At 45.2% G+C, this 242162-nt stretch overlaps 21 protein-coding genes and 1 long non-coding RNA gene across 51 annotated transcripts; 13 read left to right on the top strand and 9 right to left on the bottom strand.

Annotated features, from left to right (window-relative positions):
* The first annotated feature begins 7253 nt into the window (after positions 1–7253).
* Positions 7254–9979, top strand: LOC124480561 (replication initiator 1-like). Its single transcript, XM_047040011.1, has 2 exons — positions 7254–7375; positions 8056–9979. Exon 2 carries the CDS (start codon positions 8081–8083, stop codon positions 9011–9013), a length of 933 nt encoding a protein of 310 aa, XP_046895967.1. The 5' UTR covers positions 7254–7375; positions 8056–8080; the 3' UTR covers positions 9014–9979.
* Positions 9980–10233: 254 nt separating this feature from the next.
* LOC124481124 (protein-serine O-palmitoleoyltransferase porcupine-like) lies at positions 10234–14751 on the top strand. The gene is made up of 15 exons (XM_047040912.1): positions 10234–10486; positions 11055–11210; positions 11351–11543; positions 11672–11715; positions 11824–12005; positions 12123–12253; positions 12347–12367; positions 12674–12688; positions 12805–12930; positions 13037–13137; positions 13327–13403; positions 13488–13551; positions 13736–13821; positions 13924–14034; positions 14147–14751. The coding sequence occupies exons 2-15, from the start codon at positions 11075–11077 to the stop codon at positions 14246–14248; spliced, it is 1389 nt and encodes a 462-aa protein (XP_046896868.1). The 5' UTR covers positions 10234–10486; positions 11055–11074; the 3' UTR covers positions 14249–14751.
* Positions 14752–14755: 4 nt separating this feature from the next.
* LOC124481125 lies at positions 14756–16781 on the bottom strand. The gene is made up of 4 exons (XR_006957620.1): positions 16706–16781; positions 16402–16433; positions 16042–16114; positions 14756–15820 (listed from the first exon to the last, which is right to left on the bottom strand). It is a non-coding gene; the product is annotated as an uncharacterized LOC124481125 (long non-coding RNA).
* Positions 16782–17334: 553 nt separating this feature from the next.
* Positions 17335–22734, top strand: wdr13 (WD repeat domain 13). Its single transcript, XM_047039828.1, has 10 exons — positions 17335–17405; positions 17925–18018; positions 18127–18358; positions 18690–18799; positions 18947–19077; positions 19165–19472; positions 19660–19840; positions 19962–20103; positions 20241–20359; positions 21793–22734. The coding sequence occupies exons 2-10, from the start codon at positions 17978–17980 to the stop codon at positions 21975–21977; spliced, it is 1449 nt and encodes a 482-aa protein (XP_046895784.1). The 5' UTR covers positions 17335–17405; positions 17925–17977; the 3' UTR covers positions 21978–22734.
* LOC124480474 (probable G-protein coupled receptor 173) lies at positions 22280–28158 on the bottom strand. Of its 2 annotated transcripts, XM_047039830.1 has the most exons (3): positions 27020–28158; positions 26737–26884; positions 22280–26020 (listed from the first exon to the last, which is right to left on the bottom strand). In XM_047039830.1, exon 3 carries the CDS (start codon positions 25814–25816, stop codon positions 24635–24637), a length of 1182 nt encoding a protein of 393 aa, XP_046895786.1. In that variant the 5' UTR covers positions 25817–26020; positions 26737–26884; positions 27020–28158; the 3' UTR covers positions 22280–24634. The 2 variants fall into 2 exon arrangements, with proteins under 2 accessions (XP_046895786.1, XP_046895785.1); XM_047039829.1 differs by having other exon boundaries at positions 26737–28158.
* A 220-nt stretch (positions 28159–28378) lies between these two features.
* On the bottom strand, positions 28379–34863 carry si:ch211-167b20.8 (protein phosphatase 1 regulatory subunit 3A). 3 transcript variants are annotated; one of them, XM_047039826.1, is made up of 5 exons: positions 33725–34863; positions 32192–32232; positions 31967–32043; positions 31576–31602; positions 28379–30984 (listed from the first exon to the last, which is right to left on the bottom strand). In XM_047039826.1, the coding sequence occupies exon 5, from the start codon at positions 30982–30984 to the stop codon at positions 29506–29508; it is 1479 nt and encodes a 492-aa protein (XP_046895782.1). In that variant the 5' UTR covers positions 31576–31602; positions 31967–32043; positions 32192–32232; positions 33725–34863; the 3' UTR covers positions 28379–29505. The 3 variants fall into 3 exon arrangements, with proteins under 3 accessions (XP_046895782.1, XP_046895781.1, XP_046895783.1); XM_047039827.1 differs by having other exon boundaries at positions 30324–30984; positions 33725–34847; XM_047039825.1 differs by lacking the exon at positions 31576–31602 and having other exon boundaries at positions 33725–34862.
* A 765-nt stretch (positions 34864–35628) lies between these two features.
* Positions 35629–40351, top strand: tspy (testis specific protein Y-linked). 2 transcript variants are annotated; one of them, XR_006957585.1, is made up of 8 exons: positions 35629–37095; positions 37189–37266; positions 37376–37487; positions 37698–37852; positions 37963–38039; positions 38185–38357; positions 38629–38706; positions 38887–38941. XR_006957585.1 is itself a non-coding variant. In XM_047040508.1 (8 exons), the coding sequence occupies exons 1-8, from the start codon at positions 36154–36156 to the stop codon at positions 39042–39044; spliced, it is 1740 nt and encodes a 579-aa protein (XP_046896464.1). In that variant the 5' UTR covers positions 35631–36153; the 3' UTR covers positions 39045–40351. The 2 variants fall into 2 exon arrangements, 1 of the variants encoding a protein (XP_046896464.1); XM_047040508.1 differs by having other exon boundaries at positions 35631–37095; positions 38662–38706; positions 38887–40351.
* A 4168-nt stretch (positions 40352–44519) lies between these two features.
* Positions 44520–53828, top strand: LOC124480152 (semaphorin-3F-like). Its single transcript, XM_047039226.1, has 18 exons — positions 44520–44817; positions 45855–45985; positions 49180–49340; positions 49454–49516; positions 49640–49759; positions 49841–49934; positions 50023–50142; positions 50378–50523; positions 50600–50714; positions 50808–50877; positions 51029–51173; positions 51271–51493; positions 51598–51686; positions 51789–51830; positions 51921–52078; positions 52204–52271; positions 52377–52504; positions 52734–53828. Exons 2-18 carry the CDS (start codon positions 45874–45876, stop codon positions 53139–53141), a joined length of 2262 nt encoding a protein of 753 aa, XP_046895182.1. The 5' UTR covers positions 44520–44817; positions 45855–45873; the 3' UTR covers positions 53142–53828.
* Positions 53603–57869, bottom strand: LOC124480153 (wiskott-Aldrich syndrome protein-like). 2 transcript variants are annotated; one of them, XM_047039227.1, is made up of 11 exons: positions 57515–57869; positions 56821–56961; positions 56488–56574; positions 56273–56366; positions 56082–56117; positions 55937–55972; positions 55579–55762; positions 55155–55330; positions 54493–55031; positions 54274–54385; positions 53603–54144 (listed from the first exon to the last, which is right to left on the bottom strand). In XM_047039227.1, exons 1-11 carry the CDS (start codon positions 57620–57622, stop codon positions 54086–54088), a joined length of 1572 nt encoding a protein of 523 aa, XP_046895183.1. In that variant the 5' UTR covers positions 57623–57869; the 3' UTR covers positions 53603–54085. The 2 variants fall into 2 exon arrangements, with proteins under 2 accessions (XP_046895183.1, XP_046895184.1); XM_047039228.1 differs by lacking the exon at positions 56082–56117.
* Positions 57870–58005: 136 nt separating this feature from the next.
* LOC124480154 (sodium-coupled neutral amino acid transporter 3-like) lies at positions 58006–66015 on the bottom strand. Its single transcript, XM_047039230.1, has 16 exons — positions 65843–66015; positions 63964–64103; positions 63744–63828; positions 63384–63499; positions 62233–62306; positions 61859–61951; positions 61651–61732; positions 61410–61492; positions 61063–61121; positions 60725–60871; positions 60560–60639; positions 60266–60366; positions 59962–60086; positions 59674–59818; positions 59440–59543; positions 58006–59320 (listed from the first exon to the last, which is right to left on the bottom strand). Exons 2-16 carry the CDS (start codon positions 64002–64004, stop codon positions 59216–59218), a joined length of 1440 nt encoding a protein of 479 aa, XP_046895186.1. The 5' UTR covers positions 64005–64103; positions 65843–66015; the 3' UTR covers positions 58006–59215.
* Positions 66016–68434: 2419 nt separating this feature from the next.
* Positions 68435–70011, bottom strand: LOC124480222 (DNA-(apurinic or apyrimidinic site) endonuclease 2-like). The gene is made up of 3 exons (XM_047039328.1): positions 69842–70011; positions 69682–69751; positions 68435–69571 (listed from the first exon to the last, which is right to left on the bottom strand). The coding sequence occupies exons 1-3, from the start codon at positions 70009–70011 to the stop codon at positions 68435–68437; spliced, it is 1377 nt and encodes a 458-aa protein (XP_046895284.1).
* On the bottom strand, positions 69992–71078 carry LOC124480155 (DNA-(apurinic or apyrimidinic site) endonuclease 2-like). Its single transcript, XM_047039231.1, has 3 exons — positions 70709–71078; positions 70499–70582; positions 69992–70288 (listed from the first exon to the last, which is right to left on the bottom strand). Exons 1-3 carry the CDS (start codon positions 70821–70823, stop codon positions 70029–70031), a joined length of 459 nt encoding a protein of 152 aa, XP_046895187.1. The 5' UTR covers positions 70824–71078; the 3' UTR covers positions 69992–70028.
* A 160-nt stretch (positions 71079–71238) lies between these two features.
* On the top strand, positions 71239–84849 carry zgc:162200 (uncharacterized protein LOC558638 homolog). Its single transcript, XM_047039958.1, has 10 exons — positions 71239–71620; positions 72207–72514; positions 73911–74123; positions 74217–74369; positions 75203–75685; positions 77177–78043; positions 78360–78539; positions 79816–79967; positions 81496–81838; positions 82951–84849. Exons 2-10 carry the CDS (start codon positions 72269–72271, stop codon positions 82954–82956), a joined length of 2643 nt encoding a protein of 880 aa, XP_046895914.1. The 5' UTR covers positions 71239–71620; positions 72207–72268; the 3' UTR covers positions 82957–84849.
* A 206-nt stretch (positions 84850–85055) lies between these two features.
* On the top strand, positions 85056–90925 carry LOC124480777 (5'-nucleotidase domain-containing protein 2-like). Its single transcript, XM_047040367.1, has 14 exons — positions 85056–85507; positions 86536–86720; positions 86802–86876; positions 86980–87035; positions 87114–87207; positions 88070–88198; positions 88600–88660; positions 88773–88875; positions 89130–89231; positions 89397–89478; positions 89628–89714; positions 89815–89955; positions 90153–90217; positions 90320–90925. Exons 1-14 carry the CDS (start codon positions 85153–85155, stop codon positions 90579–90581), a joined length of 1797 nt encoding a protein of 598 aa, XP_046896323.1. The 5' UTR covers positions 85056–85152; the 3' UTR covers positions 90582–90925.
* Positions 90926–101209: 10284 nt separating this feature from the next.
* Positions 101210–138003, top strand: rap1gapa (RAP1 GTPase activating protein a). Of its 17 annotated transcripts, none has more exons than XM_047039975.1 (26): positions 101211–101353; positions 107093–107128; positions 119282–119375; positions 123655–123690; positions 125009–125056; positions 125730–125768; positions 125883–126074; positions 126508–126611; positions 127285–127363; positions 127527–127580; positions 127706–127789; positions 128900–129000; positions 129160–129289; positions 129949–130104; positions 130197–130268; positions 130366–130452; positions 130668–130808; positions 131716–131847; positions 133117–133194; positions 134264–134373; positions 134534–134653; positions 134757–134892; positions 134979–135090; positions 135922–136001; positions 136292–136335; positions 136576–138003. In XM_047039975.1, the coding sequence occupies exons 1-25, from the start codon at positions 101310–101312 to the stop codon at positions 136298–136300; spliced, it is 2274 nt and encodes a 757-aa protein (XP_046895931.1). In that variant the 5' UTR covers positions 101211–101309; the 3' UTR covers positions 136301–136335; positions 136576–138003. The 17 variants fall into 17 exon arrangements, with proteins under 17 accessions (XP_046895946.1, XP_046895931.1, XP_046895929.1 ...); XM_047039977.1 differs by having other exon boundaries at positions 101212–101353; positions 134537–134653; positions 134775–134892; XM_047039987.1 differs by lacking the exons at positions 136292–136335; positions 136576–138003 and adding an exon at positions 101597–101650 and having other exon boundaries at positions 101254–101353; positions 135922–136277.
* A 1386-nt stretch (positions 138004–139389) lies between these two features.
* On the top strand, positions 139390–141097 carry aurkaip1 (aurora kinase A interacting protein 1). The gene is made up of 4 exons (XM_047039991.1): positions 139390–139477; positions 139809–139911; positions 139998–140458; positions 140714–141097. Exons 2-4 carry the CDS (start codon positions 139860–139862, stop codon positions 140828–140830), a joined length of 630 nt encoding a protein of 209 aa, XP_046895947.1. The 5' UTR covers positions 139390–139477; positions 139809–139859; the 3' UTR covers positions 140831–141097.
* A 390-nt stretch (positions 141098–141487) lies between these two features.
* On the top strand, positions 141488–148333 carry LOC124480953 (matrix remodeling-associated protein 8-like). Of its 2 annotated transcripts, none has more exons than XM_047040634.1 (10): positions 141488–141653; positions 142965–142991; positions 143106–143414; positions 143518–143619; positions 143747–144223; positions 146836–146994; positions 147158–147188; positions 147318–147397; positions 147536–147592; positions 147734–148333. In XM_047040634.1, exons 1-10 carry the CDS (start codon positions 141635–141637, stop codon positions 147757–147759), a joined length of 1287 nt encoding a protein of 428 aa, XP_046896590.1. In that variant the 5' UTR covers positions 141488–141634; the 3' UTR covers positions 147760–148333. The 2 variants fall into 2 exon arrangements, with proteins under 2 accessions (XP_046896590.1, XP_046896589.1); XM_047040633.1 differs by having other exon boundaries at positions 146836–147003.
* Positions 148334–148985: 652 nt separating this feature from the next.
* Positions 148986–173465, top strand: dvl1a (dishevelled segment polarity protein 1a). 5 transcript variants are annotated; one of them, XR_006957558.1, is made up of 17 exons: positions 148986–149391; positions 154824–154893; positions 156603–156724; positions 159416–159534; positions 163659–163797; positions 163888–163981; positions 164154–164223; positions 164379–164518; positions 164969–165045; positions 165392–165459; positions 165719–165796; positions 165933–166067; positions 167649–167816; positions 167964–168182; positions 168418–168471; positions 170888–170951; positions 171221–171310. XR_006957558.1 is itself a non-coding variant. In XM_047040126.1 (16 exons), exons 1-15 carry the CDS (start codon positions 149222–149224, stop codon positions 168426–168428), a joined length of 1680 nt encoding a protein of 559 aa, XP_046896082.1. In that variant the 5' UTR covers positions 148986–149221; the 3' UTR covers positions 168429–168471; positions 171221–171308. The 5 variants fall into 5 exon arrangements, 4 of the variants coding, with proteins under 4 accessions (XP_046896082.1, XP_046896083.1, XP_046896080.1 ...); XM_047040126.1 differs by lacking the exon at positions 170888–170951 and having other exon boundaries at positions 171221–171308; XM_047040127.1 differs by lacking the exons at positions 168418–168471; positions 170888–170951 and adding an exon at positions 169540–169578 and having other exon boundaries at positions 171221–171297.
* A 271-nt stretch (positions 173466–173736) lies between these two features.
* LOC124480629 (tumor necrosis factor receptor superfamily member 9-like) lies at positions 173737–180995 on the top strand. Its single transcript, XM_047040128.1, has 8 exons — positions 173737–175768; positions 176202–176409; positions 177013–177132; positions 177638–177775; positions 178123–178195; positions 178292–178440; positions 178538–178693; positions 178992–180995. Exons 2-8 carry the CDS (start codon positions 176229–176231, stop codon positions 179123–179125), a joined length of 951 nt encoding a protein of 316 aa, XP_046896084.1. The 5' UTR covers positions 173737–175768; positions 176202–176228; the 3' UTR covers positions 179126–180995.
* A 483-nt stretch (positions 180996–181478) lies between these two features.
* On the bottom strand, positions 181479–196458 carry ccdc187 (coiled-coil domain containing 187). Of its 2 annotated transcripts, none has more exons than XM_047040122.1 (13): positions 195921–196458; positions 195359–195480; positions 190129–190191; positions 189887–190025; positions 189474–189567; positions 186553–186631; positions 184326–185792; positions 183627–183742; positions 183368–183445; positions 183139–183273; positions 182714–182802; positions 182492–182595; positions 181479–182409 (listed from the first exon to the last, which is right to left on the bottom strand). In XM_047040122.1, the coding sequence occupies exons 2-13, from the start codon at positions 195405–195407 to the stop codon at positions 182261–182263; spliced, it is 2562 nt and encodes an 853-aa protein (XP_046896078.1). In that variant the 5' UTR covers positions 195408–195480; positions 195921–196458; the 3' UTR covers positions 181479–182260. The 2 variants fall into 2 exon arrangements, with proteins under 2 accessions (XP_046896078.1, XP_046896079.1); XM_047040123.1 differs by having other exon boundaries at positions 182495–182595; positions 195921–196456.
* Positions 196459–198911: 2453 nt separating this feature from the next.
* LOC124480923 (urotensin-2-like) lies at positions 198912–200079 on the top strand. Its single transcript, XM_047040599.1, has 4 exons — positions 198912–199105; positions 199385–199510; positions 199645–199688; positions 199776–200079. Exons 1-4 carry the CDS (start codon positions 199000–199002, stop codon positions 199887–199889), a joined length of 390 nt encoding a protein of 129 aa, XP_046896555.1. The 5' UTR covers positions 198912–198999; the 3' UTR covers positions 199890–200079.
* A 5576-nt stretch (positions 200080–205655) lies between these two features.
* Positions 205656–225778, bottom strand: camta1a (calmodulin binding transcription activator 1a). Of its 3 annotated transcripts, none has more exons than XM_047040157.1 (15): positions 225175–225778; positions 224580–224706; positions 224068–224202; positions 213049–213227; positions 212471–212661; positions 212284–212362; positions 211795–212140; positions 211220–211671; positions 210355–210533; positions 209930–210173; positions 208891–208962; positions 208676–208696; positions 208303–208499; positions 207972–208046; positions 205656–205775 (listed from the first exon to the last, which is right to left on the bottom strand). In XM_047040157.1, exons 1-15 carry the CDS (start codon positions 225691–225693, stop codon positions 205712–205714), a joined length of 2880 nt encoding a protein of 959 aa, XP_046896113.1. In that variant the 5' UTR covers positions 225694–225778; the 3' UTR covers positions 205656–205711. The 3 variants fall into 3 exon arrangements, with proteins under 3 accessions (XP_046896113.1, XP_046896115.1, XP_046896114.1); XM_047040159.1 differs by lacking the exon at positions 208676–208696 and adding an exon at positions 207590–207620; XM_047040158.1 differs by lacking the exon at positions 208676–208696.
* Between the last annotated feature and the right edge of the window lie 16384 nt (positions 225779–242162).

Genomic DNA, 242162 nt, shown 5'->3' with positions numbered 1-242162 from the left:
AAAAAGTGTGCTTGCTTATTTGGGCTACACATAAGGACAGTGGGTCATATTAGCACAGCTATGCACGTCCTCTATTTTGCCTTTAGTATTTTTCTTTCCGATTTGCTCTCCCAGCACGTATGTCTCCCCTCTGAATAGTAAGCTACATTTCCAAACTCCTCACTTACTAATTTTCTATTTAAAAGAGCTTGGATGGCACATTTGTAGCCCTCTCACTGCCAAGTACTGCCAGCATTACGAGACAGTCTTGGGGACTGGGGATTAGTTCAGTCAGGCCAGACACAAAGCATGGTGGTGTTAACATCAGAAAAAACAATAAAAATAGCAGTTCTATGCTCTTGTTGGGTTGGGCTTCTGTTTGGTCATTTTATAAAATAAAGGTTCTGCTATCTTTCTCCTTCCTCCTTCCTTTCTCCCTATCATTATCTGTCTTTCATCATCATTAGCTGTCATCACTCTCACCCTCCCATTTACCTCAAAGTCATTTATCAGTTGACCAAGGTGCAGAGAACATGCCATTGCTTTGTCAGCATGCTGCCAGTCAACTCTTTCCCCCCAACTCTCTCTCTCTCTTTCCCTCTTTTTCTCACTCAGACACACACTTCCCTCCTTGTGTAGATAACTCCACTTGTAGTCACACACACACTGTCTGGCTCCACTCTGTGTGGTGTATTGAGCTTTAGACCCTCTCAGAGAGCCAGTTTGAAACAGGATTTCACGGTGTCTGTGTCTGACTCAACAGGCTTACCATCAGTTCACCATTTTGGACCACATTGTAGAGTTCATTTTCTACTGAACACACACACGTACATACACACATACACACACACAATTACAGACAGACACAAACATGCACACACACACACACAGTCACATCCTGCCCTAATAAACTTGGCTGTAGTGGATCTCTATCTCCACAGAAAAGGTCAGACCAGCAAAGAGAAATAGTGGAAAATATCAGCTGTCTCCTCTTCATGACGTGTTGTAGTCTGAGGCAGCAGTACTGACACAGTCTATAGGCAAGTCTAAATATCAGGGGCTGCCATCTCACCATCCCTTTCACTCTTGCATCTTTACAAAGGGCAGATGTTGTCACTAGGGCTCCAGCTGTGCTACAGAGATGACCTTAACACACATTTGATCAGTAATTGAATTCTGCACCTGCTTGTCTCTCGTTATGTATTTGTAAATCTAGACCAAAACTAGCGTATATGTTGAATAAATAACATAAACAGACAATGATATACTAGGCTAGGGAACTGTGAATGTCTGGAATCTGGAGTCTGATATGGAGAGAACCAATCATGTCTTGTCAACATTTATTGAAAATGCCATGCATGTATACGTGACAAAGGAAATGAGCAGAATGAGCTGCATTTGACTAAATAGAATTGAGAGAAGGCAGGATAGATTAAAGAAAAGGTGGGATAGGCACATGTAAAAGTGGTTTCCATCCCTTTCTGAAGATTATCTTTGCTTTGGAGGGAGCAAGGAAGAGAAGGGCTGGCAGAGAAAGAGGGAGCGATGGAATACCCGAAGAATTTTAACAATGTTCTCATTATTTATTTACTGCTTCGAGGGATAGGCTGTCGGTAAATAATACACTTCAATGAGACTAGCAGGCTATCTACCGACCATGTATACCTGTGTGTGAGGGCTCACCTGTCATTTGAAGAATATATACTGTCACTGAATAGGTGAGTGGTGTGAGAGAGTGGGGGGAGGGGGGCAGGGAGGCAGGGGGAACTGGGAGGACCAGAGGAGGTTTTCCTTGAAGCTGCATCATCTACATTCCAAAGGCGCAGAGCAGGGAGAGCTGGTTTCACAGAGGAGGGGATGACATGAGCGGCGATAGCCCCAGGAGACAGCCAATGACGGAGGGTGTGAGGTGGGGACAAAGATTGAGGGAGCGGGACAAAGGATGAGGATGAAAGGGAGATACTGAGTGGAATGATGAGAGGGAGGATGGCTATGAGAACGATTGTGTGGCTTTAATCCAATATATTGAGGGAGACTTAGTTGGAAGATGAGAGAGACATTACTTAATTGGCAGAAAGTGGAATGGATCAAAGTTGACCAAAGATGCTATAAACCAAGGTCTATCAGTGTAATATTATTGGAGGGACGATTAGGGAAAGAGGGTGGACTAGGCTAAATCTAGTATTCATCATACACAAGGCACTGCTTGCTTTCATAAATGGCTCTTTGTGGCAATCAGATAGAGGAGGGGCCTGTGGCTCTATTCCCTACTGTCAGCCCATCAGTCTCTGGTCCACCCATCACCACTCCCTCTCCTCCACTCCTAATTCCCAGCTCATTCCATTATCATGTCACAACAGACTTAACATGGAGGAGGTGGAGTAGGAGCAGAGGAGCACACAAGGGAGGGACGAGTGAGGGGATGGATTAGCACTGACTGTGTGTGTGTGCATGTGAATGCATGTGAGTGCAAGAGAGAGGTAGAGATGGAGAGAGAGACAGAGAGAGAGGCTTTATTTTCATTGAAGAAGAAAGCTTCTCCAATATCCAATATACTACTGGACTACATTTCCTTAATTAGGATCCAGCAGAGAGAACACCGTGTTTGTGGCATTACAGGGAGCAGAGAGAGCAACGGAGGATGGAGCTGTGGGAATGTGTGGGTGATGGAGGGCCAACAGAGCATGAGAAGAGGGATAGGTGGATATTTTGGGAGAAATATGGTTGAAACTGAGAGGGTGGCATGAAAGACAGATCATAAAGGTCATAAGGAATAAAAAGATAACTTGTGTATGTATTTGTGTGTGGACTTGTCAGACAGGGTTATATGTTACCACAGTAGCAGGAAGGAGGATGAAGTGCTGGATATTCAATATTCTATTGGCAATCGGCAAACCTTTTACTGGTTTATGCACATGCACATACGCCTACACTACACAAACATATACACACAGTTATGCACATTCACACACACACACACACACATCCTAGATCAGAATCAGAATTTGGTTTATTCGCCTTGTATTTTACACAAACACAGAATTTTCTGTGGCAGGAAGGTGCAAACAGTAAACATATACGGATCTTATATTAAGTAAAAGTACAATAGTTTAACTCATTCTAAGAACTAAACTATCTAAAAAAATATAAGATAAAAAAATAAATAAGAGTAAGAATATGAGTGAGCAGCATGAGTGGGCAACATAGTGCAAATGAGATACTGAGATAAAGGTGGCTTGTGCATAGTGCAATAGGTGTCAGAAGGACTTATAATAGTTGAATAAATGTCAGTGGGAGTCCTTGGCCTTGTTGAAGGGGCCAGTAGCAGATGGAAAGAAACTGTTCTTATGGCATGAGGTTTTGGTCCTGATTGACCGCAGCCTTCTAGATACACCTAGACACAGAATAAAACAGTAAATAAGTACATCTCTTTCTTTCTCCCTATCACTCGATCCTCAGTGATGTTACATGGCCTTTCTGCTCTTGACCAGGCAATATTACTGATCATACTGACACTGTTCTCAGGCATTAGCTCTTCCTCAAGGAACCAATCGACTGGTAAATAAAACAGTTTACTGTATGATCCAGACAGTGACAGCTGTGTATCTAATGACGGTGGAGGATAGTTAATCTAAGAGGTGAAGTGTAGTATGAATATGCATGACATACCATCGCAATTCCAATGCTGAAACGATATGAAAGCCTGAGGGATTATTCTGACCCAGGTACAGAGTGAATGATGCATGGAAGAGGTGTGACAGTTGACCTTTCAGCATTGCTGTAGCACAGGCCTCTGTATTGTCCCGGACGCAAAGTGGATCCCTAAAAATACAATAAGGCACAAAGTATCCAACTCAGGTACAGTAAAACCCTTTGATCTTGCATTTCTTTTCTCAATCTCTTTCTCAATCTCTCTTCTACACCCACACACACACACAATTAGAGTTATGTGGCCCCAGGCTGAACCAGATCAATACATCATTAGCCAGTCTTTCCTTCACTCTCTATTCCTCGGTGAGAGGACCCCAGTTAGTTGAGCTATACCCACCCCACTGTCTTCCTCTCTCCTCACCACATTACTTCATGTTCTTTTCTCTCTTTCGTCTCTCTCCAACCCTTTTAGTTCAGTGCCTCTTTCATTCTTCTCCTCTGCCACTGCACTATACAGAGAGAGAGAAGGGAGAAGAGAGGATGAGAGGCAGAAAATGAAAGGGCGGGAAAGAAGGAAAGACAGAGGGAAGGACAGAGTAAGACTTGATAGGAGGAATTTGAACCGTGTCAAGAGGTGATGGAAGGGAATGAAGGAAAGGAGGGAGAGACTATAGAGAGGGAGAGACTATACAGAGGAATTGTGTGTGCAGCAGGGTATGACAGGGCAGAGAAAGAGAGGCAGAGTGAAAGAGAGAGGGAGGGAGGTGTGGTGTGGGGGAGAGATGATGTGGGGGAGGGGAGACTAGCAGAAATAAATGTGTAATTGTGTTGTAGTGGCTCAACCCTTCACCACACGGCTGAGTGATGGCGTTGCAGACAGCTCCGACTTTCCAAGCCTGGACAAGCTTGAGCCCCGTGGGCAGAGTGGCTCTATGTAAACAGAGGAGGCAGGCTGACAACAATAATACAACACAGGTAACAACACGCCATGTCTGAGCCGCAGAGGAGTCAAACATGGGACTGTGGGACTAAGAACGGAAAAGCCCTCATTCACAGCTAATGGGCACAAGTGATAAATGAATAGGGGTCAATTTAGCCATTGAGAGGACAATTATGCTTTTAACTGTAACACACCAGAGAGGCAGGGTATTGAGACTGTACACGTCCTAGATAAGCAGTGAGTGTATCAGCAGACTGTGGACACTGATAGGACCATTCTTAACCTGTCTCTCTCCCCTCTTCTTCCCTGCCTTCACCCCAACACAACCAACCAACCACACATACCACCTCTGTCAGTTCCTCCTCTCCCCGGTCTCTCTCTTCTACCCCTTAGACAAGGGACTGATGCAAGAAGGAGTGAAGTTAAGGGTAATTACACTGGGGATGTTGAGTGGGTAGATGAAGGAGATAGATCAACAGATAAACGACTACATTGCTAGATCTGTCCTAGAGAGTAAAAAAAGTCACCTTGGCAGTGGCTTAGATGATGCTAACATTAAATAACAGATTGAGTGTACTGTCTGGTCAGAGTAAGAGAGATGGAATTGGTTATTTCAAATAACTTTTACACCACTCTATTGCGGTGCTAGGTCTCTTTTCTCTCACACACACTCACAGCCCTCTCACTCACTCTCTCTCTCTCTCTCTCTCTCTCTCTCTCTCTCTCTCTCTCTCACACACACACACACACACACACACACACAACCCGATTGTTTCAACATTAAAGTGCCTTGTTACACTTTCCAAACACAAGACACGAGACAAGCATGTAAGATACTGACAGATATCGGTGTTGACAAAGGAGTCACAATCTGAAAGGTATCCCAGAATTGTTGTTGTAGTGAGGACTTTTAAAGGGGGATTGGCAAGAGAAAGAAAGGGGCAGATGGAGTAGAGTCACCTTGAGGGAAGGAGTGAGGAAGAGGGGGGAGGAAAACAGCTAATGCCAAATATTTGAGACACAAGCCAAACAAAGAACCATTTACAGGCTAGTACACTCCACAGGTAACCCATCCGCTGCCAGGGCTCACAAGTTCAATCAGATAACAAATGTTAAAGCAGCATAGTCCAAGACAGGTCAGCAAGAGTCTGAGTGGTGTTGAAGTCTGTTTCTCTCAGTGGAGTAAAACAATTATTTGATACAATATTGATCGACTCCAGAAATGTCCACGATTGTGTCTGGACTGCAGTCTATGATCAGTCTCTTACCACTTCTCACTCATAGGCTGAAAACAAGCGTCAACATGTCTGAATTAATTAAATTTAGGCTACAGCGACACCTAGCTACATTTTCTTCGTAATGCAACAACAACGATTATGTGAATGTGAAATGCCAATCATTTTCGTATGTTACTGATTCATAGTGGGATACAAAGTTCTAATTTCAAATAAGCTATATCTACAATCGGATAGTCTGTGTCGTCGGCTGTTGTAACCTATTTTGGACAGTAAATTAAGGACAGTAGTACCTAGACTAATTGTATTTACACGCGTGCTTTTTTTCTGTCGGTGTCAACAGATACAAATAAAATCAATGTCAACGATTGCACGGCAGAACAATTGTTTGTATTTCTGCTTTTCTATTAACCCTCCTGTTGTGTTCCGGTCAAAAGTGACCGATTTACTTGTTTTCTCCCTGAAAAAATGTAGTTAATTTATTCTGATTGCCATAAGGGTCAATGACTTTGTCCACACAGGGTATCTAAACAGCCCCCAAAAATATTTAGGAATTTCATAAAAATTTGGGTGTTTTATTTAACTTTTGTACACCTGTGGTGTTCCCGGTCAAAAATGACCGGTCATTAAAAAAAAATGGGTAAAACTAAGATTTTTTAAATAAAATTTTGTTCAGGCACACACCCATACAACAAATGGACACACATAACCTCCCAGACCCAACATGCACATGTGTTTGAGTACACATATGCACACACATACACACACACACAGAATATGATCCAGACGAAGAGACAACCGATGTTGAACAATCTAGTGATGAGGAAGAGGGCCCTGCTGAGGTTGTTGTGACATTCCTGTTCAAGAATGGGAGTTTGTGGTTTGTTCTTCATCACCACTTGAGTGGAGAAGTCGACTGTCGACTGAAAATGAGATAAGGATGACCCCAGGGCCAACCAGATATGCCATCTCCCGGGTTGGTGACATAAAATCCTGCTTTAAACTGTTCCTGACAGAGTCCATTGAAACCATAGTCATAAACATGACTAACTTGGAGGGTAGATGTGTTTACAAAGACAACTGGAAGGAGATAGACCCGACCAACATCCAAGCGTACATATTCAAAATAATCCATATATTATGCTTCTTTCACTCAAAAATGAGTTGCATACAATTGTGTCAAAGAGGCCTACAGGCCATAAATGGCAAACAGAAGTTTAAAACTTGTAATGTTTGCAAGAACTTAAGTTGCTAAAAAGATGTAATACAACATTAGTTGATAATATATGTATTTTTATGGAATTATAGTCAGCTATAATGAGGCGGTCACTTTTGACCGGGAACACAAAAGTAGTAACAATAAACGAACACAACAGGAGGGTTCAGTGAGATTAGTTTCAACAGGAACTATTTTACATAGGAACCTACATTGCATCTTGGTTTCAAGCGGATTGTGTAGTTGCACCAGAAATATGCAACAGAGCCTGTATGCAAGTAGCCTGCAGCCGTCTCACCGAAAACAAAGCCACCTCAAGTTTCCAGCTGTTGCTTTTGGGTCGTCGATATAGCGGTAAGACAAATGTGGCTATAGTTTAAAATCACTTCTGCACGTTTTTTCCTTTTCTTAACTACTATATCCTCTAAAACACCCGTCACCCTCGCTGTTTGCTTTGCATTATTCACATGGTAAGCTAGGTTGAGTTTGGCCTCGTGGTAAGAGCGCTGCCCCTCAGTGTAGCTAAGATTGTGAGATCAAAGCCGTTGACCTCGTTTTAGTGGAAGTATATGCAAATTGAAGGTTTAGGACATGCTTTTGCAACTGGGAAAGGGATGGCCACATATGAAGACAGGCAAAACTAGAGAAAGGTGTATGTGCTTGTGTACACCTACTCTCTCACATCTGTATCTATCTCTGTCCATCTAGCTCTGGCAATATATCTGTATCTCTGGCTCTGTCAATGAATGTATTCTATAGCGTCCGAAAATATGTCTCCTCTATAACCTACTAATATTAGTGATTTCTGATGTATTTTAAGCGTTTGAATAAAACGCTGTTTGTCTCGGAACCTATAGACCGTAGCACGACACTGTCAGCTGCTTGTGTGACGTCCGAAGTTTCGACGGGTGATCACGTGTTATTTGCTCGACACTTTTGTATCGGTACCCATTCCTTCGAAAGGTCGATACAGCTTCATGAACACGCGTAACATCACTAATGTATATCATTTATTTCGTTTCCCCCCCCCCCAGAGTTTGAGGACACAGGGCGGAGGAGATGGCGGCAACAGTGAAAGTGAACGATACTTTGCTTTCTGTTACTGAAACAGAGCAGTACAAACTGCCAGTGATTACAAAAGTGCAGTCAACACCAACATTCAAAATACCAGCACTGCTGCCTCAAGTATTCAAGCGCCCCCTGCCGGTGCTGATACCACCCACAATGGACGCTCCTGGGAGCTACTATCACTGTGACAAATGCCAACAGAACTTCTTTACTTTCCCTCAACTTGTGAGACACAAGCAGTTTCATGATGAAGAGAGGCCTTTTCCCTGTGGTGTGTGTGGTAAACGCTTCTTGAGCCGCAGCCACTACAACGAGCACCAGCGTGTCCACACAGGTGAGCGCCCTTACCCTTGTGACCAGTGCGAGCGCTCCTTTACCACACACCACAACCTAAAGCGCCATCAGTCTATCCATTGTAAGGAAGAGATGTACCGCTGCAAGACCTGCGGTGTGCTGTTCTGCCAGAAGCATGTGCTCCCATTTGGGGAAGGCCCAACTCTACTTCCTCCAGACTTGGAGCATGACTCTGACTCTGACCCAGAGCCTATTCCTTCACAGGAGGCTGAGACTCCGACTTTGGTTTTGGCTTTAAACCAAACACCTGCCTTGCCTAATCACATAGCTCATAAGTCTGATGTCCTGCGTCAGTATAGGCTTCAGGACAAACTGCAACAGCAACTTGAACAAAAACTCAGTCAAATGCCTAGGTTGACTAATCAGACATCATTCAACTCAAACTGCTTTTTGCCAGTAAATTTGAATGTGTCCAAAAAGAAGAAGAAGAAGAAAGAAAAGAAAGAGATGAAAAGGCATCTTTCTGTTCCTATGACTTCAGCCTTGGGGAAGGAAGAGGAGTTATGGTCTGTGCACAAGAAACCACCCAAAATGCATCGAATAGCTTATGACATAGAGGTTGTGCTGTGATGACACATGATCATTATGATCATTTCAAAGTTATAGATTATAATACTGTATCTTCACACATACTTTGTCAATGCATCCACAGATTTATGTAATATTGTATTATCACGCAAATATTTTCATGCAAAAATGTTTGCATGAGTTATTTTGATAACATTTTAATGGAAGTCTACTAGAGACCATGATATGAAAACATTCTGAGCTGCACTTTAGTATTCCATTTTTCGAATTCCATATTTTTTCTTTTAGGTGGCGTCTCTTCTTTTTTGGGGGGCATTGGCAGTTGAGGGCTACTCATTGTTTAAAATAACTTGTCTTCTGTTCTTCATCACAACATAGCCTAAATGAAACTGCCCGTCATTGAAACATTCCTAGTGCCTGTATCGATTCTAACCTCCATTCTATACAAAGAATGTAACCATGATAACCTTGTAAATGTAGCCAACCTCTAAAGCATAACGTAAATATGCTGTATAGATGCATATTAATAGCCTATTTGTACAGCCACATGGTAATGCAGTGGGCTAGTAGACTACTGACCTTGACACCTCTACCTGATGTGTGCGCCTGTTCACCACCTCCAAGGATTAGAATCTTGTTGTTTTGTAATGCATGTTAAGGAGGAAACCAATAAATTCACTCAGTAACACATGATGTTGATTAAATTGAATTACCCACTGCCCTAGACTATAGGTTGCATCAGTATAACATATTTCAGTGGCTTTATTAACCTCCATGTTCAGTCAAGTCAATTACTGTCAAGCAATTGTAGTAGGAAACTCCTCTATGTAAATGTAAGTATGGTTTGTTGAATAATTACTGGATTGAAGTTTTTCCTTATGTCCTCGATGTTAGACCGTATACAATAGAAGAGACATGCAACTTGTTTCAAAGATTCAAATTGGACAGTTACATTTCAAAACAAATAAAAATGCCACCCACGTGTAAAAATGTGTTATGTTGACTCACAGATAGTAAACTTTTTCACCCAATGTTATTCACAGAGGTAATCGTTCTTTAAAGAGTGCATAGTTAATAAATCAGAAATAAATCAGTTTAGTTAAATTATATTCTACTATGGCACACTATGCACCACCACTCCTCGAAACTAGTCCCGGATCGGTTTGGGTTAGAGGGCGGAACATGTTATTTGGTGTACATATCTCATTGGTTCAAACCAACTATCGTTGATTAATATTGTTTATGATTCGCTCAGTGGGTGCACTTGGTGCCAAGGACAGCGAAGATTGGTTAAATTTCTCGAGCGAAGAAAATGATTGGACCATATATATCCCAGGGCAGCTCTGAATGAGTAGGATCATGAGTGACAGAAGCTGCTGATGCTGTTGACCATTGGTGTTCTTCAGATTACCAGCATCTGGATCTAGTGTTAATGAAACAGATGTGACAAGTTATGTTTTAAGAGACGGGCTGAATTACACGTTTTACGGAACAACTTGCTGCAGATTCATTGGGGTAAGAAGCATTTTCACTGAAAGCTCAGCAATGAGTGTCTGTGACAGTGATGTGCTGGGGGAGAGCAGCCTCACATGATGAGGGGTCACGTAGACTATTTGAACTGCTTGCTTTTATGAGACCGGTTGTCTGGGTTCACGGTTGACCATTGTCACCAGTAATAGTCAATAACCGTTATAAAGCCAAAAGGTCTAGTTATGGGTAAACAGATATGAAGACAACTGCACTGCGCATAATACAGGGAAGCTAGCTCATGATCTTTACTGTGAGCAATGTGTCTCCCCTGCAATATCGTCAATTTATAGCTCTTTTTTAATGGATTCACTTACATAAGTAGGTAAAAACACAACAATAGCTTTTAGTAGTATGAGATCGTTGACATCGTTAAACCCCACAGTGGATGGTTAGTGCACAGCACGGATGTGGGGGGGATGTCTGGTGTCAGTCGCGGTGCATGGTGGGATATGTCGTTTCTCGTCTGGCTGCCGGCATATTTCACATTGAGATGGTGACAACTGAAGGGTTGGTTGGTACCATATGAGTAACACTGATTTGTTTGTCCTGTCAGGTGTGTGAGTACATGGTGTGATGGCAGCCTTTAGCAGACAGGAGTTCTTCCAAGAGCTTGCAGAGGGCTGCCTGCTGCCCACAGCTCAGCAGGGCCTGGAACAGGTGTGGCAGCTTTTGGTCATCTGTCTGCTCTGTCGACTCCTCTGGATGTTGGGTGAGATTCCTCTTTATTCATTTACAAAGTAGCAGGTTTTTGGTGTTTGACCCAGCTCCTTTTAACTTTCATGAAATAAGGACTTGTAAGATGCCTAAGAATGACAGAAAGTATACTCCTTTGTTTTTGCCTGTGACCAGGTCTCCCATCCTATGTAAAGCACCTAAGCACAGTTGTAGGAGGTTTTTACACCCTCTACTTGTTCTTTGAGCTCCACATGGTGTGGGTGGTGCTGCTCAGCCTTCTCTGCTACCTCATCCTCTTCCTGTGCCGACACTCCAGCTGTCGAGGCTCCTTCATATCAATCACTGTGCTCATATACCTGCTGCTGGGGTAAGTGAGCCCTGGGCTCAGCCCTCTCTGGCACTAAGTTACCTGTCAAAGCAGTGTTTGTTTTCATATTTGTTTAACTGTTAATTCGAATCCGGACTGAAAAGATGTGTTCCACTTCCTTTCTCCAGAGAGTTGCATATGATGGACACCACCACCTGGCACAAAATGAGAGGCAGGTCACATGCCTTAAGTCTTATGTTGTTGTGTCTGATGTCTTTGGTGGGTGAACAAGACATTTGGTATTCAGTGAATGTTTTATAACTGTAATCTGTTGGTCCAGGTTCCCAGATGGTTGTTGCGATGAAGGCCATATCTCTGGCCTTTGACCTGGACAGGGGCGTTGTGACCAATGTGCCATCACCTATAGAGTTCATGGGCTATATCTATTTTGTGGGAACTGTCATCTTTGGTCCCTGGATCAGCTTCAATAGCTACAGAGAGGCCTTAGAAGGGCACAAGCTGGTAAGATCCTAACTGTAATGAGGGGCGTTAGGATAGATCAATGAGGTAGTGGAAACAAATTGGAAAACAGAAAAGAAGAAAAGATTCTGGTGTCTGTGTTTCTCTCCTCGTTGACAGAGTTTCTCCTGGACATTCAAAGTGTGCATCAGCTGGGTGAAAAGCCAGCTCTGTCTGGTCATCTCGAACTGTGTCGCCCCCTACCTTTTTCCTTACTTCATCCCCATCTATGGGGATAAGCTGCTACGCAGGTTGGTTGACTTCCTAACTCCATAGTACTTGCTTACTGCCTCATTAGTGTTGCACTAATGCTTCCACATTCTCTCCCTGTTTCTGGGCTCCAGCAAAAAGAGAAGAAAGATCAGGTAATTATGTATTTTATTAATAATATACTATATATACTCTCATTGCATTTTTGTTTTGTGTGTCCTGTTTCATCTGTTTCTGTACTGCATGTGCATTCCCAAATTACCAGCCGGGACACCTCCCCCATCACCTGCACGTCTGTACCCCCATCAAACCCACCCCAGAATTTCCACATCCTACTTACCCTTGCCCACACTCACCATGATGCACACAAACATGGTAAGATTTTCAAATGTGTGTTAGTTAGAGAAGTGTTGATAAGTGATTAATCGCTCAACATTCTCTTTTAATGATGTGGATCTCAGAGGCTTTGGGTCAAGGTATGTTTTTCATTCCTCACTAATTAACAACAAAGTTTATTTTACACATGGTGATGAGTAACCTTTGTGTTTACGTTGTAACAGAATGGTATGCCCTTCTTCTGAACTTTGTTTAGGTGGCTGCTAGCCTATGAAAATGCAGTCTCCTTTCACTTCAGCAACTATTTTGTCAGTTACCTAAGTGAAACGACCACTACTCTGGCAGGAGCAGGCTTCACTGAGGAGAAGGACAACCTCAAATGGTCAGTGCCATGAAAGCAGCTTAATGCCACACTAATCAGTACACATTCATTCAATTCAGCTGCCTGTCAGATTTCCCAGTATACATGTCTGCCCTTTGTTCTTCAGGGATATGACTGTGGCCAAGCCCCTGAATGTTGAGTTCCCAAGGTCTATGGTAGAAGTGGTAACTTCCTGGAATCTGCCCATGTCCAGCTGGCTTAACACCTGTAAGTTTTAATGTGAACATGGGGCTGAGCGTTTCAAAAATGTTCTTCTTCATTTGAACACTGTGCAACTGTACTACATATATGTAGCTAAAGTTTTTATTTTAATGGTTTTGAATGTATAGTTTCTTCATAAAAATAACAGCATGTCCTGGCTTGAGAACTGAAAAAAAATTGTTTCGGATTGAACAGATGTTTTCACAAGTGCTCTCAGTCTTGGAACGTTTCCTGCCATCCTAGTGACATACACAGCCAGTGCACTGTTGCATGTGAGTATGTTGTTGTACCCTATTCCAGCCAAGTATGACTTAACCTCCTGAGTGTTCCTGACTCTTGAAACTTTTGATGTGAAGGGTCTGAGCTTCCATCTGGGTGCAGTCCTGCTGTCTCTGGGCTTCATTACATACATCGAGCACGGTAAGATGGCACACATGATCACACAGATCTCCTCGGTTTTCTGCACTTGGCACAAGAGAGATGTTATAGTAACAATTTAATTGACCTCACTTGGTCCCTTATATAATTTTGTAAAGACCTGTGCTGGTGGGATATTGAAAGCGTTGCTCTGTCTCTCTGTCTCATTGTATTTCTGTCTTTTCAGTTTTGCGGAAGAGACTAGCAACAATTTTCAACGCATGTATTCTGTCAAAGAAATGTGGGGCAAACTGCAATCACCAGAACAAAAAGGTATTGCAATAATTTAATCTATGTCGATCTTACCGATCTGAAAATATCTTTGCCTCTCTGTCCATGGCTTTCTCCATGATGTTTCCCCCTCCCTCTGAACAGGCCCTGTGGGTATACATCATTAATATTGCCTTCAGTGCCCTGACAGTGCTCCACCTGGCCTACCTGGGCTCTGTCTTTAACTCCAGTGTGGACTATATGGATGATGATGAGGTAGGTACAATTTCAAGACTACACAGTATGTGACTGTGCAGATCACACGCAGAACTGCTTGCCTTTACTTCTAGCCCTTCATAGAGGTTCCTCCCTCCGTCTCCCTCCACAGGGCGATGTGGCCAACCACACGATTCAGAAGTGGACTGACCTGAGCTGGATGTCTCACTGGCTGACTTTTGGTTGCTGGGTGGTCTACCGCATCATCCTTTAATAGAGCTGTGGACTGAGGGAGAAAGAAGGCGAGCAATAATGAGAGGGGCTTGATGGAACAGGGGCGTCCCTCCTGCACTGTGCCATCCTTGTGCACGGGACACATAGAGCTCATGTCTAGGCTTTAAACTTTCTCCTCCAAACCAAAAGTGCTCAGGACATGGCCTATCTACTCTACATCCTGCTGGGGAGTATTTTTGATACACTTGAAATAATGCCCTTCTCCGTCCTCAGAACATTGTTCTACCTGAACTGGATTTGTGACAGACGTGGCATATGACTCTGCGATTCGCAATCAGTAACTGTCAGTATGGAGGTGATCAGCCTCTCACGCCATCCTATGTACTTGTTATCTTGCTACCCAGTTTACAGCTGACTGGAAAAGGACGCTCTTCCTCTATGGTTTTTCCTTTGTTTGTATATAAAGAAATATTTGCTATGTGTATTACGCACTTATTTCTTTAGCATGCAATCCCTAGTTTCAAATAAGAGACAGTTTATCATTGTGTAGATAAAGCACAGATAAGAGGTTTAAAGAAGAATTCAATTTCATTGTTACTTACAATCCAGAATGTTTTTGCAAATGACAGGCTGTTATTATTTTATCATATTCAATAATAGAATAATTTATTGTGGTATGTTATTTTACGTTTAGTATGTGTCATTTGATCCTTTCAATGTGGTTGCCTGATCAGTAATTGTACATCAGAACATTTTCAAGATGTGTTCCCATTTTATTGTTGTAACATTAAATGTAGGACTCTCCTGTATCTCCATGGTTATAAAGTGACAAGTATTCAGTATGGTGTGGACTATAGGCATGTTTCATTATTCATGTTACAAATGATAAAATGCACAAGTGTACAGCCTTACCACACATCCTCTTTCCACTCTTCTAAAATATTGATAACATTTAGTTTCTTTGTTGTGGAACTTTTACTTTAGATATTAAGTTACTGACAGGAGCTTTTAATAAAATTTGGTAAGATATTTAAATTGCCATTCTTGTTTTTTTTGCGGCCACATGACATAACATATTTATCAAGCAACTGCTGGATTGCTTTATGAGATAGTCATTTATTATCTTATGTATTTATACAAATGGATTGGACCATTAGACAGTTAGTCAAATAATGGAGTTTGGGGGAGAGGTGGGTTAAGATAGGGAAAGACAGTTTGGTTAAAGGGTTGAGTTTAAAGCTCAGATCCTGAGCATGACATGACGTTGTGTGTTTTCCCAAGCTTCAGTCTGGCCAGAGCAGAGCGTTGGAGGGAAGGAAACAGGATGGAAGGTGAGGGGACTGGCATTGGGTAGGTGAACAACAGTGATGGATGGAGATCAAGTTCATGTTCTGCCTCAGAGTGAGGAGACCAGATGAGTGCTGATGTTAGACTAGACAAGATAGAAGCCTTGTCTGCAGGTCCAGGGAAAAAGAGGGGAAGGGAGGAGAGCTTGTTCTCATCCTTGCCTGCCCGGAGGACCCCCATGCTTGCGGTGGCAGGATCCCAGCAGTGTCTCCAAAGCCATCTTTACAAATGCCTGGAAGTTATTGCTTCTCTCCCTTCGGCTCTCCTGCGAGGGGATGAAACACAGACAGATACCTTCACTGGAAACACACAGCAAACACCTACAAGCTCTGCAAACATATGACCGGTACTGAGAATAAGTGGCTTGTATAGTTTAAATTACTTAACCCATATATTTTTAAAGGCTATATAGCTTATAACTGAACCCCAACCAGATGCAGTTATTCCTCAACTAGTTTAGGAATAATACATCATGTAAATACTTACCTCCTTGCTTTTGTTTGTTATCATCTCCTTTCTGATCACCTTTCTTTGGCTGTTCCTTAGGACTCTGAGGTTGCTTTACAGGAAATATTAAACTGTTTACTCAGAGTAAAATTGGAACATTCTCAAATACAAATTTACCAGAGGTTGATGACAGAAATAATAAACATAAAGACTGATCGGTAACACTTTAGATGAGCTCACCAAATTCATTATTAATAACCAATTTGTTACCTATTAGTTAACGGTTTGTTCACCATAGTTATTTATTGTTTATACAAAATGTATCATTAGTAATAAATTATGAATTTGGTGAGATCATCTAAAGTGTTACCGACTGATCTTTTGTGTAGATTTTCTTACCTTGGTAGCTGATTTCTTGTCCGATTTATTACCTAAGAATGTCAATTTGAGAGAAACTAGAATTGAAACAGCTCAATAATGTCTTCCTTAATTCCAATATTTGATCCATTATTGAAAAAAAAGCCAATGGCAATGGTTCCAATCGATACAGGTTTGTAACAAAGTCTAGAGGCCATTTTTCTAAATTGGCCAGAATAAAATTATCTTTCTTGATAATGCAATGCAATCAATTAAGGAAAAACAAGTTTGGCAATAAGATGCAATGCAAATTAAATGAATTATGTTTAATTAAGTGTATTCTCACCTTTTCCGGGCATCTTGGCTGCGTTCCAAAGTCCTTGCTTCTATTAGAAAATGTAGGCGAGTGCTTATGTGGCGCTCAACTCGTTCATTTATGGCTCTGGGTGCTGAATGCTCCTGTCACCGGGGCCCCTTCCAGAAAGACCATCCGGAACAAGCAAAGAGCCCCGTCAGCTGCGCGTGAGGACCGTTCTGAGGGCCTTTGCTGAGCTCAGGCGAAACCTCTGAGCACGCGACCATATTTTCTAATCCCACTATTGTGTGACTGTGAGGACCAACAATGACTTGTTATCAACAACAAGGAAGACATTTCATTATATTGTAATCAATAAAAAAAAACTAGTATTTCTAAGTATTTCTTAGTGAGTATGGTAAGTTTGTCCTCAGTGTGTCTGTGATGTGGGGTAGGCTATTGGAGAACAATTTCGTATAATTTGATACTAGTAATTGAATTGAACTAATTGAACATCGTTTTCCTTCATCGAGTCTTGCTATTGGTTTCCAGTATCATAAAATATTTAAGAAAGTTTGCCACCAGTGGTCATATTTGACTGCTAAATCATGGGGATTTGTTTTTACAGTGCAACGTAGCAGTTTACTGGTGTACATGTTAGTGTATCCGGCAACTGGGCAGGATCTACATGTGTCACATGACTAAATTTGACAGATACCGACCAACGATGGAGCGAAGCTAAGGAAGGAAGGTAGGTATGATGTGAGCTAACATTGGTGTACTTCATTATAGTGTCAACGCAAGAGAAATCATAAGAAGTACTCTATGTAAAATTAGATAGTAGCAATTAAGTTCAAAAGACAATCTCATTTTCAGTTCAGTTTTCTTTTCTTTTCCTTGTACAGACAGTATCGAGCTAGGCTAACGCCAGCCAGCTGTAGCTAGCTGGTTAGCAAATCATTCTGTCGCGATGAGACAAGCTATCTGTTCGCAAAAGTCTAATTGTAAGATCGAGGCAAGATAATTTAATGATGTCCATATGCACACCAGCTTTCTATGTGTCTTCCTTGTGTTGCTAGCTACGTTTTAGCTGATGGGGTTCAGAATTTCTACGTAGCCATGTAGAACAGACAGACAGACACTCACACACATATGCACGCACGCACGCACGCACGCAACGATTCCTGGGTCCCACTCTACACACACATTAAATTCTTATGATCAGATTGTCTTTGGATATAAGGTAGTCATGTCTTGTGTATGTCTCTAGAATCTGACATCTGCTAAGGCAGTGGCTTTCCCTCAACCCTAAGTGTTTGTGGAATGGCTGCAGTTTGGCAGCAAGTGTTGGCCGTGGACGCAAGGTAAACTTTAACGGATATTTATACAATTTAAGGTGAAAATGCACACAATGTTTGCTTATATATTTGTTTACAAATACGCCTTTCTCCCCATTTCTCTCCATCCCACAGGTACAATGCTTACCGCACGCCTACGTTTCCACAGTTCCGCACGCAATACATCCGTCGGCGCAGCCAGCTTCTCAGAGAAAACGCCAAGTGTGGCTTTGAGCCTGGTGTGCGCAGGCAGTACCTGAAGCTGCGCAGCCAGCTGCTGGGCCTACGCTACGGGCCCCTGTCTGAGCAGAGCAGCTTCAGAGCCAGCAGTGTGCGCAGCTCCCGCACCACACTGGACCGTATGGAGGTCAGACTCAGACACAGAGAACAGGACAGAGCGGGAGGGTCAGCTACAGGGAGAGACAGCTGCACTACTGAAGCGTTTGGAGAGAGTTTGGAAGACTATCTCACATAATCATATGGCCACTTAGGTTGTGTAGGTGCACCGAGTATGAGTGGGAGGGATGGTGTTACCATCTTCTATAAGGGAGTGAAGGAGATTTACCGATCACAGAGAAAGACAACAGTGTGAATTTGGTAATTTCAGGTTGATTTAAAGAAATGTGAGCTGCGGTGCTTTGTTGAACGACACTCATTTCCAGAGATTGTCTTTTTCTCTCTTTCACTTCCTCTCTCAGGACTTTGAGGAGGACCCTCGTGCACAGGGGGCTCGTGGCCACAGGCGTTCCGTCAGCAGAGGCTCCTACCAGCTCCAGGCCCAGATGAACAGGGCAGTCTATGATGAGAGGTACCAAGGAACCTTCCTCACTCTCCACTCCAATTCACATAGAGCCAGAGAGCTACAGACACTTTCTTCAATCACATCTGTTTCCTAGTTCAGTTACGATTCATGACATGCCATTGAAATTGTGCTTGCGTTGGTTTGTGCTTACAGGCCTCCAGGCAGCTTGGTTCCCACCTCGGTGGCAGAGGCCAGCCGGGCCATGGCTGGAGACACCACTCTGAGTGAAAATTATGCGTTTGCTGGCATGCATCACATATTTGACCAACATGTGGATTCTGCTGGTAAGGAGAAGGGAGAATATGGGTTTAAAAAAAGAAAAAAAGAGTGAAATAGAAACATCCTGTGATTTATCTGGTTGTTTTCTCTAGTTCCTCGGCTGCAGTTTGCCAACGATGACAAGCACCTGCTGGCCTGCTGCTCACTGGACGGCACGCTTTCCATCATGACCTTGTCCCCGTCTCCTCCCAGCGTGAAGGTCACTTTGAAAGGCCATGGCGGCCCCGTCACTGACTTTGCCTGGTCCCTCAGTAATGACATAATAGTGTCCACATCTCTGGACGGGACTCTGCGTATCTGGAACACAGAGGACGGCCGGTGCATCAGAGAGGTCCGAGACCCCGAGGCCAGCGAGCTGCTCTGCTGCACCTTCCAGCCCATGAACAACAACCTGACTGTTGTGAGTAACATCTACAGCTGGAGCCCCTGTTCTCGAGTTTCAAGTTTTTATTGTCAGGTGCACAGAACAACACAAGGTCAGACTGGGCACTGAAATTCTTGGGACGACAACTTTTGAGTTCTCTCTATGCTGCTCTGACCACAGTCTGTAACTACCATCTATGGTCGGTCTGTGTTGTGTTGTGCAGGTGGGAAGCAGTAAGCACCTGCTGCAGGTGGTCAACATCTCCACTGGAAAGAAGGTTAAGGGCGGGTCCAGTAAACTGACAGGTCGGGTGCTGTCTATGTCCTTTGATGCCCCAGGGAAAATCCTTTGGGCTGGAGATGACCGAGGCAGTATCTTCTCTTTCCTGTTCGACATGGCCACAGGTACATTGACCAAACATCCCAACCACTGTGTATCAAATCATACTCTTGATAAGGTGTTACATAAGTAACCTGTCAGTATGCTAGCATCTATGAAACAGATGGGACCCTTCTACCCACGCAGGGAAGCTGACCAAGGCCAAGCGTCTGGTGGTGAGTGAGGGCAGCTCCATCTGCAGTATATCAGCCCGCTCATGGATCAGTCGCGAGGCGCGGGACCCCTCTCTGCTCGTGAACGCCTGTGTCAACAAGCTGTTACTCTACAGGTCAGTGTCTAAGAGGTCAATGTTGGCCCTTTGTTAAAGAATGCATACAATAGGAATTCTTGAATCAGTCATATTTCCCAGGTCGGGTAGTGCTACTTTTAATTAGAATGAATTGGGTGTTGTGCTGCTATCTACAGAGTGGTGGACAACGAAGGCACTCTGCAGCTGAAGAGAAGTTTCCCCATCCAGCATGGCTCCCAGCCCCTCCACAGCATCTTCTGCCCTCTCATGTCCTTCAGACAGGGGGCCTGTGTCGGTAGGAGGTTTAATCATGCTGTCCTAAGGAGGTTTAATCATGCTGTCCTAAGGAGGTTTAATCATGCTGTCCTAAGGAGGTTTAATCATGCTGTCCTAAGGAGGTTTAATCATGCTGTCCTAAGGAGGTTTAATCATGCTGTCCTAAGGAGGTTTAATCATGCTGTCCTAAGGAGGTTTAATCATGCTGTCCTAAGGAGGTTTAATCATGCTGTCCTAAGGAGGTTTAATCATGCTGTCCTAAGGAGGTTTAATCATGCTGTCCTAAGGAGGTTTAATCATGCTGTCCTAAGGAGGTTTAATCATGCTGTCCTAAGGAGGTTTAATCATGCTGTCCTAAGGAGGTTTAATCATGCTGTCCTAAGGAGGTTTAATCATGCTGTCCTAAGGAGGTTTAATCATGCTGTCCTAAGGAGGTTTAATCATGCTGTCCTAAGGAGGTTTAATCATGCTGTCCTAAGGAGGTTTAATCATGCTGTCCTAAGGAGGTTTAATCATGCTGTCCTAAGGAGGTTTAATCATGCTGTCCTAAGGAGGTTTAATCATGCTGTCCTAAGGAGGTTTAATCATGCTGTCCTAAGGAGGTTTAATCATGCTGTCCTAAGGAGGGTTAATCATGCTGTCCTAAGGAGGTTTAATCATGCTGTCCTAAGGAGGTTTAATCATGCTGTCCTAAGGAGGGTTAATCATGCTGTCCTAAGGAGGGTTAATCATGCTGTCCTAAGGAGGTTTAATCATGCTGTCCTAAGGAGGTTTAATCATGCTGTCCTAAGGAGGGTTAATCATGCTGTCCTAAGGAGGTTTAATCATGCTGTCCTAAGGAGGTTTAATCATGCTGTCCTAAGGAGGTTTAATCATGCTGTCCTAAGGAGGTTTAATCATGCTGTCCTAAGGAGGTTTAATCATGCTGTCCTAAGGAGGTTTAATCATGCTGTCCTAAGGAGGTTTAATCATGCTGTCCTAAGGAGGTTTAATCATGCTGTCCTAAGGAGGGTTAATCATGCTGTCCTAAGGAGGGTTAATCATGCTGTCCTAAGGAGGTTTAATCATGCTGTCCTAAGGAGGTTTAATCATGCTGTCCTAAGGAGGGTTAATCATGCTGTCCTAAGGAGGTTTAATCATGCTGTCCTAAGGAGGTTTAATCATGCTGTCCTAAGGAGGTTTAATCATGCTGTCCTAAGGAGGTTTAATCATGCTGTCCTATGCTAAGATTGATTCTTCATCAATAGCTTCATTCTTTGAGATCCTTATTGCTACAGTCAGCACATTCTGTCACAGTCACATAGTCATCTTTATGTGAACATAAAACCATCTGTACAAATAACCTTTTTCCATGTTTTTGTCAGGTTTTAGTCTGCTTATATCCTTACTCTTTTTTTTCTCTTTGTCACTCCCCTCTACCTTTTCTTCTCTTGAACTCCATCTCGGTCTCAGTGACTGGCAGTGAGGATGCCTGTGTGTACTTCTTTGATGTGGAACGCAACACCAAGGCCATAGTGAACAAGCTGCAGGGCCATGGAGGGCCGGTGCTAGATGTCAGCTTCAACTGTGATGAGAGTCTACTGGCCTCCGCTGACTCCACAGGCATGGTCATCATTTGGAGGCGTGAACAGAAGTAGTCCACCAACCAAATGCTTCCATGCTCTGGGAAAAAACTACTGAAAAAGCTCTTGTCCGTCCAATAATTAGTTTTTACAACTGTACTAGACTGCTGAGGCAGCATTGATGGACAGTTACAACCTGAAATTGTTATTGGCTTTGTTGGCTTATTGTCAAGGGTGTTGGTAATATTAGGACTTCTGCGTAGGTAAACACTTCTACATGCAACAGCTGTGTCTTTGCAAACTGAAGAACACTAACCTGGAGAAACATGCATGTGCCAGGGCTTGTACTATTAGGATGTCAACTTAACCTGGTGTGCACATATGTGCAGCATGAAATGTTATCTTTCAAAGGCAATTCCTTCACTATTTGTATTGCATAACCTGTTCTGTCAGACTGTTTGGAGCGCTAGCTAACCTGTTATGTAACAGTTAAGAAGCAGTAATGAGTGACCTGACAGCCTTATTTCCTTAAATCTTACCAGTCCCTTAATCTTTGCCTATTAAGCATTCCTCAGTGTCATGGGTTGGTATGATGTGCATGGCACTAAATCACAGATCAAACTAAATTAGTACTGACAAATTCACTTTAAAACAACACAGAAAAATACTTTGAAAAGTGATGTTACTGTAATGAAACATTGTGCGTGTCTTAAGTGTGTGTATTTTGTGTGTTCTATATGCTAGTTTGTGTTTCATTCTAGATTAAAAGACTCCAGATTAATATATTTATTATACGCATACATTGAATAAACCCTAGCCTACTGTAATGTTATAAAGGTTGTGTAGTTTGGTCTTGTTTACATGTTCTGATATAAAACATTTTACAACCAGGGCACCCCTGGTGTGCAGAGCTTGAACTTTTTGACCAACATTTTTTTAACTCCACAAGATACCCTATAAGTTATTGTAACTCCAAGTCTATTTTGATTATATCCGAAGGAATCATTCTAAATCCTCAATCCAGCAGTTGGTTGCCAATGCATTTATAATGTCAACAGCTAGTTTGTACTGTTCAGTGTTATGAACCCATACTTAATTTGGTTTTCTGAATATTTTTCAATACCTTAATCTCCAAAGGTAGAATACCCCAGCAGAGTGAAAATACACTCTTTTTGTGAAGACATTTAAGTAGCAATAAAGGTTTATATATAACTATAACTGCCTTTCCAGACTAACAGATCTTCAAAATATTATAATTTGTGTATTCCAACATAATTGTACAATGTTTTCTTTATCTCAAATGTAATATTTTACATGTAACATATATTATTGCCAGTGTTGTCAAATGTAGGCCAGAAATGAAAGTGCATTGACAGTGGAATCCAAATGCAGCAAAAGTAGACTCTTTATTGATGTGTGGACAAAATAACCACTTCAATTATACTGTACAGAAACAAGACTATAGAAAATAACGCCATATCTGAAATAATTAACCATGTTTCACTTTTTAGTTTGAAATATGCACTCTAGTATGTTAAGGGGGCATCCGTTGGAATGGTTGACTTATTTAGGTTCTGGAGTGCCGAATATTAAGAAAGGTTTAATGAAACACCAAAATACTTGGGATGCATTCCCTAGAGAGTAATTTTTCAAACAAATGTATTGGGTTGTTTACCAACTTCATCTAATTCAGCTCTATCAAATACATCATCATTGGGGCCAAAATTAATCTCATGGGACCTCCTACAATGCACAAGATATGGTTTTCAGGTAATTTTTCACTCTCAATCATTGTCTGTAGTCTACCTGAACCTGCCCATCAGTTGCAGTCCCTTGCATTCATAGGACATCTCACTACATATTTTATCATCATTCCAAGGCATACAATGACACCATTCTTTTGAAATATTCTTCTATATTGTAATCTGTCATCATTTTCTCTTGTTCGCTCCCATACTTTAAACAAACAAGCACACACACGCTAACTCACTGACACACACATTAATAAAAAAAAACATGAGTAGGAATATATTTTCCTTTCTTGACATAAGATCACACACTGTACATTATGAATCCAATTCACAATTCCTTTGTAAAAATAGTGGCATCTGCAACATGTGTTTTGTTTATAAAGAAAGTAAAACAGGCATTCGTGTTTTATACAAACAGGAAGATGTCCACTTGATTTCTTTCAGTCTTCTCTGAGCCACATGAAGAAGGCGTCCACGGTTTAAGAATCCTCTGAGAAGTTTTAGCTGTATCATTTTTTTCAAATCAGAAACAAGCCCGCAATTATATCAATAGTCCAGTGCATGTCTCTCCAGTTGTTCAAGTCCTGTGTACAGTATGTAGGATTATCGTTCCATGTACAGCTTTGTGAGTAATACTTCCATAGGGCAGGTTTATCCATCTTAAGTGTAAGGCAATCAAATCTTGAAGTGGCATTTGATTATCAGGCCTATTACTGACTTGGTAGCCTACAATGTCCTTTTTGCTCAAATGCAACTAGTTCATGCATCATTACAGTACATGTGAAGACATACACCCTACTCTAATCATGTACAGTACAAGTGTTCCTCTAATGCGTAGCTCATTTCAGTATGACCTTCAGAGTAGACTTATACATTGTATCTGCCTTAACACCTTCCTGGAGCATCCTGTTTGTCACAGCCCACTATAAGCTCTCTGAACGCACAAACAACTCCTCCACACACACTTGAATCCCCCTCCCATTACATGATGCAGTATGCCTCGTCTTGTGGCAGGTGTTGTTTGGTCCTCCAGTAAGCGGGCAGGTGGGCCCTCAGAACTTTCCTCAGGTCTTCGTTGAGTAGGAGACAGAAGATGGGGTTGACCCCAGCCTGGACGAAACTCATCCACACTGTGATGGTGAGGTACCTGTGAGGGATAGAGCAGGACTTCACGAACACCCTCCAGAAGCAGGCCACTATGTAGGGCGCCCAGAGGACCAGGAAGAGCAGAGTGATGGTGTAGAACATCCTCCCCAGCCTCCTCTCTGACCTCACCTCCTCCATGCCTAGCAGGCGCCGGTGTTGGGTGTGTAGATTCTGCCGGATGCCCAGGAGGGTGGGTGGCATGGGACCCCGACCAAACCCTGCAATCCAGTTGGCTGCAGCCTGACCTGTCGCCCCAGGCCCGTGAAAGGTCCAGTTTTGGCTGATGGCCGGCACCAGTTGAACAGGCTTCATCTTGCGATGCCGATATTCAAAGAGAAGGAGCTTGGCATAGAAGCCGTGAGTGGCCAGTACCACAACAGCCAACATCAGCATGAAGCCCAGAGTGTCATTGGTCTTCAGGTAGCGGTGCTCAAAGATGCACTGGTCTTCATCGTGGATGAACTTGTAGGTCCCCACATCAAATACAGGCGGGAATGCCATAGCAACAGCCAGAGTCCAGACCATGCAGATGATGGCGGCGCAGGTCCAGACCGTCATGCGCTTGGCATAGAAGCGGTGGTGAGCGATGGCCAGGTAGCGAGTGACAGCCACACAGAATAACATGAAGGCAGCATGAAAACAGAAGAGCACAGCCAAAAAGGCTACCACCTTACAACTCAGGGTACTGTAGGTCCAGGCCGAGCTGTTGTGAACAGACACCAAGACGAAGGGAAAGCAGGCGGCAGAGCGAACAGCATCGGCCAGGCACAGATCAAGGAGGAAGAAATAGGGGGCTTGGTGGAGGGTCCTGTCACGGAGGATAAGTAGGGACACCAACAAGTTGCCTGCCAGGCTGATACAGATGATTAGCCCCAAGAAGATTAGCTTGAAGTAGGCTGACACATCTGAGGCTGTGATTCCTCCACTACTGGTGCTGCCCCTTGCCAGTCCACTCTGTGAGGCCAGTACAGCTAGTAGACTCCCAGGGCCATCAATGCCAAAGCTCTGGTTAGCCATATTCTCCCACTACCTAGATCTATGGATTCACACCTCCCTCTCTCTTTACTGTGCACACAGCTCAACTATTCCACCTCCTGCAGCCCCCCTCTTCCTCGTCCTGGGGATTCTCTGTCTCCTCCTCTCCTCTTACAGGGAGGAACAGGGAGGATCCATTCTACATGACAGACTTGAAAAATGTCCTTCTTCTCTGACGTTTACCACCTGTAAATTAGAGACAGACAGCATGAGATCATTCTGGCAGTCATTGCAACATCCTTGTCTTGAAATGATCACCCACATAATGTTATTTAGAAAATAAAAGCCTGGCTTTCAATGGCTTCTGTTGGGCAACAATCTGTGCCTTGCTGTCTCTATGTCTGGGATCAGATCAGCAGCTCTACAACATGCCAGCTCCTTGGCTCTCTCAGTAATTACCTTGCCCGTTGCTAAGATACAACAGCTCACATACTTTGTGCAAGTGTGGGTGTTTGAGTGCATGCATGGGGGTGTATGGATGGAGCAGACAGAGCACATCTAAGTAGATATCGGGAGGCAGAGACAGTCTGATAAACTAGCATTATGTTTCATGCTGCCATGTTTGTGGGTTTGTCTGTGTGTAGTTGCTCGAGAGACAGAGAAATGTATCACCTGTTGTCACACTATTCAAAATATTTAATCTATGCCAATACTTATAAAGTGATTTACATTTTATTACATAACAGTGAGTTAGTTGGCCCTAAGGATTGTAGGTCCCAACATATCTCATTTTTATTTTAAACAATACATGACGAAAACATTGCAATAATGTGAATAATAGCTAGATGTTGATTATGATAACAATAATAAACAGTCGGCCTAGTCTGCTTTATACTTCCATCAGTCTGACCAGGCCTGTAGAGTAGGAATAATCATCTAGTGGCCATCCAAAAATAACTTACCTTTCATTTATGCACTGCTCTATAATTGACCGTTTTAGTTTGGTATTACAGTTCATTAAAATGAGAGGAAAAATATTGAAGAGCTGCATTCTCCTTTGTTGCCTGGCCCAACACCTGTTATATGCAAGCCATTCTCCTCGGGTAGGCACTGTGACACAAGAATAAATGATCATGTATAATCCAAAATGTCTAATAAATGAACTATTGATCCAACCATTGAGTGCGATCTCTGTTCAGTTGAGTCTCTGGTTATGCTTTATTATCATTTTGTAGTTTCACAGACCAAAGGTTGTTGTTTGTGTTCGTGTCCATGTCCATGTCCATGTCCATGTCATGTCATCCATCCATTTTCATAAAACTCCCGACTTCCACGTCGCATCATCAGGTCGAAAAGGGTGTAAGGAAAATTCGGATGTGGAAAAACAGAATCTTGTTCTCTATCCCTCTATCCAAATGATGTCAGATTGTCAACGGTTACCCACCCATAAACGTTTATAAAATTAATATATTTCCCACTGCGAAAATTATCTTGACAATCATACTGCTCGTCCAATAATCGTTTCACACGGTCTTGAGGACTGAAAATAGCCATGATAAATTTCTGTTTGCATTATTTAGCTATGCACGCTCTCTATTTATCACGAACAATTATTTGCAGTCTTTGTTATGACGTCCAGCGAAGGCTTGTCCAACGAGACATTAGATTATTTCAACAAATGCATAATTGACAACAAAACATCGTAAAATTCGGATTGAAGAGATGCATAACACACTAAAACGCAAAGATAGATTTGTAAAAATATAGCCTATATTTTTCATAATAATCCCAATCAAATGGCTGCTTGCTCGAAAGCGGTTCGCCTCTTCGCGGAGTCCATTCGGTTCGATTCGGGACGGAGAAAAAGAGAGAGAGAGCTATGGCTCAGCTATAGACAGAGAGAGATATGAATGGCCGTAGCCTATACAAGTCAAAATCTGTCACCAAAAAGTAAACAAGTTTTAGAATGAAATTATTAATTTACATCAAACGTATCGGTCATTATCCATGTTGTGGACTGTTTGCGTTTTGTATGTTCTCTTTTTGGACGGCAAAAAAACAACAGCATACTTACAATAGCTGGACAACAAAAGTATACACTAATATTGCATAAGTAAAACTTTGATTACACAATAGATAACCCTATATAAAAAAATCCATGAACTGTCACCAGTCAACCATAAGCCTATATTTTAAAGGGGCTTCACGGGGGAATTGTCGGCCTCTAAACACTGTTCTAAGTTTACAATGACGGCTCTGCCCTCTGTACTGAAGTATGACACCATGACTTCAATGCAATGCCTGACCTTTTAGCTAATATCAGCGGCTCATGTTGCCTCTGGTTATTTCCATTTATTCCAAGCTAGTACACAGACTGCGGCCTGCCTTAAGTCTCAAACACGAAAACTCTGCAGATATAATTCAGTAGTTAATTCATGTATCATAAAGATTTTAATCCCATGATTGTACATATAAACTAGTTTTTCTTATGATTCTGAATGACAATGAGATGTAGTGATTGATAGAGCAGGATACTGATACTAATGTTTTGCATAAAAACTGTAGAACATAAACATAGGGAAATAAGACATAGGGAAATAAGAGTTAAAGACCTAATTTTATGGTCCACTTACATTCACAAATACACACACTGCAAACATACATATCTATCACTTCAAATTTATATTAATTCATTATCTCAATCTAAATGGTCATGACTGTGCTATAGAAGTTTGGGAAAACGTTTTTTTTCTTGAACATGCAGGTACAGACTTTTGACTGCTACAACAGAGTTTAAGCAACATGTAGATATGGGAACCGTGACATCAAAGTGTTTCACGTCAAAATGTTATAGGTCTGTACTGAACATTAATTTGAAAGATTATCTTACATGGTCTATTAGCCAAAGATGGCCAAGATGTCATTCCGACTCAAATGGTGGATAAATCGTTTTAGAATGACACATTTTACCGCAGAACCTTTGATTCTGTAATGGACCTTATCTGTTATACAGATATGTCCTTGATATCCTGCTACATATTAGGGAGAGACTACAAAGACTTACAGGGGGGGGAACATAATTACCCATGCTCTAAAGAAGATTTCCAAAAATCTAAAAACAAGTAAACTAACATATTAATACTAATGATATCAAAAACTGAAACTTAATGTTGTCAGTAACATGTTCTCCCACCACAAATTGTAATGCCATGTCATTTAGAAAGTAAAGAGTAGAAGATACAGTAGGTGCTCCAGTCTCAAACTACCGAGACTTTAAAAAAAGGACTAAAAACTTTTCTTTTTAGCAGAGCTTATGAGTTTTAATTAACCCCATTATCTAATTGTATTTTATATTGATGTTCTTACCTTGTTTTATAATCTTAACTGTAGCACTTTGAGATTTGTTTCAAATGTAAAGTGTGTTATAAATAAAATCTGTTATTATTATTATTATATCCATATGTTTTAATTACCACTTTTGGAAAACCGTTTTTACAATTGAAATCCTTAAGTAAAAAGCTAATAATTAACTATCATATTGACCTCATATGGGATATCATGACAAAATATAACAGCAACTTTTTTTGGTGCGAGAAATCATACACACATTTACACCCTCACACAAGCACAAATAAAAAAAACAACAAGATCCACTTGTGCACATAATAATCAATGTGTTTGTTTGGAATCATGAAAAGGCACCTGGCAGGGGGAACATGGCTCTTGAGTGATTAGAAACAGAGTGTGATGAAGAAAAGTCCCATGAAGAGGAAAACACTGGGTTGATGGAGCACCAGTGTCATGCAGATCACTACACTCAGGAAGATGATTGATGAGATCAGAATCCTTTCCATGGTAGGCTCAGACTCAGGAATCAGAGGATTGTGTTTCTCTGATAGGTTGCTTGACTGATCTCCCACTGTAACAGAGAAAAACGGGTAAGACTCTTCTTTTTCAGCTGCCTCACAACGACTAACTTTATGTGGGTCTTGTGTGGTCTTCTGTGAGTATTGGGGCATGGAGGGCCTAATCTCTGTGAAACCTTCTGACATTGAATGGTTGTTTGTGCATCCAGGTGAAAGTGCAGTTGTGTGCCCATCTTCCACAGGTGTCTGGCTTGTTACAGTGGGAGCACTGTCTGTGGAATCAACAGGTGGCAACCACATGCAGGAGGATATCTCTACTCCAGGTATATACTCTCCTGAGGCCTGCTGGCTCTGTGACCAGCACTCTGCTCGCAACACCAGATTCCCATACTTTCTCTGTAGGCCCCCCTCTAACCACATCAGTTTATCAGCCTCCTCAGGGGAAGTTGGGGATGACTCTGGAGAAACTCCGGTCTCAATGTCACTCTCAGTCCCAAGCTCACCATGGTCAGGGTCTGAGGACTGCTCTGAAAGCTCGATGGAGCTGGTGGGTAGCTTCTTGTTTCTGCTTACCAACCATTTGTCCTCTTTCAGCCTCAAATGTTCTTCTTCTTTTTTCATTTCTGATCCACCCTCCATCTCCTGTTCTGGGATTGTAAGAAGATTGCTCTGATTTCTTTTATAGTTCAGTAAAGGCACATTAGCTTGGATCTCAATGTGTGGCGCGGGAGTAAAAGTATGAGTGGGGTCTGTCCCAGTATCAGTATCACTCGGGTCAATCACGGTGTCAATACGGTCGGTAACAGCTTCTCTAAAGTTCATCACAGTGTCACTAGGGTCAGTAATAGCATCAGTAGGGTCAGTTACATATTCATGAATGTCAGTAACAGTATCACTAAGATCAGTAACAATGTCACTGGGGTCAATGTTAAGGAGCTCATTAACATTATAAAGGGGGTCACATACTGTGTCTTTGAGGTTAGTGACAGTGTCATCCAGGTTGGTATGAGGCAGATCTATATTCAAGTTTGTGACAGAATGAATCAAGTCTAAGCAAGTTGAGTCAGTAGCAGTGAGTGTCGGTTCAGTATCAGTCACAGTTAGGTCAAGGTTTCGGTTGTCTGATTCATTTTCCAGTTTTAGTTCAGGCTCGGATTCAGAGAGCTGTAGAGGTTGGTTTTCTTGAGAGGCTTCCAATGGGTCTTCAGGGGTTGGAGTTGTGGCAGTGGAAGACACGTCAGGTGATTGTTCACCCAGAGACATAGAGACACTGGACAGCGTTCCATCAGCTGATGGAAGGTCTGGGTTGTGTAGGACAGGAGAACTGGCTGTGTCATATACCATCTGCAGGAGAATGACAGAGATAGAAACAGCCATGGTAACTTCAAGTCAAGGGAATCAGTCAGATAGAGATCTGTATCATAGCCATTCAGAGAAAGCATACCAATACATACAGTAGGGTGCTTTTCTTTTAGTAGATTACATGCTGTAAGCATTGTTTGAGTTCCCTTTAAACAAATGTAATGATGTACTTCGGGATATTCACTATCAAACATACAATAACATATAAGACTAAATATATGTGGTATTCAGATACAGATATAATTGTTTTGTGAATATCTAGTTAAAGATGGCACAAATCCAATTTCTAAAACGTCTTAAGTTTATACTTAAACATTGATGTTTACATGTTAGTGCATTTACAGTTTATAAAATAAAAATATCAATACCTCATAACTTGGCTGTGCTAGTTTCACGATGCAAGCATGACTTATAGAATTTAAAACAACAATAATGGACAGATGAAGTCAAGCCAGAACTAAACTACTAGAAACAAACCAAAACACCATGAGCAAAACGATGGAGATATGCATGAGATGGTTGGTGCAAGTAACATAACAGAATCATGCATTTACTCGGACAATTAGATATTACCTAAGTTCTTGCTGAAGCTTCAATGAGCTGTGAACAACAGACAACCAGCCATTGAAAGATAAACAAAATAATGTAAGTATATTGTGGGAAAAATCTATTTTAAAATCTCTTGGTTTACTTTTATTTATTTTTTCTTGGTCTTCATTTCGTTAGAATAAAAATGCCTGCTTATACCCTTAAACATTTTACAAAAGGACAAAGGCCTGGCCACTTGTTGCTCATTGTGTCATGTTCATATCAGTTCCACACATTGTGTACTTATTTTAATTTCACTGGGAGATGTGTTGACCACTGCCAATCAACACACTTGCACAGAGTGAGCAGATTTTAACAAAGGGACTATAAATTGAATACAACATTTCAATATATCTTCATGACCATACAGCATTACCTCCACATCGATCTCTGGTTGGATAATGGCTGGGCAGATGGGAATAGGCCTCACTGTCACAAAGCACTCTGGTTCACCTGCAACAAGAACCATTAAAATAGTTTGTTCATGATCATTTCAAGCACATTGACACAAAAAAGGACAAGCACTAATTTGTCAAAACACATTTTGAACTATAGCAATAGTACTGCTAATGTGAAATTTACAACAGCGGCCATATTGTACCTTCTTCCAGGTCTGGATCATCATAAAAGTCATCCTCCATACTGAAAGAAAAAAACAGAGTTAGTATTTAATAAAACAGCATTATCTTAGATGCAGCCTGACTGATTAACAAACTGTTACTGAGACAGAAATAATACAAAGATAAAGGTAATGTTACTATTACAGATCACACATTAATTGAAGACATGACTTAATAAGGGCAGGACAACTCTAAAATGTGACATAAACCTTGTCAAAAGATGGGCAAAGTCATAGGATCAATACCCATTTATTAGCATTAGTCTGCCAAGTAGGTGCTAAATACTCGTCTCATGTTTAGTTTTTTTTTTTTTTTTTTACTAATGGGGCCACTGACAAGGGTTGTTTTGACACTGCAATAATTGACTAAAAAATAATTGATTACTGGACAAGCCTAAGGGACAGAAAGGCCAAGCCTCGATTGGACGTTACCTCAACATTTCCTCACTCTGCCCAACCATTACCTGCCAAAATTAGATCATTGCTATAACCAGCCACATTAACTAGATTAGTTTGTACCCTAAACCCTGAAACAACCACAACAAACTCCTTAAGAAGTGGGAGGGCTGTGTGATTACTTCTGGTCACAGGACAAACATCATGCATCATATCTCATGTTTACTTGATGTAAGTCACACAATAAATCATTTATTGACATTTATATCCACACCAATGTGTCCTAGCTCACCCAGTCTCAAATATTAATTGTGGAAATAGTCACAAACTGTTTAAATGAGAAACAATGAGGCAAAACGAATGCATTCCCAATCACCCAGGTTCAGTTATGACAGTGTGTGGTTGGGTTGGCCAGGTGACAGTTTATGTACAGGCTTGTCTGTAGGTCTTGTCTACACAACAAGCAGACAACACCTCTTGAGGAAGTGTGGTAACATGTCATGTGAGTGCCACTCAATAGGAAAGAGCCATTAGGGCACATTCTGTGCTCCTATCAAAATGTCATCACCATCCTGCCAATCAAGAAAGGCAGGATCAAGGAAAGTGATCCAGTTGATCTTTATGAAGAGCTAAAGAAGAGGTGTTTGTCTGGGCTTCTACACAAGGTCATGACCTTTACCATTGAAACAAGCTTGGTCTGATTGAAAGGTCAGGGGTAAAGTCTTGGTCCTTGAAACGGCAAGGCTGAAAGTGACACCTGCCCTGTCCTATTTAGAACCCCACTTACACCCCTGGATGACTGGCATTCTGAGAGGGGTGTGTTCTCTCTTTCCAAACATGTCTCCTTTCAAAATGCCTGGAGACACTAGGACCTGGCTGTCTCATGCTCATTAAAGCTACTAGCCCCACATAATAGGCCTTCTGTAAGTAGGGTACAATTAGCATATTCTTCAGTGTTTGAACTGCTTATGCTTTTGTATTGGCTAATAAAAAGTCAGCCTTAGCTAATTCCTTACAGTGGTGTATAATTGTGCAAAAGGACTACTCTCATATTTTGGTTGGCTTAATTTCCTTGCATGCTCTGGGAAATGGATGCTTGGACGCCTTATTTGGGCCTACCTGTAGATTTTTCCAGGTTTCAGGATACCTTTTATGTCTTGCATATCATATCTGCTGGCTTGAGCCAATTCTTCTTCATAGGACAAGAGAAGGGTCACGACATAATTCCTACCATTGTTATTCGCCCAGTAATCTCCATCAGGCGTTTTAAACTGAACCACAAACTCAATTCGAGAGCCATGAGTAACATAAGGTGGGGCAAAGGACAGTCTAAAAGAAAACTTATCAGTCTCTCCATCGTGTGATCCCTGGACATATTCGGCAGGATAATCATAATAAGTGCCCCAACTGTCCATAGTTGAACGAATATAGACTGCTTTATTGAAGCTGATGTTTAAGACTCTGATAATCCCCTTGAATGTCAGTGGATCGTCTTCAACAGTAGACACCATTTCCACTTCTATCTTATTAGTGTGAACGGCGTGCGTCAATGTAGAGGGGGTGGGCATGTCGAACTCAGGCCTCACACGGTAAATTGGGTGACGATCTGGCCCCCGGTACTTTGCTTCTTCTGCTTCATACGTTGCATCTTCCTCGTCTGAATCAAATGCGACAAATTCCTTCACATCCACTAGGTCTCCACCTGTTGTATCGGCGAATGATACTCTCCTTGCGGGTAGCACCAACCCCAATCGGATTCGTAAATATTCGGCGTCCTCGTCGTAAATTGATTGTCCACGCTTTCTGGGTATCGGAGAACACCTTGGGATGAGATGCACATTCTGTGTATCGTCATCATCGTCCTCATCCACGGAAGAGTGACCCTCTTCAGTTACCTTGCCAGTCTTCACCGAGGTGAAAAGACCCTCTGGTTCTGGTATGGTTAAGAAAGACATTTTGATGCTGCTAATTTTTTTTGCGAAAATACCATGCACTGTACAGAGGACATCAGAGTCTCCAATACTACGATTTAAACCCACTGTCAAATGTTACGCAAGAAAACTCCAGAGTTTAGGAACGTGTTGTACAGCTGGGCACAAATGGAGTTCCCAACAGAAAGTGCGATCACTGTCTCACAGCCCATGTGACTCGCAGAGTTGTGCTGGTTCAAAAGATAAGGTGAAAGAGCTGTGGTGTGTTATGGTTCCGAAAGCAACCGTCTAAATTTAGCAATACGTTTAGTTCTAGTGACACCCGTGATCAACCCACATCATATGCGCCCTCTCCAATAGGCTAGGCTTACAAATATAGCAGGCTTACAAATATAGCAAGCAAAATGCCAAGCAATTACGTTTTGATCAATCTATTGTTATTAATATATTATCCGTTATTGTCATTTGGGTGATTGTTTGCTATTGGTGTTTTTTTGCAAAGCTATTCATTTTCTATTTTGCACATTATATTAGGTCTCCGTCTAAGTAGCTTGTATAATATAATTCAAATAATCTAGAATGTGTTTATTCAATGTCACCCAACTGATCATTACTATCGTAATAATAAGTGCATATATATGAGTGTCCCTTACTGATTAATCTAATCTCTACTTGTCAAAAAAACACGTCTATAATTTAGCCAAGTTCAACTGTGTCCTTCTCTGCTGCACCACTCTTTAGTTTCTGGATTGAAGATTATCAAATTGAAGAATCACTGAAACTAGTAACAATTTGGCAACAAAAAAGCACAGCTTGCCCAGCGCATTTTGGCAAAAAGACGCTCAAGATGACCAACGACGTCTCAAATTGTCCTGTCTGCCAGTCTCCTAGTGCAAAACCACGAGAACTTATCTATTTTCTCTCCTGTTGTAAATTTTCAATATAGCTTAAATAAATACTACATGTTGGCATTATAAAAATAATGTAAATCAAATCTGATATGAATTGTTTTGCGCAGCAACCCGTGTGAGTAGTTCATTTGATTCATGTAAACAAGTCCGTTCATATGATTGGTTTCGGCGCGACGTACTGTAGCCAATCAGGGAATTGTTTTCCTGTCATCCTTGTAGCGCAGAAAGAATAGTGAAGGAAAGGACATATACAATAATTACAGGACTACAAGGAAGAGCGTAATAATAGAACCATCGATTTTAATGTAATACATTTTAATTATTACTATATATTTATATTTAGCAGAGCTGTAGTAGTTAAAGAAAATGGAGCACAGCCCAAACAATACACGCAAGGTTGGAAGCTAAGCTACTCGGTAGCCTGCTATTTAGTCTGCCCCGGTTATTTTCGCGCTAAGCTAGGCTAGTACAGTAGCTAGGCCTCGGAAAAGCAAAACAAGACGACCATTGCCTAGCTAGCTAAGAAGATAGCAAGTTAACAAGTAAGCTCACAAACGAATGTTTGTTTATTATATGTGCAGCCCACTGTTGTGTGGTTTTATGGTAAATAACTCTTTAGCAGATAGTTTGCTAGCTATTTTCCATATCGAATTATTTCCGCGGGAGAGATAATTAGCACACCTGCTAAGTTTGCTAGCTTGCTAACATGAGCGAGTCGTCGGACTGCAAGCAGTCCGTAGACTCCGCGCCCAGGAAACGATGTCCGTCTCCTGAACAGTGCAGCGAGTCTCCTGCTCCAAGTAAGTTAACCAAACTGGACGAAACATCGTGTGAAGTGCGTGTAAATAATCAGGGTAACAACAAACAGCAAGACAACGGTACGGTGTCTGCTGATCTAGAAAAGCAGAACGGGAAAGAGGAGAGTGGACTTTCTTTACAAACGGAACAGGGGGAAGAGAGAAGCGCGGCTGTCAATGTCAGTAATACAGTGGATGCAAATATTCCTGAGATTACACATGAATCTGGCGATGCAAAGGTTGATGCCAAGGACGGTACAGCTGCTGTTTGCCGACCGTCAACTTCACTGGATCAGTCTGATTCGGCTGCAATAGCAGCCGCTGAAGCACTTGCTAGTCTCACAGGGGGAGATGGTGATCTCAAAAGAAAAGAGACTCCCTGTTCATCCAAAAGAGTTGATGTTGAGAAACAAGGAAACAAAATTAAGCGTAGTGATCGCGATTCATCCAAGGGAAGTTCTAAACTCGAGAGGTCGTTTCAAACACAGGCAGCTGCTGCAGACAGTTCTACATCAGCCCATGTTGACAGAGAAGGTACAGAGGACATGCCAGATGCGGACGAGGAGGACGATTCGATACTTGAATCCTCCTCCACACCAAGTTCCTCCTTCCCTTCAGACAATGAGGACAACGACGACGGGGAGTGCGCTATTGTGTCAGTGAAGATGGCCCCGGAGATTCGACAGTCAGTGTCCCTTTTGGCACAGGTACAAATGAGGTTAGACGCTCTTGAGAAGAAGAGTGCGCGACTTCACCAACGACTGGAATTGAAAATGAGTCGGCAGCGACGCCCTCACCTGGACCAACGCAGCACCATTGCAAAATCCATCCCTGGCTTCTGGGTCACAGCAGTATCCTTGTCTGCGCTAGTTGTGTTTGTGTGTGTGTGTGTGTGTACAAGAAAATTGCTGTGTCTCCTTTTCCCTTAACTCAAGGCGTCATAGTTGTTGAACCACCCTCATCTCTCAGCCCACATTGACGAGACCGATGAGGATGCTCTCAGCTACATGACCGATCTCGAGGTCAGTACTGAATACTCTGTAATGTGTGACAAGTTTACATAGTTCTTCCTAATCCAGCAAGTTCCATTGCCGGCAATTGATGTAAATGTTTTTTTAACCATCTTTCCAGATTGAGTCATTCAAGAACAACAAACTTGGCTACAGAATTGGGTTCCACTTTAGACGGAACCCTTATTTCCAAAACAATATCATAGTAAAGGAGCTTCACCTTGGAATGGGAGGTGAGAAAGAGAGATACTGGCTAGCCATCTGATTGAACTGTTTTGCTGCCTGGTTTCTACAAACCACCAGCTTTTTTGTTGTTGTGAGACTGAAACAAAATATTTATTATTAACATGAACCATGTTACATTTTAAAAGATATGTTTGGGAAGCAAAGCAAACCTGTTTAGCATATTTTAACAGCATTCGTATGGTTGGCTGTGTTCTCAGGCTCTCCTGTGTCGTTCTCCAACCCCATCCTGTGGCATCGTGGCCAGAACCTGACGGCCAACAGTGAGCCCCGGCGATTGGCTCGGGGGGTCTATCAGACCTTCTTCTGCTGGTTCAGTGACCACAGCAGCCCAGGCAGAGACGACATTGCACAGGTAGGGATGAGCAGGACTGCTTGAGCTCGGAGACTGTGCCTGACTCATATGCTGACTCGGCCTGGCCTCGCAGGACATGGCTTACCTGACGTGTGTGTGTGAATATTCAGATACTGAAGGAGGACCTCTTCAGAAACCCTCTGAGGTACTACCTGACTCCGCTGTGGGAACCCAGGGAGAATGGAAGGTAAGCTTAGCCATATGCCACGTTTCTGTGGTGTGGTCCCTTATAATGAAGTACCGCAACTCCTCCCATTAGGACAGTTCATGGGGTTGATTTAACGGAAGGAAGTATTGCTGTGTAACCTACAGTCCTATGTGTTGTTCTGCAGTGGTGCCAGTGGTACCAGGGCAGCGGATAACAGCAACGGGGATGAGTGTGTGGTTATCTCTGACTCGGATGATGACCAGGAGGAATCTGGACGAGGCCAAAGCCGGAAGGAGGAGGAGGAGGATGTGGATGAAGAGGAGGAGGAGGAAGAGGAACAGAGGGGGAGTGCTGGAGGTTGGTGAAGACAGGGTCAAAGAGAAGCATTCACATATACCCTAGCTGACAGATAGTTGTGGATAGCTCAAATCCAAAAAGGATGAAATGGCCTGCTGGATGACCAACTCAACAACTGGAACTGATGATATTACAAAAACTACTTAGTAGTTTTAGCACAAACTTAATACAATGTCTTGTCTACAGTAAAAATTGTAGCAATACATTCTTTTTTTAATTGGTAGGGAAGACCATCAGTGCACAGTGAGATGTGAATGTTTTAATGATCCAGGTTAACCTGAACAGACAGCCAATATTTCCCCAGATGAGAGCCCAGTGGAGGTTGATGACGGAGAGGTGGTGATTGACGGTAAGACTTAATCCTCAGGCAGAAAGGTTGCAAACTTCTATCCACAATGGCCGCCAGTTCAGAATGCAGGTTGTGCAGTCCAGTGACTAAGCCAAGCTTATCACACCACTGGTCTCCTAGTCAGTCCCTCAGTTACCTCCTCCCAGAAAAGGCTCTAATGGTCGTCTCCTTGTCTCCCAGGGTCTGATAGTGACGAGGAGGCCAGAGAGGAGGAAGAGGTTTCCTATGGGGAGAAGGATGAAGAGGTGGATGTTGAAGATGTAGACGAGTTCTCAAGGGCTCAGGAGGCCAGAGACCAGGAAGAGGAAAATATCGATGTGGATGAGGACCAGAGCTAAAATCATGTCCTTCACAATGTTCCTGTTATTATGCACAACAACTAAATTGTTTCCATTTGATTCTAAATGTATTTTTATTCAGGGTGAAATTACAGAAAAAAAGTCAGGGCACCACATTGATGCCACTGTTTTATACAGAAGTACATTACCTACATATTTTGGTGCAGTCTTGTATCATGTTTCCAAAATAAGATTCCCAAGACCTTAGGTCTCAAACAACTAGGGAGCCAATAATATAATAGCTACCTGGAGGTGTAAATTGTCTCACACCTTACCTGATTTAACTGCCAGTGTGTGGGTATGTTTGCAAGTGGTCCAGTCAGAAACTTTTATCAATAGTTATCATCTCTAACATCAACACTGTCTTGGACCTTTTTTAGCGTCTTGACGAGGTAAAAGACAGGTTTCTTGAGGATGTAATATTCCCAGTAAGTCTCAGATGCACTCCGTACTGAACCAAATCTTGTTCTCAGGGATGACATTATGGGTTTTTCTTTCATATAAGGAAACAATAATTTGGAGACCATACTCTTTTTCCTCATCAGTTTTTGTTGGCTATATTTATGTAGGATGTGTTCACTGTAGTTTTGTTGGCTATAAAGAGGTAAATATTGGATGATGCCCATTTGCCTTCCCTACTATTAGCTTTTTGTTTATCTGTGCACCAACACTGATACAAATGCACACATTATGTAGCCTATTTAAAGTGATAGTGTATATAAACAAGTCATTGATTGAATTGTGACGAAGACCTATATTTTGTAACAAGAGCCTGTTTAGCTGATTAAAGATTTAGACAAAATTGTTAATCTTAAGCGTGTTGAATCTGAAGTGTGTTTGTGTTCATGTATCTTTTAGGATGGACGGCATCACATTTTATTTGTATTTTTGGTCATGTTTATTGATCACATAAGTGTATGCAATTAAAAGTCAGATGGATTACTATAGGTTTATGGTTGTGCATTTTACAGCAAATGCGTGACAGTATGTGGTATAAGTAATAGGACAGTAGCCACAGTTGATGAATTCTTACCCTTGTGTAACAGTCGCAAGTTTATATGTTCTTCCTTTTCTCATGAATGGAATGTAAATATTTCAACCTAATTTTAGGGGCTAAAGATCTGTTAAGAGTAAACTATACATCAAGTAATCTAGTGTTTGACTTTAGGATACATAATCAGAAAGCTCTATTTTGCGTGCTGAATTTTATAGGACACTGTAGTTTTGAAACCCTTAGTTTTTTTTGCTTTGTTTTTTAAATAATGTCCACCTTTTGAATCAGACTAAATAAAAGTTATTTAACTGTGCTCCCTGTGTATGATGTTTGTCTTGCTGAAGGTCACATAGCAGTAACGTTACTTTACATTTTCTAAACAGGAGACGAAGTGAAGCAGACCAATCAGTAATGTTTCAAGTTTCATGAGAGTGCACAAGAATGCCACAAGATGGCAGCATACATCATACAGCATCAATTCTAAATGTACTTTTAATGTACAAATACATTGATTGGATGAAACAAGTCACGTCATAAGGTACAATGTTTTTAGTTGTGTAGGTGTCATACATTTCAAATTCATGTACACCCCATTCATGACATTATTGCATGCAGTACTAAGTATGACAAGATTGATGTTTCAACATCAAACACTAATCCTACTTGAATGTGTAGGCTACTGTGTTTGTGTTGGGCAAATCTTAAACTGGCAACACACCAACACTATCAATCTATATGGAGAGTGTTAACCTGTTTCCTATTCTTGATATGACAGAGTGAATGTGTGATACCACTTAAACATTTGCGTATACTCTTGCCTCCACAAATAGCCCAGGGCAAGACATTTTTGGACAGGCCCAGACAAAAGAACAGCAGTCATGTTGCAATGGTACAGTTAAACCCTTGATTCCACTTTTAATGCACAGCTATAAATATTCCACTAGCAAAAACCTGTCCTACAGTCAGCTTCAGTACAAAGAAGTATGCAATTTATGCAGGACTATGCTATATTGTGAGCTCTACTTTGAATAATGTAACTGGTATACACTGTAATGTAAAAAGCATACTTAAAGAATCATGCCAAAACTCACCCTCTCATGCTTGTCTCTCCATAGTGGGATTCAGCTGTCATGTTATTGCAATACCTGCTGTTTTCTGTTTAAACCACAGATGCTTTTCTGTTTATGAATTAATAATGAATGTGGTTTCTAAGTTATTGATCACAGCTAAATACGCACACCACTGGTTTCTAAGGTATTGATCACAGCAAACAAAGTGCTATTTGTTAAAGAAAATAAAGTCACTGGTAACCCAGACAGATCTTCAGCTTGTTGTTGGTTGGAAAGATGGAAAGAATGATGTCCCTGGGGGAGTAACCGGAATGGATTCCTAATGTTAGTAGCAAAAGTAACAAGTATCAACTACTATCTTTTGAGTTCCTTTTGCTTCTTTAGTTGTACCTTAGCTATCTATGATGTCATTCTGTTTCCCTGCTCTCTCACAGCCTTTCTGCAACTAAAATATGATGACAGAACAAAATCATTTCAAGCCTCTTCATCTTTGCTCTTTTGTCTTTGTTTGTTTGATGTGTGGTTAGCTACTGTTATTGAAATTGAAGCGTTTACTTAATGGACAATGTGGTTTGGTGTTAGGGAACGTGTACACATCCCAGTAGACAGGTGATCTGACAAGTTAATGCAGGGACCTTGAAATACCAGCTACTTGTGTGTGTGTGTGTCAGTGTGCTCGGTGTCGGTCTGTGTGCGAGTGGGTGCGAGTGGGTGCAGGAAGGCATTCCTTTGGGGTTTTGCTGCACTGTGAAACTATGGAAATAAGAAGTTGTTGAAGCTGAACTGGTGTTGACGAGAGTGAAGAAGGGAGAGAGAGAAAAAGTAGGGACTGATTGAGAATAGAGTGCAGGCAGGAGCGTTGGAGACACTGGGGGAGAGAGAGATAGATGACTGGAGTGATTAGCCCAGCCTCCCAGCTCCTAGTGCCTGACAGATATGCACAGCAGATGGATGACTCTTATCTGAGAGATCACAGAGGGCATGGTGACTGGTTGCTCTGCATAGTCAACCAGACGCAGGATCTCACCAGGCAGATGAAGAGGCCCACCCCCCACCATACATATGCATGGAAAACCCACCCTTGCATGCTGTGCACTCCCCAGACCAACCAACATCGTCTACTGTGTGTGTGTGTGTGTGTGTGTGTGTGTGTGTGTGTGCGTGTGCATGTGTGAGAGTGTGTGTCCAAGTGTCAAGCCTGTGTTAGTGATACTGCAAATTTGCACAGCCTGACTGACTTCTAATTGAGGTTTCTCATGGAGGACAGAGAAGTAAACATGGAGATTGATGATCATAACACATAAAGGAGATGGAGATGAAGTGGTGTCCTGATGTACTCTCAAAAAAATACAAAAATAAATCCAAAACCTTTTGGACTATTATTGTCCCAAAATCACATCAGGAGAAATCCATCTTTAATGAGCAAGCGCATTAGCACACTCATCCATTCTGCTATATCCTAAAGCTAATGCTAAAGTGGTGACAGATTTATCTTTCCAGAACCATACTTTTACTTATCCCTGGAGTGTTTTCACTATCGTTCATTTTCTACCCTTCTGTTATTTTGTGGAAATTATTCTTCAACAGCTGTCGATTCACCCAGCTGCATTTTATAGTGAGACAGAGTGCCAGCCTTGTCTCCTCTGCAGATGGTGACTGGCTGGCTGGCTGGCCTGGTGGACACGTGGCATGCTGTACTTATGCAGACAGAGCTTTCTGGTTTTCAGTGAAGAAGCTGCCGCTTTCACTATAAAACCTGCTGTAACCTCTATTCCACTACAGAACAAGCAAGTTCCAACTGGAATGGGCGCCACGTATGCTCTGCTTTTCATGTTGAAGATGTTTTCATAACTTGTTCTCCTTTGATATTCAATGGTGTGTGAAGTTCATGCATGTCAGATAAAGCACCTGTTTTCCTTTCTTAAACTAAGATTTTCCTTTTTTCCCTTTATGATGACAAATTCTGTGCTAACGAGATCATTTCTCTTTTATACTGATCTTTTACGGTGCAGCATTATTATAATGATTTTACAACCACTAGATCCAATGACAGGTTATTCTTATTCCCCTGGGGCCAGGCCCTTGTTTTAGGAGATGCTGCTGTGATTGATGTGTCTGCAGGTCAGGGATTCTGCTAAAGGCTTTCAGTTGTCTTACAGGGATTCCTACTGCACCAACTAAAGATGAGAGCAGGAGGTCCAGACATAGACCAGCCTTGGCTTTCAGGCTTTACTGGCTCTAGACAAGACATCAACACAATGACACATAGCCTACATGTTAACATGTGTGCAAGACTACCATCCTTCCTGTGGAGAACATGTGTTTCAGTGGGGCAAAACCTCTGTTCCAGTGTGAACTGTGGTGACGCTACACTATCTCATCTGTGAGTTTAGGTCATAGTGGGTGGGTCGGCAGATAAGGCCATTGAAAGTCCTATCAGAGGTCTCAGTGACGTTGGTGGTACTTCTAAAACAGTGGGAGCTGGTCAGTGTTATGATGTCCATGGCCACTCTGAGCGGCTCACGGAAACCTAACCTCAGCACTGACTCATGACTCACTTCCTAAGTTGGAAAAGGGAAGGACGTCTCCCACAGGGCAAGAAAACAAAGACTATGTCCACTCTCAACCTGGATGTCCTCTCAACACTGCAGAAGAGCTGCTGAACCCCCCAATCAATGTAAGCGGTCAATGTCGTATGCCCATGTTGTCCATATACCTCTGAGGATATCTTACTATACCACATTGGGATAAGACTCCATCTTTGTAAGAGTATAACAATAATGTAAGCGCTAATGATTTGCTTGGCTCTAACAAACCTCCTCTGACATTTCACCTTCCTGGCAGTGACTGACTCAGTCTGTTCACTGTGTTTGTTTTAGTTTTATGGTGTACAAGAGCCATTCCCATGCCTTTTTTGTTCTTTAAGTGCCTACTGCGTCAGCGCTTACCACAAAGCCAGTGATGAAGTGAGGGGAATGCAGTTGATTTCAAAGTCGAATAAAAGAATGGATGTCTTCTCCATGAGGTCCCCCCTCCTGGTTACTTTGTGGTCGTTGTCGTGAGCCCAAGAGTCGTCTGAGGAGGAATCTGAGGAATCTTTTACGCTTTTCTCACTCTCCTGTGGAGGTATCTCAATAGAGACATCTGTCAGGACACAATACTGGGTCCCCATTTGGTTTGACATCTGAATTTACTTTATTTTTTACATGAGAATCTACTGTCATGTAGGAAAAAAGTATGTTTGCCTATCTTTTTATTTTACGAAACCAGGCAAGATATTTTTATTTTGTAAATGTACTTCTCAATAATAATTTACTTTTGTGTCACCTGCTATAATCAGACACACCAGCATCAAGTGGGTTAATCAGCTGATGATGAGAGGGAGGAGAGGAAGCCAGGGGCAGATAGCCAACCCAACACCTGCACTCACTTCATCCGTAGACGTTTACTGAACCAGACCCACATGAAAGGACATATGGACCTACATTTTTGTCTGTACATCAGATGGTTTGGGGCAATGAGATCAGAAGATCAAGTTTAAAATGCAACTGCAATTCAATTTCTTTGAATTCGAGATGGCGGTATAGAACTTGACAAGCTGCTTTTCAATTGACACGTATTCCAAGGGATTGTATTGTTTTCTTGAGGAACTTGAGTATTAACATCCAACCTTGGAACTCCGAGGAATGTACCGATAACATCTTATTATGTGAGTTTCGTGTCTCTTTCAGTGGGTTCCAAAAAAAGATAAAGGTAGGCACTCGCCTGTCTTTAGAAACAGTTCAGCATTAGGCTACGTGCTCCGTATTCACCGAACGCGGGCGAAGTAATTATATTTTGCAACCCGGAATCATCTCGCGCTGTTTTATAAAGTTGCTTTCACCGATCACTAAACTTGATGTTTGTGAAAGATCTAGACCGCAGATTTCTCCTAATGCACTGAAACGAAACCTCAACGACAATATAATTTTCATCTTAATCTTGTTGTTTGCCTCTTGTTCAGATGATTTGAGGTTCACAACATGTATTAGTTCACGAATATAAATTTAACATTTTCGTTATGGATTTACAGCAAACTCGGAAAATAAAGTGCAATTTTGGGCACGTGGGATAAGCGCACCTTTGGGAAGACAATTTAATGGACGTTATGGACTCAGCTTTTAGTATTCATAATTCATGCAATATCCTCTACAGCAAAGTGCAGTATACATAATGAATGCTTGGGTTAAAGTATAACAGTTTGCTACCTGCCAACACTCCTAAACCGTCAGAAATAGTTTAGGTACCCAAAGAAACAGTTTCTAGTGGCCGCCCTATACATTTCAATGATGCATGAAGAGTACATTTAGTCCATTGTGTCTCAGTTACTTTCTATTCAAATCCAGTGTGCAAACCTAGGTCCCAAATGGGTAACCACAGTGGGGTTTTGTATAACTGGCTTTTATACAGGTGCCCATGGTCTTGGTCAGGCTGCCAGGTTTAGAAACAATTTATTTCAAAATCAGGCTCTTGAGTAGATGTTGTCTTGGCCACAATGGCTGATATTTTCTCTCCACTAGTCAGTACTTATCTAGATAGATCATCTGGAGATCTGAGTCTCCTCTGTCTGCCTGCTCTTTATAAACAGCATGTGCTCTCTGTTTTCTATTAGTTCTGTGGGCCTCATTCTCATTACACATGCAATGTCGTTTGCAGGTTTATCTTTATCAATGTCTAATTTATATTTACCCTTTCCTTTCTACCTAGATCTCCGTGGGCTACCTGAATGGATGTTGCCATGACAGCACCTGGGACCCTACTCCTCCTGTTGGGTTTGTGTGTTTGCAGTACCACAGGCCTCCAGCACTCTGCTCCACGGGTCCGCCTGGCCTTCAAAGGTAAGCCACTGACACATGTGGCTCATCTGTCAGCTGGAATCGTCTTAACAGCCCAGTGTGGTTCTATTGTTATCCTTTTAGTCAGTGTTTTTTGCTGTAGCTAAGTAGTGAGCACACATAAGCACACTAGGAAGCTAGTGTGACTAGAAATAAATACATGCACGCACACACACATACACACACAGCTTATGTTTCCTCTTTATATGTATCTAAAGAGTGTAGTTCCTGCCCACTGTTAAACAGCAAACAAAAGGTGGATGTGTTGGGTAGGGGTGCTTCACAATGCCCTCCACGAGGGACTTGACCCCCACAACTGTTGCTCTACAGTAACACTTTATTTAATTGCTTTACATGTTTATATGATAAGAACATTTTTGTCAACTAAAAAAGAGTAAAGAAAATACAGGTTAATCAGAAAAAAAAGATTCTATAAAGGAACAATTTAGAAATGTGAAGGCAGGCAGGAACAAAAACAACACTAAAGACAATTATTTCAATGTGGGATCTTCCCATTCTGCCTCCTCCTAGTGTCATTAGCTGTAATTGTTCTGGATCCTCTTGCAAATACCTGGATGATGGCTTAGATCAAAACGCTACTGAATGATTATAGTTATTCTCCGTGTACTAGTCACTCCCCCAGTCTCAGATGTGTGAACACCTCAGCATGCACGCATGCACACTCCCATGACTCAATGTAATACCTGTGGTAATGGAAGATTGGAACTTAAGGTATCAATCAGGCATTTTGGAATGTCTTCCATATTTAAACATGAGACCTGAAGACAGGTACAGGTCCTTTTCTGTCATCCCAGATGAAGATTTTTAATGTCTCAATTTAGTCACACACATTATTTGATACACAACGTGAACGTGGTCAGTTTTAACTAGCAATTGTATACATATCTTGCAAGAAGGAGAATATTAAGGTAAATGTTTTGCTTGATCAATCTTTTGCTTGTTATTAAATACTTTAGTTAGTATTTAATAACAATTATAGTATTGCTGATGAGAAGAGAAGGGTAACGTTACCTTGATACCTTGTGACTATGAGGTGAATAGTTAGTACGCCCCTCTAATCACATCTTTTTGTGTCAACAGTAGTCTAGGTATTACAATAAGCATTAAGATTAGGGTCAAGGGTCAGGAGCAAAACTTTGTGACACTACATTCAGACTAAATACAGCATCAACAACCTCGGTTACAGTACAGATACACCAAACACTGTAGAGTTGGGTTCAGGATGGTTGAACATGTTCTTCAACTACAACCCTCGTTCCTGTTCGCACATGGTCATGCATAGAAGTACAGTTGTTTGGCTCTTAGGATTGTTATAATTGGACCAGAGGGAATTAGAATAGAGTGACATTATGCTGAAAAGTTGGTGTTTAGAGTGTCTCATTAAAATCAAATGAGCTTGTCGCACAAACATTTAGCTGATATTGGTGGTCAAACACCCCCAGTCCTCAATCACAATGATCCAGTCCTCGTTTCCAAGAATGGGTGGAACCTTGGACTTGCTCCCCTGCTCTCTGTTTTCTGCCATTCCAAGGATTAATTGTTCATTGTTTGGGACAGGGACACTCTTTGTTCCAAAGGCGCCTGTGGATGAGGGGTTTTGGGGAGGGGAAGAGGGTCATGTGACGCTTATGAAAATGCCTGTGGCCCCTGCCTGATCGCGAGAGTGAGTGGGTGAGAGAGAGAGAGAGAGAGAGAGAGAGAGAGAGAGAGAGAGAGGAGAGAGAGAGAGAGAGAGAGAGAGAGAGAGAGAGAGAGAGAGAGAGAGAGAGAGAGAGAGAGAGAGAGAGAGAGAGAGAGAGAGAGAGAGAGAGAGAGAGAGAGAGAGAGAGAGAGAGAGAGACTGGACCATACAGGTGATCACAGTAGATAAGGAGCTGTGTCTGTGTCCTACATCCGTTAACTGTTTTTGACATATCAATATCTGAACCATTTTCTTCCTGGCATAATGACATGACAGTGCTGTACTGATGCTGAGGGAAGGTAGGACTGTGTTTATCAGACACTTCCAACACATTGTTGTTGAGGAGGATGATGGGAGCATGATGATGGGTGGAGTGTTGCTAGTTTTAGCTTGTGCCTTGAGTCCACTTTGCCCTACCGGGGCCTTGTTATCCTGTGTTTACCTCTGAGCAACAGAACCGGACCTTGCCCAGCCTCTCAAGACCCCATCCCTCTCAGGCCGGAGATCCGATTCTGCTGCTTATTTTAGCAGGCACATTGACTGCATCCTGTTAATAGTATCCACAAATGGTTCACAGAAACAGTCACCTTAGGAGAAGATAACAAGTACTTTGATGTAAATAAAGATGTTTCTTCTCCAGCCAGTCTCAGGTCTCTGTCCATATGTGAAAGCTTGTTGTTATTCACAAGCCTGTGCCAACTGCCATGAGTCAGACATTCTACAATATGTCCAATATGGCGGTACCATGTGGAATGAGTGTAGAGTTGGACACAAGGCAGAAGGGTTTGCTCATATTTAGCCCAATGGATAGGTAAGTGGTTGTGTTTGTGGCCTGTGTGTCATGAATGATTAGATCCAAAACTGAAGAGGCTAAATGAGTGACTGACTAAAACTGTCACTTCCAGAGAGCATCTCACAGTCAGCTGAGAACTGCCCTGTGTTTAATATGAACAAACAGACAACACTTTGAAATGCAGTGTGAAACCATGGAGGGTCAACCTTCACTGAACAAGATTCTAGCCTAATAAGATTTAAACGTTGCGTTTTAGACCCTTTTGACACGGTATTCCCCTTTATAATGTAAAGAATTTAGAATGTTTTTCTGTATGTGAATTCAACCTAGTGTGTCGTAAGGGACTTGCATTAAGACTCCATTCTCCATGCAATGCCATAAAGTCAATCAGAGGGTTTGAACTATTAAATATTAAGGTCTTAAAAGCGTGTCTCCTGGTGGGAAATGGTCTGAGAAAAGTTAAATTTAGCCAATGACATAGATATTTGTTGGTCTGGGGGAGGCAAGTTCAGCCAAGTATGAAATCAACCATTTTTACAAGGACGCTGACCACATTTCCCTGTAGATACCAGACAGGAAGTACAACAGCTCCCCCTGCTGACGAGAAAGATGTACTGAAGATCACATTTGCTACATTCAGCTCAAATATTTCACAACTAAAATGTTTTCATGTGCGTCTGTGTGTGTGTGCATCCCTCCCAGAACTTCTGGACACACGGGCTGCTCGTCCCTTCTCCTTCTCCTTCAACACCAGCGACTACAGGATCCTGCACATGGACCAGGACCAAGGCCGTCTCTACCTGGGCAGCCGGGAGTACCTGGTGGCTCTGGACATGCACAATGTCAACAAGGAGCCCCTCATAGTACGACCCACACACATTCTACCATTAGATGTATAGGCTGACACAACATTCACAATGCAGGGTGTCAAGTATAAAGGCCTCTATCAACAGTGGCTTTGTGTTTCGTCCTGCAGATCCATTGGCCAGCTTCTGCCAAGAGAAAGGGCGAGTGTCAGATGACGGGAAAAGGAAGACAGGTAGGAAGCCTCTACCTGGCAGTTGGGATTGACAGAATGTTCTGTTGTCATAATGCTCGTCTGACAGAAGGATGAGGCCTTCATCCATTAACTGTCTCTCTTCTTTCTGCCTGTACATGGCAGGGTGAGTGTGCCAACTTTGTGCGTTTGATAGAACCATGGAACCGCACCCACCTGTACACCTGTGGGACAGGAGCATATCAGCCCATCTGTACCTTCATCAACCGAGGCTGGAAGGCTGAGGTGAGGACACACCTGTCCAAATATAGTCCATGACCAAAGCTGCTTCAATTTACTGATCATTTCTCAACGTTTTCATTGTAGGACTACGTATTCAGGCTGGTTCCTGGGTATGTGGACTCAGGGAAAGGCAAATGTTCCTATGACCCCAACCAGGAGAATATTGCCTCTCTGATCAGTATGTTTTACTTTGTACTCTTTGTCATCTTCAAATCCTTAAACTCACTGTATTGTTGAACGCCTGTCTCTTTCTGTCCCTGTCAAAGATGGCAATCTGTATGCTGGGGTGCATGTTGACTTCATGGGCACAGATGCAGCCCTGTTCAGGACCATGGGCGGGAGAGCAGCAGTCAGGACAGAGCAGTATGACTCCAGATGGCTGAATGGTGAGTTACTGTACTGCCACTCTTATAGCATGGTGACAACGAAAGCATATTTTATCACCTCTCTTTACGTCTTTCTCTTTCTCTCACTCATACTTTTTCTCACTCTCCCTCTCTCTATGTCTCTCTTCCTGACACTACCCCCTCCCCCCCTCCCCCCCCCCCCCCCCCTCTCTCTCTCTCTCTCTCTCTCTCTCTCGCTCTCTCTCTCTCTCTCGCTCTCTCTCTCTCTTTTCAGAGCCTGTGTTCGTCCAGATCCACCAGATCAAGGACAGTGCAGAGAGGAATGATGACAAGCTCTACTTCTTCTTCCGTGAGAAGAGCCTAGACTCCAGTGGAGGGGCGAGCCCCAGTGTTCTGGCCAGGGTGGGGCGCGTGTGTCTGGTGAGACGTCACACCCTCACACTCAGAGTCTTCGTGAAGCTGGTCATCAGTTAAGGACTTTGGTTTTTGTTTCCAGAATGATGAGGGTGGCCAGAAGTCCCTAGTCAACAAGTGGACCACCTTCCTGAAAGCACGCCTTGTCTGCTCTGTGATTGGAGAGGATGGAGTGGAGACCTTATTCGATGAATTGAGTAAGGGACTTCAAAAGATGTTGACTACAGCACTGTTTCCCTTATTTAGTTGATACCAGGATAGCATTCACCTGTTTGTCTCCATTCTTCTAGGGGATGTGTTTATCCAGCCTTCTCAAGATGAGCGGAATCCTGTGGTGTATGGCCTCTTTACCACGGCTGGGTAAGGTCTGAATGCAGGCCACCTGTCTCCATCTCATTAAGATGTTCTTCATACATCTGTGCCAGACCAACTCTGATCTGAGTGTTGCTTCTGTTCTTGCCTTTCCTGTGTTTTTACTCGTTTATCATCGACCTGTTGCTGTCTCTCCCAGCTCGGTGTTCAAGGGCTCTGCAGTCTGTGTGTACTCGATGGCTGACATCCGCAATGTCTTCAACGGACCATTCTCTCACAAACATGGACACAATTACCAATGGACAGCCTATACTGGCAAGATTCCCTACCCTCGACCCGGGACAGTAAGTTGCAGTCTCTCAACTGTTTAACCTTTCCCCTCCCCCCTCTCTCTATTCTCTCTTCATTTACTGACTCCTACTCTCCCTCTCCGGTCCCAAGTGTCCAGGGGGAACATTTACCCCAGGCCTTCGTTCCTCGAAAGATTTCTCTGACGAGGCAGTCAACTTCATCCGAGCCCACCCCCTCATGTACCATCCTGTGTACCCAGTCCATCGGCGTCCTCTGGTGGTTCGTACTGGGGTGGACTACCGCTTCACTGCCCTGGTGGTGGACCAGGTGGATGCTGTGGATGGCCGCTACGAGGTGCTGTTCCTGGGAACAGGTAAAAGACCGGCCCAGGGCTTTTTTTGTTGAATGATTATGAGTTAGGGACTGTAGAAGTCAAAATAAGGTGAAAATAAACAATATTGGAATGCTTCACTTCAGATCGAGGTACTGTCCAGAAAATCATAGTGTTGCCCAAGGACCCAAGCACCAGGGAGGAGCTGACTCTGGAGGAGGTTGAGGTTTTCAGGGTAAGCCAGGGTATTCATTATGTTTTCCATACACTCCTATAATGTCCTTGTAATTGGTACTCTTGTGATTTAAAGATGAGAAAACAATACATTTGATTACAGACACACGCTCCAGTCAAAACTATGAAGATATCTTCCAAACGGGTGAGATTCGTTTTTATTGTCTTCGTTAGTCATGAAACGCTACTGATTCCCACAAAAACTTGATCTCTTGTTTTCCTTTTGTCTCCATAGCAACAGCTCTATGTATCCTCAGAGGCAGGCCTCACCCAGGTATCCCTACACCGCTGTGGTGTGTATGGTAAGGCCTGCTCTGACTGCTGTCTGGCCAGGGACCCCTACTGTGCCTGGGACGGGGAGACCTGCTCAGCCTTCACCCCCTCCACCAAGAGGTCAGGACCACCAGGAACACCACTAGACACACCACTAGACACCACACCACACCACAGTAGGGTGTTAAAACCCCTCAGCCGTTGTGAAAAGTTGCTCAAAGGTTTGTCCTTTCCCTGTCCTTCAGGAGGAGCAGAAGGCAGGATGTGAAACATGGAGATCCACTAAGACAGTGCAGAGGCTTCAACGCTAAAGGTTTGCCAAGCTCTGTTTGAACGCCATGTCGGTAAACACGTGTGCACAAGATTCGAGAAGCTCATTGTGTGTTCCGCCCCCTCCTTCCTGCCCTGTTTCCTGCAGTGGAGAGGCGCCTGAGGGAAACCGTGCAGTTTGGGGTGGAGGGGAGCAGCACGTTCCTGGAGTGTCAGCCTCGCTCGCCCCAGGCCACAGTCAAGTGGCTCTTCCAGAGAGAAGGAAGGAGGAAAGTGGTGAGGAGAACAAGACTACAACAGAGGGATTGTTTGAATACACATATTTCTTCTGTGCCCCTGGTGGCTCACAGGGCTAATGCGCGCACCATGTAGGCCAAGGTCTCACCATGGCGGCCTCTCCACTCATGTCCTCTCTAAACACAGTAGCTCTGGCATACCTAAATAATAAAGGCAGAAATGCCACCCAAAAATATATATTTACTGACGGTCTTTCTCCTCCTTTCAGCTCAACCGGGATGGAGTCCTGAAGACTAATCAGGGAATCCTGCTTAAGTCTCTCACCCAATCAGACGGCGGCCTGTACCACTGCCTGGCCACGGAGAACAACTTCAAACACACGGTGGCACGCGTGGCTCTGCGCATTCTGGACCGAGACATCGTGGTGGCCCTCACCTCCCCTGACGACGAGCTCAGCACCAACACTGCCCCAGGCAGCAGGAGCCAGGACCACCAGCAGCCCCGCCACCCTGCCCCCCCTGACCCTGAGCCGCTGTTCACAGACCCCTCCCAGCCTGAGATCAGGCTCATCCACCAGTACTGCCAGTCCTACTGGGAGCAGCTGGGCCTTCAGACGCAGCAGCCCAAACGCACCAGCCGGAGACACACAGAGAGTCAGGAGCGGGACCCTGAATAGACACCTGTAGACTGGCTACACCGGACACTGACACCAGACCAGCGTAATCTCCCTTGATACAGTGACATGTGACACTCTCACACCACAAACGGTTATCTCAATATAGAGATGTAATATATTGAATGTGTACATATCATATGGTCATGACAGACCCATGCTTTATGAATGTATGATAATATAATAATATCAAAAAAAGATATTCCTGTTGCATGCTTTACTTGGTTTGCAAATTTGTACATTTTGATGTTTGATGCTGGTTGCTTAACCATGGTATAGATAATAATATCTGTATCCATTCAAACTGACTAATGCCTTTGGAAATTGTAATTGCTGTGACTTGTCCCTCCTTCATGTTTTGTGACCAGTGTTTGTTTATATGAGTATACAGTAATCTCAGTATTCCTTCAGTTATGCACTTTGATGGATGGTGGTGGTTTTAGAGATTGAATCTGCACACAACATTCAAGTTAAAATGAACAAGTTATAGTCCAGCACAATTGTGATAGACACAAACATGTTAAATACATATTTATAAATGGAAAAATTGACCTGTTGAATAGGAAAGGCATGACAGGTAGGTGTAAGTAACTCCTGTAACCAGACACCCTTCACCACAAACTGCAATGTGTTGTTCTACATTACACTGGAATTGTTGAAACTGCTAATAAAGAGTTCCTTTCTTCCTAACATGTCCATTTATTGAGATTGCAGTTGATATCCATCTATTTTAGTGAAGACGTTTGGAGTAAAATAACAAACAAAAAACAGATTTTCTATATATTTACTATCGTTCATGAACATTCAGTCGAAAACATTTTACCATAAGTCATGAAATGATCCTCCTTTCATACAGTTTAGAAAGAGGAGAGATGATTACAGTAGACCCTGACCAACCAGCGAGACAGTGGGTGGTGAAATCAACAGGACACAGCTTGTGGAGGAAACTAGTCATCCCATTCATCATCCTCGTCATCGTCAAATCCACCCTCATCTTCATCTTCATCTAAGAGATGAGGGAGGAACAAATGTCATTCAGTTATTGCTTTAGATTTACAAAGGCAGCATATTCCTTCATGATGTTCTGTGTATGAGAGCAGAGGGGGCTTGCTAGGAGCCAGAAGGGCAGGTTTACCTGAGGAGTGGATGACTTTGCTTCTTTTTTGCATGACCATCATCAAAGCTCCAACGATGCCCTCATCAGACTCAGACTGAGCAGGTGAAGGTAGATCAGGACTCTCAGTTACCTACGATTCAAACACACAAACAAGGAAACAAACACACAAACAGAATATTAAAACCACACTTAAGTCCACACAAGAAATGTTATGGTTTGCAAGTGTAATTTACTGACATTTTTTAGCTTCTTTCCCAGGCGTATCTGGCTCAACAGATTCCCTCTCCCGTCACCCCCACCTTCCCCATTGGATGGAGGAGGAGGGGGTTTGAGAGTCCCACAGGGTGGAGGAGGAGGAGGAGGGAAGTCTTCTGAAATGTGTGCTGGGGGAGGAGGAGGGGGAGGAGGAGGGGGAGGAGGAGGGGGAGGGGGGGCAGGTCCTCCTCCGCGGGGTGTGGAGGCTGCAGGAGCAGCCATGAAGTGTTGGGTCCCGGGGGGAGGTGGAGGAGGGCTGTGGGAGTAGGACACGGAGGGTGGAGGTGGCGGGAGACCAGCTCGAGCTGAAGGGGGTGGTGGTGGCAGGACGGTGCGTGAGGGAGGGGGCTGAGCAGGCGCTCCACGCTGTGGCTGTCCTGGGAGAGGAGGCAGGGGGCCGGAGCGACTCCGTGAGGGAGGCGGAGCACAGGCACTGCCAGGAGCAGGGGGTGGGGCGTACGAAGAGACTCCAGGCACTGGAGGGAGAGGACCCTGCCTACCAGAGGGCGGGGGAGGACGATCTGATCCATGGGAAAAAGAGAAAAATGAGAGTTCAATTCCCCATCAAAAATCGAGGGGCGCAAATCATGAAGATATTCGAAGCACCGAACTGTGTTGAAATGTGGTGAAGACCGGAGGAGCACCTTTGTTCATGGCCTTCTTGACTGCCTCCATGCCTCCTGACTGCTCGATGACGTTCTGGATGAGTTGGGATGTCTCCTCATCCTTCAGCTCCTCCTCACTGATGCCTGCCGTGGACAGCAGCTTCTTCAGGTCAGGGTCCAGGTTGTTGGGGTCCCAGCCCACATGACTCACATGTCTGTACACAGGAAGAGAGGAGAGACGGAAGCAGTCACACACCACAAAAAATGAATATGTCCAACTAGCTGTAACATGATACAGTATGCCGATTAAACAACACAATTAAACTGTATGTAAATATGCAGTATTACTGTATATTATGTAGAACACATATCATACAATACAATAACATTTTATGGTATGGAAAATAGGAAAATTCAGGTCTTTCTGCTACAATGCTGTGCTATGTTAAGAAAATGTCCTCACGTGAACCCACTGGGCGCTCCAATATCAGCTTTGGAAAACTTGCTGCCCTTTTTCTTGCTTTTCTTTTCCTTTTTGCTTTTGCCTAAGCTGAAGACAGATGGAGGGGAAGCCACCGTGCGGTAGCGCGAGGCCTGAATGTCTGGGTTCTGGATGTCAATGGTGGCAATGCAGGTACTCACAGGCCCTAGTAGGACACAATCAAGACACATGAGCTATCTTGGCTGCCTTGGAAGAATCATCTTTCACCGTAAACACCTTTTGGTAAGACTTTGAGTGAAAAATATATTAATATGTTGCCTGATGTCTTTGATCAAACACAGTTCAACAAATACAGAAGCATAAAAGGAGGTATTCTCACCTTTGCCAGGTGGCAGTGGAGGTAGGTATCCCCTGTCTGCAGCACGACCAGTAGTGTAGAGCAGAGAAAGATTTGACAAAAACATGTTGCAGTTCAAAACAAATACATACTGGACCTATTTACTTGACACAGCAGTCAGTCCTACCATTTGAAGCTAGGGGCCGTTGTTTCTTTTCTGAAGCTGCACGAGGAAGACAGACGTTATGTTGTGAGAAGAAAATGTTTTGTGGTTAATCATCTTAAAGGGAACCATCAATATTGTTAAGCTCTTAGTGGTAAACGCAGAACTAAAAGTTAAAAACAAAAGTACAAAATATAAACTAATGTGAAACTGACCTTGACGGTCTCTTTGGCAGATCTTTTCTTGCACTGCATTTTGAAAGTTTTCAGCTTCTTGGACATTTGCAAAGTTCAGCCCGACTTGACAATTCTGCATTGTGAACAATGAAATACAGTGTATAAGAAACTGCTAACTTAAGTACATGTTATTAAGCATACATATGACCAAGACCGAATGTCAACACAGATTGATAAAGTGTGAGTATGCTTACATCTCCAGCAAAAGAGTGGAAGAAAGGTTGAGGGCAGAAGTAAGACATTTGGGCATAGACCTCCTGCTCCCATATCAGTTTACCTGCCTGAAAAAACAATAACTGTATAAACACGTTGGATGGTTTTCAAGGTCAAACTTCCTAGTTCTCTGCTTGTAGGAACAGTAGGGAGCTATCATGTGAGTCTCTATAATCAGCACCAAACCAGGGCTTTCTTCTAGACTAGGATGTTTTCTTAAGCTCTCAGGACCACATCAGTCAGCTAATACCCCCCCCCACACACACACACACACACACACAAACACACACACACACCCCTGTGCTGTCATGTACCTTCACATCAAATAGACGTATGAAGTAGGAGCGTTGGGGGTTGTCCTTGATGAAGCAGGCCACTCCTGTGTGCTGCAGACTCCAGAAGGTTGGACTGTGTGGCAGGGCCATGAACAGCTGGACCACAGCAGTGGCCAGAGACTACACACACACACACACACACACACACACACACAAACACAAACACACATGGGTGAGCCCACGGTGCCTTCCATAGGTGGCACAATCTTACCAAACTTCTGCCATTGTGTTTTGAAAAACCCTAAAACCCACCAAGTCTTTATGTCAGAAACCAGCAAGGAAGTTGAAGTAGCGAGCATTTCACTGACACAAGGCTCAGAAAAGGAAATGGGTTCTACCATCATTTCCTGTCAAAACTGTCACAGATAACTAGCACAATTTGAGGTCTACTAAGACAGATGCCCTACTAACTATTATATACACTTGAATTTAATTAATCTGCTAGTCTTATATAAAATAACTGAAAATAAGACTGTTGCTTGAATGATATGATATTTAAATGCACATGCTACATATATGACAAGTAATGACAGAGCCATGCCGTATAGTATCAAGCCAACACTAAACCACACACATACACAATCACACATACAGACATACACACAATCACACATCCGGACATACACACAAAAACACATAGAAACACAAAGGTATTGCCCACGTCAAAACTTACAGAACACCTTCTTCCCATGAAGACTTCCAACCTTTCATTCTCCAAAGGGCTGAGCAGAGTGCTGTGTCTGCTCCCCTGCTGAAGCTTGGCCTTGGAGCCCCGACTCATAGCGATCTCTGAGGAGTTGTGTTAGGTGTGACGAAGCTGCTCACACAGCAGGCTGTGCTGTATTAGACCCTGGTTCAACAACAGGCTGAGGGAGGTTCTCTTCACAGTCTGCTCTGATGTGCTACAGGCACACAAGAGCAGGAAACGGACAACCACACATTTTTTCTTAACTCACCATTTTCTTTTCACTCAACTGCTGATCACAGTTGAATGTGTTACTTCCATTTTCAGGGCTAACTTGTTCCTTTAGTTTGTTTCCTCATTCCTTTTTCTAATGTGACATGGTTAAATTCAGTGTAAAGAGAGTAGTCTCTAGGAACAAGATTTCTTAGAATTCAAGAGCATTCATGTACTAGAGGCTATTGAGAAATGTAAACATTGAATCACATTGACTGATTTTTTATTATAAACATACAATTAAATACACGTTAAAACATTGTGTTCATAACATTTGTGTTGACTGAAAAAATAGAAAAAAAACTAAATAAAAAACACATACTTGTTTTGTTGAATGATAGAGTACATGAATATCTATGAATACTCAGCTAGTTAATCTAAGCCGTTCAGAGGGCTTTGGTCAAAGCTGTGCCCCCAAGGACTAATCTTCACAGCCAGGTCTTTAAGTTTAACATCTTATTACTTCTGAAAAATCTTTAGTTGAGTTGAAAGACAGAAGTATTTCACACAGACATACCTGTTGCATTGCAATTCATTAAATTCCTGTAATATCTGCAGTGGTAACAGTATTTAGGGATGTTGATGTAAGCACAATGGCAAATATAAATAGCATACACCTAATGTATCATTGATTTCAAGTTTCCAAATAGGACCAAAATATAAACATCCAAACAAATGTTACTCTACTTCAGTAGTCCATAACGGGAGGCGGTAATCATACAGGTAAAGCTACACATGTTGATTGTGTTATGGTTGAATTTGGACAGATACAGCAGATCAAATGGAAAGGTCTTTGAAGCATAAAGTATCAAATAACAATAACACAATTCATGGAAAGTCAGGGAGAGTTGTATATACGAGACCTAAATAACAAATTTGACTTTGAACTTGTAATAAATATTCTTTCTGTGTGAAAACAGTTATTTAAAGGGAGGTAGATTTTACATCGGACATACTTTGGCAATGGTGGAGCCATTTGTGGGTACACCTATACAAATATTCTGCACCATTATAAAACTGAAATTACACTTCAGTTGTTCTTGTGTAAAAAATCACATCATTCATGATTTAGGTTGTCAGCTCTCCAGAAACTTGACTAGTGCCTCATAACCTGTTCCTGAAAATCAAAAATTGTATTGGTTCCCTAAATATATTCTATATACTGTCTACTATCTTTTTACTGCACTGGCTATCTGATAACCAAACCTCTGTGTGCTGCTGGATGTGTGATAACCCCTCTGAACTGCAGCCGTTCCCCACACAGGAGTGCTGTTTTTCTTGAGGGGAACATGTTCTTCCCATTTTTCTGCTAGTGTTGTACTTAGGCTTTGGTTTGTCACAGGGTAGGTATGGGGTGAATCGGATGACTGGGAGTGCTTGGCTTGGCATGTCTCTACTGTCTGGGAGTCTCAGCTGCTAGTGCCCACCTCTGCTCCGTGCCTGTCCAGTCACCCACTCAAAGATAATGAAGGATAGGCTCATCACCATGAAGACAAACCCTAATGCAGTAAAACATGCAGCCTGTGCGAGAAGGAAAAGGAAGAGGGAGATGAGATGAATACCAGAGTACTACAAGGTATACAACCAAGACTGTTCAATGTTACTGATAATCAAAGTTAAACCATCAATCTGAGGGCTACCTGAATCTTTGGTCTGGATTTTAAAGGTTCCTGTTCTTGCGGAATGATCCGGATGTAGAAGATTCCAGGGAGGATGAAGATGAGGGTAGGTGCAGAGGTGGCTCCTGGAGACAGCAGGGGGAGGAGCGTTACAGCATCTTACGTGTTAGCAACCCAAGTAAACGACTTGGTCTGTGAACAGTAAGCAACAGATAGTCAGCCAGGCAGCAAGCCATTTAGTGTCTGGTGACGTACCTATGAGACCGAAGATGTCTCGGATGTTGGGCACAAAGATGACGAGCAGGTTGACGATGAAGAGGAGGCAGATGGCAATGCAGATGTGTCTGGCCCAGTGGAAGGGCTTCTCAGGGAACAGCAGCTGGAGAAGAGCCCTGCGGATCTGGGGAGGGAGGGAGAGAGGGAGGGAGGCTTCATCAGGGTGGTTACATTACTGAACAAACTAGAGAATTGTTTTGTAAACAACTTCCTAGAACTTTGGTGTTTCAAGTGTGAACAGTTATGCGTTCAGACAAGCGTTCTCACTGGGAAGAGCACCACTGGAACAGTCAGGGTGACGGCGACCAGCACAGCCAGACGGACACACAGGATCAGTGTATCCAATGGGTCAACAGAACTGTAGGTGTGAAGGAGTTCTGACTCTACTGCGACTACAGACAAACAAACAAAGACCCGTCATACTTCATGATGCAAGAACTTTAAGATGTATACACTATGTATGCAATTTGAAAACAATGTGTATAATGCTTCATTCCTTAAATCCCAGTAAGAACTTTTCAACAAGCTCATCTGTCTGAGCAGATCACACTGACTTATTGTTATGTCTTACCGTAAAAGGTGAGGTAACCAAAGAGAGCAGTTATCAAGTACATTACAAACATTGCCAGGATGGATATGTTGGCCACGGTCTGCATGCGTTTCTTGGTAGCACTAGAGTTTAGAGAAACCACAGATCAAACAAGTCATTCTTCTATGCCGGTCCACATTCCTAAAATAAACACTGAGGGAGAATGTCTAATGAGAAGTCATGAATACTGTCAATCAATATGCTTTGAGAATTCTGAAAGCATAAAGGATATGCTAATTCAACTATAGAACTAGATCTCAGAAGATCCAGACTTACTCTCGTAGTTCTGTGTAAATGGGCAGCACCTCTGGGTGACAGACAAAGGCGAAAGCCAAGATGGGAATGGTGTAGGCTGTCTAGAAGACAAACAAACAACATTTGAATGAGTTCTTCTGGTGAGTACCAGCACATAGCTCCTGACAGGATGGCCTGCGTTCCTACCTCTGGGTTGATGGTTATCAGCTTGGCTTGACAAGAATCCTCTTCGGTTTTGTTGACAGAGTGATCATGAAAGGAGTGATTCGAAAGACTGCTATTGGTATAGATATTCTCCAGTGGACAGGGGATTTGGAACTTCTTGTAGATCACCTGGTGGGAAACACAGACTGGTTCAAGTCAACTACATATATTTTCCACAATTTGACAAATACATCTCACAGTGCAAAATGTGTATGATGAAACCTATGCCGCTGACGGGGGTTATTCCTGTGTTGACAAGGTGTTTCAGGTCATGTATATCATTGCTATACAACAGGACAGTACCGTAAGGCAACGCTCACCGAGATCAGGAAGAAGACCATGCAGGAGAGGGAGAATCCACTGGTGTAGCCCAGGTAACCTGGAGGGTAATGAACACATCACAGCAGGTGGTTAGGAGGTGGATGACATCAAGGTCATAGACATGTCAACAGACTATGTGTCTGTTAGATATAGCCAACAGAATGACAGGGGTTTTACCCCAGACAGACAAAGGAAAACAATATGTTAAGTTGTATTTCTATTTCTTGGAGTGAATAACCTTCTTTTAAAGAAAGTTAACAAATGTGATGAAGAGAATGGGATGAAACATGAATGCCATCACGGTACAGTGAGGGATGGAAAGGGTAATGATGACTGATGGACATACCGAGCTGTCGCATGAGTGCAAGTGGAAAGATGATGCAGGCGCTTACGATGATGATCAGATAATTTCCTTGCAAGAACCACTCTCTGACAGACAAGACAGATAGGAAACTGGTAACCTTTCTATCGATACTAACTACAGTAACACTGGACACGCCTCTTTACATAATATATATAAAGTTAGAATGTACATAGATATTAATGGCAGTTAGAAGCCAGATGCCTTCCAAGCCCCAGACCCTCACCCTGTGTTTTCATGCTGGCCAAGGAAGGCCTGAATCACCAGTGGAAGCTCAGATTTCACAATGAAGAGGTAGCTGGACATGGCTGAAAGACAGAACCACCTGTTTTGAGTCATAGATGAAATATCAAATCCACCAGGTACAATGTCTTCTCAATCTTCTCGCTTCACTACATCACCATAGTAAAGCAACGCTAGAAATGACACCATACCTCCAATGTTGTGCACCGTTATGATAACAGCAGCCACAACTTTGCCTGGCGATCCAAACGCCCGGTTCCCCAGTTGCTCATAAGCACGTATTCCTGTAAACACAGACACATGAAGGCACATACACACACACATACACACACAGACACACCCACACACATACACACACAGACACATGAAGGCACATACACACACACATACACACACAGACACATGAAGGCACATACACACACACATACACACACAGACACATGAAGGCACATACACACACACATACACACACAGACACACCCACACACATACACACACAAACATGATTTTCCAAGTCCAAATGTTTAAAAAATAGAAACATCATAGTAATCAACATAATTCCTACCTACAACTCCTGCACATTTTAGGAGGAGGTGGATGGAATATGCTGATAGAATAGCGATGAATGTCAACAGGACGCTGAAAACACACAAGAATAAAGTCATCAAGTGATTAAACACAGCAGCAGCGCAGTGCAGCAGCACACCACAGATACACTGATGGTAGTCGGAACCAAACACCATGGACATAAATGATCATTCTGAACTCAAACAAATTACAAGTTACTTTTCATTTTTCTTATATATACATCCACTGTCCAACAAACCACCAAATGAACATCATTTCATAGACATGTTTGGGGAAGAAAACCTAGCTATTACGCAAGCTGGGACAGCTGGATTTACGATTTGGTCAAAAACTCGTGAAATTGCTTAAATTGCCTAATTTCCCAGTGGTATTTCATGCATGAGTATATTGTTGCAGTTTCTTGCATGGCATGAAGATATGATTGTAAAAATGTAGCTTCTCAGTTTGCAGTATGTCCAGATCAATATTATTTGAAATGTTAACTAAAACAGCTATATATGAATGAAATAAGTAAAAACTGAAAGTCATTGATAGATTAAACATGATAGAAAGAATAACCCATACAGGGCAAGTAGACCTTGGAGGTTATTGCCCCACAAAGGACAGATTGCTGTGCCCCTCCCCCACAACCTGTCTGACTTGTCCCCTCCCCCACAACACTGGACAGGTCTGATCCAGGGAGACATGTCTTTCATCTGATAACTATAAGCTATTTTTAACCCTCCAATCTGATTTAAGGGGAATGTGTACTCCTCTATAAACAAATGGGCCACATACACACTCATACATTCCTACACTATTCTTGTAACGCAAACAGAAGTTTGTACTTGATGGATCCACTGGCAAGAAGGGCAGTGGTCTGGATATTCTCTGGAGATCATTGTCACATACCATACAAAGCCAATTTATAACCGTATTGGGTATAGACTGTGAGATATCTTTTTTTATTTATTTTTTTACGCTTTTTCTCCATTCTCCAGTAGTTAATTTAGTTATTCTCTAAATTGAACGGACATTGAGCACAAATAATTTCATTACTGATAAATGCTGTTTATGAGTAAATGATAATAAACTTGAAACTTGAAACTACTTCTCACACAGAAAGGCGCACTGGCCAGGTTTACTCACATGAACAGGAAGATTCCAGTATTTGCCATACCATACGCCAGTCCCAGAATCCCACTGCCCATGATAGCATTGCTGAGGTTGAAAATGGACATGCCAAAGGAAGTCTTCCCCTCAAACTATGGTGGAACAGAAATAATCAGAATCACATATCTAGGATTCTTCAGAAATGGAAGGTGCTTCTACAACTAGCACAGTTACCTATACATTAATATGATCATTGTACGCTCCCATTTGCTTCATGTAATAAACATTTAGCGAATGTTAATTCATTACGAATGACATATACACATAGAATGGCTTCCTACTACACAGATGTCCACACAAAGAGCCTTTGAACTACGGCGAAACTCCTCCACTCACATCTGTGAAGTGGGATTCCTTCTTCCCTCCACTCTTGTGAGGCAGGAACTCATCCCGCTCTGCCACGCTCTCCAGCCCATCAAACCTTTACACAAACCAACATTATACATCCGAAATACACACAGAATTAAATAAAGTCTAAACTGCATTTGGGATGCGGTATGAGATCTGTGTACTGCTGCATCTTCTGCAGTGCTCCGTGTTGGAGATAGACACCCACCCATCCATGCTCTGATGGCCATTCATTTTCTGTAGCTCCATTCTCGTTTCAAGGGATGAGAAGAATAAATATGAACTGATAATGAAGTTCCTCTGGGATTGACAGTAGCTCCTTTAGGTGAATCAAGACTCAAATGCAGCCTGTGGGAGAAGAAATGTTTTTATTTAATGTACAGCCCAGGTTGCAGTAGTCACTATAGTTATTATTTTGAATAGATGTTATATACATTTTGATGAGCCATAATAGCAAGTAACAAAGGACAGGTGAGCTTGCATCAGGGGCTCAGAATACTGCATACATGGACATTAGTCACCCACAGTCATTTGAATTATGCGAATTCAATCCTCTGTTGCATCTAAGCATGAAGAGGATAGGAACAAGTGTAAAAACATCAATGAGGTCATGATGTCACAGGACTGCACTAAATTGACACAAAGCTGCGACTACGGCAGCTGCTGCAATCATTCTTTCCATGTTGACATCAATGGGATACACATGACTGATGAATTATGCAGAACAGTAAACTGAACACTGGGAGAACTTGTTATGTCTTGAGATATGTACTGTAAATAAGGCCTGGAGTAGGCCGCCATCACAAGCCTCTTAGGGGCAAACCCTGATCAACAAGCGAAACCTCTTCATAAGTCTGTTTATGTCTGTTCATAATGTCTCAGTTTGTGGAGTTAATAGCCCACTGGAAATATCTTGCGTTATAAAGTAGTCATCCTACTTGTTCAGCAGGGAAATGTAAAGCCATTTAGAGCTTATGTGACAGGAAATGCTTTAAATAACAAATGTTGTGAAAGGACTTATGTTGAACTAATCTGCTCTGGGCAACATCAAGTAGGCAGGAAAGCAGTTCCTGTACTAGTAAGTAGTCCTGGTTGCTACTAGGTCACAGGCCAGATCTCTCTGGGCCAAACTGACCTCATGGTCTCACATCTGATCCTTGAAAACACCAAACATACACTGCCACTATGCCAATGTAAGTATTTCACATTAAAGGGGTACAGTATTAGTCAACTCCCCTAGCCCTTGAACCCATTCAATTAGAGATCACTAGAATTTCTGTTCTAAGACTCCATGCAAAAAACATCAACAATGGGCTCCTCTTTTGAGGCTAACACTGGTCTGTCTAGCCCTAGCACTGTGGTAATAGGATAAGGTCAGACTAACACACATATCTTAAATACAGCTTTATTAAAAACATCCAGAAACCACAATACCAATAAAACAGGGAGGATACAGCAACCTATTGGTGATGATGGACATTGTCAATACAAAGAAATATTAGTTACTGGACACTAAGACAAATTGGTAACATGCTTTATCAACTTCTGACTTATTGGCCACATAAGGCAAGAAATCAGGTTGTCTTATTTCATATCAGTCTTTAATTGAATGATACCCTCATGTGCAGAGTGATAAAAGTCACCTGAGAGAAGTAGCACTCTGATGAGCAGCAACACTCTCAAATACACATCTTAGTAGATACACACATAGTAAAACATTTATCAACCTGTTACTTACTGGCTAAGAAGGCAAATTAATACGACTTCTATTAATTTAGTCACATGAGGAAATGAATCAGTTTTCAGTTTTCAAACCTGCAGTCAAAGAAATAGGTAGAGTGATGTAGGCATACTCAAGTAAATGAGTATAGTAAACTATGTTAAACAATTATATTGTGTACCGTATTGTGGTAACTAGAACATTTCTACTAACTCTTCCTGTTCCAGTAACTGCAGACATAGCCTCAGTATTCATAGAGCACATGGTTCTTGTCTGATGCAAGACTGCCTTTCCATTGACCGTTTACCTTCCACTATCTCCACACCTGACATGGCAGTTCCCATACACAATTCACTGAGCAACTTACCTTGACTCTTCTCACTATGAAATGTCAGAAATATCCCTTTAAAATCCACATCCACAACATGTATATCCTGTTCAACAATAAAGAGTTGTCTCTTCAAAGCTCCTCGATATAAATAAGAGGACAGAGATAGAGAGGGAGAGCTTAGGACTTGCCTGAGAGGGAGTAAGGGAGAGAAGGGAACACCCATATTTAACCCTTTGTTAAACCAGCCACAGGTTGTTAGGTTACGTTTGACGTATCCTACTCATCATTCTATGGATATACTAGTTTAACATCTGCATTAAAAGATCATTTTGATTGTGTGGACACAAGAACAGAAAAGTAAGATATATCAAAGAGCAATATAATATGTAATATGTAAAAAATACAATAAAAATACCAGTAAGCATACAATGAATGGACAGCTTCTAAATTACCACAAAGTACTACAGAATGACCCTGGTAGTAAAAAGGGGAATGGTCCTTTGAAGTGTGTTCTGTGAGTCCACGGGTGGGACACGGCATCGTTAATTAGATTAGGAGTTAAAAGCTTTTTTAAGACTACCTGCATGCCATTCTGCTTAATCTGTAAACATTCAGCACGTCAACACTCCAATGCACACGGACAAAGACGAACAATTAGGTGTTCGGAAACACCGATAGGATTGAGTTGCCCTCAGCAGGCAATAAAGTGGACCATATGGGTCTAATGCCACTCATCACAACCCTGCCTACTTTGACTTCTTAACCACCACTGATACAGAAAGCTGAACTTTGAATGATTGCACATTTTGCTCAAGGGGATGAGTAAAGTAACTATCTATTTTGTCTATATCAATCAATTTATCGAGATCAATCCATCTATCAATTGTATTTATCTATACATTCCTCCATCCATCTGGTTAACTCATCTAATGAAAGACAGATGGCATAAAGCAGGGGTCTGTAGTTGTCTCATACAGGAAGGGATGTAGAGAATCAGACTGTCACTGCTCACCATGCCTTACAGATTCTGTAAAAAGACAAAGGCTCTCTGGGCTAAGAGCACTATTTAATCTGAAGTGGAGCCATATTTTTTTGAGAATCTACTCTGGTTTGGCGATAAAGTTCCACATTGTTTACTCAGATAGGTTCCTTTAATCAACACAAAATACTGTTCCAGGAAATGCATTTTTCAGTTGTAAGAAAAGGTCTGTTATGGCCTATTCAAAAAGGTTGCCACCTACAGTCTGGGAGGATTAATAACAGTAATGGTAGACTAAAACAAAGACTCATCAACATTGTTTACATACAGAAATGTTTTTTCTGTCATTTATCTTCATTTTGAATTATGGACAATCACACATTGCTAATGTGATCAGATAAACCTGAATAAAGGTCTCAAACTGACCTACATTACAAAGAGATCACAACGAATGGAAACAATTGGTTTGTGGATTGTACAACACTATATTATTATATGATTATGTATACAACCAAAAAGGTTCACAACAACTTGCCATTATTACAACAATTTAGGTGTAAGCTAACGTGATGACCCACATGGCAGACACTGCAACATGGTTTCATAGACATTGCGACACGCATCATTTTACTAACCTCTTCTCTGAGTTGGCAAATATTGAAATAGGCAGAGAATAATGTCCTACAATCCTACTGTATTTTCCTTCAACACTGCTTCCCTTCCAAATGCTTTTGAGAATATCGTAGTGTACAGTATATAACTATGTATGGCGCCACAAACAGAAGAATAGTGAGAGGAAGAAGGAGGGGGAAGAAATTGCGCGCTTGAGGACATTTCCTGTGATGTCACTTGAATACCCCTGGTTCTTAGTAGAGCAAGGCCTTGTGACATCAAGGAAATATGACACACAAAAGAAAAACTATTAACATTAACAATTAACATTAACACTACTGGCACTACAATAAGACCATAATATCACTGATAGAATTAACAAACCAGTCAAATATTTAGAGCACGTTATTCTTAATGAACCTGTATATTTGTCATGTATTGTTCATCACAAAACATGGAGGAAATTGAGTCAACGCCCAGGTAGTCAGAGTTATGCTAATTTCGAAGAGCATACATTCAAAAGCTTGAATTATTGCCAAACATTGGCACAACTTCATCAGACCAGCAGATCACAAAAGTACTGAGCTATTGGAGCATGTATTGTCTTTGTCAATCAATGTCTTCGTGCCACTGCCATCTAGTGGAGACAGTAACATGGTCTTAAAAAAAGGAATACCTTGGTATTTTCTAGTCCCAATATTTATCCAATTCTGACCATGAGTATTTACCATTCCCAATCTTCAAATTAATTCTAAACACAGATAGAATTCAATTTTTTGATCTTCATTGTAAAGCAACATCCACAGTGGGAAGATGATGAAACAAGCAAATATCCACTCATTCCTTCTCAAAACAAAAACGGCAGAATGCATCAACATTTCAAAAATAAAAAGTTTATTCTAAAGACAAAAACAAAACAGATAAAAAAAGATAAAATATCTTACTAGTGACAATTTGGAGTTGGAAAATTTGTTTCTGAGCAGAATGCCTAATCAGTCAGGAAAATCTTGATGTCCCTACAGTAGATATAGACACAGCTATTTTCCTTTGTCCACCCATGCAAAGAAGTTACAGCGAGCCTCTTGGTTAGAGGTGTGTCCCTGAGGTCGGGCACACACGAAGAACTGCCTGCCCATGTTTGGTCCTGCCTTCTTGACGGTGCGGAGCACGCAGGGTTCCCTGTGAGTCTTGCAGGGTGGAGGTTGGGGGGGGCCATGCAGAACTGTCTTCCAAAAGCCTAGTGGAGCCCCCTTTACACATGGTTCTACTGTTGAGGCTGAGGTCAGGGGCTTGTCCGGCCCCTGCTTCTGACCATCAACAGTGTCCTGTGGGGTGCTGCAGGGGGGTGGATCTCTTTTACCCAAACAGACAGATTGAGCACCTTCAGGATCCATGGTGTTGACCGAGGGTCCATCTGGCCCTGTAACTTGTCCTTCTCTGACCTCAGTTTTCTCAGAATTCTTGATACACTGGCTCACAGAGGCCTGCATGGGTGGGACCACCTGGGTGGATTTGGGCTTGAAAAAGGCAAGCAGGCTGCCCTGAGGTTTTGAGGGAGCCTTTAAGGGAGCCTTCACTGTCTTACTCTTTTTCCCCTTGGAAAGTCCAGACTCTTCTGTCAGAGTTCGTTTCAACCCACGGCTGTTCACAGACCCTTGAGGAATCAGGTTCTCCTGGGTCTCTCCTGCCTCTTGAGAGCTGGGCAGTGGTGCTTGATCTCTGGAAGCTTCCTTGGCAGCCTGCTTTTCTACTTTGACCAGAAAGCGGGACAGTTTCTGCTGCTTGCCAGCAAACTCAGGCAGGTGGTGGGTGCAGAGGGGAGGGAGCTTGGAGCTTGGCAGGAGGGAGCAGCTGAGATGTGCCCACACAGGGCAGTGATCTGACCCCTCCACCTCTGGCATGATGTCTGCAGCCACAAACTGGCCCTTGACCAACAGGGAGTCTGCAAAGATGTAGTCAATGCGTGTGCCATAGTTGGTCTGCCGTGCTCCAGTGAGAGTGGACCAACATGTAAAGGCATTGGTGCGCTTGGGGTGGAAATGACGGAACGTATCCACAAACTTTCCAGTTTGTTTGTCGCAAGAATTGTCATCACCCTCAACATCATTTTCCTCACCATCATTAAGGAGGAAGCCATTCAGCCACTTTCTACCCGGATTACCTTCAAAATCATTCTGTTGAATTTACAGAGAGAAAGGGTCATTTTAGAAGGACTATATAAATCAGGAATGGGTGAAAATGTCAATGTTAAGTCTTTTGAAAGATGTTTGATTCCTCCACTTACGATGTCATCAGGGTTACAGTGATCGACAGGCCGGTGAGAAGTATTCACATCCCCCAACACGATCACATGGCTGTAGGAATTGATAAAGAAAACTATGTTGAGAACAAGAATGAGAGGATGAGTTAAAGAAAGAAAATATCAAACCAGCTTTGACTTTTACCTTCCAGCCTTCAGAATGGCCTCTGCCCGATGCTGGAGCAGCTTGTAGAACTGCAGTTTGAACTGCTTCCGCTCTGGCTTCTCTGGGTCTGCCCGTGGGCAGTATACATTGACAACTGTAAGTGTCTGAGGCTGGTTTTCAAACCTACATCGATGCAAGAAAGCATGCATGGATAATGTGCATACTGTTACAGTCCATCAGACAACCAATCAATTTTGGTAATAGCTGAATTTATTAAAAGGAGCACTTTTTCCCCATCGTACATGACTTTGTGCTGTGTAATGACAGCCCGCCCCTCATTGTCCAACAGCTGTAACTCTTCACTGGAAAACTCTTTCTGGTTCCCATAACTGCCCACAGCACCCTCATGGCTGGTGTTCAACAGGCCTGTCAGACCTTCTTCTGCAGAAAATGGTGAGGCGCTGTCTTTACAGTATGTTGCAACCCCTAGAAAAGACAGAACAGTGTGATTTAATGACGTGCACTGACACTTTATACATCCACGAGTGGCAAACATTGGTGCATTACAGAGACTTTGGGCATGTCAAACATCCTGATGCATGCCAATTTGCCTGTGGTCAAGCCAACAAGCACTAGTAGCTCTGTGGTTGATAAAGTGATGAGCCTTAGCTTAAACCTGCTACTGTTGACACCAACCTGAATAGCCACTGCGCCCACGACTGAAGCTGAAATAGGAGTTGTAGCCCTCTACAATCGCTGTCCTTTCGTCAAGTAAATCTCCTATTACAGCAAGAGGAGCAAATCAGATGGCCGGAATTGCAATATTTTGTTAAGGCAAATATTGGAGATATGAATGCATGATTTTTTTTAGAACGTTCATGTTTTACGTCTGTGCAGATAACTTACTCGTCACTTTTGTTTCCTGGAGACAGACAATGTCAGCATCCAAGGAGTCAAAAGCATTTTTAATTCCACCTTTGAAAGTCCTTATGCCATTTATGTTCCATGTCAAAATCCTCATGGTTTTGAGCCAGTCTATCTTACTCACGTAAGAAGATATTTTACATTGAGCATTGATTACTGTGCACAGAAGAGTCTTTGAGTCTTACCCTAATAAAAACTAACAGTAGGCCTACACTTGTCAAAACACGAAGTTGGATGTCTAACAATAATTAGAGGAATGTATCGTATTATTTGTAGGAAACCTGTTAATAGGAATGTTCGTTTTGAAGAGCAAGACCGAAGTAGGTTACATTGTGTAGATCCACTTTCCTAAGAGGACGGCTACTGCGCTCGCGCAAAAACGAACGTCACGATTGGTCCAGAGATGGAATTGGGCGTGCAATCGTTGATTGGTCCTTTGTTTAGCAACGCTTGCCTTTTCGTACCAATCCATCTCTTGCAGGGGGTGGGCTTAATATAAAATATTAGAATTTCCCACTCTTCAGAATTAATATCAAGGACTTACACCATACATGTGTCATTTTTGCAGCTGAATACCAATACATAACAAATAGGGATAACTGTATGTTACCGAAGATAAGGCGTTCAAAGTGATTGACACTTTCGCAGAAGCTGCTTGCCTTCCTCGGGACAGATCGGATATTGACGTCACGTTTTCAGTTTTCAGGTGGACAGTGCAGACAGTGCAGACTAAGATCGAAGGTTGATCGAGGCGGGGCAGGTGCTTACAGACCGGCCCGGCTATTTAGTTAGGAAGATTATCTGTTTCTCGTTTATGAAACGAGTACATATGACACAAATTTAGGTTGTGGCCCTGGATATACACATCGTTTACGCGTACAAACAAGATCGGGGGTGAGTAGCTAACTAAATAGCTTGTTAGCTTAAGTTAGCGGGATTTATTTGGTCCCTTATTATTGGCAAACGAAATTAGCTAGCTTGCTATCACTTCGGTGGTGTGTGCGGCGATATGAAGTGATGAGATTCATGTTGTGGTCAATTGTCTTTCGACTTGATGAAAGAGATCAGTCTTGACTTATGCTTTATAATGTCTGCAGTTATGTGAACAAGGTGGATCTAGGCCTAACAATAAAATAGACAGGGTATAATCTGGCTAGCTAGCTACATTTGAGAAGATGGTAGTTAGCTAGCCATACATATTAAACAAATGTTAGTTAATATAGCTACACACGATAGTGAATGGCTGGATGAAACCGAATGAAATGTTCTGTTATCTCATTCTACATGACAGCCAGTTACTGTATAGAAAACATTTTACAATCCATTAGTATCCATCCGTTATTTTTATTGTGACGTCGTGAGGCTATAGCTACCAAATTTCAAACAGTTAGTGCCAGATAAGGTTTAATGATAAAATGCTGGAAAGGCTTTCATTAAGGAATGCCTTAACCGCAAACTGTGTGTTTATTCTGCGCCACAGTGTGGAGTAATGAGGCGGGAGGATTGAAGGTGTCCCATTGAGTCTTTGGGTGACCAGACAAGATGATGGAGGAGGAGGAGGCCGACTCTGTGGGTGCAGATGAAGAGGAGACCGAAATGGGGAGAAGGGATCTGAGGGCAGAAGTGGAGCGTCTGACACTGGAGCTCCAAGAAGCCAACGAAGAGAAGTTGCAGGCTGCTCGGTATGGCCTAGTGGTGCTGGAGGAGAGCTCCTTGCTCAAGAGCAAACACACCCAGCTGGAAGAGGAACATGAGGCCCTCAAACAGGAGCTGCAGCAGATCAAAGAGGTTAGCACACCCCCTGTTAGTAATTGATTGGACAAGCCATAAAGATGTCATCAGATCTAACCACTTAGAAGAGCGCCATAGCTGTACCGATGCCAGCTCATACATAGGAGCTTTTGTCTAAAAGAGGACCACTGGTTTACACTTGAAGTAGGACTATTACATTTGACGATATCCCTGTAAAGGCTGTGTGAGCAAGTACCAGTCACTCAGAGCTCTGCAGTGACCACCAACCTTGGATTACTGCAGGCAGACAAAAGGGTTACTGTTAGCTGCTAAGAAAAATAGATGAGGCTCTTAGCTGTACTGCTCAATACCAATGATCCTCATGGTAGGCCTAATGCCAGGAAACGGTATTTCTGTTACATGAGCTTGCGGTGCATAGTGTCATAGGCACGTCATTGAGAAGGTTCAGTGAAAACTCCTTGGATCTACTCATCGAACAGACCATTTAGTCTATCATGAGGATAAGCACATCTAAAGTTCTAACATGAAAGATGCATCTAAGGTTGTATTCTATGTCTTTCTTGGCATCTTTGAGTTATGTTTAAATGCAAACCAGTCCAACATTAAGACCTAGAATTAAGAACTGTCATAAGTGGTTCTGTGTATGGTTTAAAGGTTAGTATGAGATATTCACCATCTCAGCACACAAACAATTGCATGGCAGTTTGTTGTGAGTTTATGTAACAAAATCCCATGAAACTAATCACGTGGGCGCATTTTGGCTTTTTTCTCATCTGCTAGTCTAGTGACATAACCAGTAACAGTTCTGAATATGAAACGTCTAATATCACCATTGCATCTTGCTAAGATGTAATAGAGACAACCTATCACAGTCCACAATTATATGGTGTTTCCAGTTCTTGCCTGACTTCCCAGTGTTAGTCACATCTGATTCAATTTCTCTATTATGCAACATTTCAAATGTGAAAGTTTCTATGGTGTGCATAGACACCTCACATGATATGCTTAAATTGGCTTTGCTGCGTGAGTGGTTGGCCCAGCCATAACAAGTACTAATCACATTTGCGAGAGAGCTCAAGAACAACATAATGGCTCACCTCAAATCCCTTGTAAGACCCCTGTCCATGAACAGGTTTGATAGTACATTGTCTGAAAGGAGAACTATGCTAGCTTGCGATCACATTGGGTAATTATAGGTGGACATTTCTCTTGATTGTGGAAAACAGCATCTCACTTGTCTGGAGGTTAGTTCATTGTATAGAGTTACTACACAAAACAATCCATCTCCTAGGTTCCTTTCCTGACATACTAGCTCTGCCATATATATGTTTTGAATCCATTGACCAATCTCGCCACACAGACCAGATAAGCTATGTGAGGGACCTGTGGTGTGTAAAAAACATGACTGATATGAAAATGAACGTGTGTATAGTTGCTGACAGACTCTATGAGCAGCCAGAAGCGTGCAGTAGTTGCTGGGGAGACCCGGGAGGAGAGTCTGCTACAGGAAACTGCTAACAAAGAGGCTGCCATGGCGACACGCATAGAGGAGCATCAGGCAGAGTTGAAGCTGGCACGTGTCACTCTGGCAAACGCCCATGCAGAGATCGATCGCCTCGGAGGCCTCTCCACTCAACTGAAGAAGGTTTGGTTCATATCTATTCATTCTGAGGAACTGCGCATCAAGGTTATGCCATTTTGGAATGACAATGGGACCTGTCATGTGTGCACTTCTCAGGAGTTTGAGGGTGTGGAGGCGGAGAAGGGCCACATGAGGGATGATATGAAGGAGTACAAGGTCCGGGAGGCTCGTCAGTTGCAGGACAACAGCGAGCTAGAGGAGGAGAACATCTCCTTGCAGAAGCAGGTGTCTGTGCTGAGGGAAAATCAGGTATGACTTTCTCTACAGCCCTCCATGTTCTCACAACCACTGCTACCCTCTCAGTTCCCATTCAGAACCAGCAAGAATTCTATACACATATTAATTGCTAAATGAGAGACACTGACTACCTTTACATGCAAACTAATAATAACTAGCAAGCCATTTGCAAGGCTGGGGTAGAGATGCCCAAAAGAAAAGCCCTCATTTCTGGTTGGAAGGAGAAACACATCTACGTTTAAATAAAGTTATTTACAGGGTGTAGCGGAAGGACTTATGAACATAAGTATGCATGGCTGCATGGAAATGGAAATACTAGTTTGGAAGTACCTTTTCCTTAGCCATGGAAACAGCTTAGTAGCAATATTAGCTTTTTTTGCGTATAAACATAGTCGACAATGACAGAAATCCGGTGACTACAGGACAGTGTTCAGGTTCCCAACTAATCCGTTATGGGTTCTATTTATTTGTTACTGTGTTCTTATTTGAATCTTCTACTGCTCTAAAATGGAGCTTTCTAAGACTGGGTTATAAATGAGAGGTCAGCCTTGTCTGGTGTTTTGTGTCTGGTTGTCAGTGCCTTGTGACTACTGTTTCCCATGTAGATCATTGGGACACAGATACTCATTGTTGAGGGGACAGCTCAGTGGATGCAGGACAATGCCATCTTGCTGGTGGGAGGTTGCAGTTAACTAATGACTCATGTCAACAGTCACCATAAGCAACTGGAACTGTTGATACTGGAGAATAGGAGTTGTTTGTTGTTAGTGACCTCCTTCGCGTCAAGTACACATTCACCCCTGACCCCATGTCCTTGTCCCTGTGTTGGGCGTTGCTGAGCGCAGGTGGAGTTTGAGGCGTTGAAGCTGGAGCTGACCCAGAAGGATGAGGAGCAGGAGGATCTGCGGGCCCAGATGGACGAGGCGGCGCGGCTCCGGCAGATCGCCGAGCGGCAGCTGGACGAAGCCCTGGAGGCTCTGAAGGAGGAGAGGGAGCAGAAGAACAGCCTGAGGAGGGAGCTCTCCTCCCTGGCCATCAACCCCTTCGACTCGGTGGGCAACCTGGAGCTGCAGCTGGAGCAGCTGGACCGGGGAGGAGACGGGGAGGGAGACGACAGCGGCTACAACAATGGCCTGGTCTCTGGGACCGCCCCGCTGCCTCTCGTTCCTCCCCTGGGGGGCTCGAAAACCAACGGCCACGCCCATCTGTTCTCCACCCCGAGGAACAGTGACGTGTTCCTGAGGCCCCCGGCCCCAGGCCTGGTGTCTGACCTGCTGAGTGAGCTTCACCTCTCAGACAGCCAGAAAGTCAAACAGCAACTTCTGCAGGTATGCAGTTAGACACCAGGCCCCATTCCAGGCCTTGTGCCATGTTTGTTAAACACCGTCCATATAAACAGTAGAATATAAACCAATATGGTTGACAGGGTGATATCCAGTTGTTGTAATACCTACCCTCCCAGCCCCATCTGCTGGGCAGCCCTAGTTTGCAGTGCCCTATATATAGGGAGATGAGGCTAGTGAGAAGGGTTAGTTCTGCATGACTGAGCTCTTAGTGTGGGCTTTTAAAGATAAAGCTGACCTGCTGCTTCCTGTTGTACACCACATCCTGCATGGTATCATAGGTTCATGTTACTTTACCATCAGCTAACGTTGAAACAGCGTTGCAATTTCCATCCTGCGCTTTTCAAACTATTGCAATGTCTCAATGTCATATCCTAATATTATATGGTTAAAGGTGTTAATCCAGATACCTGGTTTCAGGAGATGTATAATTGATTATGCACTTTGCTGGGATTGGTGTCGTGTTGCCCAGCAGATGTTGTTTTAGACTGGAGTTGAGTGGTTTCAGTCTGTGTCATGACCTGAATCATTCATGATGATAAAAGGAAGTGGAGGGTGAAATGCCTGTTTAGGGTTTCCAAACCTGAGGGGAAGGTGTGCGATCAAGCTGTCGGAATGAGCTTAGTGCTCATGGTGCCTGTTCAATGTTTCCTCTAGGATTATTTTTTTGCAGTGGCGGCAGGCCTGTAAAGTTAGGCTACTTAATGACACCTTACAGTCATAAAAAATGTTCTAAATGGCACAAATGCTGCCAATTAATAATTAACGTAACAACTTATTGTATATGGTCAGTAGCCTAGCCTATCGATTAAGAGGCCACTCGGAAGCATGAACGCGGTCTGCTTCATGTGATATTGATAGGCTAAGCATTCTGTAGCTAATAATAACACAATACCCATTATTTATTAATTAAAACTACTTCAGCATAATAATGCACCTAAAATACAAACGTGAGCAAGGGCAGCAATCAAATCGACATGTGCAATTTCGCTAGCAGGGAAAGAATAGCCTACAAACAATTAAAAATCACCAGTTAACTTAATTTAAATTAGCAAGAATTATAGACTAATACAATAACAGCCTTAAAATAACTGACAACGGCCGCGTTTCCCAGATTCGTTAAGAAGCTCAGCGTAACGCGGCCAACATAAGTTATACAATTTAGCTCTAGAGTCCTCAAGGACGCACACACGCAATCTCTGCGCTGTGAAGCGCATGTCCGTGCTATCCTCTGATACGCTTTCTAACAATCACTGTTGATAGACAGGCTAAATTTTTGTACAGACCTATTTCTGATACCGTGGCGGCAGAAATTTAGCTGTGGCGGGCAAAATCAACATAGCGAAACACTGCTGTTCTATCAAGCCAGCCTCAAAATTAAGGAACAAGCTCTCTGTCCTTGCCACTTGAATCTCCATGTTCACAAATCAGATGTAGCTTGTGCTCTAAGCGCTGCTCCTCTGTGTCTCCCACCAGGCGGAGAGGGACAAGGCCGGCCTGACCAGCACAGTCCTGGAACTCCAGCAGCAGCTCATCATCTCCAAGGAGGCCCTGAGTGAGCAGGAGGTGAAGGTGGGCTGTCTGACCCAGAAGCTGGAGTCGGCCCAGCAGCACAGCCCGCCCCAGCAGAAGGCAGGGGAGCGGCCCGACGGCCTGGACAACGGCGAGCAGGTGGACGGGGTGGACTACTACGAGCTGGACACCAAGAGCACGGAGGTGCTGGAGTGCCGCATGCGCGCTGCCAGCGAGGAGCTGCTGAAGCTGAGGGAGGAGCTGTCCCAGGCGGGGGTGCGCTACGCCTCCCTGGAGCAGCGCTGTCGGCAGGAGAAGGAGCGCTGGAGGGGCGAGGCCCAGGAGCTGGCCGAGAAGATCCGCCAGTGCATCAAGTCCAGCCGGCAGGACCAGGAGCGCATCAGCGAGCTGGAGAAGGAGATCGGAGCCACGCGGAAGGTGGCCACGGACTCGGAGGGCCACCTGAGCGTGGCGCAGGAGGAGCTGCTGGCCTTCTCGGAGGAGCTGGCCAACCTTTACCACCACATCTGCGTCTGCAACAACCTGACGCCCAAACGGGTCACCTTGGACTACTACCGCGAGGGCACCCGGGGCGGAGGGAGGCACCACCACGTCCACCCCCACCACCACTCGCAGAGGAAGCGGCGCTCCAACGACCTGTTTGGGAAGGCGGTGCAGCAGGGGGCGGAGGGGGAGGGCGCGTCGGCCAGCGGGGACTCCTCCTCGGCAGCCGCCCCTGCCTGCCCCGGTTCCCCCACCCTGGACTTCAGGGACCCCTCCAACGTGCGCAACCTGGTGGCAGTCATCCGTTGCCAGATCAAACACCTCCAGGTAGGGTGCCTCACGTCCTCCACAGCATTCGAAACGAGTAAAAGCTGCATATGTAACTAGGTTACCCGTCGGCCTGTTCCAGTCCTCTCAGAGAGCCAGAAAGCAGATTATCCAGTTCCTGACATGTGTGGGAAGCAGAATTTACTATACTGCTCAGGGCCCACTAATACCAGAGATGAGTTATGGCGTAGTATTTAGCATGGACACAATTCATGTGCGGCTTTATCTCTGTTGACCTTTAGGGGAAGAAGTCTCACATGCCAAGTTTATGGCTCCCATTATGACGCGAGCGATGCCTGGTTGTCTGTGCCCTCAGGTGGCGGTGGATCTGTGCCGCCAGCGAGGAACGCTGCCCGCTCCGTCAGCCGCCTGCGGCAGCGACTCGGACAGGGACGCCGAGGCCCTCCTGGAGGAGGTGCTGAAGCTCAAGTCTCTGCTCAGCACCAAGAGAGAGCAGATCGCTACCCTCAGGACGGTCCTCAAAGCCAACAAACAGGTACACCTCTCCAGCCCACACACAAACACACACACACACACACACACACAGGGGGCCAATTAGCCGGTTCACATACTCTGATAATGAGCAAGCTGTTGTTAGTAGTAACCTAGGGGCTGAATGTGTGCATGTGTATATATAAGTAGTAGCCTCGGGGCTGTAGTAACCTAGGGGTTATGGTGTTCAGTGGATGTGGGCTGAGACCAGTCTGACCTGTTCATGACCTGCACACAGCCACTGTAATCCTCTGATCAAGGACAATACAGACTTCTATGTTTTCCTAATGAGCCCATGAGGTTTTGTTTTCTGTGTTAGTTTTTTGCCTTCTAAGTAAAGCTCTTTATCTGTGCAGTGAGAGCATTGCTTTCTCCTTATGTTCCAGCTGGCTGGGATCTCTCTGGCCAGTCTCATGCCCCCATACTAAGACTTTCAGTAGAAAATCACCAAATCTGTTATGTTCTGTTTGTTTGTTATGACTGGCTGTTCTGTTCTGTTTGTTAGTTATATGACTGGCTGTTCTCCGGAGGCCTGTCAGACGGCTGAGGCTTCTGCAGTGAAGTGTGATGGAGTCCTTCTCCGCATTATTACCTCAGCCTTCACCGCCGCTCCCCCCCCCCCCCCCCCCCCCTTCCTGAGCCTCCAGCAGTGTGTGACCTGCTTATTCCAAGCCCTTCACTGTCACTCTCTCAAACACACACGTTCACTTGCACTCGGGCAAATCCTCTGCAGTGGCGCTCCCTCAGCAGTCAGTCTCTGATGCCAGCTGTCTGCCTCGCCATGTCTCCTCCATGTCCCCCACATGTCCTCTCCATGTCCCCCCCATGTCCTCTCTATGTCCTCTCCATGTCCTCTCCATGTCCCCCCCATGTCCACTCCATGTCCTCTCCATGTCCTTTCTATGTCCTCTCCATGTCCTCTCTGTCCTCTCCATGTCCCCCCGATGTCCACTCCATGTTCCCCCCATGTCCACTGGCAGACAGACCGGGACCAAGCAAGTTCATAAAATCAAAAGCTATTGTATATCTTGCTCCGTGATATGAGAATGAACTTGATTCTGGAGGTACAGATCTGAATGTCATACCGCTTGGGTGTGCTTACTGCTCAGTGAACCTTCTGAAAGCAAGGTTACTAGAATTAGATTAGCTTTATACCCTGTCAGATACAGCTACGGTGGATGTGCCCGTGGTAATGGTTCTGTCGTGTAGAGAAAGCCGATTAGCTGTGCATGCTAGAGAGCGTCGAGTCGTTCCCGCTGTAACCCAGTTTTTAATTCCAGACAGCAGAGTTGGCTCTGTCCAACCTGAAGACCAAGTATGAGACTGAGAAGAGCATGGTGTCTGAGACCATGGTGAAGCTGAGGAACGAGCTCAAGGCCCTGAAGGAGGACGCTGCCACCTTCTCCTCTCTGCGCGTCATGTTTGCCAGCAGGTGGGCCAACTTTTTCTTCTATTCCTTGGTTTCCACTAATACTAACACAGCATATTAATTAGAAATACATGCTCCCTCGCCATGCTGGGTTACACTTATCTGGTGTCTGCAGAAGCTCTAGACCCAGGCCTCTGTTCCAGCCTGGTAACCATTCCCAGATGCCTTGGAAGACTGGATATGCTAACTGCTTAGCGGCAGCTAATACCTCATGTCTAGTGTTTATGTTGCTGAAGTAGCCAGGGAATGCAGCAGCACAGACGTGGCACGTCAGGGACAAGAGGACAGCTATTTCACTAGTGTCATCTAATCAGATTACATGGCTCTTAGCCCTGTCTCTCGGAACTGTCCTGGGGCACACGTGCAGATTAGGACACACATGCCCCAGTGGATGGCCTGAGGGCGTCTGGGCTGACCTGACCAGGGACAGGACAGGCCACCAGGTCCTCAGGCCCTTTGCTTGGCCTGGGTTAGCAGAACTGGACATGGGTCACAGCTTAGTCTCCTCCTCACGTGTGGATTGGAGGGTTTGCTGCCAGTTGTAAGTTTGTCTGGCATGTGAACTTGTGTGTGCGCCGTTTGTTTAGTGTGTTTGGTAATGCAGAAGGGTTTGTGTTCTTCTGTTGTTTGTTAAACCATGCTGGGACTTTGTGGTAAAGCCACTGTGGGGGGGGGGGGGGGGCACATCCAGTGAAACAGGAGTAAAATGTAAGAATTTGATAAGGATTTTGGGGTTATTTTTGTTCATTTTTGTGTACGTAAATAGTTTGTTCTATATAGAGCTAGCTCTGATGGCAAAGGAGCCTACCAGTTGTTAAAGAATCTTTATTTAGTGCATCTATGTACTCTGTGTAATCTATGGGTTGCCTCGTTAAATTATTTGTACGTGTGGCACCTTGGATATATACGTCTATCCCCGTGTACATCAAGTAAATGTCTGGTAAAGTCCTATCAAGTTCTGTGTCTTTTTAGTCTTTTTATTGGTAAGCTCTTTTTAACTCTATTCACACAGTAATTCTATTTACATACAGTTACTGTTGGTAACGCTTCAATTTCTCTTTGGGATCCGTTAAGTACCTACTTAAGTGTGGAAGAGGCTTTCAGATGTAAGAGGACATGAGGCTGGCTCCAACCTCCCAAGACACAGTAATGAGCTGACGTTTGATTATCTTAAGATCATTGTGTCTGGAGGAAGAGGTAGTGGTGTACTGTCTGCGGTCTGTCCGGCTCATAGGACTTTGAAAACGGAGCCTTTCAGGCCTGAAGCTGAGAAATGCTGTGTAATGGAGCCACCTTGTGTTCATCCAGATGAACTGTTCCATTACACCAACCATCATCACGGCACTGAGACGGTTCAACTTGTACAGAAATTCTTTGTTCTTTCTTGCATCTTCCATCTACCGCCCTCCAAGTCTACTCTGCTGTGGTTATCTTGGAATCTATTGTGTCTCTTGTCTACGTCTGTGTGATCTGTATGTCTGATATGTAATGTGTATCTCTCACGTGCATGGTGTGTGTGTGTGTGTCTCAGGTGTGATCAGTATGTCACCCAGCTGGATGAGATGCAGAGGCAGCTGGCAGCAGCCGAGGACGAGAAGAAGACCCTGAACTCCCTGCTGCGTATGGCCATCCAGCAGAAGCTGGCCCTCACCCAGCGCCTGGAGGACCTGGAGGCCCCCCTGTGCCCCCGGAGCCTCAACAACAGCCCCCGCCGCTCCAGGGCCAAGGAGCTGGGCACCAAGTCCGGCAGGGCCCCCCGGAGCCCCCGGGGCAGCCCCAACCGCCACCTGAGGAACAGCCCCCGCTCCAGCCCGGTCCCCACCGTGGCCAGCCACCACCTCCGGGCCTTGACCCGCAGCCTCCACAGCAGCCCTGTAAGAACCTCCCCCCTCCCCCAGCCTCCCCCTTCCTCCCACAGGGCTCACCGCCGCCGCCGCCGAGGTGGGGGCCTTCCCCGCGACGCCACTTTCATACGGAGCCGTAGCGTCTCTGATGTGTTCGGGGGCTCGGCCAGCTCTCCGGACAGCGCCGCCGTAAGCCGCCCGATCAGCAGGACAGACTCCGCAGGCCGGGGGGGCTCTGCCCCTAGTCGTGAAGACACGTTTGTCACGTCTCCTTCCGTGTCTCCCTCCACTGTCAGTATCCACGCATCTTCTTCCAAATCGATAGAAAGTTCCCCCTTTTCGAGGGCTCCCGGCCTGCACGCTCGCGGAGCGCAGGGCACTGTTAAACCGGGGCTCAAGCCCCACTTAATGCCGACGGTGGAGCTTTCTGGTCGTAGAAACTGCCACGCGGCAGACCCCGGCCTCAGCAGGTCGAGCTCAGCCAGAGCCTCGTCAGGGGGCCGGCCGGCCTCGGCTCATGCTGGCCCTCCGCCAGCCCCCAGGTGCCCCAGAGCCCCCGCCCCCCTCTCCGTCCACAACCCCCAGGCCGCTCAGAGCAGTAGCGGGGGGAGGGGGCAGGCCTCCCGCTCCAGCAGCAGGACCACTGAGGAAGCCCACGATAACAGTGGCAGGGCGAGATGTGATTCCCAGCCCAGAGCGGCCAAGACCCGAACCTCACAATCTAGATCCTCTCGCAGACGATGAGTTGGAAGCTCCTCTGGGCTGATCGATGCATGCTGCCTCGCTGTAGGCGGAATTCCTAAACCGTTAGCACTGTCTCGGAACAGTCCAGCACTTTCTAGCGTGTACCGGAAACTTGCAAGTACGTCTTAAGAGTTCAGGGTTATCCAGGTTCGAAGAGGTAGACAAGCTATAGGTGACAACTCGTCCTGAATTTACATTCAACTGACATGACTAGCATTTACCCACAGCTTCTAACCTCTTAAGTTGCTTGTTGGCTCTTTGCTGTTGTCTCTGCCAGGGATGCTTGATGTTGTCTGTTTTGTTTGGATTCATGTCACTCATCCCCTCAGTCTGTTTCGGTTACAGTACTAAACGTGATTTTTCTTTCTTTCTGTCTCTGTGTCACCTTGTCTCTGCAGAGATGAGAAGCATCCTCCATCACCCCAACCCCTCTCCCCCGTAAGGACCAGTGTTTGTCAACCCGCCCTCTCCTGACCCCAAGATCTCCACCTCTGACCTGACGCCACATTCCCACATCATCAGAACGATGGACTAACAGAACGTCTCCCCCCCTTCCCCCCATCTCTGCCCTCTCCATGTGGAGGGGGGTGCCTGCCCTGCATGCAGCCTGGAGAGGAGCGCTGAAGGAGCGGTCCCTGGCACCCTGCCTCTCCCGGGCTCATGTGTCTGTCCTGGAGAGCTTCAGTTCCATCTTGTAGTCTGATAGTCCATCCCAGGATGTGTGGGTGTGTGTTCTCATGGGATGAGAGGATTTTTACAAAGTGTTTCTATGTGAAGTATTCACCATTTCTTTGGGCTACCAGACTGATATGCCATTGTGTTGGTCTACTAAGAACCCTGTCATGTGTTCCACACCGTGTTTGCATGCTGGTTGTTTTATGCAAGCTTCTGTTTCTGTGTGGACGCTGGTCTACATCATTTGACACTAGTAACTGCCTTTAGCCTGGCGCCATCATGACAAGGCCTCCTTGGGCCTCTCTTAACCCCTGCAACCCCTGAGCTGCATGCTGCTCCCATGACAACTAGCCAGGTCAAATGAGCTTTTTACAAACACAACAGCCTTCTTGAGAGACTTGATGTAAATCAATTCTGTTATCTTGAGGCGTATTACTTTCGCTCTTCGCATTTTCTACTGGCAGTACTGTTAGATCCCTTAACCCTGTGATACCTCAGACTGTTGAGCTGCAACCTACCACCCCAGCCACACAGTCAGTGGTCACATCACTGATGGAAAAGAGACACAGCCATATATTTACCACCTCAGGCTAGTTACCAATGGATCAATGAAGTACAAACTTTTTGGGCATGTTAAAATGTCCAAGCTATGCAGGTAGTCGAGGGCGGTACCAAGCTGCGGTAGGACTAGAGCCCAGGCTGTTCTCGACCTCCACACTTCCTGTCAACAGAGTTGCTTCAGGTTAAGGGACATGGAGTTTGTCCTGAGTGTCTGACTCGACAAAATTAAACTGACAGCTCTTAGTTAAGGGTTGATCTATTGATCTGGTCAGATGCTCTGAAACTCCTAGGGCAGTACAAGATGCCTCAAAACCACTGGTCTGGGAACAGGTGCTGTTGGAACCTGTGTGGTTTTGGTTGAGATGTAAAATAATCTGGTTCTAGGTTTGTGGTTTGGAAAAGTGTCTGACCTTGAGCTTGCTGATGCTACAATGCCGGCTTCACGCTGTACAGGGTCAATGGGAGGTCATAATCACTCAAGCCTTTGAGCCCATCAAGGTATCTACAGTAGTACATGTTTTGGACATCTAAAGTAAGTGATTCCTGTTTTAAAAAATATAACTGAAGAAAAATAATTAACTTATACTAATAATTTGGTTTAAATGCTATGGGTCAGGAAAGGAGAGAGCTTTCCTAAGTGATGTGATTCCTGTGATGAAAGTTCCAGTGCCTTGGTTTCCTCTGGTCACTCTGTTTCAGACAAGATCACTTAAAAAAATGTTTCAGCACTGTAGAAGTTACAATGTAGTGTATTTTAAAGATTATGGAAGCGTTGTCTGTGCTTGCTGTTGAGACTAATTTAGCACTGATAAGTTTAAGTTGTATATTTAATTTCCTTCACATTTAATGTGTTTGTATGATATGTGATAATCATATCAAACTCCATTATTGACAAGTGTATTTATGTGGTCTGCCTTTTTGTCCAATGTTGTAAAAGGTATGTCACCATACATAATACTCCAATTGAAATGGTCCTCATATTTGTGTTTATGTACCTTCCATTGATTGACCTGTGAACTACTGATGTCATGAAGAATAAAGCCACACCCTGTGCAAATATATTGGTGTTGTCTTGTTGAGATTCTAACCCTCTGCATTTGTAGGATAAAATGTAAACACAAAATGCGGCTCATTTGTGGACAACACTCGATTACTTTTACTGCCGTTTTTTTGCAAAGTCGTTTGATTGGAACAATGAGCTCAAGGTCCTCCCACATAGTTGATAAGCATATTATGGGGCGTGGTTAATGAAAATGTGAAAGTCAAATATGTTACTTTCGCAGAATTAGTTTTCTTCTGAGCGCACCAAACAGAGTTTTTATCGAAACATATCAAGCTCGCCAATCACTAATTGGTAATCAATCATGGCCTTTAAGAAACTGGGTACTTCTCTGAGCCGTGCGTTATGGAACAACGGTAGCAGAACACCGCCTCCTGCGAGATCAAAGAAAAGTAACTGTGTTTTCACAATATGCGATGAATATTCTGGGTTCCAGAGAGCAGAAGAGAAGAAATGTGAAGGCTGTGAATCAGGTTCGTGCAGGTCGGATCCAGCGGTGTTGTCACCCAGCGCTCCCTCCGCACCTGCCGTTCACAGCCTCAAGCGACCCGAGGAGCCTGTCGCTGTGTTAGGACGATCGTACTCGTCTACAGCCCTAAAAGTGGATCATAAGACATACTTGTGGGCTCGTTATAATGAGATGAAACGTCTTGTGCATGGTGAGTAATCTAAGAAAGTGCCATTCCAAACACTGCCTGTTTTCTCATGATTCCCATTAATTCATCATGTAATGTTTGTAGAGTCATACTTATTTTAAAGACCTTCAAATGTTCCAAAGTTGTTCAGATATGGCAGATGGTAATTATGCAATGGTTTTGAAATAGACAAATTTAAAATCAAACTGAGATGCAGTTATATCACTCAGGTAGATAGAAAAGCCCCCCCACCCCCCCTACAAGTTCAAGCTGTCTAAAGTGTTGCTGTTCCCAGTCAAAATAATGAATAAAATCTACCTTCATATTAAGCCCAACCTATATGCATAATATTAGCATAATATCAACAGTTCACTGCAAGTCCACTATCTCTCTCATAGTTGGCCATCTGAGGTACTCAGAGTTTAGTAAATGTATCTCCACATCAGAATCACTGAAGCTTCAAGACATAATCTATTTTTTGGATAACTAGAGACTCATAACAAGGTAAACATTTTGATATCATGTCAGATGTTAATGTAAATACCCATCTCTGGCAGATGCTGTTCCCTCTCTCCCATGGCCCACTTTCCCTAAGACACTGCTCAGAAATAAATGTTGTTCGGTGGTTCTATTCCAGACAGGGCTTTAGGAACAGATTGGGAAACGGATCATGTAACCGCTGTTTAATCTGGGTCTGTGTGTTTGCTGTTTTAGTGTATAAATATATATATATATATATATATATATATATATATATATATATATATATATATATTTTGGGATAGATATTGGGAAACCCCAATTGAGGTTGATACAGAGAATTTGAAGTGTTCACAGCAGTTTTTGAACTGAAACACTGTTTGTGTTATCAGTTTGACAAAAGACAAGGCCATTAAACTGGTTCAATTGGACACACTCACAGAGTAATGTCTAACATCAATCCCCCTATCATGTCAAACCACCGTGTTCTAAATGTCACTATAATAACTATAGTGTCAAGTCCTATAATGGGAAGCAGCTCTAAACCTGTTTCCCACCACATTTCCCCCCAGACCTGATTCCTCCAGGTGTTTGTAACCTGCTCAATTCTTCCACCATTTATGCCAACAATGAGGTGAGCCTGGCAGAGGTGGACATATATGGCTTTGACTATGATTACACTCTGGCCCTCTACTCCAACGCCCTCAACACCATGATCTTCAACACCGCCCGGGACTTCCTCGTCCAACACTACAAGGTGTCTACGTATTAAAAGGGTTTATGTTACTGTTACATTGTCAATGAACAATTTTGCTCATTGTCTGTTTGTGCTTTACAGTACCCTGAAGGTATCAGCAAATATGATTACATCCCAAACTTTGCTGCACGGGGGCTTCACTATGATATTCAAAAAGTAAGCTTTAATCTATACCAGCCCATCGTTTCAGCCTCTGTCAAACAGTACATAAAGGTGAAATGGCATCACTGTGCACAAGAACTTGTCTTTTGACATGCAGGGACTCCTGATGAAGATAGATGCTTTCCATTACATTCAGAAAGGAACAGTCTACAGGTGAGAGGTGCTATGTGAAGGCAGCCTTGTGTGTATGTACAGCGTAAACGGCCTTAAACACCTGTGTTAACCCTGTAGGGGCCTGAGGCCAGTGCCAGATGAAGAGGTCCTGCAGCTCTATGAGGGGACTCACCATGTCCCTCTCCATCAATTCAGTGGCTTCTATGGAAAGGTAAGTCACTTTAGAATGTTCTACTGTTTAATGTTGTGTTGTTACAGTACTTTTTATTATCTTGACCATCACAACTTGGTTGCAGGATTATAAAATATCTCACATTCAACACATCATTCAGTTTAATCTGCCAGAAACATTATAAAAGGTCCCTGGTTTAAAAAGGTATTAGTATTATGTAAGTTTTGTTTTGGTAGCTGAATTGTTTTCCCATCTATTGACTGACAAGCTTTATAACTCCAAATAGCTAGGCTAGAGCCTTATCTGGAACGAGATGTGGCAGCCACGGATGTTTGTTCATAATTAACGATTCTTCCAGAGCTGTGCTGAGTATGTCATATGAGATCTCTAGATACAGTCTGACAGTCATACTGTTGTCTGGTACTGTTAATTAATCAGGTGCAATGGGGACTTTGGTGTTTGACTCAGGTTCAAATTATTTTCCAGCGTTTGTAGCATAACTCACAATGCCCCCCCCCCCCAACTCCAGTCCCTGTTTTCCACTAATCCTCAATCACAAACTCATTCCTGCCCAGAATACTTTTGGCATGGCACCGGGCTCCCTGGTAATGTCAGGGATTAGTCCTGTTTGCAGGGTCACCCCTCAGCGAGTTCCTGTTTCTGTTTGAAATCAGTGAAAAGAAAAAGACTCCTAACATGGTCCTTTGGAATGGTTCTGAACCATGTGACCTTACCAAATGGACTCTATGGCACTCGGGCGAGGCTATTCGGACATACTAATAAAAGTTGCAATGATACATTATATGTATTATTTTATATAATATTGCAATTGTACTGTATATCAGTGTATGTGATAGCTTGCCATTGAAACACATGTATTTGTTTGTTATTATACTGTCAGGGCCCCAAAATGAAGCAGTTCATGGACATCTTCTCCCTCCCAGAGATGACCCTCCTTGCAGTGGCAAATGATTTCTTCATATCCAACAACATAGAATATGATCCAATTCACCTCTACAAAGATGTTTCAGTGAGTTCTCACAAAGTTTCTCACAATATTTCCCCCCGTAAAATAACATGCCCCCTACAGTGCACAGGGGAGACTTTGAATCAGAGCTTCAAACATCTGACGACCTCAGGGAACCTTCACAGGAATCCAGAGGAGGGGAATAATGAACAATAGCTGTTATTGTAGTGTCCTAGGGGGAAAGGGTTTTGATACCCAAACTATTGTCTGTCTGGTGTAGGAAGGTTCCTGGTGTGCCAGCTTTATTCTCAGGCAGAATCTACCTGAGTTTAAGACTTAGTAGGACAAACTATTAGAGAGGTAATTTAGTACAGGACATCTCCGGTTCCTCAAAATAAACTGTTGGGAGTATGTCTTTGTTCACAATACATATTCCTTGTTTTATTATTCCTTGTTTTATTCAGGATGCAATTGGAATGGTTCACATAAAAGGCTACATGTACAAATGGATCATGCAAGACCTGGGTGAGTCTGATTGTGTTGTCTAGGCTCCGCTTAGAGTACAGAGCTACTCACATTTTCTACAGCTTGACTATTACACATTTTGGGTTAGCTATTTTCTTGCTCCTGTGCGTAGAGAAGTACATTCTGAGAGGGGAGGAGACATATGCTGTACTGCACCGCCTAGTCAGTCAGGGGAAGAAACTGTTCCTCATCACCAACAGTCCCTTCAGCTTTGTGTGAGTACCAGGGTCAGACTGGCCGTCTGGAGAGTTGGGAGATTTCCCGAACGGCCGGTCAAACGGCCGTAGCATAATGCATGAAAAATAATAATAATATACGGTCGTGGGCCGGTCTGTGTTTCAAAGTCCCGGGCTGTTTTTCAGTCCCAGTCTGGACCTGGTGAGTACTGTATGTTCACCTGGTCTAGTCTGGTGATGTTGGATGTGCTGCTGTCCTGACTCTAACCTGCCTTGTTCTTTCTGCTCTGCAGGGACAAAGGGATGATGTACATGGTAGGAAAGGATTGGAGGGACTTTTTCGATGTGGTTATCGTTCAAGCAGATAAACCCCACTTCTTCAATGATTGTGTCAAGTGTGTGTTGAGTGTTTCTATTAACCAGGCTTAGCAATAGTATTATTATATTGAACTTCATCACCACAGTTGTTTATATTAAAGTTTCTTTCAAAGTTTCTTTCAACGCTCAATACTCACGCATTGGTTTGAACTGACGGCTCCATCATATCGGCCCACCTCCAGACCGTTCAGGCGCTTGGACGGGAACGGGGACCTCCAGTGGGACAAAATTAACAGTTTAGACAAAGGACAGGTCTACAAACAAGTCAGTGCACGCTCAGACTGTGCATTCACTCACTGTGAAATGGTCTCACTTTTGGTACAGTCTTTAACATACACACATGCACTTCCATGTGTGTATGTTACACAAATCCAAATGCACACATTGGAGTTGTGTCCATGTCTGCATTTCAGGGGAACCTGTATGACTTCCTTAGACTGACAGGATGGAGGGGGTCCAGAGTTCTTTACTTTGGAGACCATCTGTATAGTGACCTCGCCGTGAGTGAAACACACACACACAATCACATAGCTATTGTATATCATGAGACAAGAAAAAAAAACTGTGGTCAACAGTGTTTTGTCTGTGTCTCACAACCAGGACCTGATGCTGCGTCATGGCTGGCGTACTGGAGCCATAGTGCCTGAGCTGGAACTGGAGACTAAGGTGGTGAACACCGAGCAGTATGCCCAGAGCCTCACCTGGCTCCAGGCTCTCACAGGCCTGGTGGAGCGCATGCAGGTGAGACACCCTGCAGTGGAGGAACCCTGCAGGGGAGGAACTCTGCAGGGGAAGAACCCTGCAGGGGAGGAACACTGCAGGGGAAGAACCCCGCAGGGGAAGAACCCTGCAGGGGAGGAACCCTGCAGGACAACAATGACGCTCTGGTTCCTGGAGCATCCTCTAATGTCCCTGCTGTCCCATTTCCCATGCTTTAGATGTACCGAGATCCAGAGTCTATGGTGGTGCTCCAGGACTGGCTGATGGAGAGAGAGGAGCTCAGGTACAGGATTTGTGCTTCTCGGTTTGTAAGTGTTAGTACAATCTCCTCTGTTGTATTCATTCATTCATTCATCTCATCCTTCTCTTCTCCTCCCTGTTTCAGGGCAATGACAAAGAACCTTTTTAATCCTCAATTCGGCAGCATCTTCCGCACCTGTCATAATCCAACCTACTTCTCCAGGCGTCTGTGTCGCTTTTCAGACGTGTACATGGCCTCCATCAGCTGCCTGTTGAACTATGACCTGTCCTACACATTCTACCCTCGTCGTACCCCGCTGCAGCACGAGGCGCCCCTGTGGATGGACCAACTGTGCACTGGCTGCATGAAGACCCCCTTCCTGGAGGAGATGGCTCACATCCGCTAAGCAGCAGATGGCTGACACCATGAACAGTTAGACCTATAGCCCACTAGAGGGCCATGTAGATTGGTGTGAGACCAAGGTACTCCTGTGTGCACAGTTTCATTGCCTACAAAAAAAAAGCCTGATTTCGAAAAACTTGTTTGCATGTTTGCACAAAGGAAGTCTTTATAGAATCGGTCTATTTTTGTAGGCAAGTCAAAGTACAGTATTGACCACCTCCATTAGAGTACAAATGTAATCAGATATAGCAGATACAAGTGTCATAGTGTAGTCTGCAAATTTAGGCCGCCACAACAAACCGTCTTGTGACGCTAAGACGTAACCTATCCAAAGATGAACCGGTATTGTAAAATATTTTAAAAGCCCAGCTTTTTAATGATTCTCCCTAAATCAAGTGTTGTTAATTTTGTAGTAATGCACTGCGTAATAAAGTCGGATTATTTCAATCAGTTTGTGGTTGTATACAATATTTCTGAATAAAATGAGTATATAGGCTAAGGGTTCTGTCTTGAACTTTCCTGAAAAGATGTGGCGAGTAGCGACTCAAAACCCAACTTTCTGATTGGGTGTTGAGTACTCGCTGCATCTTTTCACCGTCTGACGTGCCATTCATTTCACCACGTACTGTACTGGTGTCATTACACTCCTGTCCTCTGCTTGGTGACTTGGCTACTTCTGAATTTGCTGGAGAGGTAAGACAAATTACTCCTATACATACATTGTTTTTGTTTATCTGTTTTTATAATGCATATGCTTGCGCATATCTTTGCAAACTGAGAATTTCCAGCGAAGGGTACCGGTCAACACAAACTAAGCTATTTTGCGTGATGGAGGCTATCAACTTTTGTTAATGAAGTCTATTTATCCCATACAAACATATATGAGCAAAAATTTTAATTTAATACCTGTGGTCGTTATTTAAATTATTCTACTCACTCTGCTAGGTTGTATAATGTATCAGCCAATAACGTGGAAATGTGCCAGCTTTTGTGCAGCTGAGAAGCTGGTAATTCTGTTAGCCTATACGTTTTAGACCTTAAGGCCTAACTGTTATTTAAACAAAAAGTATACATTAAGTATCATTTTGTATATTGCCATTTTATCTTAGTTTTTCAAGTTGCACGCCTTGGAATCCTGCTTGGAAGTAAATGTTTCGGGTTTGAACATTGACTCGGAATACAGTGGAGAAGATTTGACACCCTGTCGTTTATAAAATGCGCTTATAGTCTCAACTAGTCTCATCGTCTCAGCTGAAAATAACAGCAAATCATTTTTATGACATTGTCCTCGAGGCCATTGGTCACCAAATACGTGCCTGTCCTATCCTATTCATCTTTATCCTTAGAGCGAATGCAGTGACTGTCAACTACTATGCCTTACACAGACACATCGGGGAATTTAGGATGCAATTGGCCACCTGTTTTAATGATTGATTGATCCACTCTCCAGATACAACTACACGTTTAAATATAAGATTGATAGTATGATGATTGATTGGTCAAGGGCACACGAGCTATAGCAGGTGTATATGCATCTCGATTGCGAGAATGGGGGGTGACATTTGATTTACACGTTATTGATAGTGAGTGGTTAGAGATAGCATTACTGTTTCACAGCAACCCTACGCACCCCCTCCCTCCCACCACCTCTTTCCTAATCGTTGCACAGACTCCTCAGAATAGGTACACTGCATGCCAGGTCTGTTGTCTGTTGTCTGTTGGCACCGTGTGAAAAGGATCTCTGTTGACTCTGGCATGGTTGCTTCATTTCTGATTCTCTTTCATTTGTGGCTTGGCTTGACATCTAAATGTGAGTGTCTGGTAATGTTTAATTCAGTCTTTTAACATTGTTCAAATCAAATCGAATGTATTTATATAGCCCTTTTTACACGTAAGCATGTCACAGAGGGCTTCACATATGCCCATAAAACTGCCCCTCAACCAACCTAAACCCTCAAGGGCATTGTTGCCATTGAACAGTATAAAAGCAACTTTATTGCAAAAGCTCTAACACAGACAGGTTGGTCATAGATATGTGTGTAATTGTCTTGGACATGGTGTCTTGGTAATGAGTGTTGGAGAAGACAACAAAGGAACATATTTGTGTTTGTGAAGACTCTGGTAGGGTAATGGCCTTCTGTGATGTAAAACGCTGCTGGGTTAGCAGATTGTATCCGGACCATCTTTTGCCTCAGGGAAAAAAGTTCCCAGCTGGCGTCTACCCTCCAGCACTGGTCACACACTTTGTGTAGTGCTAGGACAAACAGTCCAGTCCATGCCATATCTGTTACCATACAAGGAACTTCACCACAACCGTAATATAAGATTAAACAGTACATATCATAGCATATATTTGATCTTGATTCATTCTGCTCTATTCATTTTAGGATGAGCTCAAGACAAACTGTTAAATCACAATAAGCCAGGTCACATTAGAAATTCATGACATGGTCTATTACACTGTATCTGTCCATGCCTGAGGGGATACTACAGTACAATGAGTGCACATGGGGTTGCAGAGATCTCTGCAATCTCAGCCCCTGATGCTCAAGCATCGTTATTCCTGCATTCCGTCATCCTTTCTTTCTCTTACTATCTCCTCCCTTCTCCATCACTTCAAAATCCATCTCTCCACCCTTCTATCATCATATACCCTTACCTTTTCATTTTGCTTTGCCCCTCTATCCTTCCATCCTCCACCCACCCCATCATGTCATCATTCTATCACTCCATTCCTCCATCCCCCCACACGCCAACATCCCTCCATCCCACTGTACTTCCAGTCAAGTGGCTGGGTTGTCTTTGTACACTGACAGCCTCTCCAAACAGCACTGTCTTCATTATTAAACAGAGAGGACGTCATGATGATCATTATTGCTGCTGCACTGTGTAGGAAGGTTTTCCTTTGTTCTTCTGCTTCCCAACAAGCCCACAGAGAAGAAGTCCCTCGATCTACGTGTTTTTATTGCACCATGTCATCTTCCTGTTGTTCTGGAAAGCCTTGTAAAAGCAGTGTTTCACTTTATTCATGAGATGTGTGTGGCTCCTCCACCATGGGCAGGAATAGGGACAGGCTCAGCTCAGAAGCAGTGTTTTCACAAGTCCTCAGCTAAAGCTCTCTGATCTGAGGCTGGGACTGGGGGAGAGGGCTAGCAGGCTGGGGCACTGTAGCCTCGGGGAGCTGATAATTGGCTGTTGTCAATCTCTGGGGAGCTGGAAAGCAGTGGATACACCCTGAATTGAAAACAGTCAAGACAGGATCCCATAATAAGTTCTGAATTCTAATGAAATGACAGAAAGGGATGGTGTGTCATCATAGAATGTATTACTGTTTTGTTTTGTCCTGTGAGGCATCTTTGCATCACGTGACAACCAACACAGATTAAAGTCAATTTTGTTCATGCTGTTGCGATGCCGTTTTTATTTTCTTCAAAAAAATTGTTGCCCAGTTCTGTGTGCTTTGGGCCTCAGGCTTGCTCTTACAAAATGTTATCACTGTATCAGGTCTCCATGGGTCTCCACCTCCTTTACCTCCACCGGCATGAATAATCCATGCCACAGAACTGTTGATTTTAGCTTGCAGCACCCTGCTATTGATTAGATTGTTTCTTTGGAAGTAAGGGGTATTTGTTGTTCACTACCAAAACTATATACATTTTAGATAATACAATAACATACAGAAACAAACATTCTCCATCATTGCCAAGGCAGACTTTTGGCAGTGTTCAGAACGTATTCATTATTTCTATTCAGTACAATTACACAGCAGAACCGAGAGGCTGAGGATTCTGTGGATGTCTCCCAGTCAGTATCTACTTTAGCAAACCTCCTATGGATTATTAATGTTCTGGTTTATGTGAGGCCACTGGCCTGCTACTCAGACACTGCTGCTACTTCATCATCACTATATCTCTGTTTCTCTCTCTCTTTCTTTCTCTCCATCTATCTCTTTGTGTCTCCCGCTCTCTCTCTCCCTCACTTTCTACATCCACAGTTGCAGTCTTCACTCAATCATACATTGAAAACATTCTAAATGGCACTGTAGGCCCTGTCTCAATTAACAGTATTTGTGCAGTTTACATAAACCAGGGATTTGCATAAATATTACCTTGACTCCCAAAGGCTGTTGATGCAAGCACACCATGTGTCTCTAAAGTGTAATTAGCTTTTTTTCTATTTTGCCTGATTGTAATTCCACACTGGCAACGATGCTATCTTAATTACAGGTCTGTTCTTGTACCTCTGCATGCTAGAAATTGCTGCCACAATACTGCAGTGTTGAGAGACTATGGTACTAATGGGCTTTTTTTAGAATGTATTGGATGCATCAGTTTCTTCCTCTATGAATTATTCATCCCTACACCACATTTGTGTATGTGTTTGTTGGTGTGTGTGTGTGTATGTGGGTGTTGGTGTGTGTGTGTCAACTGGACCACCGTGAGGAGCTTATTAGAGATGGATGTTCTGTCTTTGATGGTCTTTGAATTAGCCAGCCAGCCTCTGTATGCCTCTGTACAAAGCTACATTTACTCGGTTCACTTCATAAGTTAGCTTTGTTGCTGGATAGCCAGGTATACGCCTCTGAGTGTCCATATCAATGGGGATTTGCACTTCCCAGTGGCTCCCTTGATTAGTCTTTTTATGTTGTCCTCAATTCCCTATACCTGGAATGAATCATGAAATTATTCAAAGGTAGCCTCCTGCATAGTGAGTGTCCAGGATATCCTGGATATCGAGGAGTATGGATCCTATGGTAGCTGTGAGGTGTTCACGATGGTATTTGGGAATGCAGAGTTGTGGGGTTGCTGTGCACCATCCATGTCGACTGAGCTAGCACATCCTGGAGTCTGGAGATGAGATAAGAAAACCCATTTATTAGGCCTGGATAGACTGTAGTACAGCTCACTGGTCTTGCAGACGTGCAGGGTAGTGGCATGGTAGTGTCACACAGTACAACTGTCCATGATTAGGGGCAAAATGTTGTTTTCTTTCAGCCAGTTATTGTTCCAATAACTAGGACTGCTTGAGTTCCCATTTCTCATGGCACTGTGCTCTGGAGTAAATAATGGATTTTTGATGATATCAATTATACCACTAGCTCAGATCAATTAAATTGCTAATCCATATGCCTAGTATGGTAGAGACTCTACAGCCCGGCTGCTGGTCATAAAGTTCATGACTTCCTAAGGTTTGTTATGGTTCTCTTATTGACCCTCACACGTCTTGGCAAACCCCTTGGGGGCACAGCTTTCCTGACAAGGATTTCCCTTCCGAGCGCTGAGATGAACTGATCCCATGTTCAGTGTTTCAGCTTGCCCAGAACTCACTCGGCCGTAGATGGCTTGTGACACGGACTCTGATGCCTCTTGGTGGTTTTGGTGTCTGGGTGTCATTGTTGATACTGTGGTTTTCAGTATGATTCCGTCATAGTGTTAGTTGGTGCTGTGTGTCACCTGTCCTCATCCTACATTTGCCATGGTCACTGGTTAGGAAGGGAGTCATCCCTGCAAAGGCTCAATGTTTAATATGGGCTAGGACCAGAGCCTCTCCCTCATGCTCTATTCCCACCCCATATGCCTCTGCTTCTCTCTCTTCCCCTCTCTCTGTCTCTCTCTGTCTCTCTCTCTGTCTCTCTCTCTCTCTCTCTCTCTCTCTGTCTCTCTCTCTCTGTCTCTCTGTCTCTCTCTCTCTCTCTCTCTCTCTCTCTCTCTCTCTCTCTCTCTCTCTCTCTCTCTCTCTCTCTCTCTCTATGTCTCTCTCTCTGTCTGTCTGTCTGTCTGTCTCTCTCTCTCACTCTCTCTCTCTCTTTCTCTCTGTCTTTCTCTATCTGTCTCACTCATTCTTTCTCCATCTCTATCTCCTCCCTGCCTAGCCTGTTAGCTTTTTACTTTTGATGGTGTTTTTACCAGGCTGTCTCAATGTCACTGACTAATGTATTGGGTGTCCAAGCACTCCCTGGTTTGCCAACATTTGTAACAGGTCACAGCGTCTCTCCGTACCTTATTTATCACCCACCTCTTCCCTGGTCTCTGCCTCTGGCCGTTCTCTGGCTGACACATGCAAACGCTCCCCCTGGTTTAGAATCATTTACTATGACCAATAGTGAATCCCATCCGTCCCTCTAATGTCCATCAGGGGGCACTGTTACTCTGCCAAGCCTTTTCCTCAGGGGAATGGGTTCATGTTATGGTATCCTTCACACTAACCACAGAGGAGAGAATCAGATTGTGACATTAAATCAAAACCTGGACTGAATGCTTTCCTGAACTTTATATATCCAGCTGCTTTATTTGTCTCGAAAATGTCATTTTGAACGAGGGGAAACATTTTATTACTTGGAAATAGTCAACAGCTCTTGCTTCAAATGTTGAATATCTGAAAGTAGACTTTATCTCCAGTCTTTAATCTGCCAGCGGACAAAGGTGCAGTTCTAAGGGTCCAGTCTGTCTTCATCCCTTGTGACAGGGTACTATCGATGGACTCTGTGGTGTGGAGAGCTGCTAAGGCTTTGGCCACAGAGAAACATCCATCACTGTGCTTCCTTGGACTCAAACTCGTGAAATATTATAGCACTGAGCACCATTTTAACTAAAATAGATAGAGAAATAACCTCTCTCTCTCTCTCTCTCTCTCTCTCTCTCTCTCTCTCTCTCTGTCTCTGTCTCTCTTTCAGTAACAGGGAACTTAGATCAATGGTGGAGAGCATACTGTCCCTATCACCCTCACCCACAAACCAACCTTGCAAAGTCAGTGTCTGAACCATCCAAGACATGATTCATTGATTAGTACAGCAAACAGAAGCAGTAGATTTAAATGGTGAGTCCTTTGTGTTGATGACTCATTCAAGATACAAAGTGTATTGAATACGAAAGCAGTGTTTAATACCTAATTACATCCTTAGCACGTATTTTACAGAGTAAGTCAATTAAAGGGCTATGCACCAATTAAACTGCTCCTTCACTCCTACCCCCATATCTTTCTGAATCTTGAGCGAAACAGACAGATAAAGAGGGTGGGGAACAGAGGGACGCACCGGGGACCTTCCAGTATGTTCTGTGTTGTTTATCAACAGCAGTGATGCTCCTGGAGACTGGAGCAGTCAGGGGGAAGTTGGGAGTAATGAGAGTTCCATACTGTAGGGCAGGCTGAACAACAACCCTCTTCTTCTGCTGTGTCAGTAGTATTATCCTGACTCTAATGAGAGGGGGTGAAAGGCTACAGTGTGTATGTGTGTGTGTGTGTGTGTGTGTGTGTACGTGTGTGTGTGTGTGTGGTGTTGGTGAGGGTGTCTGTGGTCCCCCCAAGAAGCCTGCGGGATGCAGGCCTGTAACTAAGCTCCCCCTCATCCACACCTTCACCTCTATGTCAACAGTGGGAACACAGTCAACCCCACTCACAAGCTCACTTCAAATGACTTGTCTTCAGACTTGTTTTCAACTCCCGACTTTGCCAGACTGTAGCAGTAGTATGGTCATTCAGATCGTATGCCACCCTACAACATACAGTAACAGATGTATTTCCTTCCAGGACAAAATAGAGAAAGTTTGAGGCATTTTGTATTTAAATATCCATAACTAGTTGACTGTTGCTTTAAATTATGACGTCAGTCTTGTTAAATCTGTCCTACGCTTGTAGTGCCTCAAGTCTGCAGAGACTGAAATATGAAAGTCTAATGAAAATGAAATGCCCACAAAGATAAGGTTGGGCTTATTTCCTCCTGCTTCTAAGCACAATTACGCTTTGAATATTTTCTTCCTTCAAATATTTGTATGCCCCACCCCTCTCCTGCGCTCTCTCCAAATATACAGGCCTGTGTGTACTCCTTGTTCTATCAAGCGGCTGGAAAATATTTTGAATGTATGCTGCAGCCATAGGCAGAGTGTTCATAGTGAGGCGAGTCAATATTTTGGAATAATTACCCCCCTCATCAAAGGGCAGCTCCTAGTCGTTCTACTTGACCAGGCCATGTTGTGGAGCACGTCTCAGACACAGAGCAGCTACTCAGGTGTCTGGCTGACCTGCCAGTGCAGTTGCATTAAAAGTCAACATAGATCCACAACATTTCTGGCAGAGACAAGGACACATTGGTGTATGAGCTCTCCTGTAGGAGGTGTACAGGATTTGGTGTCATAAGGCTTTTATTGAAAGTTACAGTTGTTGGATGACTGAGGTGATTGATGTTGTTGGTCCAACCTCAAACACATTAAGGCTCTCCTCAGGGAAGATTTGATTTCTTTTAGAACCAGCGGAAATGATGAATGGAAATCCAGAGCCCAAAGAAAGGCATGGACACACAAAGCTGCCCGTCTCATCAGTGTCCACCTCATTCTAGCCCGGCCCAGTGCTGATTTATTCCTCAAGAGCAAATTTCCTGCCCCTTGAAAGCAGAGCCCAGGATGAATGAGCCCCTGCCTCTTCCCCTCTCTGGTCGTGCCTCTTTCAGATCCTGCCTCTCTGCTTTTCTCTCATCTCTTGACAGAACTGCCTCTGTTCCTGTCTCTGGTTCTTCTTCTCTCTCAGCTCCTGTGTCACTTTCTCTGTACCTCTACCTCAGCCTCTATCTTTACCTCTACATCTATCTCTACCCCAGCCTCTCCTTCTCTCTTCACCCCTGACCCTCCCTCTCCCTCCACCCCAGCCTCTCTTTCTCTCTTCACCCCTGACCCTCCCTCTCCCTCCACCCCTGCCTTCACTTCTGTCTCTCCTTCTGCCCTTGAAGCTCCTCCCAAGGCAGACTGTAAATACATTATTGAATGCATGGGATCTGGTTTAAACATGAACAGATTGCCAGTCTGAAGGAGGAGGAGACAGTGTGCTCCATTTACAGCAGTACATCTTGCACTATCCGTCTCTCCTGTGGGCTTGGTGTTGTTATCAATCAATCAGTTGACTCAAGTCTGACCAGGACTTATTCAGAACCTTCTATTTTAACCTTAGTGTTGTTGTTGTTTTTTCCTCACTTTAACTGTTGTGTTCTCTGTGGTGTCACTAGTAAATCAATGGAAGGCTCTGAAGGAGATGTTGCCACAGAGGGGATCTGAGCTGCCTTTGTCCTTGCTACAATCTTACTGTGTTTGGAGACAGTGGAGGAGCTAGCTGTTAAACCCAGCACCGTTCCTTGGTGGGTGTCATCAACGGGTTCTGTCTAGTCTGCACCAGCTCCTCACACTCTCCGCCTCCATTCATTAAATTGTCTTAAAAGTGGATCAGGATGTCCTGGGGAATCAATACAAACAGCAGGGGAAGTTGGTGTAGCTGTCCAGGCAGCACACCGGTCAGTCAGCCAGCCTGCAGGCCAGCCACACAGCCAGTCAGCATGCCAGCCAGCCATCCGGCTAGGGGCCAGGCTGGTCAGGTTGGAACGGTGATAAGCGAGCTCTTAAATTCAGGAAGCACAGACTTACCATCCTCAATCTAAGATATGGAGAAAGGGTCCAGTCCAGTCAAGAGCATTAAGAACTGGAGTGAACTGATGATGTAACCGTCTGTTCATATGATTAACGTACATAGCACTCCAGTTGATTAATTAAGAGCTGCTCCATCCAATTACTAGGAGTGCTTTTTAGTTACTGAAAAGTGATGGAACGCGTTGGCCCTGAAAAGCAAAAAAGCTGGGTTGGTGGTACATTTGCTCCTTAAAATGATGCATAGAGGTTCAACTAACATGGAATTGAATCGAGCTTAGTGATCACCAAGTGATGTCTGATGTGCTGATCTATTACCATGGTAGCAGTCTGTCTACAATACATGCAGAGCAGACTGCAGGAGAAGTGTACTCTCTGTCCAAATATTTACCCTAGCTAATCAATAAAGCCAATCACTCCAGAGATACAGAGACTGTTTTAAGGATCTTGTCAGGGAACACTAGTATTGTTAAGTGTTGAGGAGGTGGGGGAGAATGGGCAATGGAGATGAAGGGAGGGAGTGAGTGAGTGAGTCTGAGAGAGAGAAAGAGTGATGGTGAAAATGCTCCTTTGACTAATTCCACGATTACCAAACCTCATTGCTAATCACTTATAGGGTTTAGGCATAGCTGACCCTGTATGTGTGAGTCAATAGTATAGGTAAACCCTTCCTACAGTTATACCTGTGTTTGGCCACCTTGTGTTCGCAATGATGGGACACAGTGGTATATTATCTGGAGGTAGTATGTCTGTGATTAGAATATTTACAGAGAAGGATGAAGTGTTTAGTTTGATCAGTACGCATACAGGCGTTGGTTTGTTTGATCAGCTGTTTCACACACACACACACACACACACACACACACACACACACACACACACACACGAGTACTATGCATATGAGTACTATGCAGTTCACATACATAGTTATACCTTGTGACCTCCAAACATTCTTATCACTCCAATCAAAAAGTGGATTTGAATTATGTAGCTGGTCTGTCCTCTTTGTTCTTACTGGCCGGGAGATGAGAGATATATAGGAAGAGGCCAGCTCCTGACTGCCTGTGTCTCTGGATGACAGATCTGGTCAAGAACTCTCTCCTCTCCTGCTGTTTGTAAAGGAGGCATGTGAGGGGAGGGGAGGGCTGGGGAAGGGAGGGGAGGGGAGGGGGGAGTGGGAGGTGAGCTGAGCCGGGGGAGTGGACAGCCACACACGCACACACACACACACAGCTAGGCTTGCTCAGTGTGAGTGACAGAAGTGCAGGCTCCATTCAGTGCTGAGTTGACTTACTCTCTGTTGGTTCACTTCCTCACCATTTGCCAGCATGCCGCAGAGAAAGAGGAGTTTCACTTTTGGAGCCTATGGAGGGTAAGAGGGAACAGCATTGTATTTTACAGAACTGGAAATCTCTAAACAGCCCATGTTACCATGTGTGTGTGTTCTCAGTCTGTGTGTGTGTTTATGTTCGGTTGTCTCAGATATGATATGATATTGTGGTTGAATAGCAGAGCAGTCATACCCTGTACTTGTACCAGTCCCTGTTGTAGATGACAAGACAGTTCGTAAGACTCCTCTTGTATTATTGAGCAGTATGTGAAATCATCTTCACAGGAGTCGGAGGCTGGCAGAACAGGGGTGTTCTAGCTGATGAAGGGGCTCTGGCAGGTGAGGGAGGAACAGCATGTTTCTGAGAGAGCAGCTTAGGGAAGCCTGGAGTCCAATGTCTTCAGGACTGTGTTCCAGAGGCCCACATACGCTGAAGGCATGATGGAGGTGGATTGAATTAGATACTGCGACTCACTGCAGTCAAAAACACACACACACACACCTCATACATACACACACCCACCAGTGGGCTTACTTAGTAAATCCAATTTGTTTTCCACTCTTTATAACATCGTGAGGATATGAGAAGCTGTGTGGTCATGTATGGTTTTATCTGGTCCTGCATCCTTCAATCCTCTGTATAGTACTGTTTGTCAGTAGGTGTAATACATTGCATTGTGCTTTATCAAGCGTCGCTCAGTGATATGTGTAGAGCAGAGCAAACAGTGATGCACAGTATCTGATGGGACTCTGTCTGCAGTGGAGACTCCCCTATAGACCAACACCATGCAGTACATTCCAACAGTCAACAGGTGCTCTACCGGTCTGTCCGAATACCTTCTTACTAGGCCTGTGTACTGTGTGTTTGTATGGGTGTGTGTGTGAGGGTGACCCCCCTAGTGGATTTCCCAAAATAGCGATACCATAAGCTTGTGAAACAGACAGATGAGAGTGAAGGGGTTTGGAAACACCCCAGCTTCAGCCTGTTCTATTCTGTGCCTCGCACCTGGCATTTTGATAGGTCACTCCGATTGGCCGCCTCACCAGGTTACAGCTCCAGACAATTAGGCAGCGCTGTTCTCTCTCATCCGGTCTCTCCCTGGCCCAAGGTTCGCTGCTCAATCATTTTTTAAATGTCACTGGAACAGCTACCTGTGCGTGTTTTGTGTTCTAATCTGATGCCAGATTGCTGACAGGTTTAGGGTTGCACTCAAACCTGACACTCAAACCTGACACTGCTATTATCTATCTGCTTTTTTCTACATTGAACCAAGAAGCTTTTTTATTCTGGTGTTGCGGTACAATGTGGTGCATATCCTGTATCTCAGCGGTCTTCTCAGGTCCCTTCATGCTGTGTTTCTGCATGTAAAGACTTTATGCTAGGCAGCACATGGCTAGAAGCCAACTCTGTCATATTCTAAATGAGTCTTCTGTGTTGGTTCTCTGTCTGTACTGTATGTTATGGCCCAGCCCTCTCCCAACCCACAGTGGCCCCTTCCTCATCAACTCTTAATGGCAGTCATGAAATAAACAGGGAGCCATGTCTTTGTCCCAGATCCGAACACTCTCTTCCCCCATTCCGTGTCCCTCTGGAGCCCCACTGCTGAGATGGGCAGGCAGGCAGCCCACACTGTGGAAATCTCTGCTCCTTTGTGTTCACAATGCCTAGTGGATGGAGAGAGGAAGAAAGAGAGTTAGTCTGTGTGTAGTAGACCTTGTTGATGAACAGCCTTGTGGAAAGATTGTTTAGAAACTGGAGAAAGACAGAACAACTTAGTCTCTCGCCAGTCTGCTGATTTTGAAATGTTGCTTCTGTCAGGGGGGAAAGTTCATGGCTTTATACTAATGGTAGCCTACTGATAGTGTTGGAGAAAGGGGAAAAGGTGTCCATCATAAACAAAGGAGAAACAAGTGTTCAAAGGCAATATTCCACAACAGCCTGTGTCTCTTTCTGAAGAAGTCCGTCTCTAACCCCTCGCCTTTAAGCAGGTTTTAAATATTCTATTATTCACAGCAGAAAAACAACATGGAGTGGGTGTCTTTGCTTTCTCATTATGGTCAAGTTTGCATGACAAAAGATCAGCAATGATTACACTGCAAGGCAAGGCCTCTTGAGAACTGGAGACCATTCAAAGACCTCTCCTCTGATTGTGGCAAAACAAACAGCACATACGCAGGCCAACCAGAGTGCTCTCCATGTTCTATTCACTCCCTACCTTCATATTCACCCTGACATTCATCCCACATTCATATTCACAATGGAAAAGTACTCAAGGAGAAAGGTGGGAAAAAGGAGGTTTACAGTAGCTGGAAGGACTACAGGCAATACCCAGCAGTACTCTGCATGGCTGCGTTGGCCTCAACTAGACAGGTGTGCCAGTGTTGCTTCAGTTGTGCATGCCTTTTTTTACTACAAATGTAACATGATGCTAGTTAACACTAGCTTGACCCTTTTTAACATACTGTACTGAGGTGTTTCAGCAACAGTATCCCCTAAGTTTAACCTTGAGCAGCAGACATTGGGGAGAGATTGTACGTCCATAACATTAAAGGATCATTAGTCAGGGCATCATAACAGGTTGTAACAGCCTTCACATTTCCGGCAGAGGTATTGCAATAAGCCAGTCCAATTTTATATGCCTGATTTAGGAAGAGCATAATTAAAGAAGCGTTTAAGTTAAACTCCTGTTTGTTTGTTTGTTTGTTTGTGAGTGTATGGTGTGTAAGGTGGCATTAGCAGTGACAGCGTTGCTTGTCGGCATGGCTAAGTGCTGGTACCACTGACTCACTGTATTCCACTGTACTGTAGCATCAATGTGAACATTCAGCTACTTCACTCTCATTTACTCTATCAATGGCCCCATTCAGCCCATCCTGGCCTATGCAGTGCAGACTGCCTGAACCTGGGGTCATTCACCATTGTAGTCCAATATTCCTCATATTTGGCTCTGAATAGCATGATTGCAAATAATCTGTTTGTCCAGGATGTTCTGTCTGTGTCTATATCCAGCCTGGTTTTAATTATGAAGTTTTATATTTCAAAAGACATCTTCATTAGACGAATGGAGAAAATGTACATGATAGTTGTTTGCTCTCGTCTAAACTACCTTGTCCCTCCTTTTCAACTCTGCCTGGTGACCTTAAATGAGTGAATTAGTGTTGACTCAATCATTTTAGAGGATCACATTTTTGTATATACTCCCATATTACTGTCAGTATTAGGGTTCGTTTTTACAGGGTTCTGGTGAGAAAAACATTAAGTCTCACTTTACCTCACCCTGGCCTGTTTCTATGGGAATGCATTTGTGTTTTAAGATACCTAGCAGCTTGAGAAGGAGAGGTATGAAAAAATAATATTTTATTCATGCTTTGTTTTCCCTGTGCTGCTTCACACCATTTGTTATGTGTGTGCATTTCTGAGCGTGTCTTTAAATGTGTTTACCTGAGGGGCACAGGTTCTACTCATCCATGGTTTTGTTACTCTCCCAGCAACACATTAGTTCCAGTTCTAGGCTCATTCCACAGTGAGATATTAATGTGGAGATACTGTAACTGGTGGATCAGCTTTTCAGTGTGTGGTGCATGATTAGAGTTTCAGTCTGTTAAAACTACATGACATGTTGGAAAACATTTGGACATTGACAAAACAGAAATGTTATTTTCTTGATGTACAGTACAGTAGTGAATGTTTTGATTGCCTTGGATTGATAATAAATAAAGAGCTGCGTTTCTTTGGTATTCTCAGCTTGTTTCTCCTCAGGCTTTAGAAGTTATCAGTCATCTGACTGAAATCTCTAGGGTGTAGCAAGATTATGTCACATGCTATGTCAGACTAAGGATGCATTTTTACGTGTTTGGTGACATGGCTGTAGTATTTAGAATAGCACCATGTTCTTGGTTTCAGCTGAGCGAAAGCTTTTTTTCAGGCTTCTCTCTAACTTACCACCCATCTGCTATTAGTTTTCTATACAAGGGTGGTGGCATATTATCATGCTGACTAATGCCTCTTTCCTCTTAAGAAGAGGATTTATTCCCAGCACTGCTGGGCCGGCAGGTATTTTAGGCTGGAGCCTCTAGCCAGAGGTCTTGCCACACCCTAGTTAGATTTCATTTGATGGAAATTCCATGGAACCTGATACCCTCCCTGTGGGTGAGACTCATAGAAGGAGGATTTGAAAATCTTATGTTTGTAATACGCTAGGTGCCTAGGCTGCTCTCTTCCTCAGAGGAACTGCACTGACACCCCCTAGTATACAGTACTTCTCCTCAGTCTGAGGAGAAATGTCAAGCTCAAGTGCTGCAAGCTCCTGTTGAGCAGCCTACAGTCTCCTGCTATCATCTCCTGACATTGTCTGTTTCTATTGTGTGTCATGTAAACCTGTACCAGTTCAGCCCAGAGTAGTCCAATGCTGTCCACATAGATAGAGGTGGAGAAGCAGTTTGGGCCAGCTGGGGAAAGGACCAGGGACATGGAGCTGTAACTCTACCAGAGTGATCAAACAGAGCCCTCTGGAAAGTCAGACTTTTCTGAAAGGCAGTAAACACTTGCAGTTTGGGTTTTCTGAGGTCAACTAACATGGCAATTATACACTCATCAAGGCTTTGACCTCTTCTAAGTCACATGCATTCATACCAGCTTGCTGTACAAGGTGACTAAGAGACATATCTTCTGGACCCACATGTTGTCATCCACACAGAAAGACCCAGTGGAAATTGTAAGATGAGGAAGGGATCTAGATTCCTCTATGTCTGCTGAGTGAGACAGACAGAGAGAACTATGGAAGGGCCTGTAGAGCTGTTTGCGAGATATCTGGGGGACCCTAGCAGCAGGGTGGAGTGTGAGATCAAATCCCTTGGGGAGACAACTACAGGAGATTGGTGAGATATGGCAGAAAAAAGTAATGGACTGAAGACCTCCTGGTGCCGGCACTGGAAGTCCACCCCTGGTTGCAAAACAAGTGTATCCTGCCAAAACGAGGAGGGACGAGTGCAAAATATTAAGAATTCTGTTATAGCAATTCACAGATCTATTTATTATCATCACTAACATATTTCCCACATCCACATAATATAATACAATTTGCTAAATGAGATATTGCTTATTGTAGAATTCCTTAATTCTTTTATTTGTTGGGGTTTATAACACAGACTCAAACAGCACCATCTACTGGCCTGTAGGCTGGGGAGGGCATTCAGTCAAATGACAGCAATTCTCAGCAGTTACTCATCTGTTGACAGATTCATGTAGCAGGTCAGTGAACAGCTTCAGTGTCACAGGGTCGCATCCACACACAGTGAGTCAGAGCCACCTTAGCTCCATGTCTCACCCTGCCAATAGTGTTGCCTTGTTCCTCCTTCATTCAGCCGTGCACCAACAGACTGTGTCTCAGACTAGCCTGGAAACAGATGGTATGATGACTTATTAAGGGAAATGTGCTTCCCCTCATCCCTTTCTGTCTCTCTCTAGCCCAAAATGTTGATGTTGTTGACACTGGAGGGGTCATCATCTGCTGTTCTTTACTACCTCACATTGATTGTTTCTGCTCCTTATATTTCCCAGACTTGACTGGTGGTGTTAATGTTGGGTTGAAAGTGACTGTTTGCCTTCTATTGTCTACTACTGAATCAAACTGTAAAGATGCAGAGTTGTCTGGTGGGCGAGGACAAACACAAACCATTCATTGCTTCCTAGACCTAACAGGATAGCCGACGCTGGTCAGAATGTTGACATACTCTAGGCATTTTTATGCATGTTCTAATTCCCATCTCTGCTGCTTTCAGAGCCGACAAGACCTTCTCCAGGGCCAGAAGCATATGGTGAGTTTCTGAGCTCCTCTGTCACAGCCCCTGTCTGTGGTGGTGTATGGACCAGTCACCGCTAAATCAACGATTGCTTGTTTAAATCGTATTAAATGCACTTCACTTCCTTCTCAAAACAGAAGAACAATCTCATTTAGATCATTTAATTTGAGTTGCATTTAGATGATTGCATTTACAGTATACCCGGGAATTGGGATTATCCAAGGGAGTCCTGTCAATATATTGAACATTAGAACATCACGTTCACTGATTAGATAAGTGAGTGAGATCGTTCAAGGTAATGGGGGGTGAGATGTAGCTTGTGGGCTTAGTTAGAGAGGGAGCCCAGAAAGAAACAGGAATGTGTCTGTGCACAGCAGAGGCTTCATGTTAAGTTGCAGGGGACCCCTCTCTGCCTGCTGCCCCCCTGCTCACGTTACCACAGTATTAACGAGCAGCTCTGCAGTGTTAGCATGGCAGAGAAGCGCTGATGCACAGTGTGTGTGTGTGTGTGTGTGTGTGTGTGTGTGTCTTTATTTGTGGCTGGACCAGACTGCTCCCCATCCTATAGGCTGAGCTGGGTTCTCTAGAACTGCAGGAGTAGAGGGGCTAGCCTGCTAACCCTTCTCAGCCTGCCCTGCCCTGCCTGGGGGTACAGACACACATCCCTTACTCCAGTGGCTTTCTGGCAGGCTTGCTTTACTCAGCAGTGCCTGGGCCCGCATGCAGAGAGAGCAGAGAAGCCACGGGATCACTCCTGCATTTTGCCTGAGTCAGGGCTAATGATGCTTTGCACAGAAGAGATGAAAAGAGAGGAGGAGACAGCCGGAGGACAAAGAGGGTGAAAAGAGGACAGAGAACAGACAAAGAGAGGACAGCAAAGCCCGACAGAGGAGGGGACAGGAGGAAGGAGGTGGGACAAAAGAGAATGAGAAAGGAGAAAGATGCATGGAAGACAGAAGGGAGGAGGTGAAAGTATCTCCCCATCATATGCTGTCATCTGTCGAAGCAGGGAGCCGCGTACAGGACACAACATTGTATTAGCTGATAATACCGTTCTTGCTTTGGATCTCTCTGCTTCATTATCAGGGCAAACATGTCTGCCTCTTAACAGAGAAGAACCTTAACACGTACTGCATTGCTGAAGGGGTACTGAATATATCTATTTTTCTAAGTTAATTGGTACACTTCAGCTCTTTCAACGAAATACCGTGTGCAACCAGGATAAAGGCACTGTGAAAGTACATGACGACTGTGGTAGTCGCAGGTATCAACTGTGTTCCAGGGTATTGAGCATTGGTGTGAGATAAGAAATGAGTAATTTCATTTTGCTCAAGCCCAAAGAGCCTTGGTGTTTCCACTCCTGTGTGGAGGGAATAGACTGCAAGGTAACCTAGGGTAGAGGTGCGGCTGAAGGCACATCACAGACTTTGACGGGCCACTACAAAGAGATCAAACACAGAGGAAACATGGAGCCAATCAACTAAGAGCCAGAAGCTATTCCCAAAACTATAAAAGCAAAAGACAACACAATGCCTTGCTCACCTTTCCAAATAAGCAGACCAAAGAAAGTCTGGTGAGTTAACGTTGGATCTGTGCGACAGTTTGATGAAGACTACGGTATAATTTATGTGTAACCATTTGTACATTGATAATGACATCCTCTGGACAAAGCCTGAAGGTGGATTTATCTGTCACCAAATATGACTCTGACTTGTCCTTGAGTTGGCCTCTCCATAATTAGAATAAACCAAGGCACATCAGATGAGTTGCCTTTATGATTTTAATTGACTCATGCATGTGCGTGGTATTAAAGGGCAGAAGATCCTCTAGCAATGTTCTCAGCTTCCCTCCTCTGCTGCCCTCTAACAACAGATAACTGAGATGAATATCTCATTAATTAATTAGACAATCAACCAGCTCCTTCTCTCTTGTGGCTGTGACCAATCTCTCCCTCTTTCCTGTTATTTTTCTGGTCCACACCTGAATACATTAGCATTTGTAAGAGTCATTAGTAAGATCCATGAAGAGACCCATTAGCTCTCCTCACACTTTAAATTCATTACCATGTACTAGACCAGTGTCTGTCAGGTATGATTGACATGAAAAGCATCACAAAAATAAGACTTTATAATCTGCATGTATTTTTCACCCTGTATATTAATGTCCTCTTGCCAAGTATACACAAGGTGACCGGAAAACAACCAGAAAAATCAAAAAATCATTTTTCTTCTGTTAAATGATTGCAGTAGGCTTATGCTACTGCAATATCTCAGCCATCATTTGAAAATACTCTGGGACTAATAACTGTATCGACTTAATCCACATTTCAAAATGATTGTTGTCAAACAACAAGCCACACACACACTCAGTAAACAGCTGGACCCCATGGAGTCTGGTGCCCTTCCTATGCTTCCCAGGGAGCCCTGTAATTGGTTGTAATCCTCTGTTGGTTATGGGAGAGTGTGTGGGAGTGAAGGATGGAGTGGCTGTGTAAGAAGCATGTCCCCTCCAATACATACACACACACACACACACACACACACAAACACTTCGGTCCCTTCTGAAACTAGAGGATGGATTATCGAAGAAGTCTGTCATTGTGTAACTTCCTGTTTATCCATTAGTACTTTCCCTTACCTTACCCCAGGAGTCCGTTGCTCTTTCACTCTCTCTCTCTCTCTCTCTCTCTCTCTCTCTCTCTCTCTCTCTCTCTCTCTCTCTCTCTCTCTCTCTCTCTCTCTCTCTCTCTCTCTCTCTCTCTCTCTCTCTACCTTACCCCAGGAGTCCGTTGCTCTTTCACTCTCTCTCTCTCTCTCTCTCTCTCTCTCTCTCTCTCTCTCTTTCTCTCTCTCTCGTGAGAGAAATGAAATGTCTTTCATTTTCAATGCTGGGGTTTTCTGCCCTCTAGTGGCACTCTGTTTCCAACCCCACATTTAGTCTTCAGGGCCAGCAGTACTTTAAAACATTGATCACATTGCATCTAAATATAATCTATATGTTCTTGTAACTTTTTACAGACTAACATTCAGGAAGCAGCCTTCCGTGAAGCCCTACTGTTTAGCCTCTAAGTGTGCTGTCAGAGTTCAGGGCTACCATTGTGCAGCGTTCTTTATCTGCAAGACTCAGAGAGATGTCATGGAGCCTTCTCCTTTTTTGTTTTTTTTTGTCTTTGTGCTGCGACACCATGGCTGATGTCACCTTGCGTATGCACGGTCGTCTGTGCACACAGAGCTGTGGCGGGGGGACGCGGGGACGCGGGGGGAGAGAGCACTGTCAAACCCAATCAGCCCAGACTGTCTCTCTGTGCCTCTTTCATCCTCCTCACTGACTAAATATAGCGCTAAAGTGACGTGCTGGCCCCTGGTTCTCATGGACTCACCATTCCAAATAGTGGGATGTCAGACTGTGTACAGAACAGTGCTGACACCAGGCGTCAATCCCAGCCAAACACACTGATGAAAGCAGGGTGCTGGAGGTGGAAACAGGTACCAGGAAACTGTCACAATCTTCGTTTCAAGTGATACTTCACAGCAGTTTTGACGTGAGCTTTTTGGAAGTTTGGTTCCTTCTAACCTCTGGTATTTATGAGTGTTGGAAGAGAAATTGTAGACATATTGTAGACAATATCTGTCTACAGTATGTGTGTATCCCAGTTTGTGGGCCACATCCTGAGGATGGAGGGGTGGTGTTTAAGCCAGCTGAGAGCAGACGCTCAGACCATCCCTCTGCATCTCCCACTCTACCAGCTACTTCCTGTTTTGGGGGAGCTTAAGCCTTTCCTGGAGGATTAGAGATGTAATCCATGATGCCTGGGTTTTATCTCAGCAGTTTTTTTTATTGTTATCTGATTGACCGACAGGATGCAGTGATAATAAGGAAGTTTGTCATAGCGGAATACAGAATGATGTAGCAGATCACATTGAACCCAGAGCCAGGCTGAATGACACTTTCTCCTCTGTGTTGTCTCTTCTGTGCTGTGAAAAGCCACATCTGCACCCTGTGATTTCCCAAGGGGACTGTTGTCCAGGGAGATGTGGACAGCTGGGCCGAAGACAACCCAAGATGGAAAACGAGAGGCTGGTGGAGGGGGGATGCTTTATTCAGTAACACCTGCACCCACCAGCACTTTCTAATGCATACTAAGTATAAAAGCAGTTGGTTAGGGAGCTTCAGTCACTGCCCTTTAACACTTCTAATTGAATTTCTTTTTAAACATGTAATATGTTGGTTTTTTTTTGCTCAAAGACATGCAGTATAGATATACTGTGTGGAGTGGTAATTTAGATCAATCTTCCTTTGGAATTAGGAGTGTTATACAGTATGTAAATATATATTATGCATGTCGAGTGGAATGCACATGTTGTATGTAACAAATGCCCCCATTTTTCTTAAGTGGGAGAAAAAGTGTATTTCTTTGACTGCTTTGTCAGGCAACAATTGTAGATAAGAAAACACTTCTAGACCAGCTCCATATCTTACTTTGTGCCATAGGCTTTTTCCAAATGGCTTTTCGCGAGGAACAGAAAGCCAAGGAGAATTTCTCCCTCTGTCTAATCTGCTTTCAGAGTGCTGTCCAATATTTGCCTTGTGTCTGCAGGAAGGCTGCAGGTAGCATTAATGTTGAAGGACAGAGGACATTAAAAGCTTGTGCCCCAGACAAGGTTGAAAAGAATGTGTTTTTTTTTAAGAGCAAGTATGCCAAGGGGTGACCTAACTCTCAGACATCAATACAGATGGATTGGTCAACAGAATACAATTTTGTAGGATTATTCCATGCAGCATCACTCAAACGCTCAGACAGAAAGCAAAAAAAGGAAGGGTGTGATATTTGATCCCACATTTGAAGTATAACTTGCTTCTGCAATATTTATGAAATAATTTCATCAAACGTGTAAGCAAATCACAAAATATGATTAGCCATGACGACTGGTGTTGGAGGCATGAAGCTGAGAGCAGAGAAAAATTGCACATCGGAAAGATACATCAACGTGTGTCAAGCAGACAATCACCCTCCCGACTGGGTGAGACTGAGCCTGTTTGATCTGGCTCCAGCCCAGGCTGGGGGGATGGGGGTGAAAGTGCTTCTGAGTTGAACAATCAATTCAGGTTTGCTTTATGTGGTGATTTCCAGCCCGCCAGGCCCTCCTGTCCCCCTGGTGGTGAATGGTCACGCAGGCCAGCAGATGCTGCTGCTGCTGCTGCTGCTGCTGCTGCTGGGTGACCTATGAGGAACAGAAGAAGCCAGAGGCTGACTCCTCTAATATCTGAGCTCCTGTCACCATGGTAATGTGTCACGTTTGGAAGCGATCAGGACAGGCGGAGACACAGCTGAAATGTGTTTGCTGCAGTCAGCCTGTGAGTCCCAGGGTGCTGGAGGTCATGCAGAACATCTGCCTCAGAACAACAGCTTATGTTCGTTTTTTCTTGGGTTTGATTACAGAACTTGTCGTTTCTGCAGCAGAAGGAATGACAGTTTATCTACTAAGATATTGGCCTCTGGGCTGCCTGACCCACAGATCTTCTCAGACCACAGCAGTCAGCCCCCATCGAGGTTGTTTATGTAGCACCACCAGCTATCACACTTGAACGGACAGGATGGTTACTAGACAGCCCGAGAATGCAGACGGAAGCAGAAGTTTGTCCCTCAGAGAATTGGGCAAATTTACATTCACATGAAGTTGTTTGAAATGCTAATTTTACCCTTTTCTTTTTTCTAGCCGATAAATCTCCTCTTTGAGGAACTGTCGCTCATAGTCAGTGAGGTTGTTTAGCAGTGCGGAGCAGCAGAGGCCATGGACAGTTAAGCAGGTAATCCTGCAGTGAGAGATGGTGTGTAGACAAGCTGGACTGTGTGCCTGATGGAGAGGGAAGCAGCTGCCTAGGAGCCCATCAGGCGTAATAGAGGAGCAGGACTGGCTGGCTACGCCTCAGATACTGCGTGATGTGTGTGTGATGGGGTCTTAAACACAGGGCTGTCTCGGCCTCTGCCTTGGGGGGTCAACGGATGGTCACATGCAGCCAGCCAGGCACTCAGCCAGCCCACCAACCAGCCAGCCAGACAGATCATAGATTAGCCCCATGAGCTACGCTGTCCGTGACTACATGTCATCCAACCAACCTAGTGTTGTTACCCTACCTCTACCCTGCAGTAGGACTTAAAAAATGTAGTTGGTCATCCATTTGTTATGTTAGTTCTCAGCCGAGACATTATGAAAATATAGTACTGTTTTGAAGAGTATGGCACATTATAGCACCCAATACATACTGTATATTGTGCTATACTGTATGTTTATCAGGGTGTGGTTGGGTGTGTGGGTGTGTGTGTTGGTGGAATGACAGCTGTTGACTGGAATTCATATCCTGGCTCCACCAAGCTGTAAGGAGTTCCTTGTTAATCTGACTAATGCCTTGGCTGGTACTGCCTGAAATGGCACTGCTCTAAGAAAGAGAGAGAGAGAGAGAGAGAGAGAGAGAGAGAGAGAGAGAGAGAGGGGGAGGGAGAGAGAGGGAGAGAGAGAGAGAGAGAGAGAGAGAGAGAGAGAGAGAGAGAGAGAGAGAGAGAGAGAGAGAGAGAGAGAGAGAGAGAGAGAGAGAGAGAGAGAGAGAGAGAGAGAGAGAGAAGGGGGGGAGGAGAGAGGTGGGGGTGAAATAGTAAAGGAAGAATGAGAGAAAGAGTTGGATGATGGGGGTTGTTGACCAGTTAAGCAAAAGGGACAGATTTGTCCTGGGGTGGAGTGTGCTGGCAGTCAGTGTGAGGGGGGGTTGAGTGTTGAGGGATGACTAGGGTAGGGAAAGGGCTTGTTAGAGGGGTTGGCTCAAGAAACCAGCCAGAGGGTCAGGCTGGGGGCTGGAGTCGAGAGGATCTCTGGGTAGGAAAAGAAACACGTCTGAGGAGCAGAGATAGAGAGCAGGGAAAAAGGTCCATCAACATGAAACCAGATTTATTCTCCTGCATAGATTGAACTATAATCTCATTTTGTCTGAGTTTTATTCATGTATTCATGAATGCAAGTCTTTTAGCTTTTGCACAGGCCTTTTTTAGCACCATGAGCCTTGGCTTTGAGATTTGACAGCTATGTATAGTCTCCAGTCTGACGCACTACAAGTAAGTGGCATTAATCTGCTAGGTACTGTAGCTGCTACTGTAGGTGGCAGATTCACTGATTTGTTTCAGAACATCATTGGTGTTCAGTAAATGTGCCACAGCACGTTTACTAGGATCTGCCAGACCTGCTCAGCTCATCTGTCAACAGTCCAGTTGCAGCCCATGGTGTTGAATAGTAGCATACTTATGCAGTGTAGCCTTCACCATCAGGACAACAAAGCCTGTCCTTGGCCACCTGAAGATCTTCTGTGTCAAGTAGAACCTAGATGTGCTGTACGTGTGCCGTCTGTGTGAGAGGGTTGCAGCATGGGGGTATACAAACTGGAGGTTTATGCCAAATGAATGTGGACATTTTCCGAACTTGTGTGTGCTGTGTAATACTGTTATTCCCTTCTGCAGGCTTTAAGAGGTCTGGGAGGATTACTCTTTGTCATTCCAACAATGAACAGCTCTTAATGTGGTCTGAGAAGTACTGGGCTGTAATAACTTGTTATCTCTTCTCACATGCAGACACACACACACACTCACATGCACACACTTAGTCTGAATGATGCTGCTTCTGAAGCCTTCAAATGGCTTGGTACTCCCCTGGGTCCCAGGCTTTGGTCAGAGCAATGACTGGGGGACGAAAGGTCAGCGGCCACTCAGTGCATTAGTGTCATCCACCTGGGGGGACAGAGCAGCATATTGTACTGGAGAAAAGAACCGTGCTGGGGACATCACTCAAACATCAGGTCTGCTGGGGCCAGCCAATGTGGTCCGCAGGAACCCACAATGATTCCACTAATTAAAACACTTGTATTTTCTCATGCCTCTCTGGGTAACCTGTGTAACTGATGAGTGTATGTGTGTGTGCCTGTGTGTGTGTGTGTTCCTGTGTGTGTGTGTTCCTGTGTGTGTGCCTGTGTGTGGTCGTGTTACAGTCTTTTGGGGGTAGGGGTTATTCTCTCATGTGTAACTGATGGGGTTGCCTAAGCAACAGACCTAGCTAGGGAGACTTGTTATTTAATGAGGACGAGGTGTAATGAATACAGATGAATCCCCATCAAACGGCGCTGCTCTCTCTCTCTATTTTCCCCTTCTCTCTCTCGAAGCGGCAGGCTTCACTCTCTCCTTGCATTCCCAAATGAGTGGGGGAGGGGCCTGCTGTCAGGGAGGGAGGACTGAGACAGAAAAAAGGAGGGAGAGCACACAAAAGAGAGAATCAGAAGAGAGAGGAGGAGCGAGTGAGTAAGAAAGACCAATAGCAAAGAAGCGACTCAGTCAGGGAGAAAGAGAGAGCGTAGTTGTGAGAGAGAGAGTGATTGAGAGAGAGAGAGAGAAAGAGAGAGAGAGAGAGAGAGAGAGAGAGAGAGAGAGAGAGAGAGAGAGAGAGAGAAGGGAGAGAGAGTGACTGTGAGAGTGGGCGAAGATAGAGAAAGTGAGATAGCTGGCCGGGTGGGTGTGTCTGTCCAGGGAATCTTGGCCAGCAGGCGTGTGTAGTTGACAGAGACATCAGAGTGTGACTGGGGAGAAGGAGGCGAGACAGAGAAGGAGGGAAAGAGATAGAGATAGAGAGATTGGAGGAAGAAGAAACAGAGAAAGCCATTTGCCTCTACACTGGTCGGTGTTAGGACTCACTACGGAGCACACCACAAACTGCTTCCGCTGAGTGAGTAGCTTGCCTACCTACCATGTGTGTGTGTTCAGGTATCACTACTGTTATCTTTAGGTGAATGGAAATGCAGCTAGTATGCACCAGTGACCTGTATAGTAGACTGCTCAGTTATGTAATGTGTTGTGATGCTGGAAGAAGGATAAAGCTGTAGCTTAGTAGCGTAAACTGATTTGCAGGGAAGCGTTTACTGTATGTGTGTGTGTGTGTGTGTGTAAGCAGATTGCAGCCAGGTGCACGGAGCATATGTAATGTGTCATGTGCAACATGCTTGTGTTGATGGCATAGGACGGAACTCCCCCTCTGTTGTGATGTCTTAGCTCTTCATGTGCCCTGGCAGTGTGGGGCAATGGGCTGGTGTGTGTCCACTTTTGTTTATCACTGAGAATCACAAGATTCATGCAATTTGACCGGTACATACAAACTATATTGAGTTTTTTCAAAGAATACACAACATGCGCACATTTGCCAACTCTCTCTCCCTTTCTCTCTCTCTCACACACACGCACACAATTGGGATTGAGCAGAACAATTGATTTAAACATTTGTATTGAAAAATTGATTTAAACATTTTTGATTGAAAAGAAAGACAACATTTTTTGGGAAAACGGAGAAGTGTATATCGGCCTTAACACTGCTTCCCCTCTCCTCCTCCGCTCTCACCCCCCAGGGACAAAGTCTCCACTGGTTAATGTTTGTAAAAGGAGGAGTGGTGTCCATCCATAGGGTCAGTTCTAATTAAGTCTTCTGGACAGCTGATGTTTTGTCCTAGCCTGATATAAAGCCTACTCTCCCATGGGAGGGTGGTTAACTGTCACTGGTGTGCATTCATCTCCTCTGCTCAGGGACGTACTGGCTCTTTAAAGTGGCCTCCCTTTTTGGTTGTGCTGTCTGCTGAAAATTGGATTAACTATAAGTGTGCTTAATTGGAGTGAACAGCATTATCAGACTGAGTTTGTAGTAATGCACAGTGTTGTAGCCATAGTTGGCCTGTGTTTTATTTTTATACTTAACCTTTGACCAACCACAAAGGTCAAATTAGAGCACATTCTTATTTACAATTACAGCCTGGCAGGACCTTATGTACTTCTACATTTTTACTGCACTTTACATCAAGGTTACATTAACTACCCTGTAACTCCATAGAAACGTGATATAGGGGAAGTTAAGTTCTCCAGGGGTAAGTGTATGCTAACATTGATCTTATTTTGGTATCACAACCATCAACTCCCCTTAACACTTTTGCTATTTATATACATATCAGTTCCCATGAACCAGCAATGTCTTTTCCATATTGCTATGTAGTTATATGGCAGTTCATGTAACCTTAATGTAAAATGTTGCCCTGCTTTGTCATGGTCTCTAATAGTATGTTTAGGGCAGCGGTGCATACTGATACTGGGACTATGAGATTAGAAGAGCTGCTGTGACCAGTCTATCAGCGGTGGAGAATGTAGGCTGAACCTTCAGCCAGCCATGTTAGACAGAACGCTCTGGTCTAGCAGGTGCATGGCACACGAGCTATGACTCATAGGCAGCTTGAAGTCATGTCTAACACCAAACTAGGCCATAGAGGGTGGAAACCCTCCTCCCATCCTCCTCAGCAACTCCCCTTGCAGCCCTGAGAGCTCAGACATGTTGGTGTAATACAATCTTAACTCAATCTCCTAACTCAGCAGAGGAGCATAAACAGTGCTAGTCTGCATTGGCAAATGCAATTACATAGCCTGTTAGGGTAGGAATCCTGTCTTATTGAACATTGATTAGCTTAATAATTAGAATGGCCTTCACATTCAAATGCATAAGGTCCACTGATTACATTTGCTCACACTTGGAGGGGAGATTACTCCCAGTAGTGAGTGGTGGAACTTCACTGGTCACTCATTCCCAGTCTAGTTGTGGACGTGGTTGACGTCAGTGGTAGAAATGCAACACGTTTTGAAAACAAAACTGTAGGACACATCTTCTGAGTTTCTCCTCAGTTCTGTGAAAGTTTGCAGCGTGGTGTTTTTTGTGGGCCCTTCACCAGCAAGGCTGTCAGTCCTATCGATCCATCCTTTGGACCAGGCCTGGATGTCAGTAAAGTGTTATTGTATATACTTATAATGACATAGATTCAATCAGTGAAATAATCAAATGCCCCTGTGTAAATTGATTGATAGAATACAATAGCCCTCTACACGAGTCTATACTAGGTCATTGATAGTGTGTCTATAGAGCAGTTGGGTGTTCCACTAGTTATTGAGCTGGGTCTACTGGGTGCTGAGAGCTAGGGAAATGTATTGTACTAATTCCACTTCTAATGGTGGTGGCTTCTGTTCAAGAGCCAGAGGAGTGTCCCTGCTTCCCTGAAGTGGGTCTAGCTGAAGTCTCACGAGTGAACTCCCCCTATGTTGTGATGTAGAATAACTCCTATTCAGAGAAAAATATTCTGCTGTGTGTTTGGTTAGTACTGAACTGTAGCACTGTATCACAAGGCAGCTTCCAGCCCTGGACTCCCTGGGTGGCTTGGTAACAGACAAGGGGTTTATTTGAAGGTTGTTAGAAAAAAAGCATCTTCTCAGCCCAGCCAAATAAGGCCGTGAACTTGAAACAAATGCATTCAGAAGGGGTGGGCTGAAAGCAGCTTAATCTGGAGAATAATTCCATTCCACCTGAGAGGAGCTGTCTGCTCTGATGGATGGGCCCTGGGAGAGGAGACCGGGGCGCAGCATATTAGACCTAACAGGTGGAGAACGAGGACATGGAAACACTTCAGTTTGAAGAGACTTTTCTAGGTTGATGCTGATGTATTCTGCCCTGACCCCAATCTCCTGCTTTTTGCACCACCGCTAACCAGATCCCAGGGTGATATTTCCTGAGTGTCTGTGTGGTTATGGAAATATACATTGGGAGATTTTTCAAGTCAGTTTCAATATCTGTTTTCTTCAAGAGAAATGAATCACTTGATATTCTGTTGATTCTGTTGATATTCACGTATTCTGTTTGTTTTTGCTACATTCTTCTGTTCTGTTCTTATATACTGAAGATCATTGAAAGTCACCTTTTGAGCTCCCTGGCATCTTCCCAGTCCATATTTAGCATTATGTGTAACACAATCTGTATTCCTTTAGTCACTGAATCATTTCATATTTAATAATAACCCTCTATCGAAACAGTTGCTGGAGGTGGACAGAGATAGGAAGGAGGAAAAGGATTAGTCAGCCTTTTCATGCTGCTCCTGGAACCTAAGTGCCTGTTCCTTAGGCAGTTGCAATGCTTCTTAGCACACTAGTGCCCTGTAAAAGGCTGGTTCCTCTCGATGCCAGGACAGAAGTTCACAGGGGTGACTCTCTCCTCTCTTGTCATCTCCGTGTGTGTGATGTGTTCTGATCACCTCTTGTGTTTGGGTTTCTTGTGTTGATTGTAGGAAACAGGATGGGGGTGAGCCCCGAGTCACGACCACACTAGAGCCTCCACTGTTCCAGCCTCCAGCCCCGCACACCGCGCCTCCGTTCCTCAAGGTAAGACAACAGACGAAAAAGGGCTTTTGTTTTGTGTGTCCGACCTTAGGCTTTTACAGTAGGTTCTCTGCCTGATATTTTAGATGAAGTGCTCTGTCTATCTGTCTGTCTGCCTGTCTGTCTGCATGCCTGTTTGTCTGTCTGTCTGCACACCTGCCTGCCTGTCTGTCGGTCTGTTGGTCTATCTGTCTGTCTATCTGTCTCTCTGTCTGTCTGTCTGTCTGTCTGTCTGTCTGTCTGTCTGTCTGTCTGTCTGTCTGTCTGTCTGTCTGTCTGTCTGTTGATATACTTACAATACAGTTCTGTATTCTCTACTGGTTTGTTCTGTATTCACTACTGGTTTGTCTGTCTGCTTGCCTCCTTGTCTGTCAGTCTGTCTGTCGGTCTATCTTTCTTTCTGTTGAAATACTTACAGTCCAGTTCTGTACCTCTGCTTATTCTAAAGACTAGGTGTCCATCTTGCCCTGCTGCTTTTCCAAATGTCGTGCACAAAAAGCCTAAGTTGTGCATCTTGACATGGCTCTCATAGTGTTTTCTTGCACTATTAACACATTCCTTGTTGTAAATCTAACAGGCTGCTCCTCTGTCCTTGTTTAACTCATTTGCTTTGCTCTATCTGTACATAGGAGACAGTTATCGCTGGGAAAATCGTAGAGTTGTGTTTCAAAGTGACTGGGACAAAAGTGATTTGCACAGATTCATTTGAGACCATACTTCTGCTCCTCTTCCACAGTGGTGTGGGCTGATGTGAGAATAACACAACATCCATGTCAGAATCATTTATTACAGTAACGCTATGGATAAAAGCAATGGCAAATTCTGAATAGAAAATTTAATTTTGATGACCAATTGCTACGATGTCTTCTAGACTGTGGGAATTAACATTTTGAAGATGAAATGTTCTAGTTTGAATCATTTCTGCCTTTAGGTGTTTTGAGCCCCTAGTTATCCAGAAGCTTTTCAACTGAATTGAGTTGATGAGGGTGGGTACCATCACAGTGTTATCAGAAGGCTTTGTTAGGGTCTCTCATCGCTCCTCAGAGCTTAGTCTGTCAGCAATCTGACCCTGGCAATAGAGTGAAATTCAGAGAACAGGAAGAGATCTTGGTAATTGGATCGTGGCACATTATATGGGTGACACTGAGTAATTATTCCCAAAATATGAACCTAATGTCATGACAGATCCAGAACAGGTTGCTCCAAAACTGCAGTTAGAACACATCTCTTGTTGTGACTGGTTGCAAAGCCTACATTCATTTGAAGCCAAGATCTTTTCAACTGAAAGGTATGGGCTGAGGAATCACGGAGTACAGATGGACTGGACTGTAGTGGAACTGAGAGCTCTCTTTAATCATAACCCCACAAGAATCAAGCCAATCTGGTTAAAACCCCATCAGCCTTTGTGATCACTTTCCATTGGATCAGACTATAGCTGTCAACCTCAAACCCCCAATACAGTGTGCATTACGTAACGTCACCACTACCTCCAGGATACTGGCAGAGGACCGAGTCAGAGAAGACATTGGAGCTGGTGATAACTAGTGATATAAGAAAGCATACCGAGGTCTGAGACTTGAAACTCCGAGCATATGACTCCCCTGCATGTATAAGCATACACAAGCAAGAACTCACAAAAACACACACACACATGCTCACAGGCACACAAAGCCTCATGGTGGGTTAGAGAATGCAGCACATGACACAGGACTCCTGAAGACCAGATCATTAGATCAACAAAATAGGAGTTTTCCCCAGCCCTGATGCTTTTAGGAGATTGTACAATTGTTAGAATTATTCGTCAGTTGAGACTGGAAACCTTGAATGATGCATTCCAGACAAACGCCTAGGATTTTAGTTAGGAAAATAGTCATTAGTATTTTTTAGCTCCTAGAATCATTATGAAATATAACAAAATAAAATTTCCCTGGGATGTTTCAACATGATAACATAGGAAAAGGGATTGTCTTTATATATTATTCATAATTTTAGCTAGGGCAGACCATAAATACTGGAGAACAAAGTGGATGTCTGTCACATAACGTTATCCATCTACCACATCATAGAGCAGGAACATTAAACTACAGTACATCTAAGTGAACCATACAGAGACTCCAGATAATAACAAATCTCACAAGGGAGGAGAGAGGCTTGAAAAGATACTGTGTCTAGTGGACTAAGCCCATTAAAAGTGCTGTAGTACTGTAGTGCTAGATGTTTGTAATGAGCTGAGCTGGGTGGGTATGTGGAGTAGCAGCTGACAGGGCTGCTGGAGAGGAGACTCCCTCTAATGATAGCCTTATTACTGCCCTAGATGAGAGGTTGACACTGACACCTGAACTGGCCTGACCCCACAACGCCAGCCTGACCGCACGTACGGTCAGACACTCTGAGGGACGAGATCTCGAAGGTTCTTTTGCCCTCAGTGATTTGTTTTATGTGGCTCTAAACCCCCTGAGGCCCATTCTGATATTGTGTGAGTGCGGTCCCACGTGTGCCCATGGCCCTGTGCTGGGCAGAGGAGGGCTGTAGGGACTTGTTTGAGAACGAAGCATTGAGCCAGAGGACCATGCTCAGCCTCTGGCTCTGTGCCAGGGAGACAAATGGGGGGGGGGGAGGGGGGGGGGGGGGGGGAGTGGGGGGGTGTAACTAGCTGTGTGCTTTTTTGGAATGTACTGCCAACCTCTCGACTTCCCAGATACACAAAGGTACTAAAGAGGATCACTTCACAGCCACTCACACACACGCACATACGCAAACACTGCTAGCAAAGCCTGCGTGGATCCACACAGCTGTGGATTACCTCTGCTGTGACTGTCTGTCAATCATGGATGGAGAATTGCTGCACTCTGCAACGCCACACAGTGGAATCTAGATATCCGTCGGAAGCTTAGAAAGAACTCTCCTGGCGATGTGCTCCGCTAACACCTGACACGCTAGCCTGCTTCTGTGAAGGATCTATTTTATGCCTTCATAACCAATGGTTTATAGAATGGCTAAAAGTCATCCGGTCCACCTTGGTGCTGTTGCGCAGGTGGCGGTGGGACAGTCGAGGAGAACCAGCAAAGTAAGTACAGCTCATTGTTGGACCTCGATCCGAGAGAGAGAGATTGGCGGTGGTAGCCAGACTGCCTGCGGGACTGGAGTGTGACTCAAACCAGGGGGAGCTTTTGCGCTCACCCCTCAAATAACCTGAATTAGTTGGGGAGGAGGATTGGGACCAGTGGTATATTCATTTCAAAGACCTCTTTCATGGCCCATTTCAGGGATATGAGGCTTGGTTCATTGCCAGTCCAAATTGAGGTCAGAAGCATTGTGGATGGGAATGCATGTTGCTGTAGTGGTGGTTGTCTTACAATTTCATGAAGTTGGTGAAGTGACTGGGGGATATTTCAGAAGATTCTTCTGTTATGAATTGTTCTTAAGGTACAGAAGGCTTTTCATTGACATAGAAGTTGTATTTTTACAGATCATGATGATTCCTTAACAATTTAACAAGCCAGGTAATTCTTATGGAATACCTGCATCTATGCTATTGGAAGCCATGGGTGTTTGTCTTTAGGGTTTGAGGCAGACTCTTGTTTGCATATGGTGGAGGACTTTACTCACTGAACACTGGGACAATCTTGTACTGTACACAAACAGTCAGCTGCGCCTTAGTGGTATTCTGAAGCCTATGAAGGTGCCTCTAAATGCCAACGCTAATCAATTGAATAATGCAGAAATATCTGAGATGACTCGTACAACCTGCTCAGCGTGTGAAATAGGGAGACAGGAAGTCTTCAGTAAATGATTGATGAGATATTGTAGACAGGAGACAGGAGTTGGCATGCTTTGCCATGGCAACTGTGGTTTTTCACTGCCACAAAGATTAGATAGCATAGAGGACAAATATTGGAAATGCAATTACAGTAAGTAACTCAAATAAATTCATGTAAATGTTCAATTGTTCCATTGTCAGAAAAAATAACCAGAGTTATTGCAGAGAACATATGGTGTGAATCACACTACACCAAGGTTTACTGTATTAGAGCTAAAAGTCAACTGACACAGTTCTCGGTCATCTAATTATTGTATTGAAGAGAATTTCTGCTGCTTCTGAAGAGATAAGATTTGGCCTGTTTATTTCCACAAGAACAGATGGCCTTCAAGCCTTAAAGGACAACTGTATAACAAATTAATAGTTCTATTGAAAACAAGTGCTGCAGAAAAAGACATCCACCACAAACACATCACTACAACAGAGCTTAATCAACCCTTCATCTCACTTTCCCCTCTCCAGACCACAGACCTATTTGAAATGATTGAGAAGATGCAGGTAAGATGGGATTTTGACCTCTTCTGGCTTCCTAACTTCTCCAAGCCAGGCTGTGTTGACACTAACCAGTGAATTCATCTCTATGAGATGATAGTGTTGCCGTGCCCCTCTGCTGGCTTGTCTTCTCTCTGCTCTGGACTAAAGGCCAGGAGACCAGGTGGAGGCAGGTGGAGCTGCCTGTGGATGGTCGACCACTGTCATAACAACACTCTCCTAATAACCCAGCCGTGCTGCTAGCTATCTTTCTTTCAAACCACACTAACTCTGCGCCCTCGGCGGATGGAAACAATGTCAGTCGAGGATGAGAGCACATCATAGGGAAAGAATGTTTTTGATAATACTTATCAAAATCAAGGGAACAAAGGGCTCTCTCTCTCACTCAGTGTGAATTCAGAGATGTACTGTAATAGTTAGATGGTAAGAGAGTGTCTACATACAATGTCAAACATCAACAGATACATATTTCCCTTGTAAGAGAACAAGGAATCATTTATATTCTGGGTTTGATTATTTATTTTGTTCCTATAAGAATGTATTTGTTTGAAAATGAGAATCCTCAACAGTGTGTTTTATCAGGTGCTCTAGGAATGGCATCTCTCCATAATCACACACATCATGCAGGACCAAATCCACAGCAGTGCTTACCCTGTTTTATCCCAACAGACAGACAGTATCAGCTAGCTTTCACATACCCACTTATGTGATGTTAGAGACCTGGTATCTATCCATTCCATACACACACGCATGCATACACATGTTCGCCCACACACACACACACCCACACACTATCCTTGGTATTTAATCTATCTACTCACTGGCTGCCCGTTTTACACTTCTTCACGTAGTTTCTGGAATGATCCCCTTGTCTCAGTCTCTCTCCCTAACAGCACACTGTACATCCACTGATATGTTTCTTGCATCTGCTTTGTTTTGCCTGCTGTATACACATTATGTGTACTGGGCTTGTTGTTTTGATGCAGTCAGTGTGATTATGCATTTTCTAATATCAGTGGTAAGGATATCAATCTGACTCATGACCAGGGTTTGAAATGCAGCAGGAGCTGTCTTGTGTATCTGTGCTGTTGGTGTGTGCTAATTATCCCTTCTGTCTATTTTACTTTCTTCTACTATCTCTCTCTCTCTCTCTCTCTCTCTCTCTCTCTCTCTCTCTCTCTCTCTCTCTCTCTCTCTCTCTCTCTCTCTCTCTCTCTCTCTCTCTCTCTCGCTCTCTCTATCTCTCTCTCTCGCTCTCTCTCTCTCTCTCTCTCTCTCTCTCTCTCTCTCTCTCTCTCTCTCTCTCTCTCTCTCGCTCTCTTAGGGCAACAGGATGGATGAGCAGAGATGTACCTTTCCTCCCCCACTGAAGGTACGACCTCCTGTCTTGGTCGGGAGACCTTGCACACACACTACCTTCATTGTCTCCCAGCTCCCTGAATCTCTCCCTATCTGACTGCTGACAACCTCAAACACAGGACTGCAACATACACTGTCAACCATGAGTTAGAATACCTTGTCCTGCTATCAGACTCCCTCTCTAGACTAACACAGTTAGATATTCTGTATGCGCCAACACACCATATTATATGAGTACAATACACTCATATAATAGACTGAGAGTATAGCCAGAGAGTTATATTAGGTCCGCACTGTCCCTGCAGCCTGCTGTATACATACTGTATACAGTATAACCAGCAGATTGGGGGTTGATTAGATAGCCATGAAGCCATCTCTTAATCAGGTCATGAGTTACATCAAAAGGCCCTTACATCATAGCTAGTTACCTTATGCCGGTATTCCACTTTAAGAGTTTGTGCCCGGTAACAACATTGCTGACCCTGGTAGAGAGCTAGCCACATAATCATATATTCAGAGTAATCCATCCATTCAGATACAGTATGAGGTGCACAGACCAGTATCATGCGGTCATGTAATGTCCATCAGTAGAGAGAGAGAGAGAGAGAGAGAGAGAGAGAGAGAGAGAGAGAGAGAGAGAGAGAGAGATGTCCCCTGAAGTGTTTGTGTTTTTGTTCCTTCTGCAGACTGAGGAGGATTACATCCCCTACCCCAGTGTCCATGAGGTCAGACCCCCAGCAGCCATGTTAACACATAACTGCCATCTGCACATATTAACCAATAAAGACAAATAACATGCAGTGTCACTGTCGATTTACTCTGCCACCTGTGTGTTCCAGGTGCTGGGCAGAAGGAGCCCCTTCCCTCTCATCCTGCTTCCGCAGTTTGGGGGCTACTGGATCGAGGGCACCAATCATGAGCTGAGGGACCCTGGTGACTATGAGCAGATCCAGCCCCTGTCCCCCACCACACGCACCAAGCTGGAGTGTAACACCACTGCCAAGATCTACAGGAGACACTTCCTGGGCAAGGTGAGGCTGAGACCAGTGCTTGCAGTAGAATGTGGTGTCTGTGGACATGCAATGATTGTATTATATTTATGATAACTGTTGTCGAGTTTTGCTGATTAATGTGTTACTGAATACCCACAAAGCAACATAACAACAGGGACTGGACACACAAGGCTGTGTCAGGACTTAAACATTAATAAGGCACACACAGCAGACAAATATAGTAGAAATGGAATGAGCTCATTAGAAGTGTTATTGTGTGTGTTCGGTGTGTGCACTTGTGTGTGGGTGTGCTTGTTGTAGCATTGTGTCTGGTATGTGTGTGTGTGTGTGTGTGTGTGTGCGTGTGTGTGTGTGTGTGTGTGTGTGTGTGTGTGTGTGTGTGTGTGTGTGTGTAGGTGTGTGTGGTGAAGGAAAAAGTGTTTTCTCAGTTTTGTCTTTGCTGTGTCATCAGGAACACTTTAATTACTACTCAGTGGATGGTGCACTGGGTCACCTGGTTTTCTCGCTGAAGTACGACGTCATCGGTGACCAGGAACACCTGCGTCTCGTGCTCAGGTGACACACACACACACATCTTATAACCCTGTCTTGTCTATGAAACTTCCTTTTTTTCCTCTTTTCTCCATATCAATACCTAATGACCCGATAGCTTAACACCGCAACAAGTGTATTTCTGCAACAGCTGAATGTCTGTTCTCTGCCAATGAGAAGTGCTAAACGCTGTGTTGTGATTGATGGAAAGTTTCCATCAGAGCCAATCTGGTCTGTTTGTGAATTCTATCCTCAGAGAGCTTGTCTCATGGGTCTGAGAGGCAGAGGAAGTGTCAACACTACTGTCATCTCTGCCTGATGGGACAGATGGCCTGTTTAGGCTACAGTGTGGGTGGAGGGAGGGACACACAAAGGGGTGGGCTCGCTAGAGGATCCGGTCCGGATGCACACCCTCTGTGACCTTCCTCTAAGACAGGGGTGTCGAACTCCGGTCCTCGAGGGCCGCTGTCCTGCATGTTTTAGATTTTTCCCTGCTCCAATACACCTGATTCAATTAAATGGTTTGTTATAACGACCCTTCATTCAAATCAGGTGAGCTGGATCAGGGAAACATCTAAAACATGCAGGACAGCGGCCCTCGAGGACCGGAGTTCGACACCCCTGCTCTAAGAAGTGTTGCATCACATCATTTGACAGGATGTTGTTGCTGTTGTTTATGTGATCTGTCTCCCATCAGGACCAAAGTGAAAACCTACCATGATGTTATACCCATCTCCTGCCTGACTGAGTTCCCCAACGTAGTCCAGATGGCTAAGGTGAGCTCACCCATACAGATGAGCTGTGTCACATCTGGCTAATGCCATGTGTGATGTCCCGCTTCCATAACAGTCAAAGAGTCTACTGTATATATTTAATGGTTGGAATCTCCACTCATAATATTTTTCTTAGTATAAATACTTTCCTATTTGAAATCCACAGCTTGTTTGTGAAGAGGTGAATGTGGATCGCTTCTACCCAGTCCTTTACCCAAAAGTGAGGCTAAACTCCCAGTGTTCACATGTTCATGCTCTGTCCTTAATGTGTCTCAAAGCATTATGAGAGCGGCAATGAGCTCACAGCGGTTCTGACTGATCTGCTAATCTGTTATTCTGCTAAAGGCTTCGAGACTCATCGTCACGTTTGATGAACACGTTATAAGTAACAACCTCAAGTTTGGAGTCATCTACCAGAAGTTTGGACAGGTGAGCTGGAACAACACTTATGTGCTTAAGCAGATGATGTAATAAGAATGCCTCATTAGCTGCTCATTGATCATACTGAGGGTAGTATAGTCCCTCTGTTCAACCTCATCTAACTATCATTCCAGGAATCTCTGTGTGTGCCTGTGGGATCTTGATCATTCCCAAATGCGCCCCTTTAGTGCAAACTGGCACAAACTCCAAATAAGTTACACCGAATCAACTCACCGACATCTCACCGGCTGCATCACAGGCATGGACATCACGTGCACGGGCATTGGACTGAATTAACTTTGCGTAGTATTTTAAACTGTAATGAACATTGAATATACTGGGTTCTCCTCTCAGACAAAAATGGAGTCGAATCACACCAGGCATCTCTCTGTCCATGACAATCACGACCCTATCGTTTTACTCTGAGGAGCTAGAGGGGTGTTGAAGGTTAGGTAGAGGGCCCTTCCAGAGCCTTCAGCGACGGAGCCTTGAGTGTGTGGAGGTCCATCTTCTCGACCTTTAAACCTGAAGGAGAGGGCCACCCTCCAGGGAGGCTCCCCCACACACAAGCCTGAAGAACCCTGTTCTCCTCACCCAGGGAGACATTAACATGCAGGAGAGCCACTGGACCTGGGGCCTGGGGCAACACAGCTAGAGAAATCAAGCATACACGCCACTCCGCTTTTCCTCACTCTTTGAGTGGGTCACGCACACATGTTCTAGTGCCTGGGCCTGTGTTTAACCTCTCGAGCACACATGAGCTACAAAGACACTCTCCGCTGTCTATCCAATACGACTCACGTTTATCGTTGCTGACTGCCAGGAGTGTCAAACAAACGCAGTTGCTGATGCCTACCTCCTATGTTAAAGAACCCACAGCCCTTTATCCTGAGACAGCGCCACAGATTTGCAAATGTCTTTTATCTCAGTGTTTTTTGCTGTATGTTATTTTATTGTCGGTCTTAGTTGTGCAAGCACAAAACATTTATTGTTACTGACTCTCATGTTTGGAATGGTTAATAACGGAACAGGCATTAGTGTCATCATTTGAGTGTGCTTATTTGATCCAGAGAAAAGAGTGCTTTGTTGAGCGGCTCTGTAAAACCTTGTTGTTCGCAGACTTCAGAGGAAGAGCTGTTTGGGAACAGTGAGGAGAGTCCAGCTTTCACAGAGTTCCTGGAGTTCATAGGGGAGAAGGTCGAGCTGCACGACTTTAAAGGGTAAAATGATCACCATCTCACACTGATCTGATAAAAGGAATCATCACAAAGGCTCTCTTTTCAAGGATGCACATTTGAGTGTTACTGGATCATTGTGTCATAACTCCAGATAAAGACGTTCTAGGAGGTTCCTCTAGACATGTTCCTGTGTCTGTCTAGGTTCAGAGGTGGGCTGGATGTTACCCATGGGCAGACGGGTACGGAGTCTGTTTACCACAACTACCGCAACAAGGAGGTCATGTTCCATGTCTCCACCAAGCTGCCTTTCACTGAGGGAGACACCCAACAGGTACTGAGATGTACTTAAGATATCCTGCTCTACCGCTCTTATTACACGCACACAAACACACTTGCACACAGACACACATGCACACACACACACGCTCACACATATACACACAAATGAACACACACAAACAAACAAAAACACACCCACACATAAAGAAAACAAAAGGTTTTTATCAGAATAAGAACAATACACCATTGCCTGTCAGGCCGTACACAATGAATAATCAGTTTCCAGCTGCTGAGGGAGGGGCCTTGGACTTGGGAGTGTTGGGCTTATCAGAGATGCTGTTCAGGTTGATATGTATGTGCAGCAACACTCCCTCTGGTGCTGGTTTAACCCGACTCAGGAGGTGAAATAGAAGGAGGGACGGGGGGACACGGAGGGACGGGGGGAGGGAGAAGGAGAGGGAGAGAGAGAGAGAGAGAGAGAGAGAGAGAGAGAGAGAGAGAGAGAGAGAGAGAGAGAGAGAAGGGAGAGAGAGAGAGAGAGAGAGAGAGAGAGAGAGAGAGAGAGAGAGAGAGAGAGAGAGAGAGAGAGAGAGAGAGAGAGAGAGAGAGAGAGAGACAGTCGTTCTCAGTCAGGGCACATTCTCAAAACACCATTCACACACACAAGGTAAACTTGTATCAGTCTCAACAATGCAAGGTGTTGTTTTGCAGTTGCAGAGGAAGCGACACATAGGGAACGACATCGTGGCTATACTGTTCCAGGAGGAGAGCACCCCTTTTGTTCCTGACATGATCGCTTCCAACTTCCTCCATGCCTACGTGGTGGTGCAGGTGGTGAACCCCTGCTCTGAGAATGTCCTCTACAAGGTGCTGCCCCTCACTGTTCTAACATGTCTGGTACCAGAGGCCACCAGCACCAAGACGGTCAGAACTCATGCGGTGTGACTGTGGTTTGTTAGGTGTCGGTGACTGCCCGGGATGACGTTCCCTTCTTTGGACCAGCCCTCCCAGACCCAGCCATTTTCAGAAAAGTGAGTTAGTGGATGTGGAGTATCAGATTTGAAGCATTACTGTTGATTACACACCATTTTTGTGCCATTGACCATCTCTTTCTTTCTTTCTTCTCAGGGTCCTGAATTCCATGAATTCCTCTTCACCAAGCTCATCAATGCTGAGTATGCCTGCTACAAAGCTGAGAAATTTGCCAAATTAGAGGTGAGTCTCCATACATGTCTTTGTGTTTTCTGTGGAAGAATTTCCATGTTCAACCTCGGAACCTACCACAATACTGCTGCTGCTTTTCTCGTTGCAATGAACCTTACAATCACTCTCTAAACCTTAACCCTACACTATATAGAACATGTGTGTGTGTGTGTGTGTGTGTGTGTGTGTGTGTGTGTGTGTGTGTGTGTGTGTGTGTCTGTTGTTAGGAGCGGACACGGTCAGCCTTGCTGGAGACACTGTATGAGGAGCTGCATGTGAACAGTCAGGCCATGATGGGCCTGGGAGGAGAAGAGGACAAGATGGAGAATGGGAGTGGAGGAGGAGGGGGGTTCTTTGAGTCCTTCAAGGTAACTGGAGAGGCCCAAAGCTGGGCTAAAGGCTCTACTCTTGATTACGGCGCTTTAACCCTCTGGTTCAGAATATGCTTGTATAACTCATAAAGATTGTCTTTCCTACTGCCTGTGTATGTAATAAAAAAAGATGTGTATTACTCTTGTAACATTCCCTCAGTATAATCTTACAATGATAAGTAGGACAGTTTTTAGCATTGTTTCTTAAATGCCCCTGTGTACATGCAGGAGACTGGGGCTAAAGGCAACATCATTCTCTATCAGGAAGCCTGGGAAGCAGCTATGTCTCTGTGCCCTGCTATACTGGCCTGTAGCCATATGAAATTAGTAGCTTTCATGCCTGTCCTCATCAAGCTTCAGTGTCATTTGTTGTTGTTTCATGTTGTGTTTTGTTGCTATCTGTCGCATGCAAGTGTTGTGTGACAAATGGGATCTCCTCCTTTCCTCTCTGGCCCTCCCAGACCATTCTAGTAATGATTGGTGGAATATGCATCCTTCTTTCTCTATCGAATCTCTCTCTCTGTCTGTCTATCCTGTCCTGGTTCTCTGTTGAGGTACATTGGGTTGTTGGTTTGGAATCTTGTGTTTAGGCCCCTTGCCCCTGCTGACCATCCTATTCCCCTGGTGAATGATCTTGAGGTCCCCTGGGTGTGCTATCAGCTTAGTGGTTCCTTCTACCTCTGCCATGGTGCTGGACGTCCTCCAGGCAGCAGCAGCTCAGTCTCCTCCTGGGTTCTCTGTGGTAGTGAGGTCAGGTCTGGGTCCTGGTCCTCCCCAACTCCTCCGCTTGTTTCTGAGTGTAGTGGACTGGCCTGGTGGTTGATGTTGGGATCAGTCTCTCTCTAACTCTTAGTGTCAGACTCAGCAGCGGCCATCTCAACGTGTCTCCTCCTCCTCTCTGTAGCGGGTGATCCGCAGCAGAAGCCAGTCTATGGACGCCATGGGCCTCAGTCTCAAGAAGACACACACTGTCTCCACTAGTCACAGCAGCAGCTTTACCCACAACCACGCAGACAGCCCCAAATTCCCAGGGATAGTAAGTACAGTCCCCCTGCTCTGCTCTGGCCTGCTCTGCTCCGAGGGAGGGGAGCCTGGTTCCCTCTACCACCCCCGTACCCCCAGATGAAGCCCCCTTGTGTCCCCATGCCCCCCTCACACACCTGTCACACAACATCCAATAACAGCACTAACCTCTCACAGAACAGAACTGCACAGCAGATGGCCTTACCCTAGTCCCTTGCATAGCCAGGTAAGCTAGAGTAACTGGGCACACGGTGACTTGTCTAGTGTTACTGGATGAGGTGAATGTAGTTCCTCGGATGGAAACAAAACCGTTTTTGACAGTGAATGTACTTGTGATGTCTCTGTCCCCCGTGCACTTGCACTGCTCCTCAACGCTCCCCTGCATCACCCCTGTGGAGAAACTCCATTCCAGCTGTCTGAGTGTGCATGCCAGCTACAGCTTGCGCTTGACTGTTGCTGCTCCAGGAATGACTTTAGTGTATTCATAAAGCCTAACCCCATCTAACATGTTTGTATGCTGTATACTGGACCCGGTGAGGATGGTGGAGAGACTTGACCAGGGAAACACGATATTACATTGACTGTGAGAACAATGAAGTTACACATCATATAATATGTTCCTGAAATGTGTGCTTCTGTTGTATCTGTCAGAGTTGTTTTAATTCATTAACTTCAGTGCTGCACCAAAGGCTCAGTGTCTTCCCCACAGTGGAGTCTCACCTCACTACCTAGATAGGAATAAATCCACAAAGAAGTCATCCCACAAAAATACATAATTCATCCACAACATAGAATTCAACTAAATTAATAATTTTACATCATTAATATTGAACTAACCTGTATGTGACAATTCTGACAGCCTGGTGACTGGGCCTTCTAACTACAGTGTAATGTGTGTCTACTACTCCACTGCTCTCGACTCTTCCTCCTTCTCTTCCTCACAGGCCTGGTTTTCACAGCAGTCTCCTCATCCTCTCTCTGCTCTCCTTCCTCCTCTCATCTCACTGTCTGTGTTGCACCCATGATGCCCAACATTGCTCTCTCTCTCTCTCTCTCTCTCTCTCTTTTAACTGTGTGTGGAAATGTGTTATCAAGCTAATTTGTGCTTTGTATTTTAATTTTATTAACTCAACTTGCTCTGCATGTAATCTCATGGTGTTTTTTATATTCTCCCTCTCTCTCTCTCTCTCTCTCTCTCTCTCTCTCTCTCTCTCTCTCTCTCTCTCTCTCTCTCTCTCTCTCTCTGTCTCCCTCTATCTCTCTCTCTCTCTATCTGACTTAGTCATTGCTTGTACCAGGCAAAAGTCCCAGTAAATATGGACGTCGGGGCAGTGCCATAGGGATAGGAACGATAGAAGAGGTTCATATCTAATTCTACCTACTCTCCTCCCTCCTATCTCTTCTCCTCATTATACCACTACATCGTGACCAAATATTTGTTTCTGTCAAACAGTAAAGTATAACACCGAGATAGGCACAGGACTTCCCTTGCTTTACCACGTCATCACACCTACAGTATGGCATACAGCCATATAAAACATTTAATACCAACCATATTGCATGTTAGTTCTATATTTTACAGATAGTGAGCAACAAGGGTTATCCCTGAGGAATAACTGTCTCTGTGTTATGTTACACAAACCGCTCAGAAACAGTAGTTCTTACATCCAGTAGTCATCATTAACACAACAATTAATATGATAGTTTAGATGATGCTTCAGATCCTTCCTTAGTCCTCAGCCCTTTCGTCACTAATCATCCTCATATCATGCACATGTGACTGTTTTCATTGTTGCATCATGCGCTCCTCACTATATGCACTAATGAAAACATTGTTCTATGTCTAATTTGTGTCTGCTAATTCTTCATTTACTTAAACACTATGCATATTAATGGCTCAGAGTCCCCCGTAAAATGGAAAAAAAATTACCCTTCAGCTCTTTGAAGCCTTGTTAGATAAAAGCCTTTTTTCAAGTCTTTATTTTGAGAGCTTACAAAGGGAGATTGAGTGAACAAAGCACTCGCTCAGAAAGCACATTTTAGTGCTAAGCCCTGGAGCGCAAGAATCCATCTTCCATCTCATGCTCTGCTCTACTTTGACTTGGTGACTGGCACTAGGGCTTGACACTAAGCCTCTCAGTGCATATTCTAATGTTTTCTTATCTGTTTAACCACTCCATGGCAGTATGGTTACCCCAAGTATAATTCAATTTTACATAAAATGTCCCCTGTGTAGATAAAATGTCTACACAGTTTATCAGAATTGATAGCTACAGTATGTTCATGAACTATTACAATTAACACACATACATTTACCATGTAACATGACAAAACAATAACCATAGATGAGAGCCAAGAGCTATAGGGCTAGGCTGGAGTTATGAGAATAACTGTCATGGTTCTCACTGCCTGTCTCTTCTCCCTGGCAGTCTCTCATCATTCCTGGTAAAAGTCCCACCAGGAAGAAGTCTGGTCCATTCAGCTCCAGACGCAGCAGTGCCATTGGCATTGAGAACATACAGGAGGTCCAGGAGAAAAGGTGAAAAATTGTTCACCAATATCAATTGTAAATATTTTGCAGGTTGTCACAATGGAAGAAAGAAAAAGATGCCTAGCTGACAGAAACAACCTCATGTATCCAACAGGTACTGTAAAAACAGCTAAACTGTATCCCCAAATCTCTCTCCCGTCATCCCCAGCAGTAGAGAGTTTTCTCTATGTACACAGAAGACCCCAGACAGTGGTCATGCCTCTCAGGACCCAAAATCAGAAGACTCATCTAATCAGAGCTCACCTGAGGCACTCACGACAAAGAACAGGTGAGTTGACTAAACTAAAATGTGGATTTAGACCAGTGTCTTATACCGAATATATAATTTTCAAAAGTATATTCCTCATGATTGTGATGAACCCAGAGTGTAGTTCTTCTCTCTGTGGCAGGGCCCCATCCATCCCTGAGGGTCATGACCTCTCCCGCTCCTCCTCCAACGCCAGCAGCTTTGCCAGCGTGGTGGAGGAGAACGAGACAGAGGCGACAGAGGATTATGACACTGGAATGGTGACTATCAGGGCCTGTGTGTGTGTGTCTGTGTGTGTTTGTGTGTTGTCCTCTCTCTTACTTCTGTCTGTCCCTCTGTTTTCCAGGAGAGTCTCTCGTCAGCAGGGACACCACACAAGCGGGACTCATTCACTTACAGCACCTGGCTGGAGGACAGCATGAGCAGCATCAGCAACACCAGCCGAGGCAGCTCCCCAGGTGAGTCACCTCCCCAGGTGAGGCAGCTCCCCAGGTGAGTCACTTCCCTAGGTGAGGCAGCTCCCCAGGTGAGTCACTTCCCTAGGTGAGGCAGCTCCCCAGGTGAGTCACCTCCCCAGGTGAGGCAGCTCCCCAGGTGAGTCACCTCCCCAGGTGAGTCACCTCCCCAGGTGAGTCACCTCCCCAGGTGAGGCAGCTCCCCAGGTGAGGCAGCTCCCCAGGTGAGGCAGCTCCCCAGGTGAGGCAGCTCCCCAGGTGAGGCAGCTCCCCAGGTGAGTCACTTCCCTAGGTGAGGCAGCTCCCCAGGTGAGTCACTTCCCTAGGTGAGGCAGCTCCCCAGGTGAGTCACCTCCCCAGGTGAGGCAGCTCCCCAGGTGAGTCACCTCCCCAGGTGAGGCAGCTCCCCAGGTGAGGCAGCTCCCCAGGTGAGGCAGCTCCCCAGGTGAGGCAGCTCCCCAGGTGAGTCACTTCCCTAGGTGAGGCAGCTCCCCAGGTGAGTCACCTCCCCAGGTGAGTCACTTCCCTAGGTGAGGCAGCTCCCCAGGTGAGTCACCTCCCCAGGTGAGGCAGCTCCCCAGGTGAGTCACCTCCCCAGGTGAGGCAGCTCCCCAGGTGAGGCAGCTCCCCAGGTGAGTCACCTCCCCAGGTGAGGCAGCTCCCCAGGTGAGGCAGCTCCCCAGGTGAGTCATGGGTTAGGAACCATGGACTAGGGGGCCGTGGTCTGGAGCCTGTGGCCTGACAGGGGGGCTCCAGATCCTTCGATCAGGTGTTAATCAGGTGTAATTCTGTTGTTATTTTTGAGGTTAAGTAGACATGTTGTTCGTCCCCCAGGACCTGGAAAGCATGATGGAGGGAAAGGAACAGAGATAAGGATCAAGCTGGAGCGGCCACAGGACCATGACTCCTCATCGGTAAGACCATAACTCTTCTGGTCTTCTACTGAACCCCTTCCTGTTCAAAGGCCAGCTCTTACCTTGCACGACCTCCAGTCAACGTGATCTATGTATTTTCCTTGTTGTGATAACACAACACTTTTATCCTGGCATGTACCATGAATGCATGGAAGTATTTGCATTGGTTGTACTATAACAGTGTACTGTAATGTCAGTCACTGTGTTGTACGGTGCTGTCTTTGCTCTTGTGTGTGCTGTGGTAAATGTTCATTACCTTCCACTTGCTCTCTGTGCATCTTTGTGTTCAGAATTGTTAGCCCCACCTGGTTGTGTCCTGGATGTTCATCTACAGGTTAGCCTTCTCTTTCTTGTATAAAGGCTTTTTCACCACTAGGAGGCAGTCATGGTTAGATACAGATTACCAAAATGTAAGATAAAGGCCAACCTGTATATCCATCTTAAAGTATAACCGCAATGCAGAGTTATTTAAACTATGACAGAAAGAAGATTGAGAAGTATCCAATCAGATGATCTGTATACCACCTCTTATTTAGCTGTGTCTACCTGTAGCAAATGTCTGTTTTGTTTCCAGCATTCCCATAAAACACAACACCTCCGGGAGTTAAGACGAGCGAGAGCTTTCGCTGAGACCAATGACGAGGAGGACGAGGAAGCGGAGTCTGGCCAGTCTGCTGGTCAGTGAAGCTGGAGCGCCCGTACCCAGAAGCCTTTGGGGCTGTACCTGGAGACCACACAAAGAGGGGCCAACTTTTGCACAGTGCTGTTTCTTTCAGTTCACTCGCCTCTTCACATATCTAATGCCTGGTTTTATCTGTTCTATCCAACCTGTGTTTCCAAAGCACAGTTTTGTTCATGAAGTGAAATAACTATGTTTGCCAACAATGTTGCTTTTGGTTCAGTTAAGGCCTACTATAGATGTGCACAGATCACACAGGTCAAAGACAGTGAACTAAATCAGAGTTTGGTCTGTGTTAACAACTGGATGTCATGACACTGTGGCTGTGAGGCAAGGCCTGTATTGCAGTTCAACACCATTTTGCTCAATTGACATCTCTAATGTCTAAAACCAAATATCCAACACCACCATGTGAGATTTTTTATTAAAAGTCTATTTTAATTCTTAGTTGTTGAATGCTGTTTAAAATGTCAGTGATTAGATTTTCAGAGTTAAGTGATTGTAATTTGTCTATTAGCATTTGGTTCATCAAAACATTCTCAGCTAAGGACTGGATCCTCTCTTCACATAGAGTAGACCTGAGTCTTTGTTTTTAGTAAATGCCAAACCTCATACTTTAACTTAAGCGGGGATACATGAATGAATGCGATGACATAGCCTTAAAACTGGAATATTAATTGTATTAAACCATTCTAAATTGGTTGTATCTTTACTTTTTACTTGCATGGTCTTCTAGCAGTAATGGGATGGTGGTTTCTGATTGAATGGGAATTGATCCGCATAGTTTTGAGGACTTGATTCTTACTGATAATGTACAATTTTATTATTATGAGCCATTCTCTGAAATAGCGTTGCACTTTCCAACTATTAGATCGCTGTGAGCTAAATGCAGGTATAGCTTTGCACTTCTACTGTGTTCGGGTGTTTTGTACATTTCAAGCATGTTATGTCGGGACACCACATCAATGCACAATGGTTCTTTACACATCCAATTAACCAATCAAATTGATCAATAGTGACTGTGTCCCAGGTTGAATCAGCTGTACACTGTTGTCATTGTGTTGTAATTTGTGTTTTTATTTATTTGGGGTGTGTTGTGGCTGTTAAACTCCACTTGTGAATCTGATTCAAAGTTGGCTTCTACAGTATACAGTTGTCTTATGAGAGAGATGCCCAGAGTCAGTGATACAGTAGGTACTCATTACGTATAATATCTGAAGTCTGTAGACCGTAGAAGGTCAGCATACAACGTGTCAGATTTGAATTAAATACAGATAATTACAAGATACTTTATATGAATAAACTGGACTGAATTGAACTCTGCCATATTATCCAAGTGTGTGGTTTATTTTATCAATGGTGCCCTTACCTTTCTAAATACATTTTGAACGTTTTTAAAGAAAAATACTTGCATAATTGCCTCAGTAAAAAGTTTGCATTGCAATAAAAAGTGACCTAAGTTGCATTATGAGATGACAAACAAAGAGTTAAAGGGAGAACAAATTGTGTATATCCATATGAAATGTTTATAGAACTGCCTTTCTGATATTATCTATGTCATCCTTTACCTTTGGGCTCAAATCTGCTTTATACGCAAAATTTGGAAGTCACTTTGGAAATAAAAAAAAAACAAAGTTTTTGTTTATTAGATACACAACATGTGTCAGGTAAGCAACACAACTGTATAGACCTGCTGTGTACTGTTTTTTTTTTCCCATGCTCAGATGGTAACCAATGAAAGAATGTCCTACAAATAAATAATTAAATGCCACCAACTAAGTCTCTGAAAGTAGATCATTCTAAAAGTGGAGAGCCTTTCTCTGCTTATATAACTGTACTGTACCATATTGACCAGAAAACCATCTAATATTAATGAGTTGGAAAAATATAAAATAGATACTATCCTATGTGATATACAGCTGAGACTGACAGTAGGCTATATGTAATTTTCAACAATGTACCAGTAATCCCAATGCCTGATATATAGTATGTTATGTATTTATTTTATTTCGGAATGATAAAAAAAAAACTTATTTCAGATTACACTGGTGTCCGGTATTCTGTTGCCCTCCAGTGGTGTAAATGTAGACTTGCATATTGTTACAGTGAGTAAATGTGCTTATGTGGTCGTTTTTCATCGTCAAGAGGAGAGCAAAGCACAAAGTCATGCAGCATCAGGATAGGTTACTGTATTTGTGACCACTGCTTCAGTGTGATCCACACAAATGATTGTATTTGTGTTTTTGTTTGTTGATAAAGTAGTGAATTCTTGTCAAAGATGATCCTGTACAGTATGGTTCTCCCTGTTTGTAAATAACCGTGTGGAAATTAAATAAAGTACATGAGCTAAGTCAGATGTGTTCAGTTCCACTCATTCATAATTTATCTGAGAGCTCTTTGAATGACAATAATTCTGGTAATTAAATTGAAACCCTGGCCTTGCACGCTAGGCTTTTACTCGTAGGCTACATTTATGCTACCGGAGTAGTACACATTCGCAGCTAAGGTAAAATATTTGTTTTGCTTTGATACAAAGATCCCTCTTCCCTTTGGCATTATAATTGAGCTTTCGTTTTAACGTTGGAATGCCGTTATGATTATATAAATGTCTTGGCCTGAAAGGCTTCTTAAAAGAATATATAAATAATGATATTCTTAAAGCGAAATACGAACAAGGAACCATGTACCTACAGTTTGAAACCGGAAGCTGAGGGAACAAGTATCCTGTAGGAACCGGAAGTAATAATTGTAAGTCACATTGGAGGTGGCGAAAGCTTTTTCGATTTACACCGGCTGGGTAAGCAACCGATAAAAAATAATATAGAGAAAAGTACATAGTCAGACAGTAAATTACGTATATAATTAATTGACATAGTGGCACATATATATGTGGATATTCTGAATATATTCCCCACCATTATTTGCAGGGTTACTGTAGACCAGTTCGCTAACCGAAGTGCATAGCCAGTTCGATAGAATTAGCAATGAAGCTAACAGTAACAGGTTTCTTTTTACGTTTGATAGACCCGGCATTGGCATCTCAGTAGCTCATTTTTTTGAATGTTTGGATTGAAACTAAGAAGGTAGCATGTTTGTTTCTGCTGTCTATCATTTCCCTTTCTGTCTAGGACACGAAGCCAACATATATCCCTGATGACGTCAAAGGATAACAGTGGACAATGTTAATGTCAAGGGTAGTCCCTCGCCTCAGTCTCCTATGCCGAGTGTCTGGTAAGTTGACTAGATGAGATGTTTGTTTGCTTGTCAATGTTAATTTGTATCCTCATGTCAGCATTATATTACTTCATAATATCCAGGCACACTTCAGGTTCCAGGACAACTGAGTAGTGGATCTGTTCCTGTCCTTTCTGCCTGCTGCCCCTTCTTAAATGGTAAACTCAGAAACTACTCAACTGCAGCAGACAACACACCGCCTCCGCGATGGGTCCAGCTTGAGCCAGAACTGGAAGAGGCACTTGTGCCTCGTAAACTGTCTGTGAGCCCTCTTGAAAGCTGGCTCTCCCTGCGGTACTCTCTTCCTCCCCTAATTGAAGCTCCCCAGACCCTGGAAGATGGGGAGCTAACGGGGCAGACCAAAGTACTCCCTCCCTTGACAGTTCCTCTTCTGGATAATGGGGAGAACTCAACTCCCTTAAACTGTAAAAATGTTCTGGAGATCCGACGGCGTAAAATGAACCGTCACAAATACAAGAAGCTGATGAAACGTACAAAGTTCCTAAGGAGGAGGGTGCTGCATGGCCGGAGGAAGAGAAAGCAGGTGAGTTATCTTTCTGGCACAGACAAAGGATGTTATGTTGTTATATAGTAATAAGCTAAATACTCATTTAAGTTTGTTTTATTTTGATCATACATGACTCAACTAAAGCTTTGCTACTACTTTGCTTTCTCCAACATAACTGGAATAGATAATCTGCATTACTATTATGATTGAAGGAAACCAAAGAGGCTAGTGTTACCATAGGGATGTTGTTTACCTGAACTACTGATTCACTGTAACTGTGTTTGTTTATAGAAGCGCTTTGAAAAAGATCTGGAGAGGATATGGACTCGAGCTGGACTAAAGAAGGCTCCAGAAGGATGGACCACACCTAAGATCTTCATTAAACAACAAGGAAATAAAAATGACTGAAAACCTGACCACACTTAAGATCTTCATTAAACAACAAGGAAATAAAAATGACTGAAAACCTGATTTAAAACCCGCAAGCAAGGTTTTACATATCTGTTCCAAAGCAGACTTACACACCCCAGTCACACAACACTGGTTCATATTAATCAATACCACAGTACCTGGGGCTCTTATGCTCAGAGTCAGCGGTGTACACTTTAACCTACCTCTGCACTTACTGTGGCCAGGTATAAACAGTCAATAAAGATCTGTGTGAAATGTACGTAAGTCATTGGCTTGATGTCATTATTTGCGTACAATATTCAAAATATTGTACATTTGTCGTAAGCGTACATAATGTTGTTGATGTTGAGATTCGTTAACAGCGGCCGCGTAGCCGCTTTTCTAGCCGAAAGGATGGCGAAGTCGGACGTTTTTATCGCAATGTGAAATTGAAGAAGGTGAACACTGGTCTTCTTACCCTGGCTTGAGTTTTATTCTGTGGTTGGTTTGGTGTGTTTTTGTTGTAAGTTAAGAGTTTAAACTTAAAAATTCCTAAAACGCATGTGGCCCAACCTTGTTAATTTTGAAAAAAACGTAATTGAATGGGATGCATGCCCGACAAGTGTAGTATTTCAGACAAGCGGAGGCGGGGCGTTCAGTCGGTCCATCCATTGTAGATGAATCTCTTTTAGTTGGCTTTAGCAACGAACTCGCTTAGGTAGTCAGTCTCTATTCCTTGATGTTTATGCAACGGTGGAAGTGCATTCCTATTGTATTAAGTTATTTTTTGGAATCCAACTGGTTAAAGGACTGACAAAAGACATGCCCCCTCTACTTCAAAGTAAGTCAACCTAAGTACAATTTTTTAAATAATCTGTTTCTTCTTACCCTGTTCCGACTAAAGTTCTTAAAAATGAAGGAATCATACAGCAAACTGCAGTAGTAAAACACAGCAACTTGTGGCCTTTTAATTAATATGTAAACACTTAAGGTGCTGAGATAGCTACCATTTGACCCACATATAGGGCCTGCATTGTATTTGATGTGAACAGTTTGTTTGCTCAGAAGAAACCGTAAGACTGGGCATTATATCTCCCAGTGTTAGTCTTGCACTGAATGTGTTTTGAGTTAACTGCGGTCAGAGTTGGGGAGTCAGCACAATCCTTGTAGCTAGTCATTATGTGTCAGTAATGAGTGTTTCATCGTCGTACTGCTTAGACTCAGGCTAATGTGGAGGGGGAATACCAAGTCACTGAGGACTGTAATTTTGCTGGTTAGCTTAATGCAGCTACTAATGAATTAATGAGCACTAAAAGTAAAGTAGCATTTTTCTCTTTTTGTTGTTTCTTATACATTTTACTAATACTCTCTTACTTAACCAATGGAAGGGAAAGTGACCTGCTTTCCTCTCAAACAGCCACCACGGGGCAACAGGTGAAATCAGGAGACTAGGTACTCAGTAAATGCAACGTAAGAGTTTCTGTGCAGATCCTCACCTGGACATTTTGGTAATACATAGCATTACCAGAAATTATAATTTAAACACACAGCTTTGCTTTAAAACCTTCAACACACCACCCCACCCCACTGACCTTTTTTTTTTTATTGACACCGAAAGGAGATATCTGGTCTCTGTTTATTAATGTGCTAAAAACTGCAAACATTAGTTTAAGAGCACAATTGCATTAGTCCTTCAATGGTGCTTGTATATGATAGTGGCTCCAGTGCTACAGACTGTGTGCTCCCCAGGTCAGGACCAGGGATCTGACCGAGGAAAGCAGGGGGATGAATAGAGGCTCTTTGTGACTGGGCTGTATGCCTCTCCACTGGCGCTTAGGTAAACAGCAGATGGAATAGCACTCAGGAAAGATCTGAGTTAGAAATAGCCGGAGGACATTCTCTAGTCTGGAGGCAGCCGAAATGATGAAATTCTTTAGTAGCCTATCACATAATCCAGTCCTGATTTTGTGTGCACACACTGATTCATCAATATTTCCCTTCAATCGTTGTCTTTGTTGTTGTTTTCTCTGGCACTGTATTATAAAATATTGTAAAGGTATATCTATATGAATATACTGTATTGGTAATTGCTGCAGTTACTACTATGAAATAAGATACGGAGAACATTTATTTCTGATTGTTTACATTTCAGTTTTGGGGGTCTGCCTCTTAGCCTGTGGTAAGTCCCAATATTTCCTACTGCGTTGTACATTAACAAAATAAATCCTCACAGTGAGTCGCCGTCTTCTGTCATGTACACTGGAAAGCTGTGTGTGTGTGTGTGTTGGAACAGCTTGGGCACAGAACAGCAACAGCAGGCTGGGGGTGGTGGTGGAGACCAAGAACCTGACCGTGCCGGCAGGCTCCCAGGCCGTCCTGCCTTGCCACAGCCCCCGCATGATCTGGACCCGTGACCGCCTCAAGGACCGCCAAAGGGTGGTCCACTGGGACCTGGTTCGCACAACACCAGATTACTCTGTGGAGCGGATCCTGGACATGTCTCCCGGTGCCAACGAGAGGGTCTACAACGGCTTCAATAAAGGCCGCATAACCATCCCCAAGTCAGCCTTTAGTGATGGGAACTTCTCCCTGATCATTAACAGTGAGACACCCCTCCATTTTCCCTCTCTAACCTTTTTTGGGACACGTTAGGTTTATGGAAGATGTTCTGTGAATGTCTATTAAATTATTGTTGGCTCCTCTAGATGTGGGAACAACTGATCGAGGTGTTTATACATGTAACCTGCATCATCACTACTGTCAGATCCACCAGTCTATTCAAATACAGCTCAACGTTACCAAATCAGGTGAGCCACATGGATTTAGGACCCAATTAGGAGAAAGGGAACTATTAGTACCAGAAAGTAGTCTATAGACGTTATTTGACCTTATAATGTTAAAATAAAAACAGGTAATTTATGTGTTTTGTTTCAGCCCGTAAGGAGAAGCGCTTCTGGGATGGAGAGAAGTCAGTGTTTGTGGTGCTGGTTGGCAACTCGGTGGTGCTGCCTTGTGTCAACCGGCGCCCACTATGGAGGGAGGGGCTCCAGGAAGACCAGCAGCAGGTGGCACATTGGGACTTCCAGCCCCCAGGGGTGCGTCCTGATGGGGCAGACCGCCTGGTGGACCTCTATGCCTCTGGGGAGAAGCGCGAGTACGGAGCGCTGTTCCCCCGGAACAAGATGAGTGTGGCGGAAGACGCCTTCTCCGTGGGGGACTTCTCCCTGACCATCTCTGACTTGCTGCCTGTTGATAAAGGCCTATACTCCTGCCACCTACACCACCACTACTGCGGCCTGCAGGAGAGACGCATCTTCAGGTTGAATGTGGGGCCGCCTCTGCCCGCCCTACTGCCACCTGTCATCACCACACCCCCCCATGCACTCCCCAACAATGAGCCTAGCAATAATGGTATGAGACTCCTCACAACACATTTAATTCATACAGTAATGTTTCATTTATACTATAGGATGTTCCTAGGATTGCAGTGTTGTTGTGTCTTTATGAACCCGTGTCTCTCTGTGTCTGTCTCTACAGCTGTATGAACTGGGAAAGCAGAGTTATTGTGTAGTGTGAGAACACTGTTCTGGGCTGTTCCCGACCTGTTTTTATGGGTCATATTTATGTGCATATTTGGTCTGTTAAGTCAGAGCTTCTTGTTGCCAGATTTCTCCTTCAACCTTTCTGCGGTCCTTTCCCAGCACAGAGAGAAGGGAGAAGATAAAAGAGGGAATGGAATAGTGGTAAAACGATAGAATTGAGAAAACAGATGAAAGTGAAATAAAGGAGAATTGTTTTTAGTAATGGATCACATTCAGGCACACAGTGATGTAAGAGGAATTAATAGATTGTAGTGCGAAAAAGCAAAGTGTGTTTTGGTGCATGACTGCTCTGTACTGCCTGAATGGTCATTAATTGGCCTGAACGGTAGTGGTCTCATTTTCTTTGGAGACTGTTTTCATTTTCCGTAGTTGTGCAATTTAGTTTATAGAAGGAGCCATTTTCTCTGCGCTGACTGCTGCTGTTAAGAGAGTTTAGGGAGAGTGTGGCGGAATACAACTGGGATATTTTAGTGTCTCCACCTTATGTCTCCCTATGTTTTCCATATTATTATCCATCAGTGTGTGTTGACTGTGTGTATGTAACTGTCTGTCCCAACGCTCTTTAGCTTCTGCTGGTGCCTCTCTGGTCCAGGCTTGTTTATCAGCAGTCAGAGGAAGTTTGCTACATCTGCTCAGCATCTGGGCCAGCTGAGACATGAAAGAGAGTAGCAGGGGTGAGGGGCCTGCCAAATGTGTTCCAGTTACAACCTCCTTCTCCCTTTTAAAGGAGCACAGCCCGTTTTATAGCCTTGTGTGCTGTGCAGATATCCACGTTTATCAGTCCAGTCTCAGTTATCTGGTTCAATCTTTGCTATTTAGCTTACCTCCTATCCCTGGTCTACTTTTAACTGGTAAACCCAACCAGGTATTATGTCTGCCTACAGACGTTGATGATCAGGTTTGATTACAGAAGTCCTTAAACCTTGGTACTGTTCCACTGTAATAATTTACGGCAAGTCCATAGCATTCCTTAGTGACTGCAAGACTGTCTGAAAATGTCATCCGCATCAACCTATTAAAAACAGTCAGCTTCCTGGAGTAAATGAAGATGCCCACTGACAGCTCATTGACTTGCTTATGAATCCCTTCCAACCCCACTACAACCACACAGTGTAACCTCTGCACGGCACGTGTCAGACAGCGATTAACATGGATGTTGCTGTCTGATCTGTCAGGAAAATGGAAATAGGCACCAGCTGAGGGAGCAGTAGAACTGGGCTGTCTCTAATTGTTCTCCAGAGATGGTGACCTTGAACGTGACATTGCAGTTTCATGCATATTAAGTATAGCCAACATTGACAGGTGATAATCACTAATCTGTCCACTAATGACTTACGCTGAAGTCAACTTGTTCAATTCAGCTGGTGGTTTTTACAAGGTCAGAGAATGTTTGATCTGTTCTAAGGTGATCCCTTGCTGTAGTTTGAACATGATTCAGTTTAGCACTGTTATCTCATACTGCAGAGGCTGGGCTCTGAAGTTATGTCGTTTAGACAGCAAGCACTCGGCCCACCGTGAGGAAGTTTCCTCAGGATTCACAAGCTAACCTCAAACAGCCATCCACCAAGGGGGATAATGACAATAATTGATTCTCTGCCCTGCCCTTCATTGGCTCTCCTGTGTGCTAAAATTTGATTGATAGGTATAGGTAACTATTACTGTATGGAGGTTGGAACAAGTCCCGACCAGTGGCAGAATGCTGTGTATTGCCAAAGGGGAAGGTGGTGCTGATGAAATTGAGCTAATTTGTAATTGCTAGTTCTTACTTTTACAATGTGACCCTTTCTCTTGCCCCTGCTTGTTGATGTTGTTGTTGATGTTAATTACAGAGTTTTGTTGCTAATCGAGCTGCCAGATGCCATATGTGTCTGTCTGTGTGGACTGTTTAGACAGGTCAGTCTGACTAGAAGAGCAACAGAGGTTGTCAGGGTTGGAAAAATCTGTTTTTCTGTGTTTATAAGAAGTAAATAAGTGGAAAACCTTCTTTCAGACTTACTGTCTAACCACACAACAGAATGTCTACCCATTTCCCTCCTTCTTTTTCTCCCTCTCTTCTTGGTCAGTCTGTATTTTTCTGTGTGGAGAAAAAAATAACAGCTGCATGACATCAGGTCTGGAAGTCATTACCAATGTGGAGCTTTTAGACATTTAACTCTTACTCCTCCCTCCTCCTTTTCCCTCTCTGAGAACAAAAGACAGGCAGCTCAAGCCACTAGGGAGAGCACATTTGGATTCATGTTAATAATCTGTGCTCTAATGTCAATCATTCCTTTAGATGGCATGTCAATTTGTTATAGGACTTCTATATCTAAGCATGACAAAACAATCCATGTACAGTTACATTCTCTTCCCCTGTATATAGATAGAGATAGATAGAGTGGTACTGGACCAATGATGTCCTTGCGTTTTCTCAACATCCAGGTCATGAAGAGGTGGCGAGACCTCAGGTGGTCAACGTCATCCTCCCTGAGCCCCGAGGTCACTTCCTCCAGCAGCTGGGCTACATCCTGGCAACCTTCTTACTCCTGGCCTTTATCGTCACAGCTGTGATCGTGCTCACTCGACGACGCAGAAAGAGAGGTACTGTGTGTGAGTGTCCATTGTCTTCTCTCAGTTAGGTTCTAGCCTCTCTTGAGGATATGATATCCTCCATTCCATATTATAATCAACAGAATATATTTGTGTATGTACACTCATCTCTGTGTGTTTATGTTCTGTGTGTGTGTTCTTCGTTTTATTCAAGGGCTGGAGTATGACCTTCGCAGGTCTGAACGGTGAGAACTCATCTTTTTCGTATCATTATTTCCTCACCTCACTCACCACCACGCAGGCATCATTCACTAGATGTCGGATCTGACCTCTGACTCAACCAGTCATTATCTCCCACTCTTACTTTTGAACAGGGGTCAGATGACCAGTGGAGGTGACATATCATTGGACACTGCCGAACAGAAGACTTGCAATCAGGAACCTCTGAATTCAGGTGAGCACACCAGCTGCTGTCGGCTTTAGAGCCTCCCACACAGGCTGCAGGAGTCGAATAGCAGGCTAAAGGGCACAGCTTCACCAGATCATATAATGATGCTACCCTTTTAACCTTTTGGGCTCTCTATCTGCATAGATTACAAAAACAACTTACTGAAGGAGAGAGACCAAATTTCTAAAGACTGCAACAAAAGTGAGTCTACGTGGCAGTATGGAAAATTATGAATATAAATCTCCTTACAGCAAAATTAATAAATAAAAACCTTTTTTTACTCTCCATCATATGCAATTATGTATCTCTTACTTTCTCTCCCTCCTTGTCCTGATTTTAAAGACATGGATGAAAAGTTGTGGAAGTGAGTGTGGAGGTAAGTTGCCACTGGCCGGTCCAGGGCAGATTAAGGAAGGGGAAGAGTGATTTAAAACCGAAGAAGAAATGTTGACGATGACAGAAGAGATGATGTCTCTTTGATGATGTACTATCACTTTTCTATCAAGTTTCTTTTTTTTATTTTTTAATCAATTTTTTTCTGTATTTGTTTTCTGATCTGCTGTTACTTCAACATGGCTAAGAATTTATGGGATCTGTTAATCCGTTAAAGTTCTGTAATAATTCTGTCAATCAGGTATTTTCTGTGAACATCAATCATTTACTCTACTGGGACACTACCCCTCTTTTATGCAGAACAACAATTTGATCACTGTATGACTTCCTTTTCTATTACTGTATTGCTTCCTTTCAGCGTTGAATCAGATATATCAAGCTCAAAACTCATTCACTATGTTTATTGAAATATGTTCTCATTTACATTTTGCACAAACCTTGCTGTAATGAACAATTGACCTTCACTATAATTGATTAATGAATTAAGATCATGGACCATGTATATAGGCTGACTAAACTCAGGAAATAAAGCCTTGTAAGGAATCCATTCATCATTGTGTGTATTTTACTTTAGCCTACGGTAACTTGTTTGTAATATAAATAGCCTATATGTTGCCAAGAGTTCCATGGTGTTCAGGACACAGATGCCTCTGAAAACTGAATTTGCTATTGTGATTTTAACAATGTTTTAATGTTTTTAGGTTAATATCGAGCCACTTCTATATTATGCTGATACCCAAGTACTTTTAAAGTGGTCTTTAATTTAAGCATTGACAATAGAGTTCGATTGCTTTCCACTGACTAGTGGCTTCTAGATTTTCTGCATTAAGAAGTACGAAGTACAGTCTGTACAAGACCACCACCTACTGTCGTCAATGGGTCTAGAATGTTATTTCAATTTTTTGGAGAAAGACAACAGAGGTTAAATGTTCTGTTTATTGAATGTACTCTGTTGTTCACCATGTAAGTCTGGCGTGTATAGTATTTTTACCGAAAAACGAAATAGTGCTCAAGCAGATGTAGCCTACTTATCGCAAACCCTTCTCATGGCACATCACTGTCACACAATTAACCAAACACTAACTCTATAACCCAAATACACCACTAGATGACAGCACTGTCCGACAAATTTGGAAAATGGAAAATACAGTATTCCAAACTATCGCAAGGATGTGGACCGTCCCTTCCTGTTTTAGTGCCGAGAGAGCCACCGTACCGAGACACATTGAAGCAGGAATACAGTCACTTACAACGCGATTATGTCTGGATTTTCGCTTATTTTGTCTAATTCCAGGCTATTTATTTTACAACGTGAAGTATACAGTTATGTTTATTAATGTTGTCACGGTAGCTTGAACCTTATTTCGTAGATAGTTAATAACCTATTTATTATGCTCGTTCCTTTCCCGTGTCAATGATTGTCCAACCCTTAATCTCATGGCGGAAACAAAAATAATATACCATATTGATGAGGAGGAGACTCCTTATTTAGTTAAACTATCCGTTTCTCCTGAAAAAGTCACTTTAGCAGATTTCAAAAATGTGCTCAACAATCGTCCAGTCAATAGCTACAAATTCTTCTTTAAATCCATGGACCAGGATTTTGGGTAAGTGGCGACACGGATGCATTTTCTACTTCTGTTGTTATTGGTGGGATATATGTTGCCTAACCCTTTTGTGGTTAACCTTACCGGTACAAGCATGCCTTGATTTGACAAAAAAGGTTGCGCTATTGTAACATGACGCCAAAGTGTGCCATGTCTGATTCCATGCTTTGCACCTGTTCATTGTATCCAATGCGCATTTGGGTACTGTAGCTGAATCCTTTGAAGTTCGGACTGTGACACAAAGATCCCATCACCATTCTCTCCTGTAGCAGACATTTACATTGCTTGATATCCTTTTAAATACACTAATGCCAAACGTGTAGCCTCTGGCATTAGTTCATGTCATGTAAAAATCTCAACATATGCTTGCGGTGGATCTTGCAAGTTCTAAATCGATGTGCAACTGATAATTGCCAGACAGGTTTTCAGGGTGCCTTTGTGTACTGCAGGAGTCCCTACCGCATCTATTAATGGAAGGGGAATAAAGAGATCAGGAGAAAACGTAACCTTATTTTAACATGTAAAGAACTCAACTATGCATTTAAAGAAAGTCACGGCGTCGCTTTAGTTTTAGGCATACATTTAGCCTAGGCTGCTTAACGCAAACTTTACCGTAGAGGTTGCATTTTAATAGGATAGTACAATAATCCTGTCCAATACGCTTGATACCCAATTGGATTGGATTTTCACAGTAGGGGAGCATGCATCCCTCTCATGTCCACACGCACGCGCATGCACATCTTCAGTAACACACACCCACACATTTACACACACACACACACACACACACACACACACACAAAGGTAGATCTTATATCTAACATGCAATATATGTTATGTAGTTACAATGTTACCACAATGGCGTTCCAAGAACATAGACATAACCCGCTTGTCCGTAGCTGGGGTACTGTCATTTATGTTGACGTTTAGTCCTGCGACTGCAGGCCTCGAATCAGCTGAATACCCCGAGTAGAAACATGGCTGCCCGCTAGACGAGCACTCCCATATAAAAGCGAACACCGTGGCTTGACGGCCTGCATAGGGGTGTCAGAATGACGATCGTTTCTAGATAATGACATTTTGTCGGACTGAAATAAATAACTGTCCAATATCCGGAATTGCATTTGTATGTAACTTGATGAATGATATGGCTACTGTTTACGAACGTCATCGATTTCACAGCTTCTCTATTGTCCCGTGAGTGGACAGTGGGAGAATATAGTCCAGTCTAAACTATCTGGTCAGAGGTTTTATATTTATTCAATAGATCTATAGATTCCCTTTGGACAAATTGAAATAAAAATGTATCGTTATGTTGTTGGCATGTGTTTGTTATTATGGGTTTCTCATGGATGCAATTGTTTACTCTCTTAATCAGCCAGTACAGACTACAAAGATGGCAATACAGTCATGGTCATGCTAATAGTGTGTTTGACCCAAGGAAGGTTGCCCTCTCTCTCTCCTTGCTCCACCCACACATTAACAAAGACATCTCTAATGGTTTTGGGCAAGAAGTCAACTTGTATCATGTCTCACATCCAAAGACCAAGCCAGTAGGCTACACCTGGCACCAATGCAACTCAGCTAGACTCAACTTAACTGTTTTGAATACTTCCCTCTTTTAGTTTGAGTTCATAATTATTCTTCATTGTTGATAAGACCAGATATGTTAATGGCCAGACGCAACCTTTATGTAGCTTCCTTTCAGGTCTTTTCTCTGTATAGCACAGCCTCCCAATTCAGCATGGAATGGCAACACAGATACAAGGAATCAGGCAGGAGCCTGTGTGTGTGTGTGTGTGTGTGTGTCTCCGCAGGCATGTGTCTGTGTCTGACACATTCCCTCTGACCTTGTGTAGGAGAGAGAACAAGGTTTCCTCAGTAGGACTGAGTGTGCATTGTGCTGTGTGCTGTCCCTAGCAGTGCCTGTCTGCTCTGTGTCCTTCTGGCACGGACCAGGGTTGTGCTGCTATCAGGGCGTCAGGTGATCCACAGGAACATTATTGAAACACAGCATCTACTGTATGTTTGTGGCCCTGAACACGGAGCCATGGCCTCATGGAGTATTTGCATTATCGGCATGTTGGTCAACGGGTGTGCAAAAAATCTAGCTGGGAGGCTGTCATGAAGTCTACCAATTGGCTAGTTTATGTTGATTCGTTGTGCAGATGGACAGGGTCACTGCTGTTGGTAGGTTTGATTTATTTTCGTTACATATCTAAGTCTCAGGAAGGAAGATGATTGGGCTTCCCAGTCAGATAATTAAACCAGTTAATTCTATGGGCTCAGTTTGGAAGGGAACCAAACAAAGAGAGACAGAGGACAGCCGGTCTTTGAGGTAGCCATGGCTGTCATATCATACTGCACAGAAACAGACAGCATGGCAGATGGAGAATTAGCCAGGGAGGAATAAGACTCCTCCACACAGGAAAAGCATTAAATCGCTTGCAGTTACAGACAGTGTTTGATATGTAAATCAACAGTCAGAGCAAGGCCTTCTATAGTAGACCTCCTGTTGTGAAAGAGAGAGAGCTGTTCCCTCCTTATTCGGTTTCAACACTAGATTAGGGCTGATGATGTTTAAAGGTAAACCATATATCATGTTTTATGTACTGTTTGTCCACTCTCTGGCTCAGTAGATGTGTGGCTGGTTTGTAGCATTATAGCCTGTAATACCATTTAATGATTGCCATTCATGTAGTGAAGGAAAGGATATAAACAGGGGTTGTTATGTTTTACATCACACTATTAGACTGCCTTTAGAGGAGAGGGGACATAAAGAACATTCTCTTGTAGATAAACTGAAGTGAAAAAAATGTCGTTGGATTTCACTCCTTTTCTGTAGATTGCAAAAGGCTGGTCTTTTTGATAGCTTTTAGGTTTCATCAAATGGCAGCTGTTTCTTCTTCTGAAGTTCACAGAGACGAAGAGGAAGCCTGAAAGGAGCTATGTATAATCTGTGTCGTTTGTCTTAGAGAAGGAGGAGAAATGATTCTGCTATTGAAGGATAACGGATCTTTATTTGGTTGTGTGTTTACAGTAGTGAAACTGCTCCACTCTGCCTCGCCTCTCCAGTATACAGGGTGACACAAGAACCGGTATTAAAACTGTCATCACCTTCTGTACCTGAGGTTTTCAAGGAATGGACAAAGCAAGTGGCTAGGAACGACCGTTCTGCATCTATGCCTCGTCATTAACTTATGTCATCATTATTTTGGTCCTCTTTGGGCCAGTCTTTTCTCCTGAGGGGAGGGAAGTCCCTGGACCACAAACTGCTGCATTCCCCTGTCCTGCCCCCTGCTCTGTGCTCAATGGACCATCTTCTAACTAGCTCTCCTCTGTCTCACAGCATAAATAAACAGTTGTAATCCCCCCTGTGCTCCACACATATCCCCACCGTGCGGAGGCCCACCAGTACAGTATGCAGCAATCCCCCTCTAAATCTTGTGTCATTATCCGGTCAAATCTGTTAAGACCCATTTAAGCTGCCAGCTTTAAGACTGGAAGGTTGTGACAGAAGTCCAGACACATATCTCTTTAAACGCTGCCCTGTGTAAGTCACCTAGTGACCCAGCCACTGTGTGGCCGTGTGTTTGTGCGTGTATGTGTGTGCGTGTAATTGTGAACCTGGGAGTGTAACAAATATGAATGCCCCTCACATCAGATTGATCTTTAAAAGAGTGGATGCATCAGGCTGAGCTGGGCTCTGAAGACGTCATGTGTTTTTCTTGGATGTGAATTTGGATTCCTTTGGATCTTGATGTTTTTAACAGAGAAGGAAAGTTGCCAATGATTCTTATTGGAGTCAAAATAACCATGTCATGACCATTTATAGGTAAAATATTTCGAATATATTAATATGAAGTCTTACATTACTGGGTTTATGACATTTTGAATCCAAACATAAGTTTCTCTCAGTCTCAAAACGAAGGCCTGTATTTGTTTGTTTTGACCACTCCCACATCCTCACAAGTTACTTTACAGTTGGTCATGTGACTAGAGAGAGAGGATGCAAACACTTCCTACCTAACAACCAGCAACCCGAGTCACACCCCGTTCTTCCTCTGTAAGGTGGAGTGGGCCAGAGCATTCTCAGCACAAGTCAGCTCCAACTACAAGACTGTGTTATCTCTGCCTGTCCACCACTCCCTCTTCACAGCAGCTCTGCAACAACACTCACAGCCTGGGCAGTCATGTGAGGAAGAACCTCTGGCAAAGCCTGAAGGGAAAATCCGTAAATCTAGGGAACAGCAGTTTCAGAAACTCACTAGGTTCAAACTTCTGAAAGTTTTCATCCTCAAGTTCTATGTTCCTCACTCTCTCACTCTCTGTCTATCTTTCCCTCTTTGTCATTCTCTCTCTCCTATTTCACGTCCAGATTGCAAACCCCAACAGCAAACAAAAGGCGTATTCGATTCCCATTCAGTTTCTACAGTTAGCCAGTTCGCCTCTTCCCAATCATACATGCACACACACATGCACACACACACACACACACACACACACACACACACACACACACACACACACACACACACACACACACACACACACACACACAGTAGTGTGTAAAGCTTCCTCTGCCTGATGTATGTGACAAGAGCCTAGCAGGTGTGGACTACTGACAGGTTTCTGCTGAACTGTGTCCTGTGGGGTCGGAGGGTAACTGGGTGGTATTTCTGGGGGGAATTTACAGTCTGAGACGTACACAGAGAGGGAGGCTCCCTCACTCCATCACTCTATTAATACTCCTCGACTGCTCGACTCCTCACCTCGGCCCGCTGCTGCCCCCCTTTTCACGCCAGCACACACTCTCTCAGCCGGATCATCCGTGTCAGAGATCCGCTCCTCGGACCCGTCACCAGATTATCACGACAACACAGTCCTCGTCGGAAGGATGTGATAAGGAGCGTCGAGGCCGTCAAATGAGAGCTCTGTTAATGCTGATTGTGTGTGTGTGTGTGTGTGTCTTCATATTGCAACACGCGGCCGTTAAATCAAGCAGGGCCGCTTTTAATAGGCAAGCTGAACACAAGCATACACACACATGGGTTTGCATTTAGACTGCATGTTCACAGCTATTCATGGAGGTGTGTCCTTTCATTGACTTGGTCTGCAGCACCATCATGTTAGTGTGCTCGTTTTGACTAGAGGCTGTAAATCCACCGATGGAGGATAAAAATGGCTGTCTCAACAACACCAAAGGTGCCAACTAAGAACCATGAAATCAAACTGGAAAGTTGTTACTGAACAGGAGTCTGTTTTAGTGTACCTCTGCTTTGCTGGCAGGGTAGCACATATCTATTGCATTTAGCCTTTTTCAGTGGACCCTTACACTTGTATGATATTTACCCTGGCTAAATGGAGAAGTGGTGAGTGAGCAACGACTTTGTAAACTGACTGGGTCTCTCTGCTGTCTGTCTGTCCTGCAGGGTTGTCAAAGAGGAGATTTCCGACGACAACGCCAAGCTGCCCTGCTTCAATGGCAGAGTGGTATCCTGGGTGAGTAACTGTGATGAATGTTGTGTCCCTATCCTCCCCCCCCCCCCCCATCTCCTGGCCATCAGCCTACCCCCTCTTGCTCTATCCTACGGCCCCTCTCCGCTGGCTCCCCCCCTCCCATCCCCCTGGCTCCTGGCCGCGCTGGCTCAGCTCTATCTAAAGATACCTGGAGCGTTCCACCACGGACATGTAATCCAGCTGGAGATCATGATATCACGCCTCCACAACCCTGCACAAGAACTCTTCAGCTCCAGCTCAGTGCTGAGCCACTCAGTGCACTATACAGGTGCGAGGCCGGCTGTGAGGAGGTGTGAGGCTCGGGCACACTTTCATAATAGCAGGCAGTCCTGACCCTCCATGACTGCTTTTAAAAGGCACACATCACACCGCGGTGTACATCATCCTCATAAGAGTCTATGATGATTGAAACAGCTGTGTATCACTAGCCTGGCATGCAGGAGGTACACGTGTTGGTGTCATGTATTTTGACAGGCCACAGAGGCAGAAGGCTCTGAGCAGTGTTACACTGATGAGTGTGACAGGCTCCACATACCACACCCATGAATTATAGACCTCCGTGGTACGGGGAGGGATGGTATTTTCACACTGTTATGTAAGAGCACTGTATATCAGCACATACAGAAACACACACAGCCATGTATACATGGGCGCTGAAGCAGAAAGGCAGCACATCGCCGCCATGCGTCACCAACTCCTCTTGTAGGGCCCATTGAGGTTTAAACACACAGGTATTGAATTACGAATTGCGGTTTGAAACATTGTGGGGATAGTGTCTGCTGTTTGTAGTTTGTGAGTCTTAATCATGTCTGGCTGTTACCAGGGTGTCCCTACGGCGTGTTCCTTTAGCTCTCATTATCCTGCCGGAGATGAAAGCAGAGCAGCTGTATCTATGGGGCATTTTACATAAGCCTTTGTGCTCACACTCAGCCGAGTGAAAGCAGTGTGCTCTGCCGCGATCCCACTGTTTCTCAAGTTGTTTACGCATCGCCACCAGCCAGTCCCCTGGCCCTCCACGGCCGTCCTCTCCTCCTCTCTGGGCTGTTGTTGGGGATCTGTCCGTCTCTGTGGCCTGGTGTGGTCGGAGCTCAGGGATGCCTCTTGCTCTCTGAGGCTGGGCTGTCCCTGTGACGACTGTGTTTTGTGTGCCTTCATCTGCTGATGCGGCTCAATCGGTTTGCTTTCGTCGCTCCGCTGCATCGTGTTCTGTTTCTTTTGTTGATTATGTGTCTCTCTGTCTCTCTGTCTCTCTGTCTCTCTGTCTCTCTCTATCTCTCTGTCTCTCTGTCTCTCTCTCTGTCTCTCTGTCTCTCTGTCTCTCTGTCTCTCTCTCTCTGTCTCTCTGTCTCTCTGTCTCTCTGTCTCTCTGTCTCTCTCTCTCTGTCTCTCTCTCTCTCTGTCTCTCTGTCTCTCTGTCTCTCTGTCTCTATCTCTCTCTCTCTCTGTCTCTCTGTCTCTCTGTCTCTCTGTCTCTCTGTCTCTCTCTCTCTGTCTCTCTGTCTCTCTTTCTCTCTTTCTCTGTCTCTCTCTCTCTCTCTGTCTCTCTGTCTCTCTGTCTCTCTGTCTCTCTATCTCTCTCTCTCTCTGTCTCTCTGTCTCTCTGTCTCTCTGTCTCTCTGTCTCTCTCTCTCTCTGTCTCTCTGTCTCTCTGTCTCTCTCTCTATCTCTCTCTCTCTCTCTCTGTCTCTCAGCTGGTCCTGGCAGAGAGCTCCCACTCAGATGGGGGGTCCCAGTGTACAGAGAGCCATCCAGAGCTGCCCCCTCCCCTGGAAAGAACAGGGGGCATCGGCGACTCGCGCCCCCCTTCCTTTCAGTAAGTACACTGGTGGTATGTGCTCTGTTATGACATCAAATATGCTGTTCCATATACACATGATTTCACCCACAATTGCACAACAGTGCACACACAATCGCACAGACCCCCGACACGTGCACACGAGAGTCTGTGCACCGGCTGACCTTTTTAATTCACTGCGAGCCATATGCGCTAATCAGACTTTGGAGAGCTCATCAGAGAGACTCATCTCACTCAGGGGCCCAACGCACATGGAAGGCTCGTGTGTGTTTGTGTGCCCCCTATGCGACTGTGTGTTGATGTGTGGATGTGTATGTGTACGCACCTGTTCGTACGCCATGTGTTCATGTTACCTCTCACGTACTGTACATGAAATGGCTGTTTAGTCAGGCGCACAGCAACGTGTTAGTCTGCTCATCTATGTAAGCATCCCCATGATGCAAACCCTCCCAGTGCTGCTCCAGAAATAGTCATGATAGCGTAAACATCTTTTGGAAACGCTGCCATTGAAGGCATGCCATTGTATTCATCCACTAAAAGCACCCATTGCCAGTTGGCTGTTAATAATGAGATATGTGGCCCAACAATGTGAAGTGTTACAGGGCCAGCTCAGAACTCCACACAGGGATGACTGCAGCCCGCTTGACCCTTCTGCAAGCCCAGACTTCAGCTTCAAACAGATGTATTAGAGTTTCTCACGGCATTTGTTAAAGGAAGGCCCAAAGCTAAATATAGCAGGGAGCTATGGCTCCAGGGCTGTGAGGCTATATGACTACGTAGCTGTGCAGCAGGGGGGCAGGGGGGCCAGGAGGCTGGGGTTGTTGCCATTACAGCTGCAGAGTGCGCACTGCTGCACTCTATATTGAGAACATGCAATCTGTCATGTCTCTAGATGTCTTCATCCCCAGTTTGACATGCTGGCTCGTTCTGACCCTCGGTGGACTGCGCCCTGCTGCTCGCCTGTCAGTTGGCCTGATGAGTGTATTGTTCCTGCTCCTTTTTTCCTGCTGTGTCTACTGCCACCCTGTGGTCAGACTAGGAGTAGCCAGCTTCCTCATAGCGCACTGTCCCCTCCCTCTCCTCTTTTCATTCTCCTGGTCTCTCTCTCTTCTCTCTCTCTCCCTATTTGAACCAGACAGGCAGTATTTTTTTCAGAGAAATTGTTATTGTGAATTTCGTATAGCAGGCTTGGCTCTCTGAAATAAAGCGTGTCTCCTACCCTCACCCTGCCTCTGTAAATAAACTGAATATTATTACCAGTTCCATTTCTTATTGTGGTGTATTCATATATTTCATGGATCCATCCACTGTGAATGGCCGTGTTTGACGAGGGACAGAATAGGTGTTCAGTGCTGAGAGCGAGCAGAATTGATGTGCTTCTGCACGGTAATCCGGATTAACGGACATTAAAAGCACCCGTCTCTGTTTCCCAGGAGGGGGGGATGGACGGCAGCGGCAGAGGGGAGGTGAAAGGGGGGGGGGGGGGGGGGGCGGGTGTTCACAGCTGCAGCCTCCCCCCCCTATACTAGGCCCTCCCCTTTATAATCTCCCACAGGATCAACAGACCCCCTGCCTAGCTAGACTGCAGCCACCAACACACACACAGTCACCACAGTTGTAGCCATGACTACGCATGGCCTGCACCACCAACCTCAACCAGTACACCTCTGTACGGAGCTGCCACAGCCCCTGGGACCTGCATCTGGAGGAGAGGCCGCTGGGTCAGCACTCGGTTTGCATGCATGCACTGTTCTGTACTGGAACAGCTCTGATGTATCATTAGACTGATACGGAAACATCCTGCCTTGTTGGGCATGTTGTGCCCCTGTGAACACTGCAGACACAGCAGCTTGTCCTCGTGTAGTCTGATTTGCTTTCGTCATTCACGCTTTTCCCTGAAGGCAAATTAAATAGCAGTTTTTTAAGCCAGATGAAGAGGTGTGTGTGTGTGTGTGTGTGCGTAGGTGCGCCCACGTGTGAAGCACATTCCTTTTGAACATGGGTTTACTGTTTCTGTGTGTGCAAGCCAGAGTGTGTCCACGTGCTTGTGTGACAGGTTTGGTTACATTGTGCACGCCAAAGTGTGTGCGTGGATGTGTGTGTGGCAGGCTTGGTTGAGTTGTGTTCTCACCAGCCTCAGGTTTCCCTGGTGCCTGCAGGCTCTCTCTAACCTGACCCTGCAGCCCGAGGCCCCAGTCTGCCTGGCCCTCCCTGCAGTCCTGCAGCTCTGCAGACACCCCCCCCCCCCCCCAGCCCTGCCCTGCTCAGCCCACACCTGCTCTACCAGTCTCCCCCTTTCCCTCTCTCTCTTTATCTCTCTCTCTTTATCTCTCTCTCTTATCCCTCGGTCCACCATGCCAGAGGCACCATCTGGGCTTTCAATAAGACTCATTAATGCCAGTGTTGGACACGGAAAGCATCTCTCTCAGGCTATATGGTCATTAATAGCACTTAGTGAAAAACACATCACATACCACACAACAATGAAGCTGGCGTTTCGGCCTGGGGAGGCTGAATTTGAAACGGATATAACCCTGAGGTTGTCCTCCCTCCAAACAGATCTCATGACAGACAGATTTATTGTACCTATGGAGAGACTGTGACTGTCTTGGGTATAGAATATACATAATTATTAGCTGCTGGTTGTTATGTGTGTGTGTGTTCCATTGTCCGTCCAGGTAAAGTAATTTGATTCGGTTTGTTTTTCAGTGCCAATGCGGTAAGCAGTCGTGACGGACTGGACACAGAGACGGGTACAGAGTCCCTTCTGAGCCACCGTAGAGAGCGGGAGAGAGAGCGAGCACGAAGAAGAGCGCGAGAGACAGAGAGTAAGTACCCTGCCCGCACACCACTGGGTCCTCACAACGAAACCCAGACTGTCCCGTCACCATCGCACCCATAGCCTCCGTGCATGTCTGCTCACCACACTCCCCTGTACAAGGATGCTTCCCAAGCACCAGACAGTAGATGGTAGTTCAGACAGCTATAGGAGGAGCAGGAGAGAACCCCAGTACATACAGTACATACAATACAGTAGCTGTGTGAGAACAGGACAAACATCCATCTGCTTGTGGCAGGTAAGTGGAATCGGAGCCCAGTTGTGCCATATGACCAAGACTGCTGCAGGCTTTGGCTCCTCTCGTCCTCCATCTCTGTTTCCTGGCTGAGGCTCAGGTTCATGGCCCAGGGGAGTTTCCACTTGATGGATGAACTCCAGTAGAATGACTCTGGAGTTGTGAAATACAGAGGACACGAGAGGAAAGCAGTTCCTGTCTCTTACCTCGTGCTGCTGTGGAACCAGCATGGAATATTATTTACTTGTTGGGTAGGATACTATGGGGAGGATACTACTGTGGATCAATACAAGCAAACATCACTGAATATACTCTATTTCCTCACATTCACTGTATCAGACAGTGTGGTAAATACATGGGGCACTTTAGTCTAATGTGGAAAGTTGGGAAGATTGGAAACAAACAGCATTCTTTATTTGTTATTCCACGGATGTGCTCCGGCACTGACGACAGAAAGCTCCATGAAGGTCACTTTTTTTGGATGAGTAAAAGGGAGGAGGGGGATGGGGAGGAGGAAGAGAAGGGGGGGGGGGCTTCCTCTGCCCTCCTTTAGGGGAACTTCTCTCTCTCTCACAGATATTCTATTGTCAGACGGGTAGCCAGTCAGACACGAAGCGTCTTTCTTTCTCCGCTCACAAAGAATGCAGCGGAGAACTGCTGAACAGCCACCAACACTTAGAATACTGTTCATGTCTTGCCTGAAAAAAAATTCTCCCAGTCTTTCTCAGTCCTCTGCTGGTGCTGGGTGATGCTGAGGGCAGATAGTCTCTGCCCGCCAGAAGCTCATTCCACTAGAAACAGGCAGCCTCCATACCCTGCTGTTTCTGTTTCCCCTGCATGCTCACCACAGAGCCAGCTCTTTATCTCTCTCTCTTTCTCTCCCTCTCTCTCCAATCTCTCCATCTCTCCTCCCCTGAACCCTTCATCTCAGCCAGTCTGGCTGTGTGGATCCGGCTCTCCAGGCTCATTAAACTCAATATTCATTAATCTACGTGGCGCAATTAGCAGCAAAGTCTGAAGCATTCGTCTGAGATAGTTCGAAGAGAAAGAATTGTGTGTGTGCTTTGTGGGCGAGTGAGCACGTGTGTTCGCATGTTCAACATGTGTGCATGTGAACTCCTATATTTTGCAGCACTTTCAATGTAATGGCTGAAAGGTTAAGGTTAGGGTTAGTGTTAGGTAGGGTTAGGCTCGCTGACTCCACCGCTACAGTGTCATTTCCCTTTTTTTCTCTTCAATCGTTCAGAGTTCAGAGAGTGATGAGAGATTTGTCAGGCCAGGTCCCTGTGCTTGTTCATGTCTCTAGAAATAGTTGCTTGCAGATCCTCTGCTGAAGGACTAATAATTGCTTACCCATTTCCCCCCCTCCCTCCATCTGCTAGTTTGTGAGCTCTAATTAAATGAGAGCGTCGGGGGATAGTCCCTGTTCATCAACATGCAGCTTCATGGCTCATAAAAGATAGCTTACTCTGCCCAATAGAATCAGATTGAATTAGCTTGTGTTTGCTTGGAGCTCATGACAATGTCACGGTGGTCAGCTTGTGGCTTGGGTGCAGAGACCCAGCCATCATGTAGCAGCCTGCCTGCCTGCAGCCACGGTGGTCGGAATTCCCCTGTCTTGTCTGTGACACAGGTAAGTGCTCAGTGTCTGCCTGAATACGAGCTGTTTTACTGAGAACAGAGCAAGCTGAATCAAAGTGTCAGCTCTGGTAAACATATCCCTTGTTCTCTCCTTTCTTGCAGAATGTCTGAGAATAAAAAGATGAATATTGTAGGGTGACAGGAGGGTGAGAGGAGGGGACAGGTGTAGGACCCTAAGGGGAGCATGGAGTTATTGGATAGGATATATTTCATGTCTACAGGCGTTCTACCTCTTACCCTCTTACCTGCACTGAGGTTAGAAGTGAATTGACACCTCAGACACAGTGCATACACCAATGCCAAGACTAGTGTAACACTGAAAGGTTATTAATATGATATTGTTAAAATAAGAAACTTAAAATATATCTGTTGACTGGTCAGGTATGTAAATGTAACATTGTACTCATCTTACATTTCATATCCTGGTATTATCAAGCAAGTACTTTTTCAGAAACAATTGAAAAAGTGTTCAATTAACTTGGAAAATCCGTGTCCCGTAAACTGTAATGGAAAAGGATTTAAACTAACAACATGATTGCATCGTTACCTATGGCGGATGAAATCGCTTCTCATCCGATTTTTTTTTTGCAGTGCGAGCTCAACGCTGTGAGAAACTGCCATCTGATTGGTCGAAGGGGGATTAAAGCAGATATAGTTGTGTCGCGTGTTAGGAGTGATTTGTAGTTTAGCTCCGTCTCAGTTTGTTCAGTTAGTGTGTGGGGCTTCGTTGACTGTTCGTCTGCAGCAAGTGCGGTAAGAATTTAAGAAACAGCAATTGTATTTGTTTAATCTATTGTTTGCATGGGAAACGATCGAAAAACCTTAGTATTTAATTGGCATATTTTAGTTCAAATGAATTGATTAGAAAATCCCTATGGCAATGGTTTGTCAGGTTTGTGACAACGGTTGCGATTACCTTTGAGATTTTCTTTGGTTTGTCATTTTCAAGAAATAGCAATCTGTGCTATCGAAAGCAATACACCGTTTTCTGCCTATGAAAGTTAGCATTTCAAAATAGCAATGTTTTGTCACCTTAGTAAGTACTTCAGTAGGTTACTATTGGTGGTAAATTGTGGACATCTGGCATTTTTTTTAAATCTCTTTGGATAATTCATATATGAATCAGAATGATGAAATAGGAAAAGCTTCCAATCCAATCTGTTTAATGGTGGATAGGATAGATCCTTAAGGACAGTGAAGGTTGTTTTTAACGTATTATACGTGTTCAACAATAGTCCACAGCATAGTTTATAAATTGGGCTGTATTGAACAAATAGGCTGTGCACAGGCATGCAGAGGACATTAATGAAACAGCACAGGGTACTTTGACACACCTGCTGCATTGTCTGCTACTGAGCTGAGAGGAGGAAAGATGATGTTGAGCGACTGTCTTGTTATCTCCCGTTCACACTGCATTTGTCCTCTCCCCCTGTCTTTCCTCACTACCTTGGTTGTAGATAAGGAGACTGTCAGCACCCTGTTTCTAGGCAGGAAGACTCATTCACTCCTGCCTGGGGCTGGGGGACAACAACCAGGCTGTACTCCCCACACTGTACTCACTGTACACTGCAGAACTGCTGTAGCGCCTCCGTTTTACTAATGTGTGTGTGAGAGAGACTGTCGAGGTTTTTGAATGAGAGTGAGCTTGCATGTGTGTGTGAGAACACTCTTGGGGCTGACGTACAGTAGCAATGGGCACTACCACATTACTGGAATGTTTCGGTCGCACACGAAGAACACAGGCCCGGCCACGCCCTCTACGCCTGGGTAGACCTTTCCAGCCAATCCGCTGTTACCCTGAGAAAGCGCCACGCCCCTGCCACTGTAAGGAAGGTGATGGAGAGGTGTTGGGTGTTTTGGAGATTATGGGTGAACACTGTTTTAGGTAGCAAGATGTACCCATTAAAATGTTGTTTTTATGTTAATACAAAATTCCCACAAATACATTAGCTATAGTAAAAAAATAATAAAATATATAATTCCGTATGTAACCGAGTTCCTCTTTTTTTGTAATAATGTTGACATTTTAGCAGTTCATAAATTCAGCAAATTAGTTCCCTATTCTTTCTGTCTGCTCTTTCACCCCAACTGTACTTTTTTGTGACATGTATTTCTTGTCACTGTCCCATTCTAATCTTTCTCCCCATCAAATTCATCTCTCCACCCTCCCTGAAGTCATGCTGTCTGAGTCTGACGGTGACCTCTGGTGATAAAGTGGTTTCTGGTTGTCCTTCCAGTCCCTCGTATCAACGGCCACTCCAAGTCGGAGCGCACTGCGCGGGACTCGGCCATGGGCTACGACAGCGCCTCAGTGATGAGCAGCGAGCTGGAGACCAGCTCCTTTGTCGACAGTGAGGAAGATGAGGATGCCAGCAGGTACATAGAAGGACCATGACCCTCTGTCTTTCTCTATCCTTTCCATCATGGGTTTGTGGTGACCCCCTGACCTCTCCCCCTCCCTGTCAGGCTCAGCAGCTCAACAGAGCAGAGCTCCTCCTCTCAGCTGATGCGCAGACACAAACGCCGCAGACGGAGGCACAAAGTGGCCAAAATAGACCGGGTGAGAGACTGCTGGTGGATGGCACGGGAGTAGGAGGGAATGTGTGTGTGTGTGTGTGTAGCGTGTATGTGTCACCGCAGGAGAGAGAGAGAGAGCATGCATGGAACGTGGTATTAAGGTTTGTGAATGTTTCTGAATGAACGACTGTCTCACTGGCCTGTCTGTGTGCTAGTCCTCTTCCTTCAGCAGCATCACAGACTCCACTATGAGCCTCAACATCATCACTGTCACTCTCAACATGGGTAAGGGCTCGCCCTCTCATCTACTTCTCACTTCTGGACTGCTTTGTGTCTGGAAACATTGCTGGAAGTATATTCCTAGATACTCCTTAGCTTCGTAGCCTTTGAGTCCATTTGTTCCTGTGACCTGATTCTCCCCTGGCGTCTGTGTGTGACAGAGAAGTACAACTTCCTGGGTATCAGCATCGTGGGCCAGAGCAACGACCGGGGCGACGGCGGCATCTACATCGGTTCCATCATGAAGGGCGGAGCCGTGGCCGCAGACGGCAGGATCGAACCTGGAGACATGCTCCTGCAGGTGGGCTCCACCCTCCTCTCCCTTCCCCAACACCCTGCACACCCTCTAGGGGCACACTCAACGCTCGGCTGAGGGAACAACAACAGACCTGGCTTGTTCTCCTCGCCTCCCTGTAACTGTGTTTTATGGATGTTGTTTTTCTGCCTCTCCCCTTCCTTCCTATGGCTGGGTTCTTTGATCTGTGTGGCTGGAACCCCAGCTGCTCTCAAACCCTGGCTGCTTGTTGTTTATTGTCCAACGTGTAGTTTCTCTGCCCATGCATAAAGTAGGAAAACCTAAATATATAAAGCAGCTTAGGATTTACTCGCCTTTTACGTGCGGCTAAAAGCCTTGCAGTCCCCCGGAGATTAACAACTGAACTGTAGCACACCAAAAAGCAAAAGGGTAGTTCTAAAGAATTCCTTCCCTGTGACTTATGTTTATGGATCGTGGTGTCATGTGAACCCCCAGGTGAACGACGTGAACTTTGAGAACATGAGCAACGATGATGCTGTCCGCATCCTCAGAGAGATCGTGTCTAAAACCGGGTAAGAAAAGTGTTGTGGCTGCTTCTGCTGACTGGCCTGGAGCAAACAGTACTCCCAGGCAGTGTTGTTTATTACGATTCAGATATGTGTGGCCCAGCTTGAATAGGGTCAGCCCTGCTCAAAGTTTATAGACGTAATGTACCGGATGAACCACTGGTTGGCAATCTAAGCTGTTTTAGTGTGATTGACAGCAGTATAATTCTGAATATATTTTCCCCATAATCTCCCTCAAACCCTTTAAACCAGCCGATTACTTTGGCTGCTGGGCAGTAGCTACATAGTTGTGTGCTTGAAGAGTCCAGTTGTCAGCCTGTTCTTAAACTGACTGAGTGTTTCTGTGCTGCAGGCCTATCAGCCTTACTGTAGCCAAGTGCTGGGATCCATCTCCACGTAGCTACTTCACGATCCCCAGAGGTAAGACACACACACAGGCCCTTTCACTGAACAGACACATTGATCCAGAGCAACATCCCAGTACAGGGGAGATTTGAACCTGCAACCTCTTGATCTGTAGTCAAATGCTCTGACCTCTGAGCCCCCCCATGCATGTGAGCACATGCATACAAACACAATAGAAGAACGCAACTCATCGCCAAACAACCCCGACCCCCCCCCCACACACAAACCTTTTGGAAAACAACGTGCAGGTGTATGATTGTGTGTGTTTATTCAGCGGAGCCTGTAAGACCTATTGACCCTGCAGCCTGGATCTCTCACACCACCGCCCTGACCGGGCCCTACCCACACTACGGTAGGACCACAACCCGACCACAACCACACACACACACTAGCTACTGTATAGCACAGCACAGCATATCAGCATATCCCAATGTCTCTGAGTCAACCGCATGCTTCATCCAGACTCTGTCACCTCTCTCCTCGCTCAGAGTTTGACGACTTGCCATTGTCGGCCAGTAAGACAGACATGGCGACCATCGTCAAGGTGATGCAGCTGCCTGACTCTGGTCTGGAGATCCGGGACAGGATGTGGCTGAAGATCACCATCTCCAACGCTGTCATTGGTGAGAGGTCAAGGGAATCACACAGAGAAATCTTAGAGGACCACTTGTCCACTTGTAAACTTGGATGCCTATGAGCTACAGGATATTGCTGACGATGTTGACGTAACGTTTGTACCCTACACTATTGGGGTTGTATACAAGTGTATCTAATGTGCAATATCAACGTATCTGATGGTGGTATTGTATGTATTACTGTGTCAAGTCATTGGTGTGTACTAGGGATGGGCATAATTAATCGACGATCGATTATCGATCATTAAGAATTTAGTCGATAATATTATTTGTTCATCGATAAAACTAATGCGTGTTCTGTTGCGTAGTGTGAGTCTTGAAGGGTTGCAATGGATTTCGCTATGTGGCAGCAATTAGCTAAACATTTTACCAAATGAAGCCAATGTTTGGAAAAAAACGCCACAGGCCTACTCAATTACCGGCGAGTTTCCATGTAGCTATTTCAAAAGTAAATATGAAGAGGTCACGGCGAAGTGTAGCGTGAGACCATATTGACAAAAAAATCCTTTGTTCACTGCCAACACTGCAAAGCTGAGTATAAATACAACTCCTCCACGACTCAAATGATGTACCACTTGAAGAACGTACATCCGACCCTGGTTAGTGGCGGTGCATCCTGCTCTTGGTGCTAGCACGGAGGAGCTGCGATGCACAACGAGCAGAGAAAATTACCCAACGGATCTGTAAATCCATCGAGATGGATATGCTACCCTTAAGTATTGTTGAGGGCGAAAGTTTTTATGAAGCTTTGTTAATTAGCCGGAAAAAAACGAGGGCCAGTTGTGTTTGAACACAGGCTTCTAGCTGTCGGCTCCGCTTCTAGGAGTTACAGAAATAGTTGTTTTTCTTGTAATACCTACTGTAGTAAGGGGTCCCATTATCGTCCACCTACTGTAGCTAGTTCTCGACGCTCGTTAGCAATGTTACCAAAATGTCGTTATACTACAAATTAAAAACGTTAGGCCTATGTCACAGCATTATTCTTTAATATATAGATACACACCTATATTATAACATTCCGGTATTGAAATCCAATCCGGATATGCATAGAAATGTTAATTTCCTGATTTTAGCAGTTAGCCAGGGGGTCCCACATCCACCCAACCACTTTCAAGGGAGAATTGTCAGTTTGACGCTGCGGAAGGCAAATGCTACACATAAGGTTTGAGAGCGTATATACACTCTCAAATCTCGAAGTAAGACGCTGTAATTTGGTGTGCAGCATAATAAGATGTGTACATATCGATGAGTTACTTTCTTTCGTTGCTGCTGCATATTTTCTTTAAGAAATTAACGGAAGAAACGGTTGTGGACGATAATGGGGCCCCGAACGTTGGAGATTTTGAGTGGACGATAATAGGGCCCTTTACACTACAGATCTCAATGCGGAAACACGCTGTGTTTTTTCTAATTTCACCTCATTTTAATATAGCCTATAAATTGTGAATTTTAATATAAACATGTTAATGATTAATCGAAAATCGATCGTTAATTCTCCCGACGATCGATTAAGACAATTTAGTCGAATGCCCATCCCTAGTGTGTACATTGTGTGTGTGTGTGTGTTAGGTGCTGATGTGGTGGACTGGCTCTACTCCCGAGTGGAGGGCTTCAAGGACCGCCGTGATGCCAGGAAGTACGCCAGCAGTCTGCTCAAACATGGCTACCTGAGACACACCGTCAACAAGATCACCTTCTCTGAGCAGTGCTACTACACCTTCGGAGACCTCTGCCAAAGTACTGACGCCACGACCCCCTCCACACCGCATACATCAGCTTCATCCACCACTGGTGTATATGAGGCAGCTACATTGACCTTAGGATGTCACCTTAACTGAGGATTTACTGATGTATAATCTCTCTCTTTCTCTCTCTGTCCTCCAGACATGGCGTCCCTCAACCTGAACGAGGGTTCCAGTGGTGGGGGCTCCGAACAGGACACCTTGGCCCCCCTCCCTCCCCCAGCCACCAACCCCTGGCCCCTGGGAGGCCAACCCTTCCCCTACCCCCCTTTCCCCTCCGCTCCCCCTGGCTTCCCCCCAGGATACTCCGACCCCTGCCACAGTTTTCACAGTGGCAGTGCCGGCAGCCAACACAGTGAGGGTGAGTGAGGCCTTGTCTTTAAACCTCAGTGTTCAGATATAAACTGATCACACCTCAATGGCTGACCTCTTACCGGTCCAAATCTCATGCCAGTTAGTGACACAGTCTAAACTACTGTATGTGCTAACCTGTGTGCCTGCATCTTAAGGTTATTTTTTGGTCCTATTGTGTAGCTAATTGCACATGAACACACCGTTCTTAGTCAAAGTGTCTAAAATCATCTTGTATCGTCAAGGTCAATCATGAGCATCTTGGGTCGCGCAGCAAGCGGGAAACTCTTCAGTACTGGGTGTGTACACACTGAACCTGACCAGCCTATTGGCTGAACTCAGATTGCCAGCTTGATATGACCCAATGGGCCCCATCCTTCCTGAATGATCTTTTATCTCATTTGCTACCTGCTGCTGTCGTTGCTGTGTCTTGCTGCTGCATGGTGGGGAGACTGTGTGTCTGGGGGAGAGTGGCCTCTGCTGGATGTGGGATAGAAGTAGGCAGCATGAAAGATGAGCATTTCTCTCGTGTAATCGTGATCACATCGTAGAAAAGGCTCCATTCCTTCTCCTGTACGATCTTTTGTTGCAATCACCTTCAAGTGAATCCTTCAGCCATTGTCCTTGCCTGATTTCCGTCAACTTTCGTTTTTGTTTATGGATGTCCACATAACCATTTGGCAACTTTGGGATTGGAGGAGAGAGAGAGAAGAATAGGGAGCACCCAGCCCTGTCTGTTACCTCCCGTTTTCCTCTCCAGTCCAACTTGGTAGTTGTTTAATATCCCATTTTGAGCCAGGCATCTGTAGCTGTCATTACTGTGCATGCATGCCACGGAGTGTGACAGTGAGCAGGAGGAAGTAAGCAGGAGCGACAGTGCCAGCAGATCAGTGTGCGTGTGTTTCTGTGTGTGTGAAGAGGGGATCATGCGTTATTCATGGGGAAGTCCCCACAGTGCAATCAGATCCTTACTGTGAGCAGTGATGCAGTAGGCCCAGAGCAGGCTGGAGAGGACAGTGTCTGGATCCTTACTGTGAGCAGTGATGCAGTAGGCCCAGAGCAGGCTTGAGAGGACAGTGTCTGGATCCTTACTGTGAGCAGTGATGCAGTAGGCCCAGAGCAGGCTGGAGAGGACAGTGTCTGGGTTACACCCAGCTGGAGGAGGCTAGGATCCACTAGACCAGGCACAGCTGGACTGGGTCAGACTAGGTGAGTTAGTCTAGACTGGGCTGGACTAAACTGAGCCAGACTAGGGCTTGGCTGGGCTAGGTTTGATGGATCCAAGCTGATCTGGGTTGGACCAGGCTGGACTGGACTGGGAGGTGTTTAACTCTGTTGTTCCCTCTGTTTCTGCTGGGCAACGGTAGACTGAAGGAGGAGGTAGTCCCAGGACACTGGGGGAACCGGTAAGACAGCTAACACCCTCTCCTTCTCTACCTCTCTCTCTCCCTCTCTCTCTCTCTCTCTCTCTCTCTCTCTCTCTCTATGTGTCTCTCTCTGTCTATATCTATCTCTCTGGTCATTCTGATTATCTCACAAAAACTTTCATTTCCTCCATCTCACTTCTCATTTCATTTCTGTCTGTCTTTCTCCTCTCTCTCTCTCTCTCTCTCTCTCTCTCTCTCTCTCTCTCTCTGTCTCTGTCTCTGTCTCTGTCTCTGTCTCTCTCTGTGGACTCCTCTCTCTCTCTCTCTCACTCTCTCTCTCTCCTCTCTGTGGACTGCTCTCCTCTCTGTCTCTCTCTCTGTCTCTGTCTCTCTCTGTGGACTCCTCTCTCTCTCTCTGTGGACTGCTCTCTCTCTCTCTCCTCTCTGTGGACTGCTCTCTCTCTCTCTCTCTCTCTCTCTCTCTCTCTCTCTCTCTCTCTCTCTCTCTCTCTCTCTCTCTGTGGACTGCTCTCCTCTCTCTCTCTCTCTCTCTCTCTCTCTCTCTCTCTCTCTGTGGACTGCTCTCCTCTTTCTCTCTCTCTCTCTCTCTCTCTCTCTCTCTCTCTCTGTGGACTGCTCTCTTAACATAGCTTCAAGGTTTTTCTTTCCTCCTCCCATGCCTCTCCCACCGAGTTGCGTTGATGTGTGTGTGTGTCCATACCGTTGCTGCAGCTGTTTGTGACTCTCCTGACAGCCCATTCTCCCTCTGTGCACCTCTGGGCATGTGTTGGTACTGTACTGAGTCTCAGTCCGAGAGGTGCATGATTCAACTGAGGCCAAGGCTTGCACTATCATTCTCTCTGATAGGGGGCGATCATGCACCATATGCAGTACTAGGGCTCAATGCCAAAGAGGAGACAGGAATATGTGTTGGTTCACAATGTTGTGGTTGACCTTTATCAGGATGACATTTTCAATGTGGAATTACTGGCATTGTGATCTCACAAAGTAACACTTGACACAGTTGACTGAATGACACAGAATCCCGATCAAACTAGATCTACAAGATCATTTTTCAGTCCGTCTGCGTTGATCACCAGTCCAGGGTTTTCCAATATTGAGGTGTGTCCTTGATGCAGGTGTATCATGACATGTCTAAATGTATGGACCTCAGAGAAGTCTCTGTGTGGGCTAGTACACCAGACATGACATCACCAGTCTCATGTCTGCTTCCTGTTACCATGGGGATGAAGTCACTTGCCTTTGGCTGTTGATATTTAATGATTTGGGTTTTTTGTAGATATATATATAGTCTCATTCCACTTGATATGAAGTATGTCTTCTAAAGCCTTTATAGACCCCATATGAGGCCTGAAGATGTTTCACCTGTCTTCTCGAAGCAAATCCGTCATGTAAGCATCCGTCATACGACCTGTAACCTCACTGTGTTGTGGGCCTTATTAAGAGCTTGTGGGGCTTCACTAAGCTTTCAGAATCCATTTTTAAGGTGTGACTGTCTGCTACCTAGGATACACTAACTACTAGGTCAGCAACAGATGGCAACAGTAAGTCATAGCTGGTGAGCTGGAGCTGCAGATGGTGTTGTTATGGTGATGACAGGTGTGCAGACGTGGGTTGGGGGATAACTGTCTGTGTTCCTGTCTCCTCCTTCCTCTCCCAGGAAGCCGAAGCAGCGGCTCCAACCCCAGCGCAGGGAAAGGCAGGCGCTCCTCCCCTCAAGAGAAGACCCACAGGTCCACTTGCAGCGAATCAGAGCAAGTCGTGCGGGGTGTCAGGCGTGGCGATAGGTCTGCCAGCCAACTCAGTCATCACAGCCATGCCCTCTCCAGTCACAGCCACACTCGCTCAGGTTTCAGCCACACCCAGTCTCACAGGAGTCACTGTCACTCGAAAAACATCCAAGCCCCCTTCTCCTATAGCCACGCCCCCTTCAGCCAACCTGTGCCCGGCTCCTGTGGCCACAGTGAGCGAAGCCACGCCTCCTCCTACGGCCCCCCTGGCCTACCCCCCCCGTACTGCCTGGCACGCCTCGCCCCCAAGACGTCCGTCAGCAGCAGCACCCCCCCTGGGGCCCCCCCAGTGAGGGAGCTAGCTGCCGTCCCCCCCGAACTCACCGCCAGCCGCCAGTCCTTCCAGCACGCCATGGGAAACCCCTGTGAGTTCTTTGTTGACATCATGTGACAGACAGGACAGTGCCTTGAAAAGTTGCCGAGCACAAACGATTCCCTCTGCCCTGCTCTCTCCGTTTTTCTTTGTCTCTCGCTCTCATTTTCATTCTTTTTCTCTCTCTTTTGTTCTCTCTCTCTCTCCCTTTCTCTGTCCCTTAGCTAAATCTCTTTGCTACTGACTATCCCTGTGTTCAGAATGTAGACCCTGGCCCTCGACCCGTCGCTAGCTCATTGCTCCCCCTGATGTGCAAGTAAGGGAGGATGGGAAACCAGAGCACAAGAGGGAGTCCTCATACATCCATGCGCGCACACACACAGACACGCACACGCAGGTCCTCTGTCTGTGTGTGTGGAGAACCCTCCCAGCTCTTTTGTATTGACGTGACAGTAAGTGTACAGTTTGTGAACCGTGAGTGGTATTCAATGTGGTGATTCTAAAGAGCTGCCACACAGACAGGCCCAGGAGAGGGAACTCTATCTGGATGATCTCCTGTTGGACCAGACCTAGCTGGCTGGATCTGGATATCAATCCCCCAGACTCGGAGCCACAGCTTTGGACCGGGTCGACCCAGGACTGGAGACCGATCTCTTGGTATTTCTCCTTCACATCCTCTGCTACTATTTGGCACTTCAGACCAAAAGTGCAGCTCTAGCGGACCGCCGTTCTTGCTTATGCGGTATGCCAGGGGGACCTGGGATACTGTCACATCTGCCAACTAGTCAGTGCTAGCCTTGGCCACTTAGACAGCGTCTGGATCTTCTCAACGTTGTTACGGAGGAAATGTGCCCAGTCTTTAGCTCAACTAGGCTGCATCATTTGCATGACCGCTTTAAAGGAGACAACAAGAATTCATTTTGCTACATATTTTGAAATTGAGGGTTACCTCGTGGCCAATGGTCTAAAAGAGAAATCCATACACTGGAGATTTTTTGTGATGTTATTTATGTGATCATGTTGAATTGATGGTGTCAAACCTTGTCTGTCTCTCATTGGCCGACTGACACATCGACAATCAGACATCTCCTTTAGTGACCCAGTGGATTGACCATCACCACTGTCCACTGTCCTAGCTGTGCTTTGTTGAATGTATCATTACTGCAGTAACCCTGACTACCACAACAGTAGCATGTTGTGAACCAATTTGACACCACTGTTGGCAGAGAAACATGCCAACAGGATTGCAAACAGTGGTCATCCACCATGTCGGATTACTCAACATGAACGTATCGAGTGGAACAGAGATCACTAGTACAGTAGCTATATACATGCTCCCTGTACACATGGGTGGGATGACATAGAGATCAGAGGGATGGCATTGTCCTGTGACTGGTGGTGTCCCTACCCTGCCACGTCTCTGACAGGAAGGGCTGGGCTGAACAGGCCTGGATATTGATTCATCCTGTACACTATTGTTCTGTAATCAAGTGACTTTAGAGAATGACAAGGGAAACCCCAATCCTCAATTCTGAAAATCATATGATAGAACTGAATCGTTGCCAGCCCTGTTTGGCCCCAGGGCTGATTTAGGTGTGTTGTACCAGCTCTGTCCACCCGGGGGAGAAGTAGCAGCACACTCAGTTGAATATCAGCACTTTCTCATCTTTGTCTGGCCCTTTAGTATGAAACACTGTTTGCAATCAAAGATTTCTCCTTTGTTTTGTTTCTTTACAAAAGAGGAATACATTGTACATAGAAATTTATTATATATAAGAATTAAAAAATATATATGTACAAACGTTTTGTCTTAATGTCTTTGTTTATTATGCGTGAACTGCTAAACTTCATGGGGTAATATCCACCAGTTTTTGGGGAGATTCTGATCTCAGCTCAGATAGAATCTCCCCAAATGATGCTGGAGATTACCCCATGAAGTTTAGTAGTAAGCTCTCTTGGTACGTAATTAAAACTTTGGGTGACGACACTTGGCACCAGCCCCGCTGTACTTTCCCAGTGGGCCGAGCTGTGACTCTCACATAACCCAGGCAGCCCATACACAGGCCTGAGACCCTGCACAAGCGCTGCGTGGTACTCCACCACACTCACGTGTGGGAGGAAGTGCTGAGCAGGCTGTGGAAGGAAGTGATGCTGTGAACAAGCTATATGCTGAGGGGGAGTAGCAGGGTGTTAGTGCGTACTGTGACATGTTTGCTTTAGAGCTAGTCTCTCTTCAGCCACAGCAGGCTGTCCTTGTCAAAATACAGAGGCAGTGTGTTGACCATTGTGTATGAGGGAGGAGGTCCTTTTGGAAAGTCTTCAGAGGGTTGGTAGTGACGTAGTTTCAGTATGAGTATCTTGTGCTATAATAAAACCCACAGCCTTGACTATCATAGCTTTCTTAGCCGTCACAATGGCTTACAGAAGCAGTCAAGTTGGTCAATGGACCAACCTCCAACAGTGGTTAGTACCAACGAACATTCTGTTAGCAAAAAATCATTACAAATGGATCTCAACTGATCTCAACAATATCATTAGCCCAACTATTGCATAAAATACAGTAGAGCGACAACAACTTTATCATATCTTAAGCATATCATTGACATTTTTCCCAGGTGCTACTGTATCTGTATTACAAAAAGGTGGTGGTAGAACATCAGTGAAGATATGCTATCCAGATGTGTCTAGATTCTGTAGTTGACCAGGAGGTCAGAAACCTGGAAAGGTTAGAAACATATAGGATTGTCAGCATAGCATTGGTGGTAGGAGGTGCTTTGTGACTTGATGACCAAGAAGAGTGATATAGGATTGAACAGAACGGGTCCCTTCATACCCTTATGCTCAAATAGTTATGGCCAGGATAGACGCCTCTGTGGTGTTAGGAAGAAGATTAATGACAAGAGATCTTAAAAATAACTAGAGCAGAGATGGGGGGCGACTGAGTTTACAGAAGGCATGATATTGATCTTTGCTGTTCTTACTGGCAAAGTGGAGTTCTGAACTCGACGTAGGTTTGAAGGAGGTCTTTCTTTTTGGCATCTGAAAGCCTACGCGAGTGGTAAATTGCGACGGTGGGCAGGAAGGGTCAAAAAGGAGAACAAAAGAGCAAAAAGGAGGACATGCCACATTGGTCCGGCCAAAGGGCTAGAAATCCAGATGTTTGGTCACCCTAGGAGACAATGGGGTTACATACCGTACAACGTAGGGGTGGCTGACTCATCATTAACCATTATACAAATCGGTTCAGCGAATGTATTTCCGGAAAGGGGAAATGCAGGCAATACAGGATTTGTCTTTCCCAGAAAGTGTGTAAGATCAGGATCAAGACAGCTCCTGGACTTTCCTGATAGTAATCGGAGACACCGTAACAAACGAAGAAAGGGACTCCTTGGTACTTTTTAGTTTTGTTTCTGTTTAATTATTATCTGTAGAGGGACGTCCCTATATAATTACAAAAGTAAAACCTCGAGAAGGTGACCTCACCCTCTATTACTTGCGAAGTAAAAAAAAAAAGCAGCACACAAGAACAGCTGATAAACACGTCTTACTAATATCATGTGTTCAAGGTGATCCATCAATTAAACGATCTTGTGCTCTATCTATCGCAGAGGTCATGAGATGCTGAAGTCGACGTGTCTCTTTATCGTCATTTTGAAACGCGTCATAACATATCATAACATATTTCCTTTTCCAATGTAGAGTAAGGAGACAAGAATAAAAAGACCCAAATAGGAAATAAACTGTCAGTCCAGAATATAACCTTGCTGACGATTTGCTTGTTGGCAGTTACACGTAAGACTATTTGTAGTATCATGCCAACCAATGCCAAAGAGAAGTCCAACATGTAAACGTGTTCTTAAAAAAACTTTAACAAAAGTGTGATAATCAGACAATAATATCCAACAATTTCAAAGATACCATTGAGGTTCAGTTTAATAAAGAAAACCAGACCAGCACTTCACTGTAGGCTACATGTTTATGATGCATTTAAAAAGTAACCACTAGGCTCAGCCATAGAGGCTACAAGCTCCTCCTACCATATATATGAAGACGCTTCTGATACTTAACCTGCATCAACAAGAGGCTACACTTGAGAGCGGATGAGGTAATTTTCTGTGGACCATAATATTTTTTTGTATATTCCAAATCTAACATGCTGTTTTATACAACTGGGATAACTTAAATATTTCAGTACAACCAGCATAATATATTGTCCTCTTAAAGTTTTTGTTGATACAATTATTTTCCTTAAGCTATTTATGTGAGTGTGTGTGTGTGTATGTTTGAATCAAACCTGGGTAATTTAATCCATGCATTACTTGAAATTACTTAAAGTAAAATACGTTTTTTGGGTACTGTATGTTGGATTTGAGTATTGGATTTATTACACTATGTAAAGTGTTCACCTTTCTTAAAATTGTGACCTTGGTCCTGGGTATGTGTTTATAGGAATAGGAAGATGCAGCTTTATTTTCATATCATGTAAGATCCCTTTATTCAGTGTAATTCTTAAATTGATTGTGTCTTGGATTGTTTAGTGTGCTGGACTGCTCCTTGCTGTCAGAATGCTGGGTGTGATCTACAGCCCTACTCTGAACCCTGTGAGAGCTATGGATCTACTCATCTTGGCTTGGTGTTTCGCTCTGCTCCCAGCTGGCTGTATCAGTGCTGAAGAGACAGCAATAGGCTGTATGCGATGGGAGCCCCATAAAACTACAGATGTCTGCTGTGTTCATTGCAAACCAGGTACGTCTGGGTTCAGGACTGTGTTGTTTATTTGTATAAGAATATTAGGGTTGTCTCTAAAGCAGAACTTGGTCAACTCTAGCTTCCCATTATGAACTTGAATATCGAGATTTAAAATGGATAAGATATAAATGATCATCTTGATTAAGAAATGGATTAAATTGGTTATTTCTCAGTTACCGTTTTAATGAGGCAGTGTGTTGTATCCCAAGTTGTGAGGAGTGTTCCCTTTCCCCTGTGGTGGTTTCAACTGACCTAGATCAGTTTCAGTGGTTTTTCTTAATACCACATTAAAGATTCTGTCAGGGTGACTCATCAGGCCAGATGTCTACTGATAAATGTGGAAGGGGAATCCAATATGGGTAGGATTGTACAGTAATGGTACAGTAAAGTGTGTCTACTCCAATGGTGGTTTAGGTTTCACAGAACACAGTGCTGACACATCGTAGATTCTCTTTTAGATGACTGTATTTGTATCAGTGTAACATTGTCTGACTGACTGAGTTTGAAGTCATTTGTGTGCTAACAGCAGGTACACATTTCTTTCTCTCTTTCTGTCTTTTTCTCTGTATGTGGATCTGTCTACTGGATGTGCACATATAGGGAACCGTGTAGTTAGCCGCTGTGGTCCAGATCCCAAAGAACTGTGTACTCCTTGTGAGGAAGGCACCTACACAAAAGACCCTTTAAAGTTTGACTGTAAACAATGTACCACGTGTACAGGTAAGATTAATTACTTCTTGTGGTACTGTACCCTCAAAGTTGTCCCTTCTCTGCATGTTATATTCGATATCCGGTTGTTATACTATCTGACAAGAGACTGCACCCACGAGTGCTTGATATGCCAGCTTTGCATTGGTAGGAGAAGCATTATGATATGCACTGACATGTACTAGGAACCACTGGAGTTGTTAGACATCGAAGTTATTGTAAGACTATAGTGAAAGAATCAAGATGTTATTGTTGCACTCTAGAATACATTTTTGTTCACTGTGCCTGGTAGCTGAGATACGGCAACTGGAATCCGACCACAAAAATACTGTAGAACTATGATCCTTGATCTTCTGCTGTACTTTCTATATATTTGTACGCTGGATAAAAGCGTCTGCTAAATGAATGAAATGTAAAATGTAAATGTATGATACCATATTTAACACTTGCATTCCATCTTTCAAATGTCCACATAGATGCTCACAGTATGTTTGTTTGTTTGAATGTGTGTGTATAGGTGCCTTTATTCTTAAAAAAAGGTGTACAACCACCAAGGACACTGAGTGTGACTGTTCAGCGGGGTATAAATGTGGTGATGAAGGCTGCACCTTCTGTGTCAAAGAGTGTGGCAAGGGCGAAGAGCCTACAAATCAACGTAAGTCTCAGACGCAATTCTATGAGCTATATATGTCTAGTGACCTCTACAATACATGAAGAAGTATACGTTTATTTCCACAAGTTTGTGTAAACTTAGCCTGTTGTGTAAACTTGCCACAGCACTCTATTTTAATAGATGCGCGAGGTAGGCGCTAGGCAGCAAAACTGATCTTGTCAAGTAGCTTTTAATGTCTGAAGACATGGAGGACAATGACAAGAAATAATATTGATCATGCCACCAAATACAGATTAAAACTAAAGTAACAATGAAATGATACTCAAGACTTATACAGCAACATACAGCCATTCCAACACTCTGACTGAGCTATGTGTTGGTCTTTACAGGATCTTGCCAAAAGTGTCCTCAGGGGACATTCAATGACCAGATACACCAGAAGTGCAAACCTTGGACAACCCGGTGAGGCTAATGTGAATTAATACAGTGTTGCATTTACAAATGTGATAGGAGACTAGAGTCAATAATTGTGTTTTTTGTCCTAATGACCTTCTCTAGCTGCCCCCATCCAAATCAACACATTGTTGCCAGCGGGGATGCAGTCAGTGACATTAAGTGCAGCACCAGTAAAAGCAACCACTCAGACCCTGTGGTAGTCACCTTGCCTTCAAGAAACACAGGAATCAGCTTTGTTCCAGAAAACAGAGGTAAGATCCATGGTTACCCAGGATAAAAAAAACTCTGGATTGTCACAAGACATTGGTTTGAATGTGCATGAAATTGTCATTTTCTCCCACTTTGTAGATAACACAGGATGGGTTGTAGCAGTCACCTGCGCTGGGTTTCTGGTCATTGTCATCAGCATCATCAGCAGCATCATGTTACACAAAAGTGTTCAAAAGAAACTACCCCCCAAGACCCCTAATCCATTCGGACCCATCATTCGGAATCCCACTACAGGTAACAGAAGTCCACATCACCAGCATTTTTCCTGACCCGAAACACATTTTCAGACTCACATTTCAAACATCATGCATCAAATATGTCACAAGTATACAGTGTTCGCAAATCATACTACCTCCATTCAAAACCTCCCTGTCTCTCCCTCTCCTGTCTGTCCCTCTCCTGTTTGTCCCTCTCCTGTCTGTCCCTCTCCTGTCTCTCCCTCTCCTGTCTCTCCCTCTCCTGTCTCTCCCTCTCCTGTCTCTCCCTCTCCTGTCTCCCCCTCTCCTGTCTGTCCCTCTCCTGTCGTCTTCAGATGAGCCCCAGACCCTGGTATCATGCAGCTGCCATCAGCCTCAGCAGGAGCAGGGAAGCAGCACCGAGTCTCTGACCTCTCAGGAGTCCAAAGCCCCACTCTTGAATGAGATCAGACTGAATCAGACTCCCTAAAGACTAGACTCGGACAACAACCTAATAAATGGCCATGAATAGACTATTGTCCATTCAACTGTTGGGTACTTAAATGTTACTCTCCTACGTCAAAACCTTTTTAACATCAAAGAAGAATGAATGTGTATGTTTTTCAAACGTGTCTACTTCAATGTTAGTACATTTGTTTTTTAAGAGTTTTGTTTTTACAGTTTTTACAGTACACGTGTCAACCAGTTATGTGGAATTAACGGTCTGGCAGAAGAGGAGGGGGAATTCTGAAGGGGAAGAACATCAGGTATCTCATAACCATTTTAAACATCTAGGGACTCTTGTTGGATGACCGGTCCCAATATTTACATGTATGGGAACCACCCTGAAGTTATTTGCAACATTCAAAAGTAATCCAGTCATAAAACATGGACATCTAGTTAGACTTTATGTATAGTAAGATATTTGGTGATGGCTTCTCTGTGTGACAAGTGACATTTGTGTTATGAAGTGCGAGGGAGGGCTGGGCCTTCTCTGTACAGTCAAGCAAAGGTGGGAGTTCAAACCACAGCGAGTCATTGAGTGCTCACGTCTGTGTTCTTAGCCCCCATGCCTCCCACATGGGGTTCTACGTCAGGCAGCCTTTCTTGCCCTTTCCTGTAAAGGGTTTGACATGCTCTTTATAGTGAATGAAAATGTGTCATTGCACAAGATACCCTGAAGTTTATTCTTGTACATGGTGCAGAAGCAGTCAGGTAAAAAAGGACATAAAGACACTTTTGAAAAGAGCTATTCGAATCATTAGGCCTACTTTTACATTTTGTAAGGAACTCGACCTTAGACAGTATGTGTGATGTTTTTTTATTTGTATCTGATTTAAAGTCCACATAATCTCATTTACTTCCATGATATAATGTAGACACGTCCTTTAAACAAGTGCAGCAGTGTACATGACACTGCATAATAATAGGAAAGGAGGACTTTCCCATGGGACTCTTTTTACAATAGAGTTTCCCCAGTAACTGTAAATGTCATGAGAAAGGTCAGATTGCTTTTATCATGTGTTAATGCAACAGAGCTTAATATAACACGCGTTATACCATAAAAGACTTGATATGATCAAGAACCAAGTTCTCCTTTTCACAACCAATTTGTAGTTTCAGGGTGTTCCCTGTTCAGTCTTGTTAAATCATATCTCCATTTGGAAAGAGTGTTTATGAATTACTTCTTATGATGTGACTAAATAGTATGCCAGGTCTGTGATTAAATGTCAAAACCTGTAATGCCTCAATGTTTCTGGTGATCGGGTATTGAAGAAACTTCTTACATTCCTGTGTGGATGTGTCATACTAAAGACAGGGTAAATAGATAACATGACTCATATAAAGGGGTTAGTTTTGGGTAGAGTGCCCAGGTATATATGTTAGCACTTTTAATGTTATATATGTTAGGACTTTTAATCTTTTAGATCTTAATCAGCCTTTAACAGCTGACAAAGGTAGAGGCGGACCTTTCAGTAGAGTTTAACAGCTACACTTCAATACTCTAAAATAGCAATGGAACATCATTGAGTAGGTTCAAAAGACTGATTGAGGTCACAGAATGGAAACGTTTACATAGTGTTGTAACGTGAATGAATCATGAGTCCAAAGTGCTGATGAGTCATACATGAGTAATACAGTAGCCTAGCCCTGAAACTGAGAACTGTTAGATACAGGTCTCTATGGATCAAGACTAGATGGGTTATTAAACAATGGTGTGTATACAGTCATGTATGTATATCTAGAAATATTATTGGTCATTGTTACTATTTATTAGTTCATATTTTCAGAGTGTATGTTTTCTAGGCAATGCAATTTCAAGTTTTGATATTAGTGAATAAAAAGTATATTTTCTTGTTTTCCAGTCTTTAATTTATCAACCCTTTTATATCAATTGATCTACACATGCTATTGGATTCCAGGAGAACTTATGGAGAAATATTGTGTTTAAGATGTGATCAACCTCAACTACCTAAATGTAGAGATCTTGATGGAGACAGATGTTACGGTTCTCACAAGGGTTTCAGAAATGTTTCTTTATTCTCAGGGGATAAACAGCTCACAGAAGTTTTGTAAGATAAAATAAAGAAAATAAATACACTCTTTGGAGAGAAATAGAAAGAATATGGTCAAATTCAACATGCTGTTGAATACGAAATAAATGTCATCCAGTTAAATTAACCGAATATTTAAATAAATTACAAATTGTGTATTTATATATGTGTGGGTGCTTCAACAGTCATGCACTGAATGATAATACATCTCTATTAAACTTAAAGCCTTAAATGTAATGGCTATAATTTTTGTATGCAGGGATTAAAAAGCTGACAAGAAAGATTCACTTTTTTGTGTCAGAATCTCAAGTATCTCTCTTTATTGTCTCAGTGTCTCAAGCAGTATCTGAAGTTGTAGCTCGCGCAAAACAGTTATTAGTGAGCTGTAAATGATTCATGTTACTGTACTTGCATGATGAGTTGTGGAAACGCTGCAGTTTCTAGAGGCATACAAGAATATTTACAGTCCCGAGTCATTATTTATAATTACAGCACATCTGATCACATACGAAAGTGAAATAGGGGCCTGTTTTAGCTTGTCACTTCAGTGAAGTAAATCTCTACGATAGCATGCATGGGTATTATATGACATGGTTAGTATACTGGATGCCTGTCTGACCTGTCTGTTTTCTGACAGACAAACAGGGGGACTGTTTGCACTGTATAGGCCCATCATCTGGAGTGCTTAGAAGCGTGCTGTGCAGCCAAGAGTGAAGCAGAGTATCTCCCATGTCTCCCAAACAACAAATAAAAGTAATTAACACAACTGGTAGTGATTGACATCAATGTTCTCTCACAAACACCATGGTCTGAAGATCCATGGTCAGTTCAACTGTCATTGTTCCCTTTTGAACACTACTGGATTAGGAGCCCTAACCAGAGCTACAGTACATGCTATGATTTGTAAACCAGTTAATCAATTTTAAAGTTCATTTAAAGTGCTACTTGGGACATCTAAGTGAGATAGGTCTTCAGCAGAGAAAGTCTAACTGCCGCCAGCCAGAGTGGTGGACTGGCTGTTTAGTAGAGCTGTTCTCTAAAGATGATCATTGTGCTTCGAGGTTCTCCTGTCACTGCTGCTTGCAGTTCTTCTTTTCTTTGGGTTTAATGCATCCTGATTTGTCACTGTGCCGCTTGGTGGGCGGGATGAAGGCAGGCTCCTCCAGGAAGTCGTGTCGACCAGAGTGAGGGACGGGAGGTGACTGACAGGCTGGGGAGCCTATTGATAGATAAGTTCCTGTTTTTAATGAGCTCTGTACAGAAACATGTGTGTCTGGCTCTATGACAGGCTAATATGCTGCTACCTGAGATGGTCTGTCCCTCGCGGAGGCTGTCTTTGCTCTGCCTCTTGGCCTTGAAGGTTGGGTCCAGTTCCTCAGCAATATTTCGGATTGGAAAGGCTTGTCTACGAAAACATTAACAAGTTGTTTAAAATAAAACATTTGAATGCCCCATTGCAATGCTAAAATAGCTGTCTAACTTGTAGCCCATCTGGCCATCCATGAGCGTCAGCAGAGACTTACAGGCCGGTAGAGGTGGGGCTGGGAGGCTGCTGGTCTGGGGAGCAGTCCTCACTGGGAGAAGGAAAACCCTCAGAGTCCAGTCTCTCTCTCTGGAGGGATGGGATCAGTCAACACAAACACTTTAGCCACAACTACTGGACAAGGATGAATAGGATGAAGTGGAAATTACAACAAATGTTTGTACAAATTGTAACCTGTTTAACTGCATGCTTATATGTTTTTTCCCTTTGGCACTTATTTGTTTTTTTCACAATGTGTGCTCATGTTTTGGCAACCCGCAATCTCATTGTTATGATCAGTGACCTATTCAATTTTGTAAAGCTCTCTCTTGGAAGTCGCTTTGGATAAAAGTGTCTGCTAAATGAATCCATGTAATGTAAATGGTTGTTAATTTAGTGTGACATGTTGAGCTTCCAGGCTGGTACCTGTCTCTCCCTGGGTGGTCTCCTGTCTTGGGGGTGGGACGGCTCTCTGGGACCACGCCATGACTCGGACACATCCAGCTCACGTGACTGGCGCTTTGATTTCATTTCCTGCTTCTGCATGAAGCGGGCAATTTCCTGGAAGACAGGCAACAAAAGGTTGTGAGTTTGTTTCTCGTTTGAGCAACTGACTGAGATGATAATCTAATGGCTCACTAACTTGTTTTCATACCTCATCCTGAGCCACTTGTGCAACTCTGAAGTCTCCTTCTGGGTAAGAGTTAAGTGGAGAGGGTGTAGGCTGGGGACTCTATGAACAACTCCAGTTAATGTAGCCAGACTAACAACATTTTCAATAATGTTTATTATTATTATATATTTATTTATATAAATAGCTTAAGTAAGTTGACTTGACATTGTGCCTTCCACCCTCCAGGGGAAAGGCCTGATGGTGCATAGTAAAGTAAGGAGGTAGCAGTGTTTCCCCTCACCCCCCTGAGCAGTCTCTCCTCCTCTTCCTGCAGCCTGCGGGCCAGCTCCTCATCCAACAGCACCTGCTGCAGCTCCCCCATATCCAGACACGCCCCCTCAGGCTTCAGCCCCGCCCCTGTGGGGATCAAGGTAGAATGAGATCCCATAAGGGAATATGGGATCTGATGAGCGTGGTTTGAAGTGATTCATGGTCAGCCAAGGGTTTTTCCGAACACAGCGAGTGACCAAGAAAAGTTCTGGCCCCAGTAATACTATGACGAGGCAATGTATGACATACTCTTATGGACAGGGGGACTTTGCTCAAAAGAAACAATCAAGACAATTTAAGATGGAATTACATGTAGACATAAAAGAATATGAAGATGACAAAGAAAACAGTTGATAGAACACCTGCTACTTTCTAAAGAGACGAAAGGCAAAGAAGATAAGGATGATGAATTTGAAACCCCTCATTTCAACATCATTTCAACAACAGTCAAAACGTTTAAATAAATACAAAACACCACAGGAGAAAAATACCCTTTCGGAGTCCCCTAAACAGAAAGCCAGATGAGAACTGAAGATTCTCCAGAGTTGATTGATGATTGAGGGAAGATGAGAGGAGCAGACGTACACAGAGAGAGAGGTGGAGGACGGCAGCTTGGGCAGCTGCTGCTCCCACCCTGCAGGTCTGAGATGCTGCCGCTAGGGGGCGTTACCTGCTCCGCCGTGCCTGGCCCTAGCCCTGGTTGAGGCGCCTCGGCTGCAGAAGCTTTGGCTGCGCTGCACTGCGAGGCTCCGGGGCCTCTCCTCCCTCCTCTCCTGCTCCTCCTCTGAGCAGTACGCTTCCTCCTCCTCCTCCTTGTGCCCATGCCAGCGTTCACTCACACTTCTCCTGACTGTGTGCTCGTTCAGGTCCCGCCTGCCCTGCGGCCTCTCCTCTGGCCTCTCCTCTGGCTTCTCCTCTGGCCTCCCTGAGCGGGCCCCGTCTCTCCTCCTCCTCTGGCTTCCGCTTCTCTCTCTGATCCCGCCCCAACTCTGCTCTTCCTCCCAGAACTCTGGCCCACAATGCTCCTCTCTCGGAGTGTTGTCATGGTCCCCGGTGGGGCCTCCTCCAGAACCTCCGTCTCTCTCCCCCCTGTGTGACGGTTTTCTCCTTTCCCTTCCATCACCATGGTAACTGCGCCTGCTGGGTGTGGCCCTCTGGAAAACCCTCTGTTGTGATTGGGTGTCACTATATGAGACATCACTCCCATCAAGCACCAGGCTGTCCCTTGCCTGACGCCTGACCTGCAGTGACCCACTCTGGAATCTCACAGCCACGCCCCTCTCTCTCAGGACCTGTCCGAGCATCTCCCACACTCGGCTGCTGCGGTCGCCGTGGTAACTGTGGCAGCGCTTCGACTGATCCTGAAAGTGGACGCGTCTGTCTGATCCCTCTCTGTAGGTCCAGCTCCTCCCTCCGTCTCTGTCCCTTTCAACGCCTCCGTCTCTGAGACTGCCTCCATCTCTGTCTCTGAGACTGCCTCCGTCTCTGACTTCATCAGTGTCTCTGGCCTCATCTCCATTCACTCTCCTGGCCAAGTCACCGCTATGACGGGACCGCCCTCTCATCCCGTGTGACTCATAACTGCTGTCACCCGCCTCATTGTCCCTTCTGTGCCCCCATCCCCCCTGACTCTCTCCCATCTCCTCCACATCTCTCCTACCCCCTTCCAGATCCCCCCTGACCCCCTCCCAGTCCCCCCAGGCCCTACGCTTCCCTCTGAAGCTGTCCTGCAGACCCCTGCAGTCCCTCTGCCCTGGGTCGTGCAGACGATCCTGGTGGGCCCTGCTGGCAGTGTTGAGACGTTTCTCCGGTCTGAGGGCTCTGGAGGTGAGTTGTGCAGGGATGACTGTGTCTGTATCCTCAGAGGCCGTCAGATCACTCAGGTAGCCGGGCTCTCTAAGGTCATTCCTGATTCGCCTAAACGAGGCTGTGTGGTCATTGTTTGACCTGAATATTCTGTTGTTCTGGGCCTCTGCTGGTCTGGGCGAGTCAGCCCAAAGCGCCGTAGAGTGTGAGTGTGTGTGAGAGGTAGAAGACTGCCACCTGCTGGCGGAGGGCGGCTGGTGCTGCCCTGTGCGGGGCGGGCTGGAGAGGGGGCGCTGGCGTGGGGATGCTGAGGCAGGGTCGCTGGCACCCTCTTTAGTTAAGCCAAACATGCAAACACAAAAGCAGGGAGGCTTGATGAGGGAGTTAGTGTTTTACACAGACAAAGTGCAGTATTTGCTGGCTGAAAGGCAGAACACATGGTATGGGTCAACACACACACACACACACACGTTCAGGAACATACATGCTTGGGGAGGAAACACAGCAAGCAGTGAGCCAGAGAGCGCTATGCCTGACTGATCCCAGGGCATACAGCTGTGACAGCAAGGCTGCCTGAGGGCTGTGTGGAGACACAGGAAAAGCATGCACAGCTGCACACAATCAAGACACTCATGCAGAGTTAGAGAGGAGCCCAGCAAGCGTTAAGGTCTGTCTAGCACCAATGACCAGCGTCACATAGACCAGCTAGTCCTCTGAAGTATTAGCGTCGAAAGGTAAAGATGCCCAGGAGATTGAAGAGATGGAACTTGTTTGGCAGGTTCACCATTAACTTTGGATGCACGCTCCATTCTCTAAGGCTTGATTTAGTGCTGTCAAGATGGAATTTTTCTAAAATGGTACACTCCACCCGTTTAGTTCTGCTAATCGTGGAAGACAAATAGATACCAGAAAAAGTCCCACAACCATTTAGGGAGATCCCAGATCGTAAAACCATTAAGATTAGAAAAGCTAATGACAGCGAGTGCAACACAATCAATTCATCAACAAATGCCTCTACAACATACAGGAATCACTAAATAAATGAATTATAAGGACACAACAGAAAGGATAAATGATTTGTGTCCTTTTACCTTCACTAAAGCTCTCCTGCACACTGCTCCTTTGCCTCACTCTGTGCTCCTCCTCTTCCTGGATCCGTTTAGCTATTTCCTGTAGGAAAAAAAGACTCATGATTGGAATGGAAATTTAAATGTAGACAGTCTAGCATGCATTTCCATGCTACATCTGTGCCATGCTATTGGAGTGCAATATGGAGTACCAATTTAGACCACAAGGTGTCAGTATCAGACTAACCATGATCCAACAAAGTAGTTAAACACCACAAAAACATGGAGAGAACAAAGAATGATACAACAGTGAAACCACAGATAACTGGCTTGTCTATGTTTTATACATCAGTGGCTAGACTGGCTGGAAGGCTTGGGAGTGTCAGCCATGGTAAATGTAAAGACTCGCTGCAGCATTTGTCACTACAAACACCACCCCATTGATTATGGTGGACTATATCACCATGACATACCTCAGTAGTTCAACCAGGATGGGATTAAGACAACAACCTTTTAAACTTCTAAAATTGACATTGACTCTATTGACATGTAAAGGCATTTGAAGAGGCAGCATGAGTGAGCATGCAGTATTGTGTGTGTGTGTGTGTGTGTTGGGCAGCATGAGTGAGCATGCAGTATTGTGTTTGTGTGTGTGTGTTGGGCAGCATGAGTGAGCATGCAGTATTGTGTTTGTGTGTGTGTGTGTGTTGGGCAGCATGAGTGGGCATGCAGTATTGTGTGTGTGTGTGGGCAGCATCCCGCTGGGTGAGTTCCAGTTCCAGTGGCTTTGTGGGGAGCTCTGGCAGGCCCACAGTAGCAGCACAAAGCCTGCTCCAGGTGGCCAAGCTGGGCTTGTTATTTCAGGCAGGCCTCGGGCTGACTCAATGGAAACTAAGGGGCCATGTAGGCCAGGGGCGGAGGGAGGGAGAGAGAGGGCGGGAGAGAGACAGCCTTTCATCTCCCTATGCCTGGGCTTTGGTTTGGAAAACGTGCTGAGCTCCTAACAGAGAGGCAGAGTGGACTGTGTCTCTTTGACCAACACCTTGTCATGGAGTCCTGCCAGCCCGTACCAGGACTCGCAGGCCTCCACTCCCTCCGCAATATTTCCCCAGCACACACACGCACACACACGCACCTATCTACTGGGTTTCATAATAAAGGGAGTTGGGATCTGAGGCAACCTTCCACTTGTGGCTAATCCTGATAATGACCCAACAGGCTTGGAGAGTCCTATCAGTTCAGTGATATTTCTAATGAGAGGAAGAGCACGATTTAATAAGGTCCATAAAGGCAAACACAGCTCCTCTTGCTGTTAACACAGAGTGCCTTGCTAGCTTTGCCAGCATCAGCAGACAATTAGCAGCTTGACATGGCAGGTTAGCTCCCAGAGTGCCATGGGGATCTGGCATTTAGGCAGGCACAGCCTGGCGCCTTCTGCTTCATAATTAGAGAGACAGTCTGCAGGGAGGACAATATTTAATCAACATCACAGATCAGCCAGTCTGCTAGAAAGGTGAGTTTGCTGTAGAGAGGAAGCTCCTCATTACATTCAACATCCCAGATGTCTTTGAAAATAGCAGGTTCATTTAGCTGAGTGTGAAGATTCAGCAGATGACAGACTATTACTGCCAATGAGGAATTAATATAAGTGTGCCGCTTCAAATTCAATTAATGCACATGCTTAATCTTTTTCCACATACTGTGCTTCTCATTTTCAGCAGAAACCCTAGAACAATGCTTCCAGTCAGGGGCCTCCATTCACCAACAACACCACTGAAACACAGGTTCAAGTCCCACAGCAACTGTTCTTAGGCCAGTCTAGCCCAAACATAGCCCGTGCTCCACCCTGGCCTCCTCCCTAGTCCCCCCAGATGAACATGGTGAACACCCTGGCCTCCACCCTAGTCCCCCCAGATGAACATGGTGAACACCCTGGGCCCCACGCTAGTCCCTCTGTGACCTCACACTTCCCAAACAAGGAGCCTTTATGAAGGAGCCATACTGAGGCAGAGTCCATTAGAGGGAAAATATTATCCTGGTCCACTCTTGTCTGGCCTCCTGGGAGGTTTGGCAGCAGGGTTGGCGTCCTTCCCTATAGATTTATACGGAGCAGCTCGAGGACTATTTCACTTCAGTCTATTATCTCCCTTTCTCTTGCACACTCACACACACACTCACACACATACATACACAGTGTGTGTACAATGGCTAGCTTCTGTGTGCACAGTAGGGACGGGTCTGAGAGGTGATGGATGGGAAATGTCTGAGTGAGCTCCTTATTCCAGGTCAGGACCACAGTTTATTTACTACTGGGAGGGAGGGGGGCTAAAACGCTTAAGACAACCATTACTGCACAAAGAAGTTCCTTTAGAGAGAAAGGCCAGCTGTTATGGATGATGGTGAAAATAGAGAGCGGCTCTTGTGTAGAGCCTTTTCTGGTGACAACGTTTGCAGCCGTCTTAACCTTAACCCTGATGGGCGAATTGGCACGGCCTGATTTGATACGTCGGGTAATTCAGATGTTAATGAGTTCTATGAAGCCCGCCTCTCCTCAAGCTAACCTTGAGTGGGGAAGGGGGGGCTGAGGGAAGGGGTGGGGGGGCGGGAGGACGGGGAGGAAGCAGGGAAAGGAAGCAGATCTGGAGTCCCATCACTGCTCGCCCGTCCTGTCCGGTCTGGACAAAGTGCTCGTACGTGGACTCCATCTCTGCCCTCTGACAGTGCAGGCACGGGCGGGGCGTACGAGTCCCTCAACACAGCTGTGCTACTCTGTGACCTCGCTCATTAGGCCCCCTCGCTCATTAGGGAGGGGAGGCGTGCGTCTCTTTGCACCCAGGCGGGCACAGTGGCGCACTGTCAGCTCAGGAGAATGTCATCAGCTCAATGCTTGCGTGGTCATTGGTGAAACCACGGTGAGCCCCCCGGGGCGCTGTCTGTCCTCTCACCTCGTCCTCCTGCTCCCTCCTGTAAGCCTCCTCGTCAGCACACCTCTGGATCTCCTCCTGGATCCTACGGGCGTACTCAGAGTCCTGCTCCTCACTACACACACACACACACACACACACACAGAGGGCAATGAGGAGACAGAAGAGCAAGCTGGTTTGTTTACAGTAGAGTACAGTAGAGTGGAGCATGCCACAACCAAGGAGCCATGAGCTCTCACAAAGTTTACACAGCACTGGAATGTTTGTGGAGTCTGTCATGATTGTGAAAACAGACAGGGTGAAATGAATGTGTACAGGAGAGAAGAGCACAATATTTCACATGTTGGAAAGAGCGAGCGAGATAGAGAGATAGAGAGAGAGCGAGAGAGAGAGAGAGAGAGGTGGAGCGTCAGCGTGTACAGTGCGTGTCTCACAGTCGTCTCGTTGCCTGGCTGAGCCTGGCTCTCTGCTGGGCTCTTTGCTCCTCCTCCTCGTCCTGGAGTCTCTTAGCGATGCGAATGTCATTCTGCACCAGCTGGTTCTTCTGGATGTTGGTGGTGTAGTATTGCTCAACTGGGACAGAGGACGGGAGCGGATCAGACAGGACGTGGTGTGGACCCACGTACAAGTACCGTGTGTCAGGAGCCTGGGGAGGGTCATGTGACCCCGTACTTACTCTCCTGCTCCTGCAAGTTGTGTGCCAAGGCACCATCCTCCAGCACTGCAAAACACTGGCACACTGAAGGACGAGGAGGAACAGGGGGAATGAACTGTCAGAGACACACCCAGATACACACGCCCAGTAATATGCAGTTGTCATTGTTTGATTTGACAACAGAAAAGGGATGACTAATCGTGAGCATGTTCAGTGACTGGCCTGGGCCCCTGTTACCCTGACTAAGGAGAGATGAGGCTAAGGATGGGCAGAGCTGAAAGCACACTGGCGTGGGCACGGCAGAACGCCCATGCTTTTGGCAGGGCACTGCGCTCTTCCTAAGAACAGAAGAATGTAGAGCCATGGCACATGGTGGAAGAGCTAGAAGAGTTCAGACTGACACACAGGCACACACACACAGTAAACTCTATATTTGTTTTAACAATTTTAACAACAGTGAATTATCCATAAACTAGAACCACATCTGAGGAGGGTGGAAGCTGTTGCAGCCATCCCGCCAGGGTACATCTATTACTGTAATTCCAGACCAGAGTCTGAGCTCCATGTCTGGAGGGCAAAGGGTTAGTCTCAGTGGACCAGCCTGTCTGTAATTGCGACAGCAGCTGCAGTCTGGAGAGCACAAATCAATGTGTGTGTGAGGGTATACTTATATGTGTATTGTGTGTGTGTGTGTGTCTTGACAGAAAGCTGGGTCCCATTGGGCCTCTACTGTCCCTTCTCCACAGCAGGACTAGCCACATACTGCTCAACAATCAGGTCAATCTCCTTACACAGCCAAATACACAAGAAGAGGGTGGATCTCAATATCTACCTAAGACATACTGTCACATGCAGAGTGGAGTAAAAGGTTGAAGATAGCAGTCCGTGGGTCTATCCTTAATGCCTGTCTCTCAGTCTGCCAGGGGCCCCCGGCCTTCCCACAGGAGCCTCTACACATCAGTGACCCCTGCCCCCTCATATCAATCACCCCTGGGGCAGGGTCCTACTCTAGCCCCCAGAGGCATCTCCCCTGGCCCAGAGACTGACATTCACCACCCCTTGACCACCTGCTGAAAAGGGTAATATCCCCTATCATTTTACACACCCTCCCCCAGCCAGCCCTAAAGCTTCTACAGACAGGGAGAGCAGAGAGAGAAAGATACATAGAGGGGAAACACAGAGAGGGAGGGAGGCTGATATAGATACAGAGATTAAAAAAATTACAAAAGAAAGTGAGACTGTGTAAAAGTGTTCCCAGATGTGCAGAGGAGCCTCTGTTAAGCAAAGGAACACAGGCTGACCTCAAGCTGAGAGGATTGTTTTAAGTTCTAGAAAGGGATCATGTTTGAATCTGAAGGTGGAGACCACAGTATTCCTCCAATCTTTGATCTGCTCCTCTATCTTAACAGTCCCTAAGTGGCTGGCTTGTTTTGCTGTTTTAAAGTGTTTGGGGAAGCCCCAAACTGCCTGGATGTCTGTGGTGTGCTCAGTGTGTGTGTGAGTGAGTGTGTCTGTTTTAAAAAAACTCGGAGACTAATGGAGCCAAGTCACTGGAAAATATAAATATTGTTTGTTTGACAGACATATGGCATCACTGTAGCTGCTCCTTCACTATCTTCTCTCCTCAGACAGAAAGAACAACAATTCCATATCAAGGCTGTTCCTTTAATGTTTTCAAATTGCTACATGATTTATCATGAAGTTCTTAATAGCAATATAAAGAAAATAAGGGCTAAAGCAAGCAGAAAGTGAAACTAGTTTGCAAGGCACTACAGCAGTTGGCTAGCCTGACGTTGTCATACTCATAATTTTCTGGTCAGAATATGAGTCAGAGAAACCTCTGTTGGGCTGTGAGTATGGGGCGTGTTTTTCAACCGAACTCGTAAAACAAATGCCTCTTCGTTTAATTGGATAGACCTACAACCAATCAGAGCAACGTAATATGTTGTTTGTTGAAAACAAATTCAACCCAAGTGCTCTTTGGTGACGTGGTTGATTATGTTACTGTTGATCATCTGTCCATCATCGTATAAAGCCCGCCCTGACAATTTGATTGGTCCGAACAGCTCCTGTGCGGACATAGTTTTTCCCCAACCGAGGTTCTCCAGACCCAACTTCCTGACTAATTTTTGTTGTGGGCGGGGCTCAGTTGGGCTGGCAGCCAGGCTAGGGAGTCAGAAGCTGAACCTGACAAACACCAGGCTTCTTCCTAATCCATTCGCTGAATCCACCAGGCCTGGCCTGACTAGGCTGTGTGCTGGAGGAAACGCTCTCCTCTGACTAGAAACAGCTGCCTCTTATTAGCTTCCACTCCAAATGCCCTCTTTAGACAGTTTGAAAGACTAACAGTTCTGTGTTTAGACCCCTGAGACACACGCAGGGAAATGTTACCCTTCCCTACATCTTACCAATGCCCTTCCATGTTGGGTTTACACAGGCAGACACAGGTCACAGAGCCAGTCAAACTGAGGATGGCTCCTCATTGTCTTCTCTGGTAAATAAGGAAGGGAGGGAGTCCCTCCAAAGCCCAGGGGCAAAACCAAGTGACTCAAGTGTGTCTGCAAGAAAACTATTTAGTTTCATTTTGTCTGTGATGAGAAGTTTGTCTACAGTAGGAGCTCCATAGAGGAAGGCCAACCTCACAGTAAGCGATTTTTCCTTCACAAAAGAATGACCTGCAGTTTTACGAGTGTGAGGCTTCAAAGGCAGGTTTACCCTTGCTAAAGCAGAAACACAAACACTAACACCTGTCATGAGCCTCTAACTGGATAAGCCACCTGCCCCTGTGTGACCAGTCTGCCTGTAGTGGGAACCGGGATTAGGCCCTAATCTGACAGCAGAGATCTGGGGACAGGATGACACGCAGGCCTCGTCTCCATTCACCCTGCCTCAGAGCTGGTTGGCCCAGGCGAGGAGGGGGGGCAGTAGTGAGTGGGAGAGGCTGTATGGACGGGTGTGTCTGCATTGTGGATTTACTTGTTTTCAGGAACTCAAATTACCCTCTCAGGGGAGTGTAGAGAAGGTTTAAAGCCAGTGGGTAATGTTTTAGTGAGTTTAAAACAGGTTTCCTATGGCAGAGGCCGTCTGAGGCATTTTGGGCTCACAGCAAAAACGAAAGCTTTGTCTCTGCATGCTTGCAGGATCTCAGAGAGGGTATCCTAAGCCTCTTGACACACTACTTGGCCATTGACTACCCCCTGTCTTGGTTGTCGAGTAAGAGGATATGGAGGAAAAGTTTTAGCTGAAAACAGCAGCTTGGGGTGGCAGATGATTTAGAGTACCGGTAGTGGTGGGTGGGATTACAGTATGGGATTAATAAAGATACGGAGACATAGAAGGACATTATGGAGAATAGCATGATGGAGAAAATGAATACATTGGTTTAATGTGGAGACTCTTCGAGGGGCTAAACTAGGTCAAAGTGCAGATTGGAGAGCTGGAAGGGGTATCATGACCTCCTGACCATAACAAACCTTCCCTCTCATGAATCTTCCTCCACTGGGACTGGAGGGTCACCAATCCCCAAAGTTGTTCCTGATCAGGCGTGGTCAGGAGCAAATCTCCTGCCTATCACTACTATGAAAATGAGTGGAAAGTGAATGCAAATGCATCAAACGAAGAGTGAGAGGCCTCCACTGGTGAGAAAAATACACTCACCCTCTTATCTAAGGCTGCTTCAAAGCAACAGAGGCAGTAGCAACGTGTATGAGGCTGGCAGACAAAGAAGCTGGAGGAGGGAGAGTGGGAGAAAGTGACAAGGGTTGTATTTTAGGCTCAAATCCCCACCAGCCACCCACCCACACACCCTCCCTCCCTCCTCCCTCCCTGGTCTGGTCTGGACTGCTGTTTCTGACTCCTTACCACCTTACCACTAAGTCTTTCCCCACCCTTCTTCTCCTCTCTGTGCAGTTTTTAGAGTTTTTTAAATGACAGGAGCCACAAGCTCATGGGTTGGACACAGACATCATGGATGGGCAGGAAAGTAGGAGTAAGAGAGGAAGTTGGAGGGCAGTGGGACTCTCTGGGTCACTGTGATAGAGTGACTGGGATTGGGAGGAGAGGGGGAAGAGGGGCATTCCATAGGGAGCTGCATTCCCCTCGGCGAGTCTATATCAGGAAAGCAGCCAGAGGAAGAAAAAACACAGGAACAGATAAGGGGGAGTGAAAACAAAGCCTGTTGACTTGGCTGAGACTTTAAGATGGGGAAGCTGTAATTGGGCCAGAAGTACAGATTTGGGAATCACTGTACTTCAGGAAATTGAATCATAAACGGGTCTAGTTAGATATATTAGATAAACAACTTGACTGTTCTTTTTTGTTTAGGTAAACCAAAAAGAAAAAGGAAAGATAAGCCTAACAAACAATCAATTTTGAGGAAAAAGAGACTGATCAGACAGATTATAGAAGGCTGACGTTGTTTAATTAGGCAGTCTACAACTGTCCAACGTAGTCTAATACACGCTTTGTCCGCTGAATGTGCCCTGTTTAATGAAGCTTGGAAATACTATCTACCACAGTGTGTCCTTTGTCTAGAAAAACAAAAGTGTAAAGGAAAATTATCTCCTAGTGAATTTCTGTCTTGCTCATTAGTAGCCTAAGCTTTTTATGCAGAGGTACCAGCTAAACCACCAAACACACTGTGACCTACAAACTCAATTCATTCCTTCCAGCCCAGTGTATTGTGATGTCTCGGAGACACCATATTTCCCCTCACACAGTAATTACTGTGTTAATCTGGAATGTCCATCAAATTCCTTGCCCTTATCAGCAGCATGCAGGACACACACACCAGCCAGTCAGCCTTGGTCTTGGCATGACTAGACCAGTCTGACTGCACTATTCTGACCTGTCTGTACAGCAACACAGATATCTGTCTGTCTGCGGTAATCTGTATTAATGTTGTGCTAAAAAAACACAAGTACCTGTTTTCCCCGTTGGAAAAAAAATCCCTGGTAGGGAACAGAAGGACGGGAAGACAAGATGACAATACTCTGTGGCAAACCTGCACCTTTTTAGACAAAGCAAACTACTGAACTACTGAGCTCCATGGGGGGGGGGGGTTAACGTTAAAGCCAGCACTACCCACATGACTACGCTTACAATACTACTAGTAACAGGTGGTAACTAGCCAGCTTACTATGGTATGCTAAAATTATATGGTTCAATTGAGCAATAATGAGTTACACATTATAAATAGGGAAATGTACAAGACAACGCACTTGTTTAGAGAATTAAGAGTAAGTTGGTATACCTTCCTGTACACGCGGCAGGTGGGACTGATCGATCTCCAGCTCTGTCATGGCTGTTCCTAGGGTCAGAGCCTCATGATACACAGCCTTCCAGAGCACGCTCAACACAGTCACTGTAGGCACACTTGCAGAAAATAATGGAATTACAGTAACGGTTACTTTGTTTTATACTCTGAATCTGAATGTCATTTAAACATTGTTTTCTCTTCTGGTCACTATATGGAGGGCCAGGGTCAATTTAAGGTTATTATAGGATTGTTGAAAATGATTGCCTACTAGCAAAGACTTTGTAGGTAGGACTATCTCCAAAACTGTATTCAGCATGAGAGGGCAATGGTTACGGTAGCTACAGTAGCTATCGAAAATTATGTTGCCAACGCCTCATGCAAAACATTTAGATGTGCTAAAATGTCGAAAAACTACGTGTGTAGTCAAGGCTAATTCTTTAGGCTAACTAAAGCTTTTGTATAAAAACCTACAAAGAATTTCTGGTCAAATTCATGGAATAAGTATAGTTTATTAAACTGCGGTTTCAAAAAGTAGTTTACTAGATTAGTCACCTACCTGTTGTACGCTGCAGTGTTGTTTGTTGATGCACATGAGCAAACAAGACAGTAAAGTGTCAACTTGCGTTGTCTGTTCTTTTTACATAGCCTTATCCAGTCAAGTATTTAATACTACTAGTATTCATCATAGTTCGACACACGAAGATAGCAAAAAAAGTCCGATTCAATCCGTTTCGACTAAGATCTAAAACTATCTCAGTTCATCAAAGAGACAAAGCATAAGGCAAAGCTACGGAGTGTAGGGTAACCCAGCGCGGACAAACTTCTCACTCGTCTAGTGAAGCTTCCACAACTGTTTCTGGATCGTGCCTCAGTTATCAGCTCGCCCTCGTTCGGACAAGGACACAAGTTCAAGCCACAGTTGCTCTTTTGTTACAAAGACAATTGTGTTATGTAGACAATCAATAACATTTATTGAGACTGGCAAAGGCCACGGAAGGGAACGACCTATCAATAGAAGTTCGCAGGACCCGAGGAAAACGTCTAAACGTCTACACGTCTGCACTAACAAACCACTATGCCACATTCATCCTTTCTGAACATCATCCTCTCCATAGACCCTGAGTTTAGCAAAGTACTCTGGGGGAAACAAACCCCTTGTGTGTCACTGTGGAGACTGAACCCCTGTCTGTCCACACATCTATCACTGAATAAATAGGAAGTTGTTGAGGTCGTGAGTGTGATACCTTGGAAGATATACAGTACCAGTCAAAAGTTTGGACACATTTTCCCATTCGAAACTTTTGACCGACAATGTAAGTGTAGCTAAGTGACAGTTGTGTACAGTGTGGATCCAAACCAGGGGCGTAAATTTGTTTTAAAATCTGGATGGGACAGCTTTTTTTAATGAGGATGCAGCCATTAATATAATTTTCTTCATACAAAATGGGGGGGATGGATTGCTGTTTTCATGTATAATGAAACCTATGTCCCTGGACCAAACCACACTTGCACTAAAGACAAGTTTACCAAAGCACATTCATTCCCAGTCATTTTCTGCCCTCTGCTGGTCCCTTTGGGCAAAGCTTGGTATTTGGTAATCGTGAGATGGACCTGAGAGACTGTATTAGTTAACCTGTGAAAATCCTATTCACAAATAATAGGGGATTTGCCTCTTGTGATATTTTAAGTAGGCCTTAGAGATAAACCAGAACAACACTAAGAGGAAAATTGGAAGTGTTAAGGAAGTCATTTACATTCCCCCCACCCCTGCTGTGCATTTTATATTAATTACCACCAACTTTAGACTATTTTTGGTCAATAAATGGGTTATATTCTTATGTTAAAATCCTGTTCTCATATTTCTCACCTATTCAATTGTATGTCTCAGCTATTTGTTGCCCCACCTGAAACTAAGCTTTCTCTGGTTCAGGTGCTTGATTAAACTAACGTCTCAGCGCATGGTGGAGTTCTGGCCAGATTCAAAATAGTAAAATCTGTTCTATTAATACCTATAAAAGATTAAAGAGATGGTCCTTGACTAAGCTATCTATAAATTTGAATGGCTTATAGTGACACACACCCACAAAACAGATTGTCTGGCCTTCCAAAGATAAAGTAAATGTCACCGTCGCCTCTCTGACCCAGATTATCATACGGGAGGTAGGACACGGACGTCACAACTCCAATAAATATACAAATGAACATCCTGACGTAGGACACGGCAAAATGTTACTTTCTAATGAGCTCCCCCCACCTGTCTGCGCAGCCTGCTGGCCAATAGCTAGCCCGGTCCTTCCTCTGTCTGTCCTGTATGGACGTACACATAAAGCAGAGTTTATGGCAGGACTAAGGAAAAGTGAAAGCACAGATATAACATCTTGCCAGAACAAGGCCACTCAAGTGTTTGTGCATCAATCAAACTGACTCAATGACCCATGGCCAATTCTGCACTGAATTAAACAGTCTCCAAATGTCAGACGATTAAGGGGTCTGGTTTTTACTGTAAAATTGTATAGGCATATTTAAATGTACATGTATTCATTTAGCAGACACTTTTATCCAAAGCGACTTACAAGAAAGAGCTTTACAAAAAGTGCATAGGTCAATGATCATAAACAACGAGGTAGCCCCAAAAACATTGCGGGTAGCCAAAACATGAACCATACATTGTGGAAAGCAAATACATGTCAATGGGTAGAACCAGAAGAGCATGTAGTTAAATAAATGACAATTGAACAACTTGAAAGTGTGAAAGTGCTAGAGTGTACCTTGAGGATAGCAAGCAACAATAATAAATTCTCATATACTGGACATCCATCACTACATCTATGCAAGTATTTAAAATATTGCATTGGACATTTCAGTCCCAGTACTCTGTTGAAATGTGAGTATGACAATAAATATCAGTAAGTTTGCTACTAGTTTGTTGTATTTCACAACAAATACCAAACTGCCTGCAGTTGTAAAAATCTATGATTTTCAATATCAGCATCTTAGTCCATGAAGACAAGAAAAGAAAAGAACCAAGAATCTCCAACCAAATGCCGACAAATGTACCAGAAAGTGTGTAATTGTGCTCATCCTTTTCAGTTCATCCTTGACAGTTGCCTATTAGTGACCTGGCGTGTTTGGAAGGATCCCTGAAAGAGCTTTGAAGAGTGTGTTCACAGAGTGAGTTCATATGGTTGAAGAGTCATAGAGCAGGTTGATTAATTCAAAGCAAAACAGTCATTTGTATGACTCCACCTGCTCTTTCAGAGGTGTCTGAGGAGGCGGAATCTCAGACATCTGGTCAGGTCCGATTTAAACAGTCAATAAAAATAGTCAATCAATTCCTCAGGCTGGTAAAACACAGCTCTGGCCCGGACTCATAGTTCACAATGCAGGTCTGTTTCACTGAGCCCATAACTCAGCAGTGTGTCAGGGTGTTGATTTATCATGGACAGGGAGGCGGTGACATGTGGTCGGTTAAGGATGGTGGGGATGATGGGGAGGGGGTACAGCCATGGGGTATATAACCCATCGAAGGTGACCAGAGAGAAGACTTCCATCTCTGGATCTCAGCAGGACTTCTCGGGACTCCTTCAAGACCCACTGGTGTGCCCCTGCTGTACTCTGTCCTGCCCCCTGTGGAGATGATGTGGAACCTGTTTGTGTCTTGGACCTTCCTGCTGGTGGCTTCTGGTCCGCTGTTGGCCCATCCCCTCACAGAGTCTGCGGAGATGCCCTACTCAGGACCTGGTGAGTTGTCACCATCAACCTCAACAGGTTGGGGGCTGGTTAGAGGGTGTGAGGGTAGTCGCTAGACAGAGGAGCTTGATACTATAATACTGATAGTCTAATCATTAAAATGTAAGATGATCACTGAATACATTGTTGTGATTGGTGGTGTCTGTACATACATACTGTAACTAATATTCTTAGCTATTTGTAATTGCATAGCTGAATTGTACCATTATTTACTTACCACAGTGTGTTTGCATGTGTCGATTTAATGTTGCCTGTGTGTTTCCATGTCAGTGTCGGTGGAGGATAGAGGGGCTGGTAGTCCAGACGAGCTGTCCTACTCAGAGCAGATGTACCTTCCCCAGATGGCTCCTGGTCTCAGATACGCCTCCCTCTTATCTGGAGAGATCAACAGAGATGGTGAGAGACAATACTGAGAGACAACACAGCAAACCCATATGTTTGGAAAATTAGGAACTCATCAACAAAATTCATTAACAGATTATTCAGAAGACATAATGATCCATACCATGCCTGTGTCTTGTCTTCCACAGGTCTTAGAACAACTGGACTTCTTCCAAGGCAGATGCAAAGAGATGTGAGTATTTTTTAAGTGAGTTACAGGATTTAGCTTTGTTGTTTTAAGAGTCAGAGAAAATAACCGAAAACTGATCCTCTGTTCCAGGTCCTCTTGGAGAAATCCAACCATTTAAGTCCTTTCAGTCGCTTCCTGGGGATTCGAAAACAGTTCAAGAAGAGGGGAGGAAACTCTGAGTGCTTCTGGAAGTACTGTGTTTAACAGTCAAAACAGACCAGTACTAATAGACAGGACTTGCACTATTAAATTATCCCTTTCACACACACAGACAGATAAAGACAAAAGGCACTCACACTGTACAAAGGCAGTAATGGTACTGTACAGATTATATATTGAAGAAGATAATAAAAAATGCTGCAGAATGAGGACTACAGTATTTTTTTTAGATCCAGTTTTCTAGGCTGGTCAATGTCACACATATGTTAAAAATATTAATGTTAGAATGTAAACTGTTAAATGTTTCTCAGATAAGATGTTTGTGTGTCATGGACAAGTGAATGGCTGTAAGTTGGATTTAAATAAATAAATACAAATAAAAAGTTATATTTGCACGAACGCTAAAATATTCGACTAACTTTTTTTAACAATGAAAAGCTCATTGCAAAAACGTGAAGGGAGAAATGAGACAATATCAAACTGTTTTAGAGTTTTCTTCATTTTTTTCTTTTTTTATTATTTTACAGCAGAAAGAATATAAAGCATTCAGAAAACATCTTCAATATTTTAAGGGAATTTCAAAACGTTTTGCATGGCTTCAGCAGCTGAAATCTCTTTTTTTAACATATCCATCGAGTCAGTGACGCTTGTACATGCACAATTACAAAAATAAAACTTACAAACAAGAAAGAGGGGAGAGATTAAGGAATAAGCTAAACACAGTAGGAGAACCGATAAGGAGTTGAAATTATAGGGTAAGGAAAAAAAGATAGGGTCACATAACAGGGAAAGACAGAGAGAAAGACGGCTATAGAGGAGAGGAAAGTAGATCTAACACTAGTTCACATGCAAAGTGTCGAGGACCCACAACTTTGAAACAAAGTAGGGCCATTTTTTTTCTTGATTTGGAATTGATGAAAACGTGCAGTTGGGTAAAGGGTGCCATATAATTGCTGTCCATAAATTACTGAATGCTTGTCTTGCAATACTGGCATTTGCATAAGAGTAAGTCGACTACATGTGTCCAATCGATTTTTATCTTCACTAGGTCTAAAGGTCTCCACAAAATAATGCTTATTGCTCTGTGTCCACAAGTGGGAAAGGTTGTGAGATGGAGTCTGTGCTGTTGTCCTGATATGCCTACCTTCAGATTGGGTGTATTGACAAAGGAAGAGGAGGAAAGGCCGACTCCCAGTTGTGATGAAAGTAATATAATCTGAAAGAAGTGCCTGTCTTTCCATTTAAAAATCATTGATTCAAACACACTTAAATATTTGCAGTTATTTCCACTATTTCCCTAAAACCATATCTCATTGATACAGTAAGTACTTCTGAGACTACAGTACCAAAGTACATAGCTAACTTGTCTCTTGAAATGTAATTATTTTGAACACAATTTGTATTGTATTATAAAGTTTGGCTACTCTGGTGTTGCAATAAAGGATTACTTCTGTGATAGGAAATATATTTAAATATGTATTCAGGATCACAGTAGTATTTTTATTTCATTTTTCTAACTACAAACATCTAAGATAAAAACATACAGTATCCAATGTCAAAATGCAGAGCTTACAGATGTGAACTTAGTGTCCTGCTTAGTTTCCTCCTCCCCATTTTGACACCCTGAGTAAAATAGAGATGGGAGGTGAGCCAGCCTTCAGCCAGGAGAACAACATGAGGTCTCCCCTATCTCTGTAGATCAGTAGACCAGTCAGACATATACCTTGACATGTCTGCATGCTTGTTCTGTCTGTATGCACTGCCCTCTGGTATCTATCTGTATATGTGTGTGTTTTGCCTACTGAAAATACTTGCAGTATACTGTCAGTGTCTAGTATACTAGAACTACCAATTGGAAGTTGGGAGCACACTGTCAAGATGCAAATGAATGAAATAATAGGTTGAAAAGGTTGAAACTTGCTGTAGAAAAAAACCCATATCCTCATGCTACCCCATGGAAATGCTGTCAGTCAATCTGCTGATTAAACATTGGTTGTTTATTTAGGGTTCTACTGTGCCCTCCTATCACATGCCCTTCTCTCTCAATTTTGCGACGCATCCAAGCAACTCTCTTCGTTTTACAGAACAGTAGGTCTTTTACAAGTCTATCTGACTACCGATTCTAGAAAAATAAGCATGCTTTAGGTGCACTTCAGTCACCAGTTAACTATTTAACCCATGCAAGCGTAAGAAAACTGTCTCGTGTTGCCTCTGCATTGCATCAGCTCCGATTCACTCTGACCACTACCTGGATGATGAATGCAAGGCTATCAACCACATCCGATTTAGAACTTCTAATCCTCATGGTTTCAACTGGCAGTTCCAATAGAACAAAGCAGAAAAAAGCTTAGCGTGTTGACAAAACCAGAAATGTAATACTGTGGTGACACTAGGTTGAAAAGGGAGCAACACTGTCATCCGATTACAGTTTGGTGTGTGTTTGGGGATGGTTTCAGTTGTAATGTCATGTACTTGGTGAGAGTGTTTTCCTAAAGACTTATGAATTCTGATGAAGATACTTCTCCAAAACCTTTCTATCTCTGCATTAGGTACTTTTCATGCTTTCTAAAACGGGCTCTGTGAGATTGGGACATGAATAGGCACTTTCTACATAAACACTGAAAACATGGTTTACATATGTGAAAGTAGCACAAACAGATTAACAAACAGCAAATCAAATCCAGAGATACCCAGTAAGCCTAATGAATTCGCATGAACCCAAAAGGGAAGTGATTTGTGATCGCAATTCAGAAATGCTAGTTGGATGGATCTAACACCTTTTTGGAATAATACACGTGATCACTTGGATGGAGAATAGACTTTCTGGCTGCAAGAAACTTTTAGCACCAGCCCACACTTCCAGACCAGTAGTAAACACCATTAGAACAGTATACTGAATGTAACATGCTTTCCCATTCAAATACTGTAATATACTCGACTTCAGCACTGCTTTCGAGTTACCTACCATAAAACCTGATGCATATTATTTATCAAAGGTGGATAATGATACTTGATACGTGTCAAGTGTGTGTGGTCTTTCATTGACATGTTTTCAGATCATTCACTGTGGCTCATTGACTGCTTCACTGACCCTTACCTGGGTCAAGATGTTCTACTGGTCAACTTTACTAATGACTTGTGGTCCAATTGACACAACCTGTTTAGCACCTGGAATTGCTCTAACAGCATCCCCCTCTGTGAGTCATTGTGAGCACAAATGGTACTCAAGAATTTCAGCTAAAGATGCTACACATGTTCTTCCTTCACTACGACCAGAAAGGTTTTGACAAGGATTATGGTTTGTCCAGACTTTGACAGCCTTATTCAAGTAGACCTCCACTCCATTCTGTAATGTGATCACTTTTAATCACGGTCAGTGAAACTATCAACCTGTTTGATAGTGTGACAATTGTAGGAGATAAACCTGGGTGTTTTCCCATGAAGGACAAACCTAGTCAACTAAAGCTTAGGTAACTCGGCGAGCTAACACATCCGAAGTTGTCAGTAAAATGAAGTAATCACTTCCACTGCCAGATGACACAATTCAAGGATTCTGTAAATTTCTGAACATTTCGAATTCAAGTAAGCTCATTTGACATTTCCAATCTAGTGAATGGTGGAGGTTTGCATGGACAAGGCTGTCATATACAATCTTTGTGATCTGTACAAACTTGCGTAGAGACACAGACAACAAGACTCCTCTCCCTAATGTACATATAAAATAAAACACATTTTGAGTATTTTTGTTGTTGTTGCATTAACGTGTTTTGACAAGCAAACCCCAGTGTTTAGTCATGGCAGAAAAGCTTAGGTTACTGTGATTACGGATGAGACATGAGAGACGTAAAAGTTTGTGGAATATTTCTCCCTCTGCAATACTGTATGCACCTTTATTTGTGATTCTCGGCCAGTTGTGATTTTATGGTCTTCAATGCTAGTGTGTATTTCATTGTATGATTATCTGTTCTGCAAAGATTAACTTAATACTCTTCTGAAGCAATATAGCATTCACATTACTTGGCACCATTGGCAAAAGATTCTTGGTAGCCCAAAACAAAAAATGTAAACATAACCATACTTGTTTTTAGATAGTTTTGCAGGTTTTTTCCTAACTCTAAATACAGTATCTTTTTTACCTTTTAGTATTTGCAATAAGGTCATGCTTTAGCAAAATGTTCTTCTCAAGAACAATCAAAATAAAATAAAATACTCTTATAGTGAAATAGTTTGAATCATTTTACAGAGCATAGCCACTACTGCTTGTGTTGATCTTTTCTGTTAACTCTGTTCATGGTTTTCATGCACATAGCTCATTTTTATCCCAGGTATTTACACTATATACAAACAATACAACCATACTTCTTAGGCATTCAAACAAAACTATACAAATATTCTGTTTTTGTCTCGTACCTGTTTTTGACCCCTTTTTAATGAATAAAATAATATATTTCTAAAATACAATCCCCTTTGGGTAAATGTTTTTCCCTACTTACCATCAGCCTTCTTTATATACAGAAACTGCTCAATTGTCAAAAATATGGATTTGTCAAACCCCTATTTTGGGACTAGCTTAGGGACCCCTCAAAGAATCTCTAAGACGTCAAGGCAATGTATGTGATCTTCCCCTCAAAAGCCCTCACAGGCTCTGAAGTTCATTGAAAAGAACAACAATAACCTTTATGACTGTAATCATTACAACACAAAAGAGGCAAGTTCTTTGTCTTGTTAGAATACCGTGGAGAACACAAATGAAATAAGGCCAAAATAAAAATGTTAAGAACAATGTTAAGAAAATTTAGAGTAACTAGAGGGCATGACTTGTGGGGCAGTAGCCTAGGTGGGAATGTGTACTCAACTGGAACATGTAAGACAAAGGCTAAACCTTGAAAATCAGAGGATACAGACCTAATTACAAGCACAAAGACGAAGACTTCGTCTCAAGGCATGCATTTTTTCAGGATTAATTTCAACAAGACAGAATTCCAAAGAGACAGGTAAGCAATAATTGGACATGAGCATAGATCATATTCAAGCAAAAAAGGATATAAAAAGGATAAAGCAATAATATTTCTAGAAAAATCCCAAATTTGGTTATTTCCTTGAATTCAACCCCCTTCCATGCCATACATAATATACCCCAAACCTAGAAAAGAAAGTCTGCTTTTTTTTGAACCCTCCCCTGTTTCTGCTTAATACCCCTCCTACATTCATATGGAGCTCCACCATGGCCAGACTGCCAGGGGTGGAGCTCAGTGGAACAGGAAGGATTGTTGAGATTGTTGTTCAGTATATTGAATGAATTCATCTAGCAGTGGACGGGGATGTATGTGTGCTAATGAGTCAATGTATTAACAATAATTTTTGGTACATTTGGTACATGTTATCTTAAAATTGAGTAATTAGTCACTTAAAAAGTTATGAAATACAATTAGAGCCAAGTCCTATTGTTTCTGCATTGATTCCTTTTTCTCTGTCTCCTCTTCATATAATCCAGAGGAGGGACCTCTCCAGTCATGTCCAGCATTCTATTTCTTTGCCATCAACAGCATCTCCATAATCCCAAAAAGACAAAGCAATCCATGAAAAAGTGCAAAAAATGCCATGAAGCAAATGTTCTGAACCCCCCTCCCCTCCTTCACATCCTCCCCATTAGTTTAGAATCCTACGGAGTCTGCCACTCTCCAACTGTCAGAGGGAAGAAAGGATATGTGAAAAATGCTGTTGTACATGTAATAATAGAAGTAGAATCAGTAGCTCTGCAGTAGTAATCATAACAATAATCGCAGTGTTTTCATAGATATTTTTTTTCTCTTGTAAAATGTCTTGGGTCCAAACAGAAAAAGAAAAGAAGAGTCAGGAGAGTGATGTCACATGGCGTGGGGGCTCTTCTGAGGGCTCTCATGTTCCCTGGCCCTTTGCAATTCTTTCACTCTGAAACACAGAGAAGACACCGTAGCTTTATCAGAGATGTGCAGACACACCGTACCACACGTGATGTCAGAGTCCTGTCCTCCAGTGTATCAGCCTCATGCCTCAGTCAGGACAGGAGGACAGCGGTTCAGAGTGGACCTTGGGAACTGAAGGTCGGTCAACATCATTTAAACCTTATTACCTTGGGTCATACACTGTATTGAGTTGATCCTAACAATGTTGTATTATGACATGAAGTAATACGTAGTTTGAGGTGTTGTTGTTGGGTGAGAAACAAAACCGTCCAGATTCTGCAGTGCATTTGACACGTTTTTCATTCTTTAAGTGATACAGTTAACTGAACTCCAGTACTCATAATGTAATAGGTCAGGAAAGAAACTTGCACAAGGCTCCTAAACAAATCAGATTCAGTTCTAAGCTCCTGGGAATACATTTATTTGGATAAAGGGGGTAATTCTAATTTAGTTGTCTCTACACTACACTTAAGAAAAGGAAACCAAACTCTTTGAAGAGATCCAGCCAGTACTTGTTTGTCTGGGAGAGACCAGTCGGTGTGCTACTTCCTGTGGGCTTGATGGGTAGCAGTGTTCTACTTCCTCTGCTTAGCAATGCCGTGTTCCCTGGAGGTCTGAAACTATTACTGCTGTCTGTTCTGCTCCCCGGAGGAATTGTGGGGATCCTATTGTTTGCTTTGCAGTGCACTGACCTACATGCTAACAAAGCACTTTGACCCATATCCCACTGTAGCACATACGGCACTGTAAACGTTATTGTACTGTAGCCAACATGCATACGTTCATAACGGTACAGTAGTTGGCTGCATCATCTGCTTTCAAAGCACAGTAACCTATTTTACAACTGTGCGATGAGATGTGGACGTAGGATGGAGGGGACTAACTATATGGCTGAAGAATGGTCTTCTTATGAAAGTTGTATACATATATATCCAGTCAATCACACATCATTCAACTCAAAATGGCAACATTTTCTAAGATCATTTAGTCATTTTATAGTTTCTGTATGCCTATAGCTGTGTATGCCTATATGAGCTGAGCTTCCCTAATGAACTGTATATTCCTATCAGGAATGTATTTGGGTAATGAAGACAGTGACCCCTCCCCTCCCAGGACCAGTGATAGATCTGAGCACTCTGCGGCTCCAGCAGTTTGGGTCCTGCCAAAGCAAAGAGGGTCAGTTCCCCCCTTAGCCCGTCTTGCAGGGCTGAAACAGGACACACAGAGAAGACAGACAGCTGCTCCAGACAACAGGCCAGGCCCAGAGCATGCCCAGAGGAGCAAGGCCCAGAGTCCTCACCACATCATCATGCAACACCGTGAAGAGGAGAGGAACCATCCTGCCCCCACAGCAGCCTCTTCAGGCCCACACAACCAACACAAGGGAGCATTTCCAAGGAGAGAAAGAGAGGTGCCTGTTAAAGTGTTTGCGGTGACATCGTCATTCATAAGCAGTGGTTAGTTTAGAGAGTACATTTTATGTATGTTCGGCTCTGAATCTGAGATTCTCAGTCCACTTGTGGCTCCAGTCAGCAGCCTTTCATGCAAGCAGGCATCAAGCAACAGTGATGTAGAAGTTAGGGCTGAGAGAGGGGGAGAGATGGGTGAAGAGAAAGCGAAAGAGACAGCAAGGGAGGGAGGGAGGGAGGGAGGGAGGAAGAGGGGTGAGGTCTTAAAAAGAGATAACTACATTGTTAAAGAGAGCGAGAGAGGCCGAGAGAGGCAGAGACATACAGAAGAGAGAGAGAGACAGAGACAGAGAGAGAAAGGCACGAACTGAGTTGCTGAGGCTGCACTCACCCGCTTGAACAGTCTATGGTCCATCAAGGGGCTTGGCGTAAACAGCAAAACAATACCAGACAGCTATTAGCACACAGTAGGTACTGTGAAGAAGGGGGTGGGGGGTAAGGAGAGGTGGGAGCCAAATACAGTGAGGGGAAGGAAATGGTTGCTGAGGTATTGAATCGTGTGTGTGTCACCCACCCAACCCTATCACTCACAGAGAGAAACAGTCTACATGAATGCAGAGCACCTGACGAACTGAATTTCAAGCTGTCACTTTGGCCTTCCGCTGTGTGGTAAACTGGGACTAACCTGAACATTCCTGACCTCAGTATTTTGCATCCATGTGGTAAATGTGTGTGTAAGTGTGATGCACTGAGCCGTGGCAGGTGGAGCTTACCTGTGGCGGCAGCGGCGAAGGAACCTCATGATCTTCCTGGCGGCTTGGTCCTGTCTCTTAGTGAGCAGACTACTTCTACAACAGACAACATGGAAACGTGACGGTCAGAGAGGCCATTTGCGTGCAAGTCTGTACTCTATATGTGGCCGTTTCGGCACTTTCTGTTAGTGTCTGTGCCCGTATGCTACTGTTTGCTGTGAGTGTATTATGCGTGTGTGCCAATTGAACACGTCACGCTAGTGTGCGTAAGTTTGTCAGTATGCCACTGTATAGTGCGTGTGCATGTGTTTGCCAGTTTGTTTGTGTGTGTGCTACGTGTGTGTGACTCTACCTCAGTTTGTGCTGCACCAGTGTGGACGGCCCTCTGCGGTGGGGCTTCAGACGGCCTAACTCCTTGTAGCTGCGGTAGTATTGCTGGATGAGCACGGCCGCCCTCCTGCTCTGCTGGAACTTCTTCTGCTCGTGGTAGCTGCGGAACTTCCTCTGGATAAGGATGGCGGCCTGCGTCATCTTCTTATAAAGTGCATACTGCCGGAGGAGCACAGAGAGCAGCCACTCAGACACACGGGGAGGGGGGGGAATGTCACATGATGGGCTCCACAACAGTCTACAGATTGGTGTTGGACTTCAGAGAGAAAACACATGCATGGAATCTATAGGGCCAAGTGTGTTGTGCAGCCGAGGTGAAGTTGTAAATCATTTACCTTCAAGGCTATCCATGTTAGCTTGCAAACAGAAAAAAGTGAGATTTTGTGAATGGAAAACAGGTGTAGACATATTGCTAGCTGGGTCTAAAAAGCCTCTCGAAGGGCAAATGCCTTTGAAATCCGACCAAACATCCTCCAGCTTCTACTGTGCTGTAAGGAGTGTATTCTCTAGCGTGTGTTCTCTGTCCTAGCCTGTGGTTAGTACTACCTACCTGTTTGTACTTCTTGTAACAACGCTGAATGACAGCTGCAGCTACTTCCTGTTGCTCTCTGAGCGGGCGTCCCTGTGGGGGAATAGAGAGCAGGAGAGGTCAGAGGTGGGACGAGGGTGTGGTCTACAGTACTGCAAAAGAGGCCCCCTGACGTCTGGTTGGCCCTGAGCCCACGTGTCCTCTCCCTGGGTGGGCCGGAGGACTGGAGAAGGAAAGGAGGACCAGGGAAGGAGAGGGCGGTTGGGACACCCTCCATTCTGGTCTGGGAGAGAGAGAGAGATAGAGAGAAAGAAAGAGCAAGAGAGTGGGGGGGGGGGCAGAGAGAGGAAGAGAGAGAGAGAGACCGACTGCGAGCGGTTCCTCCCCAGTATCAGCTGGCAGAGGGGCAGAACAGATGACTGTGAACGACAGCGAACAGTTTGAGACGTGGAAAGTCATTAAAGCTCGCCATGGGAGGGAGGTAGCAAGGTGAGGGGTTGGGAGGGGGGAGGGGGGCAGTGTGTAGAGCTGCATGAGGACAGGCAGCAGCAGGCTCCACACACATGACTACAGAGATAGAGAGGGAGGAAGACAGAGAGCATAGTGGGGGTGAGGTAGAGGGGGCAGTGCAGTGTTTCCTCAAAGCAAGGCCATGCTCTGCTCAAGCCACCTTTCCCATGCTGAAACCACAGGGTCTGAACACTTTGAGTTGGAGTGTTTGTGAGCGCATGTACGTGTCTGTCTGTGTATTTGTTATCTTATACAATAAGGAGGGAGAGAGACAGAGACAGATATAAGGATGGTAGAACACTTGAGAGAGCATAACCGAGAGAGTACAGACTCCAGGTTTGGGCTGTTTAGATCATCCAGCACCACACACACCAGCATCCAAGAAACCAGTGACATATCAATCTCCACATCTGACCTTTTCTGAGTGCGTATACAATGACAATCCCACATGTACAATCCAGTCAGTTCTCTGGGCAGTCCTAACACACTGCCCCCACCTCCCCTCTGGTTAGTAGGTGGGGGTTCTGGTACCTGAGCCCTGGGCCTGTACCTTGTACTTGCGGAAGGCAGTTTGGACCAGCCGGGCAGCCTCGTACAGCTCCCTCTGCTCCGGGTCGGAGAGCGTCAGCTGGGCCAGGTCCCGCTCCACCTTGCTGTTAGAGGTGCTGATGAACTCGCTCCAGTCGGCTGGGGAGGGCAGGGTAGGCCTCTCCTGAGGCCCCTCTCTCAGGGGAGAACCGCCGGGGCTGAGGCTGGGGTTAGAGGACGGCGTCAGGGGCTCACTGTACAGAGATCTGGGGGAGGTATGGGGGTGGGGATGAGAAAGAGACGGCCGTTCAATTACGGCCATGTTTTACATTGGTCCGTACTTTGCTGTGCGGTAGGGAGTCAGTTTAGCTGTCTGCTGAGGAGCAGGTAGCAGTCCTCGGGAGCCTCCTTGCTGTGGAGACAGATGGCCACCTGATTCAGCCTTACCGTAGGTGGATGATGCTGGGCAGGTGCTCCACGTCACCGAGGTAATTGGCTAGCCAGCTCATGGTGTTGCTGACCCCAGTGCTGTCCAGAGGAACGGAGTCCATAGCCACAAAGTTCTCCCTCTTGATCCTGTCTGGGGTGGCCTCGATGATGTGCTCTGCCAGGGTCATCATGTTGGCCTGCGGGGGGGGGGGGGGGGGGGGGGGGGGGGGGGGACACGGACAGACAGCTTAGACATCTGGACTCGTCTCAACGCGTTGGCCAGCTTTTTCTCTGGAAGTTAATTATAGCTTTATTGCACATTACTGGGAAACAATTAACACAATATTAAAGGCTGTGAAGGGGCTCCGAGTGATTGCTGTGGGCCGGTCGGTCCTCGCCTGCCCCCTGACTTTCCCGCCTGCCCCAGCTCTGTGACTGAGATGGATGAGCAGACGACTCCCTTGGCCACGCTACTGGATCAATGGCTGGAGTTTATTATGTGAAGATGGAGGTCGACAGAAAGCCAGCCAGGCCAAGCCTAAGTGTGTGTGTTGTGACTGTGTGTTTAGCACTGTGCTGATTTCACACATCAGGGACTTTGTGGCATGGGTCTTAGGAGGGCTGCCAGCAGTCAATCCCAATCTGTCCCTGTTCTTGTCATGTTTGTTTCCCCAGTGACAGGCCAGTCAATAGGCTTGCTGTGGCTGCTTATCCACATATACTCCTTATGACTGACACTGTCTGTTTTTCTTGGGGCTGTAGTATTAGATCAAGAGTCTCTCTGGGGAAGTATACGTGTACTGATGAGTGAAGCAAAGCCAATGAAGGGTAAACTAACAGTGTGGACGGGCCAGTTGGGGTGTGCTGAGGGATGGGCTCTGACCTGCAGGTCGTCCATCTGTGTGAGGCAGTCCTGGTTCACCAGATCCTCCCTGTAGGACAGCAACTCTGTGTCCACCATCTCCCTCTCAGCCATGACAAGCATCCCTAGCTGCTCCCGCTGGCGTAGACGGCTGGCCAGCCTCTCCTTTCCCAGGCTGCTGCCCCCGGCCCCGGCACTCTTCCTCCCCGAGGCCCCGCTGGAGAAGCTCTCCCTGGAGCTCCACTTGGCGCCTCCACCACTGGCCCCTCCGGAGAGGCCCTTGTCTGTGCTCTTGGGGCTGGAGGACAGCCTGTGGAGCTGCTGCTGCTCCAAACTCAGAGGGACAGACATGGCCTTGTCTGGCCTGGTCTGGAACAGTTCAGGGTTGGGCTTGTGTTTCTTGGCCTGGGGGAGGTCTCTCTGGCACTCGCTGCTGTAGTAGTTGGAGGGCTCCGACCTGGGCCTCCTCAGGTCTGCACAGGAATGGTACATACCGTGTTACAAGCATATTTGGAACGACAGATCAACATTTCAGAGGGGTCACTAGCTACCAGAAGGTCTAAGATCTTGTTCCTTCTGCCAGGGGGGGTTCTGACCTGGGTTGAGGTTGGTGGTGCTGGAGGTGGACGTGGTAGCAGCACCTCCCTTCTTCCCACTGGGGGCCACCACGCCGTCACTGGCCCAGGCGACCATCCAGCTGTCTGAGGTGGGGACGTCAGGGGCCGGGGAAAAGGACATGCGGGAGGTGGGGGGCAGAGGGGCGGGGGGCTGCTGCTCCTCTCTCTGCAGCTGCTCCAGACACTCGGCCAGCTTGGTGTGTCCACGGGAGCGGGCGATGGACAGGGGCAGGCGTCCCAGCGAGTCGGGGATGGCCAGGGCCCGCCGGTCCCACTTGTACAGCACCACGGCTGCCTCCAGGTGACCCAGGGCACACGCCCACATCTGCACACAGAAGGGTCAGGGGTCAGGGGATGAACGGAGGGATGCCATTTCTGGAAGCCCTTACACCACAGCCCCACCATTTCAATAAAGACATTCCATTGGATTTTAGGCATCTGTGGTTCATGTATTCCTCCATGTCTTACCAGAGGGGTGCAGGAGAAGTGATCCACATTTAAAGGGTCCACTTCCAGCTCCAGGTCAATACTGTCAGCGTGCTTGGTGCTGGTGGAAGAAGAATAGATGAACACATTAGGTATTTAACCTAGACATCTGTACTCTGCCCTGAACATGACATATTTCGAGGTGAAAGCAAGCCTTCCATGTCCTCACCGCCATTTGATGAGAGTCTGGATGAGAGTGGCGTATCCCTGCCCTGCGGCCAGGTGGAGGAGGGTCATTCCTCGGAAAGTCTTGGAGTGGATGAGGTGTTTGGACTTGGCCCAGCAGGCCCGGTTCATCATCTTCTCACACACCACCACCACACGGCTCTCAAAAGAGCTGTCAGCCTGCCCCGACACACACTGACACACACACACACACATGCACACACACACATGCACACCAAGACATACAAACAGATGCAAAAAATCAGGGCACGTTAATATCTGATTAGGAAATGTCCGGTCCTGTTTATTTCCATATTGCAGAGTATACCATTATATTTTTTCAGACTAAGCAGAAACATTGTCACAGCACTTGAGCACTTTTTGCACCTGTTCATTTTTTGTCAAGTGTGCATTAAAAAGGACATTATTTCCTATCTCAGCTTACTTCCAGTTTTTTCAACACGTTGTGTGCAAAAACCTCCTGTGAACGATCCATATTTCAGAGGATATCAGAGACCTTTTGCCTCACCATCTAAATAGCCTGATCGTCAAGTTTCATATTGTTCAGTCAGGGAAGTCTACCTGTGACTGTGTGTTGGTGCTTCCACCTCCTCCTTCACCGCCTCCTCCTCCTGCTCCTCCTGCTCCTCCTCCCGGCCCAGCGCTCCCTCCGCTGCTCTGCTGGTGGTGGCTGGCCATCTCTGCCATCCTCCGCTCCATCTGCTCCAGACGCTCAAGGATGGACATTCTGAACTGGTTGTCTACAATGCAAAAAGACAAAGCACAGCTCAAGTCAGCACACTGGGGATGTTGGCAACCTCTCGAGCAAAGGATCTTCTGAACACACCGTCCAACAAAACACTGGCTTATCATCCAGTCTTGAAGCTTCAACACAGGATATGTGTGCAAACCTCCAACACATGGAAACCAATCCTGCTTTTATGTCTGAGATAATTTACCTCTCTATGTGAGAATATATTAACTCTGGGCTTAATCAGTATTAATCTCCCAAACGTCAGCCACAACAATAACATCAATCACCAGCTTCCTCGCAACAATTGCCTTTACTAAAATAACCTTTAAGGCCCATCAATCATCGGCTAATGGCTACAAGCACACAGCCATACAGGCATGCCTCTAGCCCCCTGGTACTCCATCATCACAGCTCAGGCACACATCTGTGATATGGAGCTACTGATTGGCGAGCCGTTGGTGGCTTGTGCAGCGTCCACTCCTCCAGCCCTGAATCATCAGCCTCTCTCTGGGAGGTGTCTACCGCTGAAGGCCCTCCCCTGCTGATTAAGTACAGGCCATTAGGACCAAGGTCTCCACCTCCACCCCTCTCTGGCCACAAGACATGCCGGGGGCAGCCATGGCTACAGCAGGAGGCCTGGGAGGCTGCCTGGCCTCAATCAATCAGCCACTGCGGGTCTCCTAGTCCTTGAAAACCAGGTTTTTCATGCGTCAAGATGGATGGAGACTATCAGGCGGCACAGTGTCTACATGGTGGGGAAAAAGGTTACAAACTGTCCTCAATGTCAGCCTGCCGTGTCCCTAGTCAAGGTTAATCGCACTAGATGCATTGCCCATAAATGTAAGGTGATTTGAAGGAAAGTTTTAATTGAAATTCACAAACATGTTGGATAGAGGTCAATTTTTTTACAAAAACATCATCAGAAACTTTGAAACTGCAGTATTACTCTTTATGCTGGGACAGCACAAGCGTCAGGTGAAATGCCTTGAGGTCTGATTGAATCAAATGAATCCAGGTGGAAAGCTCTCACATTCTTAAAGAGCTGCAGTTTGACTTACTGCAGTTGGAGAGCATATGGCTTGAGCTCAGATACTAGATCTAGACCAAAACCAAAGAAGATCACACACAAACACACACACACACGAACACACACACACACACACACACACACACTAACACACAGTGGGATGGGCATACACAGTCCACTGCAGCAGGGAGTGTAGAGGACTGCATTAGCATTCCTCATTTAGCTACTGTGAGGCCGTTTCTGTGGCAACCTGCTGCCGAGCGGTAACTAGGCGACAGGAGCATGCCTGTGTGTGTGCACTTCCCTCCCGCAGCATTGGCTGCTTGATGAATGGAAAGAGGTGGACCAGCGAAAAACGAAAAAAAAAAAAAAAAGATGAGATGTACATAACTCTCCATTACCATGCTGTAGAAGAGTTAGGTATCCTCCCTGCTATCAGTGCTGATGCTGTAGATGAGGAACTAAGAGCTCTCTAAGGGGGAGGTCTTCTCAGCAGGACTCGGTGACATTTACTGTTGCGCGGTGCAGTATCTTGGCAGTCATAGGTCTCCGCTCTCCGGAGAGCTAATGTCACAGTTGGGTTCACTGTTCGCCAATGTAAAAGAGGTCAGGTAATTGAAACTGAAACCACACTGTCAATGGCCAGGAAATCTATGACATCACGGTCCACAAAAATAATAGACTCGGAAGGCAGCGTTTATCATACATTCCCAAACTCCTTCCGAGTATATAACGCCCTCTGGAGTGTGTGCCCTGCCACCAGCCCTCTCTGTCAAACTAGAAACAGAGGCAGCCTTTGTCTGTTCCCTCTGCAGTCCATTCCTCCTCCCCAGCGGGCTCCATCTTCACCTCTACCTGCGGTGAGTCAGAGAGGGAGAGGTGATGTGGAGGGCTCCCCGGGAGCGTCAGCCTGAGCCGGGGGTGGGGAGAGGGACGGAGGAGGGGGTGGGGTGGAGGTACTGTAGGTCACAGTCCTGCAGTCTGTCCAGGCACTGGGTTATGCTCCCTCAACATTTCTCACTTTCTGACTGCTGGGGAAGGAGAGGGAGAGAGACACAGAGGGAGAGAGAGAGAGAGAGAGAGAGAGAGAGAGAGAGAGAGAGAGAGAGAGAGAGAGAGAGAGAGAGAGAGAGAGAGAGACGGCGGGGGCAGCAGTACTTAGTGGCTGACATGTCTTTGTTCAGACCCAGTGCTGCAGTGTGCTGCAGTGCAGATGATGTCATTTCCACCTGCTGCCTTGCTTCTCTGAATGCGATGCACGTACACTGCAGAGGGAGGGGGAGGGGAGGGAGGGCCAGCCGAACTTGAGGGAGGGGACAAAGAGAGAGTGCAGCCAAACAGAACCACAACAACACTGTGACATCACCAAGGTCCTCCCACTCCTTCCTGAGTGTGTGTAGCGGCAGACATAGTCACACTCACTGAGGCAGTGACACCCACACACACGCCAACCCACGCTTCTTTGAAAGGCAGCTAAAGACAAGATCATACATGTAGCTTAACGACTAATTAAAAAGCACCTTGCTGTTACTTGAGACATGAAGATGAGATGAAAATCAATTACATGTTGGTTCTTGTCTAGTCTATTTATAACTTGGTAAATACAGACCAAAAACTTTCCTGAAAGGCACAAATGTTTAAAAAAATATATATTTTATAATAAAATTCAGCACTATTTTAAGAAATTCTGACAGGAAAATGGCATAAAAGCAAATGATCAGTGTTAAGGAACCCTGTTTTACATAACCAGCTATGACCTACATATTCCATGTATCCTGTCACATGACCCTCTCACGCCCATGGAAATGGAACTCCAATTCTATACTTGCTCATATGCCAGCCTTCCACCATAAGGAGCTTGGGAGGAGTGTGTAACATGCATCTTCCCACTGAGAAGAGAGTGAAGTATTTACTGTTTCTCACGCACACTGTCGAGTAAGAAGCATGCGTATGATAGCAGGAACCTCCATAATCAAGCTCTCAATAGTGAGCCTACTGAGCCAGCACAAGCCAGTCACACCACAACTTGGGAATCAGGAGCAGGTGCAGCCTGTCGGACTTGCTCCAGCCGTGGCTTCTCTGTGGTCGTGACTCACCGGGGGCCGGACGAGTCACAGTCCATGGTGATGGGTCTGGAGTCGGGGGCCGAAGTGTCACCGTCGGGCCCAGTATGATCTGTCACGTCTATGTGTCATCTCTGCGTGTTCACTCTTGGGAAAGCGGTCTCCTCCAACTGCTCTCGCTTGTGAACCAGAGAGAAACCTAACAGGCAGCCATCACTCTGCTGCTGCTTGTCTACAGCCTGCTGGAGTCGTGAATGCAGACACTGCGCACAACTTTGTGTTTGTTGGTTGCTTTCAACACACAGTCCTAAATAGAGGAGGGCTGGTTGGTGTGAGTAGCCAGCGACAGCGTTCGAGACGGGTCAGTGAGCAGTGAAGGACAGCTCTCTGTCTTCGCTGTAAGTAGAGACGACAGGGAAAGAGCTGTTTCACCACAGACAAACACTACTCTGCTATAGCTATGGGGGTGATGACTCGCACATACACACTTGCACACATCCCCCTGTTTCATATTCAACCTTTCTAAATGCATTAGGCAACTGCGATGGAGTCGACCAGGTATTACAAGTAGCTTATCAAGCACTTACTTGCAGTTAATTAGCTTTCTATTTATGATGTAGTAGTATTGAGTACAGGCATACGAAAGGCCACCAGAGACCAGTTAATCATTCATGATGAATATTCTACTCCCTTATCTATGGCTCTACCACAATATGCTATTGGACACCTGATGTTCTCAAGTCTCTCCCTGTTCTCCCTACTGGATGATATAAAGCCATGCTTTGCTTGGCCTATTCTGTTGTACAGTGTCTACTCACAGTGGTGCCATCAAGCTGGAGCATTATGGACCCAGACAACTCATGACAGGGTATGAAGAGGGTGCTTGGGTAACAATTTATGCCATGTCAGAAGTAGAATAACAGAGGGCTGTGACATTTAATACCCGGACACTTTCTATGTTCTCGGGGAATAAAAAGTTTAGCCCTCTAAAGGTTGGACTTTAACCGCTCACTGTTCACATGTAATCCTATTGCACATATTTGAACCCCCCAGTATTTCCCAGAGGAGAAGGGAACACCTTTAATATGCAGTTGTGAACCTGTGGCTCTGTTCTTGCCAGTCCCCCTCAGAGCTGGACCTCATTATCTTCACACAGCTCGCAAACCCCCACATTTACTAGTGAGACTGTGTTCCTGCCTCCCTCTGTGTGTGTGTGTGTGTGCGTGTGTGCCTGACTGACGGGAGCTGGTATTTGTGGCCATGCAGAGGAACAGGCTAAGCCATCTGGCAGCAGTTCTCACAGCTGGGACCTAGCAGTCTGTTAATCAAAGGCCAAGTTTCCAATGGCATAATGACCAGCTTGGTTTGTCTTTCTACTATTTTCCTTGCTGATCCCTGCACCCACATTAGGGTTGTAAGAGGACTGTTATCAATGCAGAATAGTCTATCCTACAATGGTATATGTTCCTAAAAGGGAAAACAACTCTGCATATAACTCAGTTATATCTACTGTAGCACAGAGACTGGCTGTTTATTGATGTGGTTGCTTGAAATAATTACATTGGCAAATGCTTCACCATATGATCAGTATGTCCTCATGTCTGAGTGAGTGGATAATCTCAACACAGCTTCAGTTCAAACACATCCCTTTGCTAGATTGTACTATAAAACATAAAAGAACCGATGAATAATAATTAAAAAAAACATCATGAGTCAGAGCTTCCCTGTGTAGGATTCCAGTGAGATGTTTTACTACAGCAACAGGTGCTTCTAAACCAGACCGTTGAAAGTTTCCAGATCTACATAAATATCCCAAACCAGCAACCCCCTCTAGTATTTACACTGTAGAGGCTGATCGAAAGCTCACCTGGACTGGGCCTATCAGCAGCCCATCCTGCCAAGGTCAAAAACAGGCCAGCCAAGCTAGCGTGCCTGTGACCTACTGGCAACTATCCAGCTTTCCAGAGATCTCTTTCAATTGAGGATTACTGCTAAGGAGTCAACAGGAGACAACACCATGCCTGTCTCTCACTGCCAGGACATGGTGCTTACCTTCGGCATAGAACATCCCTCGATTGGAAAATGGGCCAGTTGGATTTGAGACGTTCTCAACTGACAAATAGATCAAATGGCTCATTAACTTCGTACTGAGCTTGAGAACTGCAGTGTGAATCTAGCTTCAGGCATTTGGGTGGATGCGAGTATCAGGGAGATGAGTGGAGATCATTCAGACGATGTATCTATCTGATGAATCACAGAGGGGCTGCAGGGAGAGGATCTTGTCTAAGCTCTCCATTAAAAGAACAACAAAACCATTTGAATAAACATGTTCATAGGACTGTATGCCCATCAGGCATGACACTGTTACCATAAATATGACCCCTGGAATGAAGACCTCCGAATGGGGGGGAAAATAAGAAATCACGGATACTTGAGCCTTCACCATGTTCCTCTTAATACAATACAGTTAATATGTTATCTTGAAAACTGTATTAGCAAAGTTAAAGAGCAAGATTCCCTTCATTAGTTCCCAAAAGTTTTCAGAAATGTTGAAACTTCTGTACAAAAACTGTAAAGTTGATTATGTCTGAAGTCTTGAACTGGGTCATCCTAAATTGCCTGTAAAGCTTAAGGGGAGGAATGGAGAGAAGCCACAAATGAGCCATTTCCACTAAAGAGCCATTTCCTCCTTCAGTAGATTCCCATCTCTATACTCTGCCCTGGGGTAGGCCATCATTCTCAGGTAAACATTTCCACTCCACTGGATTGGCCCACTCTCAACCCATCTAGATGTATAATACACTGTAGCACTAGCCCTTTGAATGACCATGAGCTTGCATATGGAATAAACTTAGCAAATCACCTCCTCAAGTCTCCGCTGTGTTCTGTGGCGCAAGTAAATTATTGCAAATAATAGCTGTCGCTTTGGTTAAACTGTAAATAATATAATGTAATATTGTAGACATAGAGTAACAGGAGAGAGAGAGAGAGAGAGAGAGAGAGAGAGAGAGAGAGATAGAGAGAGAGAGACGAGAGAGAGAGAGAGAGAGACGAGAGACAGATTCAGTTAACACTGGCTCTATGCAAGTATCATCATAGAAGTCTCAATAGTGAATTTGTTTTGTCATCTGACCTCAGTCGGGTATAGAAAGAATAACGGTTTTGTTAAGGTGTTTCAGTTAAGGTGTAGCTAGCTATGTAAGCTACAAATGTAAGCTACTATGGCATGTTCAGAAGCAACAGGTAGAGAACTAGATTTTGCAGTAATGGGATGTTTCGTTTAGCCAGGCTGTTAATCAATAGAATAGTGGCAAGTTACCTCTCGAGACCGGCCGAAAAGTGACAATGTGACTTGTCGGCTTCTAGCGCTAGCGCTCATGTTACTGCTCATGTGGTGCTGAAAACAAGCGCGCTACAGTCGGCTAATTTTGAATGTGTTCTATTTCTCAACAAACCTTCCCTTACATAATTTAAACTCTTTCAATGTAAACCTCTCACACGTGCTGCTACAATTTAGTTATGAGAACAACCCAGGAGACAAAGGTGCTGTCAATGACAACGGCAACACGAACAAGAAAATGTAATTTAAGTCAATACTATGAAAACAACATGATGCGACACCCCTTGCCCAGTCAGTCATTTGTAATGCGCTAGACTTTTAAGACCAGTGATCAACAGCGAGAATAGACAGGAAATGGTGATGTGTTAACTTGCAGGAGTGCAAAAAATTGCTGCGAGCTATACCTAATTACCCTTCCCCCAAAAAGCTAATTTCTTCAATTTTATAAGTTAACAAACAGGGATGATTAAGAGAAGAATGAACGCTGAAAGTCATGGCAGCTTACACGTGAAAGCATCACTCCAGAGGAATCACACTGAGTCGGCATTGTAGCTAAAGTATAAATGCACATGCTGTCTCGCAAGCTCTATGAGTAAGGACATTTACGCTGCATAATAGTTGTGGCTTTGTGAGTCCCATTTCTCAAATAGAAGGCTGTGGAAGCCTGTTGTGTCCTACAACCTAAGTCTTTGACAGGGCAGCAAAATCATGGGACAGTTTGGATAAAATATACAATATTGAAATGTTGTCTATTACAGATCGATTGGAGATATTACAGGCCTTGAAGTTAGTTTGCTACCACGCCAACTCTAAAGCCTACACAAAATAAATATGGACAGAACATTTAAAAATCAAGTCAGACACAGCTGAATAGGCTACAATAACACTCATTAACAGCACATCACATAGAAAACCATTCTGTCTAAAGCCTTGGAAAGCTAAGTATTTAACTTAACTTTTACTGAGACACACATAACACAGAGATACAGATTCAAAAAAACAACCACACAAAGATTTAGCTTAACACATCCAACCTTCTACTTCAGTTTCCATTGGAGTCCCACTGAAGGCAACTGTTTCTCTTGTCTCTAGGAAAATATGTAATTCACTGGCATTGTGACCAAAGTCCAAACATGCTGCATTTCACTCATATGCACAGTTTTCCAGTTCTTGAGAGTGAATGGTTTTGTGAAACAAACGGTTATCCTTGGTGTGGAATGTCCATACAGCACTCATCAACAATGGAACAAAGTAGAAGAGCGACGTGAGGGAAGAGACAGATAAAGACCGCTCACTACTCTTCCTATCATAGCCCCCTCCCCTTCACTTCTTTATCCTACCCCCTCCTTCCCCTCCTGCGCTGCTCAACAGTCCCCCACTAGCCTGCAGTAAAATAAAAAGATCGGTGCTAGTAGTCGTCGTGCGCACGTGCCGCAGGTAAACAGACGCCCTAGTTTCCCCTCCAGCAGTCTTGCTTTTAAAAGCTCGCGCCCCATTGGCGTTCTCATTACTATTAATAATTTGCGCTTTCATTTTTAAATTACATTTGCTCACCAACATCGAACTCAGGTGGGAGTAACTATTTTGTGCAAAGGTGGGATTTCACAATAATGGAAAAATACTCGACGCATACTGATGTTTACATCGGCTCATTGTGCTTGAAAGTGAGTATGCCAGCTGTCCATGGAGTCTTAGTAGGCTAAATGATGACTCCTGTGTATGAAAACTATGCAAGTGATTATTTTACAAATAATTTCCCTGTCCGAGGTAGTATTTTTTTAATCAAAACACGCCCACCGTCACACTGCATTGTAACGTCTTCAGTTTTGTCACGCTGGTAGCTACTGTAGCTACTGGTAGCTACGACAGACCAACATTCATGAGGAAGAGAGCTGGGTTGCTCTGGTTTATCTGTTGGGGGCACGAGAACCCAACCTCTCTCTGCGTAATAAGAGACCAGGGGTCCGAGGACAGTTCGATAGCATTAGCTCTCTGTCTTTTCTGTCCTGCCCATGGCTCCGTACCTGCAGTGCTGCAGAGGAAAGGCGCCCCTTCCCCCACTCTGCATTATGACAAATCAAGGCAGGCAGATAGCTGTGCCATTAGCACATCATAGCACAGTCCTAGAATGAATTGGGAGAGCGAAACCATTCAAGCAGTGGTACAGCACTGCAGCTTGATACAGAATCACGTTACCAAAGTGTTATAGCATGTGGTCAGTTTATGTGCGAATTACACGCACGGATTGATGGCATAAGGCTTTAACTGGCACGTGCAGTTGTATTCATGCCTGCTGGCAGTTTGTCTTGTTAGCTTTGTCTCAAGCCCACGTTGGTCATTCGTTCATGAGATCGGTTGTTACACGCCAGTCGTCTTGACACATGCTTCGTTTTAGTCAATACATCGGAATCTACATGCGTTCAGGTGGAAAGACTTGCTTAGTCTGAGCAGTTTTTACAAAGCGAGCGTTAATGTCGCTGTCCTGTGTACTGTGGTGCTGAAAACTGCTCGATCTCCTTAACCAAAACAAGTCCCTTAAATTTAAAGTGTCGAGGCGACAATAACTTATTCCAACTATCAACTAGATGTTTCATAATGTTCAATGATACATACATATAGTAGACATATCTGGCTCTATAAATGAATATAAAAAATTTATGCACAGTCCAGATATTTACATTTACATTTAGTCATTTAGCAGACGCTCTTATCCAGAGCGACTTACAGTAAGTACAGGGACATTCTCCCCGAGGCAAGTAGGGTGAAGTGCCTTGCCCAAGGACACAAGTCATGTGCACCGGCCGGGAATTGAACAGCCAACCTTCAGATTACTAGCCCATAGCTCTAACCGCTCAGCCACCTGACTCCCTCCCATATTTGAGTGATGTACAAGACTACATCTATTGTAGAATCATTGTCCTCCAGTGACATGGTATCTCACAATTCTCCCAGACATACCACTCAGAATATATAGTTACACAATCAAATATCAAAGTGATATTTTCTTTGCATTATATATCTATATTTATTTGTGTGTGTCTTATATATTTTCAAGTGTCTCTTGACCTAATAAAAATATGTATGAGTCAAGATTATTTAAAAAAACATCTTTAATCATCAACACACTTATCATTAGAGACTAAGCACCTAGTAGGAGCGCTGACCTATTATCCAGGTAAACAGGCTGAGGCATGGACCCCTGTTTTACTTATTTGGTCAGCTATCCCAGTTCTGTATGCATCTGTCTGCCGACTGAATCCCAAGCCTTTGTACACTCCCTATCTCCTAGAGCCACAATGAAGGAAAAAAGGCTCAGTAAATGAACACTTCTATATAAAACCTGACTATATTGATAATACCACAGACCACAGCAGTGGAGAGAGGCAAATAGGGAGTGGGGGATGTGTTAAGGTAAGGCAATATGCTGACATTCCTCCTCTGCTTTGTGGAAGGAGAGTGTGAGGCAGCCCCTCCTAACTAGCTTCTATGAATGGGCTGTCGGGGCGAGGAGAGAGGCAGCACGGCGGAGCAGAGGATGAATGGCGGAGGGATCTACTGCCAGGTCCCGCTCGGCCTGCCTGGGTGCCGGCGGCGCCTGCTTCTCTCTCCCACTCCCTCCAGGGCCGTCTGCAATGCAGCTGTCCCGTCAGCCCACACCACTCCTCCCCTCGCCACTGCCCTACTTTATTCTGTCAATGCTCGCACACTGCAGCAACGGTCCCTCAACTCCACATGCGCGTGCACACACACACACACACACACACATTTATAGTACTGGCACACGTGACAGATTACAAAAACAAAGAGATAGGCACCCATCTTCCCCCTTATGAATGTCTATGCCAATATTTCACTAGGATCCACAGTAATTCAATGTCCATATTTCCTTGGTTTTGGATGGCTCCCTTCATCTGGATGTCCTTAGCAGCTGTGGAACACTGTCATAGTTTCCTACTAACCCCCATGTTCAATACCTAAGAGCATGCAATGCTCAGTAGAACCGTATGCAATTTCTCTCTCCTTTCTCTCTTTCTTTAGACTTTCACTGTCTAATGCAGTATGAGCTAAAAACTCTGAATCAAGATGATTCACTCCAGTTATTGATCCAAACGTGTCTGAATCAGATCCCTTTTTGACACGGCTGTATCCTGAGGAGATATGTACTGGAGGACACAGCGTGGAGCCTCGTGCTCTGCAAGGAGATCAAACTGAAACTACTACTGGTTCATCCCCATGAGATGAGCATCAGGCATGTCAGAGGTCCTCTGGTCTCTTTGGTGGCAACACAAACCCTCTCCCAACCAGCCACAGGGGCGAGAGCAATGAAGAGAGAGAGGAAGAGAGACAGAGACCAACACAGGCATCAACAGACAAACAGAGAGAGAGATGGAGAGAACGAGGAGAAAGGTAGCCGTACCGTCCAGTGAAAGCCAGTCGTGTTGGGATGAGGGCAGTGAAGGCAGGGCACGGGCCTTGTATTCAAACACCACAGAGTTGGAGATGATCTGGCTACTGGCTGCAACCTGCAGTGTCACCAGCCCTGTGTCATGAGCTGTGGAGGAGAAGACACACAGTCACACCACAGGCAGCATCACTGCATGGCCTGTAGAGATGTGGGAGCTGATCCAGTCCCTATCTAAACTACTCCCTTTAACCCTCACGATACTCTCCCATGTTGATCACCTCTATCTGGGCATTGTGTTGTGTTTGCCAGGTCGGGACTCAAAACAAACTGATGGGTTGTGCATACATTTGTATTAAACCTCTGTGTGCATGGGTTTGATTTAGAATGCATTGTACGTATGAGAACTACAGCATACAGTGTAAAATGATACTTCTACCTGAGGTTTGGAAAGCATGTTCTGAATCTCAGAAGAAACAGTGAGACTGCTAGTGGGCCAGCTCTGTCCTGCTATGAGCCTGTCTCACCTGGGCAGTAGCAGCGCAGCACCCCAGGCTGGATGAGAGAGGCAGGGACAGAGATCTGGTCAAACAGGCAGCTGTAGTTAGAACTGGCCTCCTGCCACGGGCCAGTGATGAGCACCTTAACCCCACCCTGGAACACAAAACAAACACACACAAAGTCACGTCTCTAGGGAGAGCCTGATTGAATCTTCATTTATACTGCTTGATTTCTCCAGATTGTTTAGTATCTTGCTGCCATCTAGTGGTGACTACTGGTAATTACAATAATAGACAATAATGTTTCTCATTGGTCAAGCCAGGGCTGCCATCTGGTGGTTGGTAAGTGATACAAGAGCAGTAACCTCTTAAACTGTGTATGGTGGTATGGGTGTAGGTAATATAATTCTTGAGCTGCCCTCAAGTGGCTAGTTGATGCAATTACAATAAGACAAACGTGATTTTGGTTTATACACAGTATATAAAGAAACACACAAAAAAGCTTTTTTGTGAGCAATGTATAAGAAATATACAAGTGAGTGTATATAAGCATATAAGTGTGAAATACACAAAACGATCCACAACTGCAACAATCTATCCAAATATCAGTGTAGAAGTTCACCTCAGGGTAGGACCATTCAGGGGAGTAGTCAGTGACCATGAAGAGCCTGCCTGTGGCCTGTAGCATGCCCAGCGCTCCCTGGGCCACGGCAGCAGAAACCACCTCGGCCACATGCATGTAGGCCAGCGAGCCTGGCTCTCCACCGGGCCCTCCAGCCCCTCCGCCCATGGACTGGGGGCTGCAGCAGGGCTGCAGACATAGCTCAGAGGGACAATACCCAGACCCCCGGGGCCCGCCATCCTCCTGGCCCTGCTGGGGGGCACCGCTAGCTGCAGCCTGGCCGTCAGAGCCGTGTGATGCCACCAGCTGGTGGGCGTAGAGGGCTCCGCCCGCCGCCATGCTGGCCCCACTGCCGTCCACCGAGATGAAGTCGTTGATGAGGTCAGAGAACTGGTTTCCAAAGGAGATGTCAAAGTGGTCCAGGCTGATCTCCATGCCTCCTCCTCCCGTCCCCCCGTTGTTGCCCGGCCCAGCCAGGCCCTGTTGGGCTCCCACGGTATTGTAGAGGCCCTGCACCATGCCTGGCCCCTGCAGGAGGGGCTGCAGCTGTTGCTGGGAGCGCCCAGAGCCATCGTTGCCGCTGTTTCCGTTGCGTAGGGACACTCCTTCCCCGCCTCCTCCCCCTCCTCCCCCGCCGTCAGAGGCCTGCTGAAGGTAGTGCTCCGTCCCCCCTCCCTCTCCGTTGCCCCCGCCACAGGCCTGCATGTGATCGCCAGGCTTGAGTAGACCATCTGCCCCGTTCTCATTGACTCCAGCCTGGCCTGAGCCCACGCTGCCTGGCTGCTCCAGACCCACTACCTCCTCATGCTCGGGCCCCAGACCAGGGAAGCCCCCCTGGTACTGCAGCAGCTGGAGAGAGCCAGCCGCCCCGGGCCCCTCTGTGGGAGACCCCCCATTACAGTTGGGCCTGTGCTGGCCCTGGTGGCTCTGGTGGTGGTGGTGGAGGTGGCCATTGCTGCCAGGGGAGTCAGTCTTTACCACCTGCAGACCCAGGTAGGCTCCAGAGTCGTGGGAGTTGTGCTCCATCATGTGGGTCTTCTGGCCCAGGCCGGGCCTCCCTTGCTGGGCCTGGCCGGCCTGAGAGGTGTCCTGGAGGAAGAAGCTGGGTGAGCGGCTCTGGTGGCTCAGGTGAGGGCTGGACATGGCCTGACCGTAGGCCACAGAGGCAGCACTGGCCGAGTAGTCCTGCTTGGCATCGATGGCACTGAAGTCCATCTGCTCCAGGGTGGTGCTGGGGCTCAGGCCTCCTCCAGAGGGCAGCAGGGAGCCTGCGGGGGTCAGGGAGAGGGAGCCCTGTGCTGGGCCAGCCCCGGAGGACACAGACACTCCACCTCCACAGCTCACCACCGCCCCAACCTGGTAGCCGCTCTCCTTGGCCAGCTGCTGCTCAAAGGACGTGTCCTCCGTCTTGATGTTCTTCACCAGGGCGGAGTTGAAGCCGTAGCTGTTGTCAGACATGGGGGGCGAGCGGAGGCTGCCGTTGGTGCTGCCGCCTCCCCCGGAGCAAGAGGAGGCCGACGAGGAGCCGCCCTCGCTCTTCATCCCGCTGCCCCCGTAGGTTTGGCCCTGCTTGGGGTTGTTCAGGAAGCAGTCCGGGTCAAAGTTCATGCTGGTCTCGGGGATCTTGATGGCTCCAGAGTCCAGGCTGCTGGAGAGGACCAGCTCCTCGGACACCCCGGCTGCAGACAGCATGGCCAGGCCGTCGGCTCCCCCCGCAGCCCCGCCGTCCCCGGCCCCCCCGCCAGGGAAGGCAAACTTGTGGCTGTCGGAGGTGACAGACAGCACCATGCCCTGGGAGGCTGGGTCAGGGCCCATGAGGTGGGCGTTGGGCCCCCCGGTGGGAGACATGCTGTACACGGGGTCTCCGGTCACCTCCGACATGAAGACGCTCTGGGACAGGCTGGACATGACAGAGGCCACATGGCCCATGCCGGTCACCACGGGGCTGTCGGCCATGTCTGGGTCGCTGTTCAGCCCGCTGCTGATGGACACCGGGGAGTTCTGTGTGGTGTCGGGGACCTCCACCTGGTTGGTGGAGGAGACCTCGGTGCTGTTCTGGTGGAGCAGCACGGGCTTGTGGACCTTGCCGTTGCGTTTCTCCCGGGCGCTGCCCCCTCCCGTTCCTCCTCCCCCAGAGCTCTTGCCCCCTCCATGGCTGCTGTGCTCTGTCTTGCCCTCCGACACGTCGTTGTTCTGGACCTCAGAGTGGTTGCTGCCGTAGCCCCCGGAGCGGGGGTCCACCTTGGGGGAGATGATGCGGTGTTTGGCGCTGTTGCACTTGTGATGCACGCTGCTCCCTGCGCCTGGATGGTGACAAAGAGAAAGGGAGGGGGTTTCAGAGTTCATTTCACGCAGCCTTAAACTCAATTTAGTATAAATCTATTGAGAACTGGAAAAGGCATTGTCACCACAGCTAATTAGACATGCACATATACTTGAGAAGAGCCCTACATCCTCATGGGAGACCATCAGTGAGTATCCAGTTAGGGTCATTTCCTAATTCTGATGACTCTTCAATGTGCTGAGGCAGTTGGATTTATATTCATAATCATTCGGTTTGAACCGTCAACATTTAACAGCTGCATCAAGTTAACTCTGAACTGTGCACATTCACTCTGAGTTTGACACAGTGGAATGACCTCGTCCATACACACACTGTCCCTAGTTTGTCTCCGTTTGGCTCCCAGTGCCCGCCTGTCTCCCTGCCTCCTTGTTCCCTAGTCTGTCTCTCTGTGGCCCTGGCTGTCCCTCTGTCTGTCCCTCTGTCTGCCCCTCTGTCTGCCCCCTGTGCCCCTCCCCTAACCCTTACCCAGGGTGCCTGTGCAGAGGCAGTTGTGAGTCCGGGGAGGTGGCTTGGTTTGGTGGCTGTCCAGAATCTGCTGCACCAGCTGCTCCACTGAGAAGCCAGAGCTGCTGTTCCCGTTGCTGCAAGTCCACTTGATGCCATGAACTGCCGGGAGAGAGGAGGAGACAGAGACGTCAGCCGGCCCAACAGACCACCAGCCACGCCAGCCCCTGCTCCACCCACTGTGTCCCTGCTGATCCCTACCTCTCAGCACACCCTGGATCCTGCTGAGCCACCCAGCCCAGCCACTCGCCTACACAACTACCCTGCAACCGGCCTTGTCCTGCCAGTCTGCATTCAACACCGCGTACTCCATTATTCTCAATAACTTGTATTACCTTTCAAGCTCGGTCTACTGTTTACTTGCACTCCCTAAAGCTGACAAACACAGAGGCCAGAGGGATTCTGTCTCTCCATTTCTCTCTCCTTTGCTCTCTCTTTCTGTCCCTCTCCCTGCATCCCGCCGAGTCGTCACTTCATTTCTCTCATTGCCGCTTCCTTTCCTCTGTCACTGTGTTTCTTGCTGCCCTCCCTCTGTGCCTGTTTATGAAGGTTACCCTGCCTCTGCCGCTGCTGTCCCAGGGGGAGCAGTGGAGGGGAACCCAGCCTGGCCTCTCTGCCGGTAGAGAAAAGAGCCATTCTTCTGTACCACACCTCATCCTGCCACAGTCACACCTCACCGGTTCCTCCTAATACCTCTCTCCCCTCGGTAGGCTCTGCTCTCCAGGAGGCTGCCTCTGGGGCTAACGCCTGGAGGGGCAGACGTCACCGCTGCAGGCACAGCCAGACGCTCAACCCAGCTCCACACATATGCTAATACTGTACGTCTGATGTGGAACATATTTACTGAGTATCAAACAAAATCAAGGCAGCTCTAATATGGGCTCCCCACGCATCGCTAGCTCCATTAAGCTACATAGGCGGATGAGGGAGGAGAAGCATGGGCATAAACAGCAGAGCGAGAGAGTACGCCATGTGTGTGTGTGTGTGTGAGAGAGAGAGAGAGAGAGAGAGAGAGAGAGAGAGAGAGAGAGAGAGAGAGAGAATGTGTGTGTTTGTGAGCGAGACTCTGTGTGTGTGTATGTGTGTGCGTGTGTGTGTGTGTGATAGGAGAGAAGGTTTGTGTCTCCGTGCGTGTGTGTGTGTGTGTGCATGAGTGGGATGTGGATCTGCATGTGTATGCAAAAGACAGAATTTGAGAGTTTCAGCTCGGGAGCAAAATGAAATCATAGCGACAGACGGAGCTAGTGGAAGATAATCTGGGTGATTGGGATGTGGCTTTGCCTCCATAAACGGTGGGATCACTAGCAGATTACCAGCTTATCACCAGCAGATGTCAGCAGAGCAGATGTAATGCAGTCAACAGCATAGTTTGCTCTGCTATAAACTATAAACACACCGAGACAAGCCCCAACGCGACACCCTAGCACTACATAACTCTGCAAACCTCAAACCAAATGAAGATTTGATGGAACACAACAACATCATACAGTTGTAAGAGACAAACAAATCTCTTCTGTTTGCAAGTGCGCTCTTGCCTACTCTGACGGGTTGTTACGTTTCGCAGTGCATGTCCTCCAGCTCACGACTTATCTAAACAGGACTGAACATTTGCTGAGAGATGACGAGGAGGGTGTTAGTCATACGGAGACTAAGAGGGCTGTTGTCACGCGAGGTGTCCTGGTGTGAACTTCCCTTCGTGACGACCTCAGCAGGGTGACAGGAGGAGCGTCTCTGTGCCCCGCTCTGACTCACAGCCTGACAGAGCCAGAGTGACAGGCCAACGCTACCGCTTACATCCACCATGAAGCTCTGTTCCCTTTGTCTAAACAACAACGCCTCACGCCAGCCTTGTCACGGCCCCGTCACTAATGGCTGCCTGGTGTCACCCCTGGAAGCCTGGCTGGGTGACGTGGTCAAGTATTGCATCGTCTGTCTGCCCGCCTGCCTGGCCGCCTTCTCTCCTCACTCAGGGTCGTGTTGTAAAGCAGGGATGACAGACGTGCCACAGGGCTCTGTTGCTGTCATACAGTACCAACCAGCCAACCAGCCAGTCAGACAGGAATTTCAGTCCAGGCTGTCTTCTGAGCGGGCTTCTTCTGAACGCCACTGGGTGCCTCACACATCACATCCCATCATCTCTGAACCACTGGGCACAGGGGGGAGAGTGCTGTGCTGCTCAGTAGCTGGGCCCCTTGCCCTGCTGTCTCCATCTGCCCTGACCTGGCCCAACCCTGGCCCTCCTGGTGTGGCTGTCTGGCTGGCTGCTTGACGGTGTGTTTGTAGGGGGCAGTCATTTGTTTGAAAGCGGCTGAGGGCATGGCTGGGGCAGCTGCGTGTCTCTAACAGTAGTCCAGCAGTGAGTCAAACTGCCTGGCTGGTCTGCTGCATCATGGCGTGACTGAACCGAGCTGACTGGCTTTGACCCTGAGTCGAGCCCAACAACTCACATGTCTCTCTCATCAACCACCCCTCGAGGCTTGGGTAGGCACCAGGTCAACAAGGCCAGCTTTGTTATGCATTTGCATTTGTCATGCATTTGTTTAATTAAGTGTGTATATGTTTGATTGTGTGAGTGTGTGTGTGAGAAAGAGAGAGAGAAAGAAAGAGAGATAAAGAAAGAGAGAGACAGATGTGTGTGTAATTGTGTTGGGAGGAGCGGCAAAAATAACCTTTGCTGATCCATGAAATCTACAATTTTGCTTAGATTTTTGTGTGTCATTAGGCACATCAAATCATTTGTGCTGTGAAATATCACACAGAGCGGACGGCAAAGTGAGGGAGGAAGTGGAAGAAAGGGCAAATATCTTTGCAAAAGTTCATACAATAACATAACCAACTTTATTGAGTTACTCCTCTGAAATCTGAAGCCTTTTTCTTGGGCTGGGAGTCTTTGCTAGTGAGCCTGGGCCACATTACAGACCGTCTCAGACCCAGCTGAAGCAAGGCTACACATGAAACCTCCATTCTCCTATCTCCAGGCTCCGTCCAGTGCTGCCCCAGCCAGCTCAGTATGCGGCTGACTAACAATCTCCAGGTACGAGAGGAGCGAGCAGGGAATACACCCTGCTCGTCTCTCTCTATCACCCTGCTGAGGGCTAATAGAATGGCTTTACGATCAGGAGGAGATCCATGGCGCTGTGGACGCACTCAATCCCCTCCAGCGTAATGCAGACGCACATCGGATGAAGAATGAGCACTGCTTGTGTAAGATATGGGTCACTCTGGGGAAAATGTACAGTTGGTAAAGGGCTGATGCATAATTCAGAGCAGAATAATGCATGGATAACACAACATGGACTTCCTCTGCAACTCTCCAATTTGTGGTGACAAAGAGGCTGTTGCTGCAACGCACCACTAGGTGGCAATGTTGCTCTATCGCAAAGGTGATGTTGACATTCTGGCTGAGCGCGAGAGAGATAGCGAGAGAAGTTAGAGAGGGAGGGGGCGTGAGAGAGGGACAGAGAGAGAAACAGCAGATAAAGAAAGAGGAGAGTATGTAGCTGTGTATGTAGCTGTGTATGTCGCCTTCTCATGTACCCCGGCAGGCAGAAGACATCTCCGCTACACCCTCACTGTCCCAACAACTCCCCAAGTTAATGACTTTATGCATTACTGCGAATGCCGTTGGACCTGCATTAAGCCTTTGAAGTCCTAAATGAACGTCGACAGTGCCGTGGCTGTCGTGGCCGGAGCCCTGTGCCGGAGTGAGTGCTCAAATGACAGGCAGCCATGGAGCCGCGGAGGGGGTGAGGACACAACACACTCTCCAGTGATGATGGGCCGGGCCTTGTCTGTATGCAGCCGGTGTCTCTGCGTGCATCTAAAGCTGCTGACACGCTCCTCTCTACCTGGCCACATCACCAATAATCAGCCTTGTGAACATCACTCACAGTCCTGCCCCTGCCAAACACGCCCGCCACAGTCTGGTCCTGAAAGATGCCTTTAACAACCTCCCCAAAGATTATTCAATGCAGTGTGGAGCTTACGATTGACTATTATCAACATCAGACAAACCCTGACATTTACCAAAACACTGTCTCAATCTCAGGAGCAGGAGGCAGCCTGCTGGGATCACACTATCTCAGAACATGGGGGGACCTGGTTACATCACCGATTAGAGAGCGCATGAGAGAGAGAGAGAGAGAGAGAGAGAGAGAGAGAGAGAGAGAGAGAGAGAGAGAGAGAGAGAGAGGTGAAAGATTTCTGGTGAGTCAGACACTCTTACGCCCACGCACCGGCATCAATCAATAGCCATCTCCCCTGGTCAGGCCAGCCCTGTGCTCCCAGGGCTGCACCCTTATCTCACTGGGACAAGGTGTGTTCTCAGGCTGGCCCAGTGTGGCGCCAGAGGTCTGGGGGAGAGCTGACCCATGACCTCCACCCAACCATGTGACAGCGCCAGGAAGAAGCATAATGGACATCGACGACACAGTAACACTTAGCATTGTGAGCTGGCTTCAGAGGGCACTTTCCATCCACACAAGTGCTATGAAGGGGGCTGAGTATTAAGGATGACAGGGCTCTAAGAGGAGTGGGATTAGTCTCCACTCATCCTGAATATGGAAGACTGTGACAAAGGCCTCGAACTATATTGAATGTGATAGGTCAGATACTTACACATGGGTTTGAGTTGGCCAATCAGCTCCTCCTTGGTCCACTTGGCCCACTCCTTCTTGTCTGTGTTGATGGAGCACAGTATTGGCCCACATGGCTTCCCACAATCCTCTATGGCTGGAACATTCAAGTAGTGGACAAGCACAATATCAGGGTTCTGGAGGGAAAGAGAGAGAGGGAGAGAAAGAGAGAGACAGAGAGATTGGTGGTTGGGCGCACACTTTTCCCCATCATGCAGTGCTCCCAGAGAGGGGACGAGGACACAGGAAGGAACGCAGCTGTAAGTGGAGCCTGGTGTGTGTGCAGACAGTCTGTCATCTGGCCCTCACACACACACAATAGATTACTCTGAAAGAACGGCAAACCACAAGTGGCTGCGAGACAAACTCACACTGTGTCGTCTTTGTGTGTGCCGATGTGTGTGTGTGTGTGTAATCGCCCTATGTGTACGTAACACACGCTTATGGCGTTTTGTCAAGTCCTCCCACATGCAGAGTTGATGCCCTCAATTAACCCCTCTGTATTTACCCAGTAAGAATTTAGGAATTTACAGGCTGCCACAGTTACCTCCGTAAATTCCCTAAATTGACAGCTTATGAATAATAGGTGGCGTTTAAAGGAACGTCAAGCTTGTGTGAATAACATCAATTTAGTTCTGTAATCATGAATGGCTTTGATTACGGAGCAGAATAAACCATCACTGGAGAAACATTTGCTCCTCAAGACTCTATTCATTACACACACACACACAGACGCCAATAACTGAACACACACACGCACCAACACACACCCACATACACACATATACACACATAAAAACAAATAGATTTCGAAGCCCCTGCACCGAACATCACAAGCTAAGTTAGGTAGACAGATAGACACAGGCTCAGGCACATGGACACACAACACTAACATAGAGACATGCAGACATGGTGATAAAGAAAAATGCAGTGACAACATATGGGTGACTGCAGTTTGAAGCTTCATCAGTGCTAAGTGGTAAATACATCAACAAGCTGCAGGTCTGTACTCCCTCCCTCCCGGTCTGGCCCATTAATCTGAACCCACAGCACAGCACAGCCCTCCCCTCCCCACCTCCCTCTCCCCCCCTCTGCTCCTCCTCTGCCTCTCTTCCCTGACTCTCTTCTCTGTTTATTAAGATCTGTGGAACAGGCCCAGTGTGGATGTGCTGAGCTATTGCCCTGCTGAGGGCTAATAGAATGTACGTGGACACCCATGCTGGCTGCTGTCTCTGTCTTGTGATATTGAAGTGGACACTTGGGGACGGTCTCTACCCTGCTTCCATGTGACAGGGCGGTCTAATGTGCAATGCCCCCAGATGGCATCACCAGCTGTGGTAATCGCCAGGCGATGCCCTCAATCCTTAACTAGCACGAAAGAGGCGCACACAGGCTTCTGCACGCGCCGATGAGTACACACACACGCAGGAACACATGTGAGGGGATGGACACGGGCCGCACACGGACCAAAAGAAGGACATGCTTGCACACACACACATACACACACACACACACACAGAGACTCATACACAGACTCATACACATGTCCACAAGATGCACAGCAGTTAGCTGAATACAATAACACAATAACACACACAGTTAACCACAGTCCCTCTCATACGACACCCATTCACAACGTCACACCCAGATGGTGCCTACCTTTGCTCACACACAGACTCAACACTCTGGCCCCTCTGAGCATTTGGCAACCTTACAGCTCATCCAAACACTAGCAATCTGTGGAGCTGTGCTTAAGTATTATGAATCTGCCATCAGTTGTAAATCCACATGTGAGCCAGAGGCGTATGACGTCTGTAATGGTCTCCCTCTCCCTGTTTACCTCTCATTCTCTCCCCCTCTCATGCTTCCCCTCTATTTCTCTCTACCCAAGAGGGCCTTTACAACACTGTAGCAGCGCTCTACGCACACAGGCCCACCTCCACTCCAAGAACAAAACAACACAATGAAAATGTAAAGCGTCACATAAATCTATCAGGATGGTAATTTAATTTAATTTCCGGTTGGCTACTTTGTTTCCACAGTGTGATACCAAGAGGTTGGTTCAACCGACAGAAAAAAAAGCTAAGGGGGTAACTTTTTCCGGGATACTTTTGCAGAGAAAATGAGATCTCATTAACTTATTGATTAATTGTGTAATGCAGTCTTTTGGTTGTTTTCCTGGAGGTTTCCCTGGCGGTTCATTGGGCTTCTATCCAGCTGCACTTCCTCAGTGGTGGGGGGATATGGTTGCAAGAGCGCGTGTGTGTGTGTGTGTGTGTGTGTGTGTGTGTCTGTCGATCTGTCTGCCTGTATGTGGGGCCTCCTTCTGGGGGAGACCATCTCAACGACTCAACACGCAATCTGCTTGTGTGGGATTCTGCCATTCAAGTTGTGGATGCAGCTCCTGCTAGAGAGGTGAGAGGTAGAATGAATGCATGTATACTGTGATGGCGTTATGTTACTGTTTACTGCGCCTCACCACAGCAGATGGATGGATGTTGAGCTAATTACTCCTGGAGTCTAGGGGAGGCAGCCATGGGGGCTGCAGGCCTGCAGAGTGGGCGGCGGAGAACCTTCCCACCCCTCCTCACTCACACACACACACACACATGCACAGACAAAGAAATCACCAACGCAACTGTGGGATGAAGGTGCAGTCGTAGCCAGGCAACAGGTTTCTCCGCCTCCCACACGCGAGTGAGAAGAGGCGTTGTTGGACAGCTCAGTGCCGTGTCACCTTGCCCTGGAGTCATCCTCCGTGTCAGAGACTCTTGCTCTGAGGCCAGCCAACTGGCATGCTTGGCTTGGGACACGTTCATTAACGGTGCTGCGAGGGCTTGGGAGAAGACAGCCCCATGCCCACACGGCCCCCAGGCCGGACCAGGTCCCGTCGAGCTCCACAGGGCTTGTCCACAACGAGGCGAGACCATGTAAGGTGTCCACAGCCCTGTTAGTCCCTCTGACCCTGTCAGCACTAGGCCTGACCCCTATGCTCATCTCCCTGTAGCCAACAGCAGCCCCAGCAGCTCCACAGCACTGCCACCACTCGTTAAGGGGCAGAGAGGCAGAGAGAGGCGCCCGTCCCTGCTCCGCTCTTCATAGGCCCGCACAGCAGGCCTCACTTACAGCAGCCTCACACAGGAGCGATAAGAACGCCATTAACATGAAAGGATCTTAATTAGCAGGAAAGGCTTCATGGGACGTGGATGAGCTGAGGAGCAGAGCGGAGGAGAGGAGGGGGAGAAGGGAGAACAGAAGAGAGGAGCGGGACGGGGAAGGGGTGAGGAGAGAGAGAGAAGAGGTGAGGACAGAGAATAGGGAAGGGAGGGATGGGAGAGGAGAGGGGGGAGGGAAAACGAGGAAGGGAGAGGGAACACTTGTTCTCTCCTGATAAAAACCCACATGAGTGTGCAGGGGTATCATAGCCGAGCAGAAGAGGAACAGACAGCGTCAGACTGGGTTTGAGTCTGGCTGGAGGGCGACTCCCCCCAACCCCTTCTCTGAAGAGAAAAGCAGCAAATAAATGAGTCAAGCCAGACTGGCTTGCATGGCTTCAGTTGTGCACTTAAACTACTCCATGACAGGAACACCTACACTATTTTAAATGCAAAGCATCTTGGAAATTGGAATTCTGAATTGCTTTGTCACAAACATTCAATGTCAATTCATGAATATATTGATGGAGGGAGCAGAGATGGCACGTTGTGTGTTGTGTATGCAGAGAGGATATGTGGCTTTTAATAGTTTATGGATGGTGGTTTGTGCCATATGTATTAGCATGTTCTTGTCTACCTGTAATGTGGGAGAAAAGGACTGTGTGTGTGTGTGTTGGCTGGTATATATCTGGGTGTGTGTGCTGTGTTGGTGTGAGAGGTGATTAAGGCCCTGCTCTCTGGGCTGTGCCGGGGCAGTTGCCCTGGCAGTGGCATGGTGATGGATGGCATGGTGTGCCCGTCATTAGGCAGCCTCCTGGCCCCTGGCACTGGGGTTGCGCTCTTAAACGCACCCCTCCCTCCCTGTCCCCAAACACTGCTGCTCATTTCAAGGTCAACTGCCTCTGTGGTGCAGCAAGTTCACCTCCACAGGCACAAGACTACTTCTTTTGTTTGGAACCTTTATCGCTCACCGCCAAAGGGTGTGTTTGGGAGTGTGGGGGTGGTTTGCTGATGTTGCTGCCTTGGAAACGGCCGTAAATGCACACACACACACACGCACGCACACATACACACCCCTTTCCACTTCAAAATCTCCCCAAAAGTGAGTAAACAGCCTACAGCTGCTGTCTAGGTAGTGGATGAGTCCCCGATATGAACCTGGCTTCCCTCGCTCTCTGGGTCCTTCATCACAAAGCCTTTGATAAATGCTGTCCTCTCCAAATAGATGCTCTAATTGGGTGTCTGGTGTCAGTGTGCTGCTTCCACCCCCGCCCTCACCGCCCATACTCGGCACTCCAGTGTGGCTGTGTCTGGGTGCCAGCCCATGCCCGGGGAGCACACCAATCCAGGGGCACGTGCCAGTCGAAGAGGACCTCTTGCTGTGAATTGCCCAGTTCAGTTGGGGTCTGCGTGAGGGGAAGCGGAAGAGAAGGCTCAGCGGGCGGGGGGGGGGGGGAGGTTCCTACTGGGCTTCGCCCGCCTCTGTGAGCTACTCCCAGGGGAGAGAGGGGAAGCGGGGTGGGTAATGTGTGGATGTTTGATGGTGTGGAATAGACAGAGAACGGTATGGCCCTCTACTTGACCTGGGCACCCCTGTCTCTATCGTCCAGCCCTGTCTCATCTCTCACACAGCCTTGGTAGCGTCTGGGCCGGGGCCCTTGGTTCCGAAGGCTGCCTACCCTCACCAACACACACACACACACACACAGACACAGACACACATGGGCAGGGAACGGCACAGGCAGAGCTGGAACTTTGAGAAACAGGAAGAGGCCAGTGTGTCGGAGTGTGTGTGTTTCAGTGGGAGCCAGGGGCTGAGGCCTGTGATGTTTAATTCAGCAGCACATAATCACTCCGATGGAGTCAAGAGCAAGGCTTTAAATAACTCAGCTTAGAGGGGCACAACTGCTCTTCTCGCAGTGAAGGGAGTGGATGTGTGTAGGTGTGTGGGAGCTGGTGAGTGTGTCTGTGTGTGTGTATGTTTGTGTGTGTAGATGTGTGAACACTTGCTCATCCATTTGCATGTATATGTCCTTGTGTTGACTGTGGAGGTATGATATTTGTTCATACCACCACAGTATAATGGAAATGATTTGTAGCTGTATGCACGCTAAGGCAAGTCTCAGGTATGGATGAAAGCAGGCGGACTGGCAGGCAGGCAGGCAGGCAGGGCGCAATAGCTCTCCCTGGCCAGTTTACAGCCTCCTTATTCATCCTCCAGCCCTTGTAGAGTCTCACCAGCCTCTTCATTAGTCCTGCTGCCCCCTGTGCTGTGCTGCCCAGGGGCAGGCTGGGAAAGGGCCATCAGGGGCCCATCCGTCTGCCATAATGGCCCTGGCTGAGCCCCTGGCACTGATCCTAATACTCAGTGGCCATCCAGGTGACACCGAGTCACGCTGGAGCTAACGGAGAGAAGGCAACTCACTGAGCCCTTTCACACTCACACTCAGCCAGGATTGAACTAGCTCTCCCTTTCTTTGTTTCACTCGTTCTCTTTCTCCACCTTCTTCCTCCGTCTCAATCTCACTCTCACTCTCTATCTCTCCCGCCCTTTTATACTTTCTTTTATTCTGTCTCTCAATCATTTTGCTTTCACCTCTTCCACAGAGGGCACAGTGTTCATTCTGGAGAGGAAAATAGAACTATTCTATAGCTATCTCTCTCTGTCTCTTTTTCATCCTGTGCTCTGCCTTCTCTGATTTGTTTGTGTGTGTTTCTCCCTCTGCCAGTCGACATGGCGTGCTCTTTATGTGCCTCTGCCCGTGTCTGCGAGCGAATCAGCACTTCACAGGAGAAGCCAAGGCAGAGAGATGCTCTGGTGCATTTTTAAACAGATCCTGTGAAGGACTGATGTGTGTCCAGCCTCATAGACACAGGCTTGACCAGACAGTCAGACAGTCAGACACACAGCGACAGTCAGACAGTCAGACAGTCAGACAGGCAGACAGACAGAGACAGTCAGACAGTCAGACAGTCAGACAGGCAGGCAGGCAGGCAGGCAGGCAGGCAGGCAGGCAGGCAGACAGACAGGCAGAAAAGGACAGACAGAGAAAGGCAGACAGTCAGACAGTCAGACAGGCAGGCAGGCAGGCAGAGAAGGACAGACAGAGAAAGGCAGACAGTCAGACAGTCAGACAGGCAGGCAGGCAGACAGACAGGCAGACAGACAGAGAAAGGCAGACAGAGAGATAGACAAGACAGTTACCAACACTTAAAGTTAAACATATAGCTGATAAAGCAGAGGCCTCACAATAACAAACAGCCCTCTACAGCATGACAAATGAAAACAGTCTTGGAGCTCTATAGCCTCTGTGCTCTGCACAAGCTAAGCTATACTGTAGAGGGACACATTACAGGGCTGGGTATTGAAGCAACCCCAAAGCTCAGCTTGCCCAGACTTCTCCCTCAGGAGACACACACACACACACACACAGGAAAACATGTCAACTCGAATACACCCACCCACCCATAAACACCCGCCGTTGCACACACCGTTGCACATGCACACACACACACATAATCTTACATACAAGCACTCACCCCTTGGAGAGAATGCTAAAACGGTTTCCTAGCAACCAGCACTGTGAATTAAGTCTGCATGAAAATCAAAATAAAAGACTGAAAGAGCAAGAGGAAGGAAAAAGCGAGCAAGTGAGAAAGAGAGAGAATTCAAGCGAGAAAGACTGGAAGAGAGAAAGCTGTTTTGAGAGGGGACAGAGATAAGGGTTCATGATGAAGGGGTGGAGTGGTGATGAAAGGATGAGAGAAGGTGTTATCTGAACGCTGCCATTCTGATCAATATTACCACCTTATTGGCACCTGTAGGGGCAGTGTTGCCTGCAAGTTGTATCACACACATCCACACACACACATACCCCCACATGGGAGGGCATAGGATGGGCATTCATTCTGCACACAGACATGGAGCTGCACAGCAGAACAGGGGGCTCACTGACGCTCAAACAGCCATGGCTTTAGAGATGAAACAGCCACCTTGACTAGGAGCTTTTCATGTCGTCTGTCTTCCATGTGACTGGATCAGCAGCATAGGCACAGTGCTGCTTGTCCTTGAGACGCCAGTGAGCGGCTGCTGCTGCTCTGGTCCTTAGACTGACGATGGGGGAGTCTTTCCCATCAGTAAACTGCTGTCTGAACCACATACCCTTGACACGCTGAGCTGATCCGTTAATGTCATCTATAGATGAAACTATACCGGTGTGAAGGTCTGGACTGGGATTGAAAAACGGCCCGGGACTTTGAAACGCAGACCGGCCCACAACCGTGTATTATTGTGACAGTATTTCAATATCTTTTTTGCATGATGCCGCGGCCGTTTGACCAGCTGTTCAGGAAATCGTCCGACCCTCCCGACGGCCAGTCCGACCCTGCCAGTGTGTAATATAATACCTGTGTGTTTCTGTCAGATACAAGACACGATGCATGCGTGTACGCTTCTGCAAATGTGTGCACGTGTATGTATGTGTGTGTGTGCAAAGCATGTGTGCTGTGTAGCATGCTATCTCTGGCTAGCAGCTGCCCTGGAGAGGCTTCCCAAAACAAACGCAAGGCCTTGACAGAGACAGAGCTACTGCAGCCTTCTGTGGTATAATAGGAAATTAATTGAGACCATCAATATGGTATTAATCATTCAAGCGCAGGTGCTGAGGTGGCACTTTGCTGACTGCTCCAGAGCTGGCGACACACACACACACACATTCAAAGTTTGACCTGCTGTTTAGGGAGAGGTGGGTGGAGAGGAGAGAGGAATGAAGCGAGGGAAGGAGCGAGAACGATAAAGAGAATCAGAGATGAGAGAGAGAGAGAGGGGCAGACTGGGAGAGAGGGGCAAAGAGGGAGAGGGGCAGAGTGGGAGAGAGGGAGAGGCAGAGTGGGAGAGGGAGAGAGGGGCAGAGAGGGAGAGGGAGAGACAGGGAGAATAAAAACTAGTGGTATCTGCTAACTCACACAGCCTGGCTAGGCGTGGTGTCGGTACATGCAAGGTCAGTCTCTCCACAGTGTGAAGTAGCTTCAAGTCACAGTCTTTTTAAGCTCTCTCTGATTACTGCTAAGTACTGGTTCTGCACTATATAATTGAAGAGGGTATCTTAGAGGTTTGGGTAATTTAAGTTCCACTCTGAACATGTTAGTGTTTATTCTGGGAAATATTCCTCTGCACCCTGGGAAGCCAAGTTCTCCATAAGGCCTGATCCTGCGCAGGGCACAGCACCGCGAGCCACCGAGCGCTAACGCTAATCAGCCAGAGGAGAGCCAAATTGCAGCGACTACATTAAGCCGTTAAGCACACCACGTCTCCAAATTGTTGAAGGTGTCTCACTGAGATGAACGCCTCGCCTTATGAATAATACATCACCTGGATAAGAGTCCCCCCCTCCGACACACACACACAAACATGCTCACACATTCCTAGAGGAGAGAGGATGTGAGACAGCTGTGCGAGACGGGGGCCTGGTAGAGGTGGCGTGTGGCGGGCACCAGGAGGAGCGTCAGGGTGCAGCTTGGAAGGAGAGCAGAGCTGAGCTCCAGAAGCTCCTCGTTCAGCATGCTGCGTATCAAACACCCAGCAGGCGGCAGGGGGGGGGGGGGGGGGCAGGTAGGGAGGTGGAGGGGAGGCAAGTGAGGCAGGGGGAGGTAGGCAGAGGAAGGAGAGGCAGGGGAGAGAGGAGGTGGGGGGGGGGGGCCCATCGGTGTCAAGGTTGAACCCATGAAATGTTTATGAATTGGGCTTTAGGAAAGATGAAGATTGATCTGGATGGGAAGGCAAATAAGATCGGCAAAGCCCCGCGTCAGCTGAAAGCGCGTGGGCCGAGGAGGGAAGAGAGGGAGTGAAAGGAGAAATGCATTAACACAGGTCTGTTCCTGGGAGACAGCTGGGTAATGAGTACTTCCTCTGCACACACACCACCGGAGAGAGGACGTACGCACAGCTTCAGAAGCGGATTGGTCCACTGGTGTGGGCTGTGTCTCTCCTGTGCATGTGAGCTCTGATTGGAGCGCCAGTGTTAGAAGTGCGCGTCAATGTTTGAGCTGTCCTCTGATCAGCTCTGTGTCGTTGGGTGGACTCAGATCTCCTGTGTGACAGGTGTTCTGGTCCCTGCTCTGGACCACTGGAGCCTGTCAGGACCAAGAGGCTGCTCTGGACTGATGCTAGGAGATTCAGCCTGGCAGCAGTCAGGAATCTGGGCTGTAGATGGCACTCTCTGTGGTCCCGACGAGTGCTCACTCTGGAACAGCAGAGACAAGTGGGCTTTACGAAGCAACCGCAGTCACCTGAGTTCAGTGTTGCTGGAGAGGGGTTTAGAGGAGGGGGCCTCACTCACCCCAATGCCGTGG

This window comes from Hypomesus transpacificus, chromosome 18, assembly GCF_021917145.1.
Source record: "Hypomesus transpacificus isolate Combined female chromosome 18, fHypTra1, whole genome shotgun sequence".
NCBI classification, from domain to species: domain Eukaryota; kingdom Metazoa; phylum Chordata; class Actinopteri; order Osmeriformes; family Osmeridae; genus Hypomesus; species Hypomesus transpacificus.
This window is presented reverse-complemented; position numbering and strand designations above follow the sequence as displayed.

Coding starts and splice junctions, on each gene's coding strand:
- tspy (XM_047040508.1), top strand. CDS start 36,154: ATGAGCGAGTCGTCGGACTGCAAGCAGTCCGTAGACTCCGCGCCCAGG. Junction 37,853..37,962: donor GCAGAGACGACATTGCACAG/GTAGGGATGAGC, acceptor GTGAATATTCAG/ATACTGAAGGAGGACCTCTT. Junction 38,707..38,886: donor CGGAGAGGTGGTGATTGACG/GTAAGACTTAAT, acceptor CTTGTCTCCCAG/GGTCTGATAGTGACGAGGAG.
- LOC124480953 (XM_047040633.1), top strand. Junction 147,004..147,157: donor CAGAAAGAGAGGTACTGTGT/GTGAGTGTCCAT, acceptor GTTTTATTCAAG/GGCTGGAGTATGACCTTCGC. Junction 147,398..147,535: donor TCAGGAACCTCTGAATTCAG/GTGAGCACACCA, acceptor CTATCTGCATAG/ATTACAAAAACAACTTACTG.
- LOC124480153 (XM_047039227.1), bottom strand. CDS start 57,622: ATGAGTCGGGGCTCCAAGGCCAAGCTTCAGCAGGGGAGCAGACACAGC. Junction 55,763..55,936: donor TCCACTGCCACCTGGCAAAG/GTGAGAATACCT, acceptor GTGTCCTACTAG/GGCCTGTGAGTACCTGCATT. Junction 54,386..54,492: donor TGGGAAAGAAGCTAAAAAAT/GTCAGTAAATTA, acceptor TTTGAATCGTAG/GTAACTGAGAGTCCTGATCT.
- LOC124480777 (XM_047040367.1), top strand. CDS start 85,153: ATGGCCTTTAAGAAACTGGGTACTTCTCTGAGCCGTGCGTTATGGAAC. Junction 88,199..88,599: donor ACCTCTACAAAGATGTTTCA/GTGAGTTCTCAC, acceptor TGTTTTATTCAG/GATGCAATTGGAATGGTTCA. Junction 88,661..88,772: donor ATGGATCATGCAAGACCTGG/GTGAGTCTGATT, acceptor TCCTGTGCGTAG/AGAAGTACATTCTGAGAGGG.
- LOC124480152 (XM_047039226.1), top strand. CDS start 45,874: ATGGATGTTGCCATGACAGCACCTGGGACCCTACTCCTCCTGTTGGGT. Junction 49,935..50,022: donor GAATATTGCCTCTCTGATCA/GTATGTTTTACT, acceptor TCCCTGTCAAAG/ATGGCAATCTGTATGCTGGG. Junction 50,878..51,028: donor GGCCTCTTTACCACGGCTGG/GTAAGGTCTGAA, acceptor TGTCTCTCCCAG/CTCGGTGTTCAAGGGCTCTG.
- LOC124480561 (XM_047040011.1), top strand. CDS start 8,081: ATGGCGGCAACAGTGAAAGTGAACGATACTTTGCTTTCTGTTACTGAA.
- LOC124480923 (XM_047040599.1), top strand. CDS start 199,000: ATGATGTGGAACCTGTTTGTGTCTTGGACCTTCCTGCTGGTGGCTTCT. Junction 199,511..199,644: donor TGGAGAGATCAACAGAGATG/GTGAGAGACAAT, acceptor TGTCTTCCACAG/GTCTTAGAACAACTGGACTT. Junction 199,689..199,775: donor CAAGGCAGATGCAAAGAGAT/GTGAGTATTTTT, acceptor CCTCTGTTCCAG/GTCCTCTTGGAGAAATCCAA.
- LOC124481124 (XM_047040912.1), top strand. CDS start 11,075: ATGGCAGCCTTTAGCAGACAGGAGTTCTTCCAAGAGCTTGCAGAGGGC. Junction 12,006..12,122: donor CCTTAGAAGGGCACAAGCTG/GTAAGATCCTAA, acceptor CCTCGTTGACAG/AGTTTCTCCTGGACATTCAA. Junction 13,138..13,326: donor GTCCAGCTGGCTTAACACCT/GTAAGTTTTAAT, acceptor CGGATTGAACAG/ATGTTTTCACAAGTGCTCTC.
- camta1a (XM_047040157.1), bottom strand. CDS start 225,693: ATGGTGCAGGGCCTCTACAATACCGTGGGAGCCCAACAGGGCCTGGCT. Junction 212,662..213,048: donor GCACCAACACACAGTCACAG/GTAGACTTCCCT, acceptor TGTGTGTGTCAG/TGTGTGTCGGGGCAGGCTGA. Junction 208,500..208,675: donor TAACATGGATAGCCTTGAAG/GTAAATGATTTA, acceptor CTCCTCCGGCAG/TATGCACTTTATAAGAAGAT.
- dvl1a (XM_047040124.1), top strand. CDS start 149,222: ATGGCGGAAACAAAAATAATATACCATATTGATGAGGAGGAGACTCCT. Junction 164,519..164,968: donor CTGGAGACATGCTCCTGCAG/GTGGGCTCCACC, acceptor GTGAACCCCCAG/GTGAACGACGTGAACTTTGA. Junction 165,046..165,391: donor GAGATCGTGTCTAAAACCGG/GTAAGAAAAGTG, acceptor TCTGTGCTGCAG/GCCTATCAGCCTTACTGTAG.
- ccdc187 (XM_047040122.1), bottom strand. CDS start 195,407: ATGACAGAGCTGGAGATCGATCAGTCCCACCTGCCGCGTGTACAGGAA. Junction 190,192..195,358: donor CCTGCCGCGTGTACAGGAAG/GTATACCAACTT, acceptor CTCGTCCTTCAG/TGTGCCAGTGTTTTGCAGTG. Junction 182,410..182,491: donor GGGACAGACCATCTCAGGTA/GCAGCATATTAG, acceptor ATCTATCAATAG/GCTCCCCAGCCTGTCAGTCA.
- LOC124480155 (XM_047039231.1), bottom strand. CDS start 70,823: ATGAGGATTTTGACATGGAACATAAATGGCATAAGGACTTTCAAAGGT. Junction 70,583..70,708: donor CCAGGAAACAAAAGTGACGA/GTAAGTTATCTG, acceptor TTGCTGTAATAG/GAGATTTACTTGACGAAAGG. Junction 70,289..70,498: donor TGGGCGCAGTGGCTATTCAG/GTTGGTGTCAAC, acceptor TGTCTTTTCTAG/GGGTTGCAACATACTGTAAA.
- LOC124480474 (XM_047039829.1), bottom strand. CDS start 25,816: ATGGCTAACCAGAGCTTTGGCATTGATGGCCCTGGGAGTCTACTAGCT.
- LOC124480629 (XM_047040128.1), top strand. CDS start 176,229: ATGCTGGGTGTGATCTACAGCCCTACTCTGAACCCTGTGAGAGCTATG. Junction 178,196..178,291: donor TGCAAACCTTGGACAACCCG/GTGAGGCTAATG, acceptor GACCTTCTCTAG/CTGCCCCCATCCAAATCAAC. Junction 178,441..178,537: donor CTTTGTTCCAGAAAACAGAG/GTAAGATCCATG, acceptor CCCACTTTGTAG/ATAACACAGGATGGGTTGTA.
- LOC124480222 (XM_047039328.1), bottom strand. CDS start 70,011: ATGCATGCTTTCTTGCATCGATGTAGGTTTGAAAACCAGCCTCAGACA. Junction 69,752..69,841: donor GCCATTCTGAAGGCTGGAAG/GTAAAAGTCAAA, acceptor CAATTCCTACAG/CCATGTGATCGTGTTGGGGG. Junction 69,572..69,681: donor ACTGTAACCCTGATGACATC/GTAAGTGGAGGA, acceptor TAAATTCAACAG/AATGATTTTGAAGGTAATCC.
- LOC124480154 (XM_047039230.1), bottom strand. CDS start 64,004: ATGGAGCTACAGAAAATGAATGGCCATCAGAGCATGGATGG. Junction 63,500..63,743: donor AGGAATCCCACTTCACAGAT/GTGAGTGGAGGA, acceptor GTTCCACCATAG/TTTGAGGGGAAGACTTCCTT. Junction 62,307..63,383: donor ACTGGAATCTTCCTGTTCAT/GTGAGTAAACCT, acceptor GTGTGTTTTCAG/CGTCCTGTTGACATTCATCG.
- si:ch211-167b20.8 (XM_047039825.1), bottom strand. CDS start 34,560: ATGTCTTTCTTAACCATACCAGAACCAGAGGGTCTTTTCACCTCGGTG. Junction 32,044..32,191: donor TGATCCAGACCTGGAAGAAG/GTACAATATGGC, acceptor TTCTTGTTGCAG/GTGAACCAGAGTGCTTTGTG. Junction 30,985..31,966: donor AACCAGAGATCGATGTGGAG/GTAATGCTGTAT, acceptor ATTCTCCTGCAG/ATGGTATATGACACAGCCAG.
- aurkaip1 (XM_047039991.1), top strand. CDS start 139,860: ATGTTAATGTCAAGGGTAGTCCCTCGCCTCAGTCTCCTATGCCGAGTG. Junction 139,912..139,997: donor TCTCCTATGCCGAGTGTCTG/GTAAGTTGACTA, acceptor CATAATATCCAG/GCACACTTCAGGTTCCAGGA. Junction 140,459..140,713: donor GCCGGAGGAAGAGAAAGCAG/GTGAGTTATCTT, acceptor GTTTGTTTATAG/AAGCGCTTTGAAAAAGATCT.
- rap1gapa (XM_047039973.1), top strand. CDS start 101,310: ATGCCGCAGAGAAAGAGGAGTTTCACTTTTGGAGCCTATGGAGG. Junction 126,612..127,284: donor CACCTGCGTCTCGTGCTCAG/GTGACACACACA, acceptor GTCTCCCATCAG/GACCAAAGTGAAAACCTACC. Junction 134,374..134,533: donor CAGGAGGTCCAGGAGAAAAG/GTGAAAAATTGT, acceptor CGTCATCCCCAG/CAGTAGAGAGTTTTCTCTAT.
- zgc:162200 (XM_047039958.1), top strand. CDS start 72,269: ATGATGGAGGAGGAGGAGGCCGACTCTGTGGGTGCAGATGAAGAGGAG. Junction 72,515..73,910: donor AGCTGCAGCAGATCAAAGAG/GTTAGCACACCC, acceptor ACGTGTGTATAG/TTGCTGACAGACTCTATGAG. Junction 79,968..81,495: donor CGCGTCATGTTTGCCAGCAG/GTGGGCCAACTT, acceptor TGTGTGTCTCAG/GTGTGATCAGTATGTCACCC.
- wdr13 (XM_047039828.1), top strand. CDS start 17,978: ATGGCTGCAGTTTGGCAGCAAGTGTTGGCCGTGGACGCAAG. Junction 18,019..18,126: donor GTGTTGGCCGTGGACGCAAG/GTAAACTTTAAC, acceptor TCCATCCCACAG/GTACAATGCTTACCGCACGC. Junction 19,078..19,164: donor CCAACATGTGGATTCTGCTG/GTAAGGAGAAGG, acceptor TGTTTTCTCTAG/TTCCTCGGCTGCAGTTTGCC.